The 249,585-nt window shown below is 45.8% G+C and overlaps 3 protein-coding genes and 2 pseudogenes across 4 annotated transcripts; 2 read left to right on the top strand and 3 right to left on the bottom strand.

The window, feature by feature from the left end:
- Positions 1 to 72,599: 72,599 nt before the first annotated feature.
- Positions 72,600 to 81,688, bottom strand: LOC130036825 (actin, cytoplasmic 2-like; annotated as a pseudogene).
- Positions 81,689 to 82,787: 1,099 nt separating this feature from the next.
- NRG4 (neuregulin 4) lies at positions 82,788 to 128,390 on the top strand. Its single transcript, XM_056128730.1, has 5 exons — positions 82,788 to 82,849; positions 87,708 to 87,801; positions 109,531 to 109,680; positions 115,675 to 115,754; positions 128,326 to 128,390. Exons 1-5 carry the CDS (start codon positions 82,840 to 82,842, stop codon positions 128,388 to 128,390), a joined length of 399 nt encoding a protein of 132 aa, XP_055984705.1. The 5' UTR covers positions 82,788 to 82,839.
- Positions 127,741 to 141,778, bottom strand: FBXO22 (F-box protein 22). The gene is made up of 7 exons (XM_056128719.1): positions 141,621 to 141,778; positions 141,182 to 141,320; positions 139,859 to 139,946; positions 137,871 to 137,966; positions 132,873 to 133,037; positions 130,656 to 130,821; positions 127,741 to 128,826 (listed from the first exon to the last, which is right to left on the bottom strand). The coding sequence occupies exons 1-7, from the start codon at positions 141,746 to 141,748 to the stop codon at positions 128,409 to 128,411; spliced, it is 1,200 nt and encodes a 399-aa protein (XP_055984694.1). The 5' UTR covers positions 141,749 to 141,778; the 3' UTR covers positions 127,741 to 128,408.
- Positions 141,779 to 143,455: 1,677 nt separating this feature from the next.
- Positions 143,456 to 211,854, bottom strand: UBE2Q2 (ubiquitin conjugating enzyme E2 Q2). 2 transcript variants are annotated; one of them, XM_056128793.1, is made up of 13 exons: positions 211,487 to 211,854; positions 197,270 to 197,371; positions 189,741 to 189,845; positions 177,271 to 177,327; positions 169,971 to 170,111; positions 168,656 to 168,740; positions 164,987 to 165,047; positions 162,703 to 162,793; positions 159,932 to 159,990; positions 155,622 to 155,670; positions 155,104 to 155,199; positions 148,444 to 148,510; positions 143,456 to 146,111 (listed from the first exon to the last, which is right to left on the bottom strand). In XM_056128793.1, the coding sequence occupies exons 1-13, from the start codon at positions 211,640 to 211,642 to the stop codon at positions 146,080 to 146,082; spliced, it is 1,101 nt and encodes a 366-aa protein (XP_055984768.1). In that variant the 5' UTR covers positions 211,643 to 211,854; the 3' UTR covers positions 143,456 to 146,079. The 2 variants fall into 2 exon arrangements, with proteins under 2 accessions (XP_055984768.1, XP_055984769.1); XM_056128794.1 differs by lacking the exon at positions 189,741 to 189,845.
- Positions 179,219 to 188,144, top strand: LOC130036805 (eukaryotic translation initiation factor 1-like; annotated as a pseudogene).
- Positions 211,855 to 249,585: the final 37,731 nt, after the last annotated feature.

Here is a 249,585-nt window from a genome sequence, read left to right as displayed (position 1 = left end):
TTGCAAGAGGCCCTGGGAGTTTCATCCCCAGCACTGCACGGTTCCCTACCATACACACACATCACCAGGAGCAGTGCACAGCACAGAGGCAGGAGTAACCCTTGATTTCCACTGCGGGGTGTGACCCCAAAACAGGAAGGAAGGAGGAAAGAAATGAATGAATGAAGGAAGGAAGGAAGTAGGGAGGAAGGGAGGGAGAGAGAGAAGGAGGGAGGGAAAGAGGGGAGGGAGGGAGGAAGGAGGTAAGGAGGGAGGGAAGGAAGGAGGGAGGGAGGGAAGGAAGAAAGGAAGGAAGGAAGGAAGGAAGGAAGGAGGGAGGGAGGGAGGGAGGGAGGGAAGGAAAGAAGGAGGGAAGGAGGGAAGGAAGGATGGAAGGAGGGAGGGAAGGATGGAAGGAGGGAAGGAGGGAAGGAGGGATGGAAGGAGGGAGGGAGGGAAGGATGGAAGGAGGGAGGGAGGGAAGGATGGAAGGAGGGAGGGAGTGAAGGAAGGATGGAAGGAGGGAGGGAGGGAAGGAAGGAGGCAGGGAGGAAAGGAAGGAAGAAAGGAAGGAGGGAGGGAGGGAGGGAAGGAGAAAGGGAAGGAGGGAGGGAAGGAAGGAGGGAAGGAAGGAGGGAGGGAAGGATGAAGAGAGGAGGGAGGAGGGAGGGAGATGGAGGATGAAGAAAGAAGGAAGAAAAAGAAGAGAAAGGAAGGAAAAGGAAGGAAGGAAGAAAGGGAGAGAGGGAGAAGGAGGGAAGAGAAAGGAAGAGGAAGGGATGGAAGGAGGGAAGGAAGTAGAAGGAAGAAGGAAAGGGAGGAAGAGGAGAAAGGAAGGGAGGAAGGAAGGAAGGAGGGAAGAAAGAAGGGAGAAAGGGCGGGAAGGAAAGGGAAGGAGGGATGCAGAAGGGAGGAAGGAAAGAAGGCATAGCTTTGGGAATTTGGAGGCAGCAGAGACAGCCTCCAGCTGGCCAGTGCTTGTTCTTGCCATAAAGCCATGTCCTGACAGGTGTCCTTACCTGCCTTTCTTTCTCAGTCAGATCTCATATGCAGCCAATGGAGAACTCTCCAGAAACACAGCTGGGAGTCGTCATCCCACTGCTGACCCCACAGCCTCAATTCTTCACCTGCCTCCTCCCATCTGTCCCCAGGCCCGACACCATTCCTCATCCTTCTCCGTGCACTATCTCCATCCAGCACTGTGCCCAGGGTGCCCGCCCCCGCGCTGCTTCTAGAATTCCATATGGAACGAGAATTCTTTCTAAAATTTCTTTTGGGGCCACATCTGGTGATGCTCAGGACTTACTCCTGGTTCTGTGCTCAGGGATCACTCCTGGTGGAGCTATAAGCAGCACCGGATTGGCTACATGCAAGGCAAAGCCTTACCCCCGCCAGATATCTCTCGGCCCCTAGAATTGGAATTCTGGAATTCACATTGCTTAGAGCATGGGGTTCCCTATTTTACAAGCCCCCATTTTTATTAGGACCCCCATCCAGCCTGCTGCAACCCCTCTTGCTTCCCCGGAGGTCAGAGGGGAGCCGGCATTCTCTCTCCCAACTCCAGCTCTACTGGCGTTGGGTCTGAATTATTTTTCTACCTTGTGTCTGCAATCCTCCCGGACCCACTATTCCAGACATAAAGCTTTGTAAGGTCAGGATTCAAAACCAGCAAATTAAAAACAAACATTTCTCAGGCACAGATCTATGTGCCAGTTTGGTGGCTTTTCAAAGGACAGAAAAATAAGGGAGAGTGCTTGGTTGACCCCTGAGCCTGCCTCCTGCATTCAAAACAGTCTTCCTCAATAATCCGCGCAGCTAGAGGGCAGCTCCCAGCAAGGCAGGGTGGAGCTGGGGTGGCTGGTGGACGGGCTGTCGGCAGGGAATGGTCACGGTCATCTTTGCGCCCACAGAGAAAAATGCTGAGTTACTCTCCTCCTTTGAACATCCTGTAGCACATAAAAATATATGTAATAACTGATTTCTATTTTTCACAGCACTTTTATGTGTACAGAAAAACTGAGCAAAAACTAAACTAGAGGGCATTTCTAGAGAATGTATCATTCCCTTCTCCTTCTCCGTTGCCCATATTTTTACAGCATTAAACCATTTCTGATACTTCATTAACCCTGCAGCCACTTTAGGGTTGACTCTGTGTTGTATCTCCATGGGTCTGGACATATTCATAATGTAAGGTGTACACCACAACATACTCATTTTTTTAATTTTTTGCTTTTTGGGTCACACCTGGCAATGCTCAGGGGTTCCTCCTGGCTCTGCACTCAGGAATTACTCCTGCTGATGCTCGGTGGATATATGGGATGCTGGGGATCAAACCCGGGTTGGCTGCATGCAAGGCAAATGCCCTACCTGCTGTGCTATCGCTCCAGTCCCCACCAGGATGTTCTCATAGGGAATGGTTTCACTGCTTTAAAATGGAAACAAAGCCTAAAAACAACTGAAATAACTGACACTAAAGATAAATAAAGATCTTCCTTTACTGTCTATAGTTTGGCCTTTTCCAGGATGGCCTATGGATAGACTCATACAGGGTTAATAGCCTTCTCTTTCACGTAATAATATGCCTCTACGATCTTTCCACTTATTTTATTAACTAAAAGCTTCAGTCTCGTAACTGATCTAGCGGATAGCTTTTTATTGCTGGTTCACATCCATTGTCTGGATGTCCCCATTTCTTCCCAGTTTGGGGTCCTGGTAAATGAAATTGCTCTCGGCGCAGATGAGCTGGTTTTCTGTGTAGTGAGCTTTCAACTTTTGGGGCCCGTGAGCTGGGAGTGGGATTGCTGGACCCTAGAGAGATGATGAGCCTGTATCACAGTCCCGCTAGGGATGAAGTGGAGTCCCGCAGCTTCACATCCTAACCTGCATTTGGTATAGTCGGTATTCTGGGATTTTCCCCCCCTTCCACACTTTACTTAAACATAATGGTTTACAAGTTTGTTACAGGCATTCAGTACTCCAACACCAATCCCACCACCCATGTCACCCTCCCTCAACCACTGTCTCCATTTTCCCAACCATCCCTCAAGCCCACTCCTGTGGCAGGCCGACAATGATTTATTTTATATTGCTTGTTACCCCTAAATGGTTAACAAAATGATCAAAAAATGTTTCTGTGGAGGAAAAGTAAAGTAAAGTAAAGGCCCTCCCGTTGTTCATTGATTTGCTCGAGCGGGCCCAGTAACGTCTCCATTGGAGACTTTGTTGTTACTGTGTCTGGCATATCGAATACGTCACGGGGAGCTTGCCAGGCTCTGCCGTGCGGACGAGATACTCTCAGTAGCTTGCCGGGCTCTCCGAGAGGGGCGGAGGAATCGAACTTGGGTCGGCCATGTTGGCTGCATGCAAGGCAAATGCCCTACTGCTGTGCTATCGCTCCAGCCCGATCTTTCCAGGACTGGAAAGACAGTATAATGGCTAGAGCTTTAGCCTTGCATACTCTCAACTCTGGTTTGATTCCCTGGCACTCCATAGCCTGCAGGTGTGATCCCTGCACACTGAGCTTAAACACTAAGCAATTTCTTCTAAACCTGAAAGGTCAAGCATAAGGTCAGTCCATGTCTGTGGAGGAAAATTTGTGAAAATCTTTGTATTTCACATGGGGACATTAAGTCCTTTTCTGAGGGTTTACTAAACTACTTTTTCAAGTTAACCTTCTATGTCAATGTTTTTGTTAGCTGAGATTGGTTGGTTTTTCTGTGATATCCCATCCCTCTACTACTGTGATGTCAGTGTTAAAGATATTGGAGAGTTTGTGGGGCTGCAAATGTGGCCACATACTCCAGAAAATCCAGAATTCTTGACTGGAAAGTCCAGCGAGGTGTTCTGGGATTTTAACCACTGAGGGTTACATCACTTCCAATCCGTAATGACAAATGACGTGCCACATCTCTTCTTATGCATTTGCTTATTTTCTTTAGTGAAATGTCTGTTCAGAAATTGTCCCTAGGTTTTTTTATTTTGTTTTGTTTTGGGGCCATACTTGGTGGTGCTCTGGGATAATTCCTAGCTCTGTACCCAAGGATCACTTATGGAAGGGCTTGGGGGACCATTTGGGGTGCTGGGGATCAAATCCAGGTTGGCTGCTGGACTATTGTTCTGTCCCCTCAGCTATTTTTTTAATTGGGCTATTTTAATATTGAATTTTAAAGGCTTTTACATAACTGGGACACAAGCCCCTTATCATATAACATTCTGCAACTCTTTTCCCATGGTTGTGACTTGCATTTTTAATATACTACACTTTTGTTTGGGGGCTTATATACCAGCAGTGCTCAGGGCTTACTCCTGGCTCTGCACTCAGAAATCACTCCTGGCAGGGCTCAGGGGACCAATGCAATGCCAAGGCTCAAACCTGGGACAGCCACATGCAAGGAAAGTGCCCTAACCCTTGTAGTATCTCTCTGGCTTCTTGTTACTTTTTTCTTTTCTTTCAATTTTACTGTTGGAAAAGGAAAACCCACAGCAGCGAGACCAGGCTCATTTTGGTTCCTGGTATGTACAGCACAGGCCCTTAGCAATTCATGTCTTTGGGCTGACGTTCAACTCTGGATGTGCCCTGAGCAGACCTTGATTCAAGGGCACCTAAGGAGAAACCGACTCCCATAGAAAAACCTGCCATTGCCACCTCTGAAGTGTGTCAGGAAGTAAGTGCTCATTGGTAAGCATGTGGGGTCTTTAATACATTTTAACTCTTCCCATTGAATCATAATTGACCTTCATCAGTAACGTGTTAATGCAGCAGATGTTAGCGGCTTGGGAGGAGCTGGGTACTGGGCCTGGCTCTCTGCTTACGGGCAGCCCCCGCCTGGACCAGGGTCTTACAACAGTAGGGGGAGCCAGCAGTCTGCCCCCACCACTCAACATACTCCCTGGACTGCTGACAGACCCCAACATTGCAGGTTTCTCACTCCCACCCTCATCTTCCCTTCATATCTGGTACTTGCTGAGATCTTTCTAGTTCTGACTTCCCCACTAAAGAGTTCCCAGCAACCCCGCTCTCAGTGGGCTGAGCTCCAGGTAAATACACTTTCCACATCTCATTAAGGGAGGTCCGGATAGAGAAGAGACCAGTATGATAATAATAGTTAGAAATGATCACTCTGGACAAGAACTGAGTATCGAAAGGAGGTAAAGGGATATACATGATAACCTTTAAGTATCTGTATTGCAAACCATAATGCCCAAAAAGGGAGGAGTGAGTGAGTGAGTGTGTGTGTGTGTGTGTGTGTGTGTGTGTGTGCGAGAGAGAGAGAGAGAAAGAGAGAGAGAGAGAGAGAAACTGGAGACATAGGTGGTGGGAAACATACACTGGTGAAGGGACGGGTGTTGGAACATTATAGGACTGAAACCCAGTCATGAACAACCTTGTAACTGTGTATTTCACAGTGATTGAAAACTATATATATAATGAAGGGAAGTCCGGGGAAGGAGAAGTTCTAGCCTTGCTTCCAACAGTCTCATGACCTGTAACCAAAACCAGAGATGGCTGCAGAGAGCAAAGACAGTTAAGACAATCATTCTAGAGCCATATACTGTGGCCTCCCTCCCTCTGTGGCTTCCTCACCCCTTAGAAAGGCTGACGGTGATAGATAAGATTCGTGCTTTTCAGAGTGTGAACCCTGGACCTGCAACAGCACAGACCTCATGCAGAAGCACATGTCAGAATTGCAAATCCTGGGCTGGAGAGATACTAAAGAGAGTAGGGATGCTTGCCTTGCAGGTGGCCGACCAGGGTTCCATCCCTGGCACCCCATGTGGTCTCCTGAGCCCGCCAGGAACAAGCCTTGAGCAGCGCTGGGTGCAGCCCCGAAACACAAAGGAAAACAGAAAAAGAAGAAGAAGATATGCCAATCATCTTACTACCCCCACCAGGGGAATCAGAAATTCGTCGTGAACAAGCCTCCAGGGCGGTGGAGATCGGCCCCGTTTGCAAAGTGCCTGGTGCCTGCGCTTGAAAATCGCCTTCAGGTCTCAGCCTGCCCCCGGTCCTGGGCTGGAGTCTCAGCAGCCGGTGCAGGCATCCCACAAGGCAGCGGCTGCCCGTCAGCGTGACCCTCCCGGAGCTCCTCGCCCTCCTGCGGGGAAACAGCTGGGGTGGTCACGATGGATCGTGACTGGAGGTGGAAACCCGGGGTGCCCGCCAGGTGCTCGTGTGCCTGCGTCCACATTTCACATCAGCGGAGCGTGATGCAGATGCCCTGGAGCCCTGAACGGCCCTTCCCTTCTGGGGGGCAGGGTAGACAGACGCGGCCCTCGGAGGCTAGTAGACAGAGAGGGGGTTAGGAGGGTGGGTCGATAGCCAGTGCTGGAGCCGGAGCCCAGGGAAGAGCGCGTGTCCCAGCAAACGCACAGCCTGCTGCAGTCAGACTCTTATTTCTTGGGGGTGCATTGGTTGCCCGAGAGAAGCATCCAGAAAACCAGCTGTGTAGTGGGGCCCAGCAGCGGGGGTCCAGCCCCCACCTCCTCTCTTCTGCATGATTTCCACCCCTCTCTTCCTTTTTCCAGGTCTTAACCTGTAAAGTGAGGGCTGGAACGATAGTACGGTTGTTAGGGCATTTACTGTGTATACAGCTGACCCGGGTTCGATCTCGGGTATCCTGTATAGTTACCCCAAAGCACCACCAGGAGTGATTTCCTGAGCATCGCCAGCGGGTAAAAAAAAAAAAAAAAGGACAAACCCTGTAAGGTGAAACCGGATTTTCTCTGGCCCGGCCAGGTGTTGGGAAGAAAAGTGAGCTTTCTGAAATTTGGGGCAATTTCTAAGAAGAGTTTGAATATTTTATATTTTGTTCTAAAGACAGGCTCTGAACTCAGACGTGGGTTCAGGTAAGAGCTTCGTAAGGGACTCGCTGGGTGCAGGCAGGCCCTCAAATCTCAAGTGTTCTCATCTAGAAAATGAGGGTGACTGTCCCTCTTCCCCCTGGTTGCTGTGGGGATCAGACAGTTGGTACAAAGGACATGACAAGGAGAAGCAGGCAGGCCCTTCCTCAACCTCCATTGCGTGAGCTAAAAATACACACTGGACACCAAGGATCACGGTGTGAATAAAATATTCTAGATTATGTGCTGAAATGATAATATTCTGGCTATATTCTTTACATAAAAAAATGTATGTAGGTGGGGGCGGAGCAAGAGTACAGCGGGAAGGGCATTTGCCTTGCATGCAGCTGACCCGGGTTCCATTCCTGGCACCCCTAATGGTCCCCCAAGCCTGCAAGGAGTGACCCTGAGCCCTGAGCCATATATATGAATATATGTTTATAATTGTGGTGGCCACATCTGGTGGTGCCAGCAAGGGGCATGTGTGACAGCAATCAAATCCAGGGCCTGACACATGCAAGGAATCGCTCTACCATTGAGCCACATCCTCAGACCCTAAATAAAATAACTTGAAAAATTAAGGTTTATTTCAACAGTTTTCTTTTACTCCATTTTCTTGTGGGGGTGGGGGTCATACTGGCAGTGCTAATGGATAGTCCCGGCTCAGTGTTTGGGATCATTCCTGGTGGTGCGTCTGGAAATTATATGGTACAAAGAGCTAAACCCAGAGCTCACACAAGGAAAGCATGTGCTCCAGCCCTTTGAGGCATCTCTTTAGTGCCTCTTTTACCTTCATTCATCTTTTGGGGGGAGGGAACACCCCATCAGTGCTCAAGGATCACTCCTGGTGGGGCTTGGAGGACCACATGCTTTCTGGGAATGGGATAGAACCTCATCACACCATGCAAGGCAGATGCTCCCTGTCCTCTTTACTATTGCTCAGGTCCCTGTACTTTCGGTCATCTTAAGATGCTCCTAGGACCTTTGTAATGGTGGCTTCTAGGTCTCAGAGATGCTGGTTTTGAAGAAACAAATATGGGTCCTGCTCTTTCTGAGGGCTTTCACTGTCTTTCTTCCTTTCTTTCTTCCTTCCTTCCTTCCTTCCTTCCTTCCTTTCTTTCTTTCTTTCTTTCTTTCTTTCTTTCTTTCCTTCTTTCTTTCTTAAATTTTATTGAATCGCCATGAGATAGTTACAAGCTTTCATGTTTGGGTTACAATCACACAATGATCAAATACCCATCTCTCCACCAGTGCATATTCCCCACCACCAATGTCCCCAGAATACCCCCCCCCACTTTCCCACCCTCCCCCTGCCTCCATGGCAGACAATTTTCTCCATATTCTCTCTCGACTTTTGGGCATTGTGGTTTGCAATACAATGAGAGGTTATCATGCTTGGTCCATTATCTACTTTCAGCACACATCTCGCATCCCAACTGGTTCCTCAAGCCATCATTTTCTTATTTTCACTGTGTTTCACGGCGAGGCAGACCCTTATAGATCCGTCCTGGAGGGGGTGGGGCTCACTGCAGGATTGGAAGGAGAGGAGCTCAGGTGGTAGGAGGGTTGGGAAAACTTTGAGGAGCACATGTGCCCCATGTCAGTGGACAGAAAGCACCCCCAGGGACTGTTTCAGGTTTTCTTTAGGAACCCCCAATACTCCTCCATGTTAGGAACCCGAGGACTGTTGGTTCCTTCTCGGAGGGCAATCGTGGTGTGCAGGTACAATGCAGAGGAATGAGGCCCAGAGGGCTTGTTTGTGAAGAGGCCGGAACACGGGACTGGGGTGCGGCGCCCCTGGGCAGGAGTAGGGGAGAGGCTGGCGGCACAGAAGTCATGGATGCAGAGTTTGTCTCTGATCTTCCCTGGGAAGGGAGGACTCCTGGCCCCCTCATGCTGTCCTCCTTCCCCAGGCCATGGACTATCGTAAGATGGCCATGGACACGCGCATACATACTTGTGTGTGCAAGGGTGTACTGTCCTCAGATGGACACACCTTGGCAGCCCTACCCCCTAACACATCCACTTGGCACATCCACTCCCCTCTCATCATTCCCAACGTTCTCTGAGCTCCTGCCGGGTACCTACGTCAGGAGCTTGGCACAGGCCAGGTAAGAGGCCAAGGGGAGTCACTGAATCAATGGACCTGCCATCCCTTGGAGCAGGGGAAGGAGGGTGGGAGGGAGTAAAGGAGGGAGGGAGGGAGTGAGGGAGGGAGGGGGGAGAGAGAGCGAGAGCGAGAGTGAGAGAGAGAGCGAGAGAGTGAGAGAGAGCGAGAGAGAGAGCGAGCGAGAGAGAAAGTGTTGGGTTTTCCTGGAACTCAGCCATGCCTACTTCGGGTGTATTGTCTGGCTGCTTTTGTGCTACAAGGGCAGGCTGACTCGCGTGCTGGAGGTCAGAGGGTCCACAGAGCCTGAAACAGTCACTCTGGCTCTTGCTGGAAGATGTCGTGACCCCTGCAGAAGAGGCCATGTAAGTAAAGAGTGACAAAACGGTGTGGTCAGAGTTCTGAGTAGGGGCACAGGCCAGAGTGGGTCAGAGGGGCAGGAAGGGAAGGGAGTGGCAGGGGTCCTGAGCTGGGGTCTGTGCCCCCTTGCCCTGGCTGGCATCCGAGGGTGGCGAAAGGGTAAGGAACAGGCATCCCCTCTCTGTGAGCTGAGGCTAGACCTGCTTTTCCTGGACACTCAGAGGACGCCCTGTGGTGGTGGAACGAGACCTTTTCAGACTGGCAGTGGCCGGGACAGCAGCCGGGGAGGGGACCTGACTTCATAGAGGAAGAAGCTGGGGCTCCAAGAGGGGGGAGCTCTGTCAATGAGCGAGACCAGAGCCAGGTTAAGAAACTGGGGTCAGTCTCCGCCTCCTGGGGACAGCGAGCTGTCCAGGCAGCCTATCTCCTTGGCCCCCCTTTCTGCTCAGGCCCGTTTGTCTCAACAAAACGCCGCTTCCAGAATACTGCCTCAGAGCCCTCCAAGGGCGCTTCCCCTGTGTCTGTACCAAGGGTCTCTTCCTGATCCTCATGCAGAGGATGGGAAGGAGGGAACAGCTGTGGTCGTCATGGCAACTCAGAAGTGCCTCAGCACCAGGTGCTTCAGCCGCCAGGCACCCCCTCCACCAAGGGTTGCCATGTTCCTGCAGTGACCAGCCACCTGAGCCTGGGAAGGCTGCTACTGCCTCCAGCTCTCCTGCCCCCCGCCCCCCCTCCTAGATCCCTACAACATCAGTCACGACTTCCTGGCAGCCAAAAAGGAGTCTGTGAAGCCAGCAATATTACAAAGGATGCACAGAGTAAAAGCTAAGAATCACATTCGGGGAAAATTACAGAGAGAGTCTAGGGGAACCAGACCCCCCAGCTAGGCCTTAAACAAGGGTTGCTTTGGGTAAAACCTAAAGAGCCAAAGCTGAGAGATTGAAGACTGGAGAGATAGTACAGGGGTTAAGGCTCCTGCCTTGCATGCAGCGGACCCCCGTTTGATCCCCGACACTGTCTATGGCTCCCTAAGCGTGGCCAGGGGTGACCCTGAGCACACAGCCAGGAGTAAGCCCAGAGAACTGCCAGGTGTGGCCCAACTCCAACACCCCCGCCCAACCACCACCAGCCTCCCACCCCCTCCTTGAAACTGATACGGCTACTACAATTTTGTGGCTTTTTTGGTTTTGTTTCTTTGGGGGGGGGTCACTCCTGGATGTGCTCAGGGTTTACTCCTGACTCTGTGTTCCAGGGTCACTCCTGATGGGCCTGGGGGATCACATGGGATGCTGAGGATTGAACCTGGGACAGCCGAGTGCAAGGTCAGCACTGTCCCTGCTGTGGGGTCGCTCTGGCCTCTGTTATGGGTTTCAGGTTCTTTCTGCTCCCTGGTCTCATGCTCATCTGTATGTGAAATGATGGGACTGAACTTAACACTCTAAAACAAGTCGCACCATTGTTATTCTGTGCTTCTGTCCTTAGTAAAGGCTGGGGGAGGCTTTCATTTCGCACTTCTCTCGTTCTCTTTCCCTTGAGGCAGTACATAAGGACGAGCCCAGACACAGTGGAGCTGTGTTTTCCAGAGCCCCTGAGTAGGAGAGGGACAGCCCCACCCTCGCAGACGCCACGCGCTGAGCCCCTCGATATTATGGAGCACACAAACGCAGCGCCCAGCGCCTGCTATGGGATAAGCAGGTGAGTCTGATGGACCTGCCGTGTCCAGGTACTTTGGGCAATGCTGGGGTGCTACAGGGATAAGAGATAGAGCTGGTGGGATCACAGAGGATGAAAAGGCGATTTAATTGGAGGAATGAGGGAAACTCCTGGAGAAAACTTCTGATATGGCATTGAGGGAAGGATAAGGACGTTTGAATGATTGGGGGTGGGGAGTAACTTGGCCACACTGCCAATGCTTAGGGGCTATTCCTCACCCGGATCAGGAGTGACCCTGGCAGTGTTTTGGGGTCATATGTGGTGCTGGTGATTCCAACTAGGGTCAGCAGGTTATCAGGCAAATGCATTAACCCCTGTACTATCTCTCTGGCCCAGAGGATCCATTTTGGTTGTTGGCTTTTGTTTTTGCTTTGCAGGGGTGGCATTACTCAGGGCTTACTCCTGACTCTGTGCTCAGGGATCACAGAGAACAGAGTGTTTGGGGGGAACCCTATGGTGTGTCCTAGAGGAAGGGCAGGCCATAGGGTATTGAATCCAGGTATTGAACCAGGTTGGCCATGTGCAAAGCAAGTGCCCTATTTACTGTCCTATCTTTCTGGCCCAATTTTTAAAAAAAATAAATGAAAGTAAATAAATAGCAATATGAAAAGATAATAACAATTAGCGATAGCACAGCGGTAGGGCGTTTGCCTTGCACGCAGCCAACATGGCCGACCCGAGTTCGATTCCTCCGCCCCTCTCGGAGAGCCCGGCAAGCTACCGAGAGTATTCGATATGCCAGACACAGTAACAACAAAGTCTCCAATGGAGACGTTACTGGGCCCGCTCGAGCAAATCGACGAACAACGGGAGGGCCTTTACCTTTACCTTTTACCTTTATAAATGCAAATAGTAACCACAATTCTATTTATAAATTCAAGAATTGGGTAAGGAATGTGTCCAGAGTGATCAAGGCCCAGGATTTCACCCTTGGCACTGCAAGGCGCCCTGAGCACCACTGAACTTAAATAGCATGAAACTATTTGGCCAGAGCAGGGATCACGGGGTGCGTCAGGGCTTCTAGCATTGCTGGCTGTGGGGACACTACTAAGACTGCAAAAGAAACCAAGATTGATCATAGTAACATTTCTAATAACATTATCTCACTAAATAAACCATACTACTGAAAGAAATTTCAACTAAATAGACTTGTTTCTTACACTCCATCAAACGGCTCTAAATCAAAACTATACTGTAGTTGACTTCGTCTTTGGTCTCTAATTTCTGACACGATTGGACAAAATGGTCCAGGAGTATATAAAAGCAGAGGAAATAAGCCGTGTGCAGTTTTGAATGCTTTGAGAATGGCTCATATGTTGAGTCAAACACTTGAACACCAATACACATTAATATCATGGTTATCTGCACTGCAGAGTCAGATAATAAAAGATATTAAGTTGTCATGGGAAGGGACATGAGATTACTTCATGGAAGCCTTGTTGCTCAGCAGTAAAACTTCAAGGATATATATATATATGTATATATATATATATATACATACATATATATAATACATATGCTCGTGTTCAGAAATCCTTTATGTTGTCTGTTAAATGATCTATTTGAGATACATTCCTCTATGGATCAGACACATAAAGTCAACATGCCTTGGTTCCTTTTTTAAAAAAAAACTTATTATTATTATTATTCCAGTAGGCAGGGGTCACACCCACCAGCTGGCCCCCTGGCGCCGTGTAACGCCATCAACGGCCAAGACCCAGAGACTATAAAACCCAGATCCCGGAAGCTTATTATCTCATTCCTACTTTGGACAACCTGGCAGGCTACCGAACGTAACCTGCCCACACGGCAGAGTCTGGCAAACTCCCCGTGGCATACCCAATATGCCAAATACCAGTAACAATGATGGGTCTCATTCTCCTAACCCTGAAAGAGTCTTGAATATGGCACTTTTAAAAAAATCTCAGGGCTAGGACGAAGAAGACGTTACTGGCACCTGCTCGAGGCAATCGACGAACAACAGGATGGTCGTGATCGTGATTATTTTTAATGGATTTTGGGTCACACGTCACTCCCTGGCAGGCTCAGGGGACGACAGGTGGTGCCAGGGATCTAACTCAGTTTGGACACATGCAAGACAAGTGCCTATTGACTGTTATATCTTTCTAGTCCTTTATTTTTTTTATCTTTCTAAAACATACCTAATAAGGCTGAAAGCAAGAGTTCAGTGGGCGGGGTGTTTGCCCTGCATGTGGCCGACCCAGGTTTAATTCCCAGCATCCCATATGGTCCCCTGAGCATCTCCAGGAGTAATTCCTGAGGGCAGAGCCAGGATTAACCCCTGAGCTTCTCTAGGAGTGACCCCAAAAGCAAAAACAAAAACAAAAACAAAAACAACCATATTTAATAGTGGCCTCCCCTATGTGGGGCCAGAGGAGCTGGCCTGGCATGCTCAGGCATCACTCGGGCCACAGCTGGCAGTGTCGGGGGCAGGGAAAGTGGTGCCCAGGACCAGATCTGAAGCTTTGCCCGTGCAATGTGCATTCTTTACTATTAGAAACCCACCCCATCCCTGGGCCCCATTTCCCCCTCAGAAATATGGCTTCCTTTTCTTTAGATTCCTTTCCTCTTGCCTGGGGTAGCTCACGTGAATCTTTTCAGTACAATTATGGGAAAAGACCACTTTTTGAGTCTTTGGGTATCTGAAAGTGACTTGATGCTAAGATTTCTCCATGTTTCTCTTCAAACACTCGGGCTTCCAACCCTGCTAAGAAAAGGCATCCTGATCTGGTAGCCAGTGACTACTGGCCACACTCTTTCAATCCTACACCTTTCTGTAGAATTGGACTTGTGGATGACACTGTTTTTTATTATTGTTATTACTATTATTATTATGTTATTATTATTATTTTGCCTTGGGGGCCATATCCAGTAGTGCTCAGAACCATATCCAGCAGTACTCCTGAGTGCTCATGGAGCACTCCTGGCAGGGTTCAGGGAACCATATGTGGTACTGGGAATTAAACCTGGATCAGTCCTATCCCTGTCCTGTCCCTCAGGTCTCAGCTCTGATTGTAAGCGCTCTCAGTTTGGAACACTGCACTCTTTGCTTTTATCCTCTCCTTTGCATTTAATTTTTCTGCCTTCTCTTCCCGACCCTTCAATGCCCATGGGGTCCCATCGTGCCCAGGGCTGGTCATTTTCTGCATGGATTTTCTGAAACAGTTCACAGGGAATTGGAGCTTCAGCCATGCCCCAAACGTTGCTTGGAACGGAACTGTCAAAATGCTGATGTCCACATCTAAACACAGCATGTACCTTCATCCATTTATTGTGGGTTCGTGCAAACATTCACTCAAATCTCCCCAGGTAAGAGCAGGAGCTCGCCCCCTCTCCCCTTTCTCTCTCCTATCCCCTCCTCCCTCCCTCCCCTCCAATCTGTGGCCACATCTTCCCAAGCATCTATCAGAAGTCTCTGGAATGTTAACATCTCCCCTACTCTGCCTGCATTCAAATCCTTGTCTCTTTACATGTGGATTTCTAGAACCACCTCCTAACCGGCCCCTCTGGCTCCAGCCTCTCCCCATCTTTGTATCCATACAGGGTTAGTGATCTCCCAACCCCAGATATTTCGGTGAGCACATTTCCCCCCTAATTCTGACCCCAGCTGCCTTAGCTTCACACTTCGCATGACATTTATTTCTCCCCATGCACATTTCCACCCCCTTTAGAACTCACCCTTTTACCAAATAGGGTGGAGACTGGTTGCTCAGGGGCCACTCCAGCAGTAAGGGCCTGATGCAGCTGTGCTTGGAGTGTCAGAGCTGCTTCTGCTGGTGCTCGGGATGGGGGTGGGAGAGGGGACACAGAGCTGCGACTGAACTCAGGGTCTACCGAGCATATTCTGGGTTTGCGTTATCTTCTGAACCTACCACCTCAGCATTTTCATACTGTCACAAACACTGCTGAGGCTCACGGCCCCGAAAACACCACCCCTTACTGCTTCTGTACTTTCTTGTTCGCTCTTTTTTGTTGTTTTGGGGGCCGCATCTGGCTGTGTTAAGGGATGGCTCCTGGTAGTGTTAGGGGACCACATAGGGTGCTGAGGATTGACCCTAGTCGGCCATGTATAAGGCAAGGGCCTTATTCATCGTACTGTCTCTCCAGACTCTTATTTCCTCTCTGCTCTCTAACTTTCTCAGGTCTGCTTGCTCCTTCTCCAGTCCCTGGGTGTCCCGTGACAACTTTTCATCATGCTATCTTGTTTATATCTATTTCTAGCTTTCTCCGGTGTCATGCCTTCGTTTCCCGGAACCAAACCTGTGTTCTACTTTCTAGTTTCATGGTGAATTGTGCATTAGCACAGGTCTAGCCATGAGAAGATATTGGAGGAAGAAACCAGACACACTCCAGGGAGTAGTTTTTCCGAAGCAGGAAGAGGCACCAAGGCGAGGATGGTGGGCAGAGGAGATAAGAATCCCACAGACTCCCAAAGGCCCATGGGAATGGCCAGAGAGACCGTTCAGGAGGTATGACCCTTGCTTTGCATGTGGCCCCATGGTGGCCACCCTGGTTCGTCCCTGGCACCACAGATGGTCCCCTAAGTAAGGCCAGGGGTGACTCCTGAGCACAAAGCCAGGGGTAGCGCCTGAATGCTGCTGAATGTGGCCCAAACAGCCTACTCCCTCCAAGAGCAAATAAACAAGGCCCAGAGGAGAGTATCTGAAGGAGACAGCACCTCACCAGTGGACGAGACTGAGATTGGAACATATAAACCTAAGCATGTGAGGGTCTCTGGACACCTTGGGGAGGGTGGGACATTCTAGTAGCATGGAGCAGGACAGGGCTGAAGGGCTCCCCAGAGAGGGCAATTTTCTGCACAGCCACATTCCTGGATATTGTGGGATCCCTATTTATTGAGTCATGTTCCCCTTCCTTGGCTTTCCTCATGCCACACTTGAACATTTCCGGTTCTTCCCGGGGTCCTTACAATATCCAGGTTCTCAGGGCTGTTTTTAGCTCTTGTTTTTCATTCCATGAGCACCATGATGCCCATTTCTTGGGGATGCCACAACCTCAGCTCCCACCCCAGCTGCTGGCTGATGGCCATGGCCAGCTCTGTCGATGGACATGCAGTTGCCTCAGGGGAACAGCCACCTCACATATCTGAAACTCATTTCCTGGCCCACAAATCCCCCTCAGAAGGCTGCTTCCCAATTTTTACCATTGAGCACTATCAAAGGGAGACTGCCATTTTTTTCACCCTTTACCTTATCACTTTTTAAGTCTTATCAATTCTATTGCACAAATCTTCATATATATAAAGAGAAAAAATTCATTTTCTCTTTATATTGGCCCTAAAATTTCTCAGTTACCTTATTTGCAACCTCCCCAAGTCAAGCCTCAATCTCTTCTTCCAGCCTCTCCTTCTCTACATTGTTCCCTAAGAAGTCTTTTTTATTTTTTTGGCTTTTTGGGTCACACCTGGCAACGCACAGGGGTTATTCCTGGCTCTGTACTCAGGAATCACCCCTGGCAATGCTCAGGGGACCATATGGGATGCTGGGAATTGAATCTGGGTCGGCCGCATGCAAGGCAAACGCCCTCCCTGCTGTGCTATGGCTCCAAGCCTAGAACAGTCTTTTTTTTTTCCCGAAGAGATGGTACCTCCAAGGCAAGGTAAAGTGCTTGCCTTGGGCATGTGGTCTTCCTCAGTTGGATCCAGGCCACCACATATGGTCTCTTGAGCACTTCCAGGAGTGAATCCTGAGCAAAGAGTCAGGAGTAATCCCTGAACAGAGCTGAGTGTGGCCCAAAAAACAAAACAAAGAGGTCATTTGGGCCAGAGTTATGGTACAGTGGGCAGGGCATTTGCCTTGCATGCAGCTGACCTGGGTATAGTCACTGGCATCCCGTATGGTCTCCCGAGTACTATCAGAAATAATTTCTGAGAGCAGAAACAAGAGTAACCCTAGCATCACCGGGTGTGGACCCAACATACACACACACACACACACACACACACACACACACACACAAACCAACAAAAAAAGGGCCATTTTACCTAGAACTCAGAAGAAAACTTTTTGAGGTATAATTTACATGCAATAAAACACATACATTGTAAGGGTAAAGTCTGATAGGTTTGAACAGAAGTATACCCTGGTCAAGATAAAGGGCATTCTCATGAACCAGAAAGTTCCATGGTAGTCAAGTCCCAAGACTTAGAGGCAGCCACTATCCAGATTTCTATGACCCTAGGTTCATTAGGACTGTTCTTAAATTTTATCTAACTAGAATCCTATGATGTTGGTTTCTGGAATCTGGATTTTTTAGTTTGATGCAATACTCTAAGTCATGAGAAATATACATACTTGATCATTTGGCTTACCAAAAATGCCTTTCACTATTTATTTGGTTTTATCCATAGGTCCAGGCCCATAACTCCCATCCACTTGCTATATTAGTGAAGTAACTTTTAAAAGTACTTACAGTCAAGGGGCATTTTAGCATGTTGAGACATCCAGTCCACCCCAGACCTCCCAGGGGGCTGGAAGGGGGGAGACTGAGTCCAACAATTCATGGCCAATTACTTAATCATGTATTAATTATGAAGCTTCCATAACATCCCAGAGAAGAGGCTTTCAAGAGCTTTTGGCTGGGTGAAGATGTTCAAGCTTGGAGAACATGGTGAGACTTTCCCCCGAACTCTGTCCTCTGCCTCTCTCTCATCTGGCTATTCCTAGAATTTGTCCTCGGAAGTGAATGGTCTGTCATTGCGGTTCTCCAATCTCCCTCACACAGGAATCATCTGCACAGATTTCAAACTCCTGAGGCCTGGTTCCCACCCTCACAGATGGGTCGAACATCCGTGTCCTGATGCTCTGGGCCGCTACCGCTTTACTAGGAGAATTAGAAAAACCTTATTCACCTAAGAAGGAACATTTGAGAACCTCTGACCTGGTGAGAAAATAGGTTCCCAGAGGGCTACACTAGTGAATGGATCAAACCTCAGGATGGGCTCCTGGGATTCTCTGGTCAGAAGCACAGCCTGGCTTACATGTGCAAACACCATCTGCTGTGAGGTTTCTCTAGGGAGAAGGACTGCCTGACCTATGGAATCGGGAAAACCAGTGTTGGGGTTGCCTGGCGTTGGGAAACCCTACACTCACCTCAGAGTTGAAGAGTGGAGCCCCAGAATATGCAATGTCACGTCTGTGAGGCATGTCTAAACCATGCTTCTCAGTCCCTTTTCCTCTGTGGCCCCTTCCAACTTTGTTTCTTTCCTGTGGCTCCTTGTATTATTGGCTGGCTCCGTAGTCTCCTACCCTGGGTGAAGATGTGGAAGTTTGGGCAGCATGGCGAGACTTTACCCTGAACTCTGGGAATATCCTGGGGTGTGGGGGCGGGGGGAAGGGGGTGAGATGGCCCCTGTTGAGAAACGCTCTCTAGACTGCAGCATTTTCCAGTTATGGCTTCCTGATATCATGGGGCAGTATTCAATTGCTGGTTATGGATACACCACAATTTGTTTTTCTATTCACCTGGTGAAGGAAAAAAAATGGAGCAGTTTCCAGTTTTATATATTTTTTGAAAAAAGATGTGTCATGAGCATTTTTCATGGAAGTCTTTTTTGGCGATATGGCAATACAGCTTCAATTTTAGGTAAATATCTTAGAGTAGAAGTGCCAGTTTGTAGGTTGAGTGTAATGTTTAACTTTATAAGAAACTGCCAACCGGCTTTCCAAAGTGGTTAGTGACACTATTTTACAATTCTATCAGCCCTGTACAGGGGTTCCAACTGCCAAAAGAAGTCTTTTTAAAAATGCAAATCTGTCATCCTATTTCCCCGACTTAAAACTCATCCCTGGCTCTTGCTGTATAAGCTAGAGTTCCTCAAGAAGCTGGCGAGGCCCTCTGACATGGGGTCCGAACTGCTCAGCCTCCTCGCCTGTGATTTTTCCACTCGCTGCCCCCTCCCCAACACACACCTGTCAAGCCAACTCACTCCGTTCCCTCCACTCCCCTCTCAGCACAGGCCTCCCCCTGCCGAATGCCATCTTCTCCCCCATTTGCATAGCTAATGCCTACTCATCTTTTCTGAGGTGTTTGCTGATTACTTCACACCTGCACCCACACCCCTGTGAGTTAACTGCTGCTATTCCATGCTCCCAAACCATACGGGCTCCGACGCCATTATAAAACTCTGCTGGATGAGTGAGAAGCCATTATTTTCTTCACTCTACCTGACGGGCTTCCGCAGCGATTCCCGCTCCCTTCCTGCCTTCCACCACGGTTTAATGATGGCCCAACCACCAGACAGGCCCTCGGCTCGGAGCTGGGTGTGGAATAATGAGGAGAACAGTCACGGTCCCTGCTCCCGCAGAGCTTAAGGGACAGTGGAAAAGCAAGTCAAGTAACCGCCCTCACGAAAGAAGAATTAGGAACCGAGTTGAGAGTTCTGAACAAAGGGAGCCATGGGTCTTCCAATACCTACACGAGGGCTCCGTCTTCAAGCAGGGAGTGGAAGGGGGCCATGGAAGGTTTCCCCGAGGAAGCAGCTGTGGAACCTAGATCCTGAGGAGACAGGAATTAAGGGAAGGGCATCCCCTCCTTATGGTGGGAGAAACCGTGGGGCTATTGAAGAAACCGCTGGGAAGGCCGGGAAAGAGACTGTGTGGGCCCAGCTGAGGGAAGAGTCAGAGAGGGACTGGCCTCCCGCTGAGAAGCGTTTCCATCACTTCCCCGAACCTGGTAGGAGCTTCCTCTCTGACAGCCCTGAAGCTGCCGCTGTCTCACTCTACCCAGAGCAGACTTGGTCAGGCAGAATAGACACGGGGAAGACCTTTGACAGCAACGAGAGAGAGATGACTTGTACCCCAAGAGGGCTGACGGGAAAGGGGAGGATATTTTCAAGCAAAGGCACTACTTGAGTTGGTGAAGAAATCCAGCTGGCAGAGCCTTGGAGAGGGAACTTACAAGCCGAGTTCTGGTGGACACAGGAAGGGATGGATTTGGGGACACAAAGTCACACCAAGTTTTGAAAAGGAATTTTTTCCTTTGGGGTTAAAGGAGAGGGAAGGGAGAGGGAGGGGAGAGGGAGGGAGAGAGGAAGGGAAGGGGAGGGGGAGAGGGAGAGGGAGGGAGGGAGGGAGGGAGAGAGAGAGAGAGAGAGAGAGAGAGAGAGAGATTGTTCCAGCACCATTTCCTAGATTTTTGTTTGTTTTAGTTTTGGGGTCACATCCTGCAGTGCTCAGGGTGTACTACTGACTCTACACTCAGGCAGACTCAAAGAATCATATGCAATGCTGAGAACTGAACCCAGGTTGGCTACCTGGGAAGCAAATCTCCCTCCCATCCCCTCATCCCCCATCCTATCACTCAAACCTCATTTCCCAGATTTTGAAGGGAGGGATAAGTGCATGCCTTCCCCGTGGGCAACTCAGACGAGTCATGATAACATGGGGAGCCACTGGAAGGCTGTGCACCAGTTTCCCCATGCGGCATGAACCTGGAAAATGTGGCCTGTAGTTTTGTCAACCTCAAGGTTGACTCAACCTTACCACTACTGGCTAAAAATGATAATCAAATTCATGAGGAATAAAAGCTGGGCTGCCAGAGTACTCCTCTACGTGCGTAAGAAAGAGAGAAAAAAAGCTCCTGCTTCAGTACCCAAGTGCTCAGATTCACTCTCAGAGGTCGAGAGGCAAAACACCTGGAAGAGGAACCATGGCTGTAAATTAGGAGGACCTAGAGCTCCTGGGAGACCATCCAGCCCGCAGAGAGGAAGCAGGCAGCCTGTGGGCCCTCACTGCAGGGCTCTGAAGCCTGGCTTCTCTTCTCTTCTCTGGAGCCCGTGGCCTTACTTCCACCCATCTAACGTTCCTCCAGACCAGGCATGAAATAAACGCTCACATTTCATCTCGCTAAATTACACTCAGGTTTTGGACACATCAAGTCACAATCACTGCAGGCCTGGGTTCTTCCAGACTCACGCCCGCAATTCATTTCCAGAATAATGCCTCCGTCCTGGAGTAGTTTGCTCTGGCTGCTGTGACACATCACCAGAACCACAGTTGCTGAACAGAAAGGTACCGTTTCTCTGTTTGGGGAGTGGGCAGTGGGGGGCAAAAGTGCAAAATCAAGGTATTTGTAGGCTGTGCTCCCTCTGAAGGCACCGGGGGAGGACCCAGTCCTGGCCTCTTCCTAGTGTCCTTGGCTTGTGGCCCCATCCCTCTTGCCTCTTCTTTGGTTACACTGTCACTTCTGTTTTGCATCTTTCTTCCTCTCCCTGACTTTTGAGGACACTGCTGATGGTATTTTATGCCCACTGATAGTCTAAAACAGAGGTTTTAGATTTTGACCATTTCAGGAAAAAAAAATCAATGTATACACCACTGGAAGTCTACTGAATTTAGGTAAACAAAGAGAAGGTGCTCCCCAACTGCACCGGAGGCTATACCCTTCTGGATGGTTCCAGCCTGCTGTATCATCCCACCACAGCAGAGGGCATCCCCCCACTTTAGAAAACACTGACCTAGAAATAACTTCTCAGGAGCCTTAAGCTAACCACACAAAAACCAATTTTCTAAATAAGGTAACATTCACAGATGCCAGGAATTTAACATATATATCTTTCCCAGGCTACTGGGCACGGGGGAGTGCTAACACATCACCATTTGAAGAGTGGTTGTTTGCCTTTTTTTTTTCTTCCAGCAACATCCATAGTGCTCAGGAATTACTTCTAGTTCTGTACTCCTGGACCACTCCTGGTGGTGCTCAGGGAACTGTAAGGGACATCAAGGATGAAACCAGGATCAGTTGGTGTAAGGCAAGTGCCTTAAGCCCGTTGTATCTCTCTGTCCCTGCCACAACTTGAGGCTCTTGGAGACTAGAGTTTTTATGTTCATCCTGTCCACATGACTGAGAAAAGATAAACTAAGTCGATCTTCTTTCCAAATGTGAAGGCATCTCTCCGCTACTGTGGACTATCAACCACCCATCTGAAGGGTAATTCAGAATCTTTACCCTAAGGTTTCTCGGGCACAGGCTGCTTTAGGAGTGGCCTTCACGTGTTCCTATTCAGCAGACATGAATTACATGACAATAAATCCTTCTCTTCGGGTCAACCTGTCAGTGTAAACAATCAGGACAGGCAGCAGCATCATTGAAAATGATGTCAAACGCCTCCCATGGTCATCTGTTGCCGTAACAATCCAAATCCTTTTTATCTTTTGAGACTCAGCTATTGCCTTGTCATGCTGGGGACCTTCTGACATTTTCTTATCCTGCTGCCCTTTCACATTCCCGCCCTGCCTGTGGGAATGGTTACTGCCTGGTACTGCTAAACTCTTTCAGAGCGGGATACCTGTTCAAGGAAGACATGCGTGTTTCCCAGCACCGACTGCCGGGGTTTTGTTGAAACACTTGTGGACTGAGGAACATCAGAGCGGACGAGTGATTGTGGAGTGCAGATGGGAAGCCACACCAAATAAAGCCACGCTCTCTGTTCAAGATATGGGTGTTTGCTTGAAGGAGCTAGGGAAGAGACAAGACCCACTTTGGGTTAATCGACTTAGACAGTTACATGCCTCTGAAGGGACAATGTTTGACATTCAGCTAGCAGGGCAAGTTCACTCTTGTAACTAACTGGTCATTGGGAAGACAGCTGGGAAATGAGAGGGTTTTTTTCCCCTTCTCTTTTCTTTTTTGGTTTTTGGACTATACCTCACAGTGCTCAGATCTTACTCCTGACTCTGCACTCAGGAATCACTCCTAGTGGGGCTCAGATGGTGCTTGGGATTGAACTGGGGTCAGCCACATGTGAGACAAGCGCCCTACTCACTGCACTATCACTCTGGCCCTGAGAGATTTTTTAATTGAGCCACCGTGAGATACACAGTTACAAAGCTGTTCCCGATTAGGTTTCAGTCATACAATGATCCAAAACCTGTCCTTCTACCCAGTGTTCATTTCCCACCACCAAGCTCCCCAGATTCCCTCCCACAACCCCCCCACGACCAGCCTGCCTCTATGACTGGCGCTCTCTCTCTCTCTCTCTCTCTCTCTCTCTCTCTCTCTCTCTCTCTCTCTCTCTCCTCTTTTCTCTTCTCTTCTCTCTCTCTTTCTCTCCCTCCCCCCTCCCTAACCTTTCCCCCCTCCCTGAATTTTCTATGAAGATATAGTTCAGAGATCACTCAAGGAGGAGAGTGAGAGCACCCAAGAGTCTTCCCCTTCTCCTTTCTGGAAGGATGTGTTGAAGAAACTGCCTCAACCAAACAGGAGTTCCGGGCTCAAAATGTATGTAAACGTGGGAGAAAATCACTTGAAGAATCCCAAGACTCAGACCTGATGTTCCTGTGGGCCTGGACTCTGAGCTTCCCGAGGTCCTCAGGACGGACAGGGCTGAGGTGTGACTCACGTGGGTCCCCTTCTGTTCCTAGAAGTATGCTTGGTAAATGTCAGTCGAGTTCCCGACGCCGTGAAATGGAGGCCAATCGCCTGATTCACGAGTCCCCGACTAGCTGCATCTGGAGCTGTGTTGTAAATCCCAGCCACACCGTCACATTGCTAAATATAACGTGCCACCTCTGAGGCATCAGACACGAATGAGCACTGTCCCTTCTCCCCGAAACACTTTGTTCTCTCAGCTTTCAGGGGATGATGCCATCTGCTCTTCCGCTCCTCTGAGTGGCGCTTTCTTTGGGGGCTTCCTGTGCTGGGAATTCCTCTTCCTCCTCTCCTCTTATTTATGTTGGGGGGTGGGGAGCAGTGCTGGGGTGGCAGGCAAAAGTGCAGGGACTTACACACATGAGGCATACACTGTGCCCCCGATCCCATTCTCCGTCCTCCTCCTGATCTCTCGAGTTGGCATGCCCCAGCACGCCCACTCCAACCAGGTGAGCTCATTCAACTGCAACAGTTACTCGCTTCTAAATTTCCTCTTTCTGGCCTCATCCTTCCCCCCTGCCCCCCCCCCCCGCCATCCCCCATCCCCGCTCCCCCGGAACACCAGCCTTGCACGTCCTACTTGACATCTGCTGAGACCTCTAAGAGCTTGTAAAAGTTCACAACTCTTCGCCCCAACACCCACCTCAAATCCTGCTCCCTACCACCGTCTGTCCCCGTACCCACCACCTCAGGAAATAACAACTGCACCCTTTGGGTTTCTGCAGCTCTGAACCTTTGAGTCAATCTTTACTCTTCCTTCTTTCCCACCAGCCTCCACTGCAGGACTAAATCCCACTAGCTATGCTGCAAGCATCTCCCCAGAGTCCACACACCCACCTCCCAGCGCTGGCCACCCTCTCACGGCCTCACCTCCCACGTCCAGCACATCCAGCCTAGAGCCACTGAACCTTTTTCTACAAAGTCATGCCACGCTTCAGTGGGCAACAAGCCAAGGGTGCCACACTAAATTTGAAGTGAAACCCCAATTTCCAACCTGTTTCCAAAGGCAACTCTGAGGTCCCCTTCCAGTGCCATAAACCGATTTCCCTTAATTATAGCGGTCTCGCCACAAAGGCCTCCTGGATTCCCTGGGCAAGTTGCTAAATGGCACAGTAATACCTTCAACGATATCATGTGACCTATGTGACCTCCCTGACATTAAGCACATGGGGTTTTGAGTTGCAAAGTAACGATGTTTTGTGCGTTGTTTTGTGCGTTGTGAGTGTGGAGTCTCCGAGATGGAAAGGGTGCTGGCTGTGGACAGTGGTAGGAGCCATGTAACTGTGCTTCAGTTAATGAATTGCGCACTGAACATTGGTGAACATGGAAAATATATGTTTCATCATGGTTAAAATTTTATTTTTGGGGCTGGAGCGATAGCACAGCAGGTAGGGTGTTTGCCTTGCACGCAGCCGACCGGGGTTTGATTCCCAGCATCCCATATGGTCCCCCGAGCACCGCCAGGAGTAATTCCTGAGAGCATGAGCCAGGAATAACCCCTGTGCATCGCCGGGTGTGACCCAAAAAGAAAAAATAAATAAAATAAAATAGAATTTTATTTTGTCGTTAAAATTTTAAAAGAAAAATATCATTCATAGGTATGTAGACCAAATAGGCACAACGAGGAATACTAATTGCTTGGTGGGTAAATTATAGATGATTTTTTCCTTTGGGGATATGCGGACCTTCCAAGTGAAGCTTCGGAGTCCCAAGACGCCGTTCTGGTAATACTCAGCCAACCCAACTGCTGCGAGGGTCCTGTGTGCCAGAGACCTCCCCAGGTCCCCTGCCAGTGCTCAGGGGCTTACAGAGCCACACCCAGCAGAGATCCAGAGGACACATGGTGCCAGAATGGAACTGGTGTGCAAAACATATGCCTTAGCTAGTCCTTGTACTATCTCCCCAGCTTCGGGTGATTTTTCTAACTAAAAAAACAAAAACAAAAAAACAACTTATGCTTATATGTGTTCTCTATGTAGTGTAGGACAACATTGGTTTGTCATTTATCCCTGGCCACAGGGAGCTTAGGTTTATTGGGTTACACCCATCACAGTGCTCCGGAGGTACTCCCATTCCTGTGCATGTATCTTTAACCTCTTTTCTGTGCTCTGCTTCCCCAACCCGCCAATCACTTTTATCCCCAAATCAGACTCTGTTGATTTGTGTTTGTAAGTGAAATATTGTTTTTCTCCTTCTCTTATGTCCTTTTGCATTGTTAACTTCAGAGCAATGTCCTTTTCGTATAGACACAGAAAGTCAGTTGCTGCTATGCTTTTGTAACTTGTGAGTTACTTGACTCTGAATAAAACAGGGCATCTGTTTTATCAACTTACGCCTCAATTGCCCTTAATTCCTAGCACCCCAAAAGCAGGGTCCCAACGAGGGACTGGATGGACCCAGTGGCAAGCTGTGAGCTACCCTGGCATTGACACGGGCAAGGCCAAGAGTCATAATACTTAATTATAAGAGCATGGTCATGGACAAATTCTGGATCCAAAGAGTAACAACTGGATTGGGACCCTGCTAGGGTTAGGAAAGATTAATCTGGCCTGAGCACTGTAGTCTGGGATCTGTAGCGAAATGTCCACAGGAGAGCCACCCTACAAGCTGAATGTATCTCTTACTGTGTCCATACAAAGTGACTAATATTAAGAAGTAGAATTAAGATGAATTTTTAAATGTTTATTGGACTAAGGAAAGGAGAAACACACCCTAGGTGGTATTGGCCCTTGAGTGGATCTTCTGGCTGCAGGAGATCAGAAGGGCTTTCATACGTAGATTGTGCTACCTGGACCTGGGTGTGGTTGCTGCCTCAATGCTTCGAGGTTGGTGGGAGACCAAGGTGGTGAGATGGAGTGTGGAGAGACTAGCATGGGGGACAGGAGGAGATGGGAATAAGGGGCAGTGTGCGACTGGGATGGAGCACTTAGTGAGACTGGAACAGGCACATGGGGAGATGGAATAAACGGCAACTGATCACCAACCAGCCTGGTGACTCCGTTTCCTCCTTCAAGTGTCTATTGGTGGTGGCTGCAGGCCAGGGTCGGGGAAGGAGCTCATGGCCACCCAACACACGTGGCGGGCGAGAGAGATTGCCAGCACCCGCTGGCTCACTCATTTATTTTGTGATTACACAATGTGCCTCTAACATAATAAAAATGCACATAAAATATGTCCAAAGTACACTTAGTCTTGTATAGAACTTAACCGCAAACAAGATGCAGATATGTTGAGTGACATGTGAACCAGAAGTGTCCCTCTTTCGGTCACCCCTCTCATATTCTCAGAACTTCCCTGCCTTCTCTTCCTGTCCCATAAGTAAAAATCTTTTCTGAATTAAAAAAAAATTAGACGTGTAACTAGCTATTCCCAATGAGTACCTTCACCTGCAACAAAAGTGGTATAGGAACTGGATAGAGATCTTTAAACTGAGGCACATTTAGGTTTCTGTTTTAGTCGATGTTTTGGGGCCACATCTGGCTGTGTTCAGGAATCTCTCCCGGTGGGTTCTGGGACCATATGGGGTGTTGGGGATTGAACCCATGTCAGATGCACACAAGGCAAGTGCTCACCTGTTGTGCTATCACCCCGGCAACAAGAGCATTCAGGCTTTCAAAAGAAGACTTAGTCCAAAATGGGACTGCTACCTGCCTGGCTCGGGCCATTCATACTACCAACAAGCCGTTGTCAAAAATTACAGATGACACGAGCAATGTGTCATTTGATAATGTAGTGCCCTTTGACACCAACCACACTACAGAGCTGCCTACAGTGTATAATTAAGGGTTTCAGGTGGACTGAGGTTGCCTCCTGCCAAATGCCATTCATCTATCTTCAACTTGTCCAACAGATAGAACCAAAGTGAGTAAGCTCATGGTGTGAATTATTTTGTTCTGCTGTTTTAAGGGTAAAGGTAAAGGTAAAGGCCCTCCCGTTGATCGTCGATTTGCTCGAGCGGGCCCAGTAACGTCTCCATTGGAGACTTTGTTGTTACTGTGTCTGGCATATCGAATACTCTCGGTAGCTTGCCGGGCTCTCCGAGAAGGGCAGAGGAATCGAACTCGGGTCGGCCATTTTGGCTGCTTGTAAGGCGAACGCCCTACCCGCTGTGCTATCGCTCCAGACTGCAAAGTTTAGAGGAACAGAAAAACTACTCTGGGAACCCTAACCCACCAAGCCAAACCCATCCTTCTTTTGGGGGGGAGAGAATAGTATCTATAAGAGTGAGGGTGATGTGCTTTGTCCAATGACACCTAGTATGGAGGAGAAGCTGGGGCAGGATTGCAGAAACTCTGAGACTTCTTTTCAAAATTTGGAAGTTATTCTTTGGAAAAGGAGTAACCTTTTAACAAGCAACACTCTAGATGTGGTTTCAACTAGAATGACTTTATTTCTCTCCAAGCTTTACATACAGACCCTAAGCTTTTTTTTGGTTCCTTTCCTTCCATTATCATTTTATGTCAATTTGGGGTTTTTTAAAGAATACATCTGATCTACACCAAGTGTCATCTCATATGCAGCTAGCTCAGTGCTTCTCCCTGTCTCCTGGCTTAGCTGACCCCCCAGTGCCAAGTCTAATCATGAGAAGGCAATGGAATGTGCTTTCTTGCTTCCTTCCCTCATTCTGCTGCTGCTGATTGCTCAGGGTCAATGACCAACTGGGGAATGGGATCAAGGATTGGAGTGAAGGGACTCAAGTCTTTGCACTTAATTGAGGAACTCCATTAGGCTGACCACATTCTCTAGGTGAGTGTCCAAAGGCCGGAGGACCATAGGTTCAACTCTGGGTTCTCAAAAGGTCATATTGGCGTATTCCTACGGTCTGAATCAGGGAGGCTAAATTGAGGTGGAGCGTCCCTGGTGGAGAGAAAACCATGCTCATCTCTCTTCCAGTGGAAGGAGGGACAAACCGAAATCTCTCCCTCAAGTTCCTTGAAGATCTTTTCTTCATGCAGCTCTACGTGAGGACGGTGGCCAGGCAGCTTCATGTTCTCTAGGAATATGGATCTTGAAGGGTGGTGCCTTGCTGTTGCTCTTAAGGTGGGAGGGATACTTATCACCTAGCATTTCCACAAAACTGCCCAATCAACCTCCTGCTACAGGACTCCTGGATGTTGTTGGTGGGCACTTCTTATCAGAAATCCAAAACTTTACAGAGGAAGCAGCTGCTGGGAAAAGTTGGGGTGGGTAGGTGAAAAAGGGGGCCCAGGGAGGGATTGAGCTACAAACTACTGGGAAAAGAGTCCATCCCTTCAAGTCAGACTCCCTCACCCTACGGAATATCAGGGACCCTTAGGAGGGGCTGCTTCCTGGAACCCAAGAGACTGGATGCCCAGGAAGAAGAAAAGGCCTTGGCCTGGGCCCTGCCCCGCTCAGTGGCATGGAGTTAACCCTTTCCTCTCTTGCTGGGCTCCCAGTTTCCCATCTGTAAGAGAAGGGGGATAGTGAGAATGTGGCATCACTGGCTGCCTACCATGTGCACTCTACTTTGGAGGGAGTCTCAGGATGAGTGGTGGGCAAGCCCCCTCCAAGTTGCCCAAGAAGGGCCCTGTCTCCTTTTTCTCTCCTCGTTCTATGGCGCCCCCACATGGAAATGTGGGCAGCTTAACCCAAGACTGAGTCTAACCAGCATGGCCATTGGGTCTCGTTGGGATGGGGAGGACAAGCCTGGCTCCACCCCCATCCCGTGAGGCCCTGTGTGTCTCATCACTGGGGGCCCAAACCTGACTGTCCAGTGGCCTCTGAAGGATGGTGGCCACTGGGCCGCCAGCGGGAACAGGCCAAGGTACGAAACCTATTCCCACCTGGGTTCACCCAGCACCGGTAACCTACTGCAGGAACCGGACCCGTCTATATATGTATGGTACAAATATTCCTGTTCACTTGGCAAAACCCAAGTTTTGTATATTTCCATGTTTGAACATCTATTTTGAAGGTTATACAGATAAATAGTCTAGCGTGGGGTGGAATGTGGAGATCAGGGAGAATGCCCCATATGGCAGGGAATGTCGAGTGGGAGGGTTCTGCCCAGAGGGGCACAAAAGTTCTGGTGCCCAGAGCTCTCTGGTTGGACCTGCTGGTTTCCTGAGCCCAACTCTTCAGCCTCTCTGTAGAATGCTCTGTTCTTCTGTTGTAGACATTTGAGGGTAGTTATCAGACCCCATTTCCACCTGTTTCTCTTTTGCTTCCCTCAACTCGAGAGGTTCCAGGTTCCTCTGCATTGAGAAGTGGATGTGTGATACAATCTGATAGACAGCCTTGATCCCTTCCTCATAGAAAACAGAAAACCTAAAGACAGGAAGTGTTCATACCACACCTTTGTCATTCCTTCCAGGCTGGAACACAGCTAAAGCAGCAGGGGGCTAAGCAGCCCACTATAACCACAAGAAACAAAATGGAAACAAGAACCCCAGCCTCTGAGGACATCCCCAGCAACAGGATGAGCCTGACCTGTCCTTTCTACTCTTATTACTCAGCCAAAAAAAAAAAAAAGGGTAGCTACTCTTTTTGAGCTAGTTTTCAGACTTTCTCTTAATCCCAGATGAACATATTTTTGTCTGGTACTTTTCCAATAAAGCAGAAGGTGAGAATGGGATTGACACTTGTAAAACAGACTGTCCTTTGGAAACCGCAGTCATTGCTTCAGTTCATCGAGATCAGTCTCTGGTTGTCCTTCCCAGAGGGTGCGTAACTGGCACCAGAGGCCTTTTCCCATCCTGAGTTTCCATCCGAGAGGAATATCCCTTTTACCAGGCAAATTGGAACCACCCACAGCTTTTAAAACTTAACAAAAGAGGGGGTATGGTGCCGCCAGCAGGTCAATCTGTACCTGTGAGGCGAGTGCATCAGCAGCCTGACGGCGCCTTCAGACTTCCAGATACCCCAAAATTGCTGCTGTGCCTTTGGCCAGACCCCAAAAATTTGGGGCAAAGTTTACCAAGAAAGTAAACGGCCAAAAGTTAGGTATGTGGGAAACACACCCACAAACCACCTCCGGCTCAGCTATATAAATGGAGGCATGGCCTCTCTGGTTCCTGATTGAACTGCTTAATGGCCATGATCCCAGAGACTCAGAAACAAATCTTAAAACCCAGCGGCTTTTGGCAGAATTGCGTCCGGTTCCTGCAGTAGGTTACCGGTGCTGGGTGAACCCAGGTGGGAATAGGTTTCGTACCTTGGCCTGTTCCCGCTGGCGGCCCAGTGGCCACCATCCTTCAGAGGCCACTGGACAGTCAGGTTTGGGCCCCCAGTGATGAGACACACAGGGCCTCACGGGATGGGGGTGGAGCCAGGCTTGTCCTCCCCACCCCAACGAGACCCAATGGCCATGATCCCAGAGACTCAGGAGCAAATCTCGAAACCCAGTGGCTTTTGGCAGAAATCCCTCCAGATTTAAGTGTTAAAATTTCGGAATTTCAAAATCACATGGCCCTACTGCGGCAACGCAACATCATATGTTATTCATAACCAGCAATAGAACACAAATTGTCTACTGTTGCCTTTTCAGCAGATCTGAGTGTTGGGGTAAAATTTCAAATAATAATGGTGGGTCTGGTGTCGAAATATTGAAAGTGATCAAAGTAGAGAGAGAGAGTAATGTGGAAATCATCTGCCTCACAGGTAGGGGGAGGGTGTGGGATGGGGGTATACTGGGGTTTTTGGTGGTGGAGAATGGGCACTGGTGAAGGTATGGGTATTTCATTGTATGACCAAGACTTAGACCCGAAAGCTTTGTAACTGCTCTCACCGTGATTCAATAAATAAAATTATACGAAATGAAAAAAAAAGGTGGAGTTCATGCACAATTCAATCAGCTAATCAGTGGCTGAATAAATAGCAGTACTCCTACATAAAAAGAAAAACCCTTAACAAAAGAGCTGTTTGGCCCTGAGTTGTACCTCAAGATGAGAGACCATTAAACCAGGTTTTCCTACCCTCTTCTGTCCTATAAATCAGGTCTGGAGCCAAGAACCAGCTCTCTGACCCAAGACCACCCATCCTGTTGTTACGTTGCTGAGGGGTCTCGTTGACTAGCAAGCACCAGCACATAGATTCCTGTTCACCAGACAAAATTCAAGTTTTGTACATTTATATGTTTGCAAAGTCTATTTTGCAGTTTAGAAACTTAAGTGGTCTTTGTTAGAACCCTCTGTAATCCTCATGACAATGCCAAGATAAATGGACAAGTGGAAGGGCCTTCGTGAGTCACAGGTTCTCAGGATAATGAGAGCTATCTAGGGTCCAGAGAGATAGTACAGTGGGCAGGGTGCTCTGTTTTGCACTCATCTGACACGGGTTCCATCCCTGGGTATCCCCGTATGGTTCTCAAACCTGCCAGGAGTGATCCTTGAGTACAGTCCTAGGCATAAGCCCTGAGCACAGCCAAATGTGGCCCCCAAACAAACAAAAAGTATTCCGCTGCACTTTGAACTAGGAGGAAATCCAGGTTCTAGGCCCCAGTTCTGCTGATCAATAGTACCTGACCTTCGGCAAGTTCACTTCTTGGGGTCCAGTTTCCCCATCTGTACAGTTAGGATGTTGAATGTTTTAGTCAACTTAAGCAGCTTCCATTTGGGGAGGGGGAAAAAAGGTGCCACAGGGCCGGAGAGCTAGTACAGTGGCAAGAGAACTTGCCTTGCGGGTGGCTGACCCTGGCATCCCATATAGTCCCCTGAGCATGGTCAGGAGTGATTCCTGAGCACAGAGTCAGGAGCAACCCCTGGAGCACTTCTGGGTGTGGTCCCTACCCTTCTTCACCAAAAAAGAAACGAGGCAGAGACACAATCCCGTCTCTAGACCGAACCTCTGGAATTCTTTCACCTGCTTGCACAGGTCTAGAAGGAATGATGATGTTCACGCTTGCCTGGGCAAATGAGTAATTCTACCTCACCCCTTGGACTCGGGAGACTGTACACGGCTTCTTTATAGATTACTTAGTAGTGATTATTGTGAGGTTCTTCAGCTTACACTGTCCCTGCACAAACGCAACTAATAAGCCCCAAATGATCCCTGGCTCCAGTAGGTCTCTTCCACGGTTAGAACCTGAACGATTTTTTGTTTTTTGTTTTCTGAAAATACTGTATTTAACCGTGACTTTCTGTCATGGGTGCAGAAATGCTTCTGCATTTACAAAGAAAACAATGGTGACTATTCATTGTAGGTGGGTTTTAAATTGCAAACCTACTGCTAAATTTTCTTTTTTTTTTGTCTTTATATATATATATATTTTTAATGAATCGTCATGAGATACAGTTACAGACTTACAAACTTTCGTGATTACATTTCAGTCATACAATGATTCACCCATCCCTCTACCAGTGCCCATTCTCTACTACCAATGTTTCCAGTATCCCCTGCCCCATTTGGGGAGAAAAAAAATGTACCTCTGTAGCAGGCACATTCCCTTCTACTCTCTCTGCCCTTTTGGGTGTTATGGTTTGCAATACAGGTCGTCAGTGGCCATCATGTTTGGTTTATAGTCTACGTTCACCTACAGCTAAATTTTCGAACAGCCACGATGATTAGGCAGCAATTGTGATCCTTCACTAAAACACAAAGTACCCTGTTATTCCTACGTTACCCCTGAAGCACCTGAAAGCCCGGTCTTATGACAGCTTTGGGATCAGAAGCTTTCTCCTACAAGGAGAGCTGCCCACTTCACGTATAACTCCACAGGCGAGGAGATAGTGAAGGGACTGGAGTGCAGGCTCTCCTTGCCGGAGCCCCAAGTTTGATCCTTCCACCTTGGCCATTGTGAGCATTTCTGCCCATTCCTCTTCATTCTGTAAAGGCTCATTACTCAGCACCAGAGTACTCAGAGTACTCACTGCTTAGAGTCTTGATTCCAGTCCTCCCCCTGCCCCAAATGCTCGCTTGGGCTCCAGAATAATTCAATACAAGTTTCAGCTGGAAAGGGGAAAAAAATGAATTTTGGAAGGACCAAGCCAGAAAAACGTGAATGCCTGGACAGTTAAACTATAGGAGTTAAATTCTGTCTCAAAAGGACGGTGCTAAATACAGAGACAATTTTGTAGCCGCATAAATCATAGCCGATGGCCATAAGTGATTTATGATCTGCCCGAGTGAGAGATGCTGGATGCCCCGGGGAGGACAACTACCCTCCGGGGGCAGTCTGTGCTCCCACGCCCTGTCAGGGTTGCTCAGTTTACCTTGCTCCCCAGGTTGGGGACGGAGGAACAGAATGGGGAGATGAAGGTGGGTGAGCTGAGGTGCGGGGTGGGGGGCCTCCTACAACACAGGTTCACACTGGGAAGGGTCATGGCAGCTTGTAAACTAATCCTGAGCCAAAATCAGGAATTCACTCTGCCAGCATAAGGCAGCTTTCCAGAAGGATCTAAACAGAAAGTCACAGTGTAAAATCCTCCCTTTTGGAGGAAGGCCGTGGGATGGGATGGGGTGGAGCTCCTGGGGAGGGGAGGTTAGGCCACACCTAGCAACGCTCAGGGGGCTACTCCTGTTCTGTGCTCAGGGATTACTTCTATGACTCTCGGGGAACCAAATGAGGCGTCTGGGACCAAACCGAGATTAGCTAGCTGCACGAAAGCAAGGCAAGTGTGTTAACCCCTGTAGTGTGTCTCCCACTGACAGTGTAAAATCTTATTCTTCGCTAGTCATATCCATTTCACCCTTTTCCTGACAGCCCCATGACATAGCTCTCTTCATCCCTTCTTGGCGGATGAGTTTAGAAGGGTGTTAAAGAAGGCAAGAACACATGGTTGGAAGGGCCAGAGCTAGGATTCAAAGTGTAAGCAGGGCCCACTTCTCCAGGTCACCTCTCTACTGAACAGGAAGGACTGGTGCCAAGACCAGACTTCTCGGGAAGGAGCCGGCAAGAAAGTATTTCAAAGAACAGACAAATTCAGTGGGGTCAGATGTTGCTGAGCCATCAGGAACGAAATCTGAGAATCGGCCATTGGATTTGTGATCAGGCCATCAGGGGTGACCTTTAAGAGTTCTGTTTCAAGGAGAGGGACAGATATAGAATGACTGCACTCATTTGTAGGATACAAAAAATATATAGTATGAGACTAATATCCAAGGTCAGGAAAAACAGGGGCCAGAAGGGCCCAATGGTTGGAAGCCTGCCACAAGTGTGTGTGGGGCACAGGGCAGTTAGGATAGAGAGAACCGTATGACAATCATAGGTAGAAATGATCACTTTGGACAGGCACTAAGTGCTCAAGGTAGGTAAAGGGATACACACGATAACCTTTCAGTGTCTGTACTGCAAGCCATAATGTCTGAGAGAGAGAGAGAGAGAAAGGGAGAGAGAGAGGAAAAGTGTCTGCCATAGAGTGGTGGTCTGTGGGAGGGAAAATGGGGACCCCGGTGGTGAGAAATGTACACTGGCAGGTGCTGGAACATCATATGACTGAAACGCAACCATAAACAATTTTGTAACTGTGTATCTCACAGTGATTCAATAAAATAAATTTTAAAAGGGAAAATATATTTTTAACAGTTTTATTTATTTTGCTTTTTGGGTCACACCAGGCGATGCACAGGGGTTTACTCCTGGCTTTGCACTTAGGAATTACTCCTGGCAGTGCTCAGGGGACCATATGGGATGTTGGGAATCGAACCCAGGTTGGCCGGGTGCAAGGCAAACGCCCTACCCGCTGTGCTATCGCTCCAGACTCCCAAAAGGGAAAATGTTTTTAAAAAAATTTTAAAAAGTTGTATTTTAGTAAACTGGCTGGGACAGGGTATCCTGGCAGGGTGGAAGGAATATGGATAACTCAGCACCCTGGGGAGAAATGAACAGTGGAGAATGCGGGGAGAGACATAAGAAAAAATTCCAAGCTTTTCTTTGGAAACTATGCCCCCAGATGATGGAACATTTTCTTTAAGGTATGCCTCCTCCTGCTCCTTTATTTTGAAAAATGAATCTAACAACTTCTAGTGGTCATGGATAATGGAAGATCAGCAACATGTCCTTAAGTGTTGTTCTTTTTTTTTTTTTAAACTGCATCATAGACTAAATAGATAGTATAGCAGTAAGGGGCTTGTCTGGCATGTGGCAGAACTGGGTTTGATCTCCTGAACCACAGACGGTCCTTTGAGCATCACCAGGTATGATACCTGAGCACAGAGCCAGGAGTCAGCCCTGAGAACTGTTGGATATGGTCAAAATATAAGCCACACAACACACACACACACACACACACACACACACACACACACGCACTACTCCACAAATTAAATACTGCATGAGGGGCCAGAGGGATATTACAGCAGGAAGAGTGCGTGCCTTGCACATGGCCCACCTGGGCTCCATTCCCTGCTACCCCATATGGTACCGTAAGCCTGCCAGCAGTGAGCCCTGAGCACCAGCAGGTATGGCTCGAAGAGCAAACCAATTAAATGCTGCATCAAATTCAGGTAAAATACAAAGATTTTTATGATTTTACAGAAAATCATTCAGGGAAAGTTTGCTTGACCAAATACACTGTTTTAGTGAGACATAACAGCAATCTGATAATTGGGCTGTGGGTCATGGTGAAGTAGTTTCTTCATACGTGTTTGGAGTCAAGAGAGAGAAGCTGAAAGCAATGCACACATTATGCCTTAAGAGTGAAATCCTGAGATTAGTTGCTTCCGGGCAGCCTGGAGTTCCCAAAAAAAACAGGTTCCAAAGGGCAGAAACACTTATTAAAATTATTTGTTTTAATGAGCTGTGGGATCTGGAGTTATCAGCTCCTGTCCTAACTGAGTAGCTTCTATTACAAATCAAAAGCAGTTTTAGGGAGGTTGCGGTATTTTTTTGTTTGTTTGTTTTGAAGGGGAATTCTCTTATGGAGGGTAATTCAGACTGCCTTAGGCAGCAGTTCAAGGTGGGGAGGAGGAGGTGGCAGAGAAGGAGGAGGAAGGAGAGGCAGGAACAGGAGGAGGGAGAGCAGGAGGAGGGGGAGGAGGAGGAGGAGGAGGAGGAGGAGGAGGAGGAGGAGGAGGAGGAGGAGGAGGAGGGGGGGGAGGAGGGGGGAGGAGGCGTAGGAGGAGGAGGGGGAGGGGGGGAGGAGGGGGAGGAGGGGGGAGGAGGGGGGGAGGAGGAGGAGGAGGAGGAGGAGGAGGAGGAGGAGGCCTCCCTATGGCTACAGAGCTAATTTGCTAAAATGTCAGCTCAGAACTGTTAATCACTCCAGCACACTCCCTGCTGGCACTGTCAGCTCTAAACCAGGTCCTGAGTTACCCATCCTGTCCCCCAGTTGACTCTCCTGCCCCCTAGTTGCCCCCCCTATTCCCAAGCTGCTCAATTTTTAGCTGCGGCCCCACCCAATGGTGCCTAGTGAGGAAGACAGCATCTCTATGAGTTCTTTGCATTTCTAAGCAACTGCAAAGAATGGAGGGTTGTGAGGTGGTGTGGACTCTCTAGTGCTTGGGTCTGAAGTCTCCTGGGCTGAGGTGCTTGAGGTCCCAGTTCTCTGCTCAGAGGCAGGTAAGTGCTTGGCAGTGAGCTCTCCCACTTTGGCATCAAAAGCCAAGACACCAACGGGTACTTGTCTTTAAAAACCCCAGAGGCCAGTGCTGGCCGAGCAGTGATTAACCTGACTGTGTGAGTGTCCACAGGCTGCTTTCTTTCTAGCGATGCAGGCCATTGGGAACCTGGGTGGACTCTGCACGCGCCTTTGTAACTCTTTAAAAGCACGATGCCCTTCCAAGGGCAGAGAATCCACCCAAATCTACTCTGCATCCCAAGCGCCTCTGCCAAGGACTTTTCGCTGCCTTTTCACAACCCCACCAGTCTTCAGACCACTTCTGTTCCATCTTACCAGAGGCCTGTTCTACCTGGAGGAGAAGGAAAGGGTGGAGGCGGGTCCTCTCTCCACCTGGAAAGGAAGACAAGCTCTCTCCCGATTCCTTCCATTTCCACATTGCTCCCCCAAACCACACAGAGTTTCTGCCTGTTGGCAGTTTCACACTTCGCTCTAGGGCACTAGAGAGTGGAGGGCCAACAACACAAGAAATGTGAGGCTGGTGGCTGGAGAGATAGCTCAGCGGGTAGGGCGTTTGCCTTGCACGCGGCCAACCCGGGTTCGATACCCAGCATCCTATATGGTCCCCTGAGCACCGCCAGGAGTAACTCCTGAGTGCAGAGCCAGGAGTAACCCCTGTGCATCGCTGGGTGTGACCCAAAAAGAAAAAAAAACAACCGAAATGTGAAGCTAGGAAGCATCTAGAATGCCACGTCAGGACTGGGTAGTGTCTAAAACACACAAAGCCCTGGGACATCCTAGCACGGGGGAGAGAGGCTGAAATAAACACAACTAATTTCGACCGACTGCCGGCAAAGCAGGGAGGAGGACAAGGAATGCATGGCACTTTCTTCTGAGCAAAGCTCTCGGGTAGTGAGGTGGCCCAATACAGCACGCACGTGTTAAGAACATTCCAAGAAATACATCTTGAGGGTGCAAAAAGGCACAGTAGAAATGACATCTGTATCTGTATGTTCACTGCAGCACTATTCATAATACCCAGAAACTGGAAACAACCCGGGTGCCCGAGAATAGACAACTGGTTAAAGAAACTTTGGTACATCTACACAATGGAATACTATGCAACTATTAGAAAAGATGAAGTCATGAAATTTGTGGATGGCCATGGAGAGTATCATGCTAAGCAAAATGAGTCAGAAAGAGAAGGACAGACATGGAATGAATGCACACATTTATGGAATATAAAATATCATAATATGAGACTAACACCAAGGACAGTGGAGACCGGGGTCAGGAAGATTGCTCCATGGTTGGAAGCCTGTCTCATGAGCTGGGAGAGAAGGATGCTAGGATAGAGAAAGGATCACTAAGTCAATGATGGTTGGAGGGATCACTCAGGATGGGTGATGTCGCTGAAAGTAGACTACAGACCAAACATGATGGTCTCTCATTACACGTCTCACAAATCATAATGCCGATAAGTAGAGAGAGAGAGTAAGAGGGAAATTGTCTGCCATAGAGGCAGGGGAGGGGTGGAAAGAAAGGGGGAGCGGGGAGGGATACTGGGGACATTGGTGGTGGGAAATGTGCACTGGTGAAGGGATGGGTGTTGGAACATTGCATGACTGAAACTCAAACATGAAAGCTATTTAAGTGTAGCTCATGCTGATTCACTTTTAAAAAAAAAAGGTTATTTTGTTCTTTTTTTTTTTTAAAAAAAAAAAAGAACATTCCAAGAGAGGGTGAGGCCCTCAGGCATGGGGAACAACAAGGAGGCTGAGCACATGCAGGTAGGAGCCAGTCAAGATCCTCACCCTACAGCCAGCATGAATCAAGCGGACCTGGGGCTCCGCTCGGCCACTTGCAGCGTGTGTCTGGGCATCTATCAATGGCTGAGCACAAAGGGTCACTGTAGAGGCTGAAGGGAGACTCCGCCTCTTCCGTGGCTTCCACACTACTTAGGTAACTTGTCTCCAGATCCTGGGGAGGTAAATGAGAGGTGTCTAGAAGCCTTCAGGGCGCACAAAAAGAAACTGCAGAATAGCATGCACTCTTGGCATCGTGGGCAAACGGATATCCGTATTCAAAGGTCCAGTGGAATCCACACCGAATTATTAATGGTGGTCATTACCGAGGGGTAAGATGACCAACACTTCTAACCTGTGTGTGACCTTCTGTGTTTATGTGATGCCTGGATATTTTGCAATTGCCGGTCCATTGGCAGAAATCACAGGGTAGATAACTGTCAATGCATGAGAAGTTCTTGGGCACATAAGGATCCTGCGTATATCCTATACAGGAAGCCACAAAAATAGGGGCTAAAGGGGATGCTGGAGTCCTCAGCTGAGAACCTGTCCATAGAATGTCCTACAGAAGTGATTTTCTGGGCCAGCCCATAAAAACTCCAACCAGTTCTATTTGGACAAAGTATGAATTAAGCTGTAGGTTGTAAACCATTTTCTCAAGAAAATGAAAAGCAGTGTTATGGCTGCCCCCAAGGAGAGAAAAGAGACGGATGAAAATCAACTATTTCAAAGTAAGTGGCCTGTGAACTCCTTTTGTGATTCAAGATCGTCGGCACCGACAAAATCTCATTTTAAAGAATACCAAATTAAGATATACTCCAAGAAAAAAAAGCCCCACATTGCACCACCAAGTAATTCACAAGGTCAAGTCAAGGAAAGACAAATGTGCCAGTTTCCAGTGTCTGCCTCAATCATGCACTAATATGTACTTGACAATCGGTTGCGATGTGTAATAGCTCTACAAAACAGTGCTTAAACACTCATAGACCCCATTGGCTTCTCCCAGTTTAAATCCTAGAAATATCTGCATTAAAAGAGAGAGAGAGAGAGTTCAGAAACACTTGCAGTTTCCTTGAATTGATTAATGCACCAAAAAGGGGTCTCAGCTTTGCAGTAAATAAAATCCTGCTTGAATGGAAGGGAGAAGGCAGGTCCACTTCTTGGTTGGTTAATCATGAATTTTTTTTTGAAGGAAGCAGAGTGGCCTCCCCTTTGGAAAACCCATTTCTTCCCCCATAGAAAGCAATGCTTCTCTCTGCTTTCTGTTACTTCTCTAGCAACATCAAAACTCATTGTAAGTATATCTGACAGCCTAGAAATCTCTAGGACACAAAGTCTCCATCTCAATATTTTCACAGCATTGGAGAATCTACTACTCATTCTGAATGGTTTTCCACGAGGCAAGATTCCATACAAATTACTTAACTATTAACAGAACACAGCATAACGGGGAAAAAAAATACATCAGCATGGTGCTCTAAAACCAGTTCCAGTATCCAAGGAAGAAAACAGTTTGGAGAACTGGCCAGACGCAGCCTTACATTTTTACATTTCTTACCCAATATTGGGCTGGAGTGATAGCACAGCAGGTAGGGCATTTGCCTTGCACGCAGCTGACCCGGGTTCAATTCCTTCGCCCCTCTCAGAGAGCCTGGCGAACTACCGAGAGTATCCTGCCCGCACCCAAAGCCTGGCAAGCTACCCGTGACATATTCGATATGCCAAAAACAGTAACAAGAAGTCTCACAATGGAGACGTTACTGGTGCCCACTCGAGCAAATCGATGAACAACGGGAGAACAGTGCTGCAGTGTTACAGTGCTACCCAATATTATCCATCAGTTTGTAATTAGTCTGTAACGTCTATGGGATATGATTTTCAAATAACCTCTTGATGCTCACCGATACCTTTCTCAGGAACCTCCCAAATATGTAACCGAAGCCACAGTGGATGCTATTTTCCATTGATGCAATACCACCAGTTTCTACGAGAACTGTTAGACATATATAGCAAAGCCAATGCTTGCATTAGAATGATGTACTTGCAAGATAGATTAAATCTATGCCAACAGTTCTGTGCACAAATTCCAAGAATGTCAAATGCATCCCTGTTACCCTGGTGGAACGGCTGGCTGATGGTCCGAAGATGAATGAGTTCCTTTACCCCACGAAGATACTCATGGGCAAGCATGCGGGCAGGGCTGTTCTGCCCACTGGCAGAGAGACCAGCAGATACAGTGCAAGGTGACAAGAAGATCAGAACAGGGTGTAATAATGAGGCTGTCAAACACTAGGGATTGGTCCTACCTGATGTGCATGCATGTTTAGAGACTTTGATCGGAAGGGAAGCACCTTTGCCTTGGACCCTGGTTGCTGTTGTTTTGCTTTTTCATAGGCCCAGTGCCACCTCAAAAAATTCCACAGCGACCCATTGTGAACGAACCGTTTCTCTTACTGGAAAGCCACAAAGGTTGGTGTGGGACCTCTGAAATGGAAAACCAGATCTGAGCCGATGTGCTCATGCATAACCTTGATCTTAATGAACACGTAGGTGCAGAGGCAGCGCCAGGGTTAACAGTCACTCCTGAGGCCAACCCAGCCCCTGCAATCAGATGCACTTGAGTTTGTGTCCTTATCGCGTGGTGGATAACTGTGTGACCTTGGGCGAGTGAGCAAACCATTCTCAGGCTGCGTTCCTTCATCTTCTACCTACAGGTAAGAGTTGGGCTCTGAGGATCAGACCCTGCACCTCGGTCCAGCACCTGGCAGAGACGAATATTTAAGAAACGGGTCCTCACCATTTGGTGTGGCACTGACTACGTTTGAAAAGCTGGTACACTGGGGTGGCCATGTCCCTACCTTTTGGGATGACCATTCGCATTCTGCGCTGCGAGTGCTTACTAATCTTTTCATCAGAGCCCTCTGAAGAAGAGGAGAGGAGGAGGAAGGGGAGGAGCAGGAGGAGGAGGGGAGAGGGAGAGAGACAGAGTGAGCTAGAGAGAAAGGAAGGGAATCAATCGCACTTTTCCCATTCTTGCTTGAAGCAAAGTAGAAAAGCAGCAAAATAGCATGTGACAGGGCCAAGGAAGAGGGAGATTCCGTTTTAGGATCTGAGGTTCGGAGTGTGTGCAGTGGACACACATCTTGTCATTCCAGTCTCTGACATGGGGCATCAAATCGCAGGCAGGTTTTATTAAAGAGCAACAGAGGCCGGCCCTAGTACAGAAGGAGGGAACAAGCCGAAGGGGCCGATGGCTCCCTGGATCTGAGTGTCTGGGTGGGTGCGGGTGGGGGTGGAATTCACGGGGTCTGACTTCCAACAGGTGGCAAGCTTCGGGCCTCTTCCATGCAACATCTTAACGAGTCTCAGCATGCAAGTCCCGAGACCCGTGCCGGCCTCCTCTCGAGTGCGACCACAAGAAACAGTTTTCCGGGCTTCAGCCTCCCTGGCAAGTGAGCTCGCACCCGTCCCCGATCGGGACTCCGGCCTGGCGCTGAAACGCCGCCCCCCGCCCCATCCTTTTCCGACAGCCCGTCCTGACGCCTCCCGGCAAAGGGGGGAAGCCCACTCGGAAGTGGTCACGACCGAGCAAGCCAGAGATCCCCGCGGCGAGGGCCTCCCACCTCGAGACCGCGTCGGAAAACCCCACACGGGCGCCGCATCGGGATTCCCCCGCCCGCACCGCTCCCGCCCGGGCTCGCGGTTTTATTGATACATGCAAGATGGCACAGGGAGGCGGAGAACGGGAGCCGAGGCAGCTGCAGCGGGCCCCGAACCGGGGCAGTTTGCAGAAATAAAGCAGAAGCATGTGACGGACGAGCAGCGGGTCCCCGGGGGCTGGCACTGACTCCGGGGCTGCCCCACGCGCCCTCGCGCCGCGCTCCGGGCCGGCGGGATGAAGGTCAGCGGCAGGACCCCGACCCGCCGGGCGCGCACCCCGCCAGCCGTGCCCCCCACACACACCCCACCCCGCCCGCGCCCCGCGAGCCGGCGAGGGGGGAGCCCGGGCCGCGGCCGGCGCCGAGGACACGTACCTGCTGCCGGGCTGGGGGACTCGCCGGGCTCCGCAGCGGCGCCGGCCACGGCTCGCGCGCCCGGGGCTGCCCTCCGCCCCCCGCCCCTCCGGCCGCGCCGTCCCTCCGCCCCTCCGCCCACCGCGCCCGGGGCCGCGCGCCGCCCGGGCCCGCGCCTGCGCCCTCGCCTCGCGCCGGCCCGTTACGCGCGCGCGCGCCCCGGAGGCTGCGGAGCGGCGGGGCGGCGGCGGCGCGCGGCTGTCGAGGAAACGGCGGCGGGCGGCCGGGGGGCCGGCCCGGGCGGGGTCGGGGGCCGCGGGCGCCGCCGGGGGGTCGGGACGCCGCGCGCCCCCCACGCGGCGTGCGGCTCGGGGGCGCGCGGGCCCGGGCGCGGGGCGCGCGCCGCGTGCGTGCGTGCGTGCGCGCGGGGAGCGCCGAGTGGGGTCGCGGGGGGCGCCGGCGCGGCCGTGCGCGGCCGAGGAGCAACAAGTGGGGGTCCCCGGCCCGGGGGGCGCGGGGAGAGCGAGGCCTCGGCGGGCTTTGGTGCAGTGCCTGGCAGTTGCAGGGCTCGCCCGCCCGCCGTGGGTGCGCCTGGCACGGAGTGGGGGGGTCGGAGGCGGGCGCTGCCGGGGGCCGCGTTTTGCGCCAGGCCGAGGAGCAAATGCCTCCTCCGCTGCGGCGGCCCCTGGACCCAGGGTGCCACCTGGGGGGCGGCGGCGGTGGGGTGTCCCCGGCCCTTCGGGGGATGGGCCCAGCACGGGCGCTATGCGGGTGCCCGCGTTTTCCTCCGTCCTTCCCCGTTGCGCGCTCGGCCTCCCCAGAAGCCTGGCAAGACACGTTCGGTTCCCGACGGGGACCGCGCTGTTCCCCCGGACGTGCGCACCCTCTGCACTGCACATGTGGGCATCCTCGTCCAGAGGATGCGGGTTCGCCCCGGCAGGCCAGGCCGTAGCGCCAGCGCTTGTTCTGAGTCGGTGGCTCTTGCCTAAGCCGGGCTGGGAGGGTGGGTGAGGATTCTGGACGCACCCGCAGATACTCCGTTGGTTGGAGACGCACACGCACGACAACAACGTTCTCACCGATTTATGCACAACAGGAGGCTACAGCCACGGAAGCCACTTCGGGGGGCCTTTGGTTATTTGCGTTCTCTTTCAGTGATGCTAAGAATATAACCTTTTCCTGCGGAGGCCCTGACATTTTGCTTCAGATCCTTGCACACTGCAAACCCTCATTTCCAGGGCGCTTGGTTCCAGCGTGGTCTTAGATGCCCAGTCTGGATTTTCGGTTCTCAACCCTCTGCTAAGGAGTTTGGGATCTTGTGCGTGGGTTTGTGGCGTGGGGAGAGTGGAGGGCTGGGCCACACCAGAGGTGCTTGAGGCATTGCTCGGAGGACCACGAGCAATGCCTCGACTTGAGGCATTGCTCGGAGGACCACGTGGTGCTGGGGATCCAACCCGGGGCTCTGCGGGCGCATGAGCTCAAACCTCTAGAGCTTGCAGAGCCGCTTGAGTTTTGCCATTGACTTTGCTTGTGGTTGGACCCACACAGTAGACGGGGATTCTCCTGGGATTCTTCTGTCTCTTACTAGTCTCCTCCCAACACCAGTGCTCTTCTTAGCTAAGAGAAGACAAACAGCTGAAAGACTGAAAACCCCAAGCCAGAGAATTGCCCCAGACGTTTGGATCCGGTATGCTTTTGTTAGACACTGAGATAACTAGCTAGAGCCTGAGTATGAACTTTTGCCAAGCTGGGAAAGAGGAACATTTGCCCCCGCTAGGCCCTCCCATGCCTCGCATTGTTTTCTTCCCCATCTCTGACAGTGGGATTACAAAGCACAGGACCCTCATAGGCACTTCCGTGGCTTCCCGGAAGATTTTTCATTTACATGTCTAGCCATGAAAATCTGGACAGAAAGAACGGGGGTGACTTGAAATAACAGGTGGGAGTGTAGTAACCTTTGGGGTGGGGGGTATCCTTTTTTGGCACGTGTTGGCAACCTTTCAGCTACACTTGAAAAAGAGTGGGGTGAGGAAAAGTCTGACAGAGCTTTTTAAATTTACTTCAGTCCAACATTCTCGCAAACACTACACACACACACACACACACACACACACACACACACACACAGAGCATTCAGTTCAATGCCATTTAAAGAGAAGGGTCGATTTTTGAAACTTGCAGACAGAGAAACTGGACCAGCACTTTGGCTTCACTGGAATCTGTGTAGTGTTGTGGAATTTTTTTTTGATGTGGCTACAATGCTCCTTAAAAGTGAACTTGTTTCGTACAATGACTTTACATAGATCCCCTACAGAGTAGACTGTTTCAGTCATTTGCTAACATCTTTTACCAGTATCTTTTTAAGTGTGCTGCTCTTTTTTCTTTTTGGTCATTCATCTAAGCAGAAATTGTAGGTGCAACAACCATTTTATGTTGAAATAGAGACAAAAAAAAAAAATCCCCAAATTTGTGTAATTTGTCAGCTGTATGCTGCCCTCTCCTGGTGTTTTCTGCATTGCACATACCCAAACTAAAACCTTCCCTTGGATAAATTATTTAGGGTGTTGAAGAGTCAAATCAGAGGTGTTGACAAGTTGCCATTTTGCTTTCTCCTAACTACTCTTGCTCTTGTTTTCATAAGAGCCTCGCCTCACTCTGGGAGGAGGATTAGCCCTTGAGGGAGATCAGTTGGGAGGTACTGTGATTTCTGACAGGTCTCTCTTGTTGGGTTAAAGGGACCTGGCATGAGGCAGGGGAGATAGGACAGCGAGGAGGCCATTTGCCTTGTGTGCGGCCAAACTGAGTTCGATCTACAGCATCCCATATGGTCCCCTGAGAAACAGCAGGAGTTATTCAGTGCAGAACCAGGAGTAACCCCTGAGCATTGCCGGATGTGACCCCCCAAACGCAAAATACATAAAAAGAGCCCTTCACAGAGGCAAGCTGGTGGATGGGAGGGAACCGGGGACTTGGGTGAAATAGACCCTGATGAAGAATTGGTGTTGGAACATTGTATGCCTGAAACTCAATCATGAATAACTTTGTAACTCATGATGACCAAATAAACGTTTTTAAAAGCGTTCGTAAAGATTGGAGAGAGCTACAGGGATGAAGATGCCTTGTAGGCAGCAGCCCACCCCCCTGCCAGGATTAAACCCTGGATACTGCTGGGTGCCTCCCTCCCTCTGAAGAAGAGAGAGTCACTGGGAAAGCCAGGGATCTGGGTCACTGGTATATGTGTTTGATCCCTGGTACCATACATGCAAATACACACACACACACACACACACACACACACACACACACACGGAGCATTTAACACATTGGCACCCATGTGTGGTTTTTGCTCATTAAGCCACAGCTAAGTATGTACCACCCGTGGTATGTCCGTGTCAACATGTGAAAACCAGATTCTGGAGCCTCATCTGATACCTATTAAAATCTAATCTCCAGGAGAGTAGTGGCCTGTGGGTATTTTTAACTGGCCTAGGTGATCCTTATCAATAGAGCTCGGGGATTACCAGAGCTATAAGCAGGACAGATGCTGCTTTAGCAGAATGTCAGGACCAAGGAGAGGGAAGTTCTCGAACAAAAGAGCCCCACAGAAGTGGGAAAATAGAACCTGTGAAGTGGAAGTGGAGACTAAACTGTAGGCGTAAGCATATTTTTGGTCAAATATACTTGCTTTTATGCTTTTCTCTTTTTCCCCTCCTTTGGTCATACACGGGGGTTTTTCCTAGCTCTGCTCTCAGGAATTACTCCTGGTGGTGTTCAGGGGGCCATATGGGATGCTGGAGATCGAACCCAGGTCGCCTGACTTACCCGCTGTACTATTGACCCAGCCTCCTGTACTTGCTTCTTATGTGTTTAGAATGGATGGACACGAAATCCCGTACCCAAATGCCTTCTCAGGTAGATCCGATTTCCTTTAGTTGAGAAGGCTAGTTTTTCCAGTCTCAACAGTCACAGCAGAAAAATGTGTGCTTGCTTCTACGAGATTATGAGAGGGCAGACTAGTGATGATGCTGAGCCTGCGAGTATCTGATAACTGTCAGAGTTTGAATTTTTGTTCTCTTGGGGTAACCACTTACAAAATTGGCACAGGTGAACCTGATGCCGTATGATTTGCAAAGCTTAAAAAATACTAATGTCAGGACTGAAACAATAGTGCAGTGGGCAGGGAGTTTGCTTTGCACTTGGCGAACCCAGATTTGATTCCCAGCACTCCATGTGATTCCTCAAGCCCTGTGTGCAGAGCCTGGAGTAAGTTCTGAGCACCACTGGGTATAGCCAAAACGTTCTTTTTTTAGTGTTGGGGTTTATTTTATTTTTATAAAGTAGTCCACAATATTTGATTACACTTAATATTCAAACCCCAACCCCACCATCATTACACCTTCCCACCACCATATTTCGGATGTTTCCATCCTGAACCCCGACCCCCTTCCCCAAAGCAGAACCTAAATATTTATTTTGTATTTTTCGTTATGAATAAACCACTGAAAATGATGCAAAAAGGCTTCCTTAGAAGAAAGTGTGTGAAGATTGTTGTATTTCATTCAGGGTCCATTAAGCCCCTCTATAAGAGATTAATAACATGTTGAAGGTTGAGCTTTATGTGCTTATATATATGTAAATATATATTTCTCTCCAAGATTGGTTGCCTTCCACTTTAAACCCCATCAAATGTGGTGCATTACTCTTGAAATATTAGCTATGTGAGGCCTGAGATGTTGCGCAGCCACATTTGCAGCCTCGTGATCCAGGAATTGACTCGCTCATGGGTGAGGCTCGGCCCAAGGATGTGGAGAGCAGCTGGGAGCATGGTGGCAGTGGAGTTCCGAAGGTTTTTGGCTTCTGGGGCTGGCTCCTTGGGGCAGGGAGGAGAACTCACCCCCCCCCCCCCCGGATTGCCCCAAAAGAAACAGCCTGGCGTGGGGTTCTGTGTCATGGCGATGCCGTGTCATTTTCTTTTTTAAATTTTCTTATTAGTGAGACACCATGAGGTACAGTTGTAGACTTACAAATTTTGTGCTTGGGTTTCAATTATACAATGATCAAACACCCATCCCTCCACCAGTGCCCATTTTCCACCATCACGGGTCCCAGTGTCCCTCCCACCCCCCATCCCCCCCATCCCACCCTGCCTCTGTGGCAGGGCATTCCCCTTTGTTCTCTCTCTCCTTTTGGGTGTTGTGGTTTGCAAAAGATATGCCATGTCATTTTTATGCTCTCTTCTGAGAGATTTATAATGAGTCTCTGGAGTTTTTTTTTTTTTAAACTTACTGTCAGGGCTGGAAAGGTAGTACAGAGGCTTGATCCCCTGTACCAAATTCTCCCCGAGCACAGCCAGCACTGACTGAACTGCCAGACTGGTACTAGCGAGTGAAATAAAGCATGAAGTGCCCCCCCTTCCCCAGGGTACTGCTGAGGAGGCCCCGGTAAATCAGTCAGCCACCCAGTTTGAATGCTCACTGCACAGGGCCAGCGTGCAGCTCAGCATGCTGCAGCCACTGCTAGGCCCGCCCCAGGCCGTTCAGAGCCGTGTACTATAGAGGAGGGGACAAAGGGCATACAGCAAGGCTGTGAGCTACAGCTGAGTCACACCCCTGGCCTGACAGGGCAGTTTTAAAATTATCTTTGGTTTTTGTTTTTGGGCCACATCTGGTGGTGCTCAGCATTCAGGAATCACACTCCTGGTGGGCTCGGGGGACCCCATGGGATGCCGGGGATCGAACCTGGGTCTGCCACCTGCAAGGCAAATGCTGTACTATCACTTTGGCCCAAGTTGTTTTTTTGGTGTGTTTTTTTAAATCTTGCTAAGGGGCTGGAGAGATAACCCAGGGGTTAAGTTGCTTACCTCACACAGGGGCTAACCCCAGTTCAATCCCTGCCACTGCATATGGTCCCCTGAGCAGAGAACCAGGAGTAAGTTCTGGACACGGCTATGGGCCCCGAACACAAAAGAAACAAACAATCCTGCAAAGATGGCTGTGATGAATAAGTGCTAATAATCTAGGTCACCCTTTCCCCTTTCTGCTGACTGTTATTTATTGTGGTAACTACGTTATTAACCCGTTAAGCAGAGCATCCCAGGGAAAATGCTTTCTGAGTGAAGATACCAAAAAAAAAGAATTTCATAAAAAATATAATTCACTGCCACCCCCAAAGCCTCTACTTGAAAGGGCTTCCCTCCCCTACTCTGGTATTAAACTTTTGGGCCCTATCTGGCCTGGGGATCATGGAGGAGTCACTCCCCAACTGTGCAGGGAAAACCAAGCATCAAACCTGGGGTTCCTACAGGCAAGACAAGTGCTCCAGTCCCTTGAGCCATACTCCCCTGAACTGTCAATACGATCGTTTCCCTCAATTCAGTTTCTAGTCTCATATTTATAATTATAGATAAATTTCCCGGGGACCGAAGAAAAGTTGGAGGAGAGAGCTGGAGAGACAGTACAGGGATTAGCACTTGCCTTGCACGTGTCTGACCCTTGTTTGATCCCAGCACTCCATATTGTCCCTGGACAGCTGCTAGGAGTGAGCCCTGAGCACTGCCAAGTATCTCCCCGACCCTACACACACACACACACACACACACACACACACACACACACAAATGAAAGTTGAACTTAAATGTAAAATTAAGTGAAATTTCTTCTGCACCACTGAGTATCATTAAAAAGATATATTTTTTTCTTTTGGTGACAATAATGCTTCTCAAAGCAGAAGAAATAGACCCCTCTCTCTCTCTACTTCTCTCTCTCTCTCTCTCTCTCTCTCTCTCTCTCTCTCACCAACCCAGGAAAAAAATCTTTTATCTAAGGACAGATCCAGTAAGCAATTGTTCATTAGTTCATTCTTCTGGTATTGGAGCGATCATAAGTGTAGCCATAACTTCCCAATTGTAGCACTGTAGCACTGTCCTCCCGTTGTTCATCGATTTGCTCTAGCAGGCGCCAGTAACGTCTCCATTGTGAAATTTGTTGTTACTGTTTTTGGCATATCAAATATGCCACATGGAGCTTGCCAGGCTCTGCTGTGCGGGCAGGATACTCTCAGTAGCTTGCTGGGCTCTCCGAGAGGGGCAGAGGAATTGAAACTGGGTCAGCTGCGTCAAGGCAAACGCCCTACCTGCTGTGCTATTGCTCCAGCCCAACTTCCTAATCGTATAACCACAAATCATCAGCTTAAGAGAAAGTTGGCTGTAATGTGGGAAAGTTCAGAAGCTTGAGGCTCATTTCTAATGTCAGATAACTTGTATTTATAGAACAGTGTTTAATTATTAGCTGTTTATAAAAACAAGAGACTTTGTAAGTGGCATAAATCACAGTCTGGTATTTCTCATTAAAAACTATTATTGTTTTCACAAAAGGCTGGATCAACTGACGTTCTCACTAGCAGTGACTGCGTATCCCCCTTTCCCTACATCCATGCCAACACTGGTTGTTTTTGTTTCTTGTGATGTGTGTAGATCTCAATAGTGTTAGAAAGGGACCTGAATTTATTTTTTCGCATGTGACTGACCATTTTTCCAACACCTTTTGATGGAATTCCCACATTCGCTGATGGTTGGAATGTCGACTGGTCCAATCTTTTTGGAAAGCAATATGGATGCTTCTCAGAAAATTAGGAACTGAGTTTCTATACCATCTAGTAATCCCACTTCTTGGCATCTACCCCCAAGGGCTCCAAAGCTCCATTCAGAAAAGCCATCTGCACTTGTATGTTCATCGTAGCACTATTCACAGTAGCACTCAATGCCTCTCTTGCAAAACACAGGACCCAAAAGAAGAGAGAGAGAACAAGGGGGAATGCCCTGCCACAGAGGCAGGGTAGGATGGGGGATGGGGAGTGGGAGGGATGCTGGGACCCGTGGTGGTGGAGGATGGTTGCTGGTGGAGGGATAGGAACTTGATCATTGTATAACTGAAACCCAAGCACAAAAATTTGTACGTCTATAACTGTACCTCATGGTGTTTCACTAATAAAAAAAATTTTTTTTTAAAAATCTGAAATCAACACGAAGATCCAAGAACAGATGACTGGATAAAGAAACAATGGCATAGATACACACTGGAATTAGCTTTTAGAAAACTATTAGCTTTAAGAAAAACATAAAATCATGTGCTTTGCTACTCTGTGGATGTATCTGAGGAATATCATGCTGAGTGAAGTTAGTCAGAAGGAGAAGGGACAAACACAGAATGATCGCTCTCATATGCGGGATATAAACTTAGTAGGAAAATAACAAGTGCCCAAAGGTAACAGAAACTGAGAACCAGTCTTCAGTAGGAAGCTTGCCACAGGTGAGGGAAGGGCGGGAAGAGGATGAGGAGGTGTGACTCTCTGGGACAGTCTTAGGGAAGCAGGCACTGCAGGAGGGCGGATGCCAGAATGTATGAAAGCCATTATGCATGCAATCCTGCCATTAACAGTATTATAAGTCATGGTGCCTAAAATAAAAGTTAAAACAAAATACAATCTAAAATACATGGGGGGAGGCACAGCACTACCTCAGAGGGCTGGACTATGTGCTTTGCATGCAGAAAGCCCAGGTTCAACCTCTGGCTCCTTATGGTCTCCCAAGCGTGGACCCGAGAATAGCTACCCCCCCAAAAAAAAAACACTGGGTATCACCGAAATCAACAACAGCAGCAACAACAATAGGAATATGAATGGGATAAAAGGGGTTAAGAAATCTTGCTCGAGCGGGCCCAGTAACGTCTCCATTGGAGACTTTGTTGTTTGTTGTTACTGTGTCTGGCATATCGAGTACTCTCGGTAGCTTGCCGGGCTCTCCGAGAGGGGCGGAGGAATCGAACTCGGGTCGGCCATGTTGGCTGCGTGCAAGGCAAACGCCCTACCCACTGTGCTATCGCTCCAGCCATAGCACAGCGGGTAGGGCGTTCGCCTTACAAGCGGCCAACATGGCCGACCTGAGTTCGATTCCTCCGCCCCTCTCGGAGAGCCCGGCAAGCTACCGAGAGTATTGGATATGCCAGACACAGTAACAACAAAGTCTCCAATGGAGACGTTACTGGACCCGCTCGAGCAAATCGACGATCAACGGGAGGGCCTTTACCTTACCTTACCTTAAGAAATCTTAGGAGAACAGTAGTTTGAAAAACAGTCCAAGTTGTTGAACTTGGGGACGTGAGACCTGAGGCATGAAGGCTTTTAAGTAGATTTGATAGTGTCAGACACAGAGTGGTTTCTGTCTTTTCTCCTTTCTATGGGAAAAGCAGGAGAAATTTAGATGGAAAAATATCAAAGACTTCAAATTTAAGGCCATTCAGTTAGAATGATTTACCTTGAGAAGCTACCACTTCCTTTCTAGGTCTTCTATGTCGCCTGATTGTCGGCCAAGAAAAGCATCCATCTCCTCTTATGAGCTTATCCTGAGACCCACTCACTTTCTGACACTATGATTTATTTTGAAAAATACAAGGTGCTTTCTGCCTGTGGCAGTAGCTAGCATGCTATATTTCTACTGATGAACTCTAAAGGTGTCTAAATCTTGACTTTAGGAGCATAATGGACAATTAGGCTTCATTTATGAGCCTCAAAATAGTCACACACTTTATTCAGGCAGTTTCATTATTGACCATGTCACCATTATTCGTAAGGTGTAATTTTTCTGGCTTGTGTGGGACTCTCCAAATACAGATCTGTTACCATTGACATAAATTGTGGATTCTTAATCGCCCCTGCTAAGACCAGAGAGGAGGGTGAGGAGGAGAAACGTGGAGTTAGTCTGGACTGCTGAGAATGACTCCCTGAAACGGGAGATGTCATGGAGATTCCCAGCAATGAGAAGTGTGCACATCTGAAAATGGCCTTTAGGAGCAATGAAAATCCTCACTTCCACTGACTCATGGAAAGAGGAGAAAGTCAGGACCTCACAGACATATTGGAAAACACACCTTGATATAAGGAAGATCTGGATTTGTATTAAATTAACAGAGAAATAAAAAAATATGTTTTGGGATGCTTCCTTTTCTCTAAAAGAAATAAATTTTCAGGGCTGAAGAGATAGTATAGGAGGTAGGACTCTTGCCTTGCATGTAGCCATCCTGGGCTTGATCCTCAGCATCCCATAGGATTCCCTGAGCACCACCAGGAGTAATTCCTGAGTGCAGAGTCAGGAGTAAGCTTTGAGCATTTCTGGGTGTGACCCCCCCAAAATAAAATAAAAAATAAAATAAATAAATGAATTTGATAGTACCAGACTTCTTAAATGTTTTCCAATCAAGATACTTTTTACCCAATAAAATTTTATATAATAGCAGAGCAATAGCACATTGGTAGGGCATTTACCTTGCACATGGCTGACCCAGCTGACCTGGGTTCGATTCCTCTGCCCCTCTCAGAGAGCCCAGTAAGCTACCGAGAGTATCTCTTCCTCACGGCAAAGCCTGGCAAGCTACCCGTGATGTATTTGATATGCCAAACACAGTAACAACAAGTCTCACAATGGAAATGTTACTGGGCCTGCTCGAGCAACTCGATGAACGACGGGAGAACAGTGCTACAATAATACCATAGACATGGGCTGAAGCCATAGCACAACGGGTAGGGTGTTTGCCTTGTACGCAGCTGACCCGGGTTTGATTCCTTTGTCCCTCTCGGAGAACCCGGCAAGCTACTGAGAGTATCCTGCATGCACAGCAGAGCCTGGCAAGTTCCCAGTGGCATATTCGATGAACAACGATGAACAACGGGAGGACAGTGCTACAGTGCTACAGAGACATAAAATGGGTGTATAAATCAAATATTGACCAATAATAAATCACAACTTAACTTTAAAACATTTTAAAGATTTTTTACAGCCCCCTAATAGGATTGCATCCGCTAGTTTAAGAAACTAGACTGGGCCAGAGAGATTAAAGTACTGGTCTTGAATGCTTCTAGACCCAGTCTGATCTCTGACACTGCGTCTAGTTCCCTGAGCACAGAGCAAGGAGTGACTCCTGAAGATAGAGCTAAGGAGTGGCCATGTATGGCCCAACGCACCCACCCCCTTAGAAAGCTGGGCTTCTTTGTAATAGATGGGGACTGGACAACGACTGAAGAATGACTGAGAAGTTGAAGAGCAGCGGGTAGAGTGAACGAAGGACGGTGGTTTTGAGAGTAAACATACATCCGAGATCAACAGAAGAGGGGGGAAAGTGCGATTGGTAGTGGCTAAATGACACAACTGAAAGTATTTGGGTAGAAAAGAGAACTAGACAGATGTCAGAGGAAAATTAGGGTCGTTTAGAGACTTCTTAGGAAAATGGGCAGGAATGGTAATTACGCCAGGACTGGGAAGGGCGCACACATTGGCAAAGAATCAGCTGAACCCTCATTGGAGAGGTTTTCCTGACCTGAGACAGTGTCCCGAGATTCCCGCTGCCTGGATAATGACGAAAGGCTGTGTTCCTAGGCGCCAAGGACTCGGGGAACGTTTGGACACACCAGGGTACAAGGGGCAGTCCCGAGTAGGCAGTGGGTGAAAAATCTCTGAGTTAGGGAGCCAGGGGGATTATAGAGTGGATAAGGTGCCTTCCCTGCAGACGCTGACCAGGGTTCAAGCCCCAGTGCTGTATACAGTTCCCTGAGTCCCACCAGGGTGATCCCAGAACACAGTTGGATGTGGCTCCCCCCAAAAAAACAAAATCTCTGACCTTTTTCCCACCTCCTTTAAATCTCTGTATAATACCATAGCATTTTGTAGGAGACATGTATAATTCAAGATTATTCTGATCAGCAAAGAATGGAAAGTTTGTTAATGCCATGTGGCAGTAACTTACCAGTTGATAAATCCTTCACCAGCCAAGTTTGAAATTGTGACTCTTGTTGAATTATTAATTTGGAGGAATTTTTGTTATTTTGTTTTTGCATATGAAGTAAATCTTTTTTATAAAGTCTTCTCATGTTTGCATAAAATGCAACCAAACATTATTTTGGTTTTCTAGTTATGAGTCATAATGATAGGGGCTGGAGAGATAGTACAGTGGGTAAGGCACTTGACTTACATAAGGTCCACCTGCGTTCACTCCTCAGCACCACATATGATCCCCTGAGCCTCGCCAGGAGTGATCCCTAAGCACAGAGCCCTGAAAACAGCTGGGTGAAGCCCAAAAACAAACAAAAAATATGATGACAGCTAATAGTTGTTGAGTGTTTATGTTCCCAGCATTTTGCACATTTAATTGTATTTTATGATCTGCAACCCTGTGAAGTAGGCACTATACTTAGTTCTCCCTCAGCCTTCAAGTACCCTGGAAGAGACACAAAAGATCTCTGGGCACAAAAGATTTCTGCCAAGTCACACAACTTCCCAGAAGGAACTGGGATATACATTCTAGCCCAGATAATTAGTGCTTATATGTTACTTTGCTTTTTTTTTTTAAAAAAAAATAAAGTCAAGGCTGGCTGAGAAACATAGAAACTTTGAACAATGGAGGGGGGGGGGGGGCATGACTAAATTTACAGGTGGCATCATTTTCACCAAAGAAAGAGACTTTTAGGAGCTGCCCATGGAACGAACATTGATTTATTGCACCGAGAAACATTTGAAAGAAACAGGTGGTCCCGATAGTGCACTCAGCGATGTGATTCATGGGGCCTGGCCAGCTGTGATTATCCCAAGGCCTCCCCTTAACAATCTTGCCTTGGGGGTGGTACAAGCCCAGGGAATTCATCAGGCTCTGACTCCGGGTCTGTGGGCTCAGAAACCTAATGAGTAAAGCCAGTTGGCATATGTCCTCACTTACACCGAGGCCAGGCTGTTCCCTCGGCACTGTTCATCAGTGTCTCCTGTTCCAGGTGAAGGACCAAGCCACAGAATTTGAATTGAAAGGTTTCTTAATGAACAACGGGCACCTGGCTATTTCTTGCTTTGTTCTGTCTCCAGTATTTATTGCAGAAATTCCCCCAAGGATTTCATCAATAATAGCTGCGATTGGCATGTACTGTCAGCCGGTAACTTATAAATAGCCTCCACCCTTGGCCCCCTCCCCCAGGGGCTCCGCTGCCATAGAAACAGTTGTTAATAAACAGGGTATTTTGGAGAATCTGTGGGTTCAGCATGGAAGGCCAGGAAGAACCTGCTAAGCAGAGCTGGGGAAGGGGGCTGATGTCAGAGGTGGACCCTGTCACAGGATGGATTTGCCCGGGGAAGGAGCCTCAAGCGAAATGTATTTTGGCCACACTGCCTGCGGGGGCCTTCTCCACCTCCTCACCCCTGACTCCTGTTACATTCCCTAAAATGTCATCCGATTGCTCCATGGTTGGAAGCCTGCCTTATGAGCGGGCGGAGAGAGGACAGCTGGAATAGAGAAGGGATCACTAAGAAAATGATGGCTTGAGGAAGCGGTCGGGATGGGAGATGTGTGCTGAAAGTAGATGAAGGACCAAACATGGTAACCTCTCAGTGCCTGAATTGCAAACCATAATGCCCCAAAGTAGAGAGAGAGTATGGGGAATATTGTCTGCCATGGAGGCAGGGGGAGGGTGGGGAAAGGGCGGGGGTATGCTGGGGATATTGGTGGTGGGGAATGTGCACTGGTGGAGGGCTGGGTGTTTGGTCATTGCGTGGTTGTAATTCAAACATGAAAGCTTGTAACTCTATCTCACGTTGATTCAATAAAATAAAAATAAATAAATAATAAATAAAATGTCATTCGATAGAGGTTGGCTTCTATTTTTCAAACATTCCCTGAAAGGGGTCAATAGTGGCCTCTGGGATTAGCCACTGCCTCTTACTTCCCTTCGTTTTGTCAGGGTCAGCAGTGTAGCCAGCCTGGCGCAGAAACAAAAACCGGCTGACCAGCTGAAACCACTCAGGACAATCCTAGTTCCATGCCAGGGATTTGTGAAGGAAGTGGGTGCGTTCTGGGAGGGCTTTGGCTTCCGGGATGGAGGAAGCACACACGGCGACCAGCATGGCTTTCCTCTCTGTGCTCCCAACACCAGCAGCCTGGTGCTGTGGCAGCTTTGCTACCGTTAGGTGAGAAGTACGGGCTTGAAGTGTGGGACTGTTAAGAGTGGAGCTAATCTGAGGCTTGTGAGAGGAAGGACGTTGCTCACCAGTGCCTGTGACTTCTAGCTGCCTTTCTCTAGATGTTGTGGGGTGGGGTGGGGTGGGGTGGTTAGGTTAATCTGTTAGCTGATGACAAGACTCTGATTAAGCACGCTCACCATTCCGGCAAAGGCTGGCTATAGACTAGCCCTCGGGTGTTAGATGGCAGGAGATGTTGCTCTGCGTTGGGTTGTTCTGGTGACTTTTCATTCGGATCTTCCAGAGAAGGTGAATTCAAATCAGTGCTTCTTGGTACAGAACCAGAGCAGGCAGAGCAATGAAGAGAACTGCTCTAATCGTGCCTTAGTTTGTGTTCTAAGTCGACACTGCCCCATAATTTGGAGTTTTTTTTTAGGGATGAAGGGCAGTATTTCTTCCACCAAGAACTATTGTTAGGATTCTCTCAAGACTTTTGGGGGCCATGGGGGGCACACCTGGCAGTGTCTGGGGACAGTGTGGTACCAGGGATGGAACCTGGGCCTTCCACATGCAAAGCATCTGCTCAGCCCATTGAGTTCTGGCCAGCCCCTACCTCTAGATATTGATGAGCATTCAGATATCAGCATTAAGGGGTGAGTATCTCCAGACCTAATGATTATCTCTAGAAATTGGTTGTTGGTTTTTTTTTTTTTGGCTTTTTATTTTGGCTGTGGTTGTGCAAGGAATTGATTCCAAGCAAATGGCCATGACGTTTGGTAGAATTTCGAAGGAACTACAGTACAAATCTGGCAGTTTTCTGTGATTGTTATTTGATCTTCCAATGCTCTCACCCCTAAGTCAAAACCATATTAAGTCGGCAGAGGCCAGCCCTGGTGGGAACCATTAAAAATCTCTGCAGTGAAGCACATTTTCCTGGGACGGAGACCCCGGGCTGCCTGCCTAGCCAAGGATTTCACTTTATGGCCTGCCTGGAAAGCTGCTATTTGCGTCCAGTGGTGTATGATATGAATTGTGAATTCGTACCCTTGAGTCATAAACGGTTATTACAGGAGTTGCCATGTTCAGGTTTTATAGAGCTGGCGGCAACGTCACCCTGAGATTCTGCTTCATGCATAACTGGATGAGACGGTGGCGGTCAAGGAGAGGCTTCATTTTATAGAGGTGTGTTGCATTTTAGAAGAAGTGCGTGGAGTGGGGAGCAAACCAAGGAGTTTACTTGCCTTAGGTCCTGCAGAACCCAGCACTGTACGTGGTCCCCCAAGCGCCACTAGGGGTCACCCCCGAGCACTGCCTCCCTATTGAATTATGGACTGTGGCTGCCAAGGTGGCCAGTCCTCCCCGCCCCCAATTGTTTCCATAAAGAGGAGTGAAGTTAAATATTTGATTAGTCAGTCTCTCTTACTGCTTTCGTAGCCAGGTGATGCAACTGCAGCCCCTGGCTCTCCGGGGGAGCTTAATGGAAGACTTACCCTTTCTTCTAGTAAGAGGGTCAGACTGGGCTAGTTAATCACCTTTTCTTCCTCTGTTACTAGTTTTGATGCTTGGAGCTTCAGAGCTCATTTTGAATTGTTAGACAATCACTGTCACTGTCCTCCCGTTGTTCATCGATTTGCTCGAGAGGGCCCAGTAACGTTGTGAGGCTTGTTACTGTGTTTGGCATATCGAATACGTCACGGGTAGCTTGCCAGGCTTTACCGAGATACTCTCGGTAGCTTGCCGTGCTCTCCGAGAGGGGCAGAGGAATCGAACTCAGGTCAGCCATGTTGGCTGCGTGCAAGGCAACCGCCCTACCCGCTGTGCTATCACTCTAGCCCTGTTAGACAATAAATCACGATCACGACCATCCTGTTATTCGTCGATTGTCTTGAGCAGGCACCAGTAACGTCTCCTTCGTCCTAGCCCTGAGATTTTTAAAAAAGTGTCATATTCAAGGCTCTTTCAGAGTTAGGAGAATGAGACCCATCATTGTTACTGGTATTTGGCATATTGGGTACGTCATGGGGAGTTTGCCAGACTCTGCCGTGTGGGCAGGTTACATTTGGTAGCCTGCCAGGTTGTCCAAAGTAGGAATGAGATAATAAGATGTCGCACGGCCGCAAATGTGGCTGCGCGCTTCCAGGAGCTGGGTTTTATAGTCTCTGAGTCTTGGCCGTTGATGGGATTACATGGCACCAGGGGGCCAGTTGGTGGGTGTGACCCCCGCCTACTGGAATTTGGAGGATCTGAGTGGAGGATGCTCAGCCCTGATCCGAGTAGTAGACAATAAATATAAAAGGCCCTCCTGTTGATCGTCGATTTGCTCGAGCGGGCCCAGTAACGTCTCCATTGGAGACTTTGTTGTTACTGTGTCTGGCATATCGAATACTCTCGGTAGCTTGCCGGGCTCTCCGAGAGGGGCGCAGGAATCGAACTCGGGTCGGCCATGTTGGCCGCTTGTAAGGCGAACACCCTACGGCTGTGCTATCGCTCCTGAAACTTAAAGGAATTGACGGAAGGGCACCACCAGGAGTGGAGCCTGCGGCTTAATTTGACTCAACACGGGAAACCTCACCCGGCCCGGACACGGACAGGATTGACAGATTGATAGCTCTTTCTCGATTCCGTGGGTGGTGGTGCATGGCCGTTCTTAGCTGGTGGAGCGATTTGTCTGGTTAATTCCGATAACGAACGAGACAATAAATATAAGTATTATAAATTAATATACTCAGCTTGAGAGATAGTTCGGCAGGCTTTGCATGCTGGAGGTCTGGGTTTGATTCTCAGCAACACAGGGTCCCCTGAACACCAGTGGTATTGAATTCCCCACCCCACCCCACCCCCAGCGCAGAGCTAGGAATAGCTCCTCAGTGGCCCTGGCTGTGGTCCCCAAACCACACACACACACACACACACACACACACACACACACACACACTATACTCCTGATAATAAATAAAAGTACTGAAGACATTAATGACATCAGTGCTTAGTAGGTCAACCTTAACAATCAAGAATTGTTAACTTGTGTGGCAAATTACACTGTATTTGTTTATGCTGTTGTGAGCTGTGTTCTGTTACCTACAGTCCCAGATATCCTAAATGTGTGACATGAATGTCCTTTTTACCAAACTTCAATGCCAAAGATAAGTTTTTTTTTTTTTTTTTTTTTTTTTTTTTTTTTTGGTTTTTGGGTCACACCCGGCGATGCTCAGGGGTTACTCCTGGCTCATGCACTCAGGAATTGCTCCTGGCGGTGCTCGGGGGACCATATGGGGTGCTGGGAATGTCGGTCATGTTGGCTGCGTGCAAGGCAAACGCCCTACCCGCTATGCTATCGGTCCAGCCCCAAAGATAAGTTTTAATGGTTCATTTTTAGTGATCATGCATGCTAATGAATAATAGTGGATTCTTTTTGGCTGTTTAATATTTTAATTTTTTTAAATCACAGTGAGATAGTTACACAGTTGTTTAAGGTTGGGTTTCAGTCATATAATGCTTCAACACCCATCCCCTCACCAGTGTACATTTCCCGTCACCAGCAGTGTCCCCCGTTTCCCTCCTCTCTCTCTCTCTCTCTCTCTCTCTCTCTCTCTCTCTCTCTCTCTCTCTCTCGTGCACATTATGGATTGAAACACAGGTACTGAAAGGTTATCATGTATATCCCTTAATCTACCTTCAGCACTCGGTTCTTGTCCAGAGTGACCGTTTCTATTATTGTCATACAGATCCCTTTTCTATCCTAACTGCCCTCTGGCCCCCACACAATGGTTGCAAGCTTCCAACCACTGACCAGTCCTTCTGGTCCCTGGAATAAGTGATCTTTTTTCATTTTTTAAATTACTTTTTTAAAACTTTTTTTTATTGAATCACTGTGAGATAGACCATTACAAAGCTGCTCATGATTGGATTTCAGTTACACAGTGTTCCAACACCCATCCTTTCACCTATATACGTTTCTCAGCACCAGTGTCCCCAGGTTCCCTCCCATCACCCCCCACCTGCCACCCTTTTCTGCCTCTATGGTAACTGCTTCTCTCTCTATATATATTTTTTCTTTTTTCCCCCCACTCCTTTTTGGGCATTGTGGTTTGCAGAATTGGTACTGAAAGGTTATCAAGAACATCCCTTACCTACTTTTAACCCTCATATCTTGTCCAGCGTGATCATTCCCAGCTATTATTGTCAGCACCAGGCTGCTCCCACTCGGGGAGCCTTGGTGGGGGGGCAGGTGAGAGCCCTCCCACCCCAAGGGACCCAGTCACAGCAGTCAACCTCCACTACCCAACCGCTGCCACTCTCCAGGCCACTTTCCGGATCACGCAGCTGTGACACATCATGGGACATTTCCTACCCGTTGTCCATAATTACCACACCATGTTTGATGGAGTTCAGACAGTAGGCAACAGATCATTTAGAGAAATATGTATATTTTTTATACGGCAAGCTACCCGTGTCATATTCAATATGCCAAAACCAATAACTATAATGGGTCTCATTCCCCTGACCCTAAAAGAGCCTCCAATCATTGGGAAAGATGAGTCAGGAGAGGCTGCTAAAATCTCAGGGCTGGGATGAACAGAGACGTTACTGGTGCCTGCTCCAGCAAATTGACAAACAACGGGATGACAGTGATACAGTGACAGTGATCGTCATAGCAGTCTCTTCTCTATCTCACCTACCCTCAGCACCCACCCCCCGACACACACACTTGTGGTTAGTTTCAACCAATCAACAGTCCTCCTAACCGCTGTTTTCCCTAGCCATGGATATTATCTTTCTATTACATATATATATTTTATATACCACAACTGAATGCAGTCATTCTGTATCTGTCCCTCTCCTTCTGACTCGTTTCACTCAGCATGATACTCTCCATGTCCATCCATTTATAGGCAAATTTCCTGACTTAATTTTTCCTGACAGCTGCATAGTATTCCATTGTGTAGATGTGCCATAGTTTCTTTATTCATTCGTCTGTTCCTGGACACGGAGGTTGTTTCCAGATTCTGGCTATGGTGAATAGTGCTGCAATGAACATAGGAGTGCAGAGGGTGTTTCTGCTGTGTAATAACAGTGATTTAAAGTAAGAAAAACACTTAGAAAAGAACCTTTCCCAATGTATCTCTTCACGTGTGGAAAGGACCCCATTACCTATGTGGCTGTTGACCAGCTTCTCAATATTGTGGCCCTGTGGACATCCCTTACCTTTGGGGATAGTCCTCACAGCTCAGCACTGCATTTTAAATACGACTAGTAAATTTCCTTTTGAAAATTAGTTTCCATGCTGAGTTTTACAGCAGAATTGCTGAAAATTGTTACAGCCAAATAAAAGTCTCCAGGGAGAAATTGCTGAGTTTGGTAGAGCAGGTTCAGTCTAGCCTTGACTTTCCTATAGAGCAATCTTTCAGTTCTGCATCATTAACTAGGTACATGTTCATTTACTGGTGAAAAAAGGGATATTTTTCCTGGAAATGCTTTCTCTCAGAACATATACTTTTTTCCTAGTTATACTTTTAAGTGTTTTTCATCATTTCAAAAAAATTTAAATTATTTGGGATGGTGGGATGCTGGGGGTTCACACAGCAGTGCCCAGGTGTCTGGAGCACATGCCTGATGGTTCCTGGCATCAGGATTACAGGGAGGAAGAGTATTCCCAGACCTGACACGGCTGGGGGTCACCAGGACCACCCTGAGGTGTTCAAGCATCTCCGTCCCTGGGGACCCTGTGCTGGGGGATCAAACTTGGGGCCTTGCAAAGTGGGCAGCTCTGCCCCTCTAAACTCTCTCCCTAGCCCAGTTCACTTGTTGACTCAACCAAATGTGTTTCAAGGTTGGGTGATTGTGCTTTTCCATTTTTGTCTTCTCAAAATCAATCAGTGATAAGAGCCAGCTTTTTATTCCATAACAAAATGCGTGAACACCAACCTAAGGCAAATGTGGAGCTAGGAAGGACTACCGGTGGTCATTATCCAGCGAGTGCAAGGCAAACACCTTAACTGCTGTGCTATCTCTTGGGCCCTCCAGATATATTTTTTCTCTATTTTGTATGTTCATTTATTTTTTTTAATTTGTTTTTCAATTTTTTATTAAAGTATCATAACTTACAAAGTTATTCATACTTGGGTTTTTGACACACAATGTTTGATCACTGATCCTGCCACCAATGTCAACTTTCCTCCACCAGTGTTCCCAGATTCCCTCTCCTACCCCTCTTCCCTGCAGCCCAGACTGCCACCTTGACTGGCACTTTTTAAGCTTATTTTTTAAATTTTGGGTCTTGTGATGTCGATGTTGTTGACTCAGTGTTTCATATATTTGGCTGGAGCGATAGCACAGCGGTAGGGCGTTTGCCTTACAAGCGGCCAACATGGCCGACCCGAGTTCGATTCCTCCGCCCCTCTCGGAGAGCCCGGCAAGCTACCGAGAGTATCCGATATGCCAGACACAGTAACAACAAAGTCTCCAATGGAGACGTTACTGGGCCCGCTCGAGCAAATCGACGATCAACGGGAGGGCCTTTACCTTTACTCCTTCACAGCACCGATGTACCTGAATCAAATCCCCTTGACCCCTGTCACCACTGCTTCTCATCTATCCCTTCTCTTCTCTCTAGTTCTTTCCTTCTCCTCCCTATATGCTGGGGGCAAAGATGATGTAGGAATCCACGCTCCCATCCTCCACCCCCCCACACACATTGCATTCCTTATTCAGGTACTCTAAATACCACATATAAGTGATATCATCCCGTGTTTGTCCTTCTGGATTACTCCACTTAACATAATACCTTCCATTTTCATCCATGTTGCCACAAATTACATGATTTCGTCATTCCTTACAGCTGTGTAGTATTTCACAGACATATTTCTTTAGGTATATTTTCTAGGGAAAATTTTATTTGACCTCATAACAAGGTACCTTTAAAACTTTTTTACTCCTGAACCCAAAAGATAGTACATTGGTTAGAGTTCAACCTGGGATAGGTTCCTGATGCTACGTGGTTCCCCAAACATTATGGGGAACATTCCTGGTCTCCCTGGGACTACAGGACCTGGGCAGCTTTTCATTTTGGGGCCCTTGCAATGAACTCTCAGTCTGACTGGCTGGTTGGCTAAGACTCACTGGGGGGTCCTGAAGTTCCTAAGCACTGCTTGGAACCCCCCCCCCCCCCTATTTTTTGTATTCCCATGTCAACTAAACATAATAATGATTTTTAAACTGACTTTTACTTCCCCCTAAAAGTATCTTAATCTGAAGGGATTTTTGTTTGTTTGTTTTTTGGGTCACACCCGGCGATGCTCAGGGTTACGCCTGGCTTTGCACTCAGAAATCACTCCTGGCAGTGCTCGGGGGACCATATGGAATGCTGGGAATTGAACCCAGGTCGGCCACGTGCAAGGCAAATGCCCTCCCTACCCGCTATGCTATTGCTCCAGCCCCTGAAGGGATTTTTTAGAACATCAAATTCTAAACCAAAAGCTTCTAAAATTACTTTCAAATTAAACGGAAAAGGGATCTGGCAGCGGGGAGCACCAAGGGAGGAGTCTGTACTGGGCATGCGCATGACCTGGGCACTGCCAGCCGCTGGTCACTGCTGGCCCACGCAGCACTGTGTCAGGTAGCCCAGCCAAAGCACCGAACCTGCAGAGTACACCGCCACGTTGAGCACCCCTGTCCCCGAGCCCCAGTGGGGGTGTTCCTGTTCGACAATGAATAAACTGGGGCCAGAAAAAAGCACAGTGGTTGGGGTGCATACAAGGCATAGAACCCAACCTAGATTCTAGTCCAGGGGCGACATAATCCCTGAGTGACCGGGTTGGTGAGAACCGCCCTTGAGGCATTTGGCACTCCTGAGCACTGCTTGAAAGTCACTCCTTATCCCTAATAAACTGAAAGGGCCTGCCACTGGAAGTTCTGAATACCTATTATATGATTTGGAGGTCTTGAGATGTATTTTGTCATCACTAGATTTTTTTCCTCATCTATAGATAGTCCTATTTTGTTTAGTTTTTGTCGGGGGACTATCCCTGGCAGTGCCTAGTACTTACTCCTGGCTCTGAACTCAGAAATCACTCCTGGTGTGGCTCAGGGGACCATATGGGATGCCAGGGATTGAGCCCAGGTGGGCCATCTGCCCTATCCACTGTACTGTGGCAAGTGCCCTATCGATGGACTATGACTCCAGCCCCTATAGATATTTATTTTACTAATGCATCCTGAGTCAGACTTGGTGTTGGCAGAAACTGCTATTGTAAGATAGTAAGCTAACATCTTAGTGGGAGATTCTTAAGTGTATAATAAGGATATTTTTAACAACTGACAGTAAATCTTTCCTGATCTATTTCTACTGAGATTTTTGGACACTTTATACAAGGCTTGAAATGGAGTTTAAAGCTTTAAATCCCTCTTATTTTTAAAAAATGAATTGTTAGAGTGGTGGCTTTATATCACTTTCAGATAAGTTTTTGTGCTAGGTGACTTCACTTTTTTTTTTTCTTTTTGGGTCACACCTGGAGATGCACAGGGGTTACTCCTGGCTCATGCACTCAGGTATTACTCCTGGCAGTGCTTGAGGGACCATATGGGATACTGGGAATTGAACCTGGATTGGCTGTGTGCAAGGCAAATGCCCTACCCACTGTGCTCTCACTCCAGCCCTGGTGATTCTACTTTTTGATGGTGACCCTGTATGCTGGCTTTTCTCAAATCACACGTACGTGTGCCTATGGTCTTGTGCCTATATTCATTGGTGAGTACATACCCCCTTCTCTCTCTCTATTTTTTGCTTTGAATTTCATTTGATTTAATTTTTTATTTTAATAAATTACCATAAGACACAGTTACAGACTTAGAAACTTCCGTGATTATGTTTCAATCAAACAATGTTCGAGTACCCATCCCTCCACCAGTGCCCATCCTCTACCACCAATGTTCCCAGTGTTCCTCCCTCCACCCCCACCAATTTCCACCCCCTGCTTCTGTGGCAGACACATTCCCTTTTACTCTCTCTCTCCTTTCGCATACCCCCTTCTCTTGACCAATATCATGCTACTCTCTGCTGCATAGGTCTTTTTTTAGGACAGGTTTTCTGGTTACCTGACTATTAATCTCTGTCCCTATAATGTTGAGGTTACAAGAAGAAAACAAGCTAGATAAATTTTGCTAAGCAAATGGTTTGTTCACAAAATATGAAACTGTGAGTATAAAGGCATCCCTGTCTAGCTTAGGGTCCTGGATCACTAAATGTTTTTATCTGATTGTTGAATTCTAGGAAATATCTAATACAAAGTGGCCTAGAGGAAAAATGGCAAATCTTGAAAAGATACAGGATATGTGATGGATATATTGGTGAACTCAAAACCAATAACAAATGGTAAGATTTGGTAGAATTAGGTAACAGCAATTGAAAAATATAAAAATTACAAAGATCACAGTCATAGTTTGTCTTTTAAACTGATTTTTTTTCTTTTTGGGTCATACCTGGCAATGCACAGGGGTTACTCCTGGCTCTGCACTCAGGAGTTACATATGCTCGAGGGACCATATGGGATGCTGGGAATTGAACCTGGGTTGGCCACGTGCAAAGCAAACGCCCTACCTGCTGTGCTATCACTCCAGTCCCTAAACTAAAATTTAAAATTAAAAGAGGGCCTTGGGAAAGTTGTCCAAAGAAATCTCAATTTCTCTTTTATAAATAAAACTTATTTACAATTCAGTATAGAGACTAGACATTAGGTGAAGCCTCCCCCTCCTCTCTCTCTCTATATATATAATTTTGTCAGAAAAATTATGCCCAAATTCCCTCTTGATTTGTTTATTTCTATGAACTAGCATATGATTGCAACTATAACCCAAAGTTGTTAACTCTAGGATGAAATAAACGAATACATTCTTATCATGATTCATATGTGAAATTTTTTTCTCTGTTTTAAGTAGACTAATTTTAAATGACTTTTAAAAAATTAGGATCTCACATGGATTCTTTTTCTGCAATTTAATATATCTTATTTATGGGATTTTGAGAATATATTTACATACTCTTTGCCTAAGTCAATTCATAAAAACAGTCTATTTACCAGAACAGATTTCTTAAAACTTTAGATAAAAGATAATCTTTGTGTTCTTAACACCTGTGAGAAATGAAAGGCATTCCAAATAATATATCATTGTCTGTACACACCACAGGGTCTCCATCCATTAGCTCATTGATGGCCTATCTTGGCTATTGTGAATGATGCTACTGTAAGTATGGCAAAATGGCTCTCTTTGAGGTATGATCTATCTTGCTGAAATGAGTACCTCCGTGTTTTCTTTTTGTGAGCTATATCCAGAGATGCCCAGAGTTTAGGCCTGGCTCTGTGCTCGAGGATTATTCTTAACAAGATTTAGAGGACCATATGGGGTGCTAGGAATTGAACCCAGGTCAGCAGTATGCAAGTGCTTTACTCTAGCCCCTAATAAGCAGCTCCTTGACGTGGACCGCTGTATCTAATTCCAAGCACTGAGAAATCACAGCAGCAGTTTTCCATCATCACCAAACTATAATCTTACAATAGTGTCCCATGGCTCTCTACTTCCCATCACCAACACTTGTTGTCTTTTGTTTTTTCAATAGTAGTCATTCTGGCATGTGAGTGTGTGTGTGTGTGTGTGTGTGTGTGTGTGTGTGTGTGTAGCATGAGGCAGGGGATATTACCTTGCTACGTTTCCAATCTGCAATCCCTGATGGCCTTTGATATTGATTATCTTCTACATATTTTTTGATGCTTCATGTCTTCTATAGGGAAATACTTACTGTCTCTTACAGATTTTTTTTATATCAAGTCATTCATTTTCTCTCTGTTGTTTGCCTTCCTCATATACTCTGGATGTCAACCCCTGGTCAAACATATGATTTGCAAACATCCTGTCCTGTTTTACAGGTTTGCCCTTTTATTTCAACGCTCTCCTGCGCCTTTCGGAGTCTTTGTAGTTTGCTGTATTTCCGTCTCTCCATTCTTGCTTTTGTTGCCTGTGTCTTTGGGATCATATCTGAAATATCTCAAATCGATGTCCAAAAGCTTCACAAAGTTTTAGGTACTACAGTTAAGTCTCTCATCCATCTTAAGTTGACCTTTATGCTTGGGTATGAAGCAGTTTTTGGACACAGACCCCAAACATTCCCAGCTCAGTTTGTTTCCTTTCTACTTTACAACCTGAAAACCCCTTCTCCAGTTCAACTGACTGCAAAAGAAGGATTTTTTCCTGGATTTCTCATTCCATGACTTTATCTGCCTGTCTCTATGCCAATATTTTAGTACTTTGGTTACCTTAGCTTTAGGCTCTATTTTGAAATCAGGTAGTCGTGCCTGCATATTTGTTGTTCTTTCCCAGGATTTCAATGGTACTTTGGGGCTTTTGTGGTTTCATAAGAATTTTAGAGATTCATTTTAGGTTTTTTTTAAATTTATTTGTTTTTCGCTTTTTGGGTCACACCTGGAGATGCACAGGGGTTACTCCTGGCTCATGCACTCAGGAATTACTCCTGGCAATGCTCAGGGGACCATATAGGGTGCTGGGAATCGAACCCGGGTCGGCCGCGTGCAAGGCAAATGCCCTACCCTCTGTGCTATCACTCCAGCCCCATATTTTAGGGTTTTTTTAAACTATGAAAAAGTCCTTTTGAATTTTGATAGGGATTGCATTGAATCTGTAGATTGCCTTGGATCAAGTGGGCATTTTAACAATATTAATTTTTTTTCGTCTACAAACTTGGAGTATCTTTCCATTTTTTTGACTTTATTTTCTGCCACAAGTGTTTTATAATTATTGAGGCATACATCTTTTGTCTCCTTGGTTAAATTTATTCCTAAGTATTTTAAAAATTCTATTGTAAAATATTATTGATTTTTTAAAAAATTTGAGATAGTTTGTTGTTAGTATATATAAACACAATTGATTTTTGTATGTTGATTTTCTATTTTGTAACCTTACTGAATTTTTGGTTCAAATTGTTTTTGGTGGAGTCGTATTTCTTATATATAAATTACATGACATCTGTAAGCAGAATTTTCTTTATTTCTGATTTTGATGCCTTTAAATTACTAAATTGTAATGACAAAGGGGTTATTGCTTTCAGTAGGAAGTTAAATAAAAATGAGAGTGAACTACTTTGATCTTAGAGGAAAAGCTTTTAGCTTTTTCCTGTCTAATATGATGCTAGTTGTGAGCTTGTAATGAAAGACTTTTGCTATGTTGGATTCCAGTCCACATACAGTATTTTGTTGAGAGTTTTTGCTCACTGAGCACTCTCGAGGGGCCAGCGATATATGTCGTCTTCTGAACACTATCAGGAGTGATCCCTGAGCTCAGAGCCAGGAGGAACCCCTGAGCACCAACACTTGTAGTCCAACACTTCCCCTCTCCACATAGTTGTTGAATTTTGCTTTTTTTCCAACTGTTGAATGATTATGAGTTTTATCCTTCATTTTTTAACATGATGAAACACAATTATTTGCATATATTGAACCATCATTGTCTTCCAGGAATATAGTTATCATGGTGAATGATCCTTTTAATGTACTGTTGAAAATGGCTGGCTTGTATCTTGTTGAGGATTTTTGCAACTATGTCTATTAGGGATATTGGCCTAAATTTTTCCTTCCTCATTGTGTGCAAATCAGGTTTTGGTATCAGGGTAATATTGGCCTTGTGGAATGAGTTTGATAGGATTTCCTCCTGTTCTTTTACTGGAAGGAATTTCAGAAAAACTTATATTAATTTAAAATTTTTTTAAATGTTTGTTAGAGTACACCAGGAAAGCCACTGTTTCTTAACTTTGTTGAAAAGTTTTCAGTTTCTGATATAGTCTCCTTACTAGTAATTGATCTGTTCAGATTTACTTTCATCATGATTTCACTTTTGGTAGATTTTATGTTTCTATAAATTCATTTCTTCCAGGTTATTTGCTCATTCATAGAAGTTTCTTTACTATGATAAATGCGTGTTCTTAGTTGAAATATATCCTTTTTTTTTCTTTTTGGGCCACACCCAAGCGATGCACAGATGCACAGGAGTTACCCCTGCCTCATGCATTCAGGAATTACTCCTGGTGGTGCTCAGGGGACCATATGGGATGCTGGGAATCAAACCCGGGTCGGCCACATGCAAGGCAAATGCCTTACCCACTGTGCTATCTCTCCAGTCCCAAAATATATTCTTTTTATATCTTATTTTATTTGAAAAATTTTTGGTTCTGTTAAAGTTTTGTTATTTTGTTATTTTAAATATTCTCTTTTGGTCAAAAGTCTGATCTTTCTGGTGTCTGTTGCCTTTTTAGTCACTACAACCATATGTTGCTACAATGTCTGGGTCATTGATAAACTATATACATATACACTATGGTTTATACACATATGTATGTACATATACACTATGGTTTCTTCTAGATAGCTTAGGTATTTAAAAGGCTACACCATCTCAGATTAGTGTAAATACTCTACAGTGATAAAATCACCAGATGACACATCTTAGAACTTGTCATGTCATTAAGCCTTGTACTACAGCATTTTTTTCTTTCTGCTATGATCTTTATTTCCTTCTTTCTACTGTCTGCTGCGCTTGTTCTTTTTTTTTTAGTTCCTTAAAACATAGGTTGGTTGAAGGGTCTTTGTTGGTTGGTTGGTTGGTTTGGTTTTTGGCAGGGCTTACTCCTAACTCTAAGCTCAGGTATCACTCCTGGCAAGACTCCGGGGGACCATATGTGGTACAGGGGATTGAACCCTTGTGGCCGCACAGAAGGCAAGCACCTTACCCACTGAACTATCTCTCGGCCTCCACTTTTTTATTTTCAAAGAACTAGAATAATCTTTATCCACAGAAATTTCATTATACACAAACACATACATACATACCACATACATTTTTTGTGGTACCAAGATTTGAACCTAGGGTCTCCCACCTCAAGGTGTTCCCTCTACCATTGAGCCACCTCCTAGAATTTTTTTTTTTTGGTTTTGTTATGGATTGTTTAAATCCATATTTTTATAAGTAATGTTTTCTGATGTTTATTTTATTTTTGGTTTGGGAGCCTTACCCATAGTGCTCATGGCTCGTTCCTGGCTCTCACTCAGGGATCACTCCTGGCAGACTCAGGGGACCAAACGGGGTGTTGAGGATGGAACCTGGCTCAACCCCCTGCTAGGCAAATCTGACTTTTGCCTTTCCTAGGTTATTTATAATTTGCTTCAGTATCTTTAAACTTGTATTGGGTTTGTTTTGTTGCTACACATGTTTAGCAAATGAGAGTTCTCTCATCTTTGTGATTATTCCAGGCACCTACATATACATAATCCCTAAGCAGATCCTTGCAACATTCTGGTAATAGGGATTGTATAATTCTCATTTACATATGAGGAAACTGGCCCAGGCAGTTTATGTATCTTTCCCAAGGTCACTCTTTGGTAAGAGGTGGAGTCAAGTTTCACATTTAGTTCTCTGCTGAATTTTATGCCACTTTTTATTACCATTTTTATTTTCCAAAAAACAATTTAGAACTATGAACTGTCTTCCCAAACTATCTATTACAAATGAATAGTAATTTTGCATTGTTGGGGCTTTTTTTTAACACCTTAATATTACTAGTAAACACATACATTCTAAAAGGTTAGGGAGTTTAAATGTTCACTTTTGTAATTTTTATTGCACTGGTGTTAGAAATTGTACAATTCTGATTTTATTTTAAAAAGTATCGCTGTTTATCTTTTGTTGAAATAATGTAATCAATGTAGAGAAGAGTTAAGTAGAAACCATCTGCCTCACAGGCATTGGGAGGGGTGGTAGGAGGGGTATATTGGGGTTCTTGGTGGTGAAGAGTGAGTGTTGGTGAAGGGAAAGGTGTTTGATGATTCTATGACCAAGACTTAAACCTGAAAGCTTTGTAACTTTTCCCACAGAGATTCAATAAATAAATATAAGAAGAAAGAAATAAATTTGTAAAATTATGAAAAAAGAAAAAAAGTATTGCTGTTTAGGTAAGATGGTTACAGTAATGTTAAAGTTTATGGTGTTGATGTGCAAAGTGAACATTTTAGATTTTTCTTCCATCTATCATGGTCTTTATGTCACCTCTGGTGCAGCGGTTTGAGGTTTTAAGGACTATTTGGTGGATATTATTGACTGCCTCCTTATGAGCTGCTTCTCCATCAAAACCCAGGTTTTGTTTGTATCAAGGTACTCATCTTGTTTCAGGGAATTTTGGGTTCCCTGTGAGCAGGAAGGACTGACTGTTGAGGCTCAGATTCAAACATGGCAATTCTATTCCCCTTGGCCATGATGGACTTAGAAAAGGGCAAAAGGGGAGTTTTTCAAACCTCAGAGTTTATCTCAGTTACTCCCAGCTATCTCCAGCGGTCATGGGATGAGAAGTACAGGCAGCCCACGATGGTCCTGAGTTTTAATCATATCCCTGGAGTCACTTTAAATATAGTTTGAACATTTTTGAGGGGTCATAGGGGTACAGAGGTTAAGGTGCCTGGCATGCAGCCAACACCCATTAGATTCCCCAGCACCCAGGTGCCCCCGAACATGGGAGTAACCCTTGAGCACTGAGTTGGGAGTAGCCCTGACTGCTTATCCCACTCACTTTTCCCCAAATTAAAAAGAAAAGTGAACCCTTTTGAGTGACCTTGTGCTTTCAGGCAAAAATATCTTAACAGATTGAGAATTTATTGAAATTGTTGCATGAACAAATAGTGATGTTCATATAACAGATGCTAAGAAAGGTGTAGCTTTTCGTTTTCATGTATCTATTCTTGCTGTTTGAGCCACACTTAGCGGTGTTCAAGGCTGACTCTTGGTTCTGTGTTCAGGGATGACGCCTGGCAGTGTTGTGAGCTGGACAGGGTTCTGTCACATGCACAGCAAGCACCTTTCCCCTGTGCTACTTCTCTGACCTAGTTTATTTTTTTATTTTTTTTTGGTTCTTCAGGTGCACTTTATTGAACTGGTCTCAGCAGTGGACAGGGAGCCTGACTGCTGCCCCTCCACCCTGCGCTCAGGGGGACCAAAGCCTTCATCCAAGTCGAGGGACAAAGAGGAGCCGTGGTGCTGACCACCCCAAATAAAACAGAACAAAAGAACAAATATTAAGGCGAAGATTAAAAAAAAAATGGATCACATAATTTACATAACAGGGATGCTCTCTGGCCCCCGTGTGGTCTAGGGCGGAACTGGCCCTTCTTAGGGACTCTAGGGAGGCCATGGGAAAGGCAAGGGACTTCCTGTAACAGTGCATCAAGGGCTACTGGAATGCCTGTTTAAAAAAAAAAAAAGCAATGTACACTCAAGTCCTGGCCACACTACAGAACTTGGGGATGCTCCAACAACTGTCACCATCACCGTTCCAGTTTTTAAATCCTGAGTCAAGCACCAAAACAGAAGGGGGAAAAAGGAAAAAACCCAAACAACGAATAAAACCATGCCAATCTCATCTCATTTTCTGCGCAAGTTAGGTTTTGTCAAGAAAGGGCATGATACAGCAGAGTCAGGGTCCGTCTGGAAGCATTTGCGGTGGACGAGGGGGGGGGGGGGGCAGACTCATCATACTCCTGCTTGCTGATCCACATCTGCTGGAAGGTGGACAGAGAGACCAGGATGGAGCCCCCAATCCACACGGAGTACTTGTGCTCCAGAGGCGCGATGATCATGATCTCCACGGTGCTGGGGGCCAGGGCGGTGACCTCCTTCTGCATGCGGTCAGCAATGCCACAGGGTACATGGTGGTGCCGCCCCGCAGCACTGTGTTGGCGTACAGGTCCTTCCGCACATCCACATCACACTTCAGGATGGACTCGAAAGCTGTGTCAAGGATGCCACAGAACTCCATGCCCAGGAAGGAGGGCAGGAACAGCGCCCGGGGCAGCGCAAGCGCTCACTGCGGATGGTGACCACCTGGCCATCGGGCAGCTCATAGCTCTCCTCCAGGGAGGACGAGGAGGCCGTGGTGGCCATCTCCTGCTCAAAGTCCAGTGCCACGTAGCACAGCTTTTCCTTGATGTCACGCACGATCTCCTGCTTGGCCCTGGTGGTGAAGCCGTAGCCGCGCCCAGTGAGGGTCTTCACGAGGGAGTCGGCCAGGTCCCGGCCGGCCAGGTCCAGACGCAGGATGGGGTGGGGTAGCACACAGCCCTCGTCGATGGGCACCTGGCAGACGCAGGATGGTGTGGGGGAGCCCGTCGCCGGAGTCCATCACGATCCACGCGGTGCGGCCCGAGGCGTCCAGGGGCAGCCTGGGTGGCCACGTGCACGGCTGGGGTGTTGAAGGTCTCCAACACGACCTGGGTCATCTTCTCACGGTTGGCCTTGGGGTTCGGGGTGCCTCGGTCAGCAGCAAGGGGTGCTCCTCGAGGGCCACGCACAGCTCGTCGTAGAAGGTGCGGTGCCAGCTCTTCCCCGAGTCGCCCAGGTTGGTGAGGATGCCATGCGCGAGGGGGTACCTGAGCATCGGGATGCCACGCTTGCTCTGCGCCTCGCCGTGGCCCACGCCCACCATCACGCCCTGGTGCCGGGGGCGGCCCACAGTGGAGGGGAAGGCGGCCTGGGGGGCGTCGTCGCCCACGGAGCTGGCCTTGCACGTGCTGGAGCCGCTGTCTATCACGAGGGCAGCGATACTGTCATCCAGGGTGGGCTGGTGCAGCGTGGAGTGGCACAGCGAGGAGGGTGGCAGGCAGGAGTCGCGGGCTGGGCGCAGGCTCGGCTGTGCCTGACCTGGTTTATTTTTAGAGTTAAATCAGGTTAGATGGAGGTCAGAGAGATGCCGTAGCAGGGAAGGTGCTTGTCTTTCCACGCAGCTCACCCAGATTCTATCTCTGACTCCCCGTTTGGTCCCTGAGCTTCTCCTGGAGTGATTGCTGAACACAGAGCCAAGAGTGAGCCCTGAGCAATGGCTGGGTGTGACCCCCAAATAAAAACAAACAAAAATCAGATTATACATGTTCAGGTTATAGACAGGAAGAACGGCTCAAAGACTGAAGTGTTTGCTCTGTATGCAAAAGCACTACCTGACCCCAAGCTGACTAGGAGGAGCCCCTAAGTACCAAGCCTAGAGTAGACCCGAGTACTGCCGGGTATGGCACATATCCCCGCCCCAAATAGTCATGTTCCTGCTTGGACACTAGACACCTGACAGTATAGCCCTGAGCAACTTGCTTAATCTCTCAAAGGCAGGCACAGGCACACTTGCTGTGGCGGCCCACATATTTTGGCGTGGACTTTATGAGCGATCCAGGCTCCATTGCAGACTCTGAAATCTGTTGGGCTGACACACGGAAGGGGCTGTGTGCGAAAGCATGAGTATTTTAAATTTGAATCCCATATTCAGATGGATTGGTATTTGAGTTCTAGACCATTTTTCACATCCCGTAAAATAATGCAGTTTTTTTTCTTTAACTTGGAAACTTAGAAATCATCCTTAAGGGGCTGGAGTGATAGCACAGTGGGTAGGGCATTTGCCTTGCATGCAGCGGACCAGGGTTTAATTTCCAGCATCCCATGTGGTCCCCTGAGCACCACCAGGCGTAATTCCTGAGTGCAAAGCCAGGAGTAACCCCTGAGCACCACCGGGTGTGACCCAAAAAGAAAAAAAAAATCATCCTTTACTTGAAGGCCTTTCGAAATCAGGTGGAGAGGAGCTAGATTTGGCTCACAAGCCAAAGTTACCAATACTGAAAATAGTAAATGAGTCTTTAATTCAGGCATGCTAGTATCTACCTGTGCCCAGAGACCCTGGAATTCTGAGGCTTGAGGGGCTTCTTGATCCTTTGCTGCAGCTCATCAGGGTCAGAGAGAGAGCGCAGGGGTAAGGCAGTTGCTTGCCTTATGAACCAGGCCGCCCTGATCCAGCCTTGGTCCAACACCCCCCCCCCACACATATGGTCTCCTGCACACAGATCCAGGAACAGCCTCTTACCACTACTGAATGTACACCCCAAATCCACAAACCCCAGACAAAAATCCCAGTTCTTTATTTTGGAAGAGATGGTCTTGATATACTGTATTTTGAGAGCAGAATAAGCTGAGCTTCGGTAATTTTACTCCCCAAAGCTAATTTATATAAATGATGGTGTGGGAGGGAATGAAACATAGCCCTTCTGCAGAATTATTAAGTCTTGATTTCTGCCCAGCGACATTCACTAGCTTGCTGGTTTGTATTAATTCTTTCAAAGAATAGACTGCTATCTCCCTTTTAGTATCTCAAATGAGAAAATCCACAGTTTCCTATAGTAGCTGATTAACTATTATTAAAGAGGGGAGTTGTGTCATTTTGTCTCTTTAGGAAAAGGTCTTCAGGTCATATCCAAGACGTTGACTACAGATGAGCTCCCCCCAACCCATCCCTCTTCTCCTGGCTAATAGAGATGGGGATATCTCAGACCATTCAGACATCTGCCTTAGAAACCTCATCAGCAGAACTCTTGGAAACTTTTAGGAGACACTCTCAAATTAGAACTTAATATTAACCAGAGTACAAATCAGAGTCATACTGCAGAAGGCTTTTTATTTCCATCTATTTCAATCTTTCTTACAATTTTTTGCATTTGGGGGCAGTGAATATATTTCCTCTTAGTTAACATTGGTGAATTCAAGATGAAGTAGGAATTAGAAATAATCAAGAGTTTCAGCAGAGAAGGAGCCTCCCCCATAGTTAATGACCAAATGAACCTTGAGAACAACCTGATTTTAAAGGGGGAGTTTTTATGGAGGAGAGCAAAAGTATTTATAACCAGAAGATCCCAAATCACACAGAGACAGGGGTTATAAAGAGAGAGTACAAAATAATTTATGCCCCTTTGAGTATAATAAAAGGGGCTCTAAAATATTATTTTAAAGGATTCCAAAGGTTTGCAAATACAATAATCAAATGCATTCAACATATTTGTTAAAATCATCTGAGATCAACTTTATTTTGAAAACAACAATAATTTGGGACCAGAGAGATAGTACAGAGGTTAAGGCTCTTGCCTTGCATAGAGCCAAACATGGTTTGATCCCTGGCATCTCATATGGTCTTCCAAGCACCGCCAAATGACCACTGAGCACAGAGTCAAGATTAAATCCTTAGCACCACTAGGTGTGAACCCTAAAACAAAAATCAATAAAACTAATCAGGACCTACCTTGCCAAAGGAGACTGAGTTCTCTCTAATCTTTGACAAGAATTTCTAAAATTACTAACTCTTAGAATTCTTATAAATCTTAAAGAAAATGTGTGTAAAGCACTTAATTTCTATGGAACTAAAAAATTAACTGTTATTTAAGTTTGTGTTTTCCATAGAATTTTTTTTCACCATATGGACATTTTATTTATCAGCTGGTAGACATCGGGGTTGTGCTGACACATAAGAGGCCTTGGATTCCATCCCATGCACTGAAATCTGCCCCATCGGAAGCAGCCTTCTATAGAATATTTTAAGTTTACTGGAGCTATCTGAAATTGAGATACTATCAAAATCTCCACTACTCTATCATTTATGTTTATTTCTTCTTTATTACCTATCAGTTTGGTTTTTTAAATTTTTTTTTTTTTTTGCTTTTTGGGTCACACCAGGCGATGCTCAGGGGTTACTCCTGCCTCATGCACTCAGGAATCACTCCTGGCGGCGCTCAGGGGACCACATGGGATGCTGAGAATCGAACCTGTATTGGCCATCTTGGCTGCGTGCAAGGCAAACGCCCTACCAGCCGTGCTATTGCTCCAGCCCGGTTTTTTAAATTTTAAGAGTGTCATTTGGCACACAGTGGCTTTTAAGTTTTTATGTTTAAAAATGTCTTTTAGGGGCTGGAGCAATAGCACAGCGGTAGGGCATTTGTCTTCCACGCGTCCGACCCAAGTTCGATTCCCAGAATCCCATATGGTCCCCCGAGCACCACTAGGAGTGATTCCTGAACACAGAGCCAGGAATAATACCTGAGCATCGCCAGGTGTGACCCAAAAATCAAAGCAAAAATAAATATAAATGAAAATGTCTTTTATTAATATAAAGAAAACTATTTTTACCTTAAACTGTTTTCCTGATATTTGTAATAAACCCAGTTTCTTTTTATCCTCTTATAATCATAATCTTTAGTTTTGGGTGGTCTTCTTTGTGTAAACGTGGTTTTCTCCATCTTTTATAGTATGTGATGTGTAACAACTATAAATCAGTGATATATCTTTTTTTAATAGTCATATTTTGTGTAATTTTTATTCCTTTATGACATTTGCTGCAATATTTAATATTCTTTAGTATTTTGGAATATTTTAATTGTATAGGTGGTTACTGACCAACTTCTCTCTAACCTACAGTGCCCCATTTATCAGAATCAAGAGTGGGGTAGTAAAGGCCAGAAAGATGGTGCAATGGGCAGGGGCTTGCTTGCATCTCATTGCCCCTGAGCACCATCAGGAGTGATCTCTGAGCACAGAGCCAGGAATAAGCCCTGAGCATCACCAAGTGTGGCCCAAAAAAATAACAAAAATAAAGTGGGGTAGTGAGATGAGGTTTTTGTGATTCAAGATGACAGACTGAGTATCTAGCAAGAAGGAAAGGAACGAGGAATTCAGGCTGACCAGTAGATAAGTGATCACTATTTTCTAGAAAATAGGAAAAGAAGTTATTAGATTAAAGCCACAATCTAGAATATGCTATAGATAGGCTGCATTGGACTGGGAGCCCCTTTTAATCAATCAGGCTTAGTCTTACAAGGCAAAACAAAAAGCAAAAGAAATAAGATTGACTACAGCAAAGAGTGTATAAGGCGTTAAGCATTAGTGCATAAATCAGCCATGGGAAGACCACCCTACCCCCTTTGGAAAAGACTGGAGGGAATGGAGTCATGTTTATATGCCTCCCAAAATTCTCTAAAGAAATTAAGATTGGGGGGGGCAGAATGATAGTACAGTGGGTAGGGCATTTCCCAGCCCACCTGGGTTTGATTCCCCAGTAGTCCATGATCCCCTGAGCCTTCCAGGAGCGATCCCTGAGCTCACAGCCAGGAGTAAGCCCTGAGCACCATAAAACAAAACAAACAAAAAAAACTACAAAAAGAAGTTGAATATTTGAGGTATCATAGCACTGCACTGCAATTGTCTTTCCATTGTTCATCACTTTGCTTGAGTGGGCACCATGTCATAAGGCACATTATTCTCTAGTCTCCCCTTCAATACCCCAAAGGAAGGCAGCTCTAGGGTTGAAGCAATAGTACAGCGGGTAGGGCGTTTGCCTTGCACACTGCCAACCCAGGTTCAATCTCTGACATCCCATGTAGTCCCCAGTGCACCACCAGGAGTGATTCCTGAGTGCAGAGCCAGTAGTAATCCCTGAGCACTGCTGGGTGTGGTCCCAAAACAAAACAAACAAAAAATAAAGAAAAGGAACACTAGATTTTTCTACTGTAGAGTTTTTTTTTAATTATTGAATCACCTTGAGTTATACTTACAAAACTTTCATGTTTGAGTTTCAGTCAATGATCGAATACTCATCACTCCACCAGTTACATTTTCCACCACCAGCATCCCCAGTATTCCTCTCCCCTACCTCTATCCCCTGCCTCAGCAGTTGTTTATTTGCATCAGGTAAAAATCCGGAACCACAATGTTTTTGAATAAACACATCTTGAATGGTTTAGATAAGGTCAGTTATCTCACATGCAATGTTTAGTGACCATTTCCATGTTAGTAGGTAGTGTCACAGACTCATAGTGTAAAGTAATAAAGGTGATTGATATTTTATTTAAAAATATTTAAATTCATGTATTATATGCTAATGTGTAGATAAATAAAATTGTCATGTAAAAATTGCCTTTGAATGTGGGAGATAATATGTAATAATTGTCATAGTAGGGGATGATGAATTAATTTGACATCAGTCAAGCATTAATATCTGAATTGTGGCTTTTAAAAAAATCCATCAAAATGCTTGATAAATTATAAGTGAATAAATCTGTCCTTCATTTAAAAATATGGTTTTTAGTAGTTTTAGTATTTTTTAATTATTTGAGTTTTAGACCTCCAAGCTTTTTTTTTTTTTTTTTTTTTTTTAGTGAAGCAACATGAGGTACAGTTGTAGCTTTACAAATTTTTGTGCTTGGGTTTTGGTCATACAATGATCAAATACCCATCCCTCCACCAGTGCCCACCCTCCACCACCATGGATAATATCCCCCCCACCCCCCCTCCCACCCTGCCTCTGTGGCAGGGCATTCCCCTTTGTTCTCTCTCTCCTTTTGGGTGTTGTGTAGACCTCCAAGCTTTGTTTAATACATATAAAATAGCTTTATCATAGCTTACAAGTAGTTATATTGCACAGATTACTCATGTCCCGTGATAAGCACTTCAAATTGAGCATGTTTATTCTATTGTAATTATGACTTTCTTTCCGTATTATAGGTTCTTCAAGTCCTCATTTCTCATTTTTTTAAATTATTCTTTCTTTGGTACTGGGGATTGAAATCAGGGCCTTAATACATGTATCTAAGACATGCCTTCCGTCTAGCACGGAGGTACTCCCCAGCCCCATTTAGGTGAAGAATACAGCGTGTGTGAAAAAAAACCGTGGGGTTTTTTTTGTTGTTGTTTTTTGCTTTTTGGGTCACACCGGGCGATGCACAGGGGTCACTCCTGGCTCATGCACTTTTTGTTGTTGTTGTTTTTTGCTTTTTGGGTCACACCGGGCAATGCACAGGGGTTACTCCTGGTTCATGCACTCAGGAATCACTCCTGGTGGTGCTCAGGGGACCATATGGGATGCTGGGAGTCAAACCCGGGTTGGCCACGTGCAAGGCAAACGCCCTATCCGCTGTGCTATTGCTCCAGCCCCAGGGTTGGTGGTCTTTTAATTTTTTTTTGCTTAAGTGTGTGTGTGTGGGGGGGGGGGGGCGCCATACCAGGTTTGGGGCTCGAGACCATGCCAGTTCCAAGTATCCAACCTAAACCTTCCATCAGCAAAATCTGTGCAAGTAGCGCTTTGAACCTTCTTCTTCTTCTTCTTCTTCTTTTTTTTTTTTTTTTTTTGCTTTTTGGGTCGCACCCAGCGATGCACAGGGGTCACTCCTGGCTCATGCACTTTTTGTTGTTGTTGTTTTTTGCTTTTTGGGTCACAACCGGGCGATGCACAGGGGTCACTCCTGGCTCATGCACTTTTTGTTGTTGTTTTTTGCTTTTTGGGTCACACTGGGCGATGCACAGGGATCACTCCTGGCTCATGCACTTTTTGTTGTTGTTTTTTGCTTTTTGGGTCGCACCCAGCGATGCACAGGGGTCACTCCTGGCTCATGCACTTTCTGTTGTTGTTGTTTTTGCTTTTTGGGTCACAACCGGGCGATGCACAGGGGTCACTCCTGGCTCATGCACTTTTTGTTGTTTTTTGCTTTTTGGGTCACACCGGGCGATGCACAGGGGTCACTCCTGGCTCATGCACTTTTTGTTGTTGTTGTTGTTTGCTTTTTGGGTCACACCGGGCGATGCACAGGGGTCACTCCTGGCTCATGCACTTTTATGTCGTTGTTGTTTTTGCTTTTTGGGTCACACCGGGCGATGCACAGGGGTCACTCCTGGCTCATGCACTCAGGAATCCCTCCTGGCGGTGCCCGGGGGACCCAGTGGGATGCCGGGAATCGAACCCGGGTCGCCCGCGTGCAAGGCAAACGCCTCCCCGCTGTGCCAGCATCGCGCCAGCCCCGGGAGACCGTGTTTCGATTCCGCGTCCCTCCCCCACCCCCTTGGAGCTCGGGTCCTTCAGCGCCGCAGAAGAGCCTCTTTCCCCCGCCCGGATGCACAGCCCACTTGAAGCGCTTGGCCGCGGGCGAGAGTGGGGTTTGCTTCGCGGCCTGGAAGGAGCCGGGCGTCCTCGAGCGCGCTGCTCCGCGCGGCGCCTTCGGCCCCACGGAACCTGGCCCTCGGCGGCCCCGAGCATGGGGACGAGGGGCGGTCCCCTGGCTGGCGCCGGCCTCTGTGCACACCTGGGTCTTTGTCTCGGCCTCGGCGTCGCCCACACCGCACCCCGCCGCCATGTAAATCGGGGTTCCGTGCGCGAGCCGGTGCCACGCGCGGCCGCGGGTCCCAGGGACCGGGGAGTGGCCGCCCGAGCCACGGAGTCCACGGGACGGAGGTCCGTGTCGGACCCGAGCGAGCCGCGTTTGCAAGCAGAACCGCACCCGGGGAGGCGGCGATCGCTGCAGGCCAGGCCGAGTAGGTACCACGCTCCTCCTCCTCTCCCTCTCCCCCTCCTCCCTGCCTCCTCCTCCTCCTCCCCGTCTTCTTGCTGCGACGACGCGTGGCCTGTCCGAACCCAAGAGCAGCGAGGGCCGGGGAGGGGACCCCGATGGTCCACCTGCGCTGGCTGCAGGCCGTCGACCGAGGTTTCTGGTGCGAGGACTTTCTGCCTGCGCCAGGGGAGGTTCCCTTGGTATTTGCAAGCTGAGGACTTGTCAGTGCCAGTCCTTCATCCCTGCAAATGTACTTTTGGTGCCTTTGTTTCTGCCGGAGCGGCGGAGGCCTGTCTTGCAGCCTCTCTGCTTCACCAGATGCCAGCGATGTTTTTTCCAGAGGCCCAAGCAGCTTCGTGAACGTGCTCTCGCCAGCAAGCCGAAAAGTCCTTTCTACGAAACAGAAGGTTTTGTCTATCAAACGCAAGTCTCTTAAGTGTTGTCAAGGATTTGCCAGTAGCTTGTCATTTTTTTTTAATAAAGGGAAAGATTGGAAGTTAGCTGGTTTTCTTTGAAGGTCAGATGAGAAATAGGCTTTATGAAAAGTATAAAGTCAATCTAGGTCATTCCATTTAATTTGCTGACTCATCTTTCTAGTACTCTCATGCACTGTATTAGCAAAGCCTCCTGAAAGTAAGACTTTTTCTGGTGAGTGGTTGAAAATTATATATTTAAACAATCATATTTCGTGCATTTATACTCTTTAATGTTATTCTTTTCATTTAATATAATCAGTATTTTTGATTTATAGAGTCTCTAAAAAATCCCAAGTAACCGATTAGTCTTATCAACAGTATACAAATGTCTTGCTTTCATTGTTTAAAAGAATGTTGCTTTAGAATATTTTTGGTTTTTTAATGCCCTCAAAAGAAGATAATTTTTCCAAAATTATTAATTTTAGGTGCTGTTTTCAACACTAAACTTTTGACCAAGAATGAAACTATTTAAAAGTTAAGATGCCGACAGGTAATTCCTTGTAAGTTTATACTTTATGTCAATGTGTGTCTCATAGCAGTAGAACAACAAAGCTATATTTTACCGTGTTATTACAAAGCTGTATTTTATGCCATCTGAGATTGCCTCAGTGATCTAAAATGATTCAATTTTGAAAGGCCTTCTTTGTAACATGAAGCTATTTTGTTTTAGAAATATATATATATATATATATATTGCTTTTGGGGTCACACCCAGCGATGCACAGGGGTTACTCCTGGCTCATGCACTCAGGAATTACTCCTGGCGGTACTTGGGGGACCATATGGGATGCTGGGAATCGAACCCGGGTCGGCTGCGTGCAAGGCAAACACCCTACCTGCTGTGCTATCGCTCCAGCCCCCTAGAACTCTATTTTGATGCCTTCTAGAAGCCAACAAATTCTCTCTTACTCTGTATCCAATATCAACTTTCAAATAAGTAAATGCGATGGAGTGAAAATACATCTCCAAGAGAAATTCTGGTTAGATTAGAATTCTTTATTGATAAAATACCGGTGTTAAGGCATGAGGGAGTAGAATCCAATTAAAAACCAAGATCATAGACTAGGGGTGGGCGGCAAGTGAGATTGGGGGAGTTGAACAGTGGAGGAGGGAAGTGGACACTGATGAAAAGATCAGAGTTAAAATATTGTATGCCTAAAGGCCAATCAAGAATAACTTTGTAATTTCACAGTGACTAGATTTTTAAAAATACTTTACAGGGGCTGGAACAATAGCACAGCGGGTAGGGCATTTGCCTTGCACGCGGCCAACATGGGTTCGAGTCCCAGCATCTCATATGGTCCCCTGAGCACCACCAGGGGTAATTCCTAAGTGCAGAGCCAGGAGTAACCCCTGTGCATCGCTGGGTGTGACCCAAAAAGAAAAAAAAAACGTTACAAACAAAAAACCAAAGTTTCTAACTTCAGCCATGCAAAAATTCCATATATATTTATTCATTCCACCCTCAGTGGAAAATCCTCAGCAATGTCTGTGATTCTGATTTAATGTGATGTTAATTGTCAAGTCATTAACCAGATTATTCCTGACAAATTGTGAGAACTAATTTAACAAAAGTTGTTACTTTGTTAAAAGTTGTTTGATGGTTAAGAAGCCTGACACTGTGTCAAAAGAAAAACTATACAAGAATTAGTTCTGGTTGGGTTTCCTATTTTCTACTTAAATTCTTTGTCATTCTGTTTTCCTCTATGTTTCATTGGTTTGTTTATGGGGTATTTTTTGTATATGACGGGTCCATAATCAGAATTGCTCAGGAGTCACTTCCTGACAGTGCTCAGGGGTACCGTACAATGCCAGGGACCGAACCCCAGGAATCCTGCTTGCAAACCTTCAGCCCTGTAAGCCATCTCTTCAGCCCTATATGTACACAGTTTTCTACTACAAATGTTGGTAGACTACTCATCTCCATGTTTAAACTTCAAATTTTGATGGTGAAAACATCTGACTCAGTAGCGATTACATCTTAACAGGTACTGTTATCTTCAGGGCCAATACTAGATAATTCTTTCAGAACAAAACATACTATTTTTTTAATGCCAGATAGTAGTAATGCCACTTTCTTCATCATGTAAGATTTTAGGCCATTTTCTAGGCAGAAGTCATCAAGAACCAACAATGTGCAATTTTATTTATTTGGGGGCATGAGGAGTTGTTTGCTTGGTTTGGGGCTACACCATGTAACTCTCGGGGGCTACGTCCAGGCATGTGTTCAGGGGTTGATTTTGCTGATGTTGGGGGACCCTAAGGTGCCAGTCATTGACCCAAGCCTCTTCCATTCAAAGCATGTGCTCCAGTCCTTTAAGCTTTCTCTTCAGCCATCACAATGGGTCATTTTCGAGCAATGCAATTGCTTGAATTGGGGCCAGCAGATACGGCATTTACCTTGCATGTGGCTAACCTAGACTCGATCCCCAGGATTCCATATGGTCCAGTAAGCACCACCAGGAGCAATTCCTGAGTGCAGAGCCAGGAATAACCCCTGAGAATTGTCAGGTGTATACCCCCACCAAAAAGAAACAAAAAACAAAAAACAGACTGCGCAAGTATTTAACCATTTGTTCCTCTAACCATACACAGCAGTAGAAGTCCTGAATAAATTCTTCGAAGGACATTTCTCATTTTTTCCATGACATGTTGCTGATGCCCGGGAGTGAAAGGGAGGGACCAAGCTGTGGTGGCAGGTGGGGGAGGTTTGAAGGAAGGTGAGGTTCCACAGGAGTCAGGGAAGGCAAAGATAGGATGAAGAAAAAGTGAAAGATACATGGGTTGGAAAGTGAGGTGAGAAAGGAAGCAAGAACTGTGGGGGCTATTTTCTTTATTTTGTTTTTGGGAGGGCCACACCAAACAGTGCTCAGAGGGTTCTACTTCTGGCTCTGCACTCAGAAATCTCTCCTGGTAATGCTCAGGGAGGACCTTCTGGGATGCCAGGGATCAAACCTGGGTTGGCCAGATGCAAGGTGAATGCCCTCCTCACTAGAGTATTGCTCCTTCCTATTATCTTCAGAGTGTTAAAGCTTTGGTTGTGTGTCAAAGCAGCAAAAGATTTTTGTTTGACTTCAGAACTTTAACTGTGTCTTGACAGTTCACTAGCTATGACTTAAAATCCTCTTAGAATAAAATACCTTGTAAGCTTGTTTTTTGTCTTTTGATATTAAAACGATCATTTGTAGAAATATCTCAAGATAATTGAAATCAGTTTTGATTGCTAAAATTATCTAAATCTTTTTTCACATAACAATAACAGCTGTGATGTGTTTGGTACCTAAAAGGAAAGACTAATTATCAGGACCCTGAAAGCAAAGCAGCCAACACTCTGTACTCAAATGCAGAGTCCACTGCTTTCAGATACTACTGAACTTTTTGAAATCTAATTTTTTAGTACAACTTCCAAATCCATTATAATTCCTGACCACGTAAGGTTCATTTTTTCCACCAAAGGGACAGAAGTTCTCTGCTTATTAAATGAGGAATAACATTAAGTCCTTATTTTGAAAAATAATCATTCATTTAAAAAAGTTCTGGCAGGGGCAGGGCCCTGAAGCCCCATTGGTGATTCTCAGCCAGCCAGGTGGTTGGTCCATGCAAGGGCCTGAGGATGCGACGCTGCTCTGGCTCGGCGGTGCCTGGGATATTCAAGCCATCCTGGTGGACTGGAGGTCTCCAAGGCCACAATGGTTCTGGGGACCCGTGTGGTGCTGGATATCAAACCCTGGTTTGGTGCTTGCTAGATGTGCATTCTAACCACCGAACTACTTCTTGGTCCCTCAGTTTAAATTTTTTTAGACTAAGACCATCAATTTCTTATTTGCTAATTTTTACCATAGTTCAAAACGATCACTTTATATTTGCAGAGTGGCTACACCATGACTATCAAGAGAGGGTGCCAAGATACCCTCCCAGGGGCTAGAGCGATAGCACAGTGGGTAGGGTGTTTGCCTTGCACGTGGCCGACCGGGGTTCGATTCCCAGCATCCTGTATGGTGCCCTGAGCACCGCCAGGAGTAATTCCTTAGTGCAGAGCCAGGAGTCACCCCTGTGCATTGCCGGGTGTGACCCAAAAAGAAAAAAAAAAAGACCCTCCCCCTACTTGCCCCATTAAGTTCCCAACCCACAATAGCCTCATATCACAGCTCCACTGTCTGTGTCTCGGGCTTCTTTTCACTGGGGGTCACCTAATCCCTTGCCTTTTGGGGTAGGGTGGGGTGGGGCCACACTCAGTGGTGCTCAGGGGCAATACCTAACCCAGCGCAGGAATCACCCAGCAGTGCTTGGGGTCGAGACCAGATGCTGAGCAGGGGATAGGGACTGAACCAGGGTTAGCCGCATGCAAAGCCAAGCCTTGCTTCCTGCCCTAGTTCTCACGCTCTGCTTCTTTATGCTCCACACGTGAGCGAGGTCGTGTGGTGTTTGGCTTTTTCTTGCTGATTCATTTTACTTAACATGATACCAGCCAGTGCCATTCAAGTTCAAACAAACTGCAAGGCTTCATCTTTTCTCATAGAAGAGTGGTATTCCATTGTCTATCTAGGCCATACCCTCTTTTTTAAAATTTTATGATTTTTATTTTATTTTAGGCACCACGGTTTACTGTACTGTAGGGTCTCCTGCATAACACAATCCATCTCCACACCCTCCACCAGAGTGTCCACGTCTGTCCACCATTGTCCCGGTGTCTCCCAATTCTAACACACCCCTTCCTTATTTCTTCTCTGCTGGTTAGTTTCCTACTAATGACCAGTCCTCAGGTTCTGTTACCTTTGGACATTTTACATTTCTCTACTGTTTCTTTATATCCCACATATGAGAGAGGGAATTCTGTGTCTGTCCCTTACTCAATACGACACTCTCCAGACCCGTCCACGAAGCTGCAAATTGCATGACTCCATCTTTTCTTATAGCCAAGTTGTATTCCATTGTGTCTCTGTGCCACAGTTTCTTTCTGTAGTCATTGCATGGTTGGTTTAGCCACTCATCTATTGCTTGGCACTTGGGTGGTTTCCATACTCTGACCCTCGTAGATCATGCTGGGAATATTCATTTAAATTTTTATATTTATTTATTTATTTGCTTTTGGGGTCACACCCGGTGATGCACAGGGGATACTCCTGGCTCTGCACTCAGGAATCACTCCTGGTGATGCTCGGGGGACCATATGGGATGCTGGGGATTGAACCCGGGTCAGCCACGTGCAAGGCAAATGCCCTACCCGCTGTGCTATTGCTCCAGCCCCTCCTTTAAATTTTTAGATTTGTGTTTCTGTCTAAGATATCTAGTTCTCTTCCTTGATTTGCCTTTCTTGGCTCTATAAAATGTCACTTCATGTGTTTCAGATCACGAAGAGCCGTGCGGTTCCAGTCATGGGTCATTCTGCCTGAATGGAGGGATTTGTTATGTGGTCCCCACTATTCCCAGACCCTTTTGTAGGTAAGTAGAATAGGGGGGAGAGGGGGAATGGTGTCAGTGATTGGGCCTGTTTCCATCTCCCAACTTCTTTGATGTGATAAGTTTTGAACAAATGGTATCAAGGTGTAGTAATACTCTTCATATTGGTACAGAGTGGAATTATGCTTTTAAAACAAACTTGCAGTTCAAAATCTCACGGAAAGCACTTATTTTGAGGACTATTAGTGGTAGTTTCAGACCTAGTTAGATATCTTAAGAGTTCATTTTAGGGAACTCTGTAAGTTTAGGAGAAATAGTCTATATTTAATATTGCTGTCAAAACAGCTTGAGATCTCTGTTACAGAAAAAAATACAGCATTAGATACTTTGCTCTACATTTAGACTACATAAATGCACAACTGTGTTGGTTCCAAACATATTTCTTGTACTAAAAAGGAAACAGAGTTATGTTTTTCTAATTGTGGTAGCAAAGTTTTTTTTTTTGTAAGCCAGAGAGCACCACAAATGACTTGAAAATAGTAGTTGTCTGCCGGTAGGTGCTTGTCTTGCTTGGGGCCAACCCAGTTTCAATCCCCAGCACCACACATGGTCCCTCAAGAGCCCCACCAGAAGTAATCCCTGGGACTGCCAGTATACACCACCGCCCAAGAGAAAGAAAAAGTATTTGTGTAGCTGGCTTCTTGTGAGTTTGGTTGAGTAAGATTTAAGTTGGATATAATAAACCTTTTAACATACAAATTAGCTGCACAATACTGTCAGTGAAATCTGGCACTGTAAAAAGAAAGCAAAAAAGTATTACTAATGTTTTTGCCCATGAAAACATCAACAGCATACAGGATAAAGAACATTTCCATTGTCTCCAGATTTCTTTGTGGACCCTGTACTTTATTTACATTCCATCTGTCATTCTCAGAGTAGCCTAAGGAAATGGACAAATAAGGGAAAATTGAGAAATTAAGCAACTTTCCAAAAGTCCTACAGCTTTTGAGTGCAACTCTCTGGCATGATTTAATCTTTGTATTCATTCGCTTTTACTTCTAAGGGGATTTACTCTATAAAATGAGAACAGAATGTTTATCAAAAAATAATTTAGGGACTGGAGCAAAGCGATAGTACACCGGGTAGGGCATTTGCCTTGCACGCGGCTGACCCAGGTTCAAGTCCCAGCATCTCATATGGTCCCCTGAGCACCTCCAGGAGTAATTCCTGAGTGCAGAACCAGGAGTAACCCCTGAGCATCACTGGGTGTGACCCAAAAAGAAAAAAATAATCAAATTGATTAATTCAAAAGATACTAACATTTTGTATCTTGACCTTGCTGGTGGCTTACATGAGTCGTGTCCGTTCTACACTGAACTGCTTTTGTACCTTTGTCAGAAGCCAGTCGACTATCCATGGATGAATGGTTTCTATACCGTTCAGTTTCACTGATCTATGTTTCTGTCTTTTCCCGATTTCAGTCACAATAAGCGCAGCTTCCAAGTAAGAGAAATTCAGTTGACCCCTCCTCCTCCTTAACTTTGTTCTCAGCTCATTGAGCTTCAGCATTTTTTTCTAATGTAGTATTTAATGGTAGAACTTTCTAAATTTTAGCCGCACCCTACAAATTTTACATGGTCTGCCAAGTTCTAAGTTAAAATGGTTCATTATTTCTTCTTGAATCCTTGAGCTTTTATATATATATATATATATATATATATATATATATATATATGTAATATAGGAGTACCGCTATTTATTCAGCCATTCAATAAGCTGATTGAATTGGGCATGAACTCCACATTGATTTTTTAAAAATTCTGAATGTTAATTTTGTTTTATTATTATTCCTCCCCCCCCCCCTTTTTTGGTTCACCGTAAGACACAGTTACAAAGCTTTCATGTTTGAGCTTAGGTCATACAATCATCAAACACTCATTCCTTCACCGGTGCACATTTTCCACCACCAAAATCCACAGTTTTCCCCCCTCCCACCCTTGCTCCAACCCTTCCCCTGCCTATATGGCCGACAATTTCCCCCAAACTCTTCCTCTACTTTGGTTACATTCGATATTTCAACACCAGCCCCACCACCACTCAAACCTGCCAAAACTGCAATGCTAGATGATTTGTATTTCTTGTTATGGATAGGATATAATGTCCAGGAAATTCTGTGTCATTCTCTTCCGGGAGCTTTAGTTTATAGTCTCTGGGCCTTGGCCATTGATGATGGCGCCAGGGCCAGTTTGTGGGTGTGACTGCCAAGTTACTGAAAAACTGGAGACCTGGGGGGAGGAGGCCCAGTCCTGATCGAGATGGTCTGGAGATCTTAGCCATGGGTTCCCACAACCCTTGAGCTTTTTTAAATAGTATTTAATTGTGTTGTGGTCAGAGTGATATACACTGAATATTGATCTGTATTCTGTTTCTATGCTGTAATGAAAAAGCTGAAAGAATGAGTCATCCACAGCACTGAAATGTGGAGCCTGGTTGGAAAGGGAAGATGCTTTATGTCTCAGGTTTGGCTTTTGCGGCTGAATTCCAACGATGTGTGGCTTTACTTCTCGTTGCTCTGAAGACTGGGAGTCAGGGATCATCAGACTGTCACATGGCTGGGTTCTGGAGAATGTTTGCTTCCTGCTGTGCAGGCAGAGGCAGTAAGGGGCTAGGGACTAGTCTGAGAGTTATTCCAGGAGAAGAGGGGCAGGGGCTAAGCACACTATAGACCACAGGCCTGATGGCTGTTGTATGACCCCTGAGCCATGATTGTTCTAATCTTCTTAAACGGCTGTAGAAAATAAGAATATGAAACAAATACAGAAGCTTATGCAACCCAGGAAAGGCAAAAATAAATAAATAAATAAATAAATGGAAAAAGAAAGGAAGGAAGGAAGAAAAAGAATTCACTGGAGCCTTTTAAAAATAACTGCACAAATCTCATTCACGAAGACTCCATCCTCATAATCTAATCACTCCCCAAAGATCCTCTGCTCTGGGGCTAGAGGGATAGTACAGCAAGTAGGTCCTTGCCCTGCACGTGGTCAGACTGAGATTACTCCCAGCACCCCTTATGATCCTTGAGGGCTGCTAGAAGTGATTCCTGAGTGCAGAGCCAGGAGTAAGCCCTGAACATTGCTTGGTATGACCAAAAAAAAAAAAAAAAGAGGAAAACAAAACAAAACTCAAAACATCAAATAAATTGTTGAGAAAAATCCAAGTGGAAAAGAATTTGAAAGTCTTATCTCTAGAAAACAGGAAAAATTTAATATCAAGCAAACATAGTTCAGACTAAGAAAAATTTAAAAAAAAAGAAATTCTGTGAAGATCTTTGTCATACAGTTGATTTGAAAGTAGGGCCCGAGATGCAGCTCACTCTCCTTGCATAGGTGAAATTTGAGTTCAGTCCTCAGCAGCCCCCTACACACACCATATATTTTTTTCACAAAAAACAAATCACAAATCATCCTGTTAACCGTTGATTGCCTCGAGCAGGCCCCAGTAACGTCTCCTTCATCCTGGTCCTGAGATTATATTCAAGGCTCTTTAGGAGAATGAGACCCATCATTGTTACTGGTATTTGGCATATTGGGTACGCCACAGGGAGTTTGCCAGACTCTGCCCTGTGGGCAGGCTACATTCGATAGCCTGCCAGTTTGTCCAAAGTAGGAATGAGATAATAAGATATCATAATAGGATGTCGCACGGCCGCGCGGTTCTGGGAGCTGGTTTTTATAGTCTCTGAGTCTTGGCCGTTGATGGGATTACACGGCGCCAGGGGGCCAGTTGGTGGGTGTGACCCGCGCCTACTGGAATTTGGAGGATCTGGGTGGAGGATGCTCGGCCCAAATCCGAGTAGGCTTGGAGATCTCGGCCCCGGAACCTGCGTGACTTTGTCCCTCTGCCAGTACCTTCATGTGTGCGGAGAATGGTCTCAGCATGGTGGTGGCTGGTCCTGGAGGTCTTTGGCTGCTGGAGCCCTGGTCAGGGCGGGGAGGAAAGCTCAACCCGCTCCCCTCCAAGGGGCCCCAGCGGCGAGAACAGTCAGGCTGTTTTATTTGTGATTTTTTTAAAGATATGGAATTGGAGTCCTCCTCCCCTTTTTTAGTGTGTTTAATTTCTTTCATTAGGTTTCTAACAAATCTGTGCTTCTGAAAAATCTCAAACTTAGTCTAAAAAAGTGTTAGAGTAAGAGAGGAATTGATGGGGGAAGGGCAGGGTCATGAAACAGTCTTAAAAATACCATTAAATTTGTTTTCCATCTGTTTAACAGCTACCTCATCCTCTTTTTAAAGTAGCTTGACCAATATGTGTTAATTAAATGAGAGCTCCAAATATAGAGCTAATCTGGCCATTGACAAAAAGTGTGCAGTACTAATATTTATAGGTCATCACGATGCAATTCCCATAATACATTTCACGGGATATCTGAGATTTGATCTAGATCTGTTTTTTTTCCTTTTACATTTCCACACAGCCATTTCAGCTGATGTCTGCTGAGACATCCGCATATGTAACACTAGTAAATATAATGTTGGGCTTGAATGCTCTCACCATGTAGGTGAACGATCTCAGCAATCCCCTTGTTATTGAAAAGGACATGGTTATTCCTAAGAATCTGGAACTAGCCTGTGGATGAATAGTATTCTCTGCTGCCTTTATGTCAGAGACTGTGGCTAATTTCCTGATCTTTCACCAGTGTTCTCATCTGCCACAGCTTTTCTAAAATCCTCTGTCTTTTGTAGTCAAGGAAATAGGATTTTTTTTCAAAAATGATTTTTCTAATCGTAAGAGATTTGGATTTCAAACTATTATTAGTCTGTCTGTTAGGTACAGGGGTCAACTCTGAGGTGCTTGACGATATTTAGAAATGAGGGAAGCATGAGTACTTAAGCAGCTGAATTTCGTAGTCAGTGAAGCAGCACTGTGAAGATAGCTTTTGCATACCAAGGTACTGAGTTTGATTCCTGGCACCGCATCAACCCCCCAGCACTGCTGGGAATAGCAACCCCTGAACATGGCACCAAGAATGCCCCTCATACCGAAAAGAAATCTGTTGTAATAGAAAAAACAACAATTTTAACTACTCAATGAAGGAAGTCCGTTTAGGAAATAAATTTATATAATTTAGATCATCATGGAATGTGACCGTGGTATGATCACAAGCTAGAGGCCTCCCTCAGCTTCTTTAATTAGGAAGTTAATTAAACACGTTTCGAGAAAAAGGTTTCATCTCAGATTAACGAGGCTTAGAGAGAGTAATGTCTAAAAGAAGCATTTTAAATTATTCATTCATAGTGAGAAGTTTCACTGATACAGACTTTGGAGTTCCTGTGAGCCAGGCATTCTCCCCGTGGACTGACATACACGAGAAGCCAAGTTTATAATTAGAACATTGTTTACTGAGCATAAAGGCAAAGCAAGAAACATTATATAATTTAGATTTCTATTTATAACTTGCCTGATGCATTCATCTCTGCCCAGGGAACCGTGCTGCCAGGACTGTACTAGTTGAAGACTTCTGCTCACAGCCTCCTGCTGCAAAGTCTTGCTTTGTTTTATTTTTGATTTATGGGCCACACCTGGCAGTGCGCAGGGCTTAGTCCCGGCTCTGCACTCAGGGATCACTTCTGCTGGATTCAGGGCAACATATAGGGTACCAGGGATGATCTACCCACTGAACTATCTCTCCAGTACTCTTTGAAGGCTGCTGTTAATGGCTACCTTCCCACCTTTCCTGAACCTTCGTTTCCCTGATCGAGCAACAACTCCTGAGATTGACAGGCTTCTTCTTGAGATATGTAAATATATATTTAGTCAGTTTCCATAACCTCTGTTTTAGGCAGCTCTGATTCAGTGACTTGCATGAAGTAATCCTGTTTCCTTCATTTCCCAGTATTGTAGAGCACCTCAGAGTTGCCCTCTTGTACCCAATACACAGTCTAACTGCAGTCAGGACATATTTGCAAGTATTATGGAGTCTCATGACATAGTGCTCAGTTGTCTTTTCTCTCTGTATCTGTCTTCCTCCTGCTCGCTGACTCCCAAGACTATGGTTCTACTTCCATCTTAGAGAGAGCACTTAGATTTTAAACCCCCAAGGTCCTTTTATGCTTAATAATCGACGATTTAAATTCTGATTAAAACCACTTTGTGTGCAGGCTGTGGATGCGGCTCAGCGGACCAGCACTTGCCACACAAGAGGGCACCTGGGTTTGATTCCTGGCACCATGAAAATATAACCCAATGAAATCAAATCACTTTATGGCTATCTCGCATTAAGCTTACCTACTCTCTTTTACAAATAAGAATTATAGGGTCTGGAGCGATCATACAGAGGGCAGGGTGCTTACCTTACACATGGCCAAGACAGGTTCAATCCCTGGCAGCCTATATGGTCCCCCCCCCCCCCCGCCCTAACCATGCCTACTGGGAGGGATCCCTGAATACTACTGGGTTTGGCACCTCTACCCTCCCCCCCCCAAAAGAAAAGAACTGTAATCCACAGGGCCAGAAAAATAGTACAAGAGTTAAGGCCCTTGCCTTGTGTGTGGCTGTCCCAGTTCTATCCCCGGCATTGCATATGGTTCCCCAGATACTTTAGGGGTGATCCCTGAGCACAGAGCCAGGCGTAATCCCTGAGCACAACCAGGTGTGGCCCACCCCCACTCCTCACAATTATAAACTACACAAGTGTAAGTAACGCTGTAAAGGCACTGAAGAGTGACCAAATGCTGGGACAAACTGAGCTGACCTTTGAAAGAAGGCATTTCGCGGGGTGGATTCCTGTTTTGTAACAGCTTATCCAAAGACAGGGTCCTAATGCCACACAGAGTGCATGAAACTGCGAGTGAAGGGTATGGTTCAGGTGGGGCACGTGCCTGGCATGCGCAAGCCCCGTGTTCTGTCCCTGGCACCTCTTCTCTCCTGCTGCTCGGCCACGAGGTGAATGCTCTGACGCGTCCTCCTGGAACTCCTTCAGGTGGAGCTGTGAAGTCCGTTGACTTCGTGCCCGTTGGCTCTGCCCTGTTCACTGATCTTCAGTAATTGCATCCTTTCAAGGTTACCGCTGAGGTCAGCGTTGCGGTGAATGTCTTTGTAAGGGGTGGAGGGAGAAAATGCCCTCTCTTCCCTACCTTTGGTTCTTGAATTAGAGCTCTGCAGATTAAACTGATTAAATAAAGGCTGGAGGTGACAGCTCAAAGGGAGATCTGGGTTCTGTTCCTGTACCACTAGGCATAATGTCTATTCCATTCCCTACCCACCTTGGAAGCTGGGCACTGGGAATAGCTCCTAAGCACTGCAGGGTGTGGCCCCCAAAACCCAAAGCAATGACAGCACTACCAACCAGATTTTTAAAAAAAAATTTTATTTTTATAAACTTGTTCATAATAATTAAATAAAGTAAAGTAAGTAAAGGCCCTCCCGTCGATCATCGATTTGCTCGAGCGGGCCCAGCAATGTCTCCATTGAAGACTTTGTTGTTACTGTGTTTGGCATATCGAATACGTCACGGGGAGCTTGCCAGGCTCTGCCAATTAATTACATTTAATATTCAAATGGGCTGAAACGAAAGCACAGTGGGTAGGGCATTTATTTACCTTGCACGCGGCAGAGCCGGCCAACCCGAGTTTGATTCCTCCGCCTTCGATTCCTCCGCCCCTCTCAGAGAGCCTGGCAAGCTACCGAGAGTATCTCGCCCGCATAGCAAAGCCTGGCAAGCTACCTGTGACGTGTTCAATATGCCAAACACAATAACGAGTCTCACAATGTTACTGGGCCCTCTCGAGCAAATCGATGAACAACAGAAGGACAGTGACAGTGAATATTCAAACACCAATCCCACCACCATATTGCAAATGTTTCCACCCCAAATCCCAAATTGTACCCCCAAAGCAGAACTGAAACAATTAATTTTGTGTTGCTTGTTATGCTAAAAATGGTCTGATAAAGTTTCCTTAGAAGAAAATATGTGAAGATTGTTGTATTTCATCCTGGAGCCATTAAGCCCTTACATAAGAGATTACTAACATCTTTGTTGAACCCAATCAAATGTTATATACTACTTTTGGTACATTCAGTGGTATAGAGTATGAGAGGCCTTGCACTCTAGGAATTCTAAAAATTAGAATATGATTATAGAGCTGATTCACTCATGGGTGAGGCCTATGTCACTCTCTTCTGGGAGCTTTATTTCTGAGTTCCTGGATCATGGCCATTGATGGGATTATATGGCACAAGGGCCAGTTTGTGAGTATGACTGACAAGTTACTGGTCCACTTGGGAGGAGGCCCATTTCTGCTCCGAGCGAGCTTGGAGATTTCAGTCACAGGTCCTGCATACCTGGGTTTTTCCGCAGATACCCTCATAGGTGAGGCTCATCTGAACCTATGGAGAGTGGCCGTGAGCATGGTGGTGATTGAGTTCTGGATGTTTTCGGCTGCCAGACTCTGTTGGGGCGAGGAGGAAAACTCACCTGTCCCCCTCCAAGTTGCCCCATTGAAGACAGTCTGGCTTGGGGTCTGGACAGTCTATCCATCAGATACTTTATAACCCATGCATGATGTATACATCTAAGTTAGAGATGGGTAACTGAAGGGGTCAATTTGATGTTTATATGTGTATATATATATATATATATGCGTGTGTGTGTGTGTATATATATATATATATATATATATATATATCCATGTGTATGTGTGTGTTCTGAATAAAGAGCAAGTTTATAAAGAGACAAGACAGAAAAAATGAGATTTTTGGTCTTCAAGGGCAGCCAGCTGTGGGAAGATAAAACACATGGGTAAAAGCAATGGCAGGCAAGGACTAGGTAGAAGGTTTTGTTATGTAACACCTCTGGTTAATGGTTCAGAGTCTTCTCTGGTGATTAAGAATCCTCTTGCACGGTCCTGGTTGAAAGGGCGAGAGCAAAGATTTCTCTTATGTTGGCTTCTCAGTTGCCTTCAACTCAAACTAACTCTTCCATAAGAGACACTTATGAGAGGTTCCCTGTTCTCTGCATCCTGGGGACTGCAGGTTCTCACGCCCTTCTTGCTGCTGTTTGGGTTTGGAGGTCTGGGGATTGCTGGCTTTAGCACAGAATTGACTCTTACAGACCAGGTTTATATTTTATTTGGAAGTTATAATCCACTCAAAAACTTACTAGCCTCTAGATACTTCCCTGCTACCCTTCAGTTCCAGAGCAAAAGATAACTTGTCAACATTTTTTTTAGCTTTAAAATTTAGGTCTGAGGGACAGAGCAATAGTACAGCAGGTAGAGTGTTTGCCTTACCTGTGACCAATCCAGATTCAATCCTCGGCATCCCATATGGTCCCCTGAGCACCAACAGGAGTAATTCCTTAGTGCAGAAACAGGAGTAACCCCTGAGTATTACCAGGTGTGACCTCAAAAGTCAAAAATAAAATTCACCCTGGGGGGCTGGAGTGATGGGATAGTGGGTAGGATGCTTCCTGCACACGCTGACCCTGGTTTGAGCCTTGGCATCCCATATAATCCCTTGAAGCCCTGCCAAGAGCCTAAGCACAGAGAAACGAGTAAGCCCTGAGCACAGTTGAGTGTAGCCCCAGAACAGACAAACAATAATTCACTTAATATCCTTTACCTTCAATCCATCCCCACTCTTCTGTTATTCCCTTGACAACATAGACTTGGTTGAGAAAAGTTGTTTACTCTGTTTACTTGTTTACTCTGATTTTTGCCTTTGAGTTACCGCTGTCTAGCATAATACGAATATGAATAATATGAATAAAATGCCTGGCCACAGGTTATCTTTATGTTAAAATTATTCCTTAGCTATTTTTCCTATCATAGCTGGAACCTTATTTGGAATTGATAATACAAGTAATCAACTTTTAAAGTTTACTGCTGGGCTGGGGAGATGGAGGCCTCAGAGGGTTGGAGCATGTGCTCTGTGTGAGGGAGGCCCAGGCTTGAACTCTGTTGGGGGGAAAATTATTTAAAAACCGTTACTAATTATCTTTTATCTTACACTTATGCATATTAATATCACAAACCCAATCTGGGTCTGCAGAGACCTAACAGGGGTGAAGGCCCTTGCCTTGCACTCAACTACCCCCATCCCAGACTACCTAGAGCAATCCCTGACACAGAGCTAGAAGTCAACTCATAGTGTGGCTCCCAGTCCTCTAAACACACAAAAAACAACCTGCATTTCCTTCCTTCCTTCCTTCCTTCCTTCCTTCCTTCCTTCCTTCCTTCCTTCCTCCCTCCCTCCCTCCCTCCCTCCCTTCCTCCCTTCCTCCCTTCCTCCCGCCCACCCTCCCTCCTTCCCCTCGTCCCTCCCTCTCTTTGCTTTTTGGGCCAAACCTGGCAGTGCTCAGGTGTTACTCCTGGCTCTGCACTCAGGAATCACCCCTGCCAGGGGGACCGTATGGGGTGCCAGGGATCAAACCTGGGACAGCTGCATGCAAGGCAAATGCCCTACTCTCTGTGTTATGGCTCCAGTCCCTGAAGTTGTATTTTTTAAAATCAGTTTTAATACTGTTTTCTTTTGTTTCATTTGAATATGGTTTTTCACTTTGCTTTTTTACACCTTAATGATACATTTTAGACATCTTTCCATACTAATACAGAATTCCTTATTATGACAGATTAATATTATGTTTTGAACAAATACAAAAGTGTATTGTACCCTGTTGCTGAACGTTGTGGGGTGCTTGTCCTCATGCCTTATCTAAATGTAATTTTATAGAACACAAGTAAATTTCAAGAATTTGGCTTGGTTGCAGGGCATATGTTTTTGTAATTTTTATAGATTTTGCCAAATTGCATAGTTATTGGATTCCTCCCAGCTAATCTGAGAGAGCCTGGTTTCCCAGCAGAGTAATGTTGTCAAACTTTGGACTTTTACCAATCTAATAGATGAGAAATGGTATCTCAGTGTTGCCTCAATCCACATTTCTTCTCTAATATTTAGACATTTTCCTCCCTGCTGTTTTTCTGTTAAATTGTAGGGGGGTTTTAGGATTCATTTTAAAGGTCATTTTAAATAGTAATAACATATAAAAGATATTGTGTGTTTTAGCTGAGATATAAACTACAAATAGTCTTTTGCAGTTTCCTATTTGTGAATTTTGTCCATGAATAAGTTAAAAAAAATTTTTTCAGTCATACCCATGGTACTCAGAGGCTCGGTGCTTGGGAAACCAAGTGGTGATGAGCTTGGAATGAATCCATCCCTTTGGGCTATGTCCCTGGCCCAAGTTTTTTGTTATTTGGTTTATTATTGTTGTTTGGGAGTCACTCTGGCTATGCTCAGGGCTTACTCCTGGTTCTGTGCTCAGGGATCATTCCTGATGATGTTCAGGGATCACTTGTGGTTCCAGGGACTAAACCAGAGTCGGCTGCATGCAATGCAAGAGCCTTAAGTCCTGGACTATCTCTCTGGGCCTGTGCTGTCACATCTTTTAGAAACCTTCCCTAACCCCATTTGTTTCACTAGAATTCTGTTTGATACAACTACAGCCATCCCCACTTGTTTTAAGTTGACCATTAGACTTTGTCATTGTTTTCCAATCTTTCACTCTGAGCCCATATTTGTCCTGAGAAGTCGGATGTACCTCTTACGAGCGGCAGAGATCCCATCTTGTTACCTGACTTATCCAGACAGTCTTTGCCTTTTAACAGGAGTGTTGGTCCATTGGCATTTAGAGAAATAGTATAGGATTTTGTGGCCTATGAGAACTTTGACTGTTATTGCCATTTACTCTTTATTTTGATCTTATTTATTTGTTTTTGTGTTTTGAGCCAACTGGCTGTGCTTAAGGCTTACACCTGTCTTTACACTAAGGGATCGCTCCTGACATATGGGGTGCTGGGGACTGAACCCAGGCCAGCTGCATGCAAGGCAAATACCCTACCCACTGTACTATCTCTCTGGCCCTAGTATTTTCTTTGTGCAGAAGACCATTCAGTAATTTTAAAATCTCTTTTCTTCCTTCTGGAAGACCCAGCAGCCAATGTCCTCTGACATCCAAACAGCCCAGCTCCGCAAGCTCAATGCCACACATGCAGCCATGCAACAATCTCACAATATTGAGAGCCTAGTAGGAAGGACACTTCGTGGTCATGCTTGGTCCTTTCTTAAGGGCTGGAGCGATAGCACAGCGGTAGGCATTCACCTTACAAGCGGCCAACATGGCCAACCCGAGTTCGATTCCTCCGCCCCTCTCGGAGAGCCCGGCAAGCTACCGAGAGTATTCGATATGCCAGACACAGTAACAACAAAGTCTCCAATGGAGACGTTACTGGGCCCGCTCGAGCAAATCGACGATCGACGGGAGGGCCTTTACCTTTACCTTTAGTAGGAAGGAGCATGGCAAATAGGATGGGAAAGTGAGCAAAAGCAGTAACACAGAAAGCTCAGCTAGCCCCAACCAGCTCAGTAAATCCTCAGTGACTTAGTAACACCATTGTGAGATATAACAATAACCAGAAATTGGCTTTTTAGTCATCTGTTTTCTGGTCCTTCCATTTGCCATTTTGTTGTAATAAGCAATATGAAGTTAATTGCTTGTGCCTGCCAAGAGGGCGGGCTTGAGGGGAAGGTGGGGAAACTGGGGACACTGGCGGGAAGGGCACTGTGAGTTAAAAAAAATATGTGGATGCTGCATGACTCATGCTTTCAGTGGCCACCTCCCATCCTCCCCAGGCCTCCCCAGCAGAGAGACAGAGAGATGGGGGGCCACAGCCTGAGGGTGAAAATGGCCCGTTTAATGAAGAGCTGCTAACATACTTACAGAACATCTGAGGGGAGGTTGAAGTATAGGACCTAGGTGTGATCGATCATTTGCAGAGATAAAACATTTGGCAGAGGCAATTCTCTTGAGGAGATTAACTCAAGGAGACACTATCTCCAGGAACATCTACGTTTGCTTTTGTCCTTCCCTCTAGTTGTATATGTTAAACAATTAAGTTTGCTTCTTATCAATACTTGCAGTTGTTTGGATAAACACAGTAAGAGACAAAGATCCCAAAACTTAGTTCTCTGTGCTCTGAGAGCAAGCAAGTCTCCTCAGGCCAGTTCAGCTTGTCCTTCCACACAGGGGTCCTATCTCTTAAGTCATAACAGATTGCATCAAGACCATGCATTTATGCCTTCTAGACTGTCCCATTTTGATGCTGAAATAGCTCCCCAGGTTCATCCCAGTCCCATGGAGGGATCTCCCTTTTGGGGTATTAGCAACTGAAGCCTGAGTCAAATAATTATGCCAGTGCCCAGGAGTAGATATATTTCAGAGTCAAGCAACTCCCAAATATTAGGAGCATAGCATTGATGGTCTTTCTGTGTTTAACCAAGGAACGTTTCTCTATAGTTAAATATAAAAAGGCTAGAGGGGAAATAGAAAAGGTACAAATACAGGTACAGGTACAGGTACAAATACATAGCACTTCAAATACAAAGCACTACAAGTAAGAAGTCCAGAATTACCAGAAAGTTTTGGCTTATAAGTAATCAAGACTGATTTGGGGAACTGTGACAATGAGAGGTAAAACACAAAGGAAAGGATAAAGTTAAACTTTAACTAAATTAGGGATGCTAGCAAGATCATGGTAAGCTTCTCTGGGAGGAGGAAAAGGGACAATTCACTGATGAAGCCTAAAACACTTAGAATTAATATCTAATGGCACACTGATGGTAGGATTGGTGTTAGAACGTTGAACGCCTGAAGCAACTGCATTATGAACAACTTTGTGAGTTACAGGGTCTAATTTTTTAAATCTCTTTTCTATTACTTCTTCTTTATTGATGACAATATGTGCCTTGCCTTTGAGGTCACTGATTCAACTTTTGGTTTCTCTAATTATGCTGTTGACTCTGTTACTATATTCCTTAGTTCCTTCATTTCTGTGTGAATGCATTCTTTAATTTATTGCACCAGCATTTGGGTTTATTGAATCTCTTTTCCATTGATTTCTTCATTTCAGTGACTATCAAGAGGATTGTTGCTCTAATGTCATTCTCAGAAAGTGTTGAGCATTCTGATGAAGTTGAAAACCTTGCTGGCTTTCTGTCTCCCTCTCTTGATGTGGTTTAATTCTCTCATTTTTTCATTATATCTTGTTCTTTGTGGGAACTAAGGGTGGAGTCTTGTGTTCCAGGAAGTCTGAGCAGCAATCCAGTACTCCTTTCGCAATATCAGGTGTATCTGTGGTTCTCCTGACTTCTGTCAGTCTCAGATACCACCTGATTTCTTAAATGTTTGTGTGAGCTAAGATGTCTCTGGCTCTGAGTTGGGTGCATCTCAGTGACAGCAGGGCAGTCTGTCAGTTCTTTAGGAAATTATGCAATTTTCTGTTAGTGAAGAAATAGACCTAATCAATATTATTCAAGTTCAACAAAAGGCATTAGGATCCTACTTAGTGTGACTTGATTGTTTTCTGAAAATTGTGAACTTCTCTGCTATGCTGAAATGATCAACAGCAGGTTAATTATTTGGTCAACAACAACAACAACTTATTTGTATAAATATGTTAGTCAAAACTAAGTAAAGTGTCTCTGAAGGATAAAGTGATCAGAGAGTGATCTAGAACAAATCTTGTCTGGATTCCTGCACATTGATGTCCTGAGTACCTTTGAAGACAGCTCTGGGAATGGGGGCCTTATGGTAACATAACTGAAAAGCAAGACAAAAGTAATCACAGGAGTGGCTGGAGCGATAGCTCAGTGGCGAGGGTACTTGCTTTACATGCAAGCTTTGGCACCTCATATGTCCTGTCAGTACTGTCAGGAGTGATCCCTGAGCTCTGAGCCAAGGATGTGTCCTGAGCACAGCCAGACATGACCCCACAACACCACCCCTGCCACAAAGGGAACCATTGGAGACCTTGTGATGCTCTGCTGTTTTGTTGGAAATACCCTCGATTATATATGACATTCTTAACTGATACAGTGAGACCAAACTTTGCTTTGTCAAAATTCTTAGAAACTGCAGCTTTAAGAAAAAGGCATAATGAAATCAAATTCTCAAACAACGTGGTGCTCAAATTCATTCATTGTGATCTTTTTCTTTTCTTTATCAACATTATAATAAAATGATACTGAACAAAAAATTATTTGAGGGCATGCTGTAATTTTTATTGATTTTTTATGTTTGATTACTGTGAATAACATCAACGAGTAAAAAGTATCTCAAAAGAAAAATATTACCTATATTTAATTTTACTCATTATTTTCATTATTCCTTTTACTAATCTCTGTTTTCTTGAGTCTAAACAGTTTGGAAAAGCTGACTGTTTCTTGTGTGCTTTATAAAACTTTCTTGAGATGCTTCTCTTTAGCTTATTTTTTTTTTGTTCTGAAGCTTAAATTGTACTACTTAGTTGATTTCTATTCATTTCTAAATTCTGGGTTATTCTGAAGCAAAATCTTTTCTCATATATGTATTTTGAACCTGTTAGAAAATTATCAAAATGAAAGATACTTTTAAAAAACAGTCAATAAAAGTTAGAAATGCTTTAGGAATCTTATATATACCCACAAATATTCTTTCCAGAAAAAAAGATCAATTTATTGACATACCAAGAAAATAATTCTGGACGTTTTATACATGGTTGTTAAACGGTTTATAACATAAAGTATCTTTTACAATGAAGATTCAACTGAGCCCTTTATTATTATAAGAACTGATTAAAATTATTGGCAGTGAACATAAAGAATAGCAAGAAAAATACTAGAAGAAATATTTAGTAAATTCATTCTGGTGTACAAAGAGCTATTAAAATGCCATTATATTGAGTATAATTGACTTGTTATTAGTATAATAATAACCATAGTTGGGTTAAATATGATCATAACTGTTGACTTTTATTTTGGTCAGCAGTTTACTGGTCATGATTCAAATAGGGAATATAACCCTTTCAGCGCAATAGAAATGATTTTTTTTAACCAGATTTGAATGTCAGCTGCTTTGATCTTGATAAATAATATTGCTAAAGTAGCACCATGATTAAAATGATTTGCTTTTGTTTCCCATATAAAATTATGTGGTCAAATAAGCCTCATTAACAATTAAGATTATATTCCCACATAATAGATTGATTGGAAATATGAAAGTTAGATATATCTATGTGTGGATATATTTTATATGGAAATGGAGAGTTGGCACAACTCCAAAATAGAGCTTGAATCCATTTAATTTAGAGATAAGTAAAGAATGAGTTTTGCTGATACAAGCACATACTAATGCTATTACCGCCTAACTATAGCTATGCTGAGCTGTCCTGTTATTATTCAGGTGTCAGCATTTCTATTATGGCCTTCTGTTGTAGTTATAAGATTTTTTTTTTGTAATTTATAGTCTGGAATGAAAGCACACCATTGTTTCTGAACTTCCACTGAGACTGTTAACTCAGTAGGGAAAAAAATACAGCACAAGTTTTATATTTCCAGTTCTATAGCTTTTTCTTGGTTTTAAAAAAGAAAGAAAACAAAGAAAAAAGAAAGAAAAAAATTGTCTAGAGAGATATAGTACAGTAGACAGGACACTTGTCTTGCACACCACCCACCCAGCTTCAATCCCCAGCATGACATATGGTCCCTGATACTCTCTAGGAATGATCCCTGAGCACAGAGCCAGGAGTAACCCATGAGCACCACTGGGTGTGCCCCCTTCCCTGCCCAAAAAAGGAAAGAAAGAATTTTTTTAAAATGCTACTTTTAGCAATCAGAACAAAGTCCTTCATACTTTGACTTTAAGCACTGTACCACATATGCTTACTCAACACCAGATTTAGATTACCTTTAGGACACCTGACAGAAAGGAACTAACAGCCTTGAAGCTTTTAATAGAAGAGTTGCAAGTGCACGAAACAACTGCTGTATTTAGCTAAGCATTTAAAAAACACTTTTCATTTTAGTAACCTTACTTCTGATACCGTTCATTAGTTTTCACAGAAGAAACAACTGCTGAAACTTTTTTGACCCACCATACTAGACTAAAACTTTCTTTATCAATAAAAGAATATTAAAGCCTCACATTTTTTTTCAGATCACACTAAAGTATTATCAAACATGGTGGAACAACATGGTTATGAAACAGTAGAAATTGACCTTTCTTAGGTCTACTTGGCTTCTACTGGGATTTGGTTTACTGAGTTGTATCACTTATCCAAGGGTAGAAACTACAATTCAGAACTAACTCAAGTTAGCTCATTGCTGTTCCGGAAGCAGGGAGCCAGTGAAAGACACCAAATGCCCTACTATTTTCATTTTCTTCTTAATTTGTTGCTTAATGAAGGTACATCGAGTCACACATTTGATTCAGCATTTCTTGTTTTCCTTTAAGACAGTGTCTTTGTCATCCCTTGATTTCCTTTGGAAGGCAGCTGAAAAACAGCCCACTTGCTCAGCAGCACGTGAGCATTTTCATCATAGGAATTTCACCATGCAAAGTGACAACTGTGTCTTTTGCTCAGCTCTAATACTTGACTTCTTTTGTCAGGAAGTGAACTGATGCTGGCTTCTCTTTGTCTTATTCCAAGTTGGGCATGAGATTTTCCCTGCATTAGAAGGTTGTTGATACCTGAAGCCTGGGAAGGTAAGATGCCAGCTTGAATCCTCTCCATTTAGAACTGTGGTTTAATTGGTGATTTAAGAGCATACATCTTTCCAGCTTCTTCGTTTATAGTCTTGATGAACCCTTCAAGTAGTGAAAAAGGTCCACAATTGGAAGACCCACTGTTCATTAGTTTTCACAGAAGATAATACCCACTGATAATACCCACTGATAGAATTTATTATTTTTACATTTTAAGGTTTTATTTTTTTAAATTTTTAGGAAAAAGGAAAGCTGACATATCCCATATTTATGTGCAAATACATATTTTTATGTGCTGTTCATAGACACATAAAATATTAGGGTTGGAGAGATAGTATAAGGAGTAATGCACTTGCTTTGCATGTAGACAACCCTGGTTTGATCCTTGGCGCCATGAATGGATCCCTGCCCCCACAATCATACCCAAGAGTGACTCCTGATCACAGCTGGGAGTATGCAATGAGCACAGCTAGGTATGGACCCCAAACAAACATATATTTATATATGTATAAATATATACAATAAATATAAATGTTTATACCAAGAATATGACAGACTATAAAAATATATAGTATTTCAATGTTCAGGGCACTTGTAAACAGTGTTTTATTTGACTCTGATAGTAACCCTCTGAAACAGCTAACAGGTGTCATTTGATCTTAATCTTAGACAAGTTTAAGTGACTTGCCCAAGGTCACAGAGTCAAGCAGGAGAGTTGGACCAAGAAACCAGTTTTTTCTGGTTCCCAGTCCAGTACTCTTGCCTGAAATTAAGTGGCTCTGTGCTTATTCACCTGCATAAAACTTAGTTCTTTTCCTCTAAAGTGAAAACATACCTGGAATGCTGTACAATATAATTAATTTGTTTCCTGTCTCATATACTAAACATAGCTTCTGGGCTAAGGGCCATATTGATTCCTAGTGGTCATCAGCCAGAAAAAACAAGATGTATGACTTGGGTTCTGCCTTTGGGAAGTTCTCACCTTCGCCTCCGCTGAGATTCTACAGCTTTCCCTGGTTCATCTTTCAGTTCCAAGAGGATGCAAACAGTCCTTGCAGAAGTAAAGTCCAGAAATAATTCTGTAAGAGAGTCATATAAAGATCAATGGCTCCTTGGTTCTGTGTAAAATGCTGGTGCCAGCACCTTACCTTTCTTTTCTTTGCTTCAGCTAGTCCTACCAAGTGTCTGTCTAGATCTTCATCATTCACCCTTGTTTACCACTAAACAAGTTGGCTGTGTTTGCCTGAACGTTGATATTTATGCAATAACCAAGGTCATATCTGAAGATCTGAAAGCAGAATTCTTGAGAGGAAGGGTGCCTGCCTTGCATATGTGAGGCTTCGGTTGGATCCTTGGCTCCACAAAGTTGACCTGGAATCTTTGTGCACACTCGTGGTTGGGAAGCATTTACTTTAAGTAAATCTCTAAAGTTTTAAAACTCATTTTCACAGTTGTCTTTCTTCTTGGGCAGCACCATACTAGGTGCGCACACTTCTTGGGTTAACAACAGAGTATTCTAATTTCTTTTTGCCTTTCTCTTAGATTCTGATTTGCTAGTTAAAAAATAACAAGACTTGTGTGTTCTGGATTTTGATTTCAGAGATACCATCAGATTTTTACTTGGCTACAAGACCAGGTGTTTGTCTGGCCCTGCTGCGTGGCGAAGCACACTGGGGTTAATGGGTTTCCTTGACACACCTTTTTTCTGTTAGCTTAGATCATGACCTGACATATATTTGTAGCTTCCCCTTGATTCCGTCCAACTCAGGGCCCCCACCATCCAGATCAAATATTTCTAGTGCCATCAGACAGTCGGTCATCTTCTTCCTTAAAGTACAGTCTTATCTAAATATGAACCGTCTTAAGAAATTGGAATAATGAGGTTAGAGCTTTTTAAAAAATCATCTTTATTAGCAAGAATTATGCTGTCTTCTTTCAGGTCTTCTTTCTTTAGGGTCCTACTTCTCCTTTGTTTTTAGTTTGTTTAGTTTAGGGTGGTTTTTTTTTTAAATAATGGAAGCTGTGTCCCACATTCACATGGTTTCAAAACTTAAGGTTTATTTTTAAATTGTGACAGTAAATTTTTTTCAGCACCTAAAGCTTTTCTTTAAAAACCTCCAGAAAGTCATAAATAATTGTTACTTACAGAATTCTATTTTTATGAATAGGAAAAATGAGAAGAGTTTTTCTTTCCTTGTCACTTTAAAGATATTTTTGCAAACTCAATTTGGTTTTGGTGTTTTCTTGTTAAATTTGTCGAATGCCCCTCCGTTGCTTCTTTTGGGATGATAATGTGTATTGATTTTTATGGCAGTTTCTGTGCTGGCTTTATTGGGCATGCATGTAATGGGGGGGGTAAATTACTCACCCTTTTAGCATGTGGGATGTGGGGCTAAAGGAGAGTGGAATGAATTCTTTTTATGAAATCATTTTTCTCGCCACACTTAACCTAACTGATTTAAAACTGTGGGGGAGAGCATTTCTATTTAGTTGGATATAATTCTGATTTCCTCAGTATCTTCACCTCCATTTTAGTTTGCCACTCATAGTCCTTCTTGAAAATATTTTCTCAGCTGGAAGGATGTGGAGAAGAGAATTTAGTAGAACAAGTCTAGTTGTACTTGTCAATACCAGCTTAGAGAATGCTTTAATAAGTAACAAGCCCCAAGTGTACGTATATACGTATATCATATGTGTCTTATGCAGAATTATTGCTAAGTGAAATTGACTTGATAACTTCTCGAGTTGCTTTATAAATATAAGTGTATATTAAATTGCTACACTCTTTTAACTTAAAATAATGGAACTGAATTTGTGCTAAAGAGTGTCATTCTCATTAAGTCATATTGGTCTTTTTTAAAACAACCCTTTGTTTTTTTTAAATTTTTATTAGTGAAACACCATGAGGTACAGTTGTAGATTTACAAATTTTTGTGCTTGGGTTTCGGTTATACAATGATCAAATACCCATCCCTCCACCAGTGCCCATTTTCCACCACCATGGATAATATCCCTCCCCCCCCCATTTCCCCCCATCCCACCCTGTCTCTGTGGCAGGGCATTCCCTTTTGTTCTCTCTCTCCTTTTGGGTGTTGTGGTCTGCAAAAGAGGCATTGAGTGGCAAACATGTTCAGTCCATAGTCTACTTTCAACATTCATCTCCCCTCCTGGGAGGATCCTCCAAACACCCTTTATTTGGTGCTCCCTTCTCTATCTGAACTGCCCTTTCCCCTAGAATACCCGGCTGGCCTGTAAGCTATGGAGTAATCCTCCTGGTGTTGATCTCAGCTATTCTTGGGTATTAATCTCATATTTTGTAAAACAACCCTTTAAACATACTGACACAGTAAAATTTAACTGGTAAGTCCAAATATTATACAGATTAGTTGTCATGTGATTTTAAGAGCTGAAATCAATTTACTATAAAATGAAAAAAATGTATTCAAGGAAAGGTAAGTAATGAGGTACAGAGTACAACTTTTGCTTTTTTGGTTCATACCTGGTGATGCTCAGGAGTTACTCCTGGCTCTGCACTCAGGAATTACTGTTGGTGGGGCTTGAGGGACCATAAGGGATGCAGGAGATTGAACCCGGGTCGCCAAGGCAAATACCCTACCTGTTGTACTATCATTCTGGGCCAACTAGAACTATCTCAGAGTAGTTATAAGTAATTACCGGACTCTTCAGTTGCTATAAACCAACAGTATTGAAGCCCAGATTATTTCTATTCCATGTAGATCACTGTATATGCTGATCATTGAAGAATAGAAAGAAACTCTGCTGTTTATAAACATTTGAACTAGGTTCAAGGAAGAAAACAGTGAGAAAAGGGATGGTGATTTAATAGTGGGATTTGAATGGTCAGCACTACTGAAGAAAAATGCATTTACAGCCGCATCTACACAAGACAGAACCAACGCAGATAAATTTGAGTTGAGTGTGGATACTACATCACTAAAAATCTAAAAGCTAAAGGGACAAAATACGCTGTCATTTCCCTGGAGCACTCTATGAAGCAGTTTGAAAACCGGGAATGGGGAATGCCAAGACCAGGCCTTGTTCCTCTGGCTCTTTGAGTGCCTGGGAAGCACAGAAAAGGTTCTCCTTCCCCTCCAGGCCAGCTGGAAACCTTTTATTTTCTGTATTCGCTAATGAACTAGAGAATGCATTCTGTCCTCTGAAATTTTGTTCTGTAGATGCGTTGAAAACTATACAGGAGCGCGCTGTGAAGAAGTCTTTCTCCCGAGCACCAGCATCCAGACCAGAAGTGACCTGTCTACAGCTTTTGTGGCCTTGACCCTTCTTCTAGGGACATTCATCATCGGAGCCCTCTACTTCCTTTGCAGGTAATGGAAATAGAAACAGGCCCTAAGGAGAAAAAGCAACGAATGGTCTAATACGTAATTAATGTACTCTTTGGTTCTAGGTGTTTCTCCGGGGAGTGTTTTATGTTTAGAGTGCTCTCCCTAATAGAGTGTTGGTTATGAAATTGCTGTGCCATTTTGGAAAGGATCTTAAACCATCTCTTATTTATTTATTTATTTATTTATTTGGTTTGGGGTCACCCCCGGTGGCGCTCAGACCTCATTCCTGGTCTGGCTCTGTGTGCAGTGATCACTCCTGCCATGGCTCCGGGTGACACACATAGGGTGCTGGGGATGGGACCTAGGTTGGGCACAGGCAGGGCAAGCACCCTACCCACTGTACTATCACTCCAGCCCCGCTAATTATATTCTGAAATGTCCTGTAACCATTCATTAATTAGAGTTGGTAGCTTAAAATCTAAAATCCTAGGGCCAAGGGGGCCGGAGCAATAGTACAGCAGGGAGGGCATTTGCTTTGCACATGGCTGACCTGGGTTCAATCCCCGGCACCTCATATGGTCCCCTGAGCACCATCAGGAGCAATTCCTGCAGAGCCAGGAGTAACCCCTGAGCATTGCTGGGTGGGACCCCCCAAGAAAAAGAAAAAGCAAAAAAAAAATCCAGGACCAGTTTTCTGAGTGAATTCTTTAAAAAAAAAAAGAAAAAAAGGGGGTGTGGGAGGGGGACACATACACAAAAAAAACACTAATACATGCTGTGAGAATACTGATGTGTTCAGTTTTCTGACCAGCATCTCTGTGTTACTCAAGCCCGCACACATCCATACTCGCTGCTGGGGTGGGCTGTCAGGGAGGAGCTCCCCAACCCGCAGTCTCCCACGACATGCCTTTGCTCAGCCTTTCGGAGACTGGAAGTTCGGGTCAGGTGGCTGGCAGGACTGGTTCTGGGTGAGGCCTCCCTTCCTGGTGGGGCCTTCACTGGTGGCCCCCTTGGTGTTCCTCTCTGCACATGCACAGATAGAGCCATCACTTTCTGGGACTTGCCTGCAAGGACATCAGATTAGTGCTTTGGAACTCTGAGCAATCTCCACAAAAGCCCCATCCCCAAATACCGGCAGATGGAGGGCCTCAATTTATGCTTTTAGGAGAGGGTGGTGAGCACAGTGTAATCTTTAACAGAGATAGTGCATTCGTGCTCTGCAGAAAGGGAAAACCGATGGGATTGGGCAGGTTTATCTCAAGGAATAATAGAGGATGACAGGTTCAAAGTCTAAAGAGTGCTGGGGCCCAAGAACCGTAATACTTTCCTAGCACACAGCCCACTTGGGTTCTATCCCCAGCACCCATAAGGTCCCCTGAGCCCTGCCAGGAGTAAGCCCTGAGCCCAGCTGGGGGTGGTCCAAAAACAAAAACAACTGCTTAGAAAGAGAGAGGAGTGGAGAGAGAGGAGAGAGGAGAGAGGAGACAGGGGAGAGAGATGAGAGAAGGGAGAGAAGGGAGAGAGAGAGGAGAGAGGAGAGAGGAGACAGGGGAGAGAGATGAGAGAAGGAGAGAAGGGAGAGAGAGGCGAGAGGGGAGAAAGGAAAGAGAAAAGAGAGAGGAGAGAGGGAAAAAAGAAATAAGTCTAGAGAGTGGACAGGCTTACTGAAGACTCAAAGGAAAATCAGTTTATATCTGAACCATCTCCTGAGCAAATTTCTTTTTATTCCAAGCCTTTGTCTTATTAAAGCTTTAGACTGGATATGGTCCACCCCACATCAATGACAGCAATCTGAAAAATAATAAATAAATAAAAATAAAGCAAAACAAAAACAGCTTAATAGAAGTATCCAGAATAATGTTTGCAGTGACCCAGAAAAACTGATACATTAAATTAACTATCATGGTATGAAAAAAGATTCACAGGCTAGTTTTACTCATGTAAAGAAGTTAGAGAAGTTAAAATTAAAATTAAAAGGCGGGTAGAGAGAGAGAGAGCAGTGAAGGACAAGGTACTTGCCTAGCACCAGACTTAATCCAGGCCAACTAAAGCTCAATCCCAGGCACGCTGTGAGCCCCACAGGGGTGATCCCTGAGCCCAGAGCCAGGAGTAAGCTCCAAGTTCCATCGGATGAAGCCCAAAGACAAATTAGCAAAACAAATCCAGAAATGTACTTAAAAAATGATCTTGGGTTAACGCAAAATTGGTATAAAATTAAGATATTTTTATTATTACATTTAATCTAATTTATTTATTGATGAAGAAATATCTTTGACTTTAATAAAAATAAAAATAAACTATTACCAAAACTAATGGGCTGGAGTGATAGCACAGCGGGTAGGGCGTTTGCCTTGCACGCAGCCAACATGGCCAACCCGAGTTCGATTCCTCCGCCCCTCTCAGAGAGCCCGGCAAGCTACCGAGAGTAAGTATCTCGCCCGCACAGCAGAGCCTGGCAAGCAACCCAGGACATATTCGAGATACCAAACACAGTAACAATCGTCACAATGGAGACGTTACTGGGCCTGCTCGAGCAAATCGATGAACAATGGGAGGACAGTGACAGTGTAACCAAAACTAAAAAAGAACCTACAAAAAAATAGCAGCTGATAAATTTTAGGTAATGCTTTTCCATGAAAGGCACTGACATTATTATTTAGCCTCATGGAAGAAAACAAAGCTATTTCTTTGCCTCAGAGCATGCCTCAGAATGAGTACTGGTATACTGAAGGTTTAACTCTGAAAGACAAAGACTCTCATTGACACTTAAAGAGACACTGTCACTGTCCGTTGTTCATGGATTTGCTCGAGCTGGCCCCGAAACATCTCCATGGTGAGACTTGAAGAGTATCTTTGACTATTGGAGGTATAAATTTCTGAAATAATATTCAAGGAGTGTAAAGTAAAGTAGTAAAGGCCCTCCCATTGATCATCGATTTGCTCAAGCGGGCCCAGTAATGTCTCCATTGGAGACTTTGTTGTTACTGTGTCTGGCATATACAAAACTCTCGGTAGCTTGCGGGGCTGTAAGCCATTTAAATTTGTTTGTGCCTGCCTAGGAGGCAGGCTTAGGAAATGGGTGGGACATTGTGGAGGGAAGGTCACACAGGAGGTGGAACTGGCGTTGGAACATTGAACGCCTGAAACAACTGTATCATGCACAATCTTGTAAATCACAAGTGTTTAAATAAGATAATTTTTCTTAAGAAAATAAGTATAAGGCATAAGTGTTGATAAATTTTCCTACTATTGAAAACATCTAGTTATCAAAAGTCAGTATTTAAAAGGCCAGGTTTCAAAGTGGAAAATGTTTGTGGCATGAAACTTATCTGTATATGTTTACATATATGTGCATATATGTACATGTTTTGAATATATCAGCAATGATATAAAACAATAAGAAAATTGATAAACCATGGTATGTAGCTTAGGCTGGGAAGATGCTCACTGGCCTGGAGGACTTGTTTTGCTTGAAGGAGGCCCCGGGTCCCATCTGCATGGTACCCCCCCCCCCCCGGCATTCCTCCCTTCTGACAAGCACCATGCCAGGAGTATCCCATGAGGACACCAGGTTTAGCTAAAAAACAAAGCAAAAGAGATGCAGCTTAAGAGTGAGAGCACGTGCTTTGAATGGGTGGGGCTTGGGGTCCTACCCCAGGCATTGCAAGATCCCCTAAGAAGTACCCTGAGCTTTGCCAGGAGCAGTCCACTCCTCACCCCTCATCCCTCGGTAAAAGGCAAATATCTTGATAGTGGGAAAAAGAACTGAAACATTTGGGAAGTTTCGTCAGCGAGAAAGAAGTAGGATCCTAACATTCTCACAAAAATAACTTCCTTGAATAACTTTCAGATAGGGTAGTAGAATGCTTAAGTGTGTTTACTTTTCCGTTTTTGAGTCACACTACCAGCAGAGCTATTTTCACTTGTATGGCCTGTGTATCAATGCCAAGAATCAGGTTAATTTGAAAAATTGTATGTGGCTATTGCTTATGGACTCAGGATGTGGATGTCTGGGCTCGTGTATGCTGACCAAGTAATGTGTTTGACAGAAACAAGATGCTTTCAAGAATAAGACCAAGTGCCTACTCACTGTCACCGTTTTTATGTCCATTAGTGGTTGGAATCACTCTCGGCTGTGGGACTTTTGAGACTTGGTAATTAATGAGTGCTGTCTTTGAATGGAACTCAGTCAGAGCCCACTCATGCAGAAATCCATGCCAGAATCAATAGTGTCTTAGGAGGAGGAACCACTGTGTTAGAGAACATTGCAGCTTTTCATTTGACTGTGGTGAAAGTGGTTTTGAACTCATTCTCATTAAGGTAATACCGGGGAATGAATACATTGGGAAAAAAATGAAAAGTGTATTCCAAAATCATCTTTCATACTACGTGTGGGTTGTCTTTTTTCCCGTTGTTATTGTTGTTGCCATGGCCAAGGGTTGTGACACATTTATTTGGTTGTGGTGAAAGAGGTGTGTGTGGAGGGAAGGGTGTCATACTGGTTTTGGCAGCCAGCAACCATGCAGGCAGTACTGGGCATCAAACTCAAGGCCACACATATGCAGGCTAGGACCTCTCCCAACTAAACCACATCTCCAGCACCTTCCCTTCCCGCGGGGACTTCTGCTGTTGCTGTTCCGTTATCAGCACCCGAATGCTGTTATATTACACATTAGATGATGGTAGGACCAAAAGCATGAGGTGCAGCCTTTACTTTTTTAAAAAATCGAATCACTGGGAGAGACAAAGTTACAAAGTTGTTCATTATTGGGTTTCAGTCATACAGTGTTCCAACACCCATTCCCTGCACCAGTGCACATTTCCTGCCACCAGTGTCCCAGTTCCCTCCTTTCCACCACTCCCCTCCCCCAGCCTACCTCTATAGCAAGCACGTTTCTTTTCTCTCTCTCTGCCCCCTTTCTCTCTTTCTCCCCTCTCCTTCTCCCTCCCCCCCCCCCCCCACCAAACACAGGTATACACACACTATGGCATTATGGTTTGCAGTTTTAAAAATTTCAATTGAAAAGTTATCATATACATCACTGTACCTCCTTTCAGCACCCAGTTCTTGTCCAGAGTGGTCATTTCCAACCATCATTGTCACAGTGGTCCCTTCTCTGTCCTAATTCCCTCCCCCCCCACACACACACACACTTGTGGCATGCTTCCAACCATGGACTAGTTCTCCTGGCCCTCGTTTCTACTCTCCTTGCATATTCCTCTCATACCTTATTAAGTCCCACAACTGAAAGCAATAATTTTGTGTCTGTCCCTCTCCTTCACTCAGCAGAGGTTCAGCCTTTGAAGTGCATGTTTTGATACATTTTTATTTTGTTTTGCTGGAGAGACAGTTCAGCAGCTGAGGCATTTGCCTGGCACATGGCTGACCTGAATTCAATCCCCAGCCCCATATATGGTCCCCCAAGCACCACCAGGAGTGATCTTTGAGCACTTCTGGGTGCAGCCCACACCCAAAGCCCCCTCCCCACCAAAATATATGTTTTTAAGGGGCTGACGAAACAGAAGCTTGCTCAGGCAGCCTGGGCCCACTTATGGTCCCCCAAGTCCTGCCAGAAATGAGTACAGAGCCAGGAGTAAGCCCTGAACACTGCTAGGTGTGGCCCCAAAACCCAAGCAATAAAAATAAGAACAAATAAGAAGTACTGTTTTTAAAAATGCCATGAGTAAAATAGCTGTCCAAAGCCACACAAGTCCCAGGAGGGTCCCAACTAATAATATAATCAGTTTCTTAAGAAAGAAAGAAAGAAAGAAAGAAAGAAAGAAAGAAAGAAAGAAGAAAGAAAGAAAGAACAGAATAGCATTATTCTAAAAATGCAGCTGCTCTGGAAAGGGAAAAAAGACTAAATGGTATAGCAGGCCTCAGACATCCCAAGTGATCCACCTATGCAGGTAAGGGTATATGACACAAGAGCGGCTGTGGCACTAAGGGACTGTGGAAATGACGTTGGGGTTCTCCCTGCTCTCCTGCTGGCCTGTGTCCCAGCTCTGTGTGCTTCTCTCCTCTCTTGCCATCAGGAAAGGCCCCCTTCAGAGGACCACGTCCCTGCGCGACGATATGACCCTGGCAGAGATGAGCAGCAGCAGCGCCCACCATGGTGAGCAGATGTCACCCGTCACCCACTGCTCTGCTGCTGCTACGGAGGAGGGTGGTGCTGCTGGCAGAGACCTGGCTCTGAACAGAAAGGCTGACCACCAAACTGGCTTGAGTTCCCGTTTCCTTTGCTTGGGCTTTTGCTTGTTTGGAGAATCCCATCTGGTGGTACTCAGGGCTGACTCCTGCTCTGTGTTCAGGGATTATTCCTGGCTATACTTAGGGGAGCATTTATGGTTATTGGGGATGGAACCAGGGTCAACTGCATGTCTTGGGTTTTTTTTTTGTTGTTGTTTTTTCCCTTTTTTGGGTCACACCGGTGATGCTCAGGTGTTACTCCTGGCTCTGCACTCAGGAATCACTCCTGGCGGTGCTTGGGGGACCATGTGGGATGCTGGGGATTGAACCTGGGTCAGCTGCATGTAAGGCAAATGCCCAACCTGCTGTGCTATCGCTCCAGTCCCTCAACTGCATGTCTTACTATCTCTCTGGCTCCCTCTGCACCCTTTTTTGCTGTTGCTATTGTTTCGGGGTCAAACCCGGTGATGCTCAGGGATTACTCCTGGCTTTGCACTCAGGAATCACTCCTGGCAGTGCTCAGGGGACCATATGGGATGCTGGGAATCGAACCCAGGTCAACCACATTCAAGGTAAATGCCCTACCAACTGTACTGCCGCCTCTGGTGCCTATGAATCCTTTTTCGCCCTAAAGTGAATCACCTATTAGCAGTCTGACATCAGTTGTCCTTTTCCCCCAAAGTAAACCACATTTTGTTTCTTTTCTTTTTTTTGGTGGGGGGGTGGGGTCACACCTGACATTGCTCAGGGGTTACTCCTGGCTCTGCATTCAGGAATTACTCCTGGCATGCTCAGGGGACCATATGGGGTGCCTGACAAACCTGGGTCAGCCATGTGTAAGGCAAACACCCTACCCGCTATACTATTGCTCTGGCCCAAATCACATTTTCTAAGCACCTGACAGTGTTGGCGATAGCAAGCTATAGGTATGGAAGGGGTTGGTTTCTTTAGAAGGAATTTGAAGGGAGCTGGTCTGTAAGGAAGAAGAGGACTTAGGCAAGACTTTGGGAAATTTGAACTGAAGACCAGTTAATGTTTGAAAGTGTCTTGGCCAAGAAGAAATGACCAGGGATATACTCCCTACTAAGAACCAGTACCAAAATAAATAAATAAATAAATAGAAGACATCCCACAGAAAACTGTGGCTTTTAAGACGGGGAGGTCACAAAGGCCAAGGAGCAGGAATCCTGAGAGCAGATCCCAATGGGGAGCCAGGTTGCCTCGATGCTTGCAGAGACTGAGTTTCTGGATGCTGGCAAGATGGGGCCCAGGCTGAGCCTGGCCAGTTCCCTGAATCGGGAACCAAGCTAAGAGTCCAGAAAGGTCAAAAGGTGGCTTGAATTCCTGGGCCAGGGTGTCGTGAGCAGCAGCTCTGAGAGACCCAGGGGACCCACTGAGGGTTCACCAGCACCAGTTAGAGATTAGCAAGGAGATCTGAAAGGATCAGCGGCACCCAGAAAGCACACAGGGACAGGAAGAGTGTTTACCCCAGTAACACACTGAGACCCCCCCCCCCCTCGCTGTTCATAGAGCACCCAGTCATGGAGAATAGATTTAGCATGCCCAGTCCTCAATAACAAACCTGCAAAGAAAGAGTCAAAAGAATCAAGTTGCGCCCAAGTAGTTTAACTGCATCCCTGGTCAAAACTTAGTGATACAAACTAAATCCAATACTTGGCAGATAAATTTTACCTCTCACCTTCAACTGCAGTCAGCCTTAGGACTTCACTCAGCTAAGTCATTCATAAAAAGCACCACATAGAACAAAAGACCAAGACATGACTGTCTTATTAGATATGAAATGGTATTTGACAGAGGTCAACATCTAGTCATAATAAAAATCTCTCAACCAAACAGCAAGAGAAGAAAAAGGCCCCAGCATGACTAAAATCTCTCTCTCTCTTTTTTTTTTTTGCTTTTTGGGTCACACCCACTGATACTCAGGGATTACTCCTGGCTTTGCACTCAGGAATCACTCCTGGTAGTGCTCGGGGGACCATATGGGATGCTGGGAATCGAACCAGGTCAGCCGTGTGCAAGGCAAACACCCTACCTGCTGTACTATTGCTCCAGCCCCTAAAATCTTAATCAGTGGCGAGGACTGAAGGTTTCCCTCTAAGATCCAGGGCGAGGCAATGCGCCCTGTCCCCATTCCTCAGTGTTGTACTGAAAAGCCCCCCTTGAGCCCTGGGATTGCCTAGACAGAGCTCCCCAATTTTCTTCCACTTGGCAACCACCTTTTTTTGTTTGTTCAGTTTTTGGTTTGGGTATTTAGGCCACACCTAGCAGTGCTCAGGGGTCTCCTAACAGGCTTAGGGTCAAACTCAGGGTGGTGTCATAAAAGGTGAAATAGCAGTAATACAACTATACAATCACTCTGGCCCCTTGAAACATTTTTTGTCCAAAAAAATTTTATGTGACTCCAGGTCTACAGATACACGAGACATCTACTGATAATCACACATTAATTCATTTATTTTGGGCTCTTTGGGTCACACCTGAAGATGCTCAGGGGTTACTCCTAGCTCTGTACTCAGGAATTACTCCTGGCAGTGCTGGGGGACCATATAGGATGCCAGAAATTGAACCCGGGTTGGCCGCATGCAAGGCAAATGTCCTACCCACTGTACTATTGCTCCAGTCCCATACATTTATTTTTAAAAGGTTTTTATTTTTTCTTAAGTTGCCCATATGAGGCTGCAGCCCACAGTTTAACTTGTTGACACCAGTTTATACCACCAGTGGCTCACACTTGGCTGTGGCTTCATTCAAGAAGCAGAACCTAGGAAAGAGGCAGGAAGACAGGAAAGGCAGAGACAGGCGCTCCTCTCCTGAACAGTGACGCCAACACCACCCTCTGTGTTCCACAGCTAGTTGGAGAGCAAGGCTCTCTGGGAATGTTCTAGACTAGTTCACATCAACCCTTCACATCCCAAACAGAAGGGGCAGGTTCCACGGGGCATGAGAGATGTGGGTGACTGGGGTAGCTGTGCCTAGGAAAACTCAGGTGGCAAGGACATCTTCATTCGTGTTTTGCCCAGGTCCCGGGGAACAGTGAGGAACTATCTGAAGGGATGACATCATTGCTTCTGCTTATAAAGGCAGAAAATAAAACACACCAGCAGGTAAGTGAAAAGATTCAACCCTTCTTCCCCCACCCCCAATAAAGCATCAGTCAGCACATGACTGGAAAGCGAAGGGTCGTTCTGGCCCAGGGACAGAACTGGGGGTCAGTGGGGGTGGGGGTTGGGTGCCAGTATTTCAGACACTGCATTGGTTCACATGTTACTTTTTCCCCATCAAATCAGAGACAGTTATTTTTTCCCCCTCACAACCCAACAGGAACTCTCAGTAATACATGTGGATCCCAAGTAAGGAATGGTGGAAATTTTTCCAGGTGAGGAGCGGGCACGTTTCCTGCAGACATCCAGCTTTGCATGATGGGACGCCGTCTGGGGAAGCTGCCAAGTCGATGAAAGAGCTGTGAAGTCATTTCACCTCTTGATTGGAAAAGCGCGGATTGATTAAGGCTACCTCACTGTTCGTATGGGCGAAATGGTTTTTCTTAGAAAAGGAGAAAGGGGGAAAAAAAGCAGCACAAACCCCAAAGACTCCAAAGGGCAAACTAATTAATTAGTGCAAACAACCCGCAGGGATTGAGGAGGGCTGCTTGTGTGACTGCTTGGCATCCAAACCTCCAAACCCAATCTCCTCGGAAAGATGGCCATCCTTGGAGAGGTTTTGCAGAATATGGACTTCCAGGCAGTAAAACAGTGTGGGTAGAGGAAGCGCTAGAATGTCTTCGCTTTTTCTGACTGTGCTGTGGCTCTTAAGCAGACTGGTGAGTGGCTTTCGAGGCGGGAACAGGCAGTTGTGAAGCAGTCGTTAGGCAGATGAGCAAGCCCTGGCTCCGTGGCCAGGCTATGAACCATACCCGGCCTGACCCCCGTCCCCATTCTGGCTTCTGGCTTGTCCCGAGTAGGCACCCCGTGGTCCAGCTCTGAAGGTGGCGTTCTTGTCTTGTTCCCGCTGTTTCTCTGCTGCTGCTGATGTTCACTGTCGTTTTCATAGGTAGACTGTGTTGAGGGGAATTCAACAGCAGGGCTTCAGCTGGTGATGCTCAGAAAAGGCGGGTGCTGGCAAGGTTCAGACTCCGGTTGCCTTGCACACACCCTAACCTCTGGACGTGCTCCCCAGTTCCCACATGTCGCCTTTTAGTATGGTGGCTTTTGGTTTTGAGCCACACCCTGCTGTGCTCAGGGATCACTCCTGGTGCTGCCTGGGGGGACCACATGCAGTGTCAGGGATTGAACCCCAGGGGATGCCTGCAAGGCAAGCCCCCTATCTGCTGTACTACTAGCCCTAGAGCTCCCTACTAGCCCCGACATCTTTATTGTTAATAATGTGACTTTTGGGGGCTGGAGCAATAGCACAGCGGGTAGGGCGTTTGCCTTGCATGCGGCAGACCCAGGTTCGATTCCCAGCATCCCATATGGTCCCCCGAGCACTGCCAAGAGAGATTTCTGAGTGCATGAACCAGGAGTAACTCCTGGGCATCGCTGGGTCATGGTCACGGTCACGGTCCTCCCGTTGTTCATCGATTTACTCAAGCGGGCCCAGTAACGTCTCCATCATGAAACTTGTTGTTACTTTGTTTGGCATATCTAGTACGTCACGGGTAGCTTGCCATGCTCTGCCGTGCGGGCGAGATAATCTTGGTAGCTTGCCAGGCTCTCCAAGAGGGGCGGAGGAATTGAACTCGAGTCAGCCATGTTGGCTGCATGCAAGGCAAACGCCCTACCGCTGTGCTATTGCTCCAGCCTGTATCACTGGGTATGACCCAAAAAAGCAAAAAAAAAAAAAAAAAAGTGACTTTTTTCTTCTGTTTCTCCTGAATGAGCATTTTTTTAAATGTAAGAGTCACGTCACGGATCACATTCCTCCCGTTGTTCATCGATTTGCTCGAGCGGGCCCAGTAACGTCTCCATCATGAGACTTGTTGTTACTGTGTTTGGCATATCAAATATGTCATAGGTAGCTTGCCAGGCTCTGCCGTGCGGGCGAGATACTCTCGGGAGCTTGCCGGGCTCTCCGAAATGTAAGAGTACTGCTATTTATTCATCTACTCATTAAGCTGATTGAAGCAGGCATGAGCTCCACATTACATTTTTTTTTATTTTTAAATTTAAAAAAAATTTTTCATACAAAAATGTATTAAAATATTTTTAAAAATTTTAAAATTTTTTCATAAAGTCAGAATTGAAGCAATAGCACAGCAGGTAGAGCATTTGCCTTGCATGAGGCTGACCTGGGTTCTATTCCCAGCATCCCATATAGTCCCCTGAGCACCGCCAGGGGTAATTCCTGACTGCAGAACCAGGAGTAACCCCTGCGCATTGGCAGGTGTGACCCAAAAAGCAAAAAAAAATTTTTTTCATAAAGTTCTTCACAATTGTTTACATTCAACATTTCAACATCAATCTCACCACCATTCACCTTCTCACCACCACTGCTTTGAATCTTCTACCACCACCCCAGCCTCCCCCTTAGGCAGATGCTAAATAGTTAATTCTGTATTGCTTGCCATGAATAGTGTGAGGTATCATCGGGCCACAAAAGTGAAATTCCACTGCTCCTGGAATTCTAAAACTTTTAAATACTTGGGGTCTGGAGGCATCTCTGGCATGCTGCTCTCTTCCGAGATTAATTTTTGAGTCTCTGAATCATGGTCGTTAATGCACTTAAATGGTGCATGAGGCAGTTCTTGGGTGTGACTGCCAGGAAACTGGAAGGGTGGGGAGATGGGGGTAGGTAGCCTGTTCCTGACTCCATGAAGCCTGGGGTTTTCAGTCACTGGCCCCATATACCTGGGTTTTTTAGCGGATTTGTTCTCATGTGTGGGGGTTTGGGATGAGCCTGTGAAGGTCAGCTGTGAGCATGGAGAAGATTGGGTTCTGGAGGTTTGCGGCTGCCGGGGTTCATGTAAGTTAATGAGTGTTTTTATCATAGACTTTTGAATTTTGTCCAATTCTTTGATCATTGTGCTTTCCCCCCCATCTATTCTGCTAATGTAGTATTTTTGTTGATTTTCATCTTTGCATTATAGGAACCGTTCCACTTGGTCAAATTATGTAAAACTCTGGTGTTTGCTGGTTGAATTCAGTTTGCTATTTTTTTGTTTTGTTTTGTTTTGTGTTTTTGTTTGTGGGCTACACCAGGCAATATTCAGGGCTTACTCCTGGCTCTGCACTCAGGCAGGGATCACTCCTGGTGAGGCTCAGGGGGCTGTCTGGATTGCCAGGGATTGAACCAGGGCTGGCTGTGGGCAAGGCAAGCACCTGACCAGCTGTATTATTGCTCTGGCCTCTGTTAATATTTTCTTTAAGGTGTCTCTATTAATATTTATGAGGTGCTTTGGTAGCTTTCTTCTTGTGCTGTTCTCTAACTCTGGTATCATTGTAATGCTGACTGTGTAGAATGAGTTAACAAGTGTTCCCTTCTTGAAATTTTTGGAAATTTGAAAAGGACTGGTATTATTCTTAAATGTTTGTCAGAGGGCCAGAGAGCTAGCTCAACAGGCTTAGCACATGCTTTGCATACAAGAGACCTAGCTCCAAGCCCCAATATCACGTGGTCCCCCAAGCACCACGGGGAGCAACTGAGCACAGGGGTAGCCCCTGAGCACTGCCACAGGTGGCACCAAAACATCACAAACCATAAATGTTTGGTAGGATTCACCAGTGAAGACTTCAGCAGCAGGGTTTTCTTTGTTGGAAAGTTTATTAATGATCCTATTCTCTTTCAGTTCCCGTAGATGCCTTATTTATTTTGCAGTGCTAGGGACTGAACCTAGGGCTTTACACATGCACATCAAGTGCTGTGACTCTGAGCCACATTCACAGTGCTCACAATACTCTTGTTTTGTTTGGGGATTACACCCAGCCGTGCTCAGTGTGCCGGGCCACATGTGCCCTAACCACTGTACCATCTCCCAGCCCTGTCATACAAATGCTTATAAAAGAAATATTCTGGAGTCAGGGGGGTGATCCTAAGGGCTGGAGCATATGCTCTACATAAGGCCTGGTTTTATCTCTGTTGCCACATGACCCCCTGAGTACCATTGGGTATGATTAAAAACATATATGAATGTATAGATACATGCCCCATACACTCAATTCCAAATATTAAATGAAGTTGATTGGCTTCTACCAATGCTTTCTACTTTATAGCAACATATATGTTTTGTAACTTCTCAGTTGTGTATGACAGTAAGGAAATGCATTTTAAAAAAATGTCTTGCAAATATGTAATTCTCTGAATTGAGCTGATATTAAAATAACTTCTGGTAACACACTGTAGGTGTTCGTTTTCTTCACTTAACAAGAGTGGTGTTATTAATATTCCTTTATGATTTTCATTAAGCTGACTTACCCACTTTCTACAAATGAAAATCAAGTCAGTCATATAAGTGTTACCATTTTTCTTTTTCTTTTTTTCTCTTTAGGTCACACCTGATGATGCACAGGGGTTACTCCTGGCTCATGCACTCAGGAATTACTCCTGGCGGTGCTCAGGGGATCATATGGGATGCTGGGAATCGAACCTGGGTCGGCTGCGTGCAAGGCAAACGCCCTACTTGCTGTGCTGTCACTCCAGCCCCACCATTTTTCATCAAGACGATTGAGTCTTCAGTTTCCATGAAAAGTTAAATTTATGGTGGTACTAATATGGGTTAGTCTGTCGGCTAACAACATGCTAAAAGTAGATTCCTTCTTGAAATGATTGCAGATTGGTTTGTGAAAGTTTACCTTGCAAATTCATTTGTTGAATTGTTTTTGTTTGGGGACCACATCTGGTGGTGCTCATGACTTACTCCTGGTGGGACATAGGGGACAATATTTGGAACCAGGGATCAACCCCAGTTCGGCTATTTTGCAGGGCAACTGCCTTAATTCCTCTACTCTCTCTCCAGCCCCTGTTAAATTTACAATAGAAACTAGAGCAAAGGGGCTGGAGCAATGCACAGTGGTTAGGGCATTTGCCTTGCATGCGGCCAACCTGGGTTCGAGTCCCAGCATCCCATATGGTCCCCTGAGCACTGCCAGGAGTAATTCCTGAGTGTAGAGCCAGGAGTAGCCCCTGTGCATCACCAGGTGTGACCCAAAAAGCAAAAAAAAAAAAAAAAAGAAACTAGAGCAAAACTATGGCTGTCTGCCTTATGTGTGCTGAGAAGCTGGAGTACCTGCCCATGAGCAGGCTGGGACACAGTTGAGAGAAGTGCAGTAAGGAAGTGACCCCATCGCCTCCGTGCCCAGTTCCCAGTTCTGTGGCCAGGGTGTTTTCTTCCTTGGACGAAAACAGACCATGGCTTTTCTTCCTTCCTCCTAGTATTGCTGCTGGGCTGGTTAAGGGCTTCAGTTCCACTTGGGTGAAAGTGTAGGATAACATTGGCTTGTCCTTTCTCCCTTGCTACAGGGATCGGGTTACACCCATCACAGTGCTCCCGAGTCACTCCCATTCCTCTGTGCTTATCCGTAACTTCTCTATACTCTCTTCCCCAACCAGTTAATCAGCTTTTCCCCTAATGAGATTCTGGTTACTTGTAAGGTCAGATCCTTCTAGGATACCAAACTTGTAAGTTAATATTGCCTTTCTCCTCTCCTTATATTTTTTGAATAGTTTAAAGTAATGTCCTTTTTGCATGGACAAAGGAAGACAGTTAATATTATGCTTTTGTAACTTGGGATCTAATTGGTTTTGAATATTATTCACTCCCGGGCATCTGCTTTCTCGACTTAAGCCTCAGTTGCTCTTAGTTCCTAGCACCCCAAAAGCAGGGTCCCGACGAGGGACTGAATGGACCCAGGGCAAGCTGTGAGCTACTCTGGCATCAAAATGGGCAAGGCCAAAGTGCCACAATACTCAACTATAAGTTGAGAGCATTGTCATGGACAAATGCTGTTATTAACCAAAAGTAACAAGGAGATTAGGACCCTGCTAGGGTTAGGAAAGACTAATCTGGCCTGAGCACTGTAGTCTGAGATCGAGATGACCCCAGGAGAGCAATTTTATAAGCTTAATGTATCTCTTACTGTGTCTATACAAAATGATTAATATTATGAATGTTTATATGTTTGTTGGACAAGGAGAGGAGAAATACCCATGGGATTCCAGTCTTGGGTGGGTCGTCCTGCTGAATGAGAATCTGTCCTAGAAGCGGCTTTCCCTGAGGGAAGGATTTTACCCCTATTGGTTCTGACCACACCTATCTGTAAACCCCAACCCCTCATGCTTTGGGATTGAACTAGGTTGTAAGAGGAGTCTGGGGGATCCACAGAAGGAGAATGAGAGCGAGAAAGAGAATGAAGTAGGATCCAGAAGGAGAATGGAGTAGCATGGGGGAGGAAGAAAGAAGCAGGGGGAGAATCAGAGGAGAATGGAGAGGAAATTGGAATAAACTGCAACTGATACCAACCAGCTTGGCTCTCACGTTCCTTCCTGTGCCTGCCCATGCCATCGACCTCCCCAGGGTGGGGGTTGTGGGGGGGAGAGATGGGGGGAGAGAGAAGCAGCCGCACCAAGGCCCCATTCCGAGGCCCCGTTCCTGTTCATAATTTTATTCAGTAAACACACAGAAAGGGATGAAGAGAAGTTCCTTGAAGCAAATTGCAGCAACATTTTGCTCTGTGCAAATAAAAGGAAATCTGTGATGCCAGGATTAGGTAAATTGTCCCTTCCATGTGCTCCCCCTGGAGAGGCACTTCTGTATCGATACACAAGGGCTCATCTAGACCTCCCTGTGCCCCAGGGAGCATTACCAACCATGACGCTGACTTGCCATTTCAAGGAATTTAGTGTTTTCAGCTGAAACAGGATTCTAGGATTCTTTTGGAAAGTGTTTTTGTTCATGGGCCACAACTGGCTGTGCTCAGGGCATTCTCCTGGTGAGGCTTTAGGGAACCATATGTGGTGCTGGGTACTGAGCCCAGGTTGGCCGTGTGCAAGACAGTCTACTACCCCTTACTATCGCTCCAGTTCCCAGAAGTCTTCTAATGCCCGCTTTTTTGCAAGACAAATCCTTCAAAGTTATGGTAAATTACTTCATTTTAATTCTGCTAAACTGCTGCTCCCATACAAGGCCCAGAGAAATGGGACAGGTTCATCTGTTTGACTCTTGTTTCTTTTGGGTCAGATTTTTTTTTATTTGACGCAAGGTTATAACCACCTTGTTGCCAAATGAATTTATATTCCATAACAAGCTCCAGCTATAAAAAAAAGGAACCTGAATAAGTAATCCCTACTATTGTGTGAAAAAAAAAAAAACCAGCCTGTAACCCTCTCCTTTACAAAGTCAAAACCTTTTATATTAACATAAAGGTAAAGGTAAAGGTAAAGGCCCTCCCGTTGATCGTCGATTTGCTCGAGCGGGCCCAGTAACGTCTCCATTGGAGACTTTGTTGTTACTGTGTCTGGCATATCGAATACTCTCGGTAGCTTGCCGGGCTCTCCGAGAGGGGCGGAGGAATCGAACTCGGGTCGGTCATGTTGGCCGCGTGTAAGGCGAACGCCCTACCGCTGTGCTTGAAAAATTGTCTAATTGTCAATATTTAAAAAATCCCTTTCCAAGGCTGGAGAGACAGTACAATGGGTAAGGCATTTGATCGTATAGTTCAATCCCTGAGCACCACCACGTGTGGCCCCAAATCCAGGGGTCTGAGAGATGATGCTAGGGGTTAAGGTGTTTGCCTTGCATGCAATCAGCTCCCACTTTGATTTCTGGCCCTGCATATGGCATCCTAAGCACAACCAGGTGTGACTCACCCCCAAGGAAAAAAAAACATTAATACTTTCTTTTCTTCCTTTTTGGGTCACACCTGGCGATGCACAGGGGTTACTCCTGGCTTTGCACTCAGGAATTACTCCTGGCAGTGCTCAGGGGACCATATAGGATGATGGGAATCAAACTTGGGTCAGCCGCATGCAAGGCAAAAGCCTTATCCGCTTGTGCTATCGCTCCAGGCCCTGAACGGTAATACATTTGACTTGACTTGCCTTACAGGTCTTCTACTGTCCTATTTGAACTACTGGTGGAAAGTGTTGTATACAGTAGCAGCTGGTCGGGCACTTGCCTTGCAAGCAGCCGACCTGGGCTCAATCCCCAGTATCCCATATGGTCTCCCGAGTTCACAAGGAGTGATCCCTAAGCACAGAGCAAGAAGTAAAGCCTAAGCACAGCTGGGTGTGGCCCCAAAACAAAACAAAACAGTGCCATACATTAGTTTACTGTATTAGGACCGTAGCACTGTCCTCCCGTTGTTCATCGGCACCAGTAATGTCTCCAATGTGAGACTTGTTGTTACTGTTTTTGGCATATCGAATATGCCACGGGGAGCTTGCCAGGCTCTGCTGAGCGGGTGGTATACTCTCGGTAGCTGGCCGTGTTCTCTGAGAGAGATGGAGGAATCGAACCCAGGTCAGCCATGCGCAAGGCAAATTCCCTACCCGCTGTGCTATTGCTCTGGCTCAGTTTAATGTATTAAGGGAAAATATGCTAATAATGAAGACCTATGAGGAAAATGACTGACATTCATTTCTGTCTCAGCGGACAGTCCAAAGGCCCTGCACTGAGATCTGGTGCCCCAGGAGCTTTCTGTGCAATGCTGGCCACCTGCAGATCCACTAACAGCAGCAACAAGGTCAAGTGAGGCCCACGCAGGGTCATTTCCCCTCACAGTGCACTGGCCAGCACACAGGCTCCTGCAAGGGATACGGGGCAAGCAACCTGCATAGCTCATCTGCATTAGAAACTTGAAATTCATTCTATGGGGTATCAAGACCAACTCTTCTGAGTTTTCTCAAGGATTCTTTTACTTCATTCGCGCCTCCAAAACAAACAAAAAACATGACCTCTGTGAGTTTCCAAGGTGTGTTTTATTGGTGTCAAGCCAGACTGTGGTGATGTGACTGGTCTGTCAGCTCACGTAATTGAACTACACGGGAAGAAGAATTTACAGTTTAAGGAAAAAGCCTTTTCCTTATAAAGCAATAAAATACTGATCAGTCTTGGCAATTCACTTGACTACACAACTTTAGAGTACTGAAACAAAAATAGTTCTTTCATGTTTTACCAAATGAGTAAAAAGTCGGTAATAATTAAGCTTTTGAAAAAAAAAAAAGAAATTGGCAAAGTTGCAAAGCGGAGGAAGATATCTCAGTCATCTGTCTCTGCCAGAAAGGGAGAGAAGCCATGATCGTTTATACATCTCCTGATGGGCAGAGGAAATCGCAGGTCACCCCGGGCTCCAACCTGGTGCGACAGCAGCCACATAACCCGGCATACGGGCCACTGGAACCCACGTGCTCCTCTAGGTCTGCATTATGTCTAGTCATCCTTCATCTAACACATTAGAAAGTAACCCCAACACAAATCTTTAGAAGGTCAGAGCTATGAAACAAATACGTATAAAGCTATTTTTCTGTTTGTTTGAAATACACAGATCCTCAGTTTCCACTTTCTGGAAAAAGTCAGAGCCTGGATGGGTGCATCCTAGAAGCCACCTGACGGAGGGAGAGGGGGGCTTCATTTAGACACCCCCAGATGAATGAGAGCCATTATTGTGGTATAGCTATGAAACAGGTCGTCATCCTTCACCTCACTGCACTTCTTCAAGGTAAAGTTCCCGGTGACTATGCGATCGCAGCCAATTTCTCCGTTTCCAAAGAAGCCGAACAGAGGTACGCTGGGGAAGAACTTCCTGAAGGCGTCGGCCTCCACGTTATCCTTGTCCCGGTAATACTGGTAGCCCCTGCCCACACATGCAATCATGAAGCCGATGGTATTCTGCTCCGGGATGTTGGCAGCTTTGAGGCGCTGCATGGCAGCCTCCACCGTCTTCTGGTCATTGACGTCCTCGTTGAGAAGCACGGTGGCACTCTGGATTCGGTGGCCACTAAATGACAGTCCCACTACGCCAGTGGCATCGATATCCAGCGGATTCCTGGGAAGGGAACATAAATTCTGCTACGTGCCTTGCACAAAGCTGCCTGCAGGGGGCGTCCCGGCATTCAGTCACTGTCCCGGAATCTCTAGGCCTGGCCCCTTGGTTTCCCTGAGCACTACTCCCCAAATAAAGAAAATTCAGTTGAGAATGATTTATCAGTAACCTGTAACTCCAGAAATTTTAGCTTTTGTTTAGGCCATATTATTGGAAAAGAAAAAAAGTAACCCCTCTGATCCTAGAATTCAGCATTAATGTGAAGGTCAAAACTACATTTTTTTTAATTTGCATTGGCTTATTTTTATTTATTTTTTGCTTTTTGGGTCACACCTGGCGATGCACAGGGGTTACTCCTGGCTTTGCACCCAGAGTTACTCCTGGCGGTGCTCAGGGGACCATATGGGATGCTGGGAATCGAACCCGGGTTGGCCGCGTGCAAGGCAAACGCCCTACCCGCTGTGCTATCTTTCCAGCCCCGCGTTGGCTGATTCTGGCTTTTTAAATGTTTCATCAACAAATTTAGAAAATGTAACTAGTACAGTGGTTTTCAGTCACTGGCTCAGACAAAAACAAAAACAAAAACAACTACCCACCAGGGCCTACGCAAACATGACAGTGGGTAGGGCGCTTGTATTGCACATGGCCAACCCGGTTCAATTCCCAGCACCCCATATGGTTCCCTGAGCCTGCCAGGAGTGATCCCTGACCACCACCAGGTATGGCCATAAACGGCTCTAGGGCATGCCCGTGGTAAGAAAAACAAGCAAGAAGCTGACACTTCTATCAAGTTCACAACCGGTGGTTCTAGTCTCTCCCTCTCTTCCTCTCTCTCCCCGTTCTCCTCTTCCCCCTTGTCCTCCCCTCTTTTTCTCCCTCCCTCTCCTTCTCAGCACACAGGCAAATATTAGCATTGTTAAGAAACTTAGGGATGGGGAACCCTCGTTTTCCTTTTTAAAAAAAATTATGTGAATATTTTTAAAAGTCATGTGAATATTTGTGTTCTATCTTCAATTAGCTCAAAGTCAAAACACTACACTTTCAAGCAAAATTGAAAGGGAGTGGCCAGCAGCACCAAAAGCAAAAAATGAGGCAAGGGTGAGGACGTAAACTTCAAGACAAGGTGTACATAGTGCATATTTTTTAAAAAATATTTGTTCCTTGGACGACACCCAGTGGTGCTCAGAACTTACTTCTGGCTTTGCACTCAGGTTTAACTCCTGGTGGTGCTCAAGGGACCACATAAGATGCCGGAGATGAAACAGGGTCAGCTGCGTGCAAGGCAAGAGCCCTACCTGCCGCACTATCACTCTGGCCCCAGGGTGTACACTTTTATACGCAAAGGAAGTGGCTTTAGGAACTAATGAAAGATCACAGACTCTGAGCTTAAAAAGCCTTGAAAAGATTGAACAGAATTTTCAAAAATGGGCATCATATAATACCAGCAGGCCAGCAAGGTGCTCCCCAGAAGGAAGGCCCCGTGGCCCCTGGAGTGGAGCCGTGGCCCAGGGAACAGTAGTCCCCCCACCTCGAGAAGATGCCACAGCAAATGGCAAACTACATCTCACAGTGTGGTTCGCTCCAGGGGAGGAAGCAGTAGGTGTTCAGGGTCACGCAGCGCAGTGCTGCTGTGGGGATGCTTGGTCGATGCTGCTGACCTTCTCAGGAAAGCCTGACCCCAGCTAGGTCCAGATACAATTCATTATCCAACCGGAAGGCTCTGTTTACTCCCAAAACGGGAAAGCCACTGACGTGGCGGTGCCGTGGAAACATTACTTTGGGGGCTGCAAAGGGAACACAAGCGCGGGCGCAGTCGGAAGGGCAAGACCTACTGTTCAGAGGTCAGGGACACCAGGTTGTCCACCTGGCCTCCGGCCAAGATGACGTTCATGTCGCTGAAGGTGCTGATGACGCGCTGCAGGTAATTGCTGGCTCCCACCCGGCAGCAGTTGTAGCCGAAGACCAGGACCACGCGCAGCTCGGGGTTGTCCAGAAGGCCTGTGGGGAGTGGAGGGGCAGTGAAACAGGCCGGTCCTGCCACTGGCAGTGCTCCAGCCCGGAAACGCTACCACCAGGGGAGCCCCAGTAACGCCTGAGCTGAAAGGCAACACCGTTCGGTATGCGACACAACCACTTCCTCAAGTGGCCGAGACACAAATAAGGAAGCAGGCGTGTGCCTGGGAGGTGGCTGGAACACTGGGTCCCCGCACGTCCTGCGTGTAGCATTTCTCGGGGGAAGCAGGTCACAAGTGGGAGGGTTAAGGAAGCCTGGACCGGACATCGAGTGTGGTCAGCAGGCAAGGACACAGCCCTGGCCACGACTCAACACCGGCCTGGCCTGGGCCTAACTCCCAAGGTACCACTGACTCAGCCCAAGAAGCTGGCTTAAAGGGGGGGGGGGGGTGGGGGGGGCAAAGTAGGGAAGGGCTGACCTTCAGGCAGGGCTGTGGGAGGGACCTGTGGGTGCCCGAGAGAGGAGAGTGACCGAGAAGGACATGTCCACTTCAAAGTTCAGGAACTCAGCTCAGCAGCCGAGAGCCCCTCCTCAGAGACCAAGCCTAATGCTGGCAGGGCCAACCTGTTCTCAACTAGAAAGCTAGAGGGTGGAGTCTGGGCCACTGCAAACCAGTCTTAATAGCAGCACCACCCCCTCCTCCCTGTCAGCTCCCACTCCCTTTCAAGCTACCCTATGGGAAACACCCCCCACCCCCACACACACACACCACCATCACTACCACCACCACCACTTTCACCCCTTGGTTAGTTTGTTCTTTCTTTTGCATTTGAAGGGGACTTGCTCAAGCCATCTCAAGTTGCACACCTGCCATCTTCTGTCCAAATGATCACAAATGTTCCTTTTGCTGCAACATAATTACTTAAAAAAAATTTTTGGGGGGGGTTCTGGGGTCACACCCAGAGACGCGCAGGGGTCACTCCTGGATCTGCACTCAGGAATTACTCCTGGTGGTGCACAGGGCACCGTAAGGGATGCTGGGGGATAGAACCCAAGTCAGCCATGTGCAAGGCAAACACCCCCACCCCCTCACCTTGCTATGCTATCGCTCTGGCCCAATTTCTCATTCCCACTGGGCTCAGGACCAGTGTGAATAAGGAAGGCTTATCCCCAGAGGCTGGTGGATCTGTGCATCCGGGGTCACCACTGAGCATGTTTTATTCCAACAATCTTTTATAAAGAGCTAAACCCAAGTCAGGTGACCAACAGGTGCGGATAAGAACCCTTACCACTGATTCACGGTCTGAGTGCTGTAACAGCTCTCAGAGCGCAGACGCCACGCGGTACCTTAACCCTTCAAAGTCACCCTCCTCTGCTATCGCCTCCAGCCATGCTTCCTGTCTCAGGATCCTGGCACTGCCAGCAGACAGATACCTCTTTACTTTAGACCTTTCCTGAACAACCACATTCACAGCTAACGCCGGTGAGTCTACAGTTTTTTGTGGTATTTATTACCACGCATTATGCATTACCGACCCAGATTTGATCCCCTAAGCATGGTACCCCATGCCCCCTGAGTCAGTCAGGAATGATCTCTGAGCACAGGGCTAGGAGTCAGCTCTTGAGTGCTGCTGGGTGTGGTCCCAAACCAAAAACAAAACAAAACAAGTACCCCAAAGATAATAAAACATTCAGAGGAAATCCTTCAAACTTCAGATTAAATACAATCACACTCGTCAATGGATTATGAAAGACCCCCTCCCTGGTTCTCTCAGACCTTAATAAGTAAAATTATTTTTATTCAGAGACCACTCCTGGTGGGGCTGAGGGGACCATATGTGGTGCTGGGGATCAAACCAAGTCTGCTACATTCAAGGTAGGTGTTCTACACACTGTACTCTCGCTCTGGCCACTAAGTAAAATAATTTTTAAAGTAAACTAATGCTCCCCAAAAGATACTGCACTGATTTTGTTAATCGCTCATTTGAATTACCCACCTCTCCTCCAACATGTGAGCTTGATTCAGAATCTTTCAAATGTAGAAACAAAATCAATCCGCAACATGAGTGCTGCATAGTAAATACCAGGAACTTACCTACTTCCGTAAGTTGACGCCTATCTAACGTTAGCTTCTTTGGATCCTTAATAAAGTGGAAGGGTCGTATTTTCACTCCTTCAGTTTGAGGGAACAACAGAGCAAAGCCAGATTCTCCAATTTCTATTTCCTGAGGTCGATTGCTACCTGATCCCATTGGAGTCACTGTTGGGGGAAATAACAGGTAAAATCGTCATGAACAGATTCAATAAAACTGATGCAACCAAATGGCAATTCTGTAAATTATTAGCTTCACCTGGCTAGAAAACTGATTTAGCCCTGATAAAACTCAAGCTCACAGGCAATCGGAGTACAAGCATTTCAACAGTCTTAGGGGTACAGTGTTGTGACGTCTACAACTTCTTTTCAAACTGTTCCAAAAGAAATATTTTTAGAAGTGCAAAATAGCAAATGTTGCAGAACTTTTCAACGGGTGAACCTAAATGAAGAATATGAGTGTATATTATACACGTCTATTATTCTTTCAACTTCTGCCTAGGCTTGAGGGTTTTCTAAATAAAAAGTTGGGGAATATTAAGTACACAGTAACTCTACCGTCTCAGCGAGAAACTCCATACAAACAAGACACCCCTGGCCTCCAGGAAGAGCACCCAGAGCAGAAAAGCAGGGTGACATTTCCCCAGGGTCCTGCACCATGTGGGTAGCTGGGCCTGGCAGCTCTGCTGACTGCCATGTCCGTCAACAGATGCAGTGTCCGGCCACACCTGAGTCAGCTATGGGTAAGCACCACTAAAAGGGATGTGTCCCTCCACAAACACCAGTGATGCCCAGGGAGCACCACAGCCCCATCCAAGCTGGCCCTGAAACTGAAGGAACACAAACCTTGGGGAGTACCACAGACTGATGTGTCGGCACAACATACTGCCGTGGGCAACCCACAAGCAGCAGAGTGAAAGCCAAGAGTGCCACAGCCATCTCCCTGGCCCTGACAAGATCCCGAGCTGCCGCCCACGAACGGCTCCTCCGGCTGCTTATTGAGCTCCTGAATGGCCTTGATCCCAAAGGCACACAAACCAATCTCGGAACCCGGCAGCTTTTGGCAGAAATGTGTCCGGACCGTGCGTTAAGCTATGGTGCCATGCCACCCCAGGTGGGAAAGGATCTTGTCCCTTCCACCTTTTTCCCCCGGTGGCCGCCACCTTTCAGAGCCTATTGGACAGCCAGGTACAAGCCTGCAGTGACGAGACACACAGGGCCTCATGGGATGGGGGGGTGGAACCAGCCCTTCTCCTCCGCCTTGACAAGACCCCAAGTTGCCGCCCATGAACGGCTCAGCTCCTCCAGCTGCTTTATCGAGCTCCTGAATGGCCATGATCAGAGAGGCACACAAACCAATCTCAGAACCCAGTGGCTTTGGGCAGAAATCCCTCCAGACTTAATTACTAAAATATCGGAAATCCAAAACCACGCAGCCGCTACTGCAGCCACACGACATCATAAGCTCTTCATAGTCAGCAACAGAAAACTAATTATCTAATGATGTCTTTTCGGCAGGTCTGATTGTTGGAAGAAAACTCCAAATAATAATGGTGGGACTTTTTTCGAAATACTGAATGTAATCAAAGTAGAGAGAGAGTAAAGCAGAAATAATCTACCACACAGGCAGGGGGAGGGGTGGGATGGGGGCATATCGGGGTTCTTGGTGGTGGAAAATGTGCACTGGTGAAGGGATGGGTGAGCCAGGAGTAACCCCTGAGCATCCCCAGGTGTGACCCAAAAAGCAAAAAAAAAAAAAAAAAAAAAAATCTTGTCATTTGTGACAAAGTACATGGAACTTGAAGGAATTAATCTTAAACCAGAAGCAGAAAGACAAATCCAGGATAATTTCCTTTGTATGTTGATCACAGAACTGAGGTTGGCAGAGAAGAAAAGAGGCTGAAGGCAAATGTGATGGAAGGCAAAAGTGGTATGCTGGTGGTGGGGCACAGAGATTACTCGGGCTCTGCACTCAGGAATTACTCCTGGCAGTGCTCAGGAGACTATATGGGATGCTGGGAACCGAACCCGGGTGGGCCGCATGCAAGGCTAATGCCCTACCCACTGTGTTATCGCTCCAGCTCCATAACCCACATTTTAAAAAAACCAGTAAAGGCCATGAATACCTCACAGAATCAGATATGCAAACAGTGGAAAAGGTGCACAATGCAATTACCCATTAGACTAATTCAAATAACAACAATTATAGAGGGCCTCTCCATACACGCCAGAACGGCCCAAGTTAAAAGCTCCCAGCAATGAGGCGACCAGAGCGACTGTGACATGACCGGGTATGACTCCGGAAAACACGTTAGCAGCTTCCCGTGAAGCCAGCATACTCCAACGCTACAGCCTAACGCTTCTTTTTCTTGGGAATTAATTGCCCAAGATGAGGTAACCTATATCCACGAAAAGCTTTCCTAACAGCTTCATTCCTGATAGCCAGAAGCTTCAACCCACCCAAATCTTCATTAGAAGGAGAACAGCGGGCTGGGGAGATGGTTCAGCTGGCTCAGAACAGGCTTTCCACGGAGAAGGCCCAGGTTCAAACCCTGGCACTACCAGAAATGATCCCTGGGCATAGTCATTAAGGAGTCTCCGAGCACTCTCAAAAGCAGTCAAAAATCTGAGGAAGAGAGACCAGGGGTTGGTGGTACAGTGGGGGAAGAGGTGATGGCTGTACAGGTGAGCCTAGATATAGGGGAGATGAGAAACCAAGCAGAGGGGGGGCAGAGGGGACCAAGGAAACACAAACCCTTGCTAAGGAGGCTGGAATGGTCCTCACTCTCGACATAAGTTCAGAGAGAACTTGGGGAAACGGAGGCACAAAGTCAAAACTGCTTCAGAGTAAGGCTCCAGGCAGACTCCTACCCCTCCAGTGGGCTCATGAAGAAAGGAAGTTATTCCCCGGGTCTGCCCTCCCGCTCCACCAATCAAAGTTTTATTAAGAATATTCAGGTTTTGGGGAAGCCACTACCGGGGCTCTGGAGCGGAGGGGGCATGTTAAGGAAATGGGAGGAGGGCCCCAGGATGTAGCAGCTGTGCAGGTGTGAGGCGGGGACATGGATCCCTGGCAATGCCCAGGACACTGAGCGTGATCCCTGCGGTACTGCTGACAGTGGTCCCCGCACCACAACAAAGCAGGGAGATCTCCAGCACATTCCCACTAAGTGCATGCGAGCAGCATAACTAAAGTGTGTGTGGGGGGAGTGGGTGGGGTGGGCTGGAGACGGCACAGTACAGGCCGCTGGCACTGCACACAGCCAACCCGGGATCGATCCCTAGAAGTCAGGGGTGATTCCCAAACAGAGCCAGGAACAAATCCTGAGCACTTCTGGGTGTGGTAAAAAAAAAAAAATCCTAAAACAAAAGAAACCAAGGAAGGGAACCAAAAAGGTGCAAACTATCAAAGCCATGACTCTTTCTAGATAGCCAGAATTTTCTCTGACCACTCAAGGAAATTCAAAAGTTCAGACAACCTTGATCTCTATTACTTTTTTATATTCTAGCTGGTGACGGGGAGAGAGAGGAGTGGAAGGGACGGGCTGAGGCAGCCCCATCAAGCAGGTCTTGGAATTGTCTGAAGCACATTGTACAAACTTGCCTTCAGATCAAGTCCCTTGGTGAAGACTAAAACTGCCAATTATTGAGCACTACTGGGTGGGACTCAGAAGGGCTCCCACTTACTGCTCGTCTCTTTCCCAAATATCCCACACGTGGTAACCCATTTAATTCCACCACTGTCCTAGGAAGGAGCTGTTGGTCAATCATGCCCATTTCAGATTGGGAGAAAGAGGTCCCGTGACTTGCCCAAAGACACAGATACTATGCAACACTGCTGGAATTCTAGCCGGATGTTGGCACCACCGCTTCCTGACTGCCTCAACAGAACGTCTTCCATGCTAGCTCTACAAAAGGATCAAAAGTATTAAAAACAAGGGGATAGCACAGCAGGTAGGGCGTTTGCCTTGCACGCAGCCAACATGGCTGCCCCAGGTTCGATTCCCAGCATCCCATATGGTCCCCTGAGCACCGCCAGGAGTAATTCCTGAGTTCATGAGCCAGGAGTAACCCCTGAGCATTGCCGGGTGTGACCCAAAAAGAAAAAAAAAACAAAAAACTAAAAACAGGACCAGGTGTGGGCCGGAGAGATAGTGTAGGAGGTGAGCGGCTTCCCTGGTCTATGGTCCAACCCAGTTCATTTCCCAGCACTGCATATGGTCTCCTGAGCACTTCCAGGAGTGACCCCTCAGCAAAGAGCAAGGAGCAACCCCTGAGTACAACAGTATGGCCCAAGTCCCATGCCCCAACCCCTTAAGAAAGAAAACGGGACTGGGGATGTGGTTCAATGGTAAAACAATGCCATTATATGCAGGGCACCTGAGGTCAATCCCAGCACTTACAAAAAATAAAGGTTAAAAAAAAAAGTTCACTAGCAGCAATGCAGCTCTCAAACGCAGAAAAGGATACCGCTTCATGCTATAAACCTCAAACAGAAGTGGATTAAAGCGTCCTAGTCCTGCCCCCACCCAGACCATCACTGCCAGGGCTGAACAGTGTTCGCTATGCTACTGCTTTCTAACTCGGAGAGGCAGAGCGCAATCTTTGTCCTCTTATGAATGAGCAGTTCCTGGCATGCCATGCGTTGTGTTAGACTTAGCTAGAGGGCCGTGAGGCTTGGAATATAAGCACCACAACCTCAGCACTGTTAATGGGAAGGAAATATATCACGGCAATTATGACAATTACACACAGAATTTATAAAAGCAGGGGTGGGAAATGGCTGGAAGGGCTGGAGGGAGTTCAGACTTTTGCATGTAGCAATCCTGGGTTCAATTCCCACTACTGCATGGTCCCCCAAGTACTGTGCCAGGCGGTAACCTTCACCCCTCAGAAAAATACACATATTTCTAATGTGCTTTTCAATTCAAGTAATTCACCCATCTCTAAGGTGCCAAGACATTCAAGGCAGGAAATCATCATGTTGGTATTTACTCTCACCTACGATTCCTGGGGTCACGATTCCAAGCACCTGGCATTGCTTCGGAAATAGTTTCTCAAGGGCAAATGCTGTTTCCATAGTAGTTCTCTTCCTTGCTGTAAAAATACAGTTGCAGAATCATTAAACATCATCCATCTGTCATTTAATGCCACCCACATTACAAATCTGACGTGGGAAAAAAAAGTACTGGATTAAGTTTAAGTCATTTTGCCGAAGAACCACTTAAAAATTGTGATGAAAACAAACATTTGCCCCAAGTCCAGCTTTGTTGCTTAAATTCTAAATCTGACCTTTAGCATCACCAGTTTGCTTTTCCAGTTGTTTCATGTTGCTTCTGCCCCCAAGTGACATCAAATTAACAGAAGTAAGTTTACACTTACTATCCTGTCAGCAGGTAGGGCATTCGCCTTACAAGCGGCCAACATGGCCGACCCGAGTTCGATTCCTCCGCCCCTCTCGGAGAGCCCGGCAAGCTATTTGATATGCCAGACACAGTAACAACAAAGTCTCCAATGGAGATGTTACTGGGCCTGCTCGAGCAAATCGACAATCAACGGGAGGGCTTTTACCTTTACCTTATCCTGTCCTTTATCAGTATAGTGTTTTGGTTTTGGGGCCACACCTAGGTTGCTCTGGCCATGCCCTTGGCTCTGAGCCCAGGGATCATGCCTGGCAGTGCTCAGGGGATCATATGTGTGCTAGAGTTCAAACCCAGGACAAGCATGTGCGACGCAAGTGTCTTACACACTATACTATCTCTCTGGCCCAGTATGATGACTTTTTTTGACTGTGTAAATGGCCTAATCAGATGATGCCAAGTCTAACTCTACGCTACACTGTGCTACCCTGGGATATTCAGTGTCTCTTCTAGGCAAAAGAATACACAATATATCTCCAGGTAAGAGAGGTGAATCCCTATCTATCACACAACACAGTGAAAGCTAAATATTAGATTTTCAAAATTCTACTCTTAGAGAGGCCAGAGCAATAGCACAGTGGGTAGGGAGCTTGCCTTGCACGTGGCCAACCCAGGTTCGATCCCCAGTGTCCCATATAATTCTCTGACTCTACCAGAAGTGCTCCCTAAGTGCAGAGCCAGGAGTAAGCCCTGAGCACAGCCAGGTATTCTCCCTGCTGACCACTGACCCCAAAGAAAATCTATTAGAAGAGTAATAATATCCAAGAACCAGAGAGAGAGCACAGTGGGTAAGAAACTTGCCTTGCAAGTCACTAACCAGGTTTGAACCCCAACACCCCAAACGGTTCCTGGAGTACCACTAGGAGTAAGCCCTGAGCATAGCCAGGTGTAACAAAATAACAGTATCCTTAGTAATAAGATAGGGAAGATAAAAGTATTTCCAAATGTGGGGCTGGAGTGATAGCACAGCGAGTAGGATGTTTGCCTTGCACACGGGCAACCCGGGTTCCATTCCCAGCATCCCATATGGTCCCCCGAGCACCACAAGGAGTAACTGCTGAGTGCAGAGCCAGGAGTAACCCCTGTGCATCGTCGGTGTGACCCAAAAACAAACAAACAAAAAAGAAAAAGTATTTCCAAATGAGAAAAGCATCTGTCTAAAAAGTTGATTTCAATTTACTATGAAGTTTAGAAATATTCATTGACGCAAAAAAGGCTCCTTGGAGACCATCTATTCATGCATTCTTTGAGAAGCAGGCCCAGAACCTCAGCTCAGTAACTCTCAGGATTTAACTACACACAGAAGGTACAGGAGATTCACAGACATAGCACCAGGGTTGGAAGTACAGGCCTCGCATAAACCTGACATCCCATGCACAAGATCTTCAGCATCACTTGTTCCTGAGTACCACTGGGTCCGCCATGGTGGTCCCTGGGCAACACCACATCCTCAGGCTCCAGCACTAGACTGTCAGCCCAGGCCCCTGAGCACCACTTGGGAGAAATCACCCACAACAATAACAAAAGGCACCGAAGAAAAAAATTTTTTTAAATTCTTTCGATATTCACCTCTCTTGTGACCACGACATTCTTCCAGACTAATGAAGGTCTCTGAATCTGCCATATAGAGAACTGTTCGTGGTAAGATGCGAACATTCTACAGAGAGAAAAAACAGGATCAGGGTCAGCTGTGTACAAGGCAAGCAACCTACCCCCTGTACTATCTCTCCAACCCACAATTACCCAATATTTCAGATGAAACTCATTCCAGCCTGACTCCAGTAATTGCCACAGAACCCTCACTACTGGGGCGGGAGCGATAGTTAACAGTGTGCAAGGCATTTGCCTTGCCTGCAAACAACCAGGTTTGATCCTCAGCACCCCTTATGGTCCCCTGAACCCACCAGGAGTGATCTCTGTGTACAGAGCCAGGAGTAAGCCGTGAGTACTGCCAGGTATAGCCCAAATCCCACCTTCCACCCACCACAAAAGCTTAAAAAAAATCTTTACTACCCCAGTGGAGTACATTTACTGAAATGCCATCCCAGAACCACTGAAACCAAGAAATGGGATAGATGGCATGCCTTCACAGCTCAGAGAAGGCCACAAGAGCACAGCATCAGCTCTGTACCGGTCTTGCCCCCAAACAAGATCCGATCTAAAAAACATCAGATCTGGCCAAACAGTCTACAGATTCCTGGCCTGTAACTCCCATATATGACAAGACTGGGAAAGTCACGGGAGCTTGAGAAACTGATGAAATTAAACCCACGCGTCTACACTGAATCTTATTGCTAAGAAGGACAGATCTTCGTGGGACAAGAGGCACAAATCTGCAGGGAACTTGGGGACTGACTGAGAGAATTACACATGAGATTTATTTCTTGACTTGGAAGGCTGTGCTGCAGTTATAAAGTCGTTTGTATGTCAGGCACACTACTAAGGAGCTTTTAAGAAATAAACAAACAGATTTCCTTTTGTCCCACCGTCCAGCGAGATCCCAGGGCATCGCTGTCACCTGCTGGCAAGGGGTGACACAACTCAAGACTACACCCAAGTGCTGCCCTGCCTTGGAAATGCGGGCAGAGAGGTCACGATCAAGATCACGACCATCCTGTTGTTCTGGATTGCCTCGAGCAGGCCCCAGCAACGTCTCCTTCGCCCTACCCTGAGATTTTTCAAAAAGTGCCCCACTCGAGGCTCTTCCTGGGCCTGCAGAATGAGACCCATCACCGCTGCTGGTATTCGGCATCTGGGCACGCCACGGGGAGTTTGCCAGGCTCTCCGGGGTGCGAAGCTCTGGATGCTTAAGTAGCGCCCACCCGCCTTTTTTCTTTTCTCAACTCCTGCAGACTGCACCCACCCCCGCCAACGAGGCCCCTTCTTACTTGCCTCCAGCTCTTCTGCGAGCGCGCGGAGCAGGCAGTGCTGCTCCCGGCGTCCGGCCTCGGCCGAGCCCGCGGAGATCCAGGTCACGCTCCGGTGGGTCCGCAGCACCCGGCGCACACACTCCCTCCACAGGCGGCACACGCTGGGGCGGACGCACAGGGGTTGCCGCTCGCCCCCGCCCCCTCGCCCGCGGACCCGGCCCCTACCCACTCCGGCGCGGCTGCAGGGGACGCGCGCCAGAGCCCAGCGCCCGGGTCCGGCGTCGGGGAGGGCCGGGGCAGAGCACTCGGCGGGGCGATCCCGCCCGAGGAGGGTGGGCCGGGTGCAGGCGTGGGATGGGCTGCGCCCGGGGGAAGGGCGCGGGGGCTGCGCGGGGTCCCGAGAGCGCCCGCCCACCCCGCCCGGCGAGCCCCGCGAAGCCGCCCGCCTCCTCCCTTCTCACCCGGCCACCCGCAGCAAGGCCTTGGCGGGCAGGAAGGCGAGGACACGCTCCACCACCTCCGCCAGGTTACTCAGCACGAAGGTGCCCCGGGGGTCCGCGGGGGCGCCGCCGCCGCCCGCCCGCTCCATTCCGCACCCACGGCCGGGCAGGCGGCACCGCGGCTCGCAGGGGCGGGCTAGGCCGGCCCGGTCGCAGCCGGCGCTCACTGAGCAGGCGCGCGCGCCGCTTCCGGCCGGAGGCGGGCCTAGGGCGGGCGCGCCCACGTGACTCGGGCCCGGCGCTGGTCCCCCGGGCTCGCGCGCGGCTTCCCAGGACGCCCCATCACCTACCCCGCAGCGGGTGGGGGCCTGTCCTGCTGTCCAGAGCCCACTTCCAGTGCCGCTCGGGGCAGTGGCGGTGCTCAAGTTTTTTGCTAGTCTACATCCTTTTTCTTCAAGAGTTAAAGCAGAGCCCAGTTAATATTTACCGGTCTTGGTAGTCCAAGCGCCTGTTACATAACCTAAGCCCACTATTTGGACGGACACTTACCTGCCTACAAAAAGCGGGGCGTGGGGGAAGAGGGTGCCAGGGGGAGGGCCTGGCAGAAGCACAGCTGGAAGGGTGCTTGCTTTGTACATGCCGACCTGGGTTCAGTCCTCGACACCACATATGGTCCCCTGAATCCTGCCAGGAGAGATCCCTAAGCAGTGGCAGGAGTAAGCCCTGAGCACCGCTGGGTGAGGCCGCCAAACAAAAGAACACGGAGAGAGCTCAAATGAAAGCCTTAACATGTGGGAGACTGGGGCTGGCTCCCAAACACCTCCAGGGAGTGACCCAAAGCACTGCACTGCCTGAAATTGTCCCCCCAAACAAAATACAAGTTCGAGGTGTGTATCAAGTATATGTGCACGACCCTGAGTTCAGTTAGGCAGATGCAGGAAGTGCCTCTACCTACCCCCTCCCAATTGCTGGGTACTGGCCCCTATTAAAAAATCTCAAAGCACTGGGGGCCCGAACGGATAGTACAAGGGGGAGGGCGTTTGCCTTGCACATGGCTAACACGGGTTTGATTCCCAGCATCCCATATGGTCCCCCGAGTACCACCAGGAGTGATTCCTGAGTGCAGAGCCAGGAGAAAGCCCTGAGCATCGCTGGATGAGGGCCAAAAAGAAAAAATAATCTCAAAGCATTTAAGTAATGTATATGGAAAATGTTGCTTCATTCAATACTTTGTGAATGTGGTTGGCTCATTTAGCCTTCACATTCTGCACATGTAAAATGGCACAGAACACCCACCATTACAATGTGAAAGCACACCCCAAACTGCACTAGTCCTAGCCCAGAAACAGATTCATCTGAAACTACAAAGCCTGGCGAAATCTGGGTCCTCACCGGAGTCTCTTCAAGAGTTTTCAGTTTTTCTGTAATTTTGATGCACACCTCTGGCAGAAAACCACCACCTTTTGACCAGATAGACCCTAATCAAAGGAATATAAGTACAGATGACAATGGTACACAGGTGACTAACATTTCCTTCCTCCAGCTGGAGTGCCCAGCCCTTGAAAGTTGACTTGATTGGTTATGGATTCTCAAAGTGAGCAATAGTGCCCAGAGGGCACTGGAATGACCCAGGGGCCATAGAAAGCCTTCCTGAAAATTGTTGGGTGTTGCGCACACTGTTATATTTGGTAGATTTTCCAGTGTGTGTGTGTGTGGGGGGGGGTGACCTTTTTTTCCCCCCCAGAAAAGAGGAGGGAGGCCAAGTAAGTTTGGGAATCTCTGATCTAAAATAATAGGTCTCAAACATTTTGACTTAGACAACTGCTTTTACAAATTTAAACACTGACATCCCAAGAGACTGTTTATGTGGGTTTTTAATTACCATATGAAAAGTTAAAACACTTTGAGTCATTTAAAAATAAGTCAATTACACAGTTACAAAATAACATTTTTATTAAAAAAATAACTTTCCCACCCCAAAAGAGTGTCATTCTTTAACATTTTGCAAACCTCTAATATCTGTCTCAACAGAAGACAGCTGGATCTGCTTCTGAATTCAATCTATTTTATCAAATCAGACTCTGAAAACTTCAACTGTCTAACAGTTTTTTTGTATATTGAAAGCAGATTTGACAAGGATCTTAGAGGGTCACCAGAGTACTTCCAAAAACATACACTGAGAGCCACTGGTCCAAATTAATCATGATTTCACTTTGTAGGAGTTATCATTTTAGAACTAGACATAGGTTACAGTTCTAACCTTAGGGGAAAAAGTGAGGGTCGGTACAGCTGATAGGAGATGTTGAGTGAAGAGTGTTTCTAAGACATCCTCACCTCCTCAAAAGACACTAGAACACAGGATCAGTATCAACTTCTGGAGTGAGTAAGGTAGCTGCATATGTAGAAATAATACCCAGACCAAAGATGAGATCAACAGAAAAATCTCAGAAGCAAAGCACAGAGTAGTCCTAACTCACGGACTTCCCATATGTGAGACAAACTGACAATTATTCATAAAGATACTAGGGGTACGCTAAGGAGGGAGCAAATTATCTTAACAGCAAGAGTTTAGGGGCTGCCGTGAAGAAAGTAGCATCTGAACTTCTATTAAAAATGACTGGAGCAACAGCACAGCAGGTAGGGTGTTTGCCTTGCTGACCTGGGTTTGATTCTCAGCATCCCAATATGGTCTCCTGAGCACACCAGGAGTAATTCCGAAGTGCATGAGCCAGGAGTACCCTGTGCATCGCCGGGTGTGACCCAAAACAATAACAAATGGAAAAAAATACTGTGGGTGAGAGAAAAGGTTATGGAAAACTGATTACACCTGTCTGGAAATACCATTTCTCTCTCCTGTTAAAATCAATCTGCTTCTCTTCCCTCAAGCCTCTCTTCACCAGGTCCCACCACATACAATCCTATTCCAGAAATTACACACACCTACAGTAGATAATCTCTTAGGAGGGAAAAGTGACAACTGGTTCTTTATTCATAAACTTGATGCAAGTTTACAAAATTTACTGTATAGTGCCAAACCTGCAATTAAAAATAAAATTAAAAAGGACAAAAACATGCCAAATGAGTAGCTGTCAATCTGCTATTCATCAGGGTTATTAAAGAATTCAAAAATATAGTCAAGATTTAGCCCTAGATTTTCTGCCTTGCCACTTGTTATCTGAGGTTGGTAATCAAGACTTTATACAAAGGTAACCAAGTGAACAAGGATGCCAAAAAGTTTTTCTACTGTCCTCTTTACCAAAGTCTGAAAAAGAACTTAAGCACATACTCATGACAAGTCTCTCAGATATGGTCTACAAAGTTAAATACTGTACCTTAAGGCAAACATGAAAGAAACATTTTTGAACTTTTTGTGCAGAAAAAAATGTGTTGGGTTTCTTTTTAAAAGTGCATAATAATTCAAATTACTTTTGAATCAAAGTTGGGTGTATTAAAAAATCTATTATCAACCATAACAGGACTGATTCAGGTAAGCAATAAAATGCAGAGTACATTGATTTGAATCAGATTTTATAAAAATTTACATATGTGGAGTTCCTGTTAATCTTTCATTATAAAAGCTGTTATTGTAACCATTGCAAATATTTTAAGAGCTTCCAAATCACATAATTTTTGTACTTAACTGGGCAGTTTTTGCTCAAGAAGTCCTTGTGCCAATTACTTCAGTTTATTAGTTTACAAATGATTGCAACATCCCATTAATAAAATGGAAGCATAAAATGACTTAGTATTTTAAGGAACTTCCCAAGCTTTATGTTGCAGGTTCTTCAAAAGAAATACTGAACCAATCAACAGCAGAGTCCAGCAAGACTTTGATGCCCCAGTGGAAATGACTACTTACAAGCCTTAATTGGCTCAGCCTTCACTTTGTCTAAAAAGTACAATACAATTTAGAGGGTCTATTCCAGAAATTGGTCATTTTTTTCAAGTAGTCACTAAAGAAAAAAAAATGTATTTAACAATCTAGTGAGCAGAGTTTCCTGTCATTATCTTGGCAATATCATAAAATGATCTGAACTTAACATTTTACTGTGATTTAGTAGACCTTAAACTTTCTAAACCAATATCAACATGAATTAAAATTTTATTGGCTCTAAACGAAACAAAATATTGCAATTCCTGGGAACACATAGGCTCAATACAGGAAAGTTACCCTCAAATCACAAATGCCTGCTTAACAGATCTTCCTTTCAAGGAAAACAGATGATAAATAATGACCAGTATGTGTTTCTACCAGGAAAAAGACTGTGAAAGCCCCCACTGCTCAGTCCAGGTTATCTAAAGTGAATAAGATTAAAAGGCTTTAACTTATTCTCGATGTCAGTTGACAGATTATCCACTAAAATATCTATTAGCTAACATCTTCAGGTACTGCTGTTACAGGGGCACTCAAAGCTTGAGTCTGCAGGATGGAAAGGTTTTCTTTAAAGCAACATTGGTCCAAACAGGAAACTCAACGCACTTAGCCATCTTCCTTGGGAGGAGTGTACCAACCTGAAACAGAATTGGGTGAAGTGGTTAAAACATTCAGTATCTCAAACCAAGGAGAGGATAGGACGTTTTATTAAGCTTAGTTGACTTCTCTACTCACACTTCTCAAGTTTCAACCTTGCACTGGGTTTGAAAACAGCATTTTGGTATTATATTGTTCTTCACAGCTATTTGCTTCACTTGAGTTTCTAATAAAAAGTTAACTATATAAATGGCATTTCTAAATAAAGGTGACTATGAATGGATATTAGATTTCAAGACCAGTTTTTTTTCAATTTCAATTCTGGATCTGAAAATAGACCTTACTGGAACTATCCCCCCGCCCCAACGTCCTGGCATTTGAGAATAAGATGTCAATTTTGGATTGTCCTCTTTTAATGGTGTCATTTCACCAATTGAGGAGGCCATTTCCACAGGTGCAGTAACTAAGTAATGACTCTACCCACCTACCAAGAAGCAGTAGCCAAGTTACAATCTCTTGAGTCTCCTGCAGTTCACCAGGGCTTAGATTACACAAAGCCACACCTTTATCAATGTAACCACAAATATTTTAAATGCAAATTACAATGTTTGCTTACCATTAACAAAATATAAGATCTGCAAAAGGTGATTGTTTCACTTTTTTTATAAATAACAACAAAAACAGCTAAGCTCTCTTAAAAAAAAAAAGCACTGCTTAGTATTTAAAAAAAATCCCTTAAAAACTATGAACACATAGTTATGAAACATTAGACAAACAAGTGTCTTTGGATCTGCTCATTCTGAATTCTGGAAATGACCATTAATGTAAAAACCTGGCCTTGTACTTAAGTGTTATTTACCTCCTCAGAAGTCTGAAAATCAGATCTTGAATACTTTCATTTAGAGTCACTAAAAATGGGACAAGTTTGCTTTCTCATTAAAATGAGAAAGCACAAAACACATTTCAGGCTACCACATTTCTCTGCAAAGTAAAAATGCTTTACCATAAACTCTTAAGTAGTTTTCTATTATTTATGCTATATCAGAAAAAGCATACCACTCACTAACACATATTTGATGACTACTTTTATCACCACTGAGTTACAAAGTTACAAGTTACATGATACCTCACAAGTTTTGCAAAACAAGGTAAAAGTAAAAGTAAGTAAAGGCCCTCCCGTTGATCATCAATTTGCTCAAGCGGGCCCAGTAACGTCTCCATTGGAGACTTTGTTGTTACTGTGTCTGGCATATCGAATACTCTCAGTAGCTTGCCGGGCTCTCCGAGTGGGGCGGAGGAATCGAACTCGGGTCGGCCATGTTGGCTGCGTGCAAGGCAGACGCCCTACCCGCTGTGCTATCGCTCCAGCCAAACAAGGTATTATGCTAATTTAGAAATGAGAAAACTGAGGCTGAGAAGCAAAATAACTGTTTCAGTCCACAGATCTAGCAAGTAACACATATGCCACTTGGAAATAAGAGTTCTGCATTTTTGGGTCATTCCCGGCAATGCACAGGGGTTACTCCTCTGACTCTGAATTCAGGAATCACTCTTGATAGTGCTTGGGGGACTATAAGGCATGCTGGGAATCAACCTGGGTTGGCTGCATGCAAGGCAAACACCCTACCCCCTGTGTATCGCTCCAGCCCCATAGAGTTCTTATTCTAAGTTTACTTGTTTACCCTCATGACTGGAGACCAAAAATAAATAAAATGATACACTGTAAATATAAACAAAATTTAAAGATAATAAAGTTTAGATATTTAACAGTGGGCAAGGCACTTGCCTTGCACACTGCTGACCTGGGGTTGATCCTTACTACCCCTGGTCCCCTCAGCCACTCCTCCAGGAGTGATCCCTGAGTGCAGAGCCAGGAGTAAGCCCTGAGCACTGTCAGGTATGGCCTAAAACACTCCCCACCTCCAAAATTTTACTATTCAAATACTTTTTCATGCATACTTGGGCAATTTTTTTCTTGAGTAGGTAAGTCTGTTAGAGAGTCAAAAGCATTTAACCTGTTTTTCAAAAACAGCTGGTCACAATTCAGATATCATCACAGTTACACAGAGAACTCCAACTGTACAGCTAGCTGCCTTTAACTCAATTCCCACTGAGCTCACAATTATCAAATGAGTAAAAGTGATTCATTCACAAATCTACTCTAGACTCTGACTCAGATTCTCAAAGAATCTGGCAGCTTTGAAGGAAACACAGTATATGTATCCCTCAAGTTAAATGTTTTCACTGTGGTCACAGTACTTTTTTTTTCCCAAAAAGATTAGTGCAATTAGAAGAAAATTAAAACAGGTTAGATATCAATAGCACATTATATAAAAAAGAGATGACAAAATATACTTATTGAATTAAACATACCATTTTTCTCGTGAATCTGTACAATGGAATTATAAGATTGCTGAGCTCTTGCTAGATTATACTGATTCTGAAAGAGAAAATATACATTTAAAGTCTAAGCTATGCAAATGAAAACCATAACCCCTGGAGACATTATCACTGTCCTCAAGCGAGACATGAAATTGAGTTACATTCCCATTTCTGGAAGAATTTTAACATTCCCATTTCTAAAAGAATTTTAACTTCATACCCTAATTTTCAAGGTCACACCATTCTTCCATTTTTGAACCAAAGAAAATTTGCATTTCAACAAAAATCTGGGGTCAGAGTGATAGTACAGCAAGTAACAGCATTTGCCTCGCACACGGCCTACTTAGATTCAATCCCTGGCATCTCAAATGGTCGTTCAAGCACTGCCAGGAGTAATCCTTGAGTACCTCTGGGTATGGCCCTCCAACAACAACAACAAAAAAAAAATCTATGTTTCAAAGTTAGTTTTCTTAAGTCCTCCTGCCCCTAGACAAGTACAACACTGACCTTAAAGTTCCTTAAAGATCCTTTCAGAAATAATAAATCAAGAATGTTATTTGATGTGAACAGAATGCAAACTGACTTCCCAAAACTTCTATCCAAAATACAAACTTCAAAATATTATTTTCAGGTTAAAAAGCACTGAGGACTATACATGTTACTATGAGTTAAAAATCTAAAACTATGACCTCTATCATGACAAAGTCATGTCTTTTAGAATTCCTTTCAAGGGCTGGAGCGATAGCACAGCAGTAGGGCGTTTGCCTTGCACGCAGTCAACATGACCGACCCGAGTTCAATTCCTCCGCCCCTTTCGGAGAGCCCGGCAAGCTACCAAGAGTATCTCGCCCGCATGGCAGAGCCTGGCAAGCTCCCCGTGACGTATTCGATATGCCAAACACAGTAACAACAAGGTCTCCAATGGAGACGTTACTGGGCCCGCTCGAGCAAATCGATGAACAACGGGAGGGCCTTTTTTTTCCCCCAGGGGCCAAGTTTAGGATTAATTTTGTTCCCAACAGTATAACTGGCCTACATATATCTTAACTTTCAATTAATATATCATGAGTATATGCCATAGTAGGATTGTGCCACAGAATAAAGTCACACAAAAACAAAAATTGTGTGAGAACTTTCTAACTGCCTCCAAGCACCCAGTTTCTCTACCCTCATCCACCTGGCTTTCTCCCAAGTTAGTTACTGTTAACAATTTTATACTTTAAAATTTATATATAGAATTATTTAATTTCCAAATTTATGTAGATTTTAATTAAAATTTTCATTGCTGTCATTAATTTGAATTGCACTGTATTCAAATTCTATCATATACATTTTAGTTGACTTTATTACAACTTACGTTTATTATATATCACCCCCACCCCCTACTTCATATATCTTGGTAAAGAAATACAACATCAAATTACTGGGTACAGATACTCTTACCTGTCCATTGCACCAAGCTTGTTCACTGATTAGTCAAATTTTTGACACACCTGTTTACTTAACATAAATACACTGAAATCTCCCACTGTGCCAGAGAACATTTCTGCAAGAGACCCAAGTTCTAGCTATGGTCCTTCAAGCACCAAAAGGAGTAAGAAAAAAACCGAGCAATGCCTATGGTACCCACAAAACAAAACAACAACAACATCATATTAGGAGCCAGTGAGATAATGTGAGAGAGTTAATAATTAAGGCACGTGCCTTGCACGTGACTGATCCTGTTGAAACCCTTGGTTCCACATGATGCCTGAGAATCACTGAGTACAGCCCTGGAAGTCCCCAGACATTATGGCAGCAGCCTGGATAACCCCCAGCCCTGCAGGGCCTGACAGACACTGCACATTGATGCCTTTAATTAAACCAGCAGAGTCTAACTGGTTGGAAATTGCCAGGAGGGACACGTGGGGCTCCTGAGCACTGTTTGAGAGACCTTCATCCCCAAAAGTTCTATAGCTAAAAAATTAGTAAGGTATAACATCCAATGATAAGCCCAGAGGGAGAGTGTATTGGCTCAGGGCATCTGCCTCCTAAGTAAATGACCACACAGTTCAATCTCCAGGGTTCCACGTGAAGACAAGCACAATACTGTCAGTGCTACTGCCTAGAATTCCTAGCAGCACAATCTCCAGCCTCACTACAGCCAGACAGGTGTGTGTGAGAACCACAAGGAAAACAATAACAAAAAAGGGCTATAAACTCTAACAAGCATAACAACTAGAAAGTTGGGAGCACCACAACAATCCTGAGCACACACCTCTTGCAAGAACTGATGGGCACGTGTGCAAGCATGCAAGATTACAGGGAGCAACACAGCATGGTATACGGACACGTGGCACCGGCCCTATCCCTGCAAGTACCACAGCTACAATTGTGCGTATACCACAGTGAAGTGTGTGTGCAACCCCAATCACAGCAACATGAACAAAAAACAAAGAGAAGGGAAGAAACATAATCAAAATAAAACTGGGGGCGGGGCAGAGCAATAGTACAGCGGGCAGGGCACTTGCCTTGCACACAGCTGACAGGTTCAATCCCTGGCACCACATCCAGTCCCCCAAACCCACCAGGAGTGATGTGAGCCCAGAGCCAGGAGTAAGCCCTGAACACCACCGGATATGACCCCAAAACAAAACAACAACAAAACTGAGGCCACTAGCTATCTGAGATAACAAGTAGAGAAGGTGCTTGCCTTGCATGCAGCTGACCTGGGTTCGACACCTGGCACCCTATAAGATCCTGTGAGCCTCACTGGTGTGATCCTTGAGAGCAGAGACAAGAGTTACTCCTGAGCATAGCCAGGTGTGGCCCCTCCAAAAAATAAAACCAAAACTCTTCCTCTATTATGTAAGTTTGTCATATCTCCTTGTATTTTCATGAGTAGTTTAGTCTGTACATTGAGACTATTTTAATAGGTACATGAGAAAAAAATATTCTATCCTCCCGGTAATCTAACTGGTAGCTGAGATTTCCGCCATTACATAGTCACTTTCCACGTAAATTCCAAGATCCTATTAACATCTTAAAAATAATTTATTTAGAAGTCAGAGAAACAATACAGCAGGTAAAGCCCTTGGCGAACCCAAGTTCAATCCCTGGCACTACATATGATCCTCGGAAACTCATCAGGAGTGATCCTGAGTGCAAAGACAAAGGTAACAACTGAAAATTTTCACCTTCAGAGCCAGGGATATAGCTCAAAAGGAGAGGATATGCTGCTCATGTATAAGGCCCCAAGTTTGATCCCCAGCACCAAAATAGAGGGAAAGTCAACTTATGGTGCATAAGTATTTAGGTACCTGACTTAACAATCTATGTAAAAAAGAGGGAAAAAAAGGAGGGTGGGACGCTTATTTACTTGCTACAAAAACTACAAATCATGGGGCCAGAGAGATAGTAGAGAGGTTACAGTTCCATCCTACCTTGATTCCTAGCATGCCCTGAAACACCTCCTAGAGCAATTCCTGAGCACAGAGTTAGGAGTAAATTTTAAGCACAGCTGGGTGTGTCCCCAAAGCCAAAAACAAAACAAAAAGTTAAAAAAAAGAAAAAGAGAAAGAAAAGGAAAGAAAAGGAAAGAAAGAGAAAGAAAATTAGAAAGCACTGGGTTGCCCCAGGTTCAGGGATGTATAGGGTGGAATGGTTTAAAGGAATTACATGACAGATTAATTCTAAAACACTATGGCATGGGGGTATAGTGCCGCCAAGGGTCAATCTGTACGTGTGAGGCAAGTGCATCAGCAGCCTGATGGCACCTTCAGACTCCAGATACCCCAAAATTGCTGCTGTGTCTTTGGCCAGACCCCAAAAACTTGGGGCAAAGTTTACCAAGAAAGTAAACGGCCAAAAGTTAGGTATGTGGGAGACACACCCACAAACCACCTCTGGCTCAGCTATATCATTGGAGGCAAGGCCTCTCTGGTTCTTGATCAAGCCGTTTAATGGCCATGATCCCTGAGACTCAGAAACAAATCTCGAAACCCAGCAGCTTTTGGCAGAAATCCCTCCAGATTTAAGTGTTAAAATTTCGGAATTGCAAAATTGTGCAGCCACTACGGCAGCCACGCGATATCATATGTTATTCATAACCAGCAATAGAAGACAAATTGTCTACTGTTGCCTTTTCAGCAGATCTTAGTGTTGGGGTAAAATCCCAAATAACAATAGTGGGTCTGGTGTCAAAATATTGAATGTAATCAAAGCAGAGAGAGAGTAATGTGGAAATCATCTGCTCCTTAGGTAGGGGAGGGTGTGGGATGGGGGTATACTAGGGTTTTGGAGGGTGGAGAATGGGCACTGGTGAAGGTACGGGTGTTTCATTGTATGAGCGAGACTTAAACCCGAAAGCTTTTTAACTGTTCTCACGGTGATTCAATAAATAAAATTATAAAAAATTTTAAAAAAGGTGGAGTTCATGCCCAATTCAATCAGCTAATAAGTGGCTGAATAAACAGCAGTACTCCTACATAAAAAGAAAAAAAATGAAACACTACGACAGAGGCCAGAGCAATAGTATAGCAGGTGGGGTACTTGCCTTGGATGCAGCCAACTCAGGTTCAATCTCTGGCATCCCATAGGCTCACCTAAACACTGCCAGGAGTGATTCTCGAGTTCAGAGCCAGCTGTAACCCCTGAGCTTCATCAGGTGTGCACCACCACCAAATTTAAAAGAAAACAAAAACAAAAACACTATAGCATTGAAAACAGAGTACTGGTGTTATAGAACTTTAAAACGAGGAAAAACTTGGACCACAGAGATGGCACAAGGGCTAAATTGCATGCTTTGCATGCAGAGTTCAACCCCAGGCACCTCCAAGCAACCACTGGGAGCAACCACCGAGCAATGAGATAAGTCACAGCATTAAGTGTAGCCAGAAAACAAAACAAAACAAAATCTTTTCAAATGAAATACACTAAATGTTTATGAATGATTATTAACATTCCATATAAAAATAAAAATCAAGAAAATAAACAGGTCTGGAAAGATAATTATTCTCGTGTGATATTTAAAACATCTGAAACCTGGGTCAGGAACCCATGGACAGGAGTCTGATTCTGTGCGCCAAGTGGCCCCCAGAGTACATCATGACGAACCCTGGTGGCTCCCAGCTCCCAGGGCAAAGCACTGCTAGTCACTGAACCTTCTAGCCTATTGACTAAGACCACCAGGAGTAGGCCCCAGTCCTCTGGGGAAAGCTTAGGAGGCCCCAACACTATAGCAAAAGAAACGGTCTAAAATACACATGCTGTTAAGAAATGGTGATTAGATATAAATCATTCACTAATGTTCAGGAATTATTTCTTCATTGTGCAAATAGTGCTTAGGGGTTAGTAGGATGAGGCTGTGGGAACAAGGATCAAACCCTGGGACTGCAATATAGACACACAGACACACATACACGTGCATGCGTATAATTTTATTTGGATAGACACTTAACCCAAATTCATTACAGAAATTTAGAACATCCACTTTGTAAACAGTATCAGATCAAAATGTGGCTGGCCTGGGCTGAATCTCCAGCACCTCATGAGCCTGTCAAGAGTGACCCCTGACTGCAGAACCAGAAGTAAGCCCTGAGCAATTCCAGGTGTGCCCCCACGACCCACCCCCAAATAAAAAAAAATATAAAAGATATTTCTTCTATATATATATAATTTATTTATATATATATATATTTCTATTACAAATTAAAAAAAATACTGGCTTCTGAGTGCATGTTTGGTCTATATAGGTATTTAAAGGGAGCTACAACTAGACAGGGAAAGGCACTTCTGGCATAGTTAGCAAATAAAGAATAAACTCATTGGTTAAGAGAATAGACGAATGGTAAAGTAAAATAAAGTAAAGGCCCTCCCGTTGATCATGGATTTGCTCGAGCGGGCCCAGTAACGTTTTCATTAGAGACTTTGTTGTTACTGTGTCTGGCATATCGAGTACATCACGGGGAGCTTGCCAGGCTCTGCTGTGTGGGCGAGATCCTCTCGGTAGCTTGCCGGGCTCTCCGAGAGGGGCGGAGGAATCGAACTTGGGTCAGCCATGTTGGCTGCGTGCAAGGCAAATGTCCTACTACTGTGCTATTGCTCCTAATTCCAGTCCTCCCTTTGTTAACTATGACCTTTGACCAGTTACCTAATTGTTCAGTTTCCTTTCTACAAAATGAGAACAAGAGTGACAGTACTTTTAGGTTAGTAAAAGGATTAAGAGTTAATACAAATAAAAAGCTTAGATCTGATCCTCGCATATAAATGCTTGCTGGAGTTAACTATTATAACATAGTTTCACTTGATCACTTGATCCCCCATTATTCATCGATTTACTCGAGCGGGTGCCAGTAACATCTCCATTCATCCCTGTTGCGTGCTAGTATAGCCCAATGGCATCTGCTCGTTCTAGGAACATGCAGAGCCTCAAACCGATCATTCAGGGTCTTGACGAAGAAGTCTGACCATCTTGTAGTCATAGTCTCAATTTGGGGAAATTTCAAAGTACATATAACCTTTGACTTATTAGTATATATACCCCCCAATTTTTTTTAAATTAGACATGTTGATCTACATCTTTGGTAAGGTATGTACCAAAGATAGGAAGGAGCTTCACAAATGAACAGGGAACACATCTTATAGCTTACGTGACATTTTAAGTAAAAGTACCTTGTTTGCACCAAACTGCACTCTGGCTTTGCCTTTAACCAAGGTGGCATTGATCTGCATGATGACCGATTCTATTGAGTAGGCACTGCTCCAGCCCTACAGGAAGGAGAAAACACTTCTCTGAAACACAGTGGCACTTCTTCTGTCCACTTAGGAACCCTAAACAAAATGTCAACATCACAACTCCACAGTAACAAATCAATGTTAAGAAACTTGCAGTCACAGCCAAGAGAAAAATTAACTTAGAACATTTCCAAAAGTCTTGCAAACAACAAATCTATATTCTAAATGCCAAGCGTGAGCAAATTAAATATACATCACTCTTAATGCCCATCCTCACACAGGCAAACCACAGAGGGCAATGTCACTTAACACTTTACCCTAAATAGTCTTATAGTCTTTTCATTGTTAAAAGTGGGTGTCATTTAAAAAGAACTAAAATTCATCAGAATTTTCCACTCAGATTCTATTTACAGAATCAAAACACTATTTAGAGTACAGCATAAGAAAATAGTCACCTGTTTTGTGAGAAGTTCCATACACAATGCTCCACCACCCAATACATACCTTAAAAAGAAAAAAATAAAATCATCCAGATCACTATATTTCTTCTTATTCAGCTTTTAAAGTACCACTACTATCAGTGTACGCATCCAAGTAAATATTAGAACATGCAAAACTGACAACTGTCAGTATTCAAGGCTACAGATACGTCATGCCAGTGCTTTAAGACAAATGGAGGTGGGTCTCTCAAAAGTTCAAGGGAGACTTGACATCACCCTGCTGGTACTTGAGAGACCATAGAGTGTGAGGAAATCAAATCTGGGACCTTCTTATGCCAAACAGATGTCCCTCTGAGTCATCTCCCAGGCCCTAGCCATGGTTTTTAAAATCAGGGCTCTTAGGAACATAGTACCTTAAGTCTTTAAAGGTAAAAGAGGAGCTTAATCCCTGACATTTCAGGAACTGGAGGCATTCTACTTAGTTAAATCTTGTTCTAATTTTATGTTATAAAAACAAGAGTTTGCAGGCAAGAGTATCAATTTTACCCTATTTGTGATATTGAACACTTGCGTGGTAATTCTGGAATTTCAATTACTTTCTACTTGCTGTGGTTTGGTAACACATCCAGCCGTACTCAGGGCTTATTCCTGGCTCTGGCCTCAGAAATTATTCCTATAGACTTGGGGGATCGTGTGGGATGCTGTGAATCAAACCTGGGTTGGTCAAATGCAAGGCAAGCACCCTACCTGCTGTACTATTTCTTTGACCCATTTTTTTAATCAATTCTTTTGTGAGAACCAAATGATCTGACCATAGAGCTGTTCCTCAGGTTGTTTCTAGTCCCAGGGATTATTTCTCCACTAAAGTCAACATCTGGGGCTTTCACAGTGCTCCTTCATGGAATCACTATTGAGTTCAAATTGTTCAACATTTTACTCTTTAAATAAAGACAACTTCATTCCTCCTTTTTTGATGTTTGAGCCCAGAGCTGTCAGCGCTCAGGGTTTACTCCTGGTTCTGCACTCAGAAAACACTCCTGGCAATACTCAGGGAACCATTGAGATACTGGGGATTGAAACCAGGTTGGCCACATGCCAAGTGCCCTACCCACTGTAGTATCACTCTGGCCCCCTCCTTTAATACTATTTCAATCTTCAAAATTTATCGCCCCTAAAAAAAAATCAGGGGAATGATAATGGGGGTGGGGGGCATAAACTCTGCCTATCCTATCATGCCTGAGATTCTGTTTGCCTCCTACACTTTGAATCACCTTATTTTCCCCTACTGATACTTGCCAACATTCTCACCTGTGTATTCTGCATGCCAGTTAATCAAATGTATTCTCATTCTTACTAAGTCAAGTTACTGAGGGGAATCTAAAACCTTCCACTGTGGACCATTAATGTCAATTAATGAAGTTACTCAATGACAACAATTATGCAATAATCCCTCCATCCAGAAAAAACAAAAAGTCACAATCCTTTCTTAACAGGTAATTGAATTCTGAAAACAGAGATGCAAAAAAAGGATGAAATAAAAGCTAAGGTGTGGCCCTAAAAAGCAAAAAAAAAAAAAACCCCACGGGGGGGGGAGGGGCGACGGGAAGAGGAACTACTCTTTCATATTCCTAGATGGGTTTTTAAAAATGTGATGCACAATAATTTGCAAATACTGTTAATGACAGAGTTTCATGCACAAAATGCTCCAACATTACCCTCTCCTACAGAGTGAGCCTCCAATAACCCTTTCCCACCCCCACTATGATTAACTCAGTCCTAAAGACCAGTTCTCAATATAACTAGGCTGTTAAGGATGTTTCCTGAATACAGACAGAAACATACCACATTACAAGTAAAATTAACTTCTTTGTTAATGAAAATAACAAAGGATGACTGGGGTGCAAATAATACTTCACATTATACCCACCAACAAAGCATTTTTGTTTACTACAAATCGCTTTCTGATAATGAGATTTTAAAAAGAAACAAAGAAATAGATTATTGGAGAGATAGCTCAGTGGGTAAGATGCTGACCCAGGTTCAATCCCAGCACCACCTATGAACATCATTAGGAGTGATCCCTGAGCACAGAGCCAGGAGTAAGCCCTGAGTACCATCAGTTGTGACCCCCAACCCCCCCAAAAAAGAAGCAAAATTTAAAAACTGGGGGGTGGCGGGAGAGAGAATTTCAGGACTAGGTGAGGGAAATGAGTAAAAGATGATGTAAGACCAGACAGAATGGAGACTGGAAAGGAGATAAGTTCCTATAAGTTTGTGTCCCATTCACTTGAAATGCCAATTTAAGAGATACTCAAAGATGTCAAATAGGTGACTGTATAAAGGGAGCAGGAAAGAGGTATAGGAATGTGAGGTACTAATGTTGAGTCACTGACACATGGCAACATTTTACAAGCCACAGGGATCTTTTCAACCAATGGTTCTGGAGCAATTACTGGACATTAGGCCAAAAAAAAAAAAACTGTTCTAAACCAGTGGTCTGCAACCCAAAAGGAGAGAGAGAACAAAAGGGAATGCCCTGCCACAGAGGCAGGGTGGGATGGGGGGTGGGAAGGATACTGGGACCCGTGGTGGTGGAGAATGGGCACTGGTGAAGGGATGGGCATTTGATCATTGTATAATTGAAACCCAAGAACAAAAATTTTTAAGTCTACAACTGTACCTCATGGTGTTTCACTAACAAAAATTAAAAAAAAAGAATACTGATCTATGAAATAAACTATTGGGGAAGAAAAAAAAAAAACCAGTGGTCTGCAACCGTTTTACATCTGCAGACTGACAACAATGACGCACCATTTCCAAAACCCTGGCAAAGATATGAGCAAGTATTTAATGGAGGAGTTCTATGCAGCTGTCAAAACAGACACAAAAAATAGTCAAGATTAGGGAGTATGGATTAAATACGGTCACTGTCCTCCCGTTGTTCATCGATTTGCTCGAGCGGGCCCAGTAACATTGTGAGACTTGTTACTGTGTTTGGCATATTGTATACGTCACCGGGTAGCTTGCCAGGCTTTGCCGTCCGGGCGAGATACTCTCGGTAGCTTGCCGGGCTCTCCGAGAGGGGCGGAGGAATCGAACTCGGGTCAGCCACGTTGGCTTCGTGTAAATGGATTAAATAAACTAGTTAAAACACTCTTAAAACAGTTTGGCAGTTCTTTTAAAAAACTCTATCCTAGGGACCAGAGATAGTATAAGAGTTAAGGTGCTTGCCCTGTACCACAAATAGCCTCCCCATTACCACGATCCCTGAGCACAGGGCCAGGACAAAGGCCTGAGCACAGTCAGGTGTGACCCCGAACCTCTTAAGAAACTTTAAAAACAAAACGAAACAGAAAAGGCTTTCCCCCAGTTTAAACTATGGAGATTATGTTCTTTGAACTCTCTCTCACCTCACACGTCTCTAAATTTCTTTCAATATATATGATGCCATGGAACACTCTTCAGCAATAAAAGGTATTATATAGAAGTTTAGATTGATTCTCAGGGAATTATGATGAAGGAAAAAAACTACTAACCTAAAGGTTACAATTCCAGAATGTATTATTCCACTAAATATAACTCATTTTAAAATAAAAAAAAATACGAGAAGTGCAAGAAATATTAGTGGTTGTTAGGAGAGTTCAGGGAGGGGGATAATTAAGGGAAAAAGTGTGATTTAAAAGGACGACAAGAACAATACCTGCTTTCAAGACACAGTACAGCATTTAGGTGCCTGCCTTGCATGCAGTCAACCCTGGTTCAATCCCCAGTATAACATAAGGTCCCGAAGCACAGCCAGCAGTAGTAACCCCTCAGCACAGAGCCAATAACTAAACAATCAAACATTAGCAATATATGCTTCAATAAATTTGCAGGACGAGTACCATTTGGTTCTTTAAAGCTGAAACAAACATCTCTAGAAGAATTAGATGGTTACTTCCATGGGGGTCAATCATAATTTATAGAATCATTGGTATGAAGGAATCAAAGAAATCCTATCTTTCTCTAAACCTTCAATCACAATGTATATTTGAAAAATATATGTTGCTTGCTTTTTAATAGTGAAATGTATGTAAAAGGGACATAAACCGTGCTTATCAACAGCATCATGCTTAATACCAACTATGGTCTCAAACTACTGTGGCCTCAAACTAGCAGTGCCAGCTTTACTGGGAACCATTTTAACATTGCAAGTTCTCAGGTCACAGACATACCAAATCAGAAACCTTCAGGTAAAATATAGCTTCCCTCATTCCCTAGCATTTAAATAGCCCTCTGCATAATTCTGATATATGCTACCAAAGAAAATGATCACTTACACTTACCCTCCTGAGAGAACAGGCAACACCACTCGAACAAATGGAGGATCAAATGGAAAATTATCCTAAAAAGCAAGTTCAATTAATTTGTGGTTTGAGGGTGGGGCGTAGGGGGGTGGGTATTGGGAGGGAATCATACCTAGTGGGGAGTAGGGACTATTCATTGCCAGGTATTGAACTCAGGGCTCCTGCATACAAAGCATGCACCCAGCCTGTTATATGAAATATATGAAGAGGTTCCCCTTACAGAAGAACCATAAAGAGAAACCACACCTATGACAGATCAGGTAATTTAGACCAATTCCCTGGCTGAGAACAAGAAAAAGTAGACAAAATGTAACAACCGGGCCAGAAGATAATACAAAGAAATACTGCATATGCTTTACTTGCAGAACTGACTCGTCCCTGACACCACAGGCTTCCTGCGCATTCCTGGAAGTGACCCCACGCACCTAGCCAGAAGGAGCCCTGAGCCTTCCCTTGTGACAACTAGCTAAAATTGGGGGAAAGCAAAGGAAACAATCAAGAGCAGGGTTTTGATTTTCCCCTTAGGTTTGCTCCCAACTGTAGAAGAGAAGGATTAGAAGTTTGAAAAGTGGAGCATGGGCCTTTCAGTATGGAATGGTAATACTCCAAAAAGTACCCCAAGAAGTTCACAACTTCCTCCCTGACTCCTGGATATACTCACTATCCTAAACTGTATAATGAAACTGTAGTAATCAAATCTTTGCCTTTTTCTCAGTATTTTCATTAAGAATAAACCCATAAATCAGTGTTTCTCGAGTATCTTTTCATTTCTAAAAAATCTTCAGAATTTTCTCTCTAGTTTCTTCCCACTCCATGAGATTATTTTCTCCTTGGAATTTTCTCATAACAGATAAACTGGAACATTTAATATATCTGTATTGTGAGTCCTTGAGAGGCCATTGTCCACTGAATTAGCTAGATTTTTTTTTTACTCTGGAGCGATAGCACAGCGGGTAGGGCGTTCGCCTTACAAGCGGCCAACATGGCCGACCCGAGTTCGATTCCTCCGCCCCTCTCGGAGAGCCCGGCAAGCTACCGAGAGTATTCGATATGCCAGACACAGTAACAACAAAGTCTCCAATGGAGACGTTACTGGGCCCGCTCGAGCAAATCGACGATCAACGGGAGGGCCTTTACCTTTTTACCTTTTTTTTACTCTGAACCAATTTTTAGCACATGGGAAAGACAGGGAGGTGGTGATACTGTTTCCACTGACAATTTTTATATATAGAAAATGTATATGTATAAACTATATATCACTTCACTTAATCACTTAATCCCCGTTATTCATCGATTTATTCAAGCGGGTGCCAGTAACGTCTCCATTCATCCCGGTTGCGTGCTAGTGTAGCCCAATGGTATCTGTTCGTTCTAGGAACATGCAGAGCCTCAAACCGATCATTTAGGGTCTTGACGAAGAAGTCTGACCATCTTATAGGTGGGCGTCCACGTGATCTTTTGATGTCTCGTGGAATCCAATCAGTAATGGCTCTAGTCCAGCGGTTGTCTGTAAACCTCATTACGTGTCCAGCCCATCTGATTTTTGATGTCTTGGCAAATGAGACAGCGTCCCTGATTCTTGAGCGTTGACGAAGATCAGAACTCCGGATTCTATCTCTCATTTGAGTGAATCGTGATATTCTAAGCATAGTTCTTTCGATTCCTCTTTGAGAGACCTGAATAGTGTTCTCATCCTGTTTTCGTAGGGTCCAGGTCTCTGAGGCATATGTTAATGCAGGAAGAATAGTGGAATCAAAGAGATGTGCTCGTAGCTGGAGGTTCTTTGTCCTTTTAGTTATTTCTTCAATGCTCTTGAAGGCATTCCAAGCCGCTCTCTTCCTCCTGCGCAACTCAGGTGCCAGGTCATTCATCATGTTGATTTCTCGACCTAGGTATATATAACTGTTGCATTTGGAGATGGTGGTTTCGTTGAGAGCGAATGGAGCGTCAGGAACAAGGCTGTTTCTCATAAACATTGTCTTCGTAAGATTCAGCTGTAGTCCGACCTTTCCACATTCACGGTCAAAGTCCTTCAGCATTTGTGCCGCTTGGCTGATGTTTGGTGTTATTAGAACGATGTCATCAGCAAAGCGGAGGTGGTGTAGTTGCCGACCATCTATCTTCACTCCCATGTTTTCCCATTCTAGTCGTCGCATGATGTTCTCGAGGGTGGCACTGAAGAGTTTTGGTGAAATGGTATCACCCTGCCGAACCCCTCTCTTGATATGGATGATTACTTTGTAGAAGAAGTAATTTATATATACATATAAATGAAATCACATAAATCATGTTTTGGAGAAACTATTCTCTTTAAGTTTAACACTGTATTTAAGATTTACCCATTCTGGTTCCAGGGATGTGACTCAGTGGTATAGTACATGCCTCACGTGTGAAAAATCCTGAGTTCAGTTTCCAACACTAGTCATAAAAAGTTCATCTTGGTACATATATAGAGAGAGATTTCTGTCGTATTTTATAACTACCACAAGTCTGTATTCTATTAGAGATGAATGAATAAATAAATGATAAATAAGCATGGGTTATTTTCTGCATTGGGCTACTGCTCTGAACTCGTGTATGTCTACTGTGATTATTCCGTCTGAAAAGGTATACACCCAGGGCCTGACTTCCTGAGCCATAGAGGTCTGAATATCTTCTAATTTACCAATCAACATACCAGATAGTTTTCCAAAGGAGTTGTGCAAATATACACTGTATTAGAAACATAGAGTCCCCTTCCAAATTCTTACCTTAAAAGAGAAATTAAGCAAAATATATTCTATGCCTTCTTTTTCTTTTAAGATCTGAAGATCACTGTGCAAAGGACTATCGGGATCAACCCTAAGAATTACAATACAAAAAACAGTTCAAAGTCAGGGTTTGTTTTTTTCCCCCTTCCTTACTAACCTCAAAAAATATTGCAGTTCAAATGCCAAAGTAAGTTTCAAGCAGTGGTCTAGAGCTGAGCTATGATTCCAGGAAGACACTACAGCCTCATACTCCCTGGGATTAAATGTCCAAAAATGAGGTCATAGAATTCTAGATCTATACTCCTAAGGGAGTTCAAAGTTAGCAGTAAGGATATGTACACGATGTTCTCAAGAACTACAAAATAATAATAATTTTAGTTTTTCTAAAACTTTTAGTGAAATCTACCACAGGCAAAGTCCTGAGGGAAATCATTAACAAAATCTAAATTCTTCTACAACTGTTCTATATATTCAGGTCCTTCTCAAAGCCCTAATAAAACTGGTCCTATAGTAAATCCCATCAAGTTATTAAATATACTTTTTCAAAAGTTTCCTATTGCCTCACTAACTCATGCAACACCATGACTGCCACAGCTCTTGCTGCTTTTGCTTTTTTATTATTAAGAAAAGTTTGTTTTAAAATTATATTAAATACCATGATCAGCAAAGTCATTCAAAATACAGTTGTTTCAGGGATTCAATGTTCCACACCAATCCCACCACCTTGCTTCTACCAATGACCCCAGTTTCCCATCTACCACCCCAACCTACTCCCTTAGCAGACACAACATAATTTACTTCATGTACAGTGTTACAATATACCTCTCAAAATAACGTTATTAAAGTCATATTTAATAAATGTTATTAAAGAGACTTTGTGACTGAGAAGTTTGGGTCCAATGGGATTGGGAATAGGGATCCTCTGCCCATAACCCCCTGTCTCAGGCCTCTCAGCAGTCATGCCCATAAGCTGCCTCAGACTGGTGCCAGATGATCTCATTATCAACCAAGAAAGAAGCATAACATGACACTGCCAAAACCATGCCTCTGCCCCAGGCTGTTTCATTAGGAATGGGTGGGTGAGAACCCTCCTCACCCCAAGGGACCCAGCCCCGGCAGCCAGAACTCAACTGCCGCCATGCTCATGGCCACTCAAGGCTGCTCTACATACACTTATTGGACTAAGAAGAGGAACTCCCCTAGGTGGTGTTTCCACCCTTGAGCTTGATGGGCAGTCAGGAAGGGATTTCTCATGTTGATTCAGCTACCAGACTGGGTGTCCGGTCTGCTCCCAGTGCGGGGGAGTTGGAGAGAGACAGAGACTAGAGAGTTGGAGGAGAGGAGAGAGACAACAGGGCAGCAAGATGGAGCGCAGAGAGATCAGCGGGAGAGACAGGAGGAGACGGGAATGAGAGGCAGTGTGAGTGAGACTAGAATCGGGGGCTTATAGACTGGAACAGTGGGGAGAATGGAATAAATGGCATCTGATCATCAACTGGCTTGGTCATCCTTTCCTCCTTCATCCACCCCATGGCCTGGGCCACCCAGGGTGAGGGAGTGGCCCAAGCCACTCTCCCTAGCTGCCCCAGAGATTACATAGGCTCCCAAGTGAAACAATCTTCACACTCTTTCATCCAAGGAAATTTTTTGTAGCATTTTCAGCAGTTTTTTCATTACAAATAATACAAAATATATCATTTCAGTTCTGCTTTAGGGCAGAAGTTGGGGTTCAGGATATAAACATCCAAAATATGGTTGTGGGAAGGTGTAATGGTGGTGAAACTGGTGTTTGAATATTAAATGTAATCAAATATTGTGAACTACCTTATAAAACAAAAAATTTTTCAAAAATAAAAAAGTCACTGAGGATTTACTGAGCTGTTTGGTGCTAGTTGAGCCTTTTGTGTTATTGCTTTCACTCACTGACTTAAGTGGACTTCTATGCAACTTTCCCATCTTAATTACTGTGTTCCTACTGAGTTGTTCCTACTGTGAAATTGTGTCACATACAGCCATGTACTTCAGGAGCTGTGGAATTGGGATGATTCAGCAGCTTGGCATCTCTTCAAGATTAGTCATGGAATGAAACAGCTCATTTTCAACAACCTGAGAACTACAACCTGAGAACTATTTCTATAGAAACAGGGCCTAAATTTCTAAGTAAAAGGCATAGTATAAAGGTATCAAAGGAAAGGGGAGGGTGAGAAGGGAGCTCCATTGTAACAGACTACCATTAAAAAAGAATGGATTTGTGTTAAAAAAATTAAAAAAAAAAACCACTTACTTCTGCAGTTTAACATGCCAGTCATATAAACTGTCATTTATGAGCTCCACTGAATAAATCCCTGTAAAGGTAATGAACATGTCAGTAACTTTTGATTTGTTCTTATTACTATTATTCTGTCATTAATGTATACACTAGTCAACTAAAGCTAGAAATTTTGCTATTAACAATGAAATAACTAAGCTATACTGTAACTAGTATGCCACTGGAGCTGAATATTTCATGTCATTATAGAAACTTAAGTACATCTATGAATGACCTGGGATACCACATTAACCACCAAACTGAGTAGGAAGAAGGGGAAAAACAGACTGCATAACATAAAATATACTTCTTAAGATTTTTCTATAAATATTTCTATAAAAATGGGACTAGGGATTGAGTTCAGTGAGAGGTAGAGCCTTTGCCTCACATCTCTCTCTTTCTCTCTCTCTCTCTCTCTCTCTCACACACACACACACACACACACACACACGCGCGCGCGCGCGCGCGCACACACACACGAATCCCTACGGGACAGAGCCATAATGCAGAAGATAGGGTATTTGCCTTGCATGTGCCCAACCAGGATTCCATCCCTGGCAGCTCACATGATCCCCCAAGCATCACTAGGAGGAATTCCTGAGTGCAAAGGCAGGAGTAACCCCTGAGCACTACCAAGTGTGACCAAAAAAGAAAAAATCCCTCTCTATATAGCACTGTAGCACTGTCCTCCCGTAGTTCATCTAGATGCTCAAGCAGGCACCAGTAACGTTTCCATTGTGAGACTTGTTACTGTTTTTGGCATATCAAATATAACACGGAGAGCTTGCCAGGCTCTGCCATGCGGACGGGATACTCTCAGTAGCTTGCCGGGCTCTCCAAGAGGGACAGAGGAATCGAACCCGGGTCGGTCACCTATAAGGCAAACACCCTACCTGCTGTGCTAAATATTATAAACTCTTATATTTTCAACTAAGTATAGAGAAATATATTGGGAATATTTTTTTAAGTAGTAATTTTAGGGAGCACCCAAGCATTCTTGAACAAACAGACCAGACAGCTCAATGCTAGGATCCATGGATGCCAGAGCCACATCAAGAGTAATATTCCCCACAGCTATACTTTAATTTAACCAATTCTACTGATTATAAATATTGTAATTCTTTCCTATTACAATACTTTAATTACTTAACACTTAAAGATAAGTCACTATTCAAATACTTAAAAATACTCTGTTTAGTATTTCTACTGATTTACTCATTTGGTGGGAGGGGTCAGTTTAAGACCATATCCAGAGGTGGTCAGAGGCTTGTTTATACATACATACATACATACATACATACATACATACGGTCACGGTCACAGTCCTCCCGTTGTTCATCAATTTGCTCGAGCGGGCCCAGTAACGTCTCCATCATGAGACTTGTTGTTACTGTGTTTGGCATATCGAATATGTCACGGGCAGCTTTCCAGGCTCTGCCGTGCGGGCGAGATACTCTCGGTAGCTTGCCAGGCTCTCCGAGAGGGGCGGAGGAATCAAACTCAGGTCGGCCATATTGGCTGCGTGCAAGGCAAATGCCCTACCACTGTGCTATCGATAGCACATGGACTCATACATACATACATACATATATATACACACATACATAGTCTTTTGTTCGTTTATTTATTTATTTTTGCTTTTTTGGGGTCACACCCGGCAATGCACAGGGGTTACTCTGCTCTGCACTCAGGAATTACTCCTGGCAGTGCTCAGGGGACCATATGGGATGCTGGGAATCGAACCCAGGTCGGCCACGTGCAAGGCAAACGCCCTACTGTGCTATCACTCCAGCCCGTTTATATTTTAAGTAAAAACTAATGATCAATATTTGATAACTGAGAATTTCTAAAAGGAGCTATCTTCACTGAAAAAAAATCAAAGTATGGTTCTTCCTTTAGTACTTTTAGAATCTGTTAACAATGTAAGGAAATCACTTCAAGTACAAAAGCTCCACAATAGGGGCTGGAGCAATAGCACAGCAGGTAGGGCGTTTGCCTTCACACAGGCAACCCAGGTTCAATTCCCAGCATCCCATACGGTCCCCTGAACACCGCCAGGAGAAATTCCTGAGTGCATGAGCCAGGACAACTCTTGTGCATCTCTGGGTGTGACCCAAAAAGCAGAAAAAAAAAAAAAAAGCTCCACAATATACAATTCCTATTGGACTAATTAAATTCTCTGGGACTGGGAGACAGTTTTGCAGTTACGAGTCAGGACAGAATGCTAGGCACAAGCCTGACCCAGATTCAATCAACCACCTGGAGACACTAGGTACGACCTGGAAGCCCCAAACACTGCTGTAGTGGCCCAGGTCACCACAGGGCCCAAGCAGCATCTATTCACAGGCTTCTGCACTGAACTCAGGCCTGGCAGGTCAAGAACCATTGGTAGGGCCCTGGAACGCTCAAAGCACCACTCCAGAACACACACACACCCCTGCCTCCCAATTATATGGAGTCAAGTTATGAAATGAAAAAAAGAAACGTTTAAACTGATTTCTAAACATGTTATGTTCATAATGGTGTTGCTATTAGCTGCTTCTTTCTTTGTTTTAGGGCCATACCCAGCGATGGTCAAGGATCACTCCTGGCTCTGCACTCTGAAATGATTTCTGGTGATGCTCAGGAGAACCCATGGGATGCCAAGGATCAAACCCAGGTCAGGCTCATTAACCATCTCCCAGCCCCCAAACATTTTTCTCTCAAAAGATAAAAACTTAACACGTCAACTGGGCAAAAATTCTTCTGTTTACAAAATATACGCTCATCTTATTTACTTTTCAAAGCAGATATTACATGTACGTCTCTGCAGAAGATAAAAACCTTATATGGAATGCCAGGTAGAAGAACAAAGGACTGGAGCACACGCTTTACATGAGGGATGCCTAGGGCTCAGTCCCCACTACTGCCTGTTTCCCTGAATGTTGTGCTCCCCCCTAATTAACAAAGTAACAAAAACCCTTTAAGGGCCTGGGGACACAGTTTAAAGTGCTAGAATTTATGCCTGACAAAAATGAGGTCCCAAGTTCAATCCCTGGCACTATATACTCCCCTCCCCATTTCCTTCTCCCCCTCACACACAAATCACAGCCAGATGTGGTCCCGGTGGGCCCCAACACTATCAGCCCTAGAAGCACAGCACTGCCAGGCTGAGCACTGAAATCCTGAGTTCCCCACCACTGGGTTGGGGATCACAAAGCGTGGCTCCGAGGCCCTCCAGAGTCAATTCCCATCAGCAAAACAAAAAATTATGATATATCTCTAATGAAGATTTTTAAAAATTCAAACAGCTAGGCTAAAGAGATAGTACAGCAGGTATGGTAAGCCCTGCACATAGTTGACCCAGGTTCAATCCCTGGCAGTACATATGGCCCCCTGAGCATCACTGGAATGATCCCTATTCCTTAAGCACAGAGGTGGGAGGAAGCCCTGAGCATAGCTGGGTGTGAAATAAAACATATAAAACAAAAGTAAACCAAGAAAGCTAGCAAATTCATCCTATTTTATCTCTACAATCAACTTTGTGTTTTGCATCCCTAAGATAAATTTAATGACTATTTGTTTGCCCTGCTGTATTAAGGAAAATTATTTACTCTCTACAAAATTGACAAGACCATAAGAAAAGCAGAGGAAAAAGGTCCTTACCGGTTTTGTAACTCTGTGATCTGTATATGTCCCTGAGCTCTTTCATAAGTCTATCTGAAGCTTGCACAGACCCAGACACTGCACCCTGAAACAGAAAATCTGCTGTTAACCACCTATGAAGTCAAATAATCAAAGGTATTTAAGCATGAAATACAGCAAGATTCCAAAAATGGATCACAACTCAACATTAAGAAGTTTTAAAAACTAGATTCATGGGGACCAAACACTGTCAGGAGTGATCCCTGAGCCATCATCAGGTGTGGCCCAAATGCTAAAAAGAAAAAAAGAAAGAAATGTACTTAATTTCTTCAGTTAGTGTCCTTCATGGAAAGTGTTCAATAATAACCAAAATAAGGGATGACCTAAATTTCTTTCCTCTTTAGATTAGAAAATTACATTAGTATGGTATTCTAATTGCAAACAACATGTGGCATTTCTTTGCATATCAGTTAATTCCCTGTGTTTTAAGAAATCTGTGCATGAGACAAACTGGTCCTCAGGTTTTGGAGCCAGTAAATGCTCAACGCTAAAACAGATAACAAGACTATCATTAGATGTTTCCCTACTAAGTCTGGCATTTTATGTGCATTATTCTCCTTATTCGTCACAGCAACATCACAATAGGTACATATTCTTCACATTTTAGAGTTAAGAAACTGAAACCACAAAGTTTTGTTATCACACTCAGAGTTATTTCACTTCCCTATGCTGTTTCATGTAAGTCAGTAGGAAAAAAAATGGTTTTGTCAATATAAGACAGACGAGATGGTAGCTTCATGGAAAAAGAATTAACTGTACTTTGTAAGAGATTTAATTTAAATACAGAGATCCCATAGCAAGAAGGTAAGCAAGAAAGTAGCATAGTATTAACAGGCTGGAAAGGAGGCAAAGAACAGTAGATGATTCCAGGATGTGAAATGCAGATGAACAGTGTAAAAATTATTAACAGATGAGAATGATTAAAAAAATTTTTTTTTTTTGCTTTTTGGGTCACACCCGGCAATGCTTAGGGGTTACTCCCGGTTCTGCACTCAGGAATTACCCCTGGCGGTGCTCAGGGGACCATATGGGATGCTGGGAATCAAACCCGGGTCGGCTGCGTGCAAGGCAAACACCCTACCCGCTGTGCTATTGCTCCAGCCCCCGAGAATGATTAAAAATTTAAACAAAAATCACTAGCATGATAAAACAACTGAGACAAGGATGGAAAAAGGCAACAAAGACTAGAGTCTTGGTGAATTGCTCTATTTTTATATTATTGCCTAAAATTACTCAACTATGGAAGTCCAGATTCTAGGTATTTGTACATACTTACATTTAGATGGTCCTGCCTTTGAGTCTTCCTAATTTTCTCTAATATTGCCAAGTTTTCTTTTTCAATTCCTTCATCCTCTGACTTTTTTCCACTAAAAGGTTCTTCTTCCTTCATCTCATAGTGATCCAAGTCTACTAAATCCTAAAATATATTTATTATGTTATTCTAAGTTATGCCAAAGTTAAATTATTCTTAACTCAACAGTGAATGTGATGGGATGATACATATATTTTGTGGGGAGGGGGAAAAGTTCTTTCCTATTCGATCCAAAAGGTTTCTTGCTTTCGTGTTTTATTTAAAAGCCAGCATCTGGGATATGGAGTCCAGAAGTTACTGTGCTTGCCGTGCATGAGAACAAACCCAGTTCAAACCCCCAGTACCACCTTAGGTGCCCTAAGCACCACCAGGACGGATTCCTGAACATGGTCTGAGCACTGTTAAACGTGGCCCAAAAATGCCAGAATCTGTGAGACTGGGGATAGTGCAGCAGCAGAGCACCTACCTTATAGGCATTAAACCACAAGTTCAAACCCCAGCAGGGCCCCACATGCCCCCAAACACTTGCCAGTTACGATACCTGGCACCCGTGTACAATATTCATTGTATCGCAACCAAGCACGCTCAAGCACAACTGAGTGTACAATAAAACTAAAGTGCTTGGAGCACAGAGAACCCCATAACCACCATAACCAGCGTGGGAGAAGCACTGCAGCCAAGTGCATGAGCAGCAGCCATTCAAATAACAACAGGGAGGAAGACACATAAAAACAACAACAAACCAAAGCCAGAATCTGCAGTAAAGTCACAGCTGATACCAAATGAGCCATCTTTCAAGTTACCAGCTAAAAGGAAATATCTAATCAGTATAGAACCCGGTATCTCAAACTTTAAGTGCTGAGACACTGCACTTAAAACACTGCAGGAGTTAACTTGACTTATAGAAATCTACTGGGCCAGAGCAATAGAACAGCGGGGAGGGCACTCGCCTTACAAATAGCTGACCCAGGTTTGATCCCTGGTACCCCGTGTGGTCCCCTGAGCACTGCCAGGTGAGACCCAAAAACCAATAAAAGAAAAAAATATATAACCTGAAGTGTGAGCACAAGTTTAGACATAAAAATACTTATTCCATATAAAGAAACAAAATATGAGATTAATACCCAAGAATAACTGAGATCAACACCAGGAGGATTACTCCATAGCTTAGAGGCCAGTCGGGCATTCTAGGGGAAAGGGCAGCTCAGATAGAGAAGGGACTACCAAATAAAGGGTGTTGGGAGGATCCTCCCAGGAGGGGAGATGCATGTTGAAGGTAGACTATGGACTGAACATGTTTGCCACTCAAAGCCTCTTTTGCAGACCACAACACCCAAAAGGAGAGAGAGAACACAGGGAATTGCCCTGCCACAGAGGCAGGGTGAGATGGGAGGGATGGGGGTGGGAGGGATGTTATCCATGGTGGTGGAAAATGGGCACTGGTGGAGGGATGGGTATTTGATCATTGTATAATCAAAACCCAAGCACAAAAAATTGTAAATCTACAACTGTACCTCATGGTGTTTCACTAAAAATAATAATTAAAAAAATCATGCATAAAAAAATACTTATTCAAACCTTCCAAATACATCATATGAGTAAAGTAAAAGTAAAGTAAAGTAAAGGCCCTCCCGTTGATCATCGATTTGCTCGAGCGGGCCCAGTAACGTCTCCATTGGAGACTTTGTTGTTACTGTGTCTGGCATATCGAATACTCTTGGTAGCTAGTTAATTCAATTACATGATAAACTCATGAAGACCACTAAAATTGTAACAAAGCATACGATTCCTTCTGAATATGGATTATAATGGATTTATAATGGATTTTATAATGGATTCTGAATATTAAGAGACCCTCAACTTGCCCCCCAAAACACATAAAGACACTAGAAAGACATACTGAACATTAGCTATCAATACATTTAGTTCATTTTCTTCTTTAAGTGTTTTCATTAATGAGTACCTATTGATTTTTATAATAGAAAATAATTAGAAACATTACTTGAGGAAGGAGGATCGCTCAAAGGGCTACAGCACATGCAGAGCCCCAAATTCAATTCCAGGTTATCACATGGCCACCAGGACCACTGGGTGCCCCCCTTCAAAAAAATAATTTCAATAAATCCTACATCAACATCCTTCATCACTGATCATTCACCTCCATCCTTCCCTATATCATCTGCTTTTCAAGTCCATGCAGATGTCCGGAGAGATAGTACAGAAGGTGAAACACTAGCCTCACACATGCTCAAGGCCAGTTTGCTCCGTGGGGCAAACTGCCAAACCTCTGCGGAAGAAAATGATTCTATGTAGACTTTCTAAATCCGTGCCTTTTCTATTACTTTACTTCTCTTTACTTCAATCTCCAAAATCTCCAAGAGGGTTACTATCTCCAAGCTGCAAGCAGATTAATTCATTAATACCTATTTTGGGGGTTTTATTCTGGGAGACCATACCCAGCTGTACTCAGGGCTTACTCCTGGATCTGTGCGCAGGCAACAACATGTGATGCTCAACTGGCAGCTTGCAAGGCAAAACCTTACCCACTGTGTTTTCTTCCTGAGTAATTCAATGTATTTTCTCCCAGACTAATTCCCCCCCGCTAATTCACTGCATTCTAGACCAGGCTAATGAACATCTCCATCCAGACGTCCTAGTCTTTTTCTTGGTCTGCCAGGTCTTTGACCCCAGTTCCAGTGCTTTATCTGAGGTTCTCTGTGCTTCATGAAGCTCCCTCCCTTTATGTGCACCCCTCAAGTGGTACATCCTGAGCTTGTTCTTTTCAAAGTCTAATAAATGCCCTTGGCCTGTATGCCTCTACTTCCCTACCTTCAACCTCAAATACATCCCAACCTACAAAACTGCTTCTCTTGTATATTCCTATCAACAAACACACCAAATAAAAACATACTTTCTCATTGCATTCAAGATTTTTAGCTTTTTGATTTTTTTTTTTAATTTCTGGGCCCCACCCACTGGTGCTCAGTAACTCCTCTTGGCTCTGAACTCAGGGATCACTCCAGTGGTGCTCAGGAGACCATATATAAAGTCAGAGACCAAACACATGCAAAGAAAGCACTTGACCCTATACTTGCAGCCTCTCTATTTGCCTTTTCTAATCGGCCTTACTTTCAATGACTCCAACACATCAATCTTTTCCCAAAAGGCTAGCATCCAAACATACAGGGCCAGAGCTGTTGGATTCGTTTTTATATCATTTTGGCTACCTACTCTATCTTCTTTTCACATACCCGAATCTGACACTTCCAAAGTAAAACTGCCTACCTTTCTATATTCCTTAAATGCCACGGTTCTTTCTCTGTATTATCTTTTGAAAATATGAAAGGGTAAAAAAGAGTATCTGAACTCCCTTTACTGTGTACAGAAGCTATGGAAAATGTTTACGTGCAGTTATTTCCACCAAGTTAAAACTGCTTGAAAATTCACGGTCCCGATAAGAGAAAGAAAACATGGAGCGTGCGGGATCCCGGAGGAAAAAAAAAAAGAAAAAACAGGTTCCAAAAAGAGCCAAGTTCACCCGCAAGTTCCAGATGGAGTAGGCGCCGCATCTCGCCTTCCCCAGATGGAACCCCGGTGACCAGAAGCCTCTACAAACACAGCTCGAGTATGCGGGAACGAGGACTTTTTCTCAAATCTTCCGAACTACACCTCCCAGGTAACCTCTGATTCCGGAAGTCATGCCCACAGCCCGCCCCCCAGCGCCATCTTTGAAGCCGTAAGCATAAGAGAAAGAACACATGGAGCGTGCGGGATCCCGGAGGAAAAAAAAAAAGAAAAAACAGGTTCCAAAAAGAGCCAAGTTCACCCGCAAGTTCCAGATGGAGTAGGCGCCGCATCTCGCCTTCCCCAGATGGAACCCCGGTGACCAGAAGCCTCTACAAACACAGCTCGAGTATGCGGGAACGAGGACTTTTTCTCAAAACCGCGCGGCCGCTTACGCGGCCGCGCGACATCTCTCTATATACAAAGTGATCAATGAGAAGTAAACCACCCAATCTTTCTCCCTGAAAGTCAGAGTTAAGTTTGGAGCACGGCCACAGCCCCAGAAACACAAGGACTTAATGCAGAACCCAGCAGCTTAGAGCAGAAAAGTGAAAGGACTATGCGTTAATCCAGGCCATCAAGTCTGCCGGAGGGGAAAGGGTGTTGCCCCATTCGCCCTCTCTTCTCTGGAAAGAAGGATGGCGGCCGCATGGGAGCCGTGTGGACAGCAGGTATGAGCCGGGGGTGTGGGGGCGACTAAAACCTCATGGGAAGGGGGGCGTTCCGGTCCGTCCTTCACGCCCTACCGAGGTCACCAGTTGCCCCCCACGAGCGGCTCTCCAGCACGGCCACAGCCCCAGAAGCACAAGGGCTTAATGCAGAACCCAGCAGCTTGGAGCAGAAAAGTGAAAGGACTATGCGTTAATCCAGGCAATCATTTCTGCCCAGAGGGGAAAGGGTGTTGCTCCCTTCCGCCCTCCTCCCTCTGGAAAGAAAGATGGCGGCCACATGGGAGCCTTGTGGACAGCAGGTATGAGCCGGGGGTGTGGGGGCGACAAAAACCTCATGGGAAGGGGGGCGTTCCGGTCCATCCTTCACGCCCTACCGAGGTCACCAGTCGCCCCCCACGAGCGGCTCTCCAGCACAGCCACGGCCCCAGAAGCACAAGGACTTAATGCAGAACCCAGCAGCTTGGAGCAGAAAAGTGAACGGACTATGCATTGACCCAGGCCATCAAGTCTGCCAGAGGGGAAAGGGTGTTGCCCCATTCGCCCTCTCCTCTCTGGAAAGAAAGATGGCGGCCACATGGGAGCCTTGTGGACAGCAGGTATGAGCCGGGGGTGTGGGGGCGACTAAAACCTCATGGGAAGGGGGGCGTTCCGGTCCGTCCTTCACGCCCTACCGAGGTCACCAGTTGCCCCCCACGAGCGGCTCTCCAGCACGGCCACAGCCCCAGAAGCACAAGGGCTTAATGCAGAACCCAGCAGCTTGGAGCAGAAAAGTGAAAGGACTATGCGTTAATCCAGGCAATCATTTCTGCCCAGAGGGGAAAGGGTGTTGCTCCCTTCCGCCCTCCTCCCTCTGGAAAGAAAGATGGCGGCCACATGGGAGCCTTGTGGACAGCAGGTATGAGCCGGGGGTGTGGGGGCGACTAAAACTTCATGGGAAGGGGGGCGTTCCGGTCCGTCCTTCACGCCCTACCGAGGTCGCCAGTTGCCCCCCACGAGCGGCTCTCCAGCACGGCCACGGCCCCAGAAGCACAAGGACTTAATGCAGAACCCAGCAGCTTGGAGCAGAAAAGTGAACGGACTATGCATTGATCCAGGCCATCAAGTCTGCCGGAGGGGAAAGGGTGTTGCCCCATTCGCCCTCTCCTCTCTGGAAAGAAAGATGGCGGCCACATGGGAGCCTTGTGGACAGCAGGTATGAGCCGGGGGAGTGGGGACGACTAAAACCTCATGGGTCGGGGGGCGTTCCGGTCCATCCTTCACGCCCTACCGAGGTCACCAGTTGCCCCCCACGAGCGGCTCTCCAGCACGGCCATGGCCCCAGAAGCACAAGGACTTAATGCAGAACCCAGCAGCTTGGAGCAGAAAAGTGAATGGACTATGCATTGATCCAGCCCATCAAGTCTGCCGGAGGGGAAAGGGTGTTGCCCCATTCGCCCTCTCCTCTCTGGAAAGAAAGATGGCGGCCACATGGGAGCCTTGTGGACAGCAGGTATGAGCCGGGAGTGTGGGGGCGACTAAAACCTCATGGGAAGGGGGGCGTTTCGCTCCGCCCTTCACGCCCTACCGAGGCCACCAGTTGCCCCCCACGAGCGGCTCTCCAGCACGGCCACGACTCCAGAACACAGAAACCAATTTCTTAACTATCTGACTTTCAGTAGAAATACTTCCAGGGTCAATAAGTAAAATAGCAGAAATCCAAAACCAACATTTAATTCTTGAACCCAGCTGGAGAAAGCAAATCACTTCACAATGCTTTTTCAGCATGTCTGATTTGGGGGGGGGGGGGGGGGTAAACTCTAAATAATAGTGGTGAATCTTTTATTGAAACAATCTAATCAAAGCGGATAGAGTATTAACTAGAATTCATCTGCCTCACAGGGACGGGGAGGGGTGGGGGATGGGGTTTTATTGGGGTTCTTCATGGGAAAAAATAAGTATTGGTAAAGGGAAATGTGTTTGATATTTGCATGACTGAGACATAAACCTGAAAGCTTTGTAACCTTTCCCACAGTGATTCAATAAATAAATAAAAAAAAAAAAAAAAAAAAAAAAAAAAAAACATAGAAGAGCTGCTCTTAAAGCTAAAAAAAAAAAAAAAAAAAAAAAAGAAAATTCACGGTCCCAAGAAGTCATTCCAATGGACAATCTTTAAGATTAGGCTTGCTCTTCAAGCCTGTGTTTTCCCTTGTATAGGAATCTTGCTTGCCTGTCTCTGTGTTTTTTTGCTTGTCTATTTCTACTCTGGAGAAGCCTGTGTTCTCTCTTCAACACATAGTTCTCACTTTCCCCTTATATCTTTCTGAATAAGTTTCAATAAAAACTATCTCACTTCGCTAAAAAAAAAAAAATTTCAGGTCTGGAGCGATTGAGTACAGAGTAGGGCACTTGCTTTGCATGTTTGATCTCTGACACCAATAATTAAGGTCTCCCGAGTACCACCAGGAGTGACCCCTGAGCACAGCCAGGAGTAAGCCCTAAGCACCACTGCATGTGGCCCAAAAATAAATTATTTTACTTTCAAATTCTCAAAACAGAACAAAGCAAACCAGAGTACAACTAAACTACTCAACATGAACACTGTTCATAATGATCACTGAAAAATCACTAAAATATGAAAAATTAGGTATTTGGCAGCTAGACATATGGTTCAAATGGCTCTGATTCCACAGCAGACTGAGCCCCCACCCTACCACTTACCCCCACCTTTCCACCCCTGTCTGTCTGCCCCCACACCAGGCATGGCAGTTCCAGCACTGCTGGAAATAACCCCTACGACTGTAAATTTGTAATGAAAGTTATACAAAATGTTGTTCTTTTTATTTTTATTTTTTTGGCTTTTTGGGTCACACCCGGCGATGCTCAGGGGTTACTCCTGGCTTTGCACTCAGGAATCACTGCTGGCGGTGCTCGGGGGACCATATGGGATGCTGGGAATCGAACCTGGGTCGACCGCATGCAAGGCAAACGCCCTACCCGCTGTGCTATTGCTCCAGACCCCATAAAATGTTGTTCTTGCATGATATACTTACTTCAGCCATGTCTTCCTCTTCCTCCTCTTCTGAAGTCACTTCATCTGTTGTCCTAATCTGAAAAGGACAAAGAATTTGCCAGGGCTACACAGATCAAGCAAGTGCACAGTACTTAGATACGTTAGGAGACTTTAAGCACAAGCCATCAATCATCTGTCACTACGGTTTCACCAGCAAAGAGTAGATTAAAGTTAAAGTATCTTTTAAATCCAGTTTTGAGGAAATAAATTGCCTTGAACCCAGATTTGCAAGAAGCATTAAAAGAGCTTCTTTAAATGACAGAAAAAACTTCCCAACATGTAGTACTAAGTATGGAACTCACTAATAGTGCATATGATCATCCTCTACTATATTAAGGGTTAAAAACAAAGCAATCAATCATCAAATGAATTTTTATTGATTTATTTCCTGATAATTCCATCTGCCATTCCTTTATTTTGTTGGACCAAATAACATAAAATAAATTTCTTATATGCCTGCCAAGGGGGCAGGAGTAGAAGGGAATCTAGGGATATGGGTGAAGGGAAGGGGACACTGGTGGGACTGATACTGGAAAATTATATGCTTATAACAACTTTGTAAACCATGATGGCTTCATAAAAAAATGTTTTAGTTTTGACAAATACCAAATTTTTAAAATAAACTATTTTAAATAATTTTAATAGATTTCTTAATAATTTGTTATATAAAGTACAAACAAAAAAGGATGCTAATCATTATGTAACTTAAAATAAAATATTTTACACAATGATGTATGTGAGGTCAATGACTTTTTGCTTAAATTGCAAACCACAGATTTCTTAAAATATTTACCTCTCATCCTTGGAAAACCTGAATCTTTCCATAAATCCAACTGCCTTACATTGAGAAAGATTGATACAGATACTGAAGGAACAGACACTTTACAAAAACTAAAATTATAAAAATGATCATTTCACTTAAAAGAGTTTTCTTTTAGACATTGTTTATGGTAGAATACTTCTTGCCACAAGACACAATGTCCACTCATCAATCTTAGGAGGGGTGCTAGGATGGGCTTTTAAACCTTAACAGAATTAAAAAGACAAGATTCCTGGACCAAGGCATAGTTTGAGACATAGGATATGATGAATTTTTCTTTCCAGAAAGTCTTTCTGTATTTATCCCAGCAGAGTTGATAAAGATCACTTTCATATAGGAAATTTATCTTACTGGCTTCTTGGTGTAGTAGTTGTCAGAATCAGAAAAAAGGCAGAAGTATTTTTTAAAGAAGCAGCAAAAATCTCGAACTCATCTCTTCCTATGATCGGGAGTTAGGATGAGTGCCTACCAGCCCCTCCCCACTCACCCACTACAGGTGAACCACAGGAGCGTAAGTCAGAGCAGGGAGCCCACGGGACAGAAAACATGACTCTTGCTGAGAACACTATTATCAGCGGTGTATGTCCTCAGTTATGTACATAGGCACAGTTATATATATATGTGATATATATACATACATATACATATATAGTTATCTTCTCTGACCAGAAGAGAAAGGAAAGAAAAAAACCACATTCACTTCTTGAAGAATCAAGGCTGGGGAGCTGGAAAGACAGTTCAAAGGGGTGAGTCCATGTACTATTCGCAGATGGCAAGATTCAATCCCCAACACAACATGGTCTCCTGAGTACCACTAGAGTGACCCCAGAGCACAGAGCTGGGAGCAATCCTGGACTCCCAGAAATGAAAAGTAATCAGGTCCAGGGAGAGAACCCAACGAGCCGGTATGTACACCCTTGCATGTAGGAGGCCCAGGATTAAACCCTGGCACAAGTTACCCCAAACACTGCAAGGAGAAACCGGCAACCCCAAGCACAGAGTCACAAGTGTAACAAAAAACAAAAACAAAAAAACACTAGTTTTGAATTTTCCACCTTAACAATAAATACTGAAAAGATAAAAGCGTCCATCCTTTTATGGCTTGATAATGTGGAAGAGGGTCTATTACTACCGAGGGTCTATTCACATTTACACCATCAGCACAGTGCCTGTATCCGGATTCACACACCAATGGAGCCCTCCCTGGCTCCTCCCTATGCACTGTATGCAGACAGTTGAATGAACGGCAAAAGCAGACACTTAACTATTCGAAAAATGTTCTTCATATACACCCCCCACAAATCCTTTGTAGGAAAAAAAAAAGCGACAAAGAAAACAGAGGGCATTATTTAGGAATGTATTTGAGACCATGGAAAACAAAGGGCATAAAGCAGAGCCAGTCACACTGGTGGTTAAGTCTAAGTTCTTGCTGAGAGGCAGCTGGCCAGAGAATAAGGCTACAGACCATATTCTCTGACTAGAGTGAAAAAAGAGTGAAAATAGCCCAAAGCTATCCAAAACATTTTTAAAAACTTGTTTCTAAATAACTCATGAATGAACTGATTTCGAAGTAATCCAAATCATGAGTACCAAGACATGCTTGTTCAGGTGCAATATGAAATACAAATGATTGGGCTAACCATGCTCCAAAAACCAAACCAACAGACCCAGATGTCAGTAAGCAGTCAAATAAACGCTGTGACACATTTAAATAGGGGAACTACAATAATGGGAAGAACTAGTTACAACAGAATAAACTTAACATCCAATCCTGAAAAAAGAAAATATATATCTATATATAAAATACATAGATATATATTAAGAGAGAGATACTAGAAATAGCCTCTAATATGAAGTGCAAAAGCAGGCAATAGTATAGCAGGAAGGGCACTTGCCTTGCACGTGGCTGACCCAGGTTTGATTCCCTGCAACCCATATGGTTCCCTGAGCCCCGCCGAAGAGATATCTGAGTCCAGAGCCAGGAGTAAGCCCTGAGCACAGGCAAGTGTGGCCAAAATAAAAAATCAGAAACATTAAACACTATTGTTGAGGGATACATAAATAGGTGCTAAAACTAAAAATATATATATTGGAAGGTGAGCATATAGGGCACAGTATCGAGAAGGAGCCTGCACATGTTTCTGTACTGTTAACCAATGTCCTAATACCTGGATAAGTAGGGGGAATCCCCAGGTACTTACTACAAATACTTGTTACACTAAACCTAGATGTGTATGTTTTCAATACACAGTATTTAAAACATTCTTGCAGCTATATACAACAAAAATAGTACTTTAAAAATGAAATCAAACTACTTAGAAACTATTTTATAAACTTATAATCTATTTTAATAAGTTATGTCATATTTTAGCACCCATACAATAAAGCCAAATTGCACCCAGAAGTAGTGTATACTTTTACATATTTGTTTAAAAAGCAACTTAGGGGCCCAAGAGAAAATACAGGGGATAAGGCACTTGCTTTCCATACAGAACCGTATTTAAACCCTGGCACCATATACTGAGTAGCCATTAGTATACTCTAAGCACAACTGAGTATGGCCCAAACCCTCCCTCTCCTCCAAAATAAGACCAAAAAAAAATTTTACAAATTACGATCTAATAAATGAGAAAGGCAAAATAAAGATAATTAAAACATTAGCAAAAATGGAAAAGTTAGAGTTAAAAGAGTAAGGCACCAACAGCCCTGCTCCAGAGACACAGCAGCGAGTCCCCAAAGACACCACAGCACAGAGCTCTCTGGGCCCCATACCAAGTCAATTTCACCAGGGCACCTTAGATGGGGCAGGTGCAGTCTCCCCACATACTCCAGATGGAATGCCAGTGACCAAGAGCTTCCACAAGCAAGGCCCCGGTATGCGGGTTCCAAGACTAAATCTCCAGGCTGCAAGGCAGCAGAGGAACCAGGCTGTCCCTCCCCCGCATAGGGGCCTGACTGCGACACCCACAATCTGCCTCGGGAGCCATCTTAGTGCACCAAAAGCCAAGGTCCAGAGATTCCCAACTAAATCCCAAAATGGATTTAGTGTTTTAGAGACAGAGATCTCTAGAAACCCAACCATTTACAATTTAGAATCCCAGACGCGCGCAGCCACTTTTGTGGCCATGCAATCTCTCATGATATTCAAAATGAGCAATGGAAAATAAATTGTCTAACGTCTGCACCTGGCAGGTAAGCTTGAATGGTGGTGGGAAAATTCGAGCAAAACATAATACCCCAAAGTAGAAGGTACTGGGGAGATTGTCTGCCATAGAGGGAGGGTGAGGACTGGGATGGGGGCAGCGGGGGGAATACTGGAGACACTGGTGGTGGAAAATGCGCACTGTTGGAGGGATAGGTGTTCGATCATTATATGGCTGAATCTCAAACATGAAAGTTTCATAACTGTCTCACGGTGCTTCAATAAAATAAAAAAATAAATTAAAAAAAGAATTAAGAGTAAAATAGATTTTAAAATAATCCTTTCAAATAGGGAGCACCAAATACAGGGTGTTGGGAGGATCCTCCCAGGATGGGAGAAGTATGCTGAATGTAGACTATAGACCAAACATGATTGCCACTCAATGCCTCTTTTGCAAACCACAACACCCAAAAGGAGAGAGAGAACAAAAAGGAATGCCCGGCCACAGAGGCAGGGTGGGATGGGGGGTGGGAGGGACACTGGGATCCATGGTGGTGGAAAATGGGCACTGGTAGAGGGATGGGTATTTGATCATTGTATAACTGAAACCCAAGCACAAAAATTTGCAAGTCTACAACTGTACCTCATGATGTCTCACTATTAAAAAAAAATCCCTTCAAAATAGTAAAATAGATTAGCCTGGCATGTAACCATGAAAATAACTTAAAAATGAAAAGGTCTTAGTGTTTTGAAGACTAGCCATATTGTTTACCAAAAAGGCTGAACTCGTTGGCATTCCTACCAGCAGTGAATGAGAGTCCCTTTCTCCTCCTATTTACACCAGCACTGGTTGTTCTTATTCCTCTGAATGCGTGCCAGTCTCTGTGGTGTGAGATGATATCTCATTTTTGTTTTGATTTTCATCTCCCTGATGATTAGTGATGTAGAGCATTTTTATGTGCCTTTTGACCATTCAGATTTCTTCTTGGAGAAAGTTTCTGTTCATTTCTTCTCGCCATTTTTTGATGGGGTTGAATTTCTCTTCTTGAAAAGTTCTACCAATGCTTTGTGTATCTTTGATATTAACCCCTTATCAGATAGCTAAGAGGACAAAGAACCTCCGGCTCTGGGCACATCTCTTTGATTTCACTGTTCTTCCTGCATTAACATACGCCTCAGAGACCTGGGCCCTACGCATACAGGATGAGACCACTATTCGGGTCTCCCAAAGAGGAATCAAGAGCTATGCATGGAGTATCACGTTTCACTAAAATGAGAGAAAGAATCCAGAGTTCCCACCTCTGTTGACAATCAAGAATCAGGGATGGGGTCTCGTTTGCCAAGGCGTCAAAAGGGATCCGTGGTGGTAGGAAATGAGCACTGGTGGAGCGATGGGTATTTGATCATTGTATAATTGAAACCCAAGCACAAAAATTTGTAAGTCTACAACTGTACCTCATGATGTCTCACTAATAAAAAGAAAAAACAAAAAGATAGGATGAAATAAAATAAAATAGAGACCACATCCCATGATTACTCGAGTGGGTGGGGTCATGTGACCAGGGATCAAACTTAAGACTCCTGGGGGCTGGTGCGATAGTACAGTGGGTGGGGTGTTTGCCTTGCACGCAGCCAACCGGGGTTTGATTCCCAGCATCCCATATGGTCCCCCGAGCCACCGCCAGGAGTAATTCCTGAGTGCATGAGCCAGGAATTTGTGAGATATATATATATGTATATGTATATTAAAAAAAATAGCATGAGACTAATATCCAAGGCAAGGGAAAACAGGGGCCCAGAGAACTGGCTAATGACTGGAAGTTACAAGCGTGTGGGGGGTGGTTAAAATAGAGAAGAGTCCAGTATGACAATAATACTTGGAAATGATCACTCTGGACAACTGAGTATTGAAAGTATATAAAGGCATATACATGATAGGGTTGGAGCGATAGCACAGTGGGTAGGGCGTTCGCCTTATAAGCGGCCAACTTGGCCGACCCGAGTTCGATTCCTCCGCCCCTCTCGGAGAGCCCGGCAAGCTACCGAGAGTATTCGATATGCCAGACACAGTAACAACAAAGTCTCCAATGGAGACGTTACTGGGCCCGCTCGAGCAAATCGACGATCAACAGGAGGGCCTTTACCTTTACCTTACCTTTATACATGATAATCTTTCAGTATCTGTATTGCAAACCATAATGCCCAGAAGGAGGGATTGGAGGGAGGGAGGGTGAAACAGTCTGAAAAAGAGGAGGGGATGGGGGGAGAGAGAGAGAGAGAGAGAGAGAGAGAGTGAGAGAGAGAGAGAGAGAGAGAGAAAGAAAGAGAAAAGAAGAGAGCTGCTTGCCATAGAGGCAGGCTGGGGTGGGTGAGTTGGGGGTGATTGGAGGGAAACGAGACATCAGTGCTAGAAAATGTATACTGGTGGAGGATGGATACTGGAACATTGTATGAATGAAACCCAGTCATGAATGGCTTTGTAATGCTCTATCTCACAGTGATTCAATGAAAAAAATTTTTTAATGAAAAGGATTATAAATTTTTTTAATGAAAAGGACTTATCCAAAATATGACTCCTTTCCACATCTTACAACAGCTTTAAAATAACAAACAAAAGTCATTAAAACTGACTGAAGAAACGGAAATCTAAAGTACTAAACAATGACATTTAAAAAAATCCTGAAAATAGAACAGATGTTTATTAAAACAAAGTTTCTTAAGCTTGAAAGTTCTGAGATTTTTAAACTAGATAATTCTTTGCTGTTACTAAACATCCTAACACTGTTACAACCCTCTTGACCCACAAAAAAGAAAACACTCTTTGGCCAGATGTGAGGATCAAAATATCTCCAGATTTTTCCAAAAGTCCTGTGAGAAACAAAACTACCCCCCAGGAAAAGCTTTAAACCGAGATCTTAGAAAAATATGTACAGCTTCCCAGATCATTTTAAAACTGTATAATCCTCATGTCAAAAATGACATAAGTCTATAAAAGTTATGATCTCGTTTAAAGTTAAAAAAAAAAAACCAAAAATTCCGTGTTCTACTGCCTACCTCCCCCCCCCCCCATCACATAATAAATACTGAATGTTTATTAAATAAGCAAGGAGGGGCAGAGCAATAGAGCAGCAGAGAAGACTCTTGCCTTGCCCGTGGCCTATCCAGATTCCTATCCTGGAATTCCATATGGTTCTCTGAGCCCCTCTAGGAGTGATCCTTGAGCACAAAGACAGGAGTAAGCCAGAAGCATCACCTGGTGTGCCCTGTCACACCCACCCACCTCCTGCAAAAAAATTAACCCACCAAAATAAACTAGAAAAGTACACAAAATAATTCAGAATTAGTGTGCTTCTTCATGTAATTCACCAGTTCTGCAATATAAAAGAAGTAAGAAACAGAAAAACAAACTGAGCAGGTGCTAGAGGGTAGAATGTCCACCTTATAAGCAGGAAGCCTTGGGTTCGATCCCTGGGACTCCCGTAGATGGAAGGTGACCTAAAAGGCGTCTCTGGCACCACAACGAACTGGGCTATTTCCACTGCACCCAGCTGTGTGGAAGCACAAGTGTGTAATTCTGGGAAACACAACTAGGTGTGAGAGCACCACAATCAAGTATGTGTGACCGCTATCATTCCAGCAACAAGAACAAAAGGAAAGGGTTAAAAATGGTATTAATGAGAAATATAAGCTAAACAAATAATTGAGGGAGGTCTCTTTAGAAACAAAAACAAGTACAATTGGGGAGAGCGCTTGTCTTGCACATGGCCAACCCAGGTTCAATCCATGGCACCCTGTATGGTGCCCTAAGTCCTGCTAGACGTGATCCCTGAGGACAGAGGACTAAACTTTGAGCACTGCCAGGAGTGGCCCAAAAACAAAACAAAACAAGAGCCAGAGACACCTTACAATGGGTTGGAGCACATGTTTTGCATACAGGAGTCCTGGGTTGTATCTATCCCCACACGAGATGGTTCCCCCTACCTGACCCAGCTCTACCAACCAGGAACAATCCACTAATGCTGAGCCAGGAATAGACCCTCATCAACAATGAGGTATGCAGCTGTCGTAACCCCAACCCCACACCCGTGACATACACACAAAAGGGGGGAAAAAGCCAGACCAGGGGCCAGAGTGGGAGTGCAGCAGGTAGGACACTTGCCTTATATGTGGCTGACCCAGGTACAATTCAGACATTCCATATGGTGCCCAAGCACTGCCAGAAGTAATTCCAGAATTCAGAGCCAGGAGCAGCCCCTGAATATCATAGGGCATGCCCCTCAAATAAACCAAAAAGCAAAACAAAAAACATCAGGGCCAGAGTGATAGTACAGAGAGTAGGGTTTTGTCTTGCATGCGGCCAACCTGGGTTTGATCCCCAGCATTCCATGAGACATTACTGAGTGCAGAGCCAGGAGTAAGAGCTGAGCATCACCAGGGTTGGTCCCAAAATTTAAAAAAAAAAACAAGAAAGAAAAACTTATTAAAGAGAAAAATACAGGTAAAATCTCAAATAATAATGGTGGGTCTGGTGTCAAAGTATTGAATGTGATCTAAGTAGAGAGAGAGTAATGTGGAAATCATCTACCCCACAGGTAGGGGGAGGGTGTGGGATGGGGGTACACTGGGGTTGTTGGGGGTGGAGAATGGGCACTGGTGAAGGTACGGGTGTTTTATTGTATGACCGAGACTTAGACCTGAACGCTTTGTAACTGCTCTCACGGCGATTCAATAAATAAAATTATAAAAAAATTTTTAAAAAAGTAAGGTGGAGTTCATGCCCAATTCAATCAGCTAATAAGTGGCTGAGAAAAACAGATTATTCAGAATATCAAAATAATTCCTTAGAGATACTTAAGAACAGAAGCCAAGTACCAGAGCAATAGTACATAGTACAGTGGGCAGAGAACTTGCCTTGAATGTGGCCGACAGAGATTAATATATCACAGCATCCTACATGGTCCCCAGAGCACCACCAGGAGTGATCCCTGAATACAGAGCCAGGAGTAAGGCCTGAACACCACTGGGTATGGCAAAAAAATAACAATAATTTCAGGATCCAGGAATGTGGCTCAGCAGTTGAGGACTTGCACTATATGTGTGAGTCCCTGGGTCAACATCTCAAAAAATATATATAGTTCACCAAGGGCATGAGAGAGTTTAAAAGGGCTAAGGTGGTTGCCTTATATGGAAATAACCCCTGGTCAGTCTCTGGCACAGGGTCCCCAGGCACCACTGCAAGCCAGCCCTGACTGGGGCTGACGGAGCCACCAAGCAGTACCAGGTGTGGCCTAACTCCCCTCTCCCTCATAGAACAGAGTGCTATAAATAACAAACACATGAAAAAAATCCTTGAAACTTATGTCTCATCCTTAGAACCAACTCTTACTTGTGTCTATTCTGGTTCGGAGGACACAGTCCACAAAATACAGGAGCTACTCCTGACTTCTTGCTCTGAAGACCACACTATGCTGGGAACTGCACCCAGGCCTGCCACATGCAAAACATTCACCCCACTCCTGTGTGTTTATCTGTCCAGGACCCAGAACCAATTTTGGAGCCACACTTTCCAGCATGCATTTCCTTACCTGCTCCTCTCCAGAATCAAACTAGGCTGACCCTATGACTCACTTTCATCAATAAATCTGGTTTTTTAAAAAAAAAAAAACCTTCCACTTTGTGCTCTGAGAAGGAAAATGTATGTGTTCTTTTTCTGTTGGGAGCACCATTACATATTTTTCTTATCACTGTGTATTTATTCTTTACAATCATTCTACTAAGAGAGGAGTTGGGATAAATACTGAAAGTCTGTATCAGTGATTTCACCTTTTCTATCCACGGACCAGCTAGGGTGAAACCACCACTTGCTTCAAGTTTCCTACTGACCACTCTCCTGAAGAGTCACACAAAGACGTCCTCCTTCAAACAAAGAAGGAGATGAGGCCATAGAGGGGCCAGACTCTGTAAGTGGCAAAATCATTCTGCAGTGAACATGCGATGCAGTCAGTGACCAGGTCCCAGCAATTACTTGTTCACTCGCAAAGACCAGCAGAAATTTGTTTAGCAAAACCAATCAACCCTCACCATCATGAGACAGCCTGAACAAAACTTAAATTCCACTGTCCAAATTTCAAAAAGTCACAAGAAAAACCTTCCTGAATTAGAAATTAAAAGACAAAAATTAGAGGAGTTGAAGAGATGGAGTACATGGCCAACCCAGTTTTAGAAAGCACCTTCACCAGCCCTACAAGTGATCCTTAAGCATGGAGTCAGGAGTAAGTTCCTGAGATTGCTGGGTGTGCCCTCCCTCCCCCCAAAAAAAAGATAAAACTCAGAATAAAGAGACTAGAGAAGTAAAGTAAGTGACACAAAGATTCAGACAAAAAAGGACTAACACCCTACTAGAAACCATTTCAGGCCCCAGTTCCCAAGCCAGGAAGAAAAACAGCCTCTCTCAAGTCCCCTTGCCACCCTCTACAAGCCGTTTCCACCAAGGAAAAGGAATAATATCGGAAAACAAAATGAAAACAATAGTGCAGTGCTATCCAGAACCTGCACTCTTTCAACCCCTTTCCTGATGCAATAAGGGTGATGATTTGCTTCCTGCTGGCACTGAGGATTATATCTACATAAGAAAATTCAATCGAAAAATGGCAGGAAGACCTCTTACCACAGCCAAGGGATCACTGATGATTATGATAAAAAGAAGCCAGTGAAGGCACTCAAAAAGAAATCTGCCTGCGATGGTACTATGACTAAGCATTCAGAATCTGGAGAAGAAATTCAACTACAGGGCAATCAGCACATGAACATATGCCAGTTCTGGGTGTTGAGTGAACAGGCTAAGGATGACCAGCTGAAAAGTCACAAGATCAAAGTGCTTTTGGCTCTCTGAAAGTTAAGTGTGGATTTCCTTGCAATGAGTAGAATTTCCCCTCTGTCCCTTGTCACAAAGTTCAAAAACCTCACAGTGTGCATAATGTAACCAGTTGGGGTCTGCTTTTAACTAGGACTAAAATAACTCTTCATGCAATAAACTGAAAAGAGTTTCCCCTCACCCACTCCCCCAAGTCATTCCAAAATGAATCAAGAAATGAAAAAGTTATCATAGGAAAAAAAAAAGGAAGATAGGGGGATAAAGACTAAAGTTTGAAATGGCCCATCCATGGTGAACTCCAGCAATAATTAAGGAGAGGGAAAAAAAGAAAACTAAGTACCCTATTGTGACATTTCAAAACACCAAGGAAGGAGATGGAGAGCTAGTAAAGGGGTTACTTCCATCCCATCAATCCCAGTTTCCAATCTTCAGTACCACATATGGTCCCTAGAGCCCACCACAGGTCACTCCTGAGCACAGCCAAGAATAGCACTGTAGCACTGTCCTGTTCATCGATTTGCTTGAGCGGGCACCAGTAACGTCTCCATTGTGAGACTTACTGTTACTGTTTTTGGCATATCCAATACGTCATGGGTAGCTTGACAGGCTTTGCCATGCAGGTGGGATACTCTTGGTAACTTGCTGGGCTCTCCTTAAGAATGAAACAAAAACCCAGAACCACTCAAGGGACTGGAGTGATAGCACAGTGGGTAGGGTGTTTGCCTTGCAAGCAGCCGACCCGGGTTCGATTTCCAGCATCCCATATGGTCCTCTGAGCACTGCCAGGGATAATTCCTGAGTGCAGAGCCAGGAGTAAACCCTGAGCATCTGTGGGTGTGACCCCCCCAAAAAAATTTTAAAAAAAAAGAGATCCATTCAAGAGCATCCTACAAGTCACCACAACTGCTAAATCCTATTAAAATACAAGTCAGTAAGTTTGCATCAAAAGAGAAATCCAGAAGAGAGATGGTGTGAGCCAGTGAGTATCTCTACTACTCACAGGAGATTAACATTTGGTTAGGTCTTTATAACCAGATGCGCTAAAGAAAATGAGATTCTAGGTGAATGTAAAGGAGTAAAAGCAAACAGAAGACACAAGGAACTGAGACCAGAGACCTCTGAGCCCTGCCAGGAGCAGTTCCCAAGGGTAGAGTCAGGAATAACCCCTGAACACTGCCAGGTGTGGCACAAAAAAGGAACTGGAATGGAAGTACAGTAGAGCAGGTAGATCAATCAAACCTTGAGTTTGATCCCCAGCATCCCATATGGTTTCCCAAGCACTGCCAGGAGTAATTCCCGAGTGCAGGGCCAGAAGTAACCCCAGAGCATTGCCAGGTGTGGACCAAAAACAAACAAAATGATGGCAAGGAACAGTGAAAGAAACCAGGAAATTTAACAGTGACAAAAACGTGGTGCTGGAGGGACAGGGATTTGCCTGCTAATCAAGGAATGACAAGGTTATTTTTAGTACCGAAAACAAAATGAAGCAATTCACAAAAAAAAAAAAACAACTAATTTCTAAATAAGCTGTATAAGGAGGAAAATCTATCCAGTTTAAATTTTGCTTGAGACCATTCATTATAGCTCTTGAACACTAGAGAATTTTTACTTTACCTGACCCGCGGGCAGTGGTTGATCTAGCATCTCAACATCCAGGTGCTTAGGAAGATTATATAATCTGCAGAGTTCACTTATCAACCACTTCAATTGCTGACGAAGCTACAAAACACATTTCAGTAAATAAGCATTGTTATAGAGCCCTTAGAAGACATGAATAATGGTACAACTACTATAAACCAATCAGTAGGAAATGAGACCATTAATGCTCAATTACAGCCTACAGGTAAAATATTTGACTTCAAAAAAGTTACTTTTAGGAAATGCTAGTTTAATAGTTACTATGGCTTGAGAACAAACTCTACAACCAATGCCTACCACAACAACAAAAAGGAAGAGGAGGGGAGCTCAGACACTGTCCAATTCTGTCACTAAGTTCTTTTCATAGTAACTTACAACTTCAAAGTGCATTAATGAGGTTATCAAAAAAAAGTAGTGTTATTACATGGATTATAAAATTATTTATTTCTGTCATTCTCATCTGAAAGACAGAGACAAACTTGTCTTGCAAACAAAGTCTTGGAATCTAGATGAGCTTGGATACAGCACCTCATTCCCTGAATTTCAGTCTCCCCATCTGTACAATGAGGAAGTTTAAAAACATTAAAATGGTAACTATTAAATAAAATTTTCTGCGCAAACACTCAGCAAAAAGGAAGCTCTTAAATTTGTTTGTCTATGAAAAAATACACTAGGAAAACTATAAATAGAACTTTAAGTTTCCATTTTTAAATGCAGATTATATTTATTGCAAGTATAAAAAGTATAAAAATATACCTTTTATATATAAAAATAAAAGTATAAAAATATGCAAGTATATTTACTAAAACAAGTAACATACATTGGGTGCACAAACATGTTATGAAAACTCATGAAAAGGTAAGTTAAGCCATTATGCCTGAAGAAGAATGGTCAACATTCAGCAAACATGTTTGAAACTAGTAAGGCAACTTCTCTCGGTCAAGAACAATTTCCCAGGTCTCAGTAAAAACAGGGAAAAAAAAAGTTTATCAAGGAACAAGAAAACAGACACAAAAGCAAAGCAAAGCAAGCAAAAAAAAAAAAAAAATAGAATCCCCAAACTAGACAAAGAAGCAAGTAGAAATGAGGAAAACTGAACAGTAAATTAGAATTTGAAAGATCCTTAAGCTGAAAAGAAGCAAGTCCCCACCATTGTTTGTTACCTATCCTGTATCCAGTATGATCTGTTTGTACTCTATGCATGATAATTTAATGTTGGGCAGGACATGCTAGACAGACCCAGAATCTCCAAGCCTGCCAAGGAAGAGCAGCAGAAATGCTACAGGAAAGGCAGGAATGTGATGAGTGGTACAAAACAAGAAAAACAAGGTGGCACATCTTTCAAATATTTATATTTTACCCTCCAAAGCCCCCCCCCAAAAAAAGTATTTGAGGTATGAGAGGAAGAAAGTGTACTCAAAGAGGAAGATGTAAAAAAATAACTAAAAGGTAGTGCAAAGTCTCAGAAATTAAGTTAGCTTGGGGTGGGGAGGTGTCAGAAAATACATATATATATGTATATGAGATCACAGGTTAGCCTGGGTGATAGACTGCATTATTTTACTTTGTCCCATTCACAATCACAAATAGAATTATTGAGGAAAAATATGAGTGTGGGTAGAAGACTGAGTGGAGGGCTGGGAGGCAGAGGAGTTTAAATTCAGATAAAATCATTTTGAACACTGATGACACATCCAAGTAAAATTCCCTAACCGATAGAATATAAAAATCAAATATAGCACTGCACTGTAGCACTGCCCTCCTGTTGTTCATCAATTTGCTCGAATGGGCACCAGTAGCATCTCCATTGTGAGACTTGTTACTGTTTTTGGCATATCCAATATGACACAGGGAGCTTGCTAGGCACTGCTGTGCGGTTGGGATACTCTTGGTAGCTTGCTGGGCTCTCCAAGAGGAACAGAGGAACCAAACCTGGGTTGGCTGCGTGCTAGGCAAATGCCCTACCCGATGTGCTATCGCTTCAGCCCTCCCCCCCCCAAAATCAAATACATAGGTTTAAATATATATAGGTTAAAAAGCTTAAAATAGGGGCTGGACAATAGCACAGCGGCTAGGGCGTTTGTCTTGCACGTGGCTGCCCCAGGTTAAATTCCCAGCATCCCATATGGTCCCCTGAGCACCGCCAGGAGAGATTCCTGAGGGCATGAACCAGGAGTAACTCCTGTGCATCGCTGGGTATGACCCCCCTCCCCAAAAAAGCTTAAAATATATAGGTTTAAAATATATAGGTTTTTAAACATAATCTTAATTAGAAAGCCCTAGATTATAGCCAGTAATAAGCAGAAGGAGCCTACCCAAAGAAAGCAGAGGAGATAAAAAGAAGCAAACCAATGAAAGCTCAGAAGACTAGGGATAGGGTAATAAGAATAAGGAGGTTTTGGTCACTTTGGTGATGGTGACCACAAGTGTCGATCAACACCATTATAAGCCAATTGATTTAAATATAATAATTTTTTTAAAATAATAGGAGAGAGCCAGAGAGAGAGTACAGAGGTTAAGGTGCTTGTCTTACACATGACCAGCCCTAGCCCTGGTTTGATTCCCAGCACCAACAGGAGTTGGTGAGGAGCTCCTGAGCACAGAGCCAGGAGTACGCCCCGAACACTGCCAGGTGTGACCAAAAGAACAGAAAACAATACACACACACACAAAAATTGGAAACAGCATGCTGATGAAAGTCCTCACATTATTCATTCCCAGAGGAAAGGAACATGCATGGATGTCAATTAAAAAATAATTCTGGGGCCAGAGATAGATAGTACGGGAATTAAGGGAGATGCCTTGCATGCAGCTGACCTTGGTTCAATCCCTGGTACTGTGTTTCCCTCAGCACCGCCGGATACAGTACTGGAGGCCCCAGAAAAAACAGTGGGATGATGTGGGTTTCTCAGGCAGCGTCACATCCTTTATTCTTCCCACTGAACCCCCAGTCTACTTCATTGGGCAGTGCCCCTGGATCACTAGGCACTGCTGGAGAGTCACCTGTTCTCTGTATCCCCAAAACACTCCTCTGTGTCAACAGTTTCCTGTACCATGGAAGACTGGCTACATTCTGTTTAGCTCCAACATTAAATTCCAACATTAATAGGCAGGAAGGTGGTGAGGGTGATAGGAGGGAACTTGGGGACACTGGGGGAAAAAAAATAAATTCTACTATAAAACTATACATAGTATGAGACCAGAGAGATAGTAGAGCAGGTAGGGTTGCATGCAGCGAATCAGGGTTCAATCCTTGGTATCCCAAATGGTCCCCTGAGCACTACCAGGAATAATTCCTGAGTGCAGAGCCAAGAGTAACCCCTGAGCATCGCCAGTTGTCGCCCCAAAACAAAAACCATAAAAAAAACCTATACTAGTAGTTTTTAAAAACCTATACTAGTAGTTTTTAGTCAGTTCTTTATTGGCAATAAAAAATTGAGTGCAAGAACATTTCAACAAGATAATAGTCAATAACAATGTTTACAAAGGGGTCAAATTTAGGACTCAAAATGGAATCACTGAATTTAACTGAAGATAAAAAACTTTAGTGTATGTGCCAGAGGCTGGTCCTAGTTCAAATCCCACAAAGGGTACCCTGAGCACAATGCAGGAGTAAGCCCCGAGCACTGCCAGGACTGGCCTAAAAAGCAAAAGACTTTTGTGCAACAATGAAGGCATTCTAGTCATAAAATGGATTCAAGATGAAGGAATTTAATTAAAATTGTAAGAAACTAGACCGCAAATTATAAGAATGGAAGGTCCACATGGAGGTAGTTTGTAGCAGCATACATACTTCCCATTAGGCCCAGGTTTCCATCCCCAGCACCAAAGGAGAAAATAATATATATAATGAGTTTTCTGTGTCTTATGTATACATACCTACTTTTCAAAACCCCTTTCTGGGCTGTAGCGACAGTACAATGAGTGGGGCACAATACAGAGTGCCTTGCAGGAAGTCAACCCAGGTTCAATCCCCAACACTATGGTCTCCCAAGCCTACCAAGAGTAAACCCTTGAGCATAGCCAAGTGTGTCCCAAAAATAACAACAAAAAATTAGACCCACTTTTATATAAATATCCTATTGTCATTTTACTTTGAGTGTTTTACATGTGAATACAGCCACACTCGTTTCTACTATTATAAAATTTTTATCTTTAGGGAGTCGTGGGGAAGGGGGGCTGTCTATACTAAGAGCTCACAGTACTCTCATCCCCTATTAAAGATGCAAACATGAATCCAGCTTTTAACTTTTACAGCTTTTCACACTAGCCTTTACTCTTAGAATACCCTCCAAACTGTTGTTCTACTATTTCTAAACCACCTACAACTTATTTTGACAAAAACAAGATATAAAACTCTAACATCCACCATATGTACAGTTTACCCAAACAATTTCTAGTATGACCTATCCTTTCCTTGTTACGTTAATACATCACTATCATTCCGACCTGGGCCAGCCTAATAATTCAACAGGGTGGAACGCATGCTTTGATTACAGCAGACCCAAGTTGGTCACATGGTCCCTGAGCATTGCCAAATGTGACAAAAAAACTAAATAAAATATCATCCCCCAATTCTAATTCTCAATTACATAACTCTGCACCTAAACTTTGTTTTTCTTTTGGTTGGGGAACCATGCCTGGCTGTGCTCAGGGCTAACTTCTGGTGGCGCTCAGGAGAACAAACACAGTATCAGGGATAGTACCTGGTCTGCTGCATGCAAGCTAAGTACCAGCTCTCTAGCCTTTTATTTAGATTTTTGGTTGCACTGGGAAGGCCCACTGAGATCTCTCTCCAACTCTGTATCAAAACTTTTATTGCTTTTATCCTTTTAGTCCATGCCCGTATATAATATAAATATCATGGACTGGGCAAGTTTCTTCTCATTACCTTTTTTCAGCTTCATTGTTTTCACATTAATTACTCTTCTAAACACACTGAAAGACAATTTGTCAAATTGTAAACCAAATCTGGAAACCAGAAACATGGATTAATGGCAAAATTCCCCACATATATGAGACCTGGGTTTGAGTGCCAAGCGCCAAAACATAGTCTACTGAGATTTCACTGGAATTACATTCCACTTACAGATTAACATAAAACTAAGGTCAGAGCTGACTTATTTACACTGAAAAGTCTTCATTCCTAGATCTTAATATAAGTCCTATACATCTAAGTTTGTCTCCAAGTATTGAAATTTTGTCACTACTACAAATTATACTTCCCCACTATAAATTATAATCAATATAGCTACTTGGGAATACTGATTTTTACAATAGAGCTTTAAAATAGTCATCTAAAAAAATTGTTCTTTTCTGGGCTAGAGAGAGAGTACAGGATGGCAAACTTGCCTTGATGCAGACTCCTTGGCTTCGTTTAATACCCAGCACCACAAGAAAGTCTCATGCACCAGGAGGTATAGTTCAAAATACAATTTTTTTAATGTTTTCCAGTTGATGGCTTTGGATTATTTTGGTAAATATTGTCAATTACAAATAATTATTAATATTTTCTGCAAGGGCTTTATGACATCATGGAAAAATACAATGACAAAGCTAATCCTTAAAAAAGATATAGGTTGTAAGATATAAGAAGCTATCACAAATTGACTTTTATTGACCTAAATTTTGGTAATTCACTTTGCTAACAATATGAAGTAAATCTGTTTGTGCCTACAAGGGGGGAGGACAGGGTGGTGGGTGGGAAACTGGGCACATCAGTGGAGAGAACAGCACACTGGTGGTGGGATTGGTGTTGGAACATTGACTGCCTGAAACACCTGTATTAAGAACAACTTGGTAAATCACAGTGCTATAATTAAAAATTTAAAAGGATGTAGGATCAGAGAAACAATACAGGATTAAGATGCATGCCTTGCATGTGGCTAAACCATTTCAATCCCTGGCACCTCATGGTTTCCTAAACACTGCTGAGTGCCACACTAGAGGACGCCAAGAACTTCCACAGTAATCCAGGTAATCCCCAAACCACAAGGCCTGAGAAACATCACGTCCCTCAATTCTTGCACTGAACCACCTGCCCAGTGAACCAAGAATAACCAAGAGGGAATCTCAGGTCCCCGAGTATCCTTGATGAAGCATAAAATTCCTAATAATAAAAAAAATTTTTTTGGCTTTTTGGGTCACACCCAGCAATGCTCAGGGGCTACTCCAGTTCTGCACTCAGAATTACTCCTGGTGGTGCTCGGGAGACTATATGGGATGCCAGGGATCAAATTCGGGTCAACCACGTGTAAGGCAAACACCCTACCTGCTGTACTATTGCTCCGGCCCTAAAAATAAAAAGGGTATCAAACTACACAGGATATGGTCTCAAACTATTTTTTTTCTTTTAAGATTTTTTTTATTGAATCACTGTGAAACAGACTTTCACAAAGCTATTCATGATTAGGGTTCAGTCATACAATATTCCAATACCCATCTCTACATCAGTGTACATTTCCCAGCACCAGTGTCCCTAGTTTCCCTCCCATTATCACCACCCCCAACCTCCTCCTATGACAGACACTTTTCTTCTCTCTCCTCTCCCCCTTCCTTTTTTGGGCATTGTGGTTTGCCATACAGATACTAAAAGGTTATCGTGTATATCCCTCTTAACACTCAGTTCTTGTCCAGCATGATCATTTCCAACTATTACTGTCATAACGCTCCCTTCTCCATTTAACTTACCCTCAGCCCCACACACACTTTGTTAAGATTCCAACCAATGACCAGTCCTCCTAGCCCCTGTTTTCCCTGACTCTGGATATCAGTCTTCTACTATATATATATTTTTATATACCACAAATGAATGCAGTCATTCTATATCTGTCCCTCTCCTGAGTCATTTCACTCAGCACTGATACTCTCCATGTCTATCCATTTACAGGCAAATTTCACAACTTAATTTTTCCTAACAGCTGCATAGTATTCCATGTGTAGATGTGCCACAGTTTCTTTATTCATTCGTCTGTTCAAGGGCACTGGTCTCAACTACTTAAACAAGTGAACATGGGAGGCCTGGGGGTTCAATGCTAAGAAGTTAAATGAATTATAGGAGTACGTGTATTTTATTAGCAAGAGAAAAAAATACAAAATAATCATCATGGCCACAGAGATAAGGTAATACAAAGGTTATGGCACCTGCCTTGCATATGTTCAACCTGGGTCCAAACCCCAGCACCACACAGGATCCCAAAAAAAGTGCTAGGAGTGATCCCTGAGCACAGAGTCACATGCAAGGCAAGTATTCTACCCAAGTACTATCACTCTAGCCTTCCTTTTTTGATATTCCACTATGCTAGTGACTCCTACCAAAAAGAACTGGTTTAACAAAATTTATGAGAAAGAGACCATCAAATTCCTGACTAAATTAAGACAATACCTATGATGAAAAGGAATCTAAAGAACTTAATCAAGCTTTTATATTTTACTGACCCTTAATACGTAAGTTCTACAGACAATGTTCACGAGAAAGAAAAAAATAGCTTGGCTTATTTTCTTACCGAATTATTGTTCTTAGTATCTTCTAGTCGCTCCAGAACTGTTGCCAGATTTGGGTCATCACAATCCACAAACCATATTGGTGAAGAAGATGGGTAAGATTCCTGTTAAAAAAGAACCCATGAACATTTACATATGGGCCAATCCAGATATGTAATTAATCCATACCACTCACTGATGTGGTTATTTTATCAAAAATAACCACAAGCTCAAGTAAAATGCATTGTAGGGGGGGGGAAATTAATATAACTGTGTATTCATTTTCGGGAGCAGAACTACTCTAAACAGCGATACCTTGGCCTTCAGAATATAAGGCAAGTCCTCTATCACTTGAACCAAGTCCCCTGAGCCAGGCCAGGAGTGATCCCTGAGTGTAGAGTCACGAGTAAGCCCTGAACACCACCACCAGTTGTGGCCCCAAAACCAAAGGAATAAAAATTTTAAAACATAATCAAGGGCAGGTTTAATTTTTACTGTTTCATCTTTTAATAGAGCTACATTTCTACTCTTTATTGAAATGCCAAACAGATAGCACCATGGGCTGAGTGCATGCTTTGCAAGCTGAGACCCAAATTCAATCCCCAGCACCACAGGAACCAAAGCACAGAGCACTGCTTAGTGTAGCCCCAAAACAAAGACAACAAAAATGTTATAGGATGAAAAGGAATACATATCTAAGCACATGCTTTAAATCCTTAAATATTTTAGAGACGGGGAGCTGGAGCATTGGTATAGCGAGGAGGGCACTTGACTTGCATGGGAACAGCCTGGGTTCAATCCTTGGCATCCCATAAGGTTCCTTGAGCACTGCCAGAAGAGAGCAGAGCCAGGAATAACCCCTGAGCATTACTGGGTGTGGCCCCAAAACAAAGAACAAAACAAAACCACAATGCTACAGATGATTCTTAAAAACTTACTCACTGCACTCATTTGCTTTCTGAGTGGTGCAAATCTAGAAATTAAGAGATTTTTCTCCACTACAAAATCTGTCCTAAAAATCAATTCCTTTTAATTATGCCTTTGTCCTAGTAATTTTCTTTTCCTTCTCAGGCTGTTGAGAGGAAAATATATCTTAAATGAGCTTCAGATTGCTTCTAAAAGATAGCAAATGTCAGGTCAACAAACAGCACCATAGCTGCTGTGGGTGACACTCTGCTCTCCCTGGCAAGGAGCTGGGCTCCGAGGCAGGCAATCTCACACCACCACCACCAATGTGCTACAGTTCATAAGGGTCAGTGACGTTCTTGAGTAATGTGGAAGAAGCCCAAGAATCACAACCTCCTGGGAGTCACAACTGGTTATGATTCCCTTCCCTGGACCGACTGACTCACTTCTAACAGGGTATCACCAAAGAAATGAGTTATTACCTCTCAGATTAGGTTACAAAAAGATGAGAATTTCTGTTCTGCCACCCTGTCCTCTGATTTTTGCTCCCTCGAATGAATGACAGTCCCTTACTGAGATCACACTGCAGGAGATGAAGAAAAGTCCTTGAGAAAGACCTCTGACCAATTAACTGCTAGCTAGAAACTAAGGCCCCCAGATGAGTACCCTGTAGAGCAATGAATCCCATCGACTGCCTGGAGACACAGTCCAGCATGAGAAGGCCAAGCAGTTAGCCCAAAGGGATGGAAACCTGGAGGTGTGGGTGTGATTTCGAGCACTGCATGGCCCCACGAGCACTGAGTCAGGAGTAATCCTTCAGCAATGCCTGGTGTGCCTTCCCCAATAGAAGAAAGTGAAGGGTGGGAGAGAAAAAGAGGAAGGGCGAAAGGAGAAGGGAAAAAGAGAGTAGCCACGCCAGCATGAGGGTAATGATGCATGGCTGCACTTTCACTGCTCTAGGGGCACCAGAGGTGAGACCCCAGGAAAGCAGTGCATATACTCCCACCCAACAGAAACTACGGGATAATGTTTGTTGTTTTCTGTTGCTGAGTCCGTAACAATAAATGGTAGCTAATTCAGGCTTTTCTCACAGGGGATAAGCCCATGTTCTGACTTGAACATGCATCTCCCTATCCTCACATTTCTGTAAGCCAGTGTCTTTAAATAAAACTTCTGCTTCATTAAAGAAAAAAAAGACAGTTAATTCAAGTACCGTGAGCATCCAACATTTTGTTCCATCATACAAACTGAGCACTACCCAAAATAGATTACTACATACATTACTGCTCAGGTTCCCTGCCCCGAAGAGGCCACACTCAGGGGAGGAGGGAAAGAGTGTATGCATGTGTGCATGCCTTGTATATGCCCAAACACTTGTATTACCTCCCCAATCCTACATACAAATTTTTAAGTTAGCAACTAGTATTTTAATGCTTTTCCCTCCTGACATGCTCTCTAGTCCCATACACTATTTTCTGTTATAAATGAGAGAGGAAAAAATAGACTATTAGTTGGCTCCCATTATTAGTTAGAAAATAATTAGATTCTAGCCATGAAAAAGCAGTAATTTTGTAGAAATGATTTTTAAGGAAGCTTTTGGGGGGGGGACTGCAATCTCAATTATAACATGGCTGATGCCAAAGAAACCCCTAGCATTATACACCCAATGTTATTTAAAGAAAACATTTAATATCAAGTAGGACACTGCTGCATCTATTCAGTAATGGTTTATTTCTGTGTCCTCATTCCTCTCTTGTTGTGTCCCAAACTCCTTTACACGCTGCCAGATGCTGAGGGTTTACTCTTGGCTTTGCCCTCAAGGATCACTCCTGGTGGGCTCGAGGGACCACATGGGATGCCAGAGAATCAAACCCAGGTCAGCAGAGTACAAAGCAAGCACCTTATCCGTCTATCTTTGTGGCTCTGGGAAATACGGTTAATTTATGAAAAAAATTATATTAATATGCTGTTATCCATTTTAATAAACATGTTAAATATTTGCTTTAATTTCTGATACTGACAACCTACTAAGCAAAGCTCTTTAGTACCTCAACACACATTTAATAGTGTGCCAAGATCTTTACAGGTCACACCCTAACACAAAGAGCAGAAATATCCACAACCCCCCCACCCACACCCCTAGACACACACAACCACCACCACCATTCTACACTAACAAATGTTACATTGGGATTGTTTTCCCCCCTTTTTATCTTGGCTTTTGGTTTTGTTTTCTGGTTACTCCCACTTCAGTGCTGGGATCACTCCTAGTGGTGGCAACCGGAACAATGCAATGCTAGAAACAGAGCCCATGTCGGTGTGTTCCAGCCATATTCTCTCTCCCTCTCTCCTTGCCATCTTTTACCCTTCTTATCCTTACCTGAAGCCTATTCACAGGGCTCCACCATCCATCTCACTTCCAGTGACTATCTCTATTGTCAAATGGACTAAGCCAGAACCAAATCTCTCTTCAGTGTGATTAGAATGCAATTTCTGGAGTCATGAGGTCAAAGTTGGATAGCCTGGGTTAGCAAACATCTATCATACCAAAACATGAGAAGTTTCCATGAACCAAACAGTTTTCCAGAGGGTCACAGATGATAACTTTTGTCACTGGTGGTGAGAATGCCCATTTCATTTAACACTTGTTAATTGAAGGAAAAGTTTCCTATATGATTTGTTACACTTCCAGAACCCATTCATAAAAAAAAATAAACTGAAATCATCACTTCTAGGAAAATTTTAGAACATTAACTACAGCATACAAATCTGGCCCTATCTGAAAGTAGACTGTGGACTGAACATGATGACCACTTAGTATCCATACTGCAAACCATAACACCCAAAAGGAGAGAGACAGTAAAAGAGAATGTGCCTGCCACAGAGGCTTCGGGGAGTGGGGGGGAATGAGGGAGGTGGCGGGAGGGAAACTGGGGACATTGGTAGTGGAGAATAGGCACTGGTGGAGGGATGGTATGCGATCATTGTATGACTGGAACATAATCATTGAAGTTTGTAAGTCTGTAACTGTACCTCATGGGGATTCATTAAAAAGAAAAAGAAAAAAAAAGAATTTAGCCTTATCAATCAACATTCAAAGAGATGCTCAAAAATAGGAAGAGAAAAAGGGAAGAAAGGCACCAATATGTCCAATACCAGAAGACATGACTGGCTGAATGCGATGTCATATAATGACCAGCCCAGGATTTTAAGACAATACTGAGGAATACTTTATGACACAGAATTACAACACAGTGAGAAACATTACAAAACAATCTGGTTGTTGTTTTACAAGAGAGAGGAAACAATATAAGCAAGAAAAACAAATGACCAGATGACAGAATGATTCATGCCAAAAATTTTTTATAGTGATTTCTTTTAAGTGGTAATATTACAGCTTTTCTCATAAAAGAAACATATACAGAAACATATGAGAAACAGCCTTGTTCCTGACGCCCCATTCGCTCTCAATGGAACGACCATCTCCGAATGCAACAGCTATGTGTACCTAGGTCGAGAGGTCAACATGACAAATGACCTGGCACCCGAGCTGCGCAGGAGGAAGAGAGCGGCTTGGAACGCCTTCAAGAACGTCGAAGAAATAGCTAAGAGGACGAAGAACCTCCGGCTCCGGGCACATCTCTTTGATTCCACTGTTCTTCCTGCATTAACATATGCTTCAGAGACCTGGGCCCTACGCAAACAAGATGAGAACGCCATTCAGGTCTCCCAAAGAAGAATAGAAAGAGCTATGCTTGGAATATCACGTTTCACTCAAATGAGAGAACGAATCCGGAGTTCTGACATCCGTCGACGATCAAGGATCAGGGACGCTGTCTCATTTGCCAAGGTGTCAAAAATCAGATGGGCTGGTCACGTAATGAGATTTAAAGACGACCGTTGGACTAGAGCTGTTACTGATTGGATTCCACGGGATGTCAAGAGACCGCGTGGCCGCCCACCTACCAGATGGTCAGACTTCTTTGTCAAGGTCATGAACGATCGGTTTGAGGCCCTCCATGTTCCCGGAGCGAAGAGATGCCATTGGGCTACACTAGCACGCGACAGGGACAAATGGAGATGTTACTGGCACCCGCTCGAGCAAATCGACGACTAACGGGAAGTTAAGTGATTAAGTGATTAAGTGATTACAGCTTTTATTTCACTAAGTTTTGCTTACCTGGTTTCTAGATTTCACACAATTAGAATATCTCACTTTCCATTATTACTAAAAAATTTCTGCTACTTGAACAACTGAATTCTCTATCACATGCAAGGTTTGTTTTGAGGAATGTTTAAAAGACAATCTTCAGGGGCCAGAGCACAGGGGGCAGGGCACTTGCCTTACATGAGACTAACCCAGGTTCAATTCCCAGCACCACAGATGGTCCCTCCAGTCCCACCAGGAATGATCCCTAAGGGCACAATCAGGAGTAAACCCTGAACACAAAAACAAAAACAAAAAAGACAATCTTCAAAAGACATCTAAAATACTGATTTTAATCACTCAATTGGGCTGGAGCGATAGCACAGCGGGTAGGGCGGTCGCCTTACAAGCGGCCAACATGGCCGACCCGAGTTCGATTCCTCCGCCCCTCTCGGAGAGCCCGGCAACCTACCGAGAGTATTCGATATGCCAGACACAGTAGTAACAACAAAGTCTCCAATGGAGACGTTACTGGGCCCGCTCGAGCAAATCGACGATCAACGGGAGGGCCTTAATTCCAATCTAAGTTTAAGTAGATTATTTTTACATTGAATGTTTAAGTACTTCTCACACAATTCTCTTCTGCCAGTTGTGGAAAAAAAATACATTAAATGCAGGAAAAAAAAAAACTAAGCATTTTTGCACCCAGAGTTTTGGTTTCTCCTTCATTGTGCTAATTATATAAAGTTTATAGGATGCAGTTGTCTAACTATCAGGATAAAGTTTACCACACACGGTGATCCTTATTCCTCTTTTGTGGTTGAAACCTTCAAACAAGTTTACCACTATTACACTGTCACTGTCAAAAGTTGTACCGTGTTACCCTAATCCCAGGAAATAAAACTCAAGGTTTATCAAACCAAGCTCTTAGCCTGTTGCTGCTTAAGAAAAGGAGTTTTTGCTCATTCAGAAGCGACTGTCTTCTACACAGATCCAGAGGACACGAGACTCTTTATCTGAGTAGCCACTAGAACACTGCGTGCTAGAAGGCCATTTCTGGTATCTTTCCCAATGACATGACACAGCCATCTCCAAGGATACAAACTTCTTGCAGATTTGAGGAAAGAACAAACAGTTTAGGGACACGCGACTTGAATTCATACTTTGCTCTTCAATAATGTGAGGTGAAATGAGATAAACTGACACAATTACTTTATTGTCCATAAAAAATTCTAAGTGCTCTGAGAACTTAGAATTAAACTAAAAACTAACAAACAAAAAAAGCTTCCCCCACCCCCATCCCTGGTGCCAGAGAGACAGTAGAGCAGGTAAGGTACTTGTCTGGGACAGGGCTACCCCTAGATGGTTCCCTGAGCCCTGCCAGGAGTAAATCACAATGGGTGTGGCTCAAAAATAAAGTTCCCCACCAACCCCTGAAAAAAAATATTGCTCTTTGCTAATCATTTTAATACATTCAGAACCCACAGGAGCAGGAGGCAGAATAAAGCTACTAATACTTGCTACAAGAAAAAGCGCACACATAACAGGTAGAGGGTGTGGTTGCGCAGGAAGCACTGACCTTCCAAGTATGAGCCCTGGGCACCACCCCCAATGATGCAAAATAAAACTAAGAAATGCACTCTTGTGATGTGTGAAGTGCTTAAGTGTTTTGAGCAACAAGTTACAACTAATCAAAATATTCTAAATTAACGAAGACAGAGAAAACAAAGGTACTGAAGATTCAAGCCACTAAATCTAAGAAAACTACTTGAGAGTCAGCTGTGTCTTTCAGAATGATCATTTATGGAAGACAGCACAGAACACATAGGGCTTTGAGAAATGAGACCCCAGCTTCATCGCTCCGGCTCTCCCTAATTCTTTATATTTGACAGGAACCATTTCATCCAAATTTCTTACCCTTCGATTTGCTGACATTTCTCTAAGATCCTTTTCCAAGTCTGAAGAAGTTTTAACAACAAAAAACCCAACTTACTAGGGATACACCATTTATTAAATGGAAACCTCAATCTCCTCTTCATGTATCTGTTCTTTTTAAGGTCATAAAGGCATAGTTGAGGTAATTAATGACTAGGAATTAGACTCTATATTATAAATTGGTCAGAAGAATAAAAACAATGACTCCTCTGGCCTGAGAGTTCCACTTAAGAGGTTGGCATAATAGGTTTGCTATTTCCAAATGATTCTCCAGAAAGGTAATCTGGAAAGGTAATCTGCCCCAGGAGGACAGACCAAAGAAAAGAACCTCGGATTTTCACTCCCATTTTGTTCACAGTGCTACAGTGTTATTTTCTTTGTATAGCCTTCTCCAGTCTAATTTTTTCCTTTTCCATCTAGTTTTTATTAGTGTAAAAACTAGATAAATGAAAATTAAGAAATTAACAGCATTGATTTCCCATGAAACACTGTTATAAAGCATTATTCAGCACACCGTCACTTTTAAATGTGTAGAGAACATCACTGCTAAACATCCCTGTGTATGCCCCTTGCACAGCAAAAAGCACAATTTTACAGAAAAATACAGCAAAAAAGTGATGGCTAAAGGCCCAAAGACTAAATTTTTTCCCTCTCCTAAACACAGAGGTCTAATATTTTTAATTTTGTACCTCGCTGGTGGGGGTGGAAGATGGATTTTTTCTGGCAAAGATAAACAGAAACTTAACTAGCAAAAAAAAAAAAAAAGTTTCACCACAAAAAGGCTGGCAAATAGCCACTCAGAGTAATAATTTCTACTATACAAAAAAAAAAAAAAAAAAGCAGGAGGTCTTATTTGTTTACCAGCTAATTTACTTCTTAAGATCTTTTTCTAAACCAGTGATTCTCCACCAGATGCCAAGAAGTCCATAAAAGGAGCAATGAAGTTGCTAAGCTATGTTAAATATTTCTAGGGACTAAAAGCAAGCCTTATATTAGCAGCCAATAAGGTTATACAGGTTATTAAAACAAGCTGCTTAGCTTTGTGTAACAACTAGAAGTTAGCACTGACAATTAGATTTGTTTGTCAAAAATGAACAAAGCTTAATTTTGCATGGCAATCTTTTTCTTTTTGACAGTCTTTCATATTATGAGTTCGCAGGGGAAAAAAATCCTTTAAGTTGAAAATAGCACTCTCACTTTAAGATCAAGCAAATATGAACTATGAAAGGGGAGGGCAAATTTTCCTTACAAGCTCCACCTGGGAAACCCCTTGAACTACCAGTGGGAAATTTTCCAACAGTTCTGCTTGTTTTTGCCTCTAATGAAAACCCTGCACTGGGGTGGGCATGAGGGGTGGAATTAGGACGAATGTATAAAACAGAGGCTGGAGCAATAAGACAGCAGGTAGGGGAGCTGCCTTGCACATGGCTGACCCGAATTTGATCCACACCCAGATTTGATCCCCAAGCACCCTATATGGTCCCACCTTCACCAGGAGTGATCCCTGAGCACTGCCCCTCGCCCCCAACAAAAGAAAAACTAGGGAAAAGTATAAAATAATTGTCAGTTTCCTTGGAACAGTGAGTAGATCTAGGGTTTTTTAGCCTATTAACACTGGCTTATATGAAGTCAAATTACAGATTTCCCACGAAACACGCAGTAACCTTTTACATATTTATGCACTATCCGTGATTTTTCATGATTTCTCTCTATACTTTTGGCCATTCTATGCTCGGGGGCGCCAATGCCACACCCAGCAGTGCCTGAAAGTGGGGATGGGAGGGCAATGTGATGTTACGGATGCTGTCCCTAGGCTTCTCTACATTTTCCACTATTGTCAGCTTACATTACAGTTAGGAGTTCTAGTCAAACAGACTATAAACTGTAATAGTGGTCATATAGCCGACTGGGCAAATGTTTACTGAACATTTACGGAATAGAAGATGAAGTACATCATTCATTATATTCCTGTCACTTTGTTTTGGGGGCTACTTCCTGACCTGTGCTTACAGGACCCCAACAGTACCAGAGACTGACAGAATCCCAACCTTCCACACACAAAGCATGCAGGCTCTGTCCATTTAGCTACCTCTCAGGTGCTATTCCTTGCCATCTTTTTTTAAAAAAAGGAAGGAGTCACACAAGCATTAGTACAGCGGGTAGGGTGTTTGCCTTGCATACGGTCTATCACAGTATCATAGTTCGATCTCTGGCACCCCTTATGGTCTCCCAAGCCACTCTAAAAGTGATCTCTCTGAGCAAAGAGCAAGAATTAAACCCTGAGCACCATGGGTATGATCAAAAAAGAAAATAAAAAACAAGATAGCTCAAGGGGCTGAACACACAATATATATACATTACAGGTTTGGATCCTTGCTACCACACATGGTCCCCCAGATCCCCCAACACATAATTGAAGTGGTGTCCAAGCACAAGGCCACGAGTAGTCAGTCCCCAAGCATTGCTGGATCTGTCCCAGAAATAACTAAACATACCCCAGGGTCCATAGTGCAAGTGTATGTCAATGTGTTCAAATTCCAGATGTCTCACATACAAATAGTGCAATCATGGCAGCTTTGTTTGAGCCTGGAAGCTCTGCTCTCTGCAATTCCTGGCACCACAAGCAGGACTTTGTATTTGTTTATTTATTTACAGTTTGAGAGCCACACTTGGTGGTACTCAAGGCTTAATCTTGGCTCTGCACTCAGGAATCACTCCTGACAAACTTGGGGCACCATCTGGGATGCCAGGAATATAACCCAGGTTGGCCATGGGCAAGACAAATGCTCTACCTGTTGTACGATGGTTCTGGCCCCACTGCATGCATGCAATTTCTGGCTACACTACTGCCAAGTGTGTCTGGGTACCACACACACACACACAGACAAAAGTGTGACCCCTGGTGAGCACAACTAAAAAGATTGTTTGTCAAAATAGAAGTGTCACCTCTGGCAAGCATATATATATGAGCAGCTCAGTGAACTCCAGTAAGTACAGTCATAACTGACATGCTTCAACTAAGTGTGTGTGAGCACTATAAAGGAGTACAAGACCTCAGTGGGCACCACCCTGACGTGGGAAGCCTGCAAGAGATAGCCAAACAGGTGCAACAACTACTATGGGAGAGGGAGGAGACTTTTTAAAAAGAATTCAAAATACTGGGGCTGAAGAGATAGTACAGCGAACAGGGTACTTGCCTTGCACACAGATGACAGGTCCGCTCCCCAGCATCCCATATAGTCTCCAGAGTCCACCAAGAGCATATGCACAAACTGAGCATTGCTGGATGTGCCCTCCCCCAACAATAACAACAAAAAACATACTTGAACCCAGAACATGGCTCCAGGAAGATAGCACAAGGGGCTCAGTGCATTATTTTGCAGACAAGAGACCCAGATTTGATCCCTGGAACCACATTCCCTCCCCTATTCAAGCACAAGGAGTGACCCCAGAACACAGCACTGCCAGATGTGACCCCAAAACAAAAACAGAAAACAGTGAGGACGGTAGGAAGGTGGGAGGGAAGTAACAATCAGCATGAACTGCATCTGACTGGGGGCACTTTGAGGGAAAGTTAGGCAAGAGGATGGCGGGGGTGGATTAAGGGCAAGTTCCTCATGGGACAAACTGTTGATGCAGAAGCCTGAAAAGGGGTTGCATATTTTTAGAGAATTTTTCCTAAATTGGCATGCATTCACACCAACATCACAGACTGCAGAAGGATGCTTTTGGTTAGTGTGGACAAGAGGATAGGATGGTTTTTAAAGAGTTCAAGTATTTGGGAAGAAGTTAAAACAGGTCAAATTTGGTCCTGGGAATGTGACCTAGAGGTAGAGCACCTGCCTTTCAGGTCTGAGTCTGATACCAAGTATAGGCCCTCATATCAGGTGCGAGCCAGGTGGCGACTGTTATTCCCCAGTAGCCCACCACATGTGAAATTTCCTGCACATGTGTGCAATCCCATCATTACCACAGGTAAGAAAGAAAAAATAAACATGTCAAACTCATTTCTTTTTTAAAAGCTACTACTACATCATAAACACAGAAACCAGGCCCTGGCACTGAAAGTCAATCCCATTTTCCTACTTAAAAAATGGTATGGGGATGGGGCAAGAGCGATAGCACAGTGGGTAGGGCGTTTGCCTTGCACGCGGCCAACCCGGGTTCGATTCCCAGCATTCCATATGGTCCCCTGAGCACCGCCAGGAGTAACTCCTGAGTGCAGAGCCAGGAGTAACCCTTGTGCATCACCGGGTGTGACCCCAAAAAGAAAAAAAAATGGTATGGGGTGGGGGGAGTCTGGAGCAGCAGTACAGCAAGTAGGATTTTTGCCTTATATGTGCCCACCTAGGTTCAAACCCTAGTATATGGTCCCCAGAGCCTGACAGGAGTGGTCACTGAACACAGAACCTGGAGTAACCCCTGAGCATTGCCGTGTGTGGTCCAAAAACAAAACAAAACAAAAATGGTATAAAGTGAAATAAGTCATGGTGACTTTAACCAAACTTTAAAGTTTTTTATCTTTCAGGCTTATGCAGTGAAATATTTACAAATGAAATGATGTAACTAAAATTTGCTTCAGAATACTCCATGGCAGAAGCTGGAAAGAGTACAATGAGTAGTAGGGCGTTTGTCATGTAATCCCCCAGAGATTGCCAGGAGTAAGCCCTGAGCACCGCTGGGTATGACCCCAAAACTTATATAAAAGAATATTCCAAGACAAGCTATGGAAGAATAAAACTAGCCAAGAGTGGATTGTCCCTATTGAGGCTGGGTCCATACAAGTTTCTCCACATTATTCAACTTCTGAATATGCTTGATGTGTCTCTACAGTTAGAGTTAACAATAACATGTAAACACTGAGACGTACCATGATCGGTATCTTCTGATAATCCACCATCAACTCAATTGAACGGCTTCTCCTATAGCTTGGTTCTATCCTCCTTCAGCTGAAGGTCTCTAATTCACTCGTTCTATTTCTATTGCCACTACTTAATCCAGGTCATCACTCAGTATTTGAGTGTGCTGCAAGCTCCTATCGGCCTCCAAATATGGTTCTCAACGGGGCACTGCTGGCACTGGACTGGGACAATTCTTTGTTGTAACTGTCTGAACATTACAAAACTGTTTTTTGTTTTTTTGCGTCACACCCAGCGATGCACAGGGGTCACTCCTGGCTCATGCACTCAGGAATTACTCCTAGCGGTGCTGGGGGACCATATGGGATGCTGGGAATCGAACCCAGGTCGGCCGCATGCAAGGCAAACGCCCTACCCGCTGTGCTATCGCTCCAGCCCCTACAAAACGTTGTGACTTCCTGGTATTTCCTGAAGGCCAGTACAAGCAATACCATCACCAAACCACACACACATTTCCTACTGCCACCCGCTGTGGAGTACCACTTCTAGCCCTAAGGGCGGAGAACAACTCTTTTCCAATTTACCTGATTAGCTGAGTGGCTCCCCTCAAGTCAATCAGATTTCAGTGTCCTATCATCCTCATGGACACTGGAGGGCCCTGAACGGCAGTAACGGCTGGTTAGAGCTTGCCTTGCATGAGGCTGAGAGGGGTTCGATAACTGGCACCTTTATGGTCCCCTTGAGCCCCTCCAGGGTAAGCTCTGAGCACCGCGGAGTGTGGTCAAAAAAAAGGGGGGGGGGAAGGCATATGAATGATCAAATTCTAATGTACATCTAAGACGATCCTATCACGCTAATGTAAGCAGAAAGCACATTCCATTGACCGGAAACACTGAGTGGCTTCCCCCAGTCAACAGTTCAACCTTTCAAGCCAGGCCTGGGTTTTTTCTGGTGATACCCCGACTTTTACAGGCATCGTCTCCCTCTTCTTATCACTTCAAGCAACTTTCTGCTTCCAATTTTTTGTGTGCAAGGTAAACGCCCTACCCGCTGTGCTATCACTCCAGGCCCCGTTTCCCATTCTTGAGAAATTTCAGTTTTTAACAAACTTAAATTTGAGGACCGCCCCCCCCCACCCCGGGTCTCTTCATAACTTGTCTCACTCCTAAACAAATCCCATTTTCTCAAGGTTTACCCTGGTCCTGAAATGCTTTTCCACCCCCTTCCAAAATTCTACTTAGATGTGGGAAGACCAACTCCACGCGCTTTCTGAAATCCGATCCCCCTCCACACACACACACACACACACACACACACACACACACACACGCGTCAGATCACTTTCTTTGACTTCATGGAACCACGGGATCGGATCAGCCTTCTACGGTACAAACTCTGCTCCCTCTAAGAACCAACCTCTGAGCCTGCTCTGCCCCGTTTTGCAGCACCTCGGCCTGGAGCAATGAATGAATGCTCTTCTCAGTGCCGCACTGAGGGGCTCTGACTTATTTGTGTTTCTTAGGAAAATACACACCGCCCCCCCCCCCCCCCCCGAGATTCTGGGAACTCCTCGAACGTCGACGATCGGAACTTCAAGGCGTTTGCAGCACTGCCCAGGACCAGGCACGCGAAGAGCACTGGCGTCCCCCGCCCCAGGACGTCAGTGCAAGACGCCCCCTGCTCCCCTCCCCGCGCCCCCGGCCCGGGGTTTCGCCCAATTTAAGGCGCACACTGAAGAAGGCACACCCGCGACTCCTGGCACCGGTGGCTCAGTCCCCTGCAGCGATCTCCTGTACTTTCCTTTTTTTGTTTCATGCACAACTTCCCACTTTGCAGGAAAACCACGTATTTAACGCTCCGGTGACCTGAACGAGCTTCAGTTTAACCGAAAGTGCAGGAGGCGCTGCCCGACGGCTCCCGGGGTTGGGGCACGTGCGCTGACCTTTCCGGGCGAGGGGCCGCGGGCACCGCGCGGCCCGGCCCGGCTGCGCCCCCCCCACCTGCCGGCAGCAGCCGGGCCGGGGGCTCCCGACTCAAACCGCCCCGCGGCTCCGCTCCGTCTCCCGAGTGGGTCCGCCTGAGACTCGGAAGCAGCTTCGGGCGCGGAGACCCGGCGGGGGGCGGGGAGGGGAAGGGACGGGGGTCGGGGGTCGGACCGCGCGGCTGGCGGCCCCCACACCCCACGCCACGCGCCCCGGGGGCGAGCGGGGGACGCGGCGTGCCCACCCGCCGAGGCCCGAGCGACGCCCGAGCCAGCCCGGGGAGGGGCGCCCGCGAGACGCGCCTGCCGCGCCGGCCGCCCTGAGGCGCGGAGTCGCCCGCGCCGGGGCGAGCGGGGCGAGCGGGGCCTCGGCGACCCGCCTCGTGCGTGCGGGGCCCCGCGGGCGCCTCACCGTGATGGTGCAGTGCAGCGTGAGCGGCGCGGGCGGCACCAGGAACTGGCAGTGCAGCTCGTCCAGCTTCCAGCTGACGATGCGGAACCGCTCGTGGTTCTGGTCGAAGATGGACGCCAGGAACTTCAGCTCGGCCTTGAGCCCCGACGCGGACATCTTCCCTCATCTCCGGCGGGAGGGGCGCGCCAGGGGAGCCGGCCGGGCCCGAGCCCGAGGCCGAGGCCGAGGCCGCCGCCGCCGCCGCCGCCGCCGCCCCGCGGGGCCAGCCCGGACCGCGCTCCGGCCGCTCCGCCTTCCCCGCGCGTCAGGACCCGGCTGGAAAATGGCGAGGGGGGCCAGCCGCGGCGTCGGCGAGCGCTGCGCCCCTGCGTGACCGACTCCGGCTGGCCGAGGCGGGGGCCCCGCGGCTTTAAGAGGGCCACGGCGGCGCCGCCCCCCCCCACCCCCCAGCGCCTGGGAAAGGGCCGCGCCCCGCCCCCGGCCCCGCCCCCGTCCACGCCTGGGAAAGGGCCGCGCCCCCGCCCCCTCCCCGCCCCCGGCCCCGCCCCCGCCCCTCCCCCGGCCCCGCCCCCGCCCGCGAAAGGGCTGCCCCCCCGCGCCCCGCCCCGCCCCCGCGCCCCGCCCCCGTCCCCGCCCCCGTCCCCGCCCACGCCTGGGAAAGGGCCGCGCCCCGCCCCCGGCCCCGCCCCCGCCCGCGAAAGGGCTGCCCCCCCGCGCCCCGCCCCGCCCCCGTCCCCGCCCCGTCCCCGCCCCGCCCCGCCCCGGCGCGTGCCCGCGGCCGCTGCGCGCGCCCGGCCGCCCCCTCCTCGCCTCGCCCGCGCACCCCTACACCTCCCCGCCCCCCAGCCCTCCCCGCCTCCGCCGGCGCCCGGCCCGGCCCCTCCGCGACTCGCGCCTCGGGATAGCCGCGCGGGGAGGGGAGTCCCCGAGCGCCCGGTGATCCGGAGACCCCCCACCCCCACCCCCGCGCGCCCCCGACATCCCCATCGCGGGCCCCGGGCCAGACACGTGCGCGGCCCCTCGCGCCCGCCACGTCCGCGCGGCCCCCGAGGCGGCTCCTCGGCGGCGGGTCCTGACCCGCGCCGGCCCGCGGGCAGCCTGGCGACCCAGCACCTGGCTCTGCCTCCTCTGCTCTCGCCCCTGGCCAGGCCACTGTGCCTCTAGCCTGGGTGCCTGCCTGGCACCTTCCGTCCAGACTCCCGCTTTGGCTCTCGAGCGAGCCGGCTCCCAGCGAGATGAGGGTTTTGTCCCCTGCTGGTTGTCCCCTCTTGGCGTTCTCGCCCTCCTCCTCTCTCGCTGTCCCCTCTCCTCCTTCAAGACCCCTCCTGCAGCTTTCTTCTTTTTTCTTTTTTTCAGTTTCTCGGGCCTCAGGTGAGCTTCGTCTCTCGACCCTCTCTGGAGGCAGGACTCAATGAAGCCTTAATTGGGATGTCCTCTCACCTTGACCTTAACCACCTTGTCTAATTGGGCCCTCCCTTCACCCTCTTGGGTCCCAGCATCCTGTGTTGATTTCTTGGTTTGTTCCTTTTTTTTTTCTTCATTTCTTTTCTCTGTTTCTTCGGCTCTTTCTGTCCCCATTGTGGGCACCGAGCAAGCCCTTTTAAGTGATAAATAACCTTTGATAAATAACCTTTCTAATTGAATGAATGCCCTTCTCTGGAACCCTCATTTTTCACGGACTCCGAGACAATCCAGGTGCTTCAAAGAAAACAATAGGAGACTAATACCCAAGGACAGTAGAAATAAGGGCTCAGGGGATAGGTCCACAGTTGGAAGCCTGTCTCAGTGCTGGGGGAGAAGGCCAGTTGGACTAGAGAAGGGGCGGGCCACTGTGACAAAGATAGTTGGAAATGGTCACTCTGGATACAAACTGTACACTGAAAATAAGCAAAGGAACAAACAGGATGACCTCTCAGTATCTGTATTGCAAACCATAATGCCTGAAAGGGGGGTTGTGGGGGGGGGGGGGAGAGAGAAAGTGCCTACCATAGACAGGTCGGGGAGAGTGGCAGGAAGGAAACTGAGGTCATTTGAGGACATTGGTAGTGGGAAATGTACACTGGTGGAGGTATGCATGTTGGGACACCATGTGGCAGAAACCCACCTGAACAGGTAACACATTCACTGATAATGTACTAGGCTGGTAAGTTTCATGAGCAAAACTACCTATGCCATTGCCCAGGGCTCCTCACTTAAAAGGATCTCAGGTGTAATTTAATGCTCAGATTTTACATTTAGAAGCAGCACCTTTTTCAATAAGAAACTGCGTTTTCTTTTTACAGGAAAGTCTCGACTGATACCTAGCCTTCCTTATGTACATTATATTATTTTCGAAATCATTTTTTAGTATCTGCTGTGAGTCAAGCCCTAACAGCTCTAGAAAGAGTGGCTTTAACGTTGGATCAAAATGCTTTTCTGCAGCTGTAGGATGCATGTAGCAGGAAACTGTGACATGCAGTCCATGAACAAATTTATTACTTCATATAACAAGCAGCCCCAGAGTTGGCTGATTAGAGCCTTGAAAATGTTCAAGAGCCCAGAGCCTTCCCTTTTCTTTGTCCGGCTGAGAGCAAAATAGCCAAAGCTGTTCTTTTTGTTTGTTTGTTTGTTTGTTTTTAAGGGGCGCACACCCAGCAGTGCTCAGGGCTTACTCCTGACTCCGCACTCATGAGTTACTCCAGGCAGTACTTGGGGGACCATATGGGATGCCAGGGATCGAACCCGAGTCAGCCACAAGCAAGGTAAGCGCCTGACCCAGTGTACTATCTCTCCAGCCCCAGTAGCCAAAGCTATTCTTGCAGGACATATCCAGACCTGACACTAGACAGAGCTAGAAAGGACTATTATTATTCCTCTCTCTTTCTAAGACCCTGGAACCTAAGAGTCTTCCCCCTCTTTCCCTGGCCACAAATGTGACACATACCCATTAACCCATCACAGGGAAACGGATGACGGGGGTTACTCACTGAATGTTTTAATAGAGTCAGCTATAGTATCTACTAAACACACAAAGAAAGACAATATCAGGCCTGGAAGGTGGCTCTTTGGTTGAAAGCACTTGCCTGACTCATGCAAAAATCTTGAGTTGAAACTCTGGTGCCACCTGCAACCATTGAGGCAGTTCTGATAGCTTTGCTATTAGGTATCCCCATCGAGTGTGGGCCCCGAAGATGGCTCAGTAGTTTAGAAAGTGCCTCACCCAAGCATGGGAGCTGAGATTAATCCCTGGTGTTGAATTTGTGTGTGCAAAGATGATCTTGTCATCCCAGACTCTGGGGTCCCCAGGAAGAGCAATAGAATCAAAGAAAGACAATATCAGACCACATGTGCATTGTAGCACTGTAGCACTGTCCTCATGTTGTTCATCAATTTGCTCAAGTGAGCCCAGTAACATTGTGAGACCTGTTGTTACTGTGTTTGGCATATCGAATATGTCACAGGTAGCTTGCCAGGCTTTGCCGTGCAGGCGAGATATTCTCGGTAGCTTGCCGGGCTCTCCAAGAGGGGCGGAGGAATCGAACTCAGGTCGGCCGGGTCAACCACGTGCAAGGCAAACATTCTACCTGCTGTGCTATCAAGTATAGTGTAGACCACATGTGATAAAAGAAAATTTCAAACTACGAAACTATGATATTCAAGAAGGAAACATTAATTCTAAAAATTACTTGCAGGGGCTGGAGAGATAGCAAAGCAGGTAGGGCGTTTGCCTTGCATGCAGCTGACCCGGGTTCAATTCCCAGCATCCCATATTGCCAGGAGTAACTCCTGAGTGCAGAGCCAGGAGTAACCCCTGTGCATCGCCGGGTGTGACCCAAAAAGCAAAAAATAAAAAAAATAATTACTTGTATAGAAGTAATATGGTTGGTGCTTGGGCAGTATTTCAAATGCTTTGCATGCAGGAGGCCCTGGGTTCAATTCCCAGCACTTCAAGATCCCCAGAGCACCACTGCGAGAGAACCCCTAAACAATGGATGGGGGGAAACCCCTAGCACTACCAGGTGGGACATATACAAAAAGATATATATATATATGTAAAGGTAAAAAGGTAAAGGCCCTCCCGTTGATCGTCGATTTGCTCAAGCGGGCCCAGTAACGTCTCCATTGGAGACTTTGTTGTTACTGTGTTTGGCATATCGAATACTCCCGGTAGCTTGCCGGGCTCTCCGAGAGGGGCGGAGGAATCAAACTCGGGTCGGCCATGTTGGCTGCTTGTAAGGCGAATGCCCTACCCGCTGTGCTATCGCTCCAGCCTATATATATATATATATATATATATATATATATATATATGAGACTATGTTCAGAGACAATCCAAGAGCCCAGCTGATTATACAGTGCTGAAAAGAAAACTCTAGGGCTGAAAATTCTAAGATGCTTTTTGAAACCTAACTATGGTGTCCTGCAATAACATACCATAGACTTCATTTCATGAGAGTCATCTTTTTGCCGAAGATTAATCTGGCATCGATGTACAAAATGGATTACAGCGGGTCTAAAATTGTGAAGTAACCACCCAAAAGAGACAGCGAATACTGATCCTTGACCTGGTTTGCCATTAATTCACTGAGTGATTCTTTTTGAGGGGGGCGGGTCACACCCAGCAATGCTCAGGGGTTACTCCTGGCTCTGCACTCAGGAATTACTCCTGGTGGTACTTGGGGGACCATATGGGATGCTGGTGATTGAACCCAGGTCGGCCACATGCAAGGCAAACGCCCTACCCACTGTACTATCACTCCGGCCCCCATTAATTCAATGAATATGTCATACCTACTCTACTCCAATCACCTTTTAGTTCAGTCCAAGACAATACTAAGAAACTCTAAAGTGGCAACAGAAATGAAAGGGACTAGAATGAATCTAGGGATGTTTCTGAGGTCAAATTGCTAGAGCACAGAGAACAAGGCATGAGAGAAAGAAATGCCACTTTAAAATAGTACTCGGAGGTGCTGGGAGATACTACAGTGCACTATCTGAGACCATAGAGCCCACGGTATTATCGCATCTTCAGACCCTTGCATTTAACCAACAGCCCAGTTGGCCAAGAATCTACCATGGGGGCCTCTATACCTCCTGAGTATCTCTTGGGAGTCTCCCCCACAAAAATAAATACAAAGGGTCAGAGAGATCATAGGTTAAGGTACTTTCCTTGAGTCATTTAACCCTGGTTTGATCCCTAGCATCACATATGGTTCGTGGGCCCCTGTAAAAGTGATCCCTAAGCACAGAGCCAGGAGCAAGTCTTGAGCACTACCAGAGTTGGCCCCCAAACAAATTCATACATATTTAAAGCAAAATAACACTTTGAAATTTCTAGAGCCAGGTGGTTAAGGAGGATGCGTAGCTATTGACCCGGACAGACAAGGCAAATCTTGAATCTGAAGTACTGAGGGAACTTGGGTGGAGAATATGTGTCCCAGACCTGGAGTTTATAAGGAAAATCCGACCTGAGGGCATGAAATTGTGGACTAGCCACAGAGAGTGGATGGTGGAAGCAAGGTGTGGCCTGACGACCCACAAGCACAGCAAGCACTAAAACCCATGTTCTATTTCTGGTCCCAAAGCTGCTTAGTTTTTAGTACAGAGTATTGTTACAGCCAGACTTCTAGACTCCTATATTTGCACAAGCTGTAAAGAAATACTGCTTTTAAAGTTAATTGCCAAACTGGCGATTGCAATGTGATTCTTTTTCTTAAAGAATGCCAAGATTAAAGAAAACAAAGAAACAAAAAACTTCAGGGGCTGGAGAGATAGTAGACCCAGTAAGGTGCTTGCCTTGCACTCTCCTAACCTGAGTTTGATCCCTGGCACCTCGTATTTAGACCATTACAGCGGGTCTAAATTCGTGAAGTAGCCACCCAAAAGAGGCAGTGAATGCTGATCTCTGACCTGGTTTGCCATTAATTCAGTGGCGTATGTCATACCCAGCTCTGCTCTAATCACCTTTGTGGTGAGGTAAGGTGCTTGCCTTAAACCAGGAGTGATCCTTGAGGGACTAGAACAATAGTACCGCAGGTAGGGCATTTGCCTTGCATGCAACCAACCCAGGTTGATCCCTGGCATCCCATATGGTCCTCCAAGCACCACCAGGAGTAATTTCTGAGTGCACAGCCAGAAGGAACCCCTGAGTATCACAGGTGTGACCCAAAAAGCCAAAAAATGAATAAAAAGGAGTGATCTTTGCACACAGAGCCAGGAGAGTAAGCCCTTAGTACTGCCTGGTGTAGCCAAAAAAAAAAAATAAAAGAAACCCAACTTCAAGCCACACAAAACCTGGATGGTTCAGTCAGACAGGAGAGAGCTCAATTTACAAGAGACCAGGTGAACCCCAAAAACACATGGTCCCCCTGTGCACTGCCAGGAGCAGCCCTACTTCCCAACATGGAGCCAGAAGTAGCCCCAAATAACTGTGGCCCCAAATCAAAAACATAGAAATAATATGCCTCTTTCTCTAAGAAGAAAACCATTTATAGGCGATGAAAATTAACCATACAGGAGGGAGATGGAGATAGAGTATTGAGCTAAGCCCCCGAAAGAGAAAAGTTAAGGATTTGTCATGGGAAACAATCCCTCCTCTCCAGGGGGGATGGGGGTGGAGAGAAGCTGTATATACAAAGAAATGTCAAGTTAGAGTTGAGTGTTGTTGAGACACCTCATGTGGCATGAATGTCCTGATTTCAACTAGGCCAACTTAGAGATGGGCAAGACCGAGAAACACAGAATAAAGGAGGATAGGGAGTGTGATTAAAAAAAAAAAACGAGGGGGTCAGAAACTCTGATATCCCACCTGAACCATCATGAGAATAAGAGCAGGCTGAGAGTCTAGGAGTCCAGAGGAAGACAGAGCCAGTTTAGGGTAAAAGGAGAGGGAAGGTTGTCACAGGTATGGAAGAGTTTTGAACATCCAGAATTGGGATGTGGACAAATTCCCAGTGGTAGCCGATTCCACAGGCTTCCATTCCTACATCCCTGAAGGAGGGACTGTTCTCAGATGTTTATCAGCCTTTGCTAGTCTTCTAAATTGAGCTTAACCTTAACCTCTACTTTTTCAATTTCTAGTCGCTTATTTCAGCCCTTATTTGGATGATTTTACCGTCGTTGTGACCAGTTGGTTTCATGTTTGTCTCCTCTGCAGGATTATAAACTTGTCTCTGAATCATCTTCAGTTAGACAGCGATCCCTGGGCTGTAGAAAATCCCCAGTAAGGGATCACTGAGTGAGTGCAGCCGAGAAGAGGAAAAAGCCATGTCTTGTTTTCTGTTAAAGAGGCTGCAAGTAAAAGATGAAAGAAGTGATCCAGTTTCTCTGAAATCTCAGGGAAGCTGTGCGGGTGTCTCCCTGTCTGGAGTGTGCACACATTAGCATGTGGCTGCATATGCCCAGACAACCACAGGGATCCCACAAGCACAGGAAACAGCCCGTCCCTGTTGAAATGAACAAGTGACTCATTATTCTGCTCAGCCAGAAGCTGTTCTAAGCTTCAATTTCCATAAGTTTGGGCTCTGGCTTATAATAAAACTCTTATCTTTGATTTTAGCTGTGGTTACCAACACCCTCCTCTCTCGCCTGTAGTGTAAGGGGCTTTTCAGAGCAAGGTGCGAGCACTTCGAAAGAGTAACATTGGAAATACAGATGCAAGCTAGACTGAAGAGAAAGCATGGGGGTTAAGGCTTTGCACACATTCAATCTTGGTTTGGTCCCTGACATCACATAGTCCCCAGGGACCACCAGGTGCACCCATGAGCACATAGGGGGAGAGCAGGAGGCCCCAAGCACTGCCAGATGTATCCTCAATGCCCCCCAAATATATAAATGCCTGTGAGTGCTTTTTGGGGAGGTCTCAAGTAACACTATCCTTTCTGCAAGGATGGGAATGTTATAAATATATGTTCGTTACCCTAAACAGGTGACACTAGCCATACATAGCTACTGAATATTTGAAAAGTAGTTTGTGCATTTTATTTTATTTCATTATAATCCATTAAAATATAAATGTATTTAACTAGTGGCTATGACAGCAAAATACTTACATAACACTAATAACACATTCAACTCAGTGTGACCCTTTCAAAAACACATCTATCCTTCCTTACCTCCTGAGACCAGTAGCCATCTGTTACTAATTATTGTATTTTCAGTGTCTGACACAGACTCCATGTTTAGAAATGTTTGGTAAATACCAATGCACGGAATTTCACATTTTCTCTGAACTTAGTTTTATCACTTCTAAAATAAAGAGGGACAGAGAGATAGCTGAAATAGCTGAGTGTGTCCATTGTATGCCAGAGGCCCAGGGCTTTTCTGAGGTTGTTTGTTTGTTTGTTGTTTTCAGGCACACCCAGCAGTGCTCAGGGGTTCCTCCTGGCTCTGAACTAAGGAACACTTCTGTCACTGCTCCAGGGACCAAGGGGAATGCCAGGGATCAAACCGAGGTCAGCAGTGTGCAGAGCAAGAGCTTTGCCCGCTCTTCTATCACTTGGGCCCAGAAGCCTGGGTTTGATCCCCAGCACTGCATATGGTCCCCCAAGCACCTCCAGGAGCAACCCCTGAGCACAGACTTGGGAGTAGCATCTGAACACCTTTGGATTTTGTCTTCAAAGCAAGATGAATGAAGGAGTTCACAAATCAAATCACAAATCATCCTGTTAATCGTCGATTGCCTCGAGCAGGCCCCAGTAACGTCTCCTTCATCCTAGCCCTGAGATTATATTCAAGGCTCTTTAGGAGAATGAGACCCATCATTGTTACTGGTATTTGGCATATTGGGTACGCCACGGGGAGTTTGCCAGACCCTGCCGTGTGGGCAGGCTACATTCGGTAGCCTGCCAGTTTGTCCAAAGTAGGAATGAGATAATAAGATATCATAATAGGATGTCGCGCAGCCACAAATGCGGCCACAGGGTTCCAGGAGCTGGTTTTTATAGTCTCTGAGTCTTGGCCGTTGATGGGATTACACGGCGCCAGGGGGCCAGTTGGTGGGTGTGACCCGCGCCTACTGGAATTTGGAGGATCTGTGTGGAGGATGCCCGGCCCCAATCCGAGTAGGCTTGGAGATCTCGGCCCCAGAACCCGCATGACTTTGTTCCTCTGCCAGTACCTTCATGTGTGCGGAGAGTGGTCTCAGCATGGTGGTGGCTGGTCCTGGAGGTCTTTGGCTGCAGGAGCCCTGGTCAGGGCGGGGAGGAAAGCTCAACCCGCTCCCCTCCAAGGGGCCCCGGCGGCGAGGACAGTCAGGCGCGGTGGCAGGAGACTGCACTGTTCTTCTTCCGAGTTAATTTTTTAAAAAATTTAAAATTTTTAGGAGCTGGAGTGATAGCACAGCAGATAGGGCGTTTGCCTTGCACACAGCCAACATGATCGACCCAGGTTCAATTCCCAGCATCCCATATGGTCCCTCGAGCACTGCCAGGAGTAATTCCTGAGTGCATGAGCCAGGAGTGACCCCTGAGCAACACCGGGTGTGACCCAAAAAGCAAAAAAAAAAAAAATTTAAATTTTTAATTTTTAAAGTTTTCCTTTTTATATATACTGTTTTAAGCAATTTTAATTTCTTCCTTGCCAGATTCCTATGAGCAAGGTCCTATTAATAATTTCCTAATTTTACTGATGAGGAAATGAAAGGGCAGTGCGGTTGAGAAACAGCAGCATAGCACCAGTCACGGCAGTGCTGCTCCAGAACACATGTCCTTTTATTGTTTGGTCGGTTTTTGGGCCACGCCCAGTGATCCTCAGGGATTACTGCTGACTCTGCATTCAGAAATCACTTCTGGTGGCACTCAGGGAACCATATGGGATGCTTGGCTACAGGCAAGTAAAATGCCTTACACGCTGCACTATTGCTCTGGTCCCAGAGCACATGTTCCTAACCAGTTTGCCCAGCTGCCTCTCTGTGTGACGCATATCCCTTTACTATTTTTCAAAAGTCAGTTTAAGGAAATACAAGCTTTCTTCTAGCTCAAAAAGCCAAAGTATCAAAAACCCCTCCTAAGAATCTACTAAGCCAAAACTCATTCCACAATTGTCTATAGAGCACCTGTGTCAAGCTACTTCATTATCATAACAGGAAACTGAAGCCAAATAACTTAATTTCAGAAAAAGGAAGTCAAGATTCACTGAAGGCCATGAAAAAAATAGCTAACAAAGTCAGAATTTAAACTAAATTTATCATTTGGGTGATAACTTTTCAGGCAATTTTAACTTCCCTGCTTAGTTACACTTTCTGAACTACTTTTATTGAACATACATTATTTATGTAATAGAATTCCTTCGTTTTGAATTGATATTGTAGATAAGTTGGAGAAAGAATTCGCAAAGAAAATGTAAAGGGTCTTGGGCCACAGCGATAGTACAATGGGTAGGGCATTTGGCTGACCCAGGTTCAGTCCTGGGCATCCCATATGGCTCCCTGAGTCCCATCAGGAGTAATTCCTGAGCTCAAAGCCAGGAGAAACCCCTGATCATCACTGGGTATGTCCCCTGTGAAAGAGAGAGAGAGAGAGAGAGAGAGAGAGAGAGAGAGAGAGAGAGAAGAAAGAAAGAAAGAAAGAAAGAAAGAAAGAAAGAAAGAAAGAAAGAAAGAAAGAGGGAAGGAGGGAGGGAGGGGAAGGAGGGAGGAAAGAAAGAAAAGAAAAGAAAAAAGAAAAGAAAGGAAGGAAGAGAAAACGTAAAAGGAATATGTGACTTTTACCCAAAATAAGTGCATCTTAGGGACTGATACATACTGTAAATTCTAGGATCATGTCACTGTCCTCCCATTGTTCATCTATTTGCTCGAGCAGGCCCAGTAATGTCACCATTGTGAGACTTGTTGTTACTGTGTTTGGCATATTGAATACGTCATGGGGAGCTTGCCAGACTTTGCCATGCGGGCGAGATACTCTCGGTAGCTTGCCGGGCTCTCTGAGAGGGGCAGAGGAATTGAACCCGGGTCAGCTGGTTTGGCCGCGTGCAAGGCAAACACCCTACCCGCTATGTTATCACTCCAGCCCAATTCTAGGGTAAAGAGCCAATATTCAACTGGCATTTTTTCCCCCTGAAAGTGTCAGGAATCATACCCAAGGCATTATACATGCAAGGCAAATATCCCACCACTGAACCACATCCTGTGCCCCCCAAGTCACCCTATGATGCTCAAGGGTTACTCCTGGCCCTGTACTCAGGAATTACTCCTCTTGGTGCTCAGGGGACTAATGGGATGCCAGGGAGCCATACACAAGGCAAATGCAGCTCGCTGTGCTATCGCTCCCCCTGCCCCTCAAAACCAATGACATTTTTGAACATTCTATCTTCCTATAGACTACTAATTCCTTCCCTGCAGACCAGGATGCAATGAGAACATTTTATGCTTTGAGTTAGATGATAATTTTTATATAGACCTCTCCCTCTTTGATGTGTTTGTTATCTCGTTTTTTCCAGGCTTTTCCGTTATCGGGTTTGCTATTGCTCCTGCTGCCTCTGGCTCTTTTCTGCAAAACTCATGCTGGGTGAAATGAGGCCTTGGTCTGACCATCCTCCCAGGCTAACAGGTGGTAGTGCTATTTCCAGGAAGAATTTAGGGAAACATGAACTTGATTCTGTTTTGGGGTTTGCCATAATCAATTAATGCACTATTGGCTCCGAATAGCCAAAGTCCCTGGACTACAGTCCTTTTGGTTACATTTAGGTGTCATCTTGCAAGATATGAAAAATTAAGTAGTAACAAGCACAATCCTTCAGGCCTAATGGGCCAAGGGGAAGGGGCCTTGGCTCACTCAGCACAGATAGATATTATATTGTGGGGAGGCACACCCGACAGTGCTCAGGGATTTCTCCTGACTTTGTGCTCTGGAATCATTCCTGGCAGGGGATTGAGGGACCATTGGTGGTGCCGGAGATCAAACCCTGGTCAGCTGCATGCAAGGCAAGTGCCCTACCTGCTGTACTATGTGTCCAGCCCACAAGTATTTATTTTTAAACATTTACATGGGTGCTCCTCCTGCTAAAAGTCTGGTAATCCTCCCAGAGATAACAGATCACCTGGGTGGGGGGACTCTATCCATGGTAGAAAATCAGGAGGAGTGGGTCTAAAGAGCTGGGGAGCCACTTCCGGCTGCTCTGACCCCTGGGCATAGATAGGGTGCTTCCCACTCTTGCCTGAATCTCCACTTCTCTATGTATGTCAGGCAGGATCAGTTGCACACTGCTGACCTGGGTTCAATCTCTGGCATCCCATGTGGTTCCCCTAGCACCCCCAGGATCCCTGAGTGCAGAGCCAGGAGTAACCCCTGAGTATAGCAGACTGAAGCTCCAAAACAAAACAAAGACAATAACAACAACAAAAACCCTGTCTAATACTTGCAAGCTGAAAACAGGTGAGTTTCAAAACATGTGCAAGGTCACTTGCAAGCTAGCAGCGAACCCAGGATTAAGCTTCTTGTAGATTAAGGTGAAGCCCTCAAAGGCGCTGTAGAAATAGGAGGGTAAGTGGAGTTTTGTTTTGCTTTTTTTTTTTTTTGAATGGGAGGGAGGGGCCATGGAAGGAGAAATACTTCGTCTCCATTGAGGAACTAATCTATTTTCTACTTTCTAAATATAACTGTTATATTATTCTGTTTCCCTCTGGATTTCCTGGAAGCCCGAAGCTGCTCTTAGCTTGGGTTCTCCCAGAAGTCAACTCGGACAAAGATTCCAGAGCCAGCAGTTTATTTTGGAGGTGATCCCAGCAGTGCTGGGGCCGGCAGCAGGCGGGAAGGGAAAGGAAGCCGAACCCAGACCAGACCAGCCCTGTAGCTCAGCCTCCCAGGAAACTCTGGGAACATGTTGGAATATACCAAAGTCCTCCTAGCCCTGGGGGAGGCAGTGGGTATATTTATTTACTCTCCCCCTACCCCCATCTGGGTTTGGCTCTGGGCTGCTCCTGGCATTCAGTTCCTGGCACTTTCAGCTTACTTTGTATTGGACAGAAACCCTGCCAGAGGGCCAGACACATGACTCAAGGGTGCCAGCCTCTCCTTGCATAAGGCTTGGATGCCATCCCCAGCATGGCAGCCAAAACGAAAACACCCCCGATGATGATATCTGTGAATGTTGACAAGTCTCTTATTCTGGGACACTATCAGTTGCCTCTGTGATCAACCCCTCCCCACCAAAACCCTTTCAAAATAAAGACTTCTGTGAGGTCAGGTGGTGGCATCTTAACCAGAGACTCTCTTGTAAATTGCCCTCACTAGTTTGTTTTGTTTGAGGAGGGTGATGGGGGGTCCACATCCAGAGGTGCTCAGGAATCACTCCTGGCAATACTCAGGGGACTATTTGGGATGCTGTGCATCAAACCTGGGTATGCTGGGCTAGAGCAATAGTACAGCAGGCGCGGCCGACCTGAGTTCAATCTACAGCATCCCCTATGATCCCCCAGCTCTGCCAGCACTAATTCCTGAGTAAGAGCCAAGAGTGACCCCTGAGCATTGCTGGGTGTGACCCCGCCAAAGCAAAAACAAACCGAAACAAAAACGGCTGCATGGAATGCATGCGTCCTACCCAGCCCCATACTTCCCTCACTAGTAACTGCAACAGACAGCCTAGTTATGGATAAGGGGATGCGTCTGAAAGGAGGTACACTGCGGGTCTTGTCCTTACCAGGACAGGGCATGCTCCATCCCTACTCCCTCATATCTCCTGCAGGTTGAGAGTCGAGCAGCCTCAGTGAAAGAATCACAGGTGAGTAATAAAACTGCTGCCCTTCCAGCCGTCCCAAAATGTGCTTGTTTGTGCTTCTGTAAGAGGAAAACAAACATCTTCCTAATTTAAATGTTATATTTGGGGATCTCTTTGTTGTACACAGTCTGTACCCTAATCATGCACTTCCTTTCTTCGAGGACAGTTTTTACTTTCCTTTTCAGTTTTATCTGATTATTTTTATTGGATTATGTTTTTCATTGTGACTCCTGACATCCTTCCTGGAAAGAAGCAAGTCATTCAAAAACACAACAACTAATCCCCCATTACTGATATTTGCCATCGTCATGGTTGCCAACCATACTTACAATCAACTCCTTAGGTATGGGAAGGTTCTGTGGAAGACAACAGCTGGACCTCAGTGAAAACAGGTTTTCTTCAGGACTTCTACCAGCAGGAGAAGTTGCTGAGCTCTTGCAGATCTGCATAAAGGTGAACTGGGGTGTGAGAGGGAGAAAGGGTTGGGACACAGTGTAAATGACCAGAATTCAGGCTTTTCTTTCTTCCTTTCCTCCCTCCCTCCCTCCCTCCCTTCCTTTTTTCCTTCCTTCCTCCCTTCCTTCCTCCCTCCCTCCCTCCCTCCTTCCTTCCTCCCTCCCTCCCTCCCTCCCTCCCTCCCTCCCTTCCTTCCTTCCTTCCTTCCTCCCTTCCTTCCTTCCTCCCTTCCTTCTTTCCTCCCTCCCTCCCTCCCTTCCTCCCTCCCTTCCTTCCTTCCTTCCTTCCTTCCTTCCTCCCTTCCTTCTTTCCTCCCTCCCTCCCTTCCTTCCTTCCTTCCTTCCTTCCTCCCTCCCTCCCTCCCTCCCTCCTTTCCTTCCTTCCTTCCTTCCTTCCTTCCTTCCTTCCTCCCTCCCTCCCTCCCTCCCTCCCTTCCTTCCTTCCTTCCTTCACTTCCATCCTTCCTATGGGGACAGATTTGGTGGCCATGCCCAGCAGTACCCAAGTGTTATTCTTGACTCTCAGGGATTATTCCTAGCGGTGCTTGGGGGACCATATACAGTACTGGAGAACAAATTGGGGTCTTAAGCATGTGTCCTCTGTACTCTCCAACTCTCTTCTCTCCTTTGCCTCCCACACTTCTCAAACTTGTCCAAACTCTCAGTCTTCCCCTCAGTCTGTCTTCCTGCAGTGTTCTTGTTCCATGTTCTCTGGACACCCCGTTTCTCCCAGCTCACACTCATACCTGAGAACTGCTGTTTTGGGGGGAGGGTGAAGAGGTGGATGGGTACAGCTGGATGTGCTCAGGGCTTACTCCTAGCAGTGTTTGGGGGACCATATGGGGTGCCGGGTATTGAACCAGGGTCAGCATGTTCAAGGCAAGCTGTCCTCATCTTTAAAACAAATGGTTTCTGAGATATCTCCAGTTTCTAAACACAGTGAGCACTGCCCGCTGGCAGTGACCCATCATGCAAGGTATCTCTCTGTTGACTCTCGAAGGGCAGTGCCTTTCCCTCCCAAGTTTACTTCGTTTGCTTTGATCATGGTCAATAGGCTTGTGATCCTCACACAGACAGGAAACTAGTTCCCTGAAACAACTTCCTTCTGGGTGTTGATTATTTTTTATGGAGTCAATGCAGATCACTGGGTTCTTTCCCCAACCCCCCAGAATATTTAACTGTAGGGGGAAGATGCCCAGGTGGAAGCATGAATTGATGCCTGAGATCAAGCAGGTGCAAACCATCAGCTCCTTCACCCCAGCTCTGGGCTCCAGGATAGGCCTGGGCCCGCTGGGTTGGGTGTGGTAGGCATTCTGGGAATTCACGTCAAGCGAAATCACTTCTCCACAACAGGAAGGTCTGAATCACAAGAAACTGACAGCTTGTCTGCCTCCCCCACCCTGCCGCCTTGAGTTATTCCTTCCTTGCTCCTGACCCACCCGGGGAATCAGAGGACCCTTTGTGTGGGGGAAAGTTGGGGGGAGATCTCCTGCCAGAACTAGTTCTGGACTACAGCTCAGGGGAAACAAACCAAGAGTTTGAAGGTCTCTCGGGGGGACTCGAGAATTGCCAAAAGCAGGCACCCACTCAGAGCCTTGTTGGATTCATACGGCCTATTCGAGCCAAGCCGGCAAAATCTCTCCTCCCAAAGGTAAAGTTAAGGAGGAAATGTGTGAAAAAAGATTATTCCCCCACCCCTCCCCAAACAAAAACATCACCTTTCCACAAACTCTGAGCTGGAGCAGTCTTCCTTAGAGAAACATAGCTGGTTGGTCACATTTCTAAAACAGAGCCGCCAGCCGGCTTGCTCAGCCTGGGGTGGACCAGCTGTATTCAGACCGTGTGTCTGCACAAGTAAAAAACAACTGGTTTGGTGCCAAAATTTTCAGGTACACTTTTTTTTTTTTTTTTTGCTTGTTTGGTTTTGCTGAAAACTCTGTGCTTTCTCCAAGTCAGGCTGGGCAACCTCCCCATACTTCCGGAAACCTCAGCAGCTCATTCTTGTTCCATGGCCACCACCGCCATGTAAGTTCACTGCCCAGTTTAATATTCTGGACTTTCTGAAGTACATGGCCACCACGATGACTCCAAACTCTACAATACTAACATCCCAGTAGGAGCGCAGCAGATTGTACGGGAGTGTAGCATAGAAGCCAGCTAAGCTGGACTCACAAAGGCATTAACACAGAAGGCTCAACTAGCAACAACAGCTTAGTAAACCCTCGGACAAGAGCCTCAATGTCCCCATGGTGAGCTACAACAATTTTCACAAATTTTCTATTACTGAAGTATTTTCTGATCATTCCATTAGCCATTTAGTGGTAACAAGCAGTATAAAATAAATTATAATGGGCCTGCTACAGGGGCAGGCTTGAGTAGTGGCAGGGAGGCAAATGTGAGAGAAGGCGACAGTGGTAGTGGGATTGGTGTCAACTGCTAATTAATAACTAGCAGTTGACTATGAACAATTTTGTAAACCATGGCATTGAAGTAAGTGGTTGGGGGAGAGAAAAATAACTGGTTTAAGATGGTGAGCGTAATAAGAAAGCCAGACCAATCCTGCAAGCCCTTTGTTTGGAAAGTTGCATGTACACACACACACACACACACACACACACACACACACACACACACACATCCCTTTTAAAATTTTGGCGATGCTGGCAGTCAAACCCAGGACCTCCTATTTGCAAGACTTTTGTCTAGCTCTGAGCTGCATCCCTGATTGTCTGCAGTGTTTGAGAGCCTGCACCCACCTTTCCTAATTTACACACGGGCATTGTCTAAGCTAGTGGAGGCTCCAGGCCAGGACTGCAAGGCTAGAGGGGGACGGGGACCCATCTTGGAAAGACACAAGTTCATGTTGTGACTTGGCTCTCACCTTTTCTGAGCCTCCGGCAAAGCATTGCTTTATTTCAAGCAGCAGCAACTGCTCGTGGTTTATTTAGCAAACAAGGACCTTCCGTCTTTAATTGTGCTGGCCAGAGAACTGCAGGAGGAGGTTTGCCTGAGAACACAGATCCCGAGAGAAAACAGATGGCTTTTTTTTTCAATTAGGATATTGCAAGGAGCAAGTTGATTAGTGAAATGAAATGATGACCTATGAAGGTGGGCTTGTGGCGGAATCCTAAGGATTGTGCAGAAACCCAGAGCTACTGTTAGAACAGTGAACTAGCACACTAGGCTTGCTTTTCCACTTAATAAAAAAAAAGGGGGTTGAGTGCAGAGAGTGCAAGGCTGTGGAGGGAGTTCCTGGAGTCTCCCCCCCCCCCCCCCCCTGTGCAGCGCCACTGGGGGTGGCCCTTATTTAAAAAAAAAAAAGTAACAAAGGAGAAAAGCACAGAAGGTGAGTGACAGGGAGACAATGGGAGAGAAGCCTTGGGTGTGTGTGTGTGTGTGTGTGTGTGTATGTGCGTTCATTTTATTTTTTAATTGAATCACAGTGAGATTCACAGTTACAGAGTTGTTCATGACTGGGTTTCAGTCATACAACGTTCCAACACCTGTCTCTTCCCCAGTGCACATTTCCCAGCACCAATCACCAATGTCCCATTTCCCTCCCAACCTCTCTCCCTCTGCCTGCCTCTATGGCAGGCACTTTTCTTCTCTCTCTCTCTCTCTCTCTCTCTCTCCCTCCCTCCCTCCCTCTCCCTCCCCTCCCCTCCCCGTCTTTTGGGCATTATGGTTTGCAGTATAGATATGGATACTGAAAAGTTATCATCATGTATTTATGCGGGACTCTGTGACTGAGAACTCTAGGTTCAACAGAACCCGGCGCGGAGATCCTCTGCCTGTATCCCCAGTCTCCAGTGACTCAGCAGTCACGCCCATAAGCCACCCCTGGCTGGCGCCAGATAATCTCATCATCGGTCACCATCCAGATCACACATCTTTCTCTCCCAGAAGGGAGCAACATGACGCTCACCATAACTGGACCCTGTGCCAGAGTGTTTCACTCTGGGTGCCCCTGAGGGGTATGGGTGAGACCCCCTCCCCACCCCAAGGGACCCTGCCCCGACAGCTGAAAACCTCTAGGACCCAACTCTCACCCTGCTCACGGCCGCTCTCCACATGCTCAGACTGAGCCTCACCCATGAGTAAACCTCTTCCTGGACCACGTGGCTGCAAATGTAGCCACATGACACTTCATAGGACACACCCTACCCATAGTCCAAGAGTATCACACCACATTTGATGGGATTCAAAGTAGGAGGCAACCAACCTTGGAGGGAAATATTATATCATTTCAGTTCTGCTTTGGGGCAGGGACTGGGGTTTGGGATGGAAACACCTGAAATATGGTGGTGGGAAGGTGTAATGGTGGTGGGGTTGGTGTTTGAATAGTAAATGTAATCAAATATTATATATATATTCCTTTACTTTCGATATTCTTGTCCAGCATGATCATTTCCAACTATGAATGTCATACTCGTCCCTTCTCTCTCCTAACTGCCCTTTGCCCCACCCACAGGCTTGTGGCAAGCTTTCAACCACTGACCAGCCCTCCTGGCCCCAAGAAGTTTTGCTTTATCCTGAAACAAGTGAGTTTCAGAAGGGACTAGTGAGAAGGTGGCGATTGAGTAGGGTGATGGGAAGAAGAGCAGTGAGGCATCGGGAGGAAACAGCAGCGTGGGGGTGGGGACAGAAGCTGGGTCCTAGCGAAGCCTTGCAGAGGATGGGCTGCTCGCACTCAGCTCTAGCTTCTCCCTTCGTGTCCAGTCCTTCAGCTCAGCAACAACCCTGTGACCCAGGTGCTGCTGCTGTTCCCACTTGGCCGGCGAAGACCCCGAGCGAGGCATGGAAAACGTTCACGCATATGCCTTCTCCTTCCCTCAGAAGTGGTGCCCGTGCTTTGTCCACTAACCTCAAGGGTGAGGGTGACCTGGACCAGGGACCACTCCCCTGCCTCCTCTCCCTCCACTCCCAGCCACAGAGAGGTCTGAACCAGAGCTGCCTCACCACCCCTCCCAGCTCCCCCAAGCCCAATGCTGCCTACCTCTCCCAGCTCACCCTTCCCAGCACCCTCCCCTAAGATGTCCAAGGCTTCGTGGACCTCTCTCTCTTCTATCTTGCATCTTGGCTCATGAGATCATAGCCAAAACTGACATTTGAAGGGGGGACCTCAGCTTGGGTCCTAATCCAATCTGGAAACCCCTCTCAAGAACCAGGGTATGTGTATGTGGGGGGGGGTGTTCTACAGAAAGTAATCTCCCTTCCCTTTTGTATGTGGCAGATGTGGCAGAGGGGCTGGGTTTTTTTTACTTTTTTTTTGTACAATCGATACAAATTTGCTGTCTTTACCTTATTTCCTCCCATCCTGGACACGTTGGTGATTGATAACTGCATTACATGATTCTATTATTGATCTCTGATTTTTCTGGGATTTTTGCTTTTCCACTTGGTCTGTGTAGCTCATAAAGTGATACGTAATGTACTAATCCAGGATAGTTCTTAGGTTTCTGGAGATGATACAGGTGTGTGTGTGTGTGTGTGTGTGTGTATGTGCATGTTCTGAGGAAGCAAGGTACTGCTGATTCGGGCTGATTATTAGCTCAGGATCTGTCAGCAGAATACATTTACAAAAACGCAATTTGTTGCCGTGTCTCTTGCACTGACATCACACTGCTCATGCTTTATGCTTTTCCGGGTTCATTAATTTTAACGTGTCTTCAGTTAATATCCAGCTGAATGACTCTTGCCCCGAGAATGACACGAAACCCCAAGTCTTTGTCTTAAAATGCAATTGAAGGGACCAGAAGAACTCAGGGGCTTAGAGCTCCTACCTCACAATCAAGTAACTACAAATCTAAATCCCCAGGGCCCCACCCGTGCTAAGTGCAATCCGGGTAGAGGGGCTTGAGCCTGGCGTTTTTGGGGTGTGATCCCTAGTGCTGCAAGATATTTCTGAACGCACACAAAAATCAGGCAAAATGGCTGGCAAGTTACCCCACTAGAAAAGAAAGTGTGAGCACTGTCACTTCTCCACCTTTTGGCTAAGATCAACTGAAGTGTGAGCCCCAGGGGCAGAAGTTCCACTCCAAGTGGGTGAGTATCACAAATATGAGGAAACAAATTGTGGTGGCCAGGACTGCAACCTGATGTGCTACCCCCATTCAGATCTCCGTGAAAATGTGTGAGCACAGAGCTGCGAGCAACACATGGTCACCACTACCACAGCAACAACAGCAGCAACAACCACAGCCGTGAAAGGAAACAGGGAGAGGAATTTTTAAAATCACTACAAAATGCCACATGTGTCTATAATTTAAAAAATGCACATTGGGCCAGAGAGAGAGTTCAGTAGGCAATGCATTTCCCTTGCAAATGGATGACTCTGGTTAGAATCTCCAGCACCACATATGGTTCCCCAAGCACTTCCAGGAGTGATCCCTCGCACAGAGCCAGAATTAAGTCCTGAGCAACGCTGGGTGTGGGTCCCCCCCAAAAAAAAACCCGCCATCTGTGCCCGTAAGTTTTGTGTTGCTGGGACTGGATATTAAATATATTAAATGGCTAAGGAAGCAGGATCCTGGAGCTAGATTGTGTAGACTTGAATCCTGACTCACCCACTCACCACCTGGAAAATAATCAGGGACCATCTAAAAAATAGACATTCCTCCACAAGGTCATCTCCATAAAATTCAGCCTAGCACCTGACTTGGGGTCCTGAACCCCACCTCTGTAGGGGAGGAGACTGCCTACACCCCATGCATCGGACTTCATGAAACCCAAGAGTTTTCCAGCTCAAGACCCAGGCATCCTTATCTTCTCAGACCAGGAGAAACATCTCCATGTGTCCACTGGGGTTGAACTCTAACACTGAGATTGATGGGACCCTTGAACAGCGTTGCTGGGGGAGGCCTAGGAAAACCAAGTGTCCCTTACAGTTGAGCCATCACCTCCCTTCGCTGTTGGGCAGAGTGGACAGAGCACCTTCTTTCTTGACTCCCATCTATGCCAAGAGCTGTCTGTGTTAGGAAGTGCCACACACACTGGGTGAGCCGTCCGATCTGGGGGAGACTGAAAAGTGACAGTGACAGCATGGAGCTGAAGAGACAAGAAAAGGAAATTGGGCCTGGAACCAAGGGAGGGCCAGAGCAGTCATCCTCTGGGTCTACAGCTGGCTCTTGGGAGAGGAAACCAAAGCCAGACCCAGCCCGAAGAGTGAGGATCTGGCTAGAAGTGGGGGACAAAGGTCAACTCCCAGTTTCCTGAGACTGGGAGAGGAGGGGTGGCCCAGATCTGGAGCAGGCAAGTCAAGAACTCTGCTCGGGTTCCTGGCATCCCCTCTCCCCAGGGCTCACCTGACTGTAAGAATGGATAAACCAGCTGCAAGCCCAGCAGATTTCTACCCTCTACCCACTCCCCACTTATCCTGCACAGAGCCTGTGTGGCTTTGGAGGGTAAGGGGGTCATGCTCCCAGTGCTGATTAATATGTGAAATTGAAATGGGATGTTCTCTAGTGAACATTTTTCTTCCTATAAAATGAAGAGTGGGAGGTGACTGGCAAGATAGTACAGGGGTTGGCATGTAGCCAACTTCCATTTGTTCTCTAGTACCCCAAATGGTCCCCTGAGGACTGCCAGGAGTTAGGTCAGAGCACAGAACCAGGAGTAAGCCACTCCTCACTGGATGTGGCCCCAAAACAAAACAAAACAAAACAAAAAAAAGGAAAAAATTATATAAAATGAAGGGCTGGCTGCACTCTGTCTCTGTCTGTCTCTGTTTCTGTCTCTGTCTCAGTCTCCCTGTCTCTGTCTCTCTCTGTCTCTCTCTGTCTCTCTCTCATCTCTGTCTCTGTCTCTGTCTCTGTCTCTGTCTCTGTCTCTCTCTCTCTCTCTCTCTCTCCCTCTCTGTGCATTATGAGAAGTAGATCCATGGTTCAGCTTTGAGAACATTTGGAGGGAGGTCTGAGGGATGAAGCTAGCTGCCATCAGTGGTGCCACCTATCAATTCTATTTTCTTTCTCCTTTCCTTTCTTTTTTCTTTTTTCATTTCTATTTTTATTTTGTTTTGTTTGGGAGCCATATCTGGTTATGCTCAGGGCTCTCTCCTGGTGGTATTTAAGGGGTGATATGTGGTGCTGGGGATTGAACCCCGTTGACTGCAAGCAAGACCTGGAAAAACTGAAGAGTGAAAGATGAATGTTCCTTGGATTCAGTCCAGTGTCAGAATGCTAACTTCCATAATGGCTCTTTTTTATTTTATTTTTTGTTTTTGGGTCACACCTGGCGATGCACAGGGGTTACTCCTGGCTCTGCACTCAGGAGTTATTCCTAGCGGTGCTCAGGGGACCATATGGGATGCTGGGAATCGAACCTGGGTCGGCCGCGTGTAAGGCAAACGCCCTACCCGCTGTGCCCCAATGGCTCTTTTTTAGAGGTTCAAACCTCCCCCCTAAACCATACCCCCAAGAGGCCCTTGGCATCTGCTTAGTGGGGCCCTTCATCCTCTCCACTCTTGGTTTGGCCTGAAGTGAATGCCCTAGGGCTGAGCAACACAACACAGAGTCTTGGTGGTTGCAAGAATCCGCGCCCCTGCCACCCCCTCCTCCCAGCCCCCTCGCTAATCTCTTGGAATTGTTAGCATCCTAAAACTACAGGAAGGCAAAGAGAACCTTGACCCTGAACCTGTGAACACTCTAATTCATCTTGTGGGTTTTTTTCTTTCTTTTTGGGTCACACCCAAGGATGCTCAGGAATTATTCCTGGCTCTGCACTCAGGAATTACTCCTGGCTGTGCTCAGGGGACCATATGGGATGCTGGGAATCGAACCTGGGTTGGCCGCGTGCAAGGCAAACACCCTACCCACTGTGCTATTGCTCCAGCCTCCACTCTAGTTCATCTTAACACTGAACCACAGTTTGGTCATCAGCTCTCCAGTTCCCAGCAGTATGTTTCCACTATGGTGAACAAAGCTGGTGGGAACACTCCTTGTCCACACCTCCTCCTTTACCTGGGTGAGAGTTTCTCTTGGACATAGAGTGAAATGACTGTGTGGTTAGGTATGTGATGATTCAACCATATGAGAACCAATTAATTTTCCAAGGAAGTCGTATCCTCCTAATAGACTGTATGAGACAGATCTCAGGGGTGTCTGTCTGCTGAAGTTGCCTTCGCAATGTTAAATAAAAAAAAGAGGGGGAGGAGAAATGAAAAAATAAAAAAAACTTCGCCCCTCCCAAAGAACCCTTTCCTTTTTCTGAAAGAGAAAGAAAATCCCAGAAAGATGTACCTGGAAAACTATATATAACTTTGAAAACAGCCAAAATTAAAATTTATATGACAGAAAAGATAGCTCAAAGGACTGGAACTCGGGTCTGAAGCGATAGTACAGCAGGTAGGGCATTTGCCTTGCATATGGCGAACTCGATCCCTGGCATCCCATATGGTCCTCCAAGCACTGCCAGGACTAATTGAGTGCAGAGCCAGAAGTAACCCCTGAGCATTGCTGGGTGTGACCCAAAAAGCAGAAAAAAAAAGGACTAGAACCCTTGTTTTACAAGCAGAAGACTCGGGTTTGATTCCTGGCACCACCTGGTCTCCCAGGATGTCTGGGAGTAGACTCTGGTGTCACTAGATATGGTCGAAAAACAAGGCAAAAGAGAAAAAAGGGGGGCAAGAGAGATAGCATAGTAGGTAAGGCACTTTCATATGACGGACTCGGATTCCATCCCCAGCACCACATAGAGTCCCCTGAGCACTGCCAGGAGTGATTTCTGAGCACAGAACCCAGAGTGATCCCTGAGCACTGCCAGATATGACCCTCCCCCGAAAAAAACATAGGAAGAGAAAGAGAGAAGGCAAGAAAGAAGATATGTTTACATTAGGGTTATATAAAGAAAACCAAGATTCTATAGAAAAATAACTCAAGGGAGGCCCGAGCGATAGTACAGTGGGTAGGGTGCTTGCCTTGCATGCAGCCAACGAGGTTTTAATTCCTTGACACCCCATATGGTTCCCTGAGCACTACCAGGAGTGATTCCTGAGTGCAGAGCATCGCCAGGTCTGGGCCCCCCAAATTAAAACAAAACAAAAGTAAACCAAGGGGAAATGATATTTGTACATATGTTCATAGCAGCAATATTTGCAACTGACAAAAGATGCAAGAACCCTAAATCCACTCACACGTGAATGGTTAAACCAAGCGCGTCAAGGACAACAGAAGGTTTAGACACAACACTGATGAACCTAAAAGACATTATGCCAGGATAAATCAGCCAATCCCAGAAAGACAAAACACCATGCCGTCCCACTTCTGTGAGGCACAGAGCGTAGCCAAATTCTTTGAGACAGATAGTAGGATGGTTGCCTGGGGCTGAGCCGAGGCTGCACTGGGACATGGTTGACTGATACAGTTTGTGTTTTGCAAGATAAAGAGACTGAGAGACTGTTCGCAAAAGAGTGGGGCATCTTTCACACTCCTGAATATTTCAAATAATAAAGATGATCAGTTTTGTGCTCTGGATATTTTACCGAAATGTAACAAGAAAAAAAGACAAACAGAGAGAGATAGCTCAGAGGTGAAGATGTTTGCCTTGCATGCATCCCATCCCTAGTTCTAATCCCCACCAGATGGTCCCCTAAGAACTGTCAGAGTGACCTCTGAACACAGAGCTGGGAGTAGTACAGAAACAATAGTGGGTGTGCCCCCCACCCCAAGCCCAGTAAAATAGAATATCAAAGGAACCAGGGAGGGGAAATTTAGAAAAGTGATCACCCATCACAAAGAGAGGGCAAGATCATTGTCAGCACCACCAAGCACCACCAGGAGTGACCCCTGAGCACAGAGCCAGGAGTAAGTCCCTATTTAATACCGAGAATGGGTTTTCCAGAGAAACAGAAGCCCTGGCCCTGGGATTTACAGTCTAGTTGCAGGGGTTTGAAAGATCCATAAATCATGTGACCAAAAACTATCAACTGGAAAAGTATCAGGAGCTACCAAAGTAGGGCACTTAGGGGGTGGCTAATTCTGAGGGAAGCTTGGGAGTTCATCATATTCCAAGGAGAGGTGTTTCTGGGTCAGAGCATGGTGCTAAGGTGCTGGGGTAGGACCGGGGTACCCTCAAGAATCTGAGGCTAGGGAAGGAAGGAGTAAGGAGAGAATGAAGCAAGAGAGGCGGTTAAGAGCCAGGTCTTACAGGCCTGGACTGAGGACGACAATCCCAGGTCATTGCAGGGTTTTGCCAGAGGAACTGGATTTTTTTTTTTAAAGAGGACCTGACTTCATTGCTGTGTGGTGGGACATCTGGGGAAGCGAGTTTGTATGTGAGCCCTGACAGTGCCCTGCAATGTACTGGGACTTGGTCAGTATCAAATGCGGGGAGAAAAGTCCCTGAAATGTTGGCCTGGCAAAGGAACGTTTTCTACGACAGCCCCTCTGTGAGAGGGGGTCAGTGGGGTGGGTGTGAGTCTGAGGCAACAGGCAGGAGTTGGCCAGGGAAGGAGAGGAGGAAGCTGGGGGGAAGGAGGAGGGTTAGGAGAAGCCTAGAACCCTACAGTAGCCTCCCAGAGATGGGTGGAAGCTGAGCTCTCCTTCATCTGAGCCTCACTTGGTTTGGTTTGGGTTTTGCTTTCGATTTTGCAGCGCTGAAGACCAAATCTGGGGCTCTCCCATATACAGATACAAGGTGTCTGCTCCGCCACTGAGCCACAGCTGGGCTTCATGCAGAGCGTGCCCGGGTAGGCCCATTTCCCACAGTGCAGCCGAACCACTGCTGTGCAGAGTCCTCGCGTGGCAGGGTTGGTCCAAGGCAATGCTGGGATTCAAACTCACGCACTTCCCTTTCTGTTAGCTGCCCCTTTGGCCCCTCAGCCCCAGGCTGACTTGGTAGTGAGTTCCCACCGACATGGGGAGTACTCAGATTCTCCTGCAGCAGGAAAGGGCCAGGGGGCAGGGCTAACTCTCATTTCCGGCAGCTTTGGCCTGTGATCACTCTGGGAGCCTGGCAGGTTGGGGTATTATGGGGGCTCCTAGGCAGGCACAGAGGGGATGCCAGCCAGGGCAGTGGTCTCAGTGCTGGCCATGTGGGAGCTATCACAGGAGTTTTGGAAGGTCTTGATGCTGGTGTTGCCCTCCAACCCCGCAGTGCTCGAGCTGTACTCCGCCTCTGCACTTAGGGATCACTCCTGGTGAGGCTCAGGGGACTGAGTGTGGTTCTGGGGATGGAACCCAGGTTGGGCATGTGTAAAGTCCTACTGGCTATCCTATCACTCCAGCTCAATCCTCCAGCCTTTGATTGTCTCAGATGATCGCCAGGTGTAGCCAGGTGAAGATGCATCATTCCTCCGCTGCTCTTAATTCCACTCTCCAGGCCTAGGCTGGAGAATTTGAAAGAAGGCTTCCTAGCACCCCTGTCCGAAAGCCTGGTTTAGAAAACCTGCACCAAGAATAATTTATCAAGTGAACCTAAAACAACTTTCAGGCCCGAATCAAGCCCATTTCCCAGCCTCATCTGAGCTGTAGGCTTCATTAAAATCCTAACAGCTCTAGTCACTGCACGATTATCTGCCACACCCCTCCAACTGCATACTTTGTCTTTCTTTCTTTTTTTTTTTTTTTTTTTGGAGTCTAGGGCTGGAGCGATAGCACAGCAGGTAGGGCATTTGCCTTGCACGCTATCCTGTCACTCCAGCCCAACCCTCCAGCCTTTGATTCTCTCAGATGATCGCCAGGTGTAGCCAGGTGAAGACGCACCGTCCCTCCGCTGCTCTTAATTCCACTCTCCAGGCCTAGGCTGGAGTATTGGAGCATCCCATATGGTTCCCTGAGCACCGCCAGGAGTAATTCCTGAGTGCCAACCCAAGGTTCTGTTCCTCCGTCCCTCTCAGAGAGCCCGGCAAGCTACCAAGAGCATTCTGCCCGCACGGCAGAGCCTGGCAAGCTCCCCGTGGAGTATTCGATATGCCAAAAACAGTAACAAGTCTCGCAGTGGAGATGTTACTGGTGCCCACTCGAGCAAATCAATGAACCTTGGGATGACAGTGCTCCAGTGCTATTGTTGTTTCTATGATGCTGAGGACTGACCCCAGGGACTCACGTGTGTGAAGCGCATGCTCTACCACTGAGCCATATCCCTGGCCAACAGGCTGTTATTTTTCTTTCCTTCTTTTCTGGTGTGTGGGGTCTGGGATACCCACGGACAGGAAAGGCCTGTGTTTGACCACTGAGCCGCATTCCCCAGCCCCTGCCCCTTCATTCAAAAGCAAAACATGACTCAGTCATAGAAGGAAACTGCATTTGGGGCAAAGCAAGGACAGGACACTTCCATGGCTGCTGACATGAAAATGGTTTCTAGGTTTGGGGCTGGAGCCATAGCACAGCAGGTAGGGTGTTTACCTTGCACACTGGTTCAATTCCCAGCATCCCATATGGTCCCCTGAGCACCGCCAGGAGTAACTCCTGAGTGCAGAGCCACGAGTAACCCCTGTGCATCGCTGGGTGTGACCCAAAAAGCTAAAAAAAAAAAAAAAGAAAATAGTTTCTAGGGTCCGTGTGTGGGTGCACGCCTGTGCTTGCATGTTTGCACCGGCCCCAGCTGGCGCCCCCTCACACATGTTTACTCTCCAGCCTGCTGAGTTTCTGAGCTGGGTTTCCAGTGGAGGTGGAGGAAAGTCTCAGCTGGGGCCCCATTTGAGTTGAGCTGGCAGGCGGTGCTGGGGCAGGCAACTGACAGTGTGTAGCAAGAATCATCCGCAGAGGCCTGCACCAACAAGGCTTGCTCTGGAACGCACTGGGCAAGGGGAGGGGAGCGGCCTTGGCTGGCGGCAGTCCAAGGCTTCCTGTGGCTGGCGGGCTCCTGTGCCAGCGAGGGGGCTCCATCGGGAGCAAGACAGGCCAGTGGCCGGCCGGGTCCGTCAGGCACGTGGCCCAGTCCATCAGGAAGACAGCCCTGTGCTTCCCTCAGTAAAGGATGGTCCTTGCAGTGATGGTGATGGAGACAGGGACGCGGGTCGCCTCTCTCCCCCATCACCAGTGTGAGTGCTGAGCAGTTTGAGGAGAGGAATCAGGGAAGCTGTGCTGGGGACCCGAGAGAAGGTAAAGTGGGTAAGGTATTTGCCTTGCATGTGCCCCACCGGCGTTCGTAGGGTCTCCCGAGCCCACCAGATGTGAGCCCTGAGCTCAGAGTCAGAAGGAAGCCAGGTGTGGACCAAAACCAAAACCAAAATGAGTAGGTGCGCTTATCAAGACTGACAGCTTGGAGTCCTCCAGCCCCCTCTCAGCTCTGCCTTCTGGAGCCCTGTGTGAGCTGCAGGGAGCCCTCCTTGGAGTCTTGGATCTGAAGAAGGTATTGGGGGCCAGGGCCAGAGAGCTAGCCCAATGGGTAGGCGCTTGCCTTGAAATGATCACACACACCTCTGGGAGTGATCCCTGAGCACAGAGCCAGGAGTAGCTTCTGAGCACTGTCGAGTGTGCAGCTGATCCAACAAACAAACAAAAAAACTAAAAGCCAAAATGGACAGAAACTACATCAGATCTTTAAGGGTCAGAAAGACAGTAGAGAGGATAAGGCACTTCCCTTGCATATAGCTGTGGCAATAATTTGAATAATCCTGACACTGTGTATGATTTCCTGAACACTGTCAGATGTGACTTCTGAATACAGGGCCAGGTGTGGTGCCAATCCAAAAAAAGGAAAAAAAAAGAAAAAGAAGAAAATAAAACATATCTGTGGCGTAGAAATAAAAGATATTTCATTTATTTCAGATATTCCATTTATTTATCTTTCAAGAAAATAAAAGATATTTGTGGCCTGGAAATAATAGAAAATACAAGATATTTTTGAAGGGAAACCTGGTTTGGAAACTGAAACTCAGAGAACCGTGAATCCAAGAAGCGACTCAGACTCCCTCAGTGGGCAGCTGTTGTCTGGTGAAGAACCTGATTCATGGAAAGGAGGTGAGTATGGCGTGGCACCTCGGCCCATGACCTCACTTGGCTTTTACTCTCCTGCTGGACTACCAGGGAAGCCCCGCGCTTGAGGCCAAGCCATAGCTGTCCTTCCTGGTACCCGTCATAGCTGGCCCTGCCCACCAGGACACTGCCCTGCCACATGCCGCTGCTGTCGTCCACATTGGCGTGAGGGATTGAACACCCCTCAGGTTCTCGGTGGTGAGGAGGGAAGTTCCTCGGCTCAGTCTACAGTGACAGGAAGGGCTGAGGGTCAGCCGGGCCCCCCTGACACCGGTCATCAGCACGAGCTGACTGCAGGCTCCTTCCTGGGCTTTGTTCTCTCAGGCTGACTTGTGCCACCAGGCTGGAGCCAGGCCACTGATAGCACGTGGCCTCCAGCTACCTGTCTTTGCTTGCTGGAAAAGACAGGGCCCACCCGCTGAGTTCTTACTTAGGTTTCTGCTTGGTCTGGGCTGGGCTGTCCACTCTGTCCAACCTGACCCTCAAGGTGGCCAGCCAGAGCTGCAGGGTGGGGGCTCTAGGGATCCTGTCGGTGCTGGTGGAGCAGAGACAGCCTGAACCCACGTCTGCCTGCTGGAGACCTGCTCCAGGGGCCCACACGACTGGTTCATCCTGAGCCGCTCCTCTCCACTCGTCAGCGGCCACCAGCCCTGTGTGCGACTGTGTCAGAGTCTTCAGTGGTTTCGCTTGTGTTGATTTCATTTCATTTTCTTGGGCCACACCCAGGGGTGCTCAGGGAGTAGCTCAGAGTAGACGCTGGCAGTACCTGGGGGACCATACGCAGTGCCAAGGATCAAACGAGGGGCAAGGGTCTTAACCCCTGTTCTATCTCTCTGGCTTGTGTGGTCTCTGTGTTGTTGTTGAGTTGGGGGGCCACACCCGGGAGTGCTCAGGGCTTCCTCCTAGCTCTGTGCCGAGGGATCACTCCTGGTGGTGCCCAGGGTATCGGGTGCTAGGGAATCAAACCTGGATCCAAGTAAATGCTCTGTCTCCGGCATTGTCTCTCCAGCCCATCCCTCCGTCTTTGAGTAAGGACACTAACCTTGTAGATCAGGCCCCGCCCTTGGAAGCTCATGTCACGATCATTACTTCCCCCTGATTCAGCCATGCAGGGGCTTAAGGCATCAACGTGCTGATTTGTGGGGTGGGGAGGGAGAAACACTGAGTCCATAATGGGGAAAAAATACTGTTCACTCAGAGAAGGGGGCTAGTGGTCAGAGAGAGGGGGATGGACGGCACTATACTGGCCTTATTTGCCCCTGTCCAGGGCTGCCCCCCACTGTACAGTATAACCCAACTCTGCCCCCCCCTCCCAGCCCCAGCCCTGCCCGGTCAGCTCCCCGCCTTCCTGCCTCACCCCTGGGCCACACCGCCCCAGATTCAGTCCTTGGGGTTCACTGGGTTTTTCTGACTAATTTCCTTTCATGGCCTGGGGTCAGGGTCCTCCTGGATTACATGTGTCTGGAATCACCCCTCCACCTACAGGTGTCACTCATGTCGTGCCCTGGGCTGACCTGGGATCATACGCTCCATGTGGGCTGGAGGGTCATCCTGGTTTTTGCATCATGGAAAGGGCTTTGAGAAGAGTCCACAAAGAGACCAGCCGAGAGAATGAAGACAGAGTGGCCACAAGGCACATGCCTGGAAAGTTCTAGAAAATTAGAAAATCTGAAACTCTGGGGTCAGAAAGATAGTAAAGAGGATAGGGTGTTTGCCTTGCATGCGGTTGACCCTGGTTTGATCCCCAGCACCCTGTACGATCCCCTGAGCATCACCAGGGGCAATTCCTGGCTGTAGAGCCAGGAGTAACAAAAGGAAGAGAGAAAGAGAGAGAAATAGAGGAAGGAAGGAAGGAAGGAAGGAAGGAAGGAAGGAAGGAAGGAAGGAAGGAAGGAAGATCTAAAATTTTTTTAAAGAGAAAAGCAGATTATCTATAAAGAATTCAGATCCCAGGCATATTGTCTTTATCACAATCTGTGATTTGTATTCTCTCTCTCTCTCTCCACCCCTCTGTCTCTCTCTGCTGATGCTCCCCTCTCTCCCTTTCTTTTTTTCCTCTTCCATCATCTTTCTCTTAGTAGACTTAAAATGATTCTACACACACACACATACACACACACACACACACACACACACACACGAAGAGGAAATTAGATTAGGCAAGACACAGGCTTCCCCACAACCCTGGAAACTAGAACACAATGGAGTACAGCTGCCAAGTGTGAGGAGGAGAGGCTTAGAAATGATGGCATCCTATCTCTGATACTTTATTATAAATAGTGTTGTAAATCACAATGCTTAAATTTAATTTTAATATAATGTGAGGCCAGATTGATGATACATCAGGAAGCGCACTTTCCTTGCACGTGGCTGATCCAGTTTCCATCCTTGGAACTGCCTAGGCCCCCCTGACCCCACCCGCAAGGTTTACAGATCCCTGACCCCAGTTCAAGGGCAGTTCCCCCGACAGCCTGCAGGTGGCAGCAGAGCAGCGCAGGAGCGCAGCATTCCCGTCCAGCCTTCAAAAGCTGGGCTGGGGAGAAGGTGAAGCAGGGTGGGGTGCAACCATCCTCTGCGGCTACACTAGGCCAGGCTGAGCCGCTTCGTGGCACAAGAACCTGAGAAAAGCCCAGGGGCCTTCTGACTTTCTTTCTTGCCAGAGGGATCATGCATGAGATTTCCCCCCTTATTGTGGTAGTGGTGCCCAGGGCTTACTCCTGCTCTGTGCTCAGGGACCACTCTCTGCTCTCTCTCCGGCCCCATCTGTGTGATTTATAACTCGGGTTACAGATTCTGATGTAATTCAAGTCTAACTGCTTCTGAGACAGCAAGGGGGCATGTAGTTGTGCCAGGACAATGTGTGTCAGCTCATGCATCCCCAGCAATCCAGGGCCTCTTGTCGCTTTGTTATCCTTTTTCCTTTTGTTCTTACTTTGAAATCTTTGCTTTGTTTTCTTTGGATGAAGGTGGGGCTGGGGGAGTAGACGGGCACTCTGGATGGCACCGACCAGGCGATCCCCAGATATAAATTACCCCAGTCCTTTATTTAACCTTTTTTCGTTTGTTTGTTTTAGTGTTTGGACCACTCCTGGCAGTGCTCAGGACTTACTCCTGGCTCTGTGCTCAGGGGTCACTCCTGGTGGGGTTCCGGGAACCATATGTGGTGCCACGAGTTGACATGGGTTGATTGTGTACAGGGCAGGTTTCCTGCCTGTTGAATTATTTCTCCGGCCCCCTTTAAATTATTTGTTTTTAATATACAGTGCTCTTTCTCTTTCCCAGAGTGTCTTAGTCTCTGAAGCAGACCTTGCAATGGAATTTTTTAGGTGTTACAGCATCTAGTTTACCTCCTAAGTCTAAATAGTCTTTCTGAGCCCACTCCAATGGCTGCTTTAGCTTCCTGTCAGAAGGTTCTGGTACTATTCCGTATATTCAGTTAAAGATGTCAGACTGGAGAGGCTGAAGCAATAGTATGGTGGGCAGGGCACTTGCTTTGCACAGGTTCAATCTCTGGCAACACATATGGTCCTCTAGGCCCTGCCAGGAGAGACCCCTGAGTGCAGACTCAGGAATAAACCCTGAGCACCACCATGTTGGCCCCAAGCAAGCAAACAAACACATAAAAAAGACGTTAGATTGGAGCAGTGACCCTTATCTCAACTTTGGTGCCTCCAGACTAAATTTTTTCCTGTAATCTTGTTCCGAGTGTTCGTGTCCTTTATCTTTTCTAATAGAAGCATTTTGGTTGATTCAATTGCAAATAATAAGTCTCATGAAGCAGGCTTCTTCTATTTCCAGGATCATCTGATTATTCCATCCAGCTCCAAACCAGCAGTTGCTTCTTCCCCGGCTCCTGGGCCCTCTTGGACTGGGCCCATCAACAGGCATCCGTGCCAAGAAGACCTCCGACTTTTTCCACTTCTGTTTGCGGTTGTCCTGTCATCCAAGTAATGGATGCATCTGGGGAAGTCACTTGTTAGGAACTTTGTTGTTATAGTTGAATTCTGCTCCTTAGTACTCTCTGGGGTTGGAGAGAGAATAGAGCAAGCAGGTACATATGTCCGACCTGGGTTTGATCCCCAGAACTCCATATGTTCCCCTGAGCCCACCAGAAGTGATCCCTGAGCACAGAACTAGGAATAAGCCCTGAGCACCACTGGGTATGCCCCATTCCCCCCCACCCCCCAAAAAACCTTTAATTTAAAGAAAAGAATGTTTCTTTTTTCTTTTTCTGTTCCATATGGACACAGAAAATGGTTGAGCATCTTTCCTGGAGGGAAAACCAGACTCAGCCTCCAGTTTGCAGTGGGGCGAGAAGTGGCCTTAAGAGAGTTGCCCCCCCAACGAGTGGCTCTCTAGCATGGCCATGGCCCCAGAGGCACACAGACCTAATTCGGAGCCCAGCAGCTTTTGGCCGAAATGTGAATGGACTATGCATTGAACTATGGTGCTGTGCTCCCCGGGAAGGAAAGGGTGTCTGTCTCTTGCGCCTTCCTTCCCCCCCACCCCCACCACCCCCCACCCCCCACCCCCCCGCCACCACCCCGCAGCACGGTGGCTGCCGCTCAGAGCTTACTGGACAGCCAGGTATGAGCCGGTGGTGACGGGGCAACTGTGGTCTCATGAGAAGGGGGGCAGAACCGGCACGTCCTTACTGTCCCACCGAGGCCGAGAGTTGTCCCCCACAAGCAGCTCTCTGACACGGCCATGGCCCCAGAGGCACACAAACCAATCTCCGAACTATTTGACTTTTGGCAGAAATCCCTCCAGACTTAATTAGTAAAATATCAGAAATCCAAAATCACATGGTCTTCATAACCAGCAATAGAAAACAAATTATTTCACAATGCCTTTTCAGAAGGTCTGATTATTGAGGGAAAATTCCAAATAATAATGGTGCATCTTTTGTCGAAATAATGAATGTAATCAAAGTAGAGAGAGAGTTAAGTGGAAATTATCTGCTTCACAGGCATTGGGAGAGGTGGGATGGTGGGGTATATTGGGGTTCTTGGTAAAATATGCAAGAAAATATGGAATATTCCAATATGCATATTGGAAAATATGCACTGGTGAAGGGATGGGTGTTTGATCATTGTATGACCGAGACTGAAACCTGAAAGCTTTTAACTTTTCTCACGGTGATTCAATAAATAAATTAGCACTGTCCACTGTCCTCCCGTTGTTATCGATTTGCTCAATTAGGCCCAGTAGCTTCTCCATTTTGAGACTTATTACTGTGTTTGGCATATCGAATACATCATGGGTAGCTTCCCAGGCTCTGCTGTGTGAGTGAGATACTCTCAGTAGCTTGCTGGGCTCTCCGAGAGGGGCGGAGGAATTTGAACCCAGCACGGCCGGGCCGGCTGCGTGCAAGGCATACGCCCTACTGCTGTGCTATCGCTTCAGCCCATAAAGAAATTAATTTTTAAAAAAGAATATAGGGTAGAAAGAACAAATATTTCTTAAATACTAATCTGCATTTACGTGTGGGAGGGTAAAAAAACTCACAGTTGCTCTTCAGAGAAATATACGACTCTAAGATTTTTTTTTTCTTCTGATAGGTCAAAGTGGAGCATTTCTGTTCAAGTTTCATTAATGGTCCATTTCCTTGGTCTTCCTCTTCTCTATTATATAATATTTTTCCTTAAAGTTTGTGATCTAAGACTTTCTCAATGGGGGTGGGGGGGGTGGGAGGGATACTGGGACCCGTGGTGGTGGGAAATGGGCACTGGTGGAGGGATGGGTATTTGATCATTGTATAATTGAAACCCAAGCACAAAATTTGTAAGTCTACAACTGTACCTCATGGTGTCTCACTAATAAAAATTAAAAAAGACTTTCTCACTCTTATAAAGTTGTAATTAATATGAAAAATTAAAAATAAATTTTAAAATGCTTCTTAAAAAAAGAGCTGGGGGGGGGGCAGCTGGAGTGATAGCACAGCAGGTAGGGAGTTTGCCTTGCACATGGCCCACCCGGCTTCAATTCCCAGAATCCCATATGGTTCCCTGAGCACCCCCAGGAGTAACCCCTATGCATTGCTGGGTATGACCCAAAACAAAATAAATAAATAAATAAATAAGAGCTCTTGGGGATCAGGGGAGGGTGTGGACATGTGACAGCACGTGGACTGGGAAGTAGGATGTGTTGCAGGGTTTGGGGGCGGGGGCCTATGGGCATGTCAGGGGTGGGGGCCTTGGGCCATCTGTGTGGACAGGTCCTACAGGTGAACACTGCAAGTGCTAGACATAGCGATCTGAAAGCCCCAGGGATGTGTGCTCATCACATAGGTTCCTGGCCCTTTGAGGCCAGATCTCTGGGCATGGGGCCCAGTGATGTGCACATAGGGGGTTCAGGGTTCCCAGCCGTGGTCGATTGTACTGGAGATCCCTAATACCAGCCCAGGGCTGCTAGAAGACCCAAAAGACCTGGGGGTGGGGAGAAAGATTGTGCTTAGGGTTTATTACAGGAAAAAGGTTGCGCAGACTGAAACAAGCACAGCAAAAGGCAACAGTTAAAAAAAAATAAATTAAATAAATAAATTTAAAATAAAAGAAGCAAAGTGACAGCACCTGGGTGGGGCTGCTGGGGCCTCTTTAGCTCTGCCCACTCTGGGGCTCCCCCCCAACAGCTACTATCCTGATACTGAGACCCACATACCACTCACACGCTCTAGGCTGTCAGCATGGACGCTCACCGAGGTTGAGGGGTCCAGATCTGGGGCACGCAGCTCCTGGGGGACAGGCTCCAGTCCCTAGAGAAGCCAAGACTCCTGGGCCAGGGACCCACTAAACGCACCACGTGCAGGTTCCCCCAGGGGCTTAGCCCTCAGCTCCCTGGGGCTGGGTGAGGGTCAGTCCTTCTAGTTTCTGGTGTGTGCAGGGCTGGTGCACCCCAGGCCCCCGGAGATGACCCCTGACAGCACTGTGGGCTGTTAGCATGTCCCTGCAGCTTTCAGACTGCTCCATGCCCAGGAGACACCCCAGACCATGACTCAGTTTTTGGGAGGCAGCCAAGGTGGGGACCCATCGCCACGGAGTGAATGAAGGGCACCAAAGGGAGGGTGGGATGAGCTCATCCAGGGTGGGGGAGGGGTGGGAGGAGGAGAGGAGATGCAGGGGGTCGGGGGGTGGGGGCGCAGACCAGGAGAGCCAGGGCCCCAAGGTCTGGCCAATAGGCCCTGGAGTCACACCTGGGAAGGGTGAGCTGGACTGGGGGGGCTGGGGGTGGGGGCTTGCTGCCAGATGCTCCGTGGTCACCCTTCCACCTCCTCCTCCTCCTCCACCCTTTCCTCCTTTTTCTCCTCCTCCTCCTCCTCCACCCTCTCCTCCTCTTCCTCCTCTTCCTCCTCCTCCTCCTACTCCTCCTCTTCTTTCTCCTCCCCCTGAGAGCTTCTTCATGGATTCAGAAGTGTGTCCCCATCCAACCTGGGCTGTGCAGTGGGACAGAGGGGCAGGTTCAGATGGACAGTGCCCTTTCTGCCTTTCCAGCTCTGCCGTCTGTGTCCATTTGCTGATCACAGGCTGTCCAGGATGAATTTTTTAAGAGGGGTTCCTGCTCGGTGGTGCTCAGGGCTTACTTCTGGCTCAGGGGTCACTCCTGGTAGGACTCAGGGGTACAGGGTGCCAAGAGTGGAACCTGAGTCAGCTATTACCGGTATTCTCTTTCTGGCCCCCAGGCTGATTGTGAGCTTGTAGTATCCCTGGGAATACTACAGGGATTCTTTCCCTGAGAGGGGGCGTGGTGTCAAAACAAAACTATAATTGCTCTCTCCCCCATATATTTATTATATGTGTATATTATATCTAAAATAACATATTTCTATAATTCCCACTTGCAAACATTTGGATAAATTATTTGGAGGCAAACCTCTGGGTCTTTTATTTCAGAGTCTGGAGTCAGGCACACAGGTTCTACAATTAGCTTAAATCTGCTTCATTGGGGCCACACCTAGCCATGCTCAAGGTGACTCCTGGCTCTGCACTCAGGGATCACTCCTGGTGGGGCATAGGGGACCATATGAAGTGCCAGGGGTTGCTTTCAGAGTGGCTGCCTGCAAGGCAAACACCTTACCCACTATTGGTCCAGCCCCCCCCATCCAGTTATTGGGCCACCCAGAGTGTGGGCTCCCCATGCATTGCAGTGCCCTCTCTTCCTTTGGAGGCACCTCCCAGCCCTGCCTCAGGACCCAGCAGGCTCACACATTGAGAAGAAGGGCTTTGATCCATTATTCAGGCTCTCGGTGGAGTCCCAGCCTGCGGTTCCTGTGGGTTGTGAGACAGCTGAGGGCAGTCCCAGGTGGAGAGAAGTCAGACAGGGCTGACTGATGGAGCGGGGAGCCCTCAACATTAATGCCAACCCGGCTGCATGGGCCCCAGGAGCCCGGCACCACTGGCACTTGTGGCTGGCATGACCTGGGTGGGGCTCTGCACTCCCTGTAGTGGGTGAGTGGGAGAAGTTGGCCATATCCACTGAAGCCAAAGCAGCTTCCAGCCCAGAGACCCAGGCCAGGCATGTGGTGGCAGCTGCTGCTGTTTGGAGGACCCCCAGGGCAGAGCCTGTGCCCGCCCCATGGCCGTGGCTCAAACCCACAGTGGTGCCAAATCTCCACCCGCAGACCCTGCCCCATGTCCCCTGGAGCTTCACAACATTCCCATGGCGCTGGGGGGTCCTGGCTGCCGCTTCACAGACACAGCCAGTGCTCCCCTCCCCGCTGCTCCATACCGGCCTCCGGGAAGTGCACAGAGGTCCTGGCCATCTGGCAACTTCTGTCCTGAATGTGGATGGGGGAATGGGGGAGGGAGGGGCAGAGGGGGATTGTTTGGAACAGCTGCCGCTGCTGTGTGGGCTTGGCAGGGAAGCCAAGGGCTGGATTCTGACTCTTGGCCCTGCGTCGCCGTGCTGTCCGAGAGCCATGTGGCCACAGCCAAGTGACAAAACTCTCAGAGCCTCAATTTCCTCCACCGTAAAATGGGGCTTAGGGCAGCTGGAATGTAGAGAGCTTGTTTTGTATGTGTAAGGTCCTGTGTTTCATCCT

The sequence above is a fragment of the Sorex fumeus genome, unplaced genomic scaffold, assembly GCF_029834395.1.
Source record: "Sorex fumeus unplaced genomic scaffold, SorFum_2.1 ptg000067l, whole genome shotgun sequence".
Taxonomy (NCBI): Eukaryota; Metazoa; Chordata; class Mammalia; order Eulipotyphla; family Soricidae; genus Sorex; species Sorex fumeus.
This window is presented reverse-complemented; position numbering and strand designations above follow the sequence as displayed.

Coding starts and splice junctions, on each gene's coding strand:
- FBXO22 (XM_056128719.1), bottom strand. CDS start 141,748: ATGGAGCGGGCGGGCGGCGGCGGCGCCCCCGCGGACCCCCGGGGCACC. Junction 139,947..141,181: donor CGCTCGCAGAAGAGCTGGAG/GCAAGTAAGAAG, acceptor TTCTCTCTGTAG/AATGTTCGCATCTTACCACG. Junction 128,827..130,655: donor GTGTCCCTGACCTCTGAACA/GTAGGTCTTGCC, acceptor TTCCCTTCCCAG/GAATCCGCTGGATATCGATG.
- UBE2Q2 (XM_056128793.1), bottom strand. CDS start 211,642: ATGTCCGCGTCGGGGCTCAAGGCCGAGCTGAAGTTCCTGGCGTCCATC. Junction 168,741..169,970: donor AAAGGCAGGACCATCTAAAT/GTAAGTATGTAC, acceptor TTTCTGTTTCAG/GGTGCAGTGTCTGGGTCTGT. Junction 159,991..162,702: donor TGCTTAATTTCTCTTTTAAG/GTAAGAATTTGG, acceptor CTTGCTTTTTAG/GATAATTTTCCATTTGATCC.
- NRG4 (XM_056128730.1), top strand. Junction 87,802..109,530: donor ATTCCCAGACCCTTTTGTAG/GTAAGTAGAATA, acceptor TTTGTTCTGTAG/ATGCGTTGAAAACTATACAG. Junction 115,755..128,325: donor CAGCAGCAGCGCCCACCATG/GTGAGCAGATGT, acceptor TGAAATACACAG/ATCCTCAGTTTCCACTTTCT.